We start from the raw sequence: 258,808 nt of genomic DNA, 5'->3' as shown, positions 1-258,808 counted from the left end.
GCCAAGATGAGCAGTGACATCTCCCTCTCCCCTTTCATAAATATTGCATCTTCCCAATGCAATTACAGGAGACGGAGCGGCATGAGCGCTTACTAAATAAGATTATGGGGCAATGCTAATGCAGTTTATGTCTGTGTTCTGACACCAGATAAACTCCCTATTAATAACCTCTCAATGAGGTGGGAGGCTCCGAAGGCAGAGCCTGGGGCTGCCCAGGGCCGAGCACTAGGTAAGAATGGTCACAGAACGGCCAATCTGTGCTGGGTGTGGGGGAGGGGCTCCCACGGCTTCCACCCTCCTCTTTGGGACTCTTGGCTGGGACTTCTCTCCACACTCCTTAGGAGGAAACCTGGGCCTCCACCCTCAATTCCAGAGTCCCACTGACACCCTACTTCCTCCACCTCACATCTGTTTCTCAAGTTTGATTTGGGCTGGTGCCCCTCCCCTCTCTTTGGAATTCCCACGGCTGGAGGGGCCCAGTTCTCCCCTCTAAAGGATACAAGGCACATTCTTCTCTGGCTTAGGAACCACTCACCATTGCCTATAGGAAAATCCAAGCCCTTTATCCCACCATTCAAGGCTTTCAATTTACTGTTTCACTGGTAGTCCCCTCCCCCAGTCCCTGGCCACCATGGGCCATTTTGTATCAACTGAGACAAATACTCTCACACCTTTCCCCTCACACCCAATTTCTCAGTGCAATGCAATGACAACACCCACTTCTCCCCTACCCCAACCACACACACACACACACACACACACACACACACACATCCTATTCCTCCTACTTAAAAAGCTAGGTCAAATTTCTGCCTCTCCTGACATTCTCCAGGCATATTTCATGAGTCCAACTGGCCAAGAGCACACAAGTCTTTAAAAAAGTCTTAGTTGTTGTTGTAGATTTGGAGTTAGGCACACATGGTTTAGAGTCCCAGCCATGCTGCTTTATAAATCCGTATCAGAACAGATCAATTAACTTTTCTAGCCCTTACTATGTTTGTTTTGGTTTATGAAATAGGGACAACGGACTCTGCCTCTGCTCCGATTTCAGCATTGTCGGACTCTTCGGAGTTCATTGGGTGTATCTCTCCTTTACCATCTTCCTTATTGTATTCAAATTTGTGTAAAATGTTCGTCATCCCTACTTGTCTGAGAGTCATTGAAACTCAATGTTGTTAGTCCTGCTTAGTTTCCCAGAACAGTCGATGAGCTTCTAAGACTTGTAGAACTCTTCTTCTTGCCTCCCTAATTTCCCTCCTCTTGAGGCCTCTTTAAGGTCTCATTGAGAGGCTAGGGCTGAGGCAGTAGAGACAAGTTCTGGAAAAATAGAACAGAACATCAGTGCAGCAGAAAAGTATAGGCAGGATTTCAAGGTCAAGAGAGCCAGTCCCCTGCTTCAGGCCCTGGTGCAGGCTGGTCATTAATGCAGCCCTGGGTTCTTCTTGGCCTTCAAATAAAAAGACATTTCATGTCCAAGGACCTCAGTAATGAGGAACCAGGGAGGGGCTGGGTAGCCTGCAGGCTCAGCAAAACCTTCCCCACCTCAGAGGCCTTCCCTCCTACCTCCCTCCTCCTCCGTCTCTCTAAAGTCAGCGAAACCTTTCAGCAGCTTCTGGAAGAAGGTTCCTTTGCCTTTGGAGCAGGGAGAGGGATGAAAGGCTCTGGCAAGGCCTCTTTAGAAGCCTCCTGGAGGGACGCCTGGGTGGCTCAGTTGGTTAAGTGGCTGCCTTCGACTCAGGTCATGATCCTGGCGTCCTGGGATCGAGTCCCACATCAGGCTCCTTGCTCGGCAGGGAGCCTGCTTCTCCCTCTGACTCTGCCCGCCACTCTGTATGCCTGTTCTCTCTCTCTCTCTCTCTGACAAATAAATAAATAAAATCTTTAAAAAAAAAAAAAGAAGCCTCCTGGAACCTCGCTCCTCTGCCCCCATCTCTCTACTAAGGACAAACCATCTTTACCTCAGAGAAGCCGATCTGTCTGTGGAGAAAGGCTGAGGCCCAAGGCCTGGAGGATGGGGACGGTGCTTTACCATCTTCTCCAGTCGCTCATGCCTTAGGACCAGGGTGGCACCTGATCAGGCTGGTACATACTTATCACTAATTCTAACCCACTGTTCATGCCCTGGGCTACAGATGACTTGGCTGAATGCTGCAAACCTGTCTGAGTCTGTCTGGGCCATTTGGACTTACCACAGCATCCCTTCGCTTATTGCGAAACCTTAGACTTGACTCTTTTTTCTATTTTCCCTTTCTCTCTGCCTTACCTGTCCTGTCCAGTCTCCCTGCTGAGTCTTTTCTTTTTTTTTTTTTTTTTTTTTTTTTTTTTTTTTTTTTTAAAGATTTTATTTATTTGTCAGAGAGAGAGAGAGGAGAGCGAGCGAGCACAGGCAGACAGAATGGCAGGCAGAGGCAGAGGAAGAAGCAGGCTCCCCGCCAAGCAAGGAGCCCGATGCGGGACTCGATCCCAGGACGCCGGGATCACGACCCGAGCCGAAGGCAGCTGCTTAACCAACTGAGCCACCCAGGCGTCCCTGCTGAGTCTTTTCTTAATGCTGCTGGACTGAGAAACTTCCTAACCAGCCCTTTTACCCAACTTGTACATTGCGTGCACACAAACACACATGCAAACTCAGAGGTACATGCCTACCCTTACTCTCAAAAATACTTGAACAAACTCCTGCGCATGACCCATGGACCCATCATGAAGTCCTGGAGCCCCCTGCGCAGACACGCATCCGTGCTGTCTCCCCCCGAAAAGCACGCATGCAGAGAAGAATACGACCACATAGGTTAGCACGTTCGCACAAACACACAACCAATCAACGTGCCAAGCACAGTTTCTGAAGTTGGTACTACCGTCGAATATTCCAGAGTTTTCCAGGGACCAGGGAAGTGCCTTCTTTTATCTTTGGGGGCAACTCAGTAAGCATAGGGTAAAGTATGCTCAGGGGTATTTGGCACTTATAGGATTGTATGACGGGGTGGGGGAAAACCACTCCCCACAACAAACCGAGCTCAGAGTCATTCCAGAGGAGTAGGAGGAGCACACATCCGAGCAGAGGGATGTGGTCTTGTCATTGGAATCAGAACCTGCCTTTCGTCTTACTCTGTAAATCAGGTGAGGATGCTAAGGCAGGAAGTAAGGACTTAGAGGGTGGGCTTCAAAGGGGCGTGGACTTTGAAAGAGGAAAGGGGGACGCCTGGATGGCTTAGTCGGTAAAGCATCTGCCTTCAGTTCAGGTCACAATCCCGGAGTCCTGGGATGGGCTCTGTGTTCGGCGGGGAGTCTGCTTCTCCCTCTGCCCCTCACCCCACTCATGCTCTCTCTCTCTCTCTCTCTTTCACTTTCTCTCAAATAAATAAATCAAATCTTAAAAAAGAAGAAGAAGGAGGAGGAGGAGGAGGGGAAGAAGAACAACAACAACAAGAAGAAGTTCAGGGAAGTGGAGGGGGTGGATCAAATAGGTGATGGGGATTAAGAAGTGCACTTGTGATGAGCGCTGGGAATGGATGGAATTGCTGAGTCACTGTATTGTGCACAGGAAACTAATATAATGCTACATGTTAACTATACCAGAAATCAATCAATATTTTTTTAAAGCCCAATCATAAAAAAGAAAAAAAGAAAAGCAAGTTTGACCAGATGTTAAAACATTTTATTATAGGGCAACAGAATGAAAACTGTGGATGTGAGCACCAAAACAGTCATTTAAATCAATGGGACAGAACAGAGCCTAGAAAGAGACCCAGCTACCCCTGGATTTAACATAGGTGTTAGAAAACAAGAAAGGGGGCGCCTGGGTGACTCAGTGGTTAAAGCCTCTGCCTTCGGCTCAGGTCATGATCCCAGGGTCCTGGGATCGAGTCCAGCATTCAGGCTCTCTGCTCAGCAGGGAGCCTGCCTCCTCCTCCTCCTCTCTCTCTCTGCCTGCCTCTCTGTCTACTTGTGATCTGTCTGTCAAATAAATTAAAAAAAAAATCTTTAAAAAAAAAAAAAGAAAGAAAACAAGAAAGAAGGGAGCCTAACTCAATAAATGGTTTGGGAAAAGCTTTGCCACTTTGAAGAGAAGTTATTTTATTTTATTATTATTATTATTATTATTTTTAATTTCAAGTAGGTGCCATACCCAACATGGGGCTCGAACTCATGACCCTGAAATCAAGAGTGGCATGCTCTACTGACTGAGCTAGCCTGGTTCCCTGGAAAGAAGTTATATTTTTGTAAGATTTTATTTATTTATTTGAGAGAGAGAGGGAGCAAGCACAAGCAGGTAGAAGGGTAGAAGGAAAGGGAGAAGCAGGCTCCCTGTTGAGCAGGGAGCCCGATGTGGGGCTCAATCCCAGGACTCCAGGATCATAACCTGAGCTACCTGAAGGCAGATGCTTAACCGACTGAACCACCCAGATGCCTCAGGAAATAAGTTATTTTATATCACATAAAATTAAGTATGATAAGATTAAATAACTAGGATGATGAGTAAGAGATGTAGATGCAGAGAAATATGGGTACAATGCAATTTTACATTTTGAAGATTCAAAGACTGTGTGTTCTTACTGAATACAACTGGGGAAAAGTACAGGTCTTAACTGAAAAGGATCAAGAGATGAAACACGACTGATATAAGTCATCGGTGTTTCCAACTGATGGAGCTTGTTGAGAATGTAGGAGTTCATAAAGTGGGGAAAGGAAAGGGATGTGAGTGCTCCCATCTTGTCCTTGCACATGGACGAGAAGGTGGTGCTGCTCTGGAAGGGCTGGGACTACAGGTGCTCCAGGTTGAATGGAGGGATGGACCCTGGCAGTAGGGATCCAGGACAGCTAGCTATGAATACTTGCTATCTTCTGATCTGTCTCCTAAACCTGGCCCTGAACCTGAGCTTCCCTGCCTCCAGACCAGACTCAGACACCCTAGAGACCACACTGCCTGGGTTCCAATTAAAGTTCTCCACTTAAAAAAACTAGGTGACCTTGGACCAGTAACTTAACCTCACTGGGTAGCAGTTTTCTTTTCTTTTCTTTTCTTTTTTAAGATTTTATTTATTTGTTTGACAGACAGAGATCACAAGTAGGTGGAGAGACAGACAGAGAAAGAGGAAGGGAAGCAGGCTCCCTCCTGAGCAGAGAGCCAGATGCGGGGCTCGATTCCAGGACCCTGGGATCATGACCTGAGCCGAAGGCAGAGGCTTTAACCCACTGAGCCACCCAGGTGCCCCCTGGGTAACAGTTTTCTTATCTGTAAAGCTGGATAATAACAGTAATTACACAGAGAATAATGCGATGATTTCATCAGCCAACTCCTGGAAACCTACAGAACAGTGTCTGGCCTAGAGTAACTTCTCAGTAAAACTTAGTTACACTTCTGGTTGGGTTTGAGGGGACTCTAAGGGAGGAGGCAGAAAACAGCATTTAATTTCTCTGATGCTTACGTCTTCTGGGTCTCTGGTTGGCTTTAAAGTCTAGCACACCTGGCTTTCTCCCTTATCTCAGCTGATGAGGCAAGAGAGACTTGGCCAAGAGGGGGCCGTTGGTATAGACCAAGAATCCAGTGCTGACACACAGGGCTCAGCTGCCTCATCTTCCTCCTGCCTACATGCCCTACCCACTCTGGCCGGAGCTGGCATGAATGGGTTAGCCTTCCCCTGCCCCCAGGAGCCAAGACCAAACCAAATCTCCATCTGGGATTTAGGGGAAAATGGGCTTTGTGCTTGGGGGATAAAGAAGTGGCAGGTTTTGAACACTTGGGTGCAGGCTCTGTCCCACTAAGCAGAGGTAACTCCCCAGCCGAGGACCAGCTGAAGACAGGAGCTCCCACCAGAAGTTTCCAGGCATACAGCAAAGTGCGGATGCTTTTCTTGAACTGTGAGTCCTCTGGCTAAGTCAGGCACAGATGGGGTGACAAGGTATAGTGGGTCAGTTTCCTGTCATCCTTCCTTTTATGTCCCTTGCATAAACCTGGGAGTGTCCTTTTCTTTGGGTGAAAATTTTGTTTATTGCCATATTGTATTGTTATTATCACTGTTATTATAATTAACCAAGGTGGGACTTCCCGGGATGGACTTAGTGGCCACTTAATGGCCCCCTGGAGGAGCAAAAGGGAGTGACTTCTGGATAGAGAGACATGAGGGCAGGGATCTTTGAGAGCCAGATTGAAAAGCACTTTCTTCTTCTGGGGACTAGACCAGGTGAACCTCTAATAGCCAAGGAGGGCTATGGAATGAAGTGAGTGTCAGGCCTGGGAGAGGGCACCCAGAGGGTCCACTGCAAAGAGAAGACAAGGGGGAGGCCTGGAAAGGACTGAGGGTCCTTCCTGACTCCCCATTGGGGCCAACCCCATATATGTGCTTGGAGAGTTTTGAATCCAGAGTCAGGGAGGCTGATTACCAAGAAACCTTTCCATTCATCTACCCATTCATTTATTCACTTACCTGTCCATGTAGGCTCCTCCTTTGCTGAGCTTTGCTCCAAGCCAGGGACTGTGCCTGCCCTGTGTGAGCTAGGCTGGCGCCCTGAGAAAGGGGTTCAGGGGGAACCCCTGGGGGGGCAGGCCCAGCAGTACCTTCCCGGCCATCAAAGTAAGAACCAACCACTTCTCAACCTTTCTGGGGCTCTAGTGACTTTGTAGTTTGCCTGTGTTTGTTTGTTTTTGCTAACCCCTATTTGTCTGTAGTTCCTGGTGGTTAGAAAAACCAGCAAGGCAAGGCTTAAACAGGAGAAAGGGCGAGAAAGGGAATGTGTGCTGGTCTCAGAGCCCAGGAGCAGAAGTGTCCTGGAGAGGCACCAGGAGAGAGGAGTCTGGGGAAGGAAGAGCCCAAAGTCAGCCCTCTTCCCTGTCCCCCTTTTCCCTCATTGCCTTCACCCTCTCCCCAGTGTCCCCCACCCAACCTTCTATATGCCTTACTCCTTCCTCTCCACCCCTCCCTTTAAATGTCACCTACCACTCCCCCTTGGGAGTCTGGCCTTGAGCCTTGGGTGCTGGAGCTTGGGCTGGGCCTGAGCAGACCCCTCCCTAATGAGCTTTTGTCTTGGGATGAGCCCTGGCCTCCAGGGGTCAAAGGTGGCAGCTTTATTTACTCCCAGTCCTGCTCGCACTGCTCTGGTGCTTTCATCATTTTGTTATAATGGAAACAGCCTATGGCCACAGGCAGCGCCCTGGGAAAGACCGCCGGCTACCTTCCCTCTCCCGCCGGCCTCCAGACACACAGACAACTTGTAGCCCTCCAAGAAGGGCTCGGATTTCTCAACCAAGTAGATCTTTGCTCTCACGACAGTTTTCAGCTGTTGATTTGATCACATTCCTCTGTCTGTCTAGAGCCTGTGCTGGAGAGGGTGGGGGTTGGCAGGCGTGTGAGAGTGGGCACGGGTGTGAGGAATAGGTACGGTGTGCAAGTCTGTGAGTGCGTGGCATGTGTGTTTGTGTGTGTGAGAACGTGTGCAACTGTGTGTAAGCATGCATTTCTGGGTGGATGTTTAGACACACGTATGTGTGTATTGATAGTCACATGTGTGAGTGTAATGAGAACGGGCATATGTGCACGAGAACCTGGGTGTGTTTGTACCTGTGTGTGTGCATGTTTGTATCAGAACCTTATAAAGGAATCTGCCTGTGTGCAAGCCCTTATAAGTGTGTGTGCATCTCTATGTACAAATATCATTTAAGAATGTGTCTGCACAACATGGGTAGATCTGAGAACTCTAATGCTGGGCAACAGAAGGCAGACAAAGAAGTTAACAGACTCTGTCAACATTTGTATAAAGTATAAAAACAGAAAAAGTAATCTATGGTGTAAAAAGTCAGAAGAGAATATTGTGCTTGGAGAGGGGGCCAGAAGGGGCTCCTAGGCACTAATAAAATTCTACTTTTTGACTGGAATGCTGTTTACATGTATGTGTCTGTTTGGGGTGATTCACTGGCCTGTATACTCCTATATAATGAGAAACCATGAGGCATATATAATTTTACTGTCTGGATATATAATTCAATAAAACATTGGTCCAAAAAAATCGAATCTGAAGACTGTCCTCACATGCCTGTGTCACTCACCTTCTCCAACCTGCCCCTTTGCCTCCTTTTCCTCCTCACAACCCTTGACGGTGCTGGTGTCTATGCTCAGGAAAGGCCAGTGTCTCCTGATGGCCAAGACACCTGCCCAAATCCAGCTCCCCTCCAAGCTTCTCCCTCTAGCCTTCCTCCTCACCTCTGTCTCACCTTTCTTGGTTCCCCCTGGGAACTCAGTGACACCCCCCCACCAAGGCAAGGGTCCTGAGGGCAGAAGTCAGATGGGGGAAGATTTGGCCCCGTCCTCCCCGAGCGCTGCCCTTCCCCTCCCCCGCTGCTGGTGTTCTAGAGGGGGTAAGACCTGGGGCTGGGGTAGGAGGTACTGGAAGGCCAGCCACGCTGCTGAAGATCACACTGGGAGGGAGGGAGCGGCTGCAGGGCATTAGTTAAGTATGGCTTTTAATGAAAGAGAAACCTTGAGGATCTCCCTTTGAAAACCCCCAAAAGTGAGCCTTGGCTGCACTATTTGAACTCTCAGGATCTGGTTTCTTAATCTGTTAAGTACCAGAAAGCTCTCTGGTTTCCTGCACTACCCCTGTGATTGTCTGTGCCTGGGTGTCTCTTTGCATACAAGACGGTGCGCATGTGCCTGCAGGTGATGTGCGTGAGTGTAGGTACGCTGGTGCCTGTGTGAGTGGATGAGGTCCTGTCTGATACTCAGATAGTGTGCTCGTGCTCCATGCAGGAAGCAGGGTAAGTATATCCCATTCCAAATTACTTTGCTCTGTGATTCCCACAAACACTTGCTGAGCTGTCCCACTTTGGGATTCAGAACCTGTGATTTCTGCATGTTTCCGGGACATAGGGTCTATACCGGGAAGGGGGCTGTGGCTCCAAGGAGGCGGTCAGCCAGCTCAATTCTTTCATCTTCCTCCTGGTTGGGTTTATTCCTTCCCCTCAAAGGCTGGCACCTGGCATGACACCCTGAGGAACCTGGCTCTGTCACCTCTGTGCCTGGCCCAGATCCCTCCCCCAAGCAGGGCTCCTCCGGCCCTTTCCCAAACCTGCTCAACCCGCCAGGCAGCCCAGCATCTCCCAGAAGTGCCTCTGGTGCCCCTCTTCCGGGGAACACCCATCCCACTGGTATCAGGAGAGGCAGCAAGAATGGGATGGGGTTGGGGGAAGGGCAGGCTCATCCCTGCGGAAGGGATCGGGGGAAATTAGACTTGCTGCTGCAGGGAAACTGCCTTGAGGCTTTAGTAGCTTGCCGATCCCCACCCCCCATTGTCCCTGGTTCCACTTTGCTGCCAGCCTGAACTCTCCTCCTCACCTCCAGCCTTAAAGATTCAGTCCTCCCTCCTGGCTCAGCTGACATTCTATCAGATTGACCCAAGGGGGCAATTGGGGCATTGTCCTGGAATGAATGTCCTGGAATGTCCTAGAAGTATAGAAGAGATGAGAGTTAGATGTGAGTCACCCCTCTCCTCCCCAGGGCTCCCTTTGAGGACAGGCCCCGGCTCTGGATCTCGGTCTCAGCAAGCACAACAGATCGCTGTAGCCCGGTGACCAGACAGACCAGGAGAGCAGACCTACCCCACCATCTCCCCTACCGGACAAGAGACAAGCTGGGACAGTATCCCTTCTTTTAAGAGTATTAGAAACACTCACAGATGCACACACACACAAAATTGTTGAATACTTATGTGCCAGGGACTGTTCAAAGAGTTTTATAGAATTCGGCTCATTTTAATCTTGGTAGCAATCCTATACAGTGGGTACATTCATTATCCCCATTTTAAAGATAGGAAGACTGAGGCACAGAGAGGTCAAGTAACTTGGTCAAGATCATATCTCCAGTAAAGAGTGGATTCAAGATTCCAGCTCAGGCAACAGGACTACTGAGCCTGTGCTGTTAACCACCACCTATAACGTGTGTATAATTACCCTTCAGGATCTATACACCCACTCGTACTTAGAGGAGGCCGACTCACGTGCGTAAAATTACATGTGCATAGAAACATATCATTACCCAGATGCTAATCACACCTAACATTTATACAGCAATTTATTTACAAATCGCTTTTACACCTAGATCCAATGCCCACTAAAGGAGGGATTGTCGCTCTGTTAACAGACAGCAATTAAGGCTGCCACTTACTGACTCGGCTGAGACTCAGTTATTTGGCTGGAAATGGTTTATCTTTTTCCTTCCTTTCTTCCTTCCTCCCTCCCTCCGTTTCTTCTTACCGTCCTCCCCCTTCCTTTCTTCCTCCCTCCTTTCTTCCTCCCTTCTCCCCTCCCTCCCTCCCTTTCTTCCCCTGTTCTTTCAGTTTATTTCTTTGAGGTATAGAGCACAAGCCAGAGCAGCAGAGGGAGAGGAAGAGAGGATCTGAAGCAGACTCCATGCTGAGCAGGGAGCCAGAAGTGGGGCTCGATCTCACAACCCTGAGATCATGATCTGAGTCAAAATGAAGAGTCGGACACTTGGCTGACTGCCACCCAGGTACCCCTTTCTTTCTTTTCTTAAATAAAAGTAAAATAGACTTCGTAGTAAAATTAAAACAGTACAAAGAGAATAAAGTGAAAAGTAAAAGTCCCCCTTTCCCTCCTGTTATCCTCATCTCCAGTGGTAACCACTGTTGACAGTTTCTTTGTATGCCCTTCTGGAAATTGTCAACACATGAGCAGAGAGTGTGAGAGATTATATGTGGCTTTTATTCCTTGCAACTTCACACTGGTGAAGAAGCTCTGGTTCTCCTCATTTTATAGGTGACAAAACTCTTCTAAGTGGGGTGGTTCCCCAAGGTCATTCTAGCTGCCAACCCAAGTTTTCCAGGCCTGGAACCTGTGTCTTTTACTCTCTCTGCCCCAGGGTTCCTTGTCTCCTCCAACCCATGCTGGCACCATAGGCCCAGTCTGGGGAGAGCCCCCATCACCCTCATGGACAGGCCACGACTCTGCTGCTCTGGGCTTTTAGGGCAGGGTGGCCCTCTCTGACCACTCAGTCTAGGGGAGAATTTGCTGATGGGGAGGGCGGGGAGCAGGCCCAGGACCTTGACTGAGATGACTAGAGGGTCCAGCTCAGCTGTGTGGTACATCCCTGGGTGCCCTCTGGGATCCACCCAGAGTTTCACTGAGGCCTTGAGGGTCACAGAGAGCCATAGGCCTCAGTTTCCACGGACGGGGACATAGGATTGGGGAGGAGGGGGTTCTGTAGCTCCCACGGAGTAAAGAGACCTTTAGATGAGAACCACAACCCTCCACTTCCCCCTTTAGGAGGGGGCTGAGCAGGGGCAAGGAAAGTACTCTTACCTCTGATGGGAGGAGAGGCTCTGGAAGTCTCCTGCCCCCTGGGTAAGCTTTCAGAAGGACCCCCAGACCTGTTTTCAATTCCTCTTTCCTACAGAACCTATAGATTGGGACCTTAGGAGACATGATTTGCCAATATCCAGCCATAGCTGCTGAAGCTTTGGAGACTTTCCCAAGGGAGGGGCACGGTGGGCTTTCTGAGCTGTCCCTGCCAAGGCCTGCATGCCTCAGGCCTGTGTCCCATTTCTCACATGCCTAGCCTTATACAGACTGTAGAAAATGGATAAGACCAGGACCAGACTGGGACCTGCCATTTCCCAGTCCTCATGGGATGCTCTTTGGGACAGATTTCTCAGTGAGGTCCCCCTTCCAGGCTGTCCAAGAGGGGGTTTATGTCAGGGATCCCTAAGGTCAGTGCTCAGGGGAGGGAGAAAACCCACAGCAAGGCTTGCAAGCCAGAGGAGGGTATGAAGTTGGACCCATTCTGCAATTTCTGGACCAAGCTGACTCCAAGGACAAGGCAGTCCTCCCTGAGGGCTTACCCTCTCCCTCTGCACATGGCAGAGCCTCCCCAGATCCCTTTACCCCCAGGATCACAACCACACACCTTAACATGGACTTACCACTTTTGACGACCTGTTGAGTACTGGGGGGACATTTGTGGTACACCCCATTTCTATCTGTTGATAGTGATAGTGCTAGGCTGGGAGTCCAAGGACATAGGTCTCTTCCCAGCTTAAAGGTCTTGGACAAGTCACTTCCCCACCCTGAGCCTCAGTTTACCCATCTGGGATATAGGAGAGTGGACTGCATTTGGAATCTGGGAATGAACTGGTGGGAGTGGGGCTGGCAGTGTGAGTTCTGCTTGTTGAACTAAGTAAGATCTCTCTCTAGGGGACTAGGGAACACTGTGAAAGAACTCCTAAAAGGAATTTAGGAGTTTTAGGAACTCCTAAAAGGTTATTCTTGGTCAGGAGGAGAAAATACATATGTGTTTGCTAGGAATGCTTGTATCTGTGTGTGTGATGTGTCTACACGTACACATGGCAAGAGTGTATGTATAGGGGTGTGTGTGTGTGTGTGTACAGCAGCTAATTGATCCCCCTCTCCCAGTTGGGGTGGGGGAAGGGATGGAGAAGGCAGTAGTCACTCATTAGGAGGCAGCTAATGGGCCCAAATGGCCGTGTCAGCAAAGGCTGAGCTCAGATGAGCTGACTCCCCGAGGGGGGCAGGGAAGCCTTGTGAAATAGGAAGAGGGAGAAGAAAGCAAAGGAGAGGAGAAGGAAGGGGAAAGGATGAAGCTTTCCCAGGATGAACTGTAAGATTTACCACTTCCTGACTTTGTCCCCATCAATACATGCTCCCACCTGCGAAGAGAAAAAGTCCCGGGTGCAAAGAAGGGGAGGCGGGCGGTGGAGGAAAGCACCCACGCGTTTGGGAGCCCACAGACTCAAGCACGCCAGCCTTGCATTCACAGACCGCCTGCCGTGCACACCCATGAGGCACGTGGGGGTCACGTGCTCAGCCAGGGACATGTCCCCTGAGCACACACCAAGCACACACAGATGCAGACACACGTGTACACTCTGTGTGACGGGCGGAAGGACAAAAGGGAAAAGGACGGGTCCCGGCCCCGCGGGGGCTGACATTTTAGTGGGGGGTCTCTGCTAAGCAAAGAGGCCGGTCGTGTGACATGACGCACACCTTACACCTGGCGCACACATAGACATGCCTCCCAGGACCCTGGGGGAGCACCCGCCAGCCCTTTGCCTGGAGCCATTTTCGTATTGAGGGGTGGGAAAGCAGGAGCCAAGGGCAAATTCTGTACCTCACTCAGCTGAGCCCACTGAGAGGACCCTTGCCTCCATTTCCCCCCACATCCTTCCTTCACAGTACCAGATCCTGGCCATTGCATGTGAGAACACTAACAGCATGCCTTGATACTAGCGAAGCAGATTTCTGGTCCGGAAACCGGTTGATGCTGGGGGAGTCTCTAAACTTGACTTTGCCAGAGGATTATTTCTCTCGCTCACCCCTTACAAAGTAGATTCCAGAGGAAATGAAGACCTGACTCTAAAAATGTTAGAGGCCGATATATGTTAAAATAAAATAATTTCACATTAGAGCGGGCTGTTTAAAATAAGACACAAACTCTAATGGCCATATAGAAAAACATTGAAAAATATACTATATCTAAATTTAAAACTGCTTTCTGATAAAATGTTGAAAATAACACAGAGAGAAGAGCAACCAAATCATAACAAATAACATCCCAAATAATGAATTCTAATACACCAATAAACATGTTTTTTAAACCTGTTAGAAAAATGGGCAAAGTATATGAACAGGCAATTTATACACATAGAAATACAAAATGTCCAATAAACTTAGGAAAATATGTTCAACATTAAAGAGATGCAATCAGGGGCACCTGGGTGGCTCAGTGGGTGAAGCCTCTGCCTTTGGCTTGGGTCATGATCTCAGGATCCTGGGATCGAGCCCCACCATCGAGCCCCACATCAGGCTCTCTGCTCAGCAGGGAGCCTACTTCCTCCTCTCTCTCTGCCTGCCTCTCTGCCTACTTGTGATCTTTCTGTCAAATAAATAAATAAATAAAAATCTTAAAAAAAAAAAAAAAGAGATGCAATCATAATTGGGAAAATGCAAAGTAGAGCAAAGATAAGATTTATTTTTGCTTGACCCATTAGATTAGCAAAATTCAAAAGATTGCTAGTATCTGATGTTGGAGGGAGTGTATGAAAAGAGGGTTGTCTCATCAGCAACTGAAAGCACCATAAATTGATCCAGTCTCTTTGGAGGGTACTTTGTCAGTTTCTATTAAAATTAACAATGCATGGGGCGCCTGGGTGGCTCAGTGGGTTAAAGCCTCTGCCTTCGGCTCAGGTCATGATCTCAGGGTCCTGGGATCGAGCCCCATGTCGGGTTCTCTGCTCTGCGGGGAGCCTGCTTCCTCCTCTCTCTCTGCCCGCTTTTCTGCCTACTTGTGATCTCTGTCTGTCAAATAAATAAATAAATTATTTTAAAAAATTATAAAAAAATAAAATTAACAATGCCCATCTTTGTCTTAGCAACTCTATTTCTAGATATCCATTATCCTAACAAAATACTCATGTCTCCCCACAGAACCACATACCAGGAAGTTCACTGGGCATTGTTTATACAACAAAAAATTGAAAGCCACCTAACAGTCCGCTGGTAAGGCATGACGAAGTAAAGATGGCACCGCATGCTATGGAACACAGCATATGTTGCAGCTAAAAATAAATGAGGCAGACCTATAGGTATTGATTCAGGAAAATCTCCAAGCTATATTTTTACTTAGAAAATCAAATTGCAGAAAAATAATACTTGTATACAAAGATAAAAACACACTCAAAAACCTGTATATTTCTTTATGTTATATATGTAAATTCATAAGAAGTGATCTGGAAAGGGGCGCCTGGGTGGCTCAGTGGGTTAAGGTTCTGCCTTCACCTTGGGTCATGATTTCAGGGTCCTGGGATTGAGCCCCGCATCAGGCTCTCTGCTTGGCAGGGAGCCTGCTTCCCCACCCCTCAACCCCCAACTTGCCTCTCTGCCTACTTGTGATCTCTGTCTGTCAAATAAATAAATAAAATCTAAAAAAAAAAAAAAAAAGAAGTGATCTGGAAGGATATCCAGTAAAGTGACCACAGCAGTGGCCTCTGGGGAGAATTCTGGAATTAGAAAGAATGCTTCATTTTTCTTTCTTTCTTCTCTCCTTCCTTCCTATCTTCCTTTCTTTTTCTTCTTTCCTTTCTTCCTTCCTCCCTCCCTCCCTTCTTACCTTCCTTCCCTCCTTCTTTCCTCCCTTCCTTTCTCTTAATATTTTATTTATTTATTTGAGAGAGAGAGAGACCAAGCAGCAGGGGGGAGCAGAGGGAGAGGGAGAAAACAGACTACCTGCTGAGCATGGAGCCCAATGCAGGACCCTGGGATCATGACCTAAGCCAAAAGCAGATGCCCAACCAAGTGAGCCACCCAGGCACCCCCCAGTGAGCACTTGTACCAGAGAAAGAAAAGTGTGACAGAGTTTGGGAACTACAGAAGAGCAGCTGGGGCTGGGGGATGCTGAGCCAGCCACCAGCTGCCAACAGGGGGAATAAATCCCCAAACAGGAAAACGGGCGGTGTTTTTGGAGTGGATGGTCTGACAGGCAGTCAGAAGTCATTGTGGAGGGAGGGGGAGGGCTGGGTCAAGGGCAGGACGGGGCCCATGTGCCAAGCAGAGAGGCCAGGAAGATGGCCTGGGACAGGTCTTAGGGGTACTTGGGATCTACAGTGAGAGTCAGCCAGATAACATCCACGAGTTAGGGTGCTTCTTGGACCTGATTTTCCTTCCTCTGGGCTTTTGTGGCTAGAAGGGAGCCAGAAAGGGATAAAGTGGAGGGCCATGATATCCGAAGGTGGAATCCCCAAAGTAGCCTCCGAGTCTTGGCAACTGCTGATAGGGAACGTCCAGAGTCTTTAAAGGTCAAGCAGAGGGGCTCTCTAAGACAGTTCCGTAACATTTTCCAGGCTGCTTCCTGTTGCCTCTCCCCACCCTAGCCCCACAGGAGCCCAAGGCCAAACAGTTACCAGACTGTGGGGGCAGCCAGTGTGGAAGGAAGCTTCCTAACACATAGCCCAGGTACCGAGCACTCTTGTTCGTCAGTTACCAACTCAGCAACCAACCCAGGAGCCGCTCTTCAGCCGCCCTCACCCTCCATCTCACTCCACACCCTCCTGACCATGCAACCCTCCCTAGGATTGCAAACTTCTCCCTCCCTTGCTCTCTGCTTCCTCAGCTCAGGCCACTACCGGCCTGCACTGAGACAATGGCCTCCTGGCTGCTGTCCCCTCCTCCCATCCACCGCACGGGGCCACAAGAATATTTCTAAATATTATCTGAGCAAACTACTCCTCTGATAAAACAAAAAACAAAAACAGAAACAAAACAAAACAAAAAAATCCTCAGTGAAGTGACTCCTCATGGTCCTGGGAACCAAGTTCAAGTTCAAGGTCCTTGTCAGGGTTTGTAAGGTCCCTGCTCTCCTCTCTGGTGTCATCTCTTATCATTGACTTTCTCGTTACTGTGCGCTCTGGCTGGATGGAGCTGCTTAGAGTTCCTCAGGCTCTCATCTCAGGGCCGCTGGGCTGGAATCCACATTTCACCCAGCTCCCTAGGTGATTCTCGGCACAGCAACGTTTGAGAGCGCAGCTCTGCCCTGGTGTCTCTCAAATTCTCTGAGAACTCAAATCACCTGGCATGTTTATTAAAAATGCAAATCCCGGGAGTCTCCCCCTAGGCCAGCCCTAGGTGAAAATCAGAATTTTCAAGGGAGGGGCCTGGCAAGATGTGTGTTTAACAGCATCTCAGGTGACTCTCTTCATCTGGGAAGTTTGGGAACCATCATCAGTGGTTCTCAATCTTGGCTGCCTGTGAGAATCACACGAGGGAGCTTTAAATCCACATTAATGATTGGGGATGGTTGTCTGGGGTGCAGCCTGGCTGGCACCAGGATTTTTCAGATCATCCCCCAGGGGAGTCCTGTATGATGGGCGGCCAGAGTCCAGAGTTACCACACGGAGGATGGTTTCCAAACGCAGCTGCATGGACTAGGGGCACCAGGAACACCTGGGAAGCTCGGTGACGGCTCGGACTGGCAGAGCCATGGCCCTCCAACCCTGGAATCATAGTGGGGAATGGTTTACAGGTCAGAGGGGGAACCTGGACAGAGAGCTTCCTTCCCTGGGACCTTTACCTTCACAGAGGGAGGCGGCCATGGTTCCAGAGCGTGGAGGGCTACAGGGAGGCGGAGCCTCCTGGCTCTGGAGCAGAGAGGCGCAGTGGCGGCCTTGAGCAGAGCACGCCGAGCCTGAGTGGATGGGTGTGGCCACTGCGCCTGCGCCTCCTCCCTACGCCCCGCCCAGCCCTCCTGAACCCAGGACCTCAAGCCTCCCGGTATGCGCTGTGTCTGTGGCGTGCCATCCTGCTCCAGCGTGGAACCTGACTAGGGTGAGGGAGGGAGAGAGGCAGAGGATGGAGAGAGCTAACTGACTTTTCAAGACCCTACACTGGACAGATTACAAAGTGCTCAGCTGCATGGGAGCCTCAGGAGTACCCTTTGAGGGGATTCCCCCCCACCTGCAGGTGCAGAAACAGACTCAGATCCACAGGCAGCAATACCTTCGCTACTCATTCTTTGCTCTAGCACCCAAGCACGCTCATCCTCCACACTGCTCAGTGGCAATCACTCTTTCAAAGACCCACACGTTCACATTCACAGTGACTCCCGCACTCAGCCCCAAGGCCACACACCTATGCAGAGTGACAGACTTGCACACTCTCAGTCCCCAGCAGACACACTCACAGACCCAGGAGCAAAGGCACCCACATCCACTCTCAGAAGCCCCTGGTGGCTCTCCCTCTTTCCCAGAGGACAAGTCTCTCATCCTAACCCTGACTCTATTCAAAGTGTGTGTCGGGGGCTGAGTCTGGGCCTCAGAGTGGCAGGGAGGCAGGTGTCTGGCCCCAGGAGCTTCCCTTCCATCTCTCTACCTGACACTTGTGGCTCCAGCCCCGGGCCAAGAGGCTGTCCGTGTATCCTAGAGGGAAAAACCCTAGAGGGAAAACCCCCCCCAGGGCTGAATGAGCAAGAAAAGCCAGAACAACAGAGATCAGAATAGAAACCCACCATCCTCATCCTCAGGCCATTCTGAGTCTGGAGCAGGACCCCTGCGCTCAGAAGTCAGACCTACTTGGGTCCGAATCCTGTCCTGACACTTCCTAGTGGTGGCTTCAAAGCAACTCAGTTAACATCTCTCCGTTCCAGTCCCCTCTGCGGTGAGCAGGGCTGCCCGCTGGGCCCACCGCGCTGCACTGGTAGGAAGATCGGTCTGCAAAGGCATCTGGCACAACACGTGGAAAGTATTCAACTAATAGGGGCTCTTTTTCGTCATCGTTGCCATTATCATCAATGAATTTTTTTCATTATTATGAAGAATGCTCCCAGGTATGGCCCACTGCAGAGCTCAGCCAATGGGCAGATGGGCCGTGGTGGCCTTTCTAGGACAGAGCGGAAGGGCCAGTGTGGGGGTAAAAGCAGGTCCTGGGGGCGCCTGGGTGGCTCAGTGGGTTAAGCCTCTGCCTTCGGCTCAGGTCATGATCCCAGGGTCCTGGGATCGAGCCCCACATCAGGCTCTCTGCTCAGTGGGCAGCCTGCTTCCCTTCCTCTCTCTCTGCCTGCCTTTCTGCCTACTTGTGATCTCTGTCTGTCAAATAAATAAATAAAAAATCTTAAAAAAAAAAAAAAAAGCAGGTCCTGGGGCAGAAGCTAGAGAGGACAGCAGTGAGCAAGGGGGCTCCTTCCAGCGGGGGGCAGACACAACTGATCAGGGCGCTGAGCCTGTCCTCGGCTGTGTCCCCCAGTTCAGAGGGCAGTTCCTGCCTTATCACGGAGGCAAAAGGAAGCTGGGGGCCCTTCCCTAGTCTTCAATGCCAGGTTCCTATCCCTCGGAAGCTCTAGATGGAAACCAGGGCCCACCCAACAGCAGTGCCCCCATTCTCCTTGTTATCTGTTGCCGGCACCCTGAGTCAGCCCCATATCCTGTTCACCAGGGCTCCCTGAGAAGCCTCACTGCATTCTCTGGGCACCCCAGGGAGGCTTGAAGGGTCAAGACTGTTTTCCTTCCTGAAAAGTCAGACTGGCAAGCATTTCCTGCTAATTGACCTTGAGATGGGAAACTGAGGCTCATGACCCCAATCCAAGTCACAGGGAGAATCCAGCAGAGCTGGGGCTGGAATCCCTGGCTTTTACTTCCACCCCAGATATTGACCATGGGCCTGGTAGGGGATAAAAGGTCTCTCTGGGTTGGCCTGAGTGGAGGGATCAAGATCTACATCTTCAGGAGGTAAGGCCAGATTTAGCCGGGAGCTGGGGACAGGCAAGACCTTTCCAAGGTGCCCCCAGGCCTCTGTTGAATGAGACCGAAGAGAGCTGAGATGGGCTGGGATAGTGCAGAGGCCAAGACTGCCCTCTCTGTGGTCTGGGCCTAGCTGAGGAGGCCAATTACCCAGGAGCCCCTGCTCCCCAGAGCCCCATCACTAGGAGCAGCTCTCATCACCTCCAAGCCCAAGCGGATCCCCCTTTATCAGGCCCCCTGGCACCAGCCTGTCTGAGCCTCCCGCACCTCTGACGCCCAGGACATTTGTTATTGTATCTGTGGTGACTGTGGTCAGAACATAATTGAGTCAAAACACCCACTCGGACCCCCGAAGGATAAACAAGCTAGGCTGGGGCAGCCCTGGAACCTATGTGAAGACAGACATAAAGACAGTGGCCCAAGGAAGCCAGGCAAGCTGGGTGTGGAAGAGCCGGTGGGGAAGGGAGAGGGCCCAGGTGGAAAAACAGGGAGGAGGCCAACCACGGGCCTCTGCTGCAGAGAAGTCAGGGTTCCAATGCCAGCTACAAAAACCTCCCCACCCCAACCAGGCTCTGGTCTGTAGCGGCCCTCAGGAAAGTTCGGGGCTAGCGCAGGCTTTCCCCAGCCTCCCGGGAGGTGTGCTGCGTAGACGGTGGACAGGTAACAGTGCCGATCCCAGAGCCCATCCACACAGGCTGCAGCCCAGGAGACCCACTGGGAAAACCACTGGTCTTCACTGATGGGGACATCCTGGCCTTCCCTTCCAGGAACCTGGGAGCAGGAGATAGGGCCCTGCCTGGCGCTGGGACTTCCCATCAAGACACAAAGGTCCTGGAGCCAGGAGGGGCCCTCCAGGATCCTGGCTAATGCCCTGTGGAGAGCTGGTAGGGAGGAGCTTACAGCAAGGACACCTAGGCACGACCTGCCAAGGAGACAGAGGTGCAGTTGTTTCCCTAGGACTCCAACTGAGGCGGCGGGGCCAAAGGAGCCCTGGCTGGCCTTCAGGGCCTGGTTCTGCCGGCTCCACCCTTGGGGCTCGAGGCATTTAAAGGGCCAGAGCCCTGAGTCTCCAGGAGAAGCGGCTGATTAGCTAGGTGACAACTGTTAAAGCCACAAGTCTCCTGAATCTTAGGACCCATTTGTGTCTCTGGGTGCCTCACCACTAACATGGAGGAGGAAGCAAGGAGTGGGTCCGTGGGGGTACAAGGGTCCTTGAGTGGAAAGGGTCCGCACAGCTCACAAGACTGTGTGTCTGAACGATCAGTCTGCAGGGACAGTGAGCACTCCAGATGCTGAGGGGTGGGCTTTGCTGGACCCACTGACCCTGTTACACCAGTAGCTCCTGTCTTGGTTGCTGTCAAGGGTCTCCCAGCCAAGACGGGAGTGGAAAGTGATGGGCTTGAAGCCTGGGAAGAAGAGCCTTGACAGTGGACTGCATTTCAGGGGGGCTTGACCTGGGTGGTGAAGGTGGAACGGGCTGCATCCTCCCCAACTCGGATCCCATTGCTCACAACCACCTTCCAGGCCCCCAACTCTTCTGTGATGCCCCCATTTGAGGACGGCACCATGTGCGGTTTCATGTGTGATATGGGTACCGTCTTTTGGTCCCACTGAGACAAAGGGCTCTTTCCCTCAGCAGGACTCCCCCATCTCCAGCTCTCCAGCTACTCACCCTCACCCCCAACACACACACACACACACACACACACACACACACACACACACACACACACACACACCCCCACCCCCCTGGAGAGCCCAGCTTTCCAAAGGCACTTCCTGCAGAGCTGCGGTCCTGGGTTTGAGGTCTGCCATCTGGTGGACATTGCCGTAACTGCCATCACCACCTCCCTGGGGCTTTAGCCTTCTGAGAGGTGTGGCGGGAGACCACAGAGAGAGAGACAAGGGCCCCAGAGGGACAGGGCCCTGGGGGAGGTCGGTCTCCCAGCCCAGTGAGCACGCCCACATCCTGCTTCCTGGGACGGGGAACTCCCAAGAGCTGGGCTTGATTGGCAGCAGAGGCGCTCGGGTGTTGTGCCCAAACCTCTAGGTAAAGGCTCCTTCTGCTGCACTTGTGGCTGCCTTAGGAAGCCCAGGGACCACCCACAGCCTCTCCTGCCCTGTTTCTCCCGTCCAGAACCAGAGTGGTTTGTAGCTCTGTTTCCCAGAGCTGAGAAGTTCCCGTGTGTGTTGTCAGGTGGAGCAGAACCTCGCAGATGGGGCCCCGCTCGCCACCATCCCCTCAACCCCTTTGCTGGGGGTTTCTTGCCTGGGCCAGACCAGTGAAAGCCCACAGGCCTGTAGAACTGCCACAATGACCTCGAGGTCTGAAGATCCGCCCCACAGATCCAGGTAGAAGGATGGAAGCCCTCATTACAGGATTCCTCCACGAACCCCAGCAATGGTGAATAATTTATGTACAAGGCAGAGGAGACAATAAATCAGCAGCAATGATTAACATGAGCTATTTTACGTGTGAGAAAGATCTATGGCAGGAGGCTGCCAGGTTGCTGGTGATTAATGCTGCTGTTTGCACTGGCTTCTGGGCCTTTATATTCAATTATGGACCTAGAGTATGTGGGGGGTCCTGGGGATGGCATAGGAGAGACAAGGAAACCAGGGGCAGAGAAGTTGATGCCTGGGGCCAAGGCTGAGGTGACAACAGGTGGCAGCCCAGCCCTGTGGACACCTTTACTGATGAAAAGGTTACATTAGTGGGACAGAGAGATGCCTCTTTCTGTAACAGCAGTCACTTTGTCCCTGGGATCACCTCTAATTCCCAGGGGGTGCCCTGGGAAGGGCGCACAGATGGAAGGAAGCATCCTTGGGGAAATCTGACCCTTCCAGAGTCAAGAGTTAGGTTTCTGGGTCCCCCTTCTTCCTCCACAGCCCCAGGAGTGAACTAACAGAAGCCAGCCAGTGGGGGTTACTGCTAGAAAAAGTTCCGTGTCAGCAACAGGCCAGAGAACCAGGGCCTGTCCTCATGTCCCAGGCAGGAATGGTGGCAGGGGGGACAGCCGGGGAAGAAGTTTCTGGGTGCCCTCCTCCCAGCTGACCCAGGAAGCCCTGGGAGGCCCCCTCCCTGCATTCCCACACTTAGGCCTCTCATCCCTGGCCAGCTCCAGCTGGCCCCTGTCAGTGCCGGGGCGGGTGGTGGTGGGGCGTGTCCAAAGACCAGTGGCGGCTTCGGGGTTAAATGATTTCCCCCTGCCCAAACCCTCCCTGCCCTGGCTCCTATCAGCTCCTTCCTCCTCCTCCTCCTTGTCCTCCTCCTCCTCCTCTCCAGTGACCTCTGTGCACTGTGGCCCTACATCCCCTCAGAACCCGAGGCTTGTCATGAGGCACAGGGTGGGTGTGGGGGGGTCTGCTGGGGGCTGAGCTGACAGCTGGGCTCTGGGGACCCCCTGGAGGACCAGGGATGTGGAGGAAGAACTCCCTCCCCCGGGGACTGGCTGGGAGCCTACTGTAAGTCTCCCCCAGGCTAGCACGGTGGCACTCCAGGCCTGGGGTGGGAGGAGGTGTGTGAGAAAAGGAGGGAACACCGTCACCCTCCTGGGGGGTGGGACGGGGCACCAGAGGAGGCTGGTGTTGGCAGGGCAGACGTCCTGGGCTCAGAGAGCATTTCTGGCTCACCGCCCCCCCTCCTTGCATTTCCTGCAGCTTCCTGGGAAGTGGTTCCAAGTCATAACACTGTGTGTCTCTGTGTTGGACGTGTGAGTACGACATTCTGTATGTCTGCCTTTCCAGGTCTCTGACAAGCGTCTGGGCCCGTGGCTGCGTGCACCTGCGTGTCTGCGCACCTGTTGTGTCCACGTGAGCGCCTGGATGCTGAGCACATGAACACACAGCCTTGAAGCTGACCCCTGGCTTGGGCTTCTCTCACAAACCCTCTGACCCGCCATTCCCGGACAACTGTCTTCCTCAGCCCTTAATCCCCTGTTTGCCTGGCTCATTCCCCCGACTCCCTAGGACTCCATTAATGCGCCCTGGCCGCCCCAGGACAAGCCCCAAATTAACCCCCCTGCTGACCCCGACACTGACGCCTGTAATTAGGCCAGGAGTGGCCGAGGCAGAGAAGGCCCCGGGGCTCTGAGGGGTAAGGGCAAGGCTGGGCCGGGCAGGGAGCCTTAATGCCCAGGAATGCTCTAAAAGCCGTGCCTGGCTCCAGGGCCAGCCGGCTGGCTCATCTCTAATACCTCACAAAGCCTCCCAGACGGGGCTCCAGAGGGATTACCACCCCCCCACCCAGAGGCCCTGGAGGCGGGCAGGGCTGCTCAGTGGGCCCACCCTGCTGGCTCCGGGCTGGGGAGGCTTTATAGAAGGGGCCAGCTGCCCCCAGGGCCTCAGAGCCCGGTGGCTAGCTACAGGTTAGCAGCCTGGAGCCCGCGCTCCTGATAGCAGCTGCCCAGGGAACAGCCAAGTCCAGGCGAGCTGGTGCACCCCCCTCCTCCCAGGGCCAGCCCCTCCCACCCCCAACTTGTTTTGTTTGCTCTGTGTAGCGTGTCCGGTAGCTCCATCTGCATTAACCCCTGACCCCGGCTGTAAGTCTTCCTCCCCTCTGACAACTGCTGTGTTTACCCAGTTCTCTTTCCCGCCTTTCCCCACCCTGCCCAGCCTCTCCCTGGAAAAGCTGCACTCTCTTTGGGACTCCTCGATCCCCAGGAGCTGCCTGAAGAACCCTTGCCCATGAGTGTGCCCAAGTGCTCAGGGGCACAAGTGATGTGGCTGCGGCGGAGGGCTTGGCAGGCAGCACGCGCACGGGTGTGGGAGCGGGAGTAGGTTGGTTTTTGCTATCTGAATACCTGTCAGACATTTTCTGTGAACAGGTCATTTGACCCCACAATTCCACATCTAGGAATTTGTCTATGTATGTCCCGCACTTGTGCTCAGACAGATGTATATCATGAGTATTTATGGTCACGTTGTAAGAGTTAAAGACTGCAAACATGCTAGGTGTCTACCTAGAGGACTAGCTAAATAATGAAACCACAGCCATACAGTGGAATACTATGCAGCCATTCAAAAGAGTATCTACATGTTCCCATCATTAATGATCTTCACCTATGAGGGTAGCAATGTGCAGATAAAAAGGAAGGTGCAGAACAGAGTCTAGAATGCGCCACCATTTGGGGAGGGTGTGGAAGAGGGGGAAATAGGCAAATGAGCATTCACCAATTTTTGAAAATGTGTATTTTTAAATCTTTAAGAAGGAACAGTGGGGGTGCTGAGGGCAAGAGTGACAATCCTTTGTACTTTATGATTTTTTTGACCTTTGTACATATTTGACCTTTCAAAAACAAACAAGTTTATGATACCACAAATTTAAATAAAATATATCCTGGGGCCCAACTATTCCATTTCCAGAAATCCAGTCTACAGAAATAAGCAAGTACACAAAGATGATCCAAGGATGGTCCGTTGTTTAAATGTCATACAGTGGAAACAACTTACACGCTCACCGATAGGTTCAGCATTGAAATAAGTGATGGTTTATCCAAACTGCGGAATAGCGAGCGGCCATCCGAAAATGAACCTGATCTGCTTGTACTGACAGGCAAACCCTACAAAGACAAATGTAAGAGGAAAAAGCAAATTGCAAACCAGTACAAAAATATCATTCCATTTAAGGAAAAAGAAAAGGAGCAGGATGGAGAAGGAAGGAAGAGAGGAAGGAAGGGAGGAAGGGGGGAACGGAGGGAAGAAAAGGAAGGGAGGAAAAAAAGAAAACTATATGTTTCTTTATGTACATAGATATCATATAAGTGTATCCCCCAAACTCTAGAAAGATAAACATCAAAGTGATGGCAGAGGAAAAATGGGAAGAGGACGTCCACTCTATGCTTCTGCATCAACAGTAAGACTTTAAGTCCTTCTGGGCGCCTGGGTGGCTCAGTGGGTTAAGCCGCTGCCTTCGGCTCGGGTCATGATCTCGGGGTCCTGGGATCGAGTCCCACATCGGGCTCTCTGCTCAGCAGGGAGCCTGCTTCCCTTCCTCTCTCTCTGCCTGCCTCTCTGCCTACTTGTGCTCTCTGTCAAATAAATAATTAAAAAAAAAAAGACTTTAAGTCCTTCTTGCATAATTACCCAAGCGAATAAATAAAAGCTTGATAAAGAACAAAAACTCCACAGTCATTCATCTGGTTTCCTCCCTCCACACCAGCTTCGGCAACTGGCATGAGCAACACAATTATTATCCTCCTGTTGGGAAACGGAGGCTGAGAGAGGTTATACAATCTCCCCAAGGTCCACAGCACACCCAAGCGAGAGTCAGGCCCCAAGCTCCAGCTGGTCCATACTGTCTCTCCTTGGAGGTGCCATTTCTCCCGTGTTCTGAGCCTCCTCAAGGGCGTGGACATCTGGGTTGGGGTTAAGAATTTCCCTCCTGCTCTTATGCACAGCACATGACAGACCCCTTCCCTTCCTGTCCACCTCGCCCCCTCCAGCTCTCCAAGGACCCGCTGGTGAGCCCAGCCATGGGTGTAGCTCCCAGCCTTGGCATAGCTGCCAACTTCCCTGTCACCTGCTCCTGTTCTGGCTCCTTCTACCAGTGAGAGCTGAATACCCATTCCCCGCCAATATTCCCCATCCTGCCACAGAGCACCCCCTTAATTACAGTTAATGGCAAAGACCATAAGAGCTTTATTAACTTTATTATGGACCCAATTAGCAGCTAATGCCCCATGACTACTGTCCCCCCCCAATAATCCCATTAAACATAATGAAGCAGCCTTCTCCCTCCCCTGCTGGGTGGGGCTGAGGGGACGGGGAAATCCATCTTCCTGGGCCTGATTCTGACCCCTCAGGTCCACTGGACACCAGTTCAGGCCTGGAGCTTCTGGACCAGGGCTGGGTGCGAGAAGACAGAGATTAATCAGCAAGAATTCTGAGGCCAGCCGTTGAGCCTACACATACATGTGTGCACACGCACACACATGCACACACACACATACACACCACCTGGTTAATGTCCAAACAATTCCTTTCTTGAAACAGGGATGTGGAATCACACACAGTCTTCCAGCACAACCCTGTCCAGCACACAGATGCTCTCCCTGTCTTGTCCAGGAGTTCTTCAGAGTGGGACGTCCAAGTCCAGGGCCTCTCTGCCTGGGCTTGTCACCTAGGGAGGGATCAGGAGCTGGGAGACAAGGGAGGCTGAGGGTGAGGAAGAGTCATTCTCCCCTAAAGCCCACACCTTCACCACGCCCCTGGCTCTCCCCTGCTTGGGCTGATGCTTTTGATAATTATTCAAAATCTACAAGGTGCCAGACACCGTGCGAGACCCGCTCTCACATCTCACTCGAGCATCACCACAAGCCAAGGAAGTACACACTATTCTTCCCATTTCACAGATGAAGAAACTGAGACTCACAGAGACAGCCAGAATTTGAAACAGGCATTCTACTTGATTTGTCTTAAATGATCTCTCCTCTCCCTTCCCCAGCAACCCACCTTTCCCCTCTGAAGGAGGCAGAGGTCATGGGGGCTGTTCCCTACATAGGGAACTACAGCACAGAGGAGATCCAAGGGACCGTGAGGGGAATTACAAGACAGCCCTAGACAGTCTCATCCCATGCCCACCTTGATGGGGTGAGAGCGCTGGAAGCCAGAGAACACCCCCAAACACTACTGCCACAAGAGTTCCCACACGGGCTAGAGACCACGCCCGGACCCAGGATCTGGCCTAAACCAGGAGGGAAAACTGAGGCTGTGGAAGGAAATCAGAGCGGACTAAATCCTCTGTTACCCCCATGATCCAAACCTGAAGACTCGGGGATTCTGCTCCCGGAGGGTCTACGCGAGGGGTCTTCATCCTCCCCAACCCCAAGGACAAGAACAGCCTCAGGATGGGGTGGGGGTGGCATGCTGTCCTGAGCCATGGCCACAGCCCCGGATGGAGCTGAAGGAGTGGACGCCCGAGACTGACAGGGCGGAATCAATGGCTGCCCCGAGCAAGGGGGCAGGGGCTCAGGAAGGGAGACCCTTGAACCTCTGCTTGGAAACAAGCTCCCTGTTCCCGCTCCCCCTCCCTCGGCAGGCCCAGCCTGGAAGCAGCCACTTGAAATGGGTCCCAGGGAGCCTGGGAGAGAGGGGCTGGCCTGGCTGCCGCCCAGTCAGACCCACTCCCCCACCCCGCCTTGGGCCCAGCCCCAGCTGGGGTCGGGGGCTAGAGAAGGAGAGCTTTCCAGACCCATCCCAGTCGGGGTCCCTCCCTGCCACACACACCCAGCGAGGCACCTCTCCAATTGTTCCAGCCCTGGAGAGGTGTAGGGAGGAGGAGAATGTGGGCAAGTCAGCACCCTCTCCTTTCCCAAAAGGCCATGGGGCCTGGGGAGGGGGCAATCCTCCTCCCTGGGGTTACTCCAGGGCAGGGCACTGGGGAGCCTCCCCGGGTGGGGCCCCTATTCTTCTCTTTGCCTTGGATGAGTGTTCTCTGACACCAAGCACCCCCCCTCCCCTGAACAAACAGCGCCACCCTCCCCACCTGCCTCACACCCAGAGGGATCTGGTGCCCTGGTAAGCTCAGCCGGAGATATCCAGGATCAGCCCACAGGGAATGCTGAGAAGGGGTCCGGGGGGTACACTGGGGGGGCCTTGGGTAAAGTTAGCCTGTACTGAGGTGCTGGGTAGTGGCAAGTATGGGCTTTACCATTTCCTGATTATGCCAGCTTAAGCACACCCCCAAACCTCTCTGAACCTCAATTTTTCATCTGTAAATTGGGGCTGTAAATAGAACCTACTTCATAGAGTTTTTTGTGAACATTAAAGTTGTGACATATGTAAAACACTTAGCTTGTATCTGGAGATACTTAGAACATAATAAATGACCGTTGTATTGTTGTCTGCTGGGTGAGATGGTCCCTAGATTGTCAATAAGAATAACAATAATAACAGATAACATTGTTAGACCAAGTTAGGGACCAAGGCCTCCTCCGCTAACCCAGTGGTTCTCACTAAGAAATGAGGAGAGGACTCTGTCTCCTCACCTCGACCCTCCAAGGCCTCCACTACCTGTAGCCTATCCTGGCCTGAGGATTTCAGAGGGGCAGACTCAGTCCTGGCTCACTCCCGATAAGCCCTAAAGGTGACCCCATCACGTCTTTATCCGTGCCCCCCCCACGCACGCACGAGCACACACATGGTGTTCCTCCTTCCCCTTCCTTTCCCTGTAGCAAGGAAGAAAGAGATATCAGAGTTTGAAGGATGTGAAAATTAGCTGGAGCTGAGAGGTATCAATTTCAAGGAAGCACCTCCCTGCAACACCCCATCTCTGCCCAAGGGATGGTGTCTCCACAAGTCTCTGCACGGAGCCCCCCAGCCTGCCCAGGTGTGGACTGACACTGTCAAGCTGGGAGAGTGAGCAGGAAAGGTGGTTTGCCAGCCAGAACAGCTGCCCCAGCCCCCGGGGCCTGGGCCTGGGCTGGGGCCGCCAACCCACCGGCCCAGCACTCAGAGTCATGGCCAGGGTGGGAAGAGGTCTGTGTTGGGGTCAGTTGGACCTTCCGGATCCCAGCTTCCTTAGCCAGAGCTGAAAGCACCGAGGGTTTGTACCAGCTGGTTGGGGGACAACTCTTTCCCTGAGAGGCAAAAGGGATATAGGACACTGCCCTTGTCTCCAAGTGCCTTCCCAACCTCACCTCAGGCCTGCCTAAAGGTCCTGTTGGAGTCCCGGCCTCGATTTCCCCACCTCTCAAAGAGGGCCACCAGCTGTTACTTGTTCAGCCTTCTGGTCAGACTGAGCAGCGGGTGAGAGCTGTGGGAGGGAAGGCTGGGGCAGAGGGGCGGCCCCTCATCCTATCTCTGTCATCGTTAACAGCCACAATTATTATTATTTGGAGAGACGGGCCAGAGGTGGTCAGGGACGCGGTTGGGGTGAATGAAATGAAGAGGTCCTCGGTATGTGCCGTCTCGCCAGGTTAATACTCCTGCCTGTCGGCCTGACAGCTGCAAGATTGATTACCCGGGCCTTCCGCTCTTTATAACTCGATCAGTCGAATTAATCTCTGGCTGTCGGCCCATCTGATGCCTGAATCACAAATTTAATTTGGAGGTGCACGGCTCCTCCCCCATCCCCGTCTCCTCCTCTCCTGCCAGCCCCCTTCCTCCTCCATCCCTGCCTCCTCCTCCTTCCCTTTCCTCCCCTGGCCTCAGCTTCTCCCCACTTCTTCCTGTTCCTCCTGCTCCCACTTCCCTTCGCCTCTAGGGCCCCTCGGGGGCAGTGGGCAGAGGGCGAGGGAGAGAGGGGTGGGTGGGCCTGAGTCAGCAGCCCCTCTGCCCGGGCCGGGGGAGGGGTCATGTTCACCCAGCCACCGGGCAAGGCGCCCACCCCACCATGCTCCACCCCAAATGGAAAAAGAGGCTTGGCTGACACTAAGTAAGACATATTAATGTACTAAAGACTTAATGAAGTTGGGGGGGGGGGTGTGGGGTGGAAAGTGCTTGCTTTATTAGTTTATGGCCGATTAATGGGGACGCCATTACTGTGATGGAGATGGATTGCTGCTGTCAGCAGCAGAGGCTAAGGGCCGGCCGGTGCTCTTCCACGGGTGGTGGGTGCTCTGAACAGAGTCAGGGAGAACTTCATTAGAAGGGCCTATAGGATCCCACCTGGGGAGGCCCAGAGGCCAAACTGGAGGGGTGGGGGCAGGGCTCAGCTCTAGGCCTTGCGAGGGGAGTTCCAAGGGGTCAAGGGCTGGGAGCAATTATCAGTTGGGAATTTACCCAAAGGCATCGGGGCAGGGAGGTGGCTCCGGACCTGCATACAGCAGGGCCCACCAATGTCACCTGGAGGAAAGAGAGGGAGGAACCTGAAAGGACAGAATGACCAGTGCCCACTTGATCCACCTGAGACTCTTCTCAGGAAAGAGAATGAAGACGAAGGGAAGGGAGCCCTATTGCTTCCATCCTTCCTCAGAGGGGGATGGTGCACATAGACCCCGGGCCACTACCCAGAAGGACTGGGCCACTCACCACCAGGCGGCAGTCTGCCCTACCCAGCACCAGGGCCCGAATCCCCAGCACCAGCACCAGACACGTCACTCCACACTCTACAAATGGCTAGAGAGAACGCCTCATTGCCTCAACTACCTGCCAGCTCCCGACTGCACAGGCAGCCACAGTGGAGGTGGAGGTGGAGAACAGGGTGGCAGGACTTAGGGGAGAGCAATGGGGGGATGGGAGGGCAGACGCTACCAGCTTCCAGGATTTCTCAGGCCTCCCAGTCACTGGGCAAGCTGTACCACACCCCCTCTCGGTGGCATCCTTCTTCCCCCAGGCCCTCACCTCCGTGACCCTAGCTCCACCTTGCTTACTAAGACGGGGAGAAGGGCTGGATCTAACAGCTCTGCTCGCAGGGGTCATTCTCTATTTGGAAGAACCCAGAGGCCGCCATCTCTCAGGAGTATACCACATTTGGCCATTTTGATGCAGGAACATTAAACTTCCTGACTTTTTTTTTTTTCTTTACCAAGTGATGTTCAAAACAGGCACTCTTCAACTCCTCCTAAAGCCCCACTCTGCTGGGTCCTAAGCCCTGCCCAACCCCCACTCAGCGTGAGAGGCATCAGGGATGAAAAGAGAACTCAGGACGGACTCAGAATCAATCTGTTGACCCCAGTACGCGGTACTCAAAGTACATTTTTACATTTTGACACACGTTAGACCAAGCAGCTATGGCAAAACGACTGAGCCTAAGTGTCCCGTTCGGTCTCCTTGCTCTTCTTGCTCCTTGCGCATGCGCCCGGCTCCCCTGGCGCCCCACAGCCAAGGGCCCGCCCCGGGCTCTGAGCTCCCTGCGCTCCCCAGGGCCTGGGCTTGCTGGTCTGCAGCTCAGGTGGACACACCCTCCTGGGGCGCTGCCTTTGCCACTATGCCAGCTGGGCTGAGGGCCAATCACGGGCTCAGGGGTCACCACCCAGGCTCCCTCCCCAAGGTAGGACTACCTGCTCAGCCTAACTGGGAAATAAATACCCTGTTTCTGAGAGTAATTTAATTATTGGCTCCTGCGGACTAGTGGGTAATTAAATTCCGTAGCTCCCAAAGTAATTAATTGCTATGCAAATAGTAATGCCCTCTGCTTTGGAGAGAAGAATCTCGGCCTGGGTTTGCCCTGCAATTAGAAGCTAATAATTACCCTGTCAGTTCCCAGCCTCTGCCCGGTAATTACGTGCTGCTGCCCCACTGGTCACTGAGGACCATTACTGTCACCGGCTGCAGTGGCCCCAACAGCTAGGGCAGGGCAACTCGGGGGCCCTGGTCCATCTTGAGGTCTTCCCCAGGCTGCACTGTATAAGAGAAGTGGAGCCTCAGCCCCTCAGTGTGTAAATTCCTGCTAGGTCCACATGGGGAGACTCCTAGCCGCTGGGAACTTCCCCAAAGAGTACCTAACAGATAATCTTCATAAAAATAATTTTTGCCATATGCTTTTCTTAGATGAGCCCACCAGGCTAGGCCCAGCCTCAAGAATGGGAGAGAGGGCAGCCACCACTCTGTAGCAAACACACACCTGCTCCTGGTATTCAAGAAACACTTATCTAGGGCCTGCTGCAAAGGGATTTGGAAGACCTCATTAAATTCCCTAATTAGTTGACCTTAAGCTAGGGAGAGCATCCCCCGTGAGCCTGACCCGAGCAGGAATGCTTGAGAGGGACACGCTCTTCCTAATGCAGGACACTGCAAACAGGGGCAGGGTCTCCCATTGCTCTCCCCTTGCCAGACTCCCCTTGGCAGTGCCCCACGGCCAGTTTGTTCCTGAGCTTTTCTCTTTCCCACCTGACTGCCGGAGCTACAGATTTTGTCCTTGTCTAGCCGACCTCCAGAGCCGCATAAGCCAACTCCTTGAAATAAGTCTCCTGCAAACAATATATGTGTATTCGAATGCATCCACACTCTCCTCTCTCCAGCCCACCTCCTTAGAAGGAGTCAGAGCATCGAGAACCCGGGCTGCCAGCCCCCACAGTCACATGAGTAATAAATCTCTGTCCTGGGTTCTTAAACTGACTGACTTTATAGAGACAAAGAGAGTGGAGTCAGAGACACAACAGGGGTTGACATAAGATGCCGTCGCTAGGATGTGTGGAAACAAAGTGTGAAGCCAGGTGCCAGACTGTGTGACCCCTTCCTGTTCAGCAGCAGGGTGTGGCTCCGGGTCTCAAGTCCAGAGTGGGGACGCCTGTGCCCAAAGGTGAAGGTATCTGTGGGTCCCCATATCCCATAACTCTCAGTGTCCCTGTAGTTCGGCTGCTTGTACATCTCTCATCTGGATCTCATCCCCTCTGTCAGCTCCCAGCCTCTGATGCCCAGGTCTCTGATGCCCTCCTGTGACCGTGGGCCCCACCGTGGGCAGCACCATGTGCCTTCTCAGCACCGTTTAAGGAATACCTAGATCCCATCTCCTCTAGATCCTTCCCCTCTGGGTCTGAAGTCTTTCAGCTGAATCCCCAGGGGGAAAGTGTCTGGGTGAAATCTCAGAGCTGGGAAGACTCTGGGGAAACTGGACGCTGGGCAGGGTGTGGCTGGTGGAGGAGGACTTGCGGAGAACTCACGGAAGGGCATTAGGCCAAGAAGCTGTCCCAGAAGTCTGGGAGAAAAGTGGTGTAAGGAGCAGAAGGGGCCATGAGGCTGACAGTCCCCATCCTGCCCCACACTTGGGCATGTCCCCCTCACCATCCAGTGCTCTGCTTCAGTGCACTTCCTCCGGGAAGCTCTCCCTCACCCCTAAAGGAGGGTGGGCCACAGGTGCCATTCTCCCTCCCCTCCTTCTGCTTCTTCCATCCTGGGCCAAATGAGCAGAAGAGCAGAGGACACAGGTGACGCGGGTGACTCGTTCTCCTCAGCCCACAGGACCATGTCTAGGACTATAGGTGACAGGAAGCATGGCAGGCTTTGAGGCCAAAGTCTAACCCTTGAATGCCTTGCCCTTGGGTCAGACTCAACCTGGGGTGAATTTGTAACACTTAAGGCAAGACAATAGCCAACACTATTGGCTGGGATGACACAGAAATGACAGATAGACAGTGGGCACCAGGAAAGCCAGTGGTGATGAACAAACAGGTTTCCCAAACTTCACATGAAGACATGGGCAGGAAATCCAGGGAAATAGTCAAGACTCTCGATGCCAGAAGGGGAAAGTCACTTGACACCAGTGAGGGTCTCATCTGTTTGGGAGAAGGCAACCTAGGAGATGTCCCTTACCTGTCTCCCTGGCTTCCCTTGGCCCAGTTCCCCTCCATGGTAGAAGGAAAGTAATGGCATCCCCTGGCCTGGGGTCTATAGCTTGCCTTCTATGCCCAACTTCTGTTTCTGATTTGCTGCAGGAAGTGGGAGGAGTTGTGCTGCTCCCAGTGCCTTCATGAGGAGGCAGTTTCTTGCCTCTTCCTAGAGATTTTAGGACAAAGATGTCTGTTACTTCTAAGTTAGTACTCTTTGGAGAGCCGTCTAGAAGGTGGGGGCCATTTCTCCCCCATTCAACTGGGAGTTCCCTCCAAGCAGGGGACCACATATCTCCCCTCTTAAGAGGGATTCCCAAAGGCAGTTGATAGTTCCCTTCTATCTTCCCCCTCAGTGCCTGGCACCAAGGCCTATAAACAGTGATTCTCAAAAACAAAAATTATAAAGTAGCCTCATAGGACCAGGGGTCTCAGAGCATGGCCAGGGCCTGCCAGGCACCCTCTGCACAGTCTGGCCTCCTGTCTTGGCTGGTGCAGTTACTGCCCCACTGACAGCTTTTTAGAATCCACTCAGAGTTTTGGCCCTGCTGTAATCTCTGGGTGATGAATATTTCCCCTAATGAACTATGGGGAATTGGATTAGGCTGGAATGCCCGTGTGCTTAGACTCTCGCTGATTAAACCCCCATCTGTGCAGGTATTGCCTCTGAATAGCTCGTTACATATAATTTTTTGAAGGAGGAAAAAATTGGTGTTGGTATTTGGGTTTTGCAAAGGAGCAGAGGGAAAGTAGAAGCAAAATGTCTATCCAGAATTTGGCAGGGTCTAGTTGCTTTAAAGGTGACCAGGCCGGCACTTCACTTTCCCACACTCAGGCCAAGGGTTGCAGAGTTCAGATGTCTGCACTTTTACACAGGAGCCCTGCCCAGGGTTCTCTGGGCTCACACCTACCTGTGTGAGCAGGAGCACTGCAAGGAGCACTGACCAGGAGTTGCTTTGAAAAAGCCAGGGGAGGAAGATGGGGGTAATAGTGGGAGAAGTCAGACCTGAGCGTTTAGTTCTCACCAGATGAGGTTACAGATCTTTGTTTCTACTCCAAAATCATCCAGTCTCCTTCAAAGAAAATTGTAGGGAGTTTGGAGACCCATTCGGGTCAGGGGCTCTGGGCTATTTCTGAGCTGATTGTCAGTCAGGACCAAGGATAGCACCTGCGCCAAGAATCTCCAAACTTCCCAGCTCCTCCACCCATCATCCCTCTTTCCTCCCTGCTGAACATGTTTGTCCATTCTTTAACAATCCTTCCTCTTCCTCCTCCTCCCCTTCCTCTATCCCTCCCTCTCTCTCCTCTTCCTCTACTCATTCCTTCTCCTTCTTAATCTCAGGGACGGAGCCTGGCTCTGGTTCTTCACCACCAAGTACTTCATCCCAGGAATCTCTCAAGAAGTTATTTAAAAAAAAAAAAAAGTTATTTAAGTACCCCAGGAAGCCTAGCCTATATAGCCTCTGTTAAAAGCCTTGTTCCCAGGATTGATACTCACCCACACCATACAAGAACACACACACATGGGGTGCCTGGGTGGCTCAGTAGGTTAAAGCCTCTGCCTTCGGCTCAGGTCATGATCCCAGGGTCCTGGGATTGAGCCCTGCATCAGGCTCTCGGCTCAGCGGGGAGCCTGCTTCCCCCTCTCTCTCTGCCTGCCTCTCTGCCTACTTGTGATCTCTTGTATCTGATAAATAAATAAAATCTTTAAAAAAAAAAAAAAAAAGAACACACACACATCCTGAAACATGGTGTCTAGCAGGAAGGAAAGTCAGAGTGATTGTGTTTCAAAGACTGGCTGGCCAACTCTCCCCATCTCCAGTGGGGTCAGGGATTGGCCCACCTGACTTAAGTCTTCCCAGCATAACTCCAACTCCAACTCCACAGCCCTCCCTCTCTCTTCTCTCCTCCCACCCTTTCCCTCCCCCTCCCTTCCCCTTTGCTCCTCTACTCTGTGTCTCTATGACAAGTGGCAGCAGCTGCTGGAGAAGGCATACCCTTCAATGAACAGCAGCGTTTGTGGTGACTGAGTGTCCCAGCCTTCTTTCCTGGTTAATCTAACTTGGGAAGAGTTGAGGTGTGCTCTGGCTCTGCTGCCCATGAAAGGCAGAGAATAAATAACAAGCCAGAGGCATAAACAGATGTGCAGATAAACGCAGCTGGCGCTTTCCTGCCAAATTACCATGGACGGAACACTGGCAGGGGGCCAGGATGCCTCCCCCTTTTTTTGGAATTTGGCCACCAGGACCCATCCAAGCTCACCATCCATTTGGCAACATCTGAGTGAGGGGAGGGAATGCCAGGGAAGGGAGTGGAAAGGCTGCAGGTGCCCTTAGGTTTGGTGAAGAGCTCTGGAGCCTTAACATGAAGACTCAGGCGGGTGGGGGTTAGTGGAGTCGGGGAGGAATGGGGAGTTCTGACCAATCCCACGTGCAGTTGCCTTAGAATAGCATCCCCCAGGATGTGGCTTGAAGTGGCCTGAAGGTCGACTCTAACAATGCCATATATACACGTAATGGGCCCTATGTTGCCATCCTCCCTCTCACCTAAGGACTAGGTGTTCCTGTGATCTTTGATCACGTACAGTACCACTTAGTGTTGGCATTGCATGCGGCGTGGGCAGCAGCTGGATGAGAGCCAACCAGAAACTGCCCCGAGTGAGAGGCTCTCCCTGAAGACTCCAGGCCTGGAACAAGGAATGGGGGAGAACTGGTTGGAAATTTTGTGGAACAAGGGGAAAATGCAGGTGAGCGGGGGTGGGGGGGAAGCATGAGCGGGGTGGAGGGGGGAGTGTTGCCAAGGAGATCTCCCTCTCTGTGGACACCCCCAGATCTGAATTCAGAGACACACCAAGCCACTTGCCGGGATTCATTCAGATCACACAGAATCTTTTCTCTTCATCAGTTATTAATTTGTCTTCCTCTTGCCAGTTCAGCTCACGCAGATTCGGGGGGGCATGGAAGACTGTTTCCAGGGCCCAATGACTAGCATCCATGGGCCCTTGCTTGGAAATATGGGTTTCAAGCTTGAAAGAAAAGTCCAAGTAGATATACTGGTCTTTGGACCCAGCAATGTCATTTTTAGAAATGTGAACCTCAGAAATACTCATTCTTATGCAAAATGACATATATTTAAAGAGGCTTGCTGTGGCATTGTTTGTAAGAGACAAACTTGGGAACAACCTAAAGGCCCACTAATAAGGAATTGGTTAACTCTGTTATGGAGCGCCCTGTAAGGTGTGTCTATATGCATTCAGGTATGTCCTTATATGCTGGCCTGGAAAATATCTCTGATATTTAAGTGAAAGGAATAACTAATAAAGTATAGTACCGCATGAAAAGTCTATGTAATAATTGTTTTTAAGCCTAATTTGGGTGCGTGTCTGTCTGACTGAATGTATGTGGTGAATGTAGAAAAGACCTAGAAGAAGACACACCAAATGGTTAAGAGCAGTAACTTCTAGAGAAGAGGGTAGGATCAGAGGGAAAGAAGGAAGAGGGGCTTGTCCTTCTTACTCTGCCCATTTCTGGATTGTTTGAAATCTCATAATCCTATATTCATGTACTACATTTAAAAAATAAAAACAAGGGGTGCCTGGGTGGCTCAGTGGGTTAAAGCCTCTGCCTTCGGCTCAGGTCATGATCCCAGGGTCCTGGGATCGAGCCCCACATTGGGCTCTCTGCTCAGCAGGGAGCCTGCTTCCCCCACTCCCATCCACCCCCCCCCCCGCCTGCCTCTCTGCCTACTTGTGATCTCTGTCAAATAAATAAATAAAATATTTAAAAAAATAAAAACAACAAAAAGGATTCTTACAGACAGATAAGGAGCTACCTTATGAAGGTGATGGGGGAAGCTCTGGGGGTGAGAGCTGGGCTTGGAGCTGGAAGATGAGAGCTGTACCCACAGAAGGAGAGCTAGGAGAAAGGAGGCAAGGCCGGAACGTGCCTGAGGAGAGTGGAACTCATTTCTGGCTTCCAAGGGTGAGACAGACTCTGCCCTCCACATGTGAGGCTGTCCGAACCATCCCTCCAAACTCCAAGCCTCCCCCTCAGCAGGACTGAATTGAAACAAGAGCCCAGCTTTCTTCCAGGGCCCCTCATGTATCTGTTCCAGGCCCCATGCTCTTAGAGAAAAACCCACTTCTTTCTTCAGTGCCACACTTGCCTAGAAGACCATCTCAACAATCAGGGGCACCACACTGTGCTGGGTGACCCGGCGCCCCCCATCCACAGGTGTCCCCAGCCCAGGCAGCCTTGATTCCTTCCTGCTTCTCTCCTCTCCCCTCATGCTGCCAAAATGCCCAGAACTTCCCCAGGTGAAGAAAATAATAGCCAGAAATGAACTCCCTTCTGGAGGAGAGCTGTGTGTTTGGGGGGTGGGGACTGAAATCCAAGGGACAGGCAGCGGTGACTCACAGGGGCTCCTCCCCTGGGGAGATGGAACTGACAGACCAGGGTGTGGGGCCCTGGGAGGTGATTTCCTGACAAGGCTGTCAGCGCATTTCACTCTTCACTCTCCACATGAGTCCCCTGCAGGGAGCTGAGCCTTCTTTCTCTCTCTTCACCTCTCCTGGCTCTCTTCCGTTTTCAATGCTCCCTCTCCCCATTTGGCAAATCCTTTCCAATGCTAACTTTCTGCCTTGGTGCTCTGCTCTCCAGTTCTGCTAGGCTTTCTCCTTTTTCTTTTAACAGAAGCATATAGAGTCAGCTTTTCTGTTGGGGTGCCCTAGCCCCTGGCTCCTTCCCAACCACAGCAAAATTTCAGATGATTGGGAGTCCAGGGATGCACAGTGTGGGGAGGGGCAAGGAGGGTTGGGGGGCGGAGAGGCAGGGAGAGCAGCAGGCGAGCTAGTGAGCACCTTTGGGGCTCCTTATATACTGCTCAGGGGCCGGAGGGTTCTGAGCATGCGTAAGGGGAGGTGCAAGCACATTTGAGCCTGTTAATGTTCCTCAGGTCTTAGAAGATCATGGGACATCAGGATGGGCAATATCTACAGTGTGTCTCATAAGTCCACCCCGCCACCCCCCCTTTATAAATGAGCAGCCTGAGGTCCAGAGAGGTTAAATGCTTTATCTTCCACCATGCAACTAGCTAAAACTGGTTCTGTTGGCAGAACCAGGATGAGAACCAGGAATCCTGCCTCGCAGACAATGCCATGCCCACAGTTCTAGCAGAGACTTTAGAGAAAAGGTCCTATTTCTCAGACACTGTAGATGACAGATTTGACTAACAACTTCTCAAAGAGATGGAAAAAGCTAGAATCCCCTGGCCCTCAGGCTGCCCGGGGGTGGGGGGGGGTGGGGCTGGGGGGTGGGGACTGGCAGGGTCCTGTCTCTCTATGTCCCCAGGAGGCCCAGCAGTGACAGCAACAAGCAACACCTCTCCTTCCCGTCTTCGCTGTTGGCTGTTTCCCAGCTCCTCCCCGGGGTCACCTCGGACACACAGCAGTCTGTCTGGGAATAGTTCACATCCAAATTCATCTCCTTGGCTGCAGACAACTCTTGCCTGACCTAGAGTCCCACCTGCTTCATTGGAGGACCTAGCCCAAAACAACTTTGTCTTCTGTTTTTCTAAGCTCTGATTCCAGCCACCCCGCCCTAAGGCTTTTGTTTTTACTTTTTAGAAGTGTCATCTGTCTCCCACCCCAGATCTGGAGAGCTTTTAATCCAGGGTCCCTTGGCATTGGAGCCACTTGCCTCTCCTGGAATAACACAAGACCCCCTCCCCTTTCACTGCTTGGAACAAAAATTAATCCTTAACATAAGCTCTAGTCATTTGCCATAAATGTGAAATATTGGCATGGCCATCCCCAGGGCCACGTGGAGCAAAGCGGGCTCATCCTCAGGTCTCCTCTTGGCACTAAACTAGCAGACAGAGGAATCTCCATCCCCACACCACTGTACCCCAGCTCCCCCCCAGGGCTACTGGAGGCGCCTGAACTTGCCCATGTGAGGGGGAGCGGTGAGTTGGCGAGCACACTAGGCTCTCTCCAATTCTTCTAATTGTTCCTCCCAACCACCCGCCATTCCCCATGAAGAGAGAGTGGAAAGAAGGGTGTGGAAAAGAGGTTGGCAGGGCAATAAAAATGTCAGGGCCTTTCCTCTCGGTGGCTCCCTTCCTTCTCAATCCTCTCCCGCTTTCCTCTCCATCTCCTCCCTTCCCTCCCGTTTTTCCCTCCCGCAGACCCTGCTGCAGCGAGGCCGAGGCGAGAAGGCAGCATTTGGGGTATGAGGCAGGAGAGGTTAATTATTGCTCCCCCGCCCCCACGCCCCCCCCACAAGATGTATCTGACTGTCAGAAGGGGTGACAGATGAAGACAAAGTACAGGTAGGCTCTGCAAACCCGGCCCTCCAAGTACCAGCCAGGGGTGGGAGTGGAGGGGGGCGCACTACCGAAGTTTTAACCCCTCTGACGCCGATCTGCACAGCTGGGCCAAGCGGTGGGAGCAGGGGAAGCCAGGATTAGAACCTGGGTTCCCGCCCCTGCACGGGCTGCGCGCCCCCAGACTTGTTGGGTTTCTCTGGCCCTGCAACCGGGATCTGGGGGAGGCGGGATGGGGGTGGTAGAGAGGCGGAAGGGAGGCAGGGAGTAGCTCTCTCCCAGAGGCTGCAGACTCAAGGTCACCAGCAGTCAACCCAAGATTGAACAGGTGCAGAAAAAGGGACTCTTGGAGTGGCCTAGGGGACAGGTAGATTTGGGGACCCAGGAGCTCCAATGAGAGAGAGAGTACCAGGACTCCTCCACCTTCTCCATGACAATGCCCCCCCCCCCCCACCAGAGTCTGCTCCTCTGTGTCCTGGTCAGTGTGTGCTTGGTGTCTGAGAATGAGAGTTGTGTGTTTGAACCTGTGTGTACTTGTGATGACAACATAACTCAAGAGGCTGGGAAGGACTTGAATCTGGTGTGTGTGTGTGTGTGTGTGTGTATGTGTGTGTACTTGCACATACAGCGCTTAAGGGGCATGTGCAAGTATCTGCAAGAGTGCCTGTACCATGAGCACAGTGTGTTCTGAGTGTTTGTGTCTGGATAGAGAGCTTTGCCCTACAGGCACAGCTTCGGGGAAGGAGTGTCTTCAGGACAGTGTAGACCCGCGCTTGCGAGGGCTGAAGCATCTATACTGGGGAGGGTATGGACAAGGCTTGTCTTTCTCTGGGTACACAACATGTGCCTGTGTGAGGGGATACATGTAGATGCTGCTGTGTAGCACGACTGTGTATCTGTGTGTGCATGCACACGCGTGTGTGCGCACACGGGCTGGCCCGAAGCTGTCAGCCTCTTCCTCTCACTGGCATCCCTCCCTTTCCTGACTCTCTCCTCTCCATAAGCAAATGAGGTGAAATAATTACTTTTCCATTTAAATGCCCCATGTTCAAGCCAGAATGAAAACAAAGTGATTTAATAAAATTGTCTTTAAAGGGGAAAAGAGGAAAATAAACGTCTGCTCTGCTCCTCTCCCTGGTATTCAGGGAGGCCCCAAGCCCTTCAAAGTTAATTAAAACAGGAACTAAAATCACAGAATAGCTTAGCAACCCTTTTCCCATCTCTGCCTTAAAAGCAAGGCAGCCCCCAGAAGCCCTGCCTTTGGCCCAGAACTTGAGGCCCACCCTGTTCTCAGGCTCAGCCTCACCCTGAGACTAGTCTTCACCCCTAGCAGGCACCCCCGCCTTCCTGCAGCCATACCTAGGGGAGGAAGCTCTGCTCCTTTCCTCCTCCCAAAGAGTCCTGAAAGTCCTTGTCTGAACATTTTAAATCTCGGATGGACACTGGTCCCCATCAGAAACTTCCGGCCCTTGCCTCCTCCCAGGGCACAGCCTTTCTGAAGCCCCTCCTGCTCCTCCGCCCCACGGGTCCCTTGAGTCCCCAGCTGCTCTGAGTTTTATCTGTCTTCACTGACCCCCTGGCCCGGTCCTCAGCTCCAGCTCGGTACAGTTCCGGCTGCTTCCGCCTGGTCTGTATCTGTTCCCCATCAGAGGCCCCATTGGAGTTCCAGCCCTTCAGCAGCCCAGATAAAAGAGATGGATGGAGGTGAATTTGGGGGGTGCCCCTCCCTGCAAGTGCAGAGCTAGAGCCCTGGGCTGTGACAGGGGCTCCCTGGGGAGCGCTGAGAGTGAGGGTGAAGACTGCCAAGTTCTCTGGAAGCCCGGTTCCTACCCATCCCCACCCTGCCTTAGCCTTTTCCCTCCTCCAAAAGCCCAATTCCTAAAGCCTCCTCCAGGCAGGCACCAAGACTGCGATCACCCCATCCTCAAGCGCACACTTCAGCAGGAAGCTCTGTACTCGGCGCCCCCAGCTCCATGCAGCTCGCCTGCCGCGAAAGAGCAGTAGTAAAATGATCATTTGCTGAACACTTTTTGTGTTCCAGACACATTACTTAGAAGATCTCTATTGCCATCACAACCCCTACAGAGCAAGTTTTATATTATTTTTCAGAGGAGGACACAGAAGAAGGGAAGCCAAGAAAATCACCCAGGGTATGCACTTAGATGTTCAAACCTGTATTGCAAAACCTCGTGTGCCCTTGTCAGGCTGTCCTTGACCTCCAAGCCCTGGTTCTGCCCCCAAAGACCCATCACTGCCCTTGAGAGAACACTACCCCTGAGACACCCCCCACTACCCACAGAACTGAAACCTTTCTGACACCAGTTCACACTGTCGGGGAGGGGCAGGGGGAGCTGGAGAGCCAGAGTTAGAATCTGGGTCCCTCCAGGACCAGCTGAGTCCAGGAGGCCAAGAGGGCCTTCTTCAGCTTCAGTGATCTGGGATGGGAGTGGGGGTGGGAGGTAGGAAATACTGTCCCTAGGTCCTCAACCTAGGAGACATCCTGGAAGACCATGTCACTTCTCACAAAGACTCTGTCTTTTCTCCCAGGGACCTCCAGACCTGCTTCCCACCCTCAAGTCCGTGCTGCCTCCCAAGGTGCTACCCACCAAGGGGACCAGGTGAGAGTTGATTGTGGGGCAGCATTTGTCATCCAAAGTGGCTTTCCTGACTGTTCATCTCGTCCAGAGAGCCTTCAGTCACTCCCATGGCAGAGAAAACATAAAAGAGAAGAAAAGAAAAGAGAAGGGAAGGAAAGGAAAGGAAAGGAAAGGAAAGGAAAGGAAAGGAAAGGAAAGGAAAGGAAAGGAAAGGAAAGGAAAGGAAAGGAAATCCAGGTCAGGAGCCAGACCATGTCTTCCGCCCCTCCTCCACTCCTCTGACCAGTGGGGACACAGCACAGGGATCTAAGCCCTCAACCCTGGGAAGGAAAGAGAGACTGAAGGAAGGGAAAAGAGGCAATGAAGGGACAGAAACCTTGGTTTTAGAGTGAAGTAGTCAGGCAAAGGTGTGGCCACAGACCAGGGCTGAGGATGGTACCTGAAGACTTCTGGCCTTGACCGTGTCTGGAAAACATCTAGCAAAGGAGGGAAGGAAGGAAGAAATCATTCAGAAGCACCTTTCCTCATTCAGCCCCAGGAATGTGTGGGTGTATATGCGGAGGGGGAGTCTGTGACCTTTTCCAGGTCCAGGCCTCACCCTTGTTTGAACCCCTGCGCTGAACCCAAACTGAAAGCTGGTAATGGCAGCAGGGCGGGCAGTGGCCCAGGTGGCTGGGATGAGGCTTTATGGTACAGTGGCGTCGGGAGCCCGGCCGGCCCCACCTCGCCTACTGGTGAGTCACCTAAGCCAGGACAAGCCCTGGAGCCTATACTCTTCTCCTCTGCCACCAGCACATCTGGGATCCAGCTTAGGCAGAGAGAGGATGAAAGAAAAGAGGGGCCCCAGCATGGAGAAGGGAGGGTGGGGAGAAAGGCAGGGATGATTCCATCTGAGCTGGCCTCCAGATTCCATCCCGAAACTGCTGCTGTGCCTCCGTCTCTGTACCCCCTCAACTCCATCCCTGATGCTGACCTCATTTTTGACCCCTGGGCCCCATCTCTCTCTATCTACCAGCCCATCCCTCCCAGAGTCCTCAAACCATTTCCATTACCCACAACGGACTCCTAGAGTCATTCTAGACCAGATCCCTCCTAGACTCTACATGCCCCCACCACTGCCCTCAGAGAACTCATCCCTACCCCCAGCTTCCCAGACCCCATTCCCACCCATCCCAACCATCATCCTTCCCACCCAAGATGCTTCGCTTTGAGATGTGAGAGTAACATCATTAACATCTCATCACCCTGTGGATTTCCATGGCCGTTCACCACTTAGAAAGAATCTAGGCATTTAGAGGGCTGCAGAAGTGACCAAAGTACATCCCAGAAGGTAATCAGCCTATGTTTCCAGTCTCTTTCTCTCTGCCTCAAGATGCCTGCACACTTAGAATAGAGTCCTAAGTGATGGCCCCTGAACTTTTGAGCACAAAAGAGCTCAAGGAATCTCCAAGTCCATCAGAGGAGTGTTTAAGCCTGTCTGCCCCTCATGTGTGTAGACAGAGCGACACATACATGTGCACACAATCCCATGCACATACGCATATATAATTACTCTAAGTGTACGTACATTCACATGCACATATTACAATAGAATGTAAGCTCTGCAAGGTTAGGGGTGATGTGGATGATGTATCTCCAGTTCCTACAACAACATTGGCCCATGACAAATATTTGTTGAAAGAAGGGCACATAATGGAACTCATACTTGCAAGTAAATGTATACATAGAGCTATACACATGTAACAATACATCCCTCTGTACAATGCTTATGCACACACATATGTATCTACATGGTTATCCACATACACACATATGCTTTTAGATAATCCACGTGTGTAACATATATTATGGTATATGTACATACATGTATATATACACTTCATATACAATGCATATAAGCACACGCAAAACTACTATGAATATATTATTGATATTAAATATACGTCACACACAGATACCACATATATATACTAAACACATATGTGCATGTTCACAAAAGTAAGTGAATACAAATGGAAGCATCCTTTTACTCAAATTTTTCGAATTTAACTGTCTCAAGGCCCCCTGACCCAGACCTGGCTGCCACAACCAGAAATGTCCACCAGATGGCACTCTTCTGCCACTTCACGTGCTCCCAAGCGTGGCCAGGGGTGTCGCCAGAGCTGTCGCCCCTTCTGGCCCACGCACAAAACTTGCGAAGCCGATGTACCCCCAAGAGCTTCCCTCTCATTCCGCCACCCAGCAGGGCGGTGGGCGAATTCTTGGTCCCCAAAGTCTGCAGTCTCGGCCATCTCCAAAATCGGGCTGTCCTATCAGGCGTCCAGGATTCTGTTGGACGGGCAGACTCGCCCTCGGGGGCCCCAGTTCTGCTCAGCGCTCAAATCCACCCTGGTTCACCAGTGAGCCAAAAGTTGGGCTTCACCCATCAGAACCACGCGGCTGAAGGACCTTTACTAGGAGGCTTCTTAGTAATAAGCAGGCCGATGCCCCAGGACGGCAGAAGAGGGAGTCAGGGTCATTCTCGGCTCCTACGCACAGGTACACACCGCTCTCTAACCCCGGCGTACTCCCGACCTCCTGCCCTGGACGGCTAGCCGGGGTCAGCCGAAAGCAGAGAGAATGGCCGGACCCTAGGCCCTAGTACCCTTGGCTGGGGAGGGTCTGGTCCCGGGTAACCCCTCCCACACCAGTACAGTGTAGACTACCGATCTCTGGCTCGGAGTCGGAAGGAAGTGCATTCGCTCATCTTAAGCAAAGCACTTAGAATCCCGGAGTTGGGGGAAGTTGGGTGGAACAGAGGTCCTCCCGCCTCCCTGCCTAGGCCACTCCGAGTCAGCTCTCCTGGAGCCTCACATTTCTGGTGTGAGCAACCTCGAACGAAAAACGCTGGGAAGGCTTGAAAACCCGTGGGGAGGCGAGGCCGGGAGTTCTGGCAGCGGCTTGGCTTCCCCCTCCTCTTCCCCTCTCTTCCCCAGGGAGCAGCGGGAAATTATTTATTAAAACGCAGCCCGCGCTCTCATTTATTTGCGGTGAATAATCTCGGCATCGCAGCGCGTTTATTAAACCTTTCCCGTCCCCGCATTACTTTAATAATAAATCGCGTGTCACTTTCCAGAGACGTTATTAAAGCCCGTCTGCGGAGCAGAGGCGGGGCGGGGAGGGGGCGGATGTGTGGAGCAGCAGGGATTCCTTCTATTCCAGGCTATGGGGTCTGAACCAGCAGAGCTGGGAGGGGGAAACTGAGGCCGTAAGAAGCCTGCACTCGAATACTCTATGAGGTCTGCAAAAGCGATCAAGGAGTACAGACTGCCGGGGTGCCTGTGACCCCCTTGGGTCTGGTGGAGCCTCCGCTCTGCAGGTAGGTACGGTAGTAGCAATAGACCCGCCAGGGGGCGCCTTCGAGCACAGCTGGGCTGGAGACCCGCCAAGAACTAGACTGGGTCGGACCACCCACACCACGTCCCCCCTTTCAGTGCTGAGTAGAACGCCTTCTGGTCCGGACGCCAAGCACATGACCCCCTCTCCCCGGCACACCGCTCACATCCCCACTCCTGCTTCCGCGGTCGTCCTGGAATTCACCCCAAGTCTCAAACCCGCTCGAGCTGTGGAGTGCAGTTCCTGGGGCCGCCAGGCTCTAAACAGACTAGTCACCGCCAGCTGCCACCTTGCTTAGCCTGCGGAGGAGCCCTGCGGTCCCGCGGGAGGGACGGCCAAGCTCTCGGGTGGGGATTCCGGGCCACGCCCTTGCCAAGAGCCCGCGCTGCCTGCTTTGGGCCCCAGAGGACAAGTTCAGACACTGAGCCAACTGGGATCTCTCCGGTGGTGGCGCCAGACTCCGGGCGGGGCCCGCACGCGTAGGAGACTGTCGCCATCCACACACAGGGTCTTGGCCTCCCGAACTCAAGTTTTCATTTTCTGCTTCACTCAGCCAATAAACACTGGGCCTCCTCACCTAGGCCAGGTACAGCGAGTGTGGAGGGAGATGTGGGGAGTGACCCCCAATCAGATAGGACAGGTCACAGTTGGCAGATAAGGAAACTGGCTTACCGGTTTGTCTGGTTTCAGCAAAAAAATGGGTGGATTCCTAGGGGAAACCTAGGGTGCAGCCCATGCTGCTCGCCAAGGTGCTCCCCTCCATCCAGTTTGTGCTTTTACCCTGGGGCCCTACCCACATGGACATGGTTCCCCACCTGCAGGGGCAGGCCAGCCCCAGTGGAGCTCAGATGGGGAGAACACCCTCCCTCCAAGCAAGTGTCTTCAGACTTGCTCCCTAGAGGGCAGGGGAGCACCCCCCTCTACCTGCTGCCCCAAGCTCCCTCTCTACATCCCGCAGGCACATGCCTAGGGAGCAGCTTCTAGAAGCCAGTGTCCTACTACCATGGGAAGCCTCCCAGGGAAATGTGGTCTTCATGTGCACACCTGCACGAAACACCTGTGCATCTATGTCTCAGTTTGTTCATAAATCTTTATTGCATGCCTACTGTGCCTAGTCCTGTGCTAGGCAGTGTCCAATACAGAGTGGTATAAGATATGGTCCTGGCCTCGAATTTTCCAGAAGGACAGAAGTTAGACATGACCAAATGCCCATCTTAATGCACTGGCCTAAACCGTGCTCCATTATGCTTTTCCAGACCACAGATGGCCAACAGCAAAGAGGACTGCTGTTAGTAAGTGCAATTAGAACTTAGGTGAGGGGAGAAATTTCTAGAAGGTGAGTTTTGAGGAAGGGAAAACTGAGGCTAGGCCAAGGTTAGGGACTAGAAAAATAACAGTAGGAGCTGTGGCAAAGGGTAGTTCAGAAGACTGGCTGAAGAGGGCTGGAGGGAAGGTTGTCAGGAAGAAGTGGAGGATCCCAGCTGCCTCTTTGTGTTTCCTCTGCAACCCCCTTCCCTGATACTCCCTCCCAGCCTAGCGACCAGGAGGCAGCTGCTGTCTTCTGCCTGGTTGGTCTATGCTGGAGGCTGTCCTGGCCAGGGCACCTCCTCCATAGGCCTCTTTGCTTCCCACTTCCCCTAGCGTCTGCCTCTCTCCCTGCCCTCTGCCAACTTTTGTCTCCCTACTTAACCACCACCGTGTTCCCCCTATTAAGGGCACCAAAGCAATGAAAGGGCCCTGCTCCCCCTTCCAGGTCTTTTCAAGAGCAGGGATGAATACTCTCCCCACTCACGCACCCCCACAGGCCAGGGCTGCAGCCCTAGTAGTAATCCTCGCCCTCTTCACTCGCAGCCTCCTCCCCAGGAATCAGAGGCACGGATGGAACATGGGGGATGCCTGTGGAGTTCAGCTGGTCTGCAAACACATGTGGGCAAAGGAGAGAGAAGAGGAAAGAGGGGCTGTCAGTGAAGCCATACTTGCCTCTGAACCCACATGCGCATAGGCACACAGACACACATTCAAGGGCCTCAATCCACCACCAGCACCAACCCCCCACCCCCCAGTCCCCAGATCCCAGGGCTCGCCCTTACCTGGCGTGAGCACTGTCAGGCTAGCTGGAGCCTCGACCTGGCCCAGGGGGTTGCGGGCCAGGCAGCGGTAGACACCTCCGTCGCTGGGACGCACAGCCTGGATCTGCAGCCAGCCTGTGACCTCAAACCTCTGGGGTCCACCCCTGAACTGGTGCCAGAGGCAGGGGTCAGCAGGATCCTTCTAGGAGGACCCTGGGCTGCCCAGAGGAGGCCTCGACTCCCTCTCCTACCTGCACTGAGATGTGGGGGTCATCCCCGGGTAGCTGAACGTCCAAGCCGTCCTTCCTCCACTCGATGGATGCCATGGGGTAGGCAAACACCTCGCAGCCAAAGATCACATCCTGCCCCGTCACGTTCCAAACGTCATATGGGTGCAACACAATCTGGGGCTCTGGGGATGGAGATGGGAGGCCTGAGAATGGGCACATCTGACCCCAGAAGCAGGCCGTGTATGAACCATCATGGATGTGTTTGTGGGGGAAGACAGTCAACGCAGAGGTAAATACACACCCATACACGTGACTTGATCAGTACACACGGATACATGTAAATGTAGGTACAGGTACACGCAAGGTATAAACTCCAAAATGGTGAGGTACGAGCAGACAGGATGCCGCAGCTCAGCAGCCACACTCCATTCCTGATCTCTCCCCTGTCCTCATTCCACCCTAGAGGCCCCTATCCTGCCCTACTTGTAACCAACACCTCCCTCTGCCCCCCCCTTCCTAATCAGATCCAGTTGCCAAAGACCCCAGGAACAGCCCTTCCCGCCCCCCACACACACCCTGGGACCAGGGAAGGAGGTGGTGGGGGGGACTCCCACGTGGGAAAGGCAGAGAACCTGAAACCAGATCTGGGCAGCGGGCAGAAAGCCTGCAGTTATGGGGTAAAGTCTTGGGACCCTGCCGGTGTTTGTTTTCCTGGCAGTCCCAGCCAGGCCAGAGCCCTCAAAGGGGCTCAGGAAGTGAAAGTGACTACCGCTGCCAAAGGAAACCTGAGGCCTGAATGGCCCTCAGCCCCTGAGGGTAGGAGGGAGGAGCTAGAAGAGCCCCCTCCTTCACGAATCCTAAGGCACAGAAGAAACCGAAGGGAGGTGGGGAGACTGGGCGAACAGCTTGCTCTACGAAATCGGAATCCGCCCAAAAGAAACCCGATTGCATCTCTCTGGAACCCAAGTCTCGCTGCCTGGGCCCCAGCAGTCTGGATAGACTGGGAGTCTTTGCTCTCTCGGTTTTGAGACCAGTCATCGGCTCTGTGCCTGCTCCCTCTGAGGGTGGGTCCCTGCCAGCCGGGTCTGGGGCTTCCACGCGCCTCAGAGGGGCACACAGCGTGCGGACAGAGCTCGGCCCCTGAAGGTGCTGGTCTCTGCGGACCAGCGGCAAGAGCGGGCTTACACTGGATTCGAGGACTCCCCGGCCTCAACTTTTTCTCTCCGCTGGCCAGAGACCAATTCAGTAGCAGGTCGGGGAGCAATGCCTCGAGTGCCTGGAGTGCCCCAAGTGCCGGGGGTAGGGCCCGCCGGCCGTGCGTACCGGATTCGCAGGGCCCCGGGTGCGCCAGCGTGAGGTTGGCGTCAGGCCGAGCGCGGGCCGCCTCCTGCAGGCGGCAGATCTGCGCGTAGGTGCGGCCGTCCGACCCGCAGAGCGGGCGCTGAGAGCGGCAGGCACATAGAGGCTCCGGCACCTCTCCGCGGCTCAGGTCGCCGCCCGCGTCCAACTGGCACTCAAGCTGCTCGCCGCAGCGCCCGTAGAAGTGGGCGCTGGGGTCCAGGTCGCAGAGCTGGCCCTCGAGGTTGGCGCATTCCCAGCAGCAGCCGCACACGTCGCGCACCCGGCCGGCCAGGCAACCCCGAGGCTCCGCGCACTCTTCTGGCCGACAGGGAGCGCAGCCCTCGCCCTCAGCCAGCAGCCGCAGCCAGCCGCGCCGCAGGTAATCGGGGCCTGGGGACGGCCGTGCGCCTGTCGGGGGCGGCGTCCGCAGCAGCAGCAGCAGCAGCAGGAGCAGCGAGGGCGGCGCCGTGGCAGCTGCGGGCTGCTGCGGCATGGTTAGCTGGAAGCCCTGCGAGCACTCCGGGCATCAGCGCGTTCGTGGCACCCTGCCAGGGAGGGAAGCCAGGTCAGGAGGTCAGAAGCGACCTCACTGTTCATTGTACCAAAGTTTGACCCAAGCACACTGCCCCCCTCCCCTGCTGCCTTGGCGTCCAGCAGACCCTCCACACAGATGCCTGGTGACTCTCTAGGAGCCATCCAGTGATTGACTGGACTGTGTTTCTGGGGTTGGGGAGAGGTCAGAAGAACGGGTAATAAAGCTCAACCACCAGCGCGCGCGCACACACAGACACACACACCCCAGCGGCAGCACCACAGACCATCCAGCTCTGAAGCTTCCTGCCCTAGAGGAGGATGAAAATTGATGGCCCCAGAACTAAAGAGTTGTTAATAAGGGTGGGAATGGGGAAGAAGTAATGCCCCCGGGCCCAGAGCGCTCACCTAGTGTCCAGGACTAAGCCCTTCAGAACAGCCCTGTCTCCGGTGGGAAAAAGCAGGCGGTGGAAAGAAAGCAGAGGCCAACAATCCGCTGGGCCTGCCAGCCACCTCTGCTCCGGCTTGAGGATCTCTGAGAGAGCCCACGGACTTGGACTCAGAGAGCACCTCCTCCGCCCCTCTCCCCGCCTCTCGACGTCGCACTCAACCCCCTCCCTCCAGTTCTGAAGCTGCCAATTTCATGCAGCCGCAAGGGACCCTCCTGGGCCACTTCCCCTAGCTGGGCCAAAGTCACAGTGAGAATTGAGGAGCCGGTAACCGGACACCGAAGCTGGAAGAAGACAAGGGGCAGGGTGGGGTGGGGGTTGGGAGTAGGGGATATGGGGGTGGCTGGGAAGCTGGAAGGGTTGAGTGAAGGTCGAGGGCTTGTCCCATCGGACTTTACAGTCCCTGGGGTCTGCCAGAGCAGCTGCATAATAGGGAGGCAGTAGGAGCTCTGATGCCAAGTCGCGCGCTCCTGGAGGGCAGGGCCAACCAACGTAGTCGCCCCGCAGCCCAGGGCTGGCTTCCCAGGGGCTATTGCAGGCTTGCCCATCCAGCTTCCCTACCAAGGCGCAGACCAGAGACTTGGCGCTTCCATCCGCCACCCCACAACTGGTCTCCTCCTCCCTTCCCACATCCGGCAGGTGCTTCAGCGCAACTGATTATAGAGGTCCCAGCTGACCCGCAGCTGCAGGGAGAGGTGGGCGGGACGCCTCCAGCGCGGACCTCGCTCCGGGTCGGGATTACAGGTTACATTTGCAAGGCCGCTAAGGCTGGAGGCGTTCGGTCTCACGGCCGCCACCAGTGCCACCGTGGCACTCTGGGCTGGGGGTGGGGAGGAAAGCGTTCCTGGAGGCCCGCCCGCCTTAGCCGGGGTCTGCCAGGCCCCGCCCCAGCCTGCCCCAAGCGGCTTACAGAAGCCGCGCTGCAGTCCAGTTTGCAGGGAGCTGAAACTGAGCTTTGCAGTCGGGGAGGTGACGGTATTTAGACGGTATTCACTCGTCCCAGAAGAACCTGGCCCCCGGCCTAGCGGCCTGGACCTGGGTCTCCTGACCAGCCCCGAAGTTCAAGGCGGGCGACGGCCTCCTCACCACCCAGGGGGATCGGCTCCGCATGCGTATTGGAGGCCTGGAGGGTCCAAACTCCCGGATTCAGCCCAGGACTCTCCCTCCGGACCTGAACTCGGCCAAACCCTTTCACTTAGGGGTTCCCTAGCCGAATGCACGTCACTGCTGGCCGGGGTGGGGGTGGGGCTCTGACGAGGTGGGCAAAAGCAGAAAAACAGTACCCCCATCTCCAAAACTCCAGCAGGACAGGGAGCACACTTCACGCGATGCCTCAAACTCTCGCGAGAATCAGAACAGGAAGTCTAGGAATTCAAAGCAGGAAAGGCCCGCGGATTTCAAACCGGAAAAAAGAGTGGGCGGAGCCAGCGGTTGGGGATCATTGTGGGTAATTCCTTGTCTTAGGCCCTGGGTCCAACTGGAACTGTTGACCTAGAGCAGAAGTGGACTGTAAGAGAACTGCAGGAAGCCCCGCAAAATAAAACGAGGGAGGGGGTAGGAAGGGACATGAAATTGCGGAGCTGACTAATGGAGCCACTCAAGCTGGTCTGTGGCTCTGAATTACAAAATGCCTTGAGGATGGAGATCACTCCCAGTGTACCCAGCGGAAGCCGTTGGGGATCTCAAAATGAATTGTTACCGGCTTCTAAGACTTGGAGCCAGTATTTAAACAACAAACTCAGGGGCGCCTGGGTGGCTCAGTCCTTAAGCGTCAGCCTTCGGGTCAGGTCACCATCCAGGGGGATCGAGACCCATTGTTGGGCTCCCTGCTCGCTGGGGAACCTGCTTCTCCCTCTTCCACTCCCCCTGCTTGTGTTCCCTCTCTAGGTGTCTCTCTCTGTCAAATAAGTAAATAAAATCTTAAAAGACAAATAAACAACTCCCCAGACCTAGAAACTCTTCACTTACCCTCCTTAATTGTACCCGGCTGTTTACTTTGGAGTCTTCGCTGCTTTCTAAGTGTTTGGCATTAGGAATCGTGCCTAATTCTTCACTGTATCCTGTGCACATAGCCCTGCACCTGGCAGCACAGTAAATTCTCGGTAAATATTTGTGTGGATTAAATATGAAAGACTTCCTGTGTGTTAAAGTCAAGTTTAATTTGGATTTTCTGAGTCTCTGATTGAAGGCTAGATAGACGGGGAACGAGCGCCCTCTGGTGGGCTTGATGTTGATGACAATAACAGGACCGTGCACACAGTAGGCACCGAAGATGTGGACTTACACAGATCTGCTTTTATTTTTTATTTTATTTTTAATTTTTTTAAGTTTTTATTTATTTATTCGACACAGAGAGAGAGATCATAAGTGGGCAGAGAGGCAAGCGGGGGGGGGGGGAGCAGGCCCCCTGCTGAGCAGAGAGCCCGATGTGGGGCTTGATCCCAGGACCCTGAGATCATGACCTGGGCCAAAGACAGAGGCTTAACCCACTGAGCCACCCAGGTGCCCCCAGTCTGCTTTTATTAAGTAAAGATTTATTGCACATATTGTAAAAACATTTTTTAAATATGTCAAAACACCACATACTGTAAGAATATTTTTAGAAGGGATTTTTTTACAGAAGATAATTTGAAAGTCTAGATATGTTCCCAGATCCCCATTATCTGACACTACCCATTCAGACTGTTGCAAAAACACATTCAGTACATCTATTCCCATACAATTACAGCATATCCATACTTTGAAAATGTTGGCTCAGTTTGGGTCATGCAAAACTGTTGGGCCACAAGAAAAGGATTCTCTAGTTTAGATAATGTGAGTACTACAAGGAGAGGAGCCAGGTGGCCCCAACTTCGCATCTAGATGAGAGAGACTAGATTCAGATGAGGAGAGTGAAGTTAAAATTTCTCCAAGAACAGACAGTCCTGCCTCTTTCTCCTCCCCACCCTTGACTGTAGATGCCTGGACTGGAGAGACATCTAGAGAGAATGATACATCTAGAGAGAATGACATCTAGAATGTAGTTTGCTTTCCACTGTGAATCATAGCCTATACTTCACAGGCTATCATATCTTCATTTTCTTTCAGCCACTGACCCATGAAATAATTGTTAAGTATAATGACAGAATGAAATGGGTCTTACACAGATGAACAGCATAAATGAAACAAGGTGTAAAGGATCAGAGTGTATCTTGTAAGAAATTACTTGGGAAGGGGGCCCCTGGGTGGATCAGGCCCAGGTCATGATCCCAGGGTCCTAGGATCGAGCCCTGCATCGGGTTCCCTGCAGAGCAGGGAGCCTGCTTCTCCCTCCCACTCTGCCTGCTGCTCCCCCTGCGTGTGCACACACACACACTCTCTCTCTCTCTGTCAAATAAATAAATAAATAAAATCTTTTAAGAAATTACTTGGGAGAACCCCACATTCTAACCTGTTTCTTCATGAACACTGTTTTTTAAATTTTTTTTTAAAGATTTTATTTATTTATTTGACAGGGGGAAATCACAAGTAGGCAGAGAGGCAGGCAGAGAGAGAGGAGGAAACAGGATCCCTGCTGAGCAGAAAGCCCAACACGGGGCTCGAACCCAGGACCTGGGATCATTACCTGAGCCGAAGGCAGCGGCCCAACCCACTGAGCCACCCAGGCGCCCCATGAACACTGTTTTGACACAGCTGGTGAAAATAGTGGGGTTGCAATTTTGATGAAGAAGCAGAAATGAAACAAATGATCCAAACTGACCCATTAGAGATGGATACAGAGGTATTGTGCTTCCTGTGAACATTAGAATCACAAGTCAAAAAAGGCTCAACATAGATAATTAAGATGGAATAGCTTGTTGATACCTACTATAGGTGAACTTTGTCAAAGTGAAAAATATGTATAGGAAGATAAGGTTAAGTGAAAAGGAGAAGTATATGGATACTGTTTATCATATATATCATCAATAAACACCTGAATACAGGTGTTTGAAGGCTCAGTTAAGAGTCTGACTTTGGCTCAGGTCATAATCTCAGAGCCCTGTGATCTAGCCGGCTTGACAGGGAGTCTACTTGCCCCTCTCCCTTCCCCTCTGCCCCTACTTGCCACCCCGCCCTCCTGGCTCATGTTCACTCTCAAAAAAAAAAAAATAATAAAGTAAATAGGGGCACCTGGGTGGCTCAGCCGTTGGGCGTCTGCCTTCCGCTCAGTCCTGATCCTGGGACCCTGGGATGGAGTCCTGCATGGGGCTGTCTGCTCGGTGGGAGGCCTGCTTCTCCCTCTCCCACTCCCCCTGCTTGTGTTCCCTCTCTCGCTGTGTCTCTGTCAAATAAATAAATAAAATCTTTTAAAAAAATAATAAATATATAGAATCTTTTTTTAAAAAGCCACCCAAAGACAACTTGAAATGAGGCAAATGGTTGTGTATAATGCTCACTATTCCTTTGTTTTGTAAAATTATTTTCCATAATAAAAAAGTAGAGGCTATTTTTATTGGTAAATTAGGATGCTGAGATAAATTTAGAAACATGCGACAGCCAGGTGGAAAGAGAAACATAATTCAGCTACACATAATGTTACCAAAGAAAGCTGGAATACCCAGGAGACTAGCTGTCTGGAATAGCTAGAGGCATTAAGTCAGATTAAATGAGCTTTAAGACATGCAGAGAAAGATCAGGTGAAAATTTCTTTAATTTACTTTTCCTATATCCAAAGAGGCAACTCTCCCCACCCAAACCCCCAGTGTCCCACCCACCCTTGAAATGGAGAATGTATCTCCATCTGACCTGATGACTTGGCCATCTTATGTATTAATAAACTTAGGAAGTTTAAATCATTTAGACTCTTTCTACACTTCTTGTTCTCTTTTTAACTCCCCCCGCCATTTTGAAGTATAACAGAAAAGTGCATGAAATAGAGATATAGTTTAATTAATTATTACAAAATAAATACTCATGTGATCACCATCCGGATCAAGAAATAGAACATTGTTAACTTCTAGAAACCCCCATCATGTCCCATCACAACCACTAATCCCTCTTTTCCCTGCTAGACAATGATTTCTAACGCCACATTTTAATTTTACCTGATTTTGACGCCTATGTAAATTGCAATACATCTAGGAATGGAATTGCTGCATCCTGTGATATACATACGTTCAACATTAGTAGTTATTACCAAACCATTTTTCCAAAGTGACTCTATCAAGTCCCACAGTCCCCAGCAATTAATGAGAGCTCCCACTGTGCCACATCCTTGTCAACACTTGGTATTGTCAGTCTTTTAAATTTTAGCCATTAAGTAAATATTTTAGAGCTTAAGATTCTAAGATGGCCAGTCCACAAGGATTTTTTCCTGGATTTTTTTTTTTACTTTATTTTGAAATAATTTAACATTTGCCTAGAAATTCCAAAAATAGCACAGAAAATTCCCATGTACCCTTTACCCATCGTACCCCAGTAATAACATTTTATGTAACCATAGTATGATTATCAGAACTGAGACATGGACATTGCTATGATACTATTTTTTTAAACAGATTATTTATTTTGGGGGTGGGTGGGTGGGTGGGACAAAGAGGCAGAAGGAGAGGGAGAGAGAGAATCTCAAGCAGACTTACGGCTGAGCCCAGTATGGGGCTCGATCTCACCACCCTGAGGTCATGACCTGAGCCAAAATCACCAGTTGAATGCTTAACTAACTGAACCACCCAGGTGCCAATAAGTTGCTTTTTAAATTACTATCAAAAGTCATTAAAGGGAGGGGCGCCTGGTTGGCTCAGTCAGTGGAGTGTGCAGCTCTCAGGGTTGTTTGAACCCCACATTGGACGTAGAGATTACTTAAAAAATAAAATCTTTTTTTTTTAAAGATTTTATTTATTTATTTGACAGACAGAGATCACAAGTAGGCAGAGAGGCAGGCAGAGAGAGAGGTGGAGGCAGGCTTCCTGCAGAGCAGAGAGCCCGATGTGGGGCTCGATCCCAGGACTCTGGGATCATGACCTGAGTCGAAGGCAGAGGCTTAACCCACTGAGCCACCCAGGCACCCCTAAAAAATAAAATCTTTAAGGAAAATGTCATTGAAGGGAAAGGAGGTTAGCTGTCAGGAAAGCTAAATACATATTTTCATGGTCTACATCTACCTGTTGGGGCAGCTGTGGGCAAGGCTCGAGCTCCAGGGTCACTGGTTGAGGTCCACTGTTCATTATGGCACACTCAGAAGGAATGATCTGGTGTTGACAAGTGATGTTCTCCGAAGTGGCAGGCTCTTCAGTCTCGCCTTACTTTTTACTTGAAGACAATTTTCTGTAAGCGAGGCCAATGAGATAGCTTTCTGTTGACATCTCTACAGTGATTCCTCCTTCCTTCTACCATGATTGTTTATGTCCAGATGATTCCCAGATTTCCATCTCTGCCCTAGACTTCTCTCCTGAAAGTCACACCAGTATGTTCAAACTGATGAATCCACTTCTAATATTTTCTTCCAAGCTGCCAGGGAAGAAGGCCATAAACAGCTTCTGCCTGCATATACTTATGGCTTCCAGAAAAAAAAAATCAATATATCAAATCACAGGGTAACATTTTATTGACTCTGCTTGAGTGATATGCTCGAAAAGAATTAATGTCATGGCCAAGGCCTGGCCATCCTGGAGCATGAGTCTCCCCCTGTAGCAGACGCAGTCAATGCTCCAGCCATTTACCCTTGGCCACAGCAAAGCTTACCTGCAGACGGTTCCTGTACAAGCTCATGGGTCCCTCTGCCTGAGGGAGGCCTCCGGCCCCTAGAGTGAGCTTGGGTAGCAGGGCACGCTAAAAATGCCCGAGTTTACTCAAAAGCAAGCCACGTCCGATGAGGGCCAGGAGTTGAAGGATAAATACCTCTGCTTCCTTTCCTTCCAGTGGCATAATTCTGAGGTGTGTTCTATCCGGTCTTCAAGGTGGCTCAGTGGGATTGAGCCCAGGTTACCCTCAGTGGTAACTTGCTCCTTGATGCACTCTTTGCTTTTCCTCCTTTCCCTCCCTTCTGTCTCCCTCGTTCTCCCTCATTTTTCTGGGAGGGTTCCCAAATAAACATCTTTTTTTTTTTTTTTAAAGATTTATTTATTTATTTATTTGACAGACAGAGATCACAAGTAGGCAGAGAGGCAGGCAGAGAGAGAGGAAGGGAAACAGGCTCCCCGCTGAGCAGAGAGCCCAACGAGGGGCTCGATCCCAGGACTCTGAGAACAGGACCCGAGCCCAAGGCAGAGGTTTTAACCCACTGAGCCACTCAGGTGCCCCCCAGATAAACATCTTATACTCAATCCTTGTCTCAGAATGTGCTTTCTGAGGAACCAAAACTAAGACAGCTCCTGGAAAGGCCATCTGTCTGGGAGACCCATCACGACCCTATGACCAGGAAAAGGTCTCGGATTCCAAACTACATGTGTTTGTGACAGTATCCTTGCTCACATCCCACTCTCAACCTTTGCTTTTAGGGTACAACAGTTCAGTAATGGCTTCTGTGAGGAGTTCGCAAGAGGTTAATATCCAAGATCCCTCTGAACTGGCTATTTCCCTGAAACCAAGGAAGAATCTGGAAAACGTATGCTTAGAACTCCAAGGAAGAAATGGTGGCATGTTTTCTCAAGGGTTGAGGTAAGACAAAGAGCACTATTAGGCAGGAGCTACTCAGCTTTTTTTTTTTTTTTTTAAGATTTTATTTATTTATTTGACAGAGATCACAAGTAGGCAGAGAGGCAGGCAGAGAGAGGAGGAAGCAGGCTCCCCGCTGAGCAGAGAGCCCGATGCGGGGCTCGATCCCAGGACCCTGAGATCATGACCTGAGCCGAAGGCAGCGGCTTAATCCACTGAGCCACCCAGGCACCAGGAACTACTCAGCTTTTAAAGAACCACACCACATAGAGAAACTTGGGCCCTAGGCAAGCATCAAAATATGGTGAGGATAATCCTGACCAGAGAACAGCTGTCCTCTCTGGTCAGTGTGGGCAACTCAGCACTAACTGAACAAACATGTTAGAATAGGCGGGGGCGCCTGGTGGCTCAGCCAGTTGTGTGTTTGCCTTCAGCTCAGGTCAGGATCCCAGGATCCAGGCCTGGGATTGAGCCCCGTGGGCCCCCTGCTAGGCGGGGAGTCTGCTTCTCCCTCTGCCTCTGCCCCTCCCCCACCTGGCTCATGTTCTCCCATGTGTGGGCTCTCTCTCAAATAAATAAAATTTTTAAGCAAAAGAGGGAAGAAAAGGCTATAAAGAACAAACATGAGGGGCACCTGGGTGGCTCAGTGGGTTAAAGCCTCTGCCTTCGGCTCAGGTCATGATCCCAGGGTCCTGGGTTCGAGTCACGTCAGTCTCCTTGCTGGGTGGGGAAACGGCCTATCCCTCTGCCTGTTGCTCCCCCAGCTTGTGCTTTCTCTCTGACAAACAAATAAATAAAATCTTAAAAACAACAAAAAAAAAAGCCCTTAAGCCTCACATGTCAAAATGCTCAGGCATATGAACCCCCAGATGCCTTTGTGCATTTTCTACCCTTTTCCCCAACAGTAAGGTACAAGAAGACAGGTACCAAGAGGTAACAATCCGGAGAACTGTGCCTAGCAAGTCTCCTGCTGGCTCTGTCCCCATTGAGGGAGACTAAAGTGGGGAAATTTTTTTTTTTTAATTTGACAGAGAGAGAGATCACAAGTAGGCAGAGAGGCAGGCAGAGAGGGAGAAGCAGGCTCTCCGCCAAGCAGAGAGCCCAACATGGGGCTCGATCCCAGGACCCTGGGATCATGACCTAAGCTGAAGGCAGAAGCTTTAACCCACTGAGCCACCCAGGTGCCCCAAAGTGGGTAATTTTTTAAGTAGAATCACACTGAAGTTGGGCTCAAGAAATGTGTAGAAAATAGCTCTTTAAGCAAAGTTGGTATCTCCAGGGTCCCAAGACTTGACTTAATGTCACACTGCCCTCTACAACATTTTTTAAAGAATTCGGGTTTCTCACTCGAGCGAAGACTGCTAGGACCCAGGTCCTGTGCCTCAGGAGCTGCCCGGGGCTAACCCTGGCCGCCTCTGCAGTGGGTGCAGCTGAAAAGGCCCCACAGGATAGGAAGAGCCTCACGGAAGTTCTTACTTTGACTTCGAATCCAGACTTCCAGTCAGCTTTGCCAGCAGCTGCGACCCATCTGAACCTCAGTTTCTTCTGAGAAACGAGGGTGAATTCAGCCTTCAGACATGTTGTATTTGGCACAGTGTTTTGGAGTTTTTATCTAATTGCCAATATTTCTGTAGTGAGGGTTTTATATAGAAATCCAGAATTTGGAGGTCAGAGTCATCAGGCCAGGATGTTCAGAGAAGCAAGGGGGTAAGGGGAGAACTCCCAGCTGCTCTTAAAATGAGCCTGGAGTAAGAAAAGTCAGAGCTAATATCAAGCTGTTGGTGCTGCCAAAAAAGAAAGAAAGAAAGAAAGGAAGGAAGAAAGAAAGAAAGAAAGAAAAAAGAAAAGTTGGGGAATTTGTTCCATCCAGCAACCATTGAAGATAAGCACTGGCTGCTGTTTTCCCTGCGGCTGGCCTCTCCCGTTCCCCACATTCCTGATGACAGGACCAACTTCCCTCCTTTAAGACTCCTGCCTGCCCCAGGGGCTTTGCAGTTCTGATCCTTGAACCAGATGGTTCTTTGGTTCTCGTTCACAACAAAACAGCAATAGGGACCACTTAGCCAAAGGTTCCCATGTGCCAGGCGCTGTATACACACAGGAGCTTGTTTCAGACCTACAAAGCCTTGCAATGTAGGATTATTAACTTTAGTGTTTAATTAAGAACATCAAGGTTCAGACCTGTCAGTAAGTTTGCCCACTGTCACACTGACCAGAAAGCAACAGAGTCAAGACTTGAACCTGGGGCTGCCTAGGTCCCAGGCATGATTCTAGCCATCACGCTATCCCGACGCTATCACCGTTCTCTTTGTCATCCTAACTTCAGGACACCTGGAGCCGGAACTGCAGCGGGCGGTTTATGACTGTAAATGCCCCGTATGCCGAGCCAGGCCCTAGAGATGCAGGTGAGCGTGTGCCCAGTGAGCCGAAATCCCGGAGGTGGGAGGTGATGCTGCATACCCTGGGTTATAGCATCTGGGCCCCTGAGGTCAAAGGGATTCACGGTGAGTATCAAGAGAAGACAGGAGAGATGAGCTGGGGTTGGGCGGGGGAGGCACGTCAGTCTCCCGGGAGGACAGGACCCTTGAGAGGCCTTGGGGACACCTTCCAGAAGCTCCAGCGCTGAGACAGGCAGGTGGAGGGTGAGAGAGCTTATGGCTCACACCGCAGCCGCTGCTGTTGGCAGAAGCTCTCCCGGCTGTGGGTGCTTGGGGTGAGGGGTTGTGAGGGTGTCTAAGCTGGGGCGGGGGTGGCGATGTGAGCCTCGGAGCTATGGGGCTGAGGGGTCCCACCCGTGCTGTCCTTCTTCCTGCCTCTCTCCCCTCCTAGTTTGAGTGATCTGTGGTAACCAAGCAGGTTCCTTCGCAGGAGGCAGCCCAGCTACCTCACAGGGGGAAATAGGATTGAAGCCTTTCTTAGGTGCAGCAATTTACCTAAAGCCTCTGGGCCACCAGCCTCCTGCAGTGCAGGGTCGTGAGAAGGACCGGGAGGAAAGGACTAGCTCCGAAGCCCTTCACCTCGGCGCGTGGGCTGAGCCGCGACTTACCTGGCGGGATAGGTAGCAGGGGGGAGGGACCAGGCGCCGTCAGCGGGCGAGGGCACCGCGCGGTTCCGTGGCTCAGTCAGGTGAACCGCGCGAACTCAGAACCCCGCGCGCTGCGGGCGATTCCGCAGCCAAGGCCTGGAGCGCCCCCTGCGGGGGGCCGAGAGCACCGCAGGCAGGTGGTGGCGCGGGGGGAGGAGGCCCGTGGAGGGAGCGCCAGCCCCGCCTGAGCGCGGGGCGCCCCCAGCCCACCTGCGCTAGGGCACCCCGCCCGGGGGAGGAGGGGCGGGAGTCCGAGGCGGGTCGGATTCCCAGCCAGCTCTCTCCTCACAGGAGGCGGCCCATTATCCGGCGTCGTTAAAGAGCAATTAGATGGAAATTAAGCCGAGAACAAGTATTGATTATCTCATTAAGGCCGGGGGAGCCCGCTCTGTCGGTGAGAGTTTACCGCCGCTCACCCCATTATCTGCAAGGTGAAAGCCTGCGGTCATCAAAACCCACTGAAGTATCGATCTTACCCCTATCCCCAAACCCAGTCTGGGGCCCTCCCACTAGGTCCCACCTTTAGAGAAGTGACGGGGGGGGGGGGGGGGGGGGGGTTATGACAGGTGAAGGAGGATCTCAGGTCCCCACTGTCTGGGTCTTAGCACTTCCTCTGAGGTTCCTTTCATTTTCTTCTTCTAAAGCATTATTTTACCCTGATGCTACGGTGGGTGAGGGGGCGAGAGACCAAAGATAGTTCACATCTCTCTAGGGTGGTAGAGGGGAGTCCCCTAGTTTCTACATCCATGGAAGATGAAATAAAGTTGAAACTTAACAGCAAGTATTTGCCTTTGTGGGCACAGTGTTTAGGGTATCCCTGGGCCCCAAACTCCTTACCCTGCAGGGAGGGAGGGGGGACCTAGCTCTGGATCACCACCATCTCCAAAGGAGGAGATACCTTGGACAGCCCTGAAGGCCCGCAAGTCCTAGAAACCTCGAGTTCAGAAGGGGCTTCCCCAGGGTCCCAGATGATGTGACCTTTGGAGAAAAATCACAGCGTTTTAGAAAAGTTGTTTTCATCCTAGTTTTGCTTCTAGCTAGCTAGAGGCAAGTCACTTGCCTGTTTAGGCCACAGAATTCCTTACAAGAATAGGGTTGGAAGAGCTCTAAAGCTTCTGTGCCCTCAGACACAACAATCTGTCAAAGTGCGGAGCTTAGGCTGGCAGGCCCCAGGGGTGCAGCCAGCCCAGTGCCCAGCCCTTGCCTGCCCCCAGGAGCTTATGCCCTCAAGGGGAAGAAGACATTGAACAGATAATCATGGAAATAATTAATAAGTTACCATTGCGATATAAGTGGGAAGGAAGAGTGCAGGTGCTATGAGGCTGTTTAAGAAGGGAGCAAAGGGAGCTTGCACAGGAACCAGATGTTTCAATAAAAACACGGGGATCGCCTGTTGCCCACTAACTCATTCAACAGACAATAACTAAACTTGCTCCAGTGCCCATGGTGAGCAAAACGATGGTCCCTTCTCTCTGGAGCCCACAGCCAAGTGAGGGTGACAGATATCCATGATATAACCACAAATAAAGGCAGGAACACACATACAGTACGTATTCTGAAAAATATGACGGAGCAATGAGCGAGAATGAGAAGGAATCGACTCGGGGAAGAGAGGGTCAAGGAAGCCTCTCTGAGAAAGCAATAATCCGTCCATCATTTAAGATCCAAAGTCCTGGATCGAGTCTTTGGGAAAGCTGGGAGAGTCTCCTGGAGAGGGCGCACCTTCCTCCCCAACTCGCCTTGCCTTGGAGCGCGCCCAGAGCAGAGACCACGCAGAGCACAGGGTTCGGGTCTCTGACACTCCCGACCCTATTGTGGGGCTCACCTGAGAGAGTTCCAGGGGAGCCCAGGGGAAGAGGGAAAGAAGGCGGAGAGGGGGGCGCGGAGCGGGGGGGGGGGGGCGGAGGGGGGAATGGCGGCGGCAGGTGGTACGCCGGGCGCTCACCAAGTTGGCCCGAGCTGAGCGTGCGGCGCTGCTGCCGTATCTGGGCTCCTCTCCCTGCCCCGGAGCCGGGCAACTATTAATCTTGGTTGACGGTTTCTAGTGTCCTAATTGGGAAGTGGGGAGAGCGGCCCAGTCCGCCCTAAAGGTAGAAGCGGCTAATGGGCCTCTTCATCACCGCCAGGAGCGGGTCCCTGGCGGAGCGCGAGGGGCGCTGCAGCAGGTGAGACGCGGAGCTGGCGGAGGCCCTTAATGAAGCCGCGGGGCCCGGGCGGCCGGAGCTCCCGGGAGGAAGGCGGTTCCGGGGGCGAGAGGGCGGTGAGCTCAGCCGCGCGCTGGGGCTCACCTGGGCGCCCTCCACCTGAGGAGGCCTCCTGGGGGCGCGTGCGGGGATGGGGTGGGGGTGCAGGGTTAGACCTGAGTAGCTACGGATCTTATCAGAGGTGACAGGAGCAGGACGGGATGGGGGCGGGGGGATCGCCCTGCAATAAGCGAGGCCCGGGCGCAAAGTGGGCGCTCCGCAATGTTGCGGGTCCACGAGGCGTGGGCCCGACGCGTGCCGGGCGGAGATCTTAGAAGCAAGTGTGCCTTCGCAGGCTTCCTGGACCCTAATGCCTCCAGAGCGCCCTGTCTTTTCGTAGCCACGCCCCTGCCCCTTTGAGACTCAGTTTGCCTTCTGGAGCGGGTTTGTGATCTCCCAAGCCCTCCGCCTCTCATGTCGGTCCCCCCTACCCGCCCCTTCCAGGATATCTTAGCGGGACCTGCACCCAAGCTAGTCCCACCAATCCAGTTCCCCTCATCCACCCCCGTGTGGCCCAAACCTTCGGGGGAAGGGTTGGGGGGGGGGCTCTTGGGCCCACCCAGCCAGGTTGGCGCCGCTCTTCCCCTCCCCTGGGAACCTCTGCGTCCCGGAGCCGCGGCTTCTCTGCGGGTTTCGCTGTCTCTCGCTCTCTGTCAGCCTCTCTCTCTCCCACCGCCTTCTCCCTCCAGCCGCCTCAGAAATATATTGTATTCTCACCTAATCCTGTTCAATTACAGCATAATAAAACACATAATAAAAACCTAATTCATTTTTCTCCCTCACCTACCCGCCCCCCCATCTCCCGGCATCTTCTTGCTCGGGATTAAAAATTTGTCTTCATGCTTGTGGCACTGCAGTCCCGGCGCGTCCGCATCTTTAATGTATGAGCCCGAGAGCTAGGGACCCGCCAGTTCCGCCGTCTTCGCTCAAGGAAGGCGTCCGCTAGTCGCCTGAGGATGCGGGTGGGGAAGGAGGGGAGAAGCGCAGACCTGAGTGGGACCCCATTTGCAGCCCCCCCTCCCTTCCACCGGATGGCTTGGGGCTCAAAGCCCCCCAGATTTCCAGTGGCGAGGCGATAGCCTGTCGGTCCGAGCCAAAGGACCCAGTGTGGCCTCCAGGGGGCGCAGCGTGGGGCAGGTCTCGGGGTGGAGTTTACTGAGGCGACTTGGCGACTCCATGCCGCCCCGTCCCGTGATGCAAGGCAGAGCCAGGCGGGAAGGAACCCCAGTGTCCTTAGCCTCCATTCTTTCCTTTGCTTCTGATCTCAGCGGGCCCGGCCAACGTGCCTCTGGCTTCTAAATTCCCACCACCATCCCCAGTCCCTAGGGACGCTCTACCACCCTCTGATCACATTGTGAACAACCTGGATCCCTGAAACAAGGTTAGAACTTCCCACAAAGAATTATTATGAATTCAATAAGAGAAAATTTCCTACAAAGCCACAGTGCCTGGAGTTTACAGAGGGCAGCTCTGAGACCCAATACACCCCAGTGATATTCCCTCATGCCTTCATTTCTTCCCTCATGCATTTAGGGCAAGGGGTCCCAACTTTCTAGAATTATGAACCCTTAGTTTTCTAGTAATTTAAAAAAAATTTTAAGATTTTTATTATTTATTTATTTGAAAAAGAGAGAGAGAGATCACAAGTAGGCAGAGAAGCAGGCAGAGAGAGGGGGCGAGGAAGCAGGCTCCCTGCTGAGCAGAGAGCTGGATGCTGGGCTGGATCCCGTGACCCTGAGACCATGACCTGAGCTGAAGGTGGAGGCTTACCCCACTGAGCCATCCAGACACCCCTAGTAATTTTTTCACAGTACCCTAGGCCAAAAGAAGTATCTAGTAGTTCCCTGTAGGTACTTAGGTCCAAGCAATTTTGAACACATTTATGGCCTAACTCCTTTGTACTCTTTTGAAAAATGAATACTCATAGGTTGGGGGGAATAAAGAATATATTTTTTAAAGATTTTATTTATTTATTTGAGAGAGAGAGTGAGTGGGAGGGAGAGGAAGAGAGAATCTGAAGCAGACTCTTGTGCTGAGCGCAGAGCCCAATGTGGGGCTCGATCCCACAAGAGCATGACCTGAGCTTGAACCAAGAGTCAAACACTTAACTGACTGCGCCACCCACGTGCCCCAGGTATTTTTTTATGTAATTCTCTTTATTATTATTATCATTATCATTATTACTTTCTTTTTTTTAAGATTTTATTTATTTATTTGATGGACAGAGATCACAAGTAGGCAGAGAGGCAGGCAGAGAGAGAGGAGGAAGCAGGCTCCCTGCTGAGCAGAGAGCCCAATGTGGGCTCGATCCCAGGACCCTGAGATCATGACCTGAGCTGAAGGCATAGGCTTTAACCCACTGAGCCACCCAAGCGCCCCTATCCGGGCAGGAAGTCAAGGGGCGGGCGCCGAGGTGCTCTTGGGCTTCGAAACTGGAAAGGAGGGAGGCGATTTGGCGGATTTAAGGGTCCGGGACCGAGGTCACCCGGAAAGCGGATCTGAGCTCCTCGCTCAGACCGGGAAGATGAATCGCATTTCGGGCCAGCGATGATTAAAGCCGTTGCCTGGGAAACGGAAAGGAGGTGGAGCCGAGCCTGACTTTGACAGGGGCCAGAGCAGGGGCGGGACTCTGCGCCAGACTGGCTTTGCCCCCCCCCGGGGGGGCGTGGCCTACCTATGACTGACAGGCACCCACCCACCCCCAGGGCGGGGCTGGCTTGGGACCGACAGCAGGACTGAAACGGGGCTTTGGCTGCGATTCGTCTGGCACCGCGAGGGGACAGGGGACTAGCCTAGTCTGGCTGGCATGCGCCCATAGCGCCGGAGCTGAAACTGGCCCTCACCACTGCCCCTAAGATGCCGGCCTCAGTGACCCTGGAAAAGAGTAGGGGACCCCAGAACAGAGCAGGATATACTGCCTTGGCCCCCTCCCTTTGGCCAGGCTAAGCCAGAGGGGAGCCCTTTTCTTCCTTAGAGGATGGGCTGGGAGAGAGGGAGGGTTGTGGTCTTCATAATGGGCAAGGTGGGGGCTCTGGAGCAGATGAGGCCAGGCCAGGGGAAGAAGGCTGGGAGAAAGACCAAGGACGCAGATGTAGGCTCCCAAAAAAGGGTCCCAGAGTCTGAGAAGGAGGAGGAGAAAGGGAGGCCCAAGAATGGGGGAGATCGCTTTCCAGTGAGAAAAGGGCTGCCTCTGCCCAAATGCTGACTTCTGAGGAAAAAGTCCAAGAGTATGGAAGCAGTTTGGAAAAGGTACCTGGCTAGGCTTTGCCCCTAGAGAGCCAGCCGGTGAAGTGAGCTGAAAGCAAACTTTTGCTCTGAGAAGCAGGTGTGGAACTAGGAAGGAAAGATGGCAAGAAAGCCTTCCTTCCTAACTGTTCCCCCCAGTGCCTTGGCTGGTCATCTCTCTGATATGGCTTGGTGTTATCTGCAGAGCGTAAATAAGTACATTATAAAATGTTCTTAGTGATTTTAACAGAGATTCCTGCACCTCACTCCCCAAGTAGGTTTATTTTACATGGATTTCCCAATAAAAGTTTAAGGCCCCTTTTCAAGGGGGTTACCAAAGGCCAAAGCTGTACCTTCAGACAGAGGCTTGAAGAGTTGACCCAGGGCCCCGTGGGCTTGGTGGGAGGCAGCACTGAAGACAGGCAGAACAGGATGGAATTGAAATGTGTTTTCTAAATGTCACCCCATATTTAAAAAAAATTTTTTTGAAGTAAGCTCTGGGTCCAAGGTGGGGCTTGAATTCATGACCCCCAGACCAGGAGTCGCATGCTGGACTGACTGAGCCAGCTAGGGGCCCCCTCCAAATGTTGCCGCAAATTCAATCAAGAAAAAGATGGGTCAGGGCGCCTGGGTGGCTCAGTGGGTTAAAGCCTCTCTGCCTTTGGCTCAGGTCATGATCCCAGGGTCTTGGAATTGAGCCCCGCATCGGGCTCTCTGCTTGGCGGGAGCCTGCTTCCCTCTCTCCCTCTCTGCCTACTTGTGATCTCTGTCTGTCAAATAAATAAATAAAATCTTTAAAAAAAAAAAAAAAGAATAAGATGGGTCACCCAGTGGGGCTCAGTTGGTTAAGCAGACTCTGCCTTCTGCTCAGGTCATGATCTTCGGGTCCTGGGATCCAGCCCTGCTTGGGGCTTCCTGCTCAGTGGGGAGTGTACTTCTCCCTCTCCCTCCTCCCTGTTTGTGCTCTCTTTTATTGTCTCAAATAAATAAATTAAATATTAAAGAACAGGAATCTTTGCTCAAGCTCCTTCAGCTATAAAACCCTCAACTCTTCTGTGGCTTTAGTAAAAGGTCTGAGTATACTGTGGGCCTCAGTTTTGCTGGACTGTAACCAAACTGGGCCCAGGGAGGAGACGCCCTGAAATGTCAAAGGGACCAGGAGAACTATTTCAAGTCTGGCTGGGGACTGGCAGGTCAGGAAGAAGCTTAGCGTTGCGGCTTCAGAGTCACACGGCTCGGCTTGAATCCTGGTTCCACCACTCCCTAGTTGTGTAGCTGCCGGCAACTTTTTACATGACTTTAAACCTGTGTTTTTGCTAAGAGAGGATATAACATGTCTGGCCCCACAGTGGGTTGTGAAGATCATAAGAGATAATGGGCTTAAAGCACTGGGCTTTATTAAGCCTGGCACCACACATAGAGCTCAATGAGCAGTGGCTGCTGTCACCTCCACTGCCCATACGAGTGAATTTCTACGGCCCAAGACGCATAAGCGAGCCCAGGCCTAGGTACCAGGTTCACTTCTGGCTGCTGTGGGAACATGTGGCCCTAAAGATTTTTCCCTAATCACCTACTGTGAGAGGTTTGAGCTTACAAAGGGAAATAAGGGCTACGCCCTGCTTGGAGTAGACTATGGATTTTACTGTGGATTCATTCATGTTTATTCTTTTGCATCTTCCAAAGCCAAGACTTACGGTACGAGATGCAGCTATAAACTGTTTAATAATAGCTCTCATCATCTGTTCATAGATGTGAAATTTTGGTCTCAGTTTTCCCAGGAAAAAAAAAGGTGGGGGGTTGCATAAGGAGGGATGGAGGGCCCTGGGATGGGGGTAGGGGGTATTAACCAGCAAATGGTCTGTGCCAGGCTTATTCCTGTGTTGTACTGATGGGGTGTGGAGGGGTATGGAGGGTGTGCTCGTGCCCTAACTTCTCTCTGATGGAGCTGGACAGTCCTTAGCTGTCTAGCCTTCCTCTCTCCAGAGGTTGCCCCAGGAACCAGAAGCTACCAACTCATGCCAAATGCCTGAAGGGAACCAAGAAGCCCAGAGCCTGAGTTGAGTTGGCCTGTAGGTATGTGATCAGCTTTCTTAGCAAAGAAGGAAATGGAAGGCATCTACATCCCTTCTAGGGTAGTTAGTACTCAGGGTGAGAATGGAGGACTGATTTTCTAATCTCACTGCGCCCTCTGCTGGGAGCTGAAGTTCCTTACAGAAGGGGAAGGAAGAGACTAAGACCTTCATTTTGTGGGGAGGGAAGGCAAGGCCACAGGCAGGAAGTTGGCTCTCCCTGGACCCACAGGACATGGAATCAAGTGAAGATCAAGAAGTAGACAGGGTTTCACTTTATTGAGTAACAATGGCATCATAGTTTTAGTTGCTGGTGGCAGATAGCTGGGAGAGAAGGAAAGTGCTCTTAGAGGACGTCGGCCAGAAGGCCCAGCTCACTATACTCACTGTACCACCCACTGCTTCGGCCACAGCTCATGGGAGTTGGAGTCAAGGTCCAGCCCTGTACCCGATGAATGTATCACCATATATTCCATTCCCAAGCCTACCTCTCCTTTGGACCCCCTGTGGATGCCCCGGCCCTTCTACCTCTTGGGAGATGAGGGCAGGAGTAGGCGTAGGAGCAGGACTAAGCCTCAAAAAAGAGGAGCTAAGGTCGGACTTCTGCTGAATGTCTAACAAGAGCCAACAGAACACAAAATGTCCTGTCTTGAGATTGTACACTCAGGGCCTAGTTGCCCTTGGGGGTGTCCTTATCACATCCATCCACTCAGATACGTGAGCAGGGTAAGCACCATTCTCACAGCTTTGTCCCTCTATAAGAGGGGGCAGTGGGAGCTCTTAAAGGGGAATGTCTGCTCTGCCTTCATGGCTTTTTGGTGTGAGGAAGGAGTTGGGACCGTAGCATAGAGTCTATGATGTCAGAGCAGACCAAGAACTCTGAAGGTTGTCCCTAAGGACGCCCACACTGTGGTGTGGGAGAGATGGGAAGATGGCAGGGTGCTACAGGATACTGACACTCCTTTGTCCTCAGAGAGGAGAGAGGATGAAGGTAATCTATTTCAGGATGTGGGGGATGCCTAAACTGCCTATCTCCCTTATCCTGTCATGTCTTTCTCTACCAGCCCAGTTCCCAGGTCAACTTTGGGAGCTGGAACCAGAATTCTGAAGAAGTCGGCCCAGTTAGGCTGGCTAGTGTCCCTCAGTCTCTGCGCTGAGATCTCGCGGCTCCTCCTGCATCTAGAAGGGGCGAGGTGCTGCTAGAAATGACTTGGCCCGTGGAACTGTTGAGGCAGGAAAGTCGTGTAGCCTGGCTGGCTGACAGGTGGCGAGATGCCAAGAGAAGCCAGATAGCAGGATACCCTAGGACAGCATATCTGTTCCTAGTTTCCAGAACAGCACGTACACACACACACTCTTACGCACATGTATCGTGTACGTACACACATAGACAGAGAAGCCCAGCAGAAAGGGATTGTGTGGCCCTGCTCTTTGAAACCAGAAAGGAGAGAAAAAGGCTGAATGGAGGCACCTCTCTCAGCCTAATGGACTGCTGGTCTCCCCGGCGGCTCCCCCACCCAGACCCCACCTAGTACCAGGCAGATGGGCAAGGGAAGGGGAGGGAGAGTGAGGCTCCAGGAAAGCAGCAGCCCGAGGAGGTGAGGGAAGGGGCCAGGGACTGACCCTCCCTCAAAGCCCCTTGTTGTAGTAAACCACTTCGATGTCAGGGTTTTGCTCACGGATCCGAGCTCTCAGCTCTGGCTCCAGCCTGCTCACAGGTAAGGAGCTGCAACAGAACAGCAGAGGTGGGCTGAGTATCCCCGGAACCCAGCCTGCATCAGGCCAAGCGATCACCGCCCTTCCTCCTCCCGGACTGAGGAATCTCCTTCGGCGGCCAGAAGGCCCAGCTCACTATCATTTCCCGGCCCCAGAATAAGATTAGTGCCAGGCAAGCCAGCCCTCCTCCTGGAACACACTGAAGGCCTCTAAGGGCAGCTGCTTCCACAGATATGGAGACCCACCCAGAGCCTGCAGTCCAGCCAGGGGGCAGCACTTACCTTCTCTGGGGGAATAGGGCACAGCACAAGGGGGTGGCAAATACCAGGCTGGGGAGAAAAGTGTTGGAAAGGTTTGTGAAGTTTTGACCTAAGGCTGTTCCCTCCCTGCACCCCATGCCTTCTCTGGAGACAGCCTCTAGGGGTGGAGACTGATTAAAGCCAATGGTGACATTAGGTTCTGGCTGAGGGACGAGCCTCAGGGCAGCGACAGTGAGGGCCAGAACCAGCAGTTAAATGTGCATGAAACTCCTGGATGGTACCAAAAGGTATATTTCCCTGCTTTCCTCTCACAAACGAAGACTAGAAATATCTCTTTGAGGGGCACCTGGGTGGCTTAGTGGGTTAAGCCTCTGCCTTCAACTCAGGTCATGATCTCAGGGTCCTGGGATCGAGCCCCGCATTGTGCTCGTTCTCTGCTCAGAGGAGAGCCTGCTTCCCCCTCTCTCTCTCTCTGCCTGCCTCTCTGCCTACTTGTGATTTCTGTCTGTCAAATAAATGAATAAAATCTTTAAAAAAAAGAGAGAAGTATCTCTTTGACTAGACTCTTGGCCTTCAAGGATGGAGATCACCCACTGCACGCCCTACAAATGTCCCAAGACCCCCTACAAGCCAGATGTATGAATGAATGAAGTACATGAACATCTTAAAGTCAATAAATATCCACCACACCCACCATGGGAAGGACACTCTCACACACCCTAGCTGAGTCTCCGCACACTTACCAGAAGCCCACCAGTCCCACCTGCAGGGGCGCCCCCAGCCAGGGGCGACGCTGTGGGGAGACAGAGACAGTGGAAAGGTTTGCATCCCCTCCTCCCCTCCCCTCCGCCAGGCCTGCTTGCTGACACCCTCCTTAGCGTCCCATCACCCATTCTCCCCTCTCCGAATGGTTTCCACACTTCCTTGAATCCTCCACTCACTTCCTCCGGGCCTAGTGGCCTCCATGAACCTGTCTCTTCTCCATTCACTCCAGCCACAGGGACCACCATTCTGTTCCCCCCAACGGACCCAGTTGGTGCTCAATACTTGTGAATAAAAGATTCAGTGAATGAGCTTATATTCCTGTGTCCTGCTTCTCTGTTCTGTTTGTGCATGTGTGAGCCTGTGTGTCTTACTGTTGTCAATAAGTGACAGCATGAATATGCTATCAGGTGTGATTGTGGTAATCCATCCCCGAGTCAGAGGCCTCGGGAGTGACCCTGATTCTCTTCAGGACAGAAACCATTTCCTTCCTTCCCTTATCTTCTCCTCCTGTCCCCTCAGGGTTCCTTCACCCCAGCCCAATCCCCTCTTGCTGAAGGAATGAAGGGGGAGGAGGCAGCACAGGGGTGGGGCAAACAGGCAACATGTCTTGGACTCAGGCCAAGCTGGAAACAGGCTCGGGGGCAGAGCACTTCTGCTTCCAGCCACCACCACTTCCAGGATGGGAAAGGTGAGAGTGACCTACCTTTAGGAAGTCTTTCTTCTCCAGAGTGTCCATGATCACAGGGGGAATGGCTGCAGAGAGAGGAGGGCGGCAAAGGAGGGAGTTAGTGACGTGAACGTCGGGATGCCCGGGAGAGAAAGATCACCCTTCACAGCTCCTCCCACTCTCCCCAGCGTCACAGCCCCCAGAGTGCTCAAAGCCCCTGGAGAAGCCCCCACGCCCCACCCAGGCACCTGTGCCTCACCCATGGCAGGAATGGCCATGCAGATTCTGGATATCACCACCTGGAAGATTCCTTGCTTGGCCGCAGCCACTGAGTGGCCAAGTCTCTGATTTTCCTCATTGGTCACTGGGATGCCCACTTGCAGTTCCCTGAAAAAGAAAGGGGGTGGAGGGGGGGTCACACCACAGGCCCTAAATCTTATCAGCAATGCCCTCTTGGGCAGCTGTTCCCTGGGGTCCCCTCAGGTGTCAGAGAGTCAAAGGCTATTGTTCCCAGCCCAGGATCCCAGAGTCAGACTGAGACTGTGCCCAGAACTTCTGTTTGGGGAGGGAGAGGGCTGGGCTCACCTGTGTGGCGGAACGGTGTGCCCACACGCATGGTGGGCGCGCGTGCCCAGAGCGGGAGCCACTCACCTCTGCCTCATCAGGGGGATGTTGATGCAGTTGGCAGCCGCCACTGCTGCGAAGGGCACAAATCTGCCAACCAAGGGGGGCAGGTGCTGGGGGAGGGAAGATATCACTTAGTGGCCCTAAGGGCCATGGGGTAGGAGGAACTCTGGGGAGAGATGTGGGGAGCCTGTGGATTGGTGTGGACGAGGGATGAGGAAAAGGGAGATGAATAAAGGGCACGTGGAGGGCATTTACCTTGGTGAGGGATTTGAGCCCCAGGGCTGTGGCCACGGCGCCCGTGGTGGCACTCACGTAAGCCGTCCCCAGCTGCCTGTGTTGACAAGAGTCAGGACACAACGTGGGAGGTGAGCAGTCTGGCCTGCAGTTCTTCCTCTCAGGGAAAGGCCAAATCCTCCATACGTGAGGCATGGAAGGCAGAGAAATTCCTCCCCTGCCACAGTGTAGGCTTGTCTGGAAGCTCCGCTCCCTCCCTTTCAAGAGGAGAGGGGGCCCCCACAGCACACACAAGGGGATGCCATGCCCTCAGGCCAGAAAAGTGGGGCGAGGCGCAGGCCTCGAGGAGGGCTTTGAGGCATCAGCTGAACAAGCACAAGCACTGGGGGAACAGTAGCAAACAAGAGGGAACAACAGGAGGCCGGGGCGGAGTCGCTGGGTACCAGCTCTCACCTCACAGTGATGGGAGCATCGCCACTGCGGTTGGAGTAGTTAACAACAGCATTGAAGGACTGATTCACCCACTGCCAGAACACCACTGTCGGGGTCTTCCTGAGGGAAAAAAGACGCTTACTTCTGCCCCCTCCACGGTGTCCCTCATCCTCAAATTCCTGATAATGCAACCCCAGAGGTTATTCCCAAACCAGCAGGAGGGGCCCAGCTGAGGACCCTAGGACTTGCTCTGGTGACCCCCGCACAACCCTCCCCACCTGCCCCACTTACACAACCACAAACCCTGTCTCTGGGGTGGGGAGTGGGTGCCTGGGGCTGAGTTCTACACGGTGTCTGGGATTCTAACACGAGTTCTCACCCACTCACTATTTTCGGCCCACCCGGCCTCACCTCGTCATCAAGCTACACTCTGGCGTGCCTAAAGTCCTCAGGGAGGGGACCCATGGGACAGGACCTGCCTGTAGAAGGTGAGCATGCAGCCAGTGATGGTCATGTTCATGGGCACCTGCGCCGACATACGGCCAATTAGGACCACCTTCTCCCCGGTGTCCGGATGGAAGGCCGAGTCATACACATACTTGGCCCTCCACAGCTGGTCCTCGGTGAGCCCAGGTGTCACCACACCAGCCCTGCAGAGAATGGCAGGGAGGAGACAGGTAACTGTAGGTGGCAGATCTGTCCCTGTAAGGCCTGACCACTCAGCTCAGGGGACGTCTGGGCAGAGGACCAGGAACTTTGACCCCTGATCTCAGAATAAAGGAGCTCCTTGTCTCAGTGCGAGAACCACATCTTCCCAGAAGAGTAGGCAGGTTCCTATTTCTGTTTTCCTTGTAGCCACACAGAGAGGGGTCCCCTTCTCTTTCTGCCTCAGTGCTTGGTCGTGGGTGATTGTGGTTCCCAGTGGAGTGAAATGGCTAGGGGCATCACAGGGGCTTTTTCTCCTGGAAACAAGGGGGATGCTCTCTTTCTCCCTGGGCTCCACTTTGAGACCCTCTGTTCTTGTAGAGGGTGGCCTAGCAGTGGGACACGCCCCTTTAGAGGGTTTATGAAATAGACAGCAGTCCCCTGCCCACCAATATCCATGCCACCTCTTCAACCCAAACACCCTCAGACTCTCTGGATTAAAGCTCTGTGCCATAACTGTGAGTCCAACACATAAGGCCAGGGAAGAAGAGGGTTGAGGAGTGGGGCAGGGTCACTCTCAAGCTTGGGGAGATAGATGCAAAAGGTACTGTAGTCATGGCAGGGAATGAGGGTCTGGGCTACAGGGTCAGACGGGGTAGTGGTCTACCTATAGTTCTGCACGATGTTCCGGGAAGCTTCCAGCTGTGCTCCAGACAGCAGCAGATTTCGGGGGTCAGTGACAGTGAAGAAGTGCCGGGCTCTGCCCAGGAAAGTGCTTTGGTCCCAGCGAGGTTCCTGGATATTGATATCCAAGGGCAACTCACCCATTTTCTGCAGGGCAAACACCAGTGTTGGGAGGACTCCAAGGAGGGAGTCCAAGAGCTCTGCCTGTGGGTACCTCTGGTGGGCCCTGCCCTAGTCCCTGGGCCGCTCACCAATCCTTTCCAGAGCTCAAGGTGACTCCAGATAGGTTAGCAGGGTTGGGGGGAGGAGCTGTTTTCCAGGCAATGTTGTGCCTCCGAGACTTGCAGCCACAGGAGGAGGGGGCAGGGGAAAACAGAACCAGAAAAACAGATCTTCTTTGCACTCTGGCCTGGTGCAGATTTTCACCAAAGAGGGCTGACACGTGTATGGTTGACGCAAGAGCAGCAGCTAATCCTGTGTAGTTACTCTCGTGCTCTCTACGCACGAAAATACATATATATCCATGTTCATGTCAGCTTTAGGGCCCAGCTGTCTGGAGACCTAGATGCAAACTTCCAAGGCTCTTGGGGAAGATGGCATAAGCCATCCAAAACCCCAGCCCCTGATTGGAGGAGAGCAAGGGCTCAATGGCCACCCCAGGGGCTTATCTATTCCAGATCTCAAGTCAGGGAAGCTGATGCCGGTCACGCATGCGTGCTAGTGGGCACGCCCCAGTCTCCTCTCCAGGGGCATCTTCCTCAACCCACACTGAATGGCCCCAGGCCCTCCTTGTTCCCCAGCTGGGCGGGGCTGGCCCAGACACCCATCCACCTCTCCCCAACACACCTACGGCCCAAAAGGATTCAGTAAGTGCCCTCTCCACCCAGGAAAACCTGAAGCAGCATCTGGCCGTGTTAGGCAAAATCCTACAATATGACTAATCCTCTCCAACCACACTTCCTCCCTCCCTGGAAGACACACCCTCCCCTCTCCCGCGCACTCACACGAACATACCCACACACATACATACATGCCCTACACAGACACACGGAGGACACGCCCTGCATACTCTAGCCCACAAAGACCGTTACCCGCACGCTCACACATGCACGCACAACCCATGGCCATCAGCGTCAGACCCCTGAATGTACAGCCCCATGAGGCCCCACCCTGACATTCCTCCCCGCAAGCAGCCTCCCCTCGCGCCCCAAGGACTCCTAGAGCCAAAGATACTGAGTCCGGAGAGAACAGGGAGCACACTTCAAGGCAGGCTTCCGTCCCTCTTAGCCCCCCATCTCCTACTCCCCTGACCGCCGAACCCCGCCCGGGACAGCAGACACTCACGCTTTCTTGAGCTCCGGGGTTTCTGGCCTCTGCAGCTCGAAGACCCGCCTTCCTCTAGGCGCCGCGCCCCTGCTCCTGCCCTCCCACCCATCACGCGTAACGTCACGCGTGACGCTAACCGGCAGGAGGGGCAGGGGCTCCCCGCCTCCGCGCGTTCGCCGAACGTGCCCAGGGATTGGCAGAGCCTGGGGGCGGTGGGTGCCATTTGGGGAGACGCCCCCAGCCCGAGCTCCCGGGACCTGGCCCAGCGCCGCCTCCCAGAGCCAATCAGGGCTCGGGAATCAGTTCTGGCCAGTCCCCAGCCAGAGAGAGGTGGGGAGGGACTGCGGGAGCGCTGCCCCTTTGCTTGCAGTCCCCTAGCTGGCCTCTGGGGGGACCCGGCCTCGGCCCCAAAGTGTCTAGGTTCCCCCGGCGAAGGCTCGCAGCGCCTTCCGCGGCGCGGAGGGGCCATCCTCTGATGGTGCGCTCCGAGGGTCTCGGATTACCAACCGGCTTGTTGCCAGATGGCTGCCTGGGCAGCGGCCTCTGCCTCCTTGGCCCCCAGGGCTCCCACCTACCCCAGTCCCCACAAGCTCTTGTCGCAGCACTCCGGCATTCGCAGCCCTTCACAGTCTCCCTCCTGCCTGTGTCCTTTCTATGTCCCCACCCTTTTCCTCCTCCAGCCCCCTCCTTATCCGCCTCTTGTAACCCTTAGCTCCACTGGGTCCTCAGTTTCCTTCTGCCCCCAATTCCTACGCCTGCACCACAGACCTTAGCCCTAGTCCCTGCCCTGGGATGTGTAGGGGCAGAAGGCTCAAGGTACCTCTGTCTGCGTCAAGCAAGTGGATCAGAACGATTCTTCCTCCCCCTAGTGTCGTGGAACCAGCGGCTCCACCCTGTGCCCTTTCCAGAACTGAGAGGCCGGAGAGACACTTAGCGACACAGAAGGAAGATGCATGTGAAAGAAGGCAGTACACACACACACACACACACACACACACACACACTTCACAACTCACCCAGTCACCTCAGAGAGCACGCCTGCCCCGTACCCAGGCGCCAGCCCACGCTCCTGCCCACCGAATGCTTACACCCCTTCTGCCCAGGTGTCATTCCCTCACTGATGCCTTGGGGTTGACGCGGAGGAGTGGCAATTCCAAGAGCACTAGTGTCTGGGTTGGCCTGGAGAAGAAGAGGTTCTGGGCTCCCCTGCACTGAACCCGTAGCCGGAGGGGACGAGGCGTGACCCAAACCCTAAGTTCGTGGGGCGGGGGAAGGCATCAGAACTCGAACTGCAGCGGGCAGAACCCAGCGGCCTCAACTCAGGTGACAAACTGCAGTCCTGCGCGCCCAAGGGAGGGGACGGAGGCAGTGACTTGCGGCTGTCGCAGCCAATGGGAGCCCGCACCTACGCAGGCCGGCCTTATTCCGGTAGCCTGGGCGGAGCGCCAGCGAGGTTTCCCCAGGTTGCTGCGCACGCGGGCGCCCACGGGCGGGGGAGGCCGCCGGCGGCCGCACCAGCGAGCAGGTGAGGGGAGCCAAGCTGGAGAGGTGGGGGCCGAGAAGACCGACCCGAGGGTGGGATGCTGCGTTCTGAGTCCCAGAGCTGCTCTGGGGGACTTGGCTACGGGTTTTGTGCGCGTTGTTGTGGGGCTCTAGCCTGCAGGTCCTCCGCCAAAGCCTGGGAGAGTTTCAGGCCACCTCTTTAGAGGAGAGAGGAGGGGGACGGAGGAGACAGCAGCATGGGACCAAGGAAGCTATGGTGGTCGGGGAATCTCTGGGACCCTTGGCTGCAGCTGTCCCAGGTCCTGAAGCCCTGCCCTAGAGACCCGAGCCCCCACCCACAAACACAAGGAGAGGTGTGGAGGGAATTGTCCTGGCCCCAATTTCCTTCACACCATCTGAAGCCCTAGGGCCCTCAAGAATCCATCTCCACTCTACCCAGGACTGGGCACTGGGGTAGATGACTCAGCTGAGAGCCAGAATGAAGAGTGAATGAGAGGCTCCCACTGGCCTTGTAGAAATGGCTCCGAAAGTCTGCGATGGTGCCTGGACTGGGCCAGGGGCGGGAGAGGAGAGGGACCTAAGGCATGGGACGACAGGATGCTCAAATCAGGGCCAGGGTGGAAGTTCTGGGGGCAGCGAGGGCAGCGATTACACCATTGTCCCCATTCCTGCTCTCCATCAGCAGGCCTGGAGCGCACACTCCCGAGAAGCAGCCGAGGTGGGGCGCTCCCAGTACTGAGACCCCTGCCCCGCACAGAAGGCTCATGGAGCCGGGGGGCATGCAGGGCCCTTCTCACAAGGGCTAGCAGGTTCCTTCTGGACTTGTAGGGCGCCGCCCCAGGCTAGCCACAATGGCGCAGGGTTTTGCAGTGGGCTTTGACCCACTGGGCCTCAGAGACCTCAGCTCGGGCTCCCTGAGCTCCCTCTCCTCCCGCGGCCACCTGGGCAGCGACTCGGGCTCCGCAACGCGATACCTGCTGAAGAGGCAGCAGCGGCTGCTGAACGGGCCCCCCCGCGGAATCCGAGCCTCATCGCCCATGGGCCGCGTCATCCTCATCAACTCCCCCATCGAAGGTGCGAGCAGGGCCCACCTGGCGCTGAGGGTGGGGGTAAGGGCCCCGCTGGGAGGAGGAGCTGGAGAGATGGGAGTCTTAGAGCAGTGGGGCGGGGAGAGCCCCTGTTTAGCCACACACTCCTCCTCATCAGCCCTTTCCTCAGGTTCAGGCCAACACTATAGGGTTGCAGGATGGTAGAGAGGTGGGAGGGGGGAGATAGGAGTGTGGAGGCAGGGACAGCTGTGTGTGATGTGCTAGCTCCCCAGCCAGCAAGGCAGGCTATGGAATGGGCAGCTCCATCCTAAGGACTCCGCCTTTCTCCTGTCCCTTGGTGTTCACCCCATGGGCTTGGGGGAGCAGGATGGAGAAACCTCTATCCATCAATCAACCAGTGTGTGACCAGCTCCATGCTGGGCTGTGAGGACTCAGTGACCACTGGGGAGACAGAATTAAAGATTTCAGGTGCAGGGGCACCTGGGTGGCTCAGTGGGTTAAGCCTCTGCCTTCAGCTCAGGTCATGATCTCAGGGTCCTGGGATCGAGCCCCGAATCGGGCTCTCTGCTCAGCAGGGAGCCTGCTTCCCCCTCTCTCTCTGCCTGCCTCTCTGCCTACTTGTGATTTCTCTCTCTCTGTCAAATAAATAAGATCTTTAAAAAAAAAAAGATTTCAGGTGCAGGGGTGCCTGGCTGGCTCAGTCCAAAGAGCTCATGACTCTGGATCTCAGGACATGAGTTCAAGCCCCAACTGGGTGTAGAGATTATGTAAAATAAGTAAATAATTTAAAAAAAAAGATTTCAGATGCAGAAGAAAAGAAAGAGGTAGGGTAGTAAATGTTCCAAAGAGAGGGGAGAGGAGGAGGGTTGAGGGTCCACAAGGGAGCCCTAGGCCTGGGCCCCTAACCAGGGGGTTACCTGATCTGACACGGTTGCTTCACGCTGTTACATTGCACACCCGCTCTACACCAGGTCCTGCGGGGGGCCTGGAGAAAAATGAGGGTCAATCTTCACCTTCCAGAAATGTACAGTGTAGTGGGGCTTAGAGACAGAGCAATGAGAGCAGCTGGTGCTGGGATGGAGATTTCCCAGACAGGGCTGGAAGTGGAAACCGAGAGCACAGGGCCGAGGCCCCGATTGGGGCGGCGGGGGGGGGGGCAATTAGGAGACAGCCTGGCTGCAGTGACAGATGTGAGGCGACAAAGAGACAGTGAACAAGGCAGGACCTTGAGTGGCAGCAGGGGTGGGGAGCAGAATGGGCACCCCCTGGGGCTGGGCTTTCTGTGGGACAGATGTCATAAATATCTCCAGCTTCCTTTCTGTTTCCCAGCCTGCAGAACTCCCCTGGCTGGATCCCAGAGTGGACTTTCCAGACCCATCTCCTCCCCTCTGACCCAGCTGGTATCCCTGTCCCCTTACCCCGGCTGCTGGGGTGCTCAGGGTGCAGGCTTTCCTGCACCAATGGCCCACGCCTGCTTACTCCCATCATCTACCGTGCTGGGTCTCCCCCACCCCAATGAGCACCAAGGCACTACTCAGAGTTACCACTGTCACTCGGGTCACGGAGCAAAAGTCCGCAGAGGAGCTAAGGAACGTGGTAGGGGACAGGGAAGGGATTGGGACATGACCTTTTTAGGTCCCATTATATTAAAAGAACATATACATCCCCCTCACACAGCCCCCCAGACAATGCCCCAACTATGGTGTGACAGCTCTGTACGCTCTCCCCCTAAAGATGCTCTTGCAGAAGTTCCAGGATGGCTCCATCCAACTGCCTCGCCCTCGAGCCCTGCTCCTGCAGCTAAGGGGAGGGCCAGACAGACTTCCACCAGCCGGCCCCTACCCTATCTGGGCTGCGAGCCCCTGAGCTCAGAATTTTCCCTTCCGCCTGAGCACAAACATCTCCCCAGTCACTGCATCCCAGAACCTTTCCTCCTTGTTACTATTTAGACCATTCCAGAGGCCTAAAGTAACTGATAAGGAGACACAGTGGGAAGGGAGAAACCATGACCCACCTCATCCCCATGACTTCCCACCAGCTCCTCAAACTCAGCTGGTCCCAGAGAAAATTCATTCTCTGATCCAAACCAGCCCTTCCTCCTCTCTCTCCTTCATCCATTTATTCTTCTACTTACTCAAAAAATCCTTGGCAGATACCAAGTGCTGTGCAACATACTGGAGATACATTGGCAGAAAAGGATTACAAAGTCCCTACCATGAGTGAACTTATAATCTAGTGAAAGGTGACAGACAATAAATAATATGTGAGCAAGCCAGTCATGAGAAAGGATGGTAAGACCCTTGGAGGCACTAATTTGCATGGTAGGATAGAGTAGTGGCTCCCAAACTTGGGAAGACATCAGAATTGCCTGGGGGGCTTGTGAAAAGATAAGCTGCTGGGGTCCCACACCCAGAGCCTCTGATTCAGGGCACCTGCAGCGAAGCCCAAGAATATACATTTTTTTAAAATATACTTTTCTTTTAAAGATTTTATTTTTGAGGGGCGCCTGGGTGGCTCAGTGGGTTGGGCCGCTGCCTTCGGCTCGGGTCATGATCCCAGGTCCTGGGTTCGAGCCCCGCGTTGGGCTTTCTGCTCAGCGGGGAGCCTGCTTCCTCCTCTCTCTCTGCCTGCCTCTCTGCCTACTTGTGATTTCTCTCTGTCAAATAAATAAATAAAATCTTTTTTTTTTAAAAGATTTTATTTATTTATTTGACAGAGAGAGATCACAAGCAGGCAGAGAAAGAGAGAGAGGGAGGCAGGCTCCCTGCTGAGCAGAGAGCCCGATGCGGGCCTTGATCCCAGGACCCTGAGATCATGACCTGAGCCGAAGGCAGCGGCTCAACCCACTGAGCCACCCAGGCGCCCTAAATAAATAAAATCTTTAAAAAAAAAAAGATTTTATTTTTGAGTAATCTCTACCCCAATGTGGGGCTCAAACTCAACCCTGAAATCAAGAATCCCATGCTCTACTGACTGAGCCAGCCAGATGCCCCAAGGATACACTTTAAAAAAATGTATTGGGGGGGTGCCAGGGTGGCTCAGTGGGTTAAAGCCTCTGCCTTCGGCTCAGGTCCTGATCCCAGGGTCCTGGGATTGAGTTCCGCATCAGACTCTCTGCTCAGCAGGGAGCCTGCTTCCCTCTCTCTCTCTGCCTGCCTCTCTGCCTACTTGCGATTTCTGTCTGTCAAATAAATAAATTTTTAAAAAAAAATCTTAAGAAAAATGTATTGGGGCACCTGGGTGGCTCAGTGGGTTAAAGCCTCTGCCTTTGGCTTGGGTCATGGTCACAGGGTCCTGGGATCAAGCCCCACATCGGGCTCTCTGCTCAGCGGAGAGCCTGCTTCCCCCCGCTTCTCTGCCTGCCTCTCTTCCTACTTAATCTCTGTCTGTCAAATAAATAAACAAAAAAAATTTTTAAATGTATTTATTTGAGAGAGAGCAGGGGGAGGAGCAGAGGAAGAGGGAAAAGCAGACTCCACACTGAGCTCAGAGCCTGTTGCAGGGCTCGATCCCACAACCCTGAGATCATGACCTGAGCTGAAATCAAGAGTCAGTTGATCAACCAACTGAGCCACCCAGGTACCCCAAGAATACACATTTTTATTAAGTTCCTAAGTACTGCTGATGGCCTGGGGGGCACGGTTTGAGAATCACTCTAATAGAGGTCACCTGGGGGGAAGGGAAGGGACTCCAGGGAGGGTAGACCAGGAAAGCTTCTCAGAGAAAGTGCTGTGTGGGCCAGGAGGGGCTGCAGATTGGGAGCTGGCTTTATGAAGGTCTGGGCAAGAGTTTCATAGATTGAGGGAACACTGAAATGATTAGCCTATGAGAGGAATAGGAGAGAGGTCAGTGTAGCCAAAGCTCAATGAGGTTGGGATGGTGGCCAGAGGTGAAGGGAGAGAGGTGGGCTGAGGATAGCCCACGGAGGGCCTTACTGGGCCTAGGAGACTGTGGAGTTCCTTCTAGAAGCAGGAGCAGGCACTGAAGTTTTTAATAAGCAGGCATGATCTGTAAAAGCTGACTGTGGCCATTGTGTAGAGAATGGCCTAAAGGGGGCAAGACTGGGAGTGAAGACAGTGAGGAGGCTGTGAGCTCCCGGAGGGGGAGGTCAGTGGGCAGGGGTAGGCCAGTGGAGGTAGAGAAGTTTCTATCCTCAATGGCCCCAAGCTCCTATGTTTAACACTAGAGATTGGCAGCCCACTGGCCCAGAGCCCTAGGAAGGGCCCAGGGAGGAACTGAGAAGAAAGAGGGTTGAGGGACAGGAGAGCCACAGACTCCTGTGCTGGGTTGAGATGTGTGCAGACAGACAGAATCAGGCAGGAAGCCTCAGGATGCCACACATATCTGTTTTGCACCATCCCCTACCCACAGGCTGCCCTTGGAGATTTCTTCCTGAGCTGCTCTGGTCATGTATTGTAACCTGATTTCTCATACATCAAGCAGAAGTGTGTGTGTGTGTGTGTGTGTGTGTGTGTGTGTGTGTGTGTGTGACAGAGACAGAGGGAGTTCTCCCTCTCAAATACCTCTAGAGTAAGCCTTGCCCAAGAAGAAATCTCACCTTCTCACCTGGGACCCAGCTTCCCTCTCCAGTCTTCTTTTCTAACCAAAGACCTTCTCAAGGACCCACCTCAAAGCCTTTGCTCACTCCATCCCCTCCCTCTCAGCGCCCTCCCTTTCTGCTCCACTCATTGAAATCCCACCTATCTTGTCTTCCCAAACACCTTCCCTGGCAACTGCAGCTCCTGGGAAGCCTGCTTTTCGGACGTTCCCCAGTGCTGATGGAGAGGACCACTCTGGGGGCTCTGGGCATATACTGCAGCAGAGTGGTATTTTGGGTTTCCCTCCTCATCTGGTCAAGTAGCTCCTTGAGCTCTTACCTCCAGAATCACAGAGTCTAAGAGATAGAAGGGGCCTCAGAGATCCTTCTACAACACCCCAGACAGGGATTTATCAAGTGCCAACTTGTATGCCTCCAAAGATGGGGAATTCACTAACTCTCTTGGAAAACTCATTACATTGTCTGATGGCTGAAGGTTTTAGAAAGTTTTTTCCTACTAAATTGGCCTCCATCGAAGTCCACTATTGAGCTTGGTTCCACCATCTGGGTTACACAGACAAAAACATCCAATGCCTTTCACAGAATAGCTCTTCAACTATTTGAAGACAGAGCTTGAATACTCCTTTCTGCTCAAGATGAAGAGCTCAAACTTGGCTCGACTTTGCCCTATAGAATGGAATCTTGAATTTCTTTTCTATCCATCTGACCCTCAGAGTGGCAGGGGTTTTAGGAATTTGTTCTATCCCAGGCCTGTGGGAGTGAGAAGCTTAGTAAGCACCAGAAACACACACCCCCCTATATAATCAGGGAAGGAGAAGAGCATCTTCTAATATGGAGCCCTGTCCTGCTTGTTCCCATACTCTCTCCCTGATCCATACTCTCAAAGTCACCAATAGGGAACTCAGATATTGGCTGCCCTTAGGCCTTAGGGCCTTAGGTATCTGTGCCTAACAACCCAGCCCAAACTGGGAAACCCAGGGGCCCTCTGTGCCCAGACTGGACATGGGAGTCATGCCCGTGTCCCTCCCTGCTCCCGCCACCACACAGCCAACAGTAATGAGAGCGATATCATCCGCGCTGTCCGGGTGGAGAAGAGTCCAGCGGGGAGACTGGGTTTCAGTGTGCGGGGCGGCTCTGAGCACGGCCTGGGCATCTTCGTCAGCAAGGTGGAGGAGGGGAGCAGTGCAGGTGAGCAGGGCCCCCTGAAGGGAGGTGCTGGCTGAGGGTATGAGCCCCCACCTCACTGGGGTTCTGGAGTCCTATTTTCAGGGATGACAGGAAAGGGTCCTCAGCTTTGGAGGGACTGATCCAATGGGGAAATGGGGCCATCTCCCCGGATGGAGTGGGCTAATGGACAAGTCCCTAGTCTAATGAGGAATACCCAGACCTCATCTGGGGACCCCAAATCTCATGGAAGGAAGCCTGGTTGGGGGTGGTGGTGGAAGGCTTAGCTTCGCCCTGGGGGAATTGTCCCAAGAGGCCCATGCCAGCTGCCTCCCTCCCCTGGTGCAGAGCGGGCTGGCCTGTGCGTGGGGGACAAGATCACGGAAGTGAATGGGCTGAGCCTGGAAAGCACCACCATGGGCAGCGCCGTGAAAGTGCTCATGGGCAGCAGCCGTCTGCACCTGACGGTGAGACGCATGGGCCGAGTGCCGGGCATCAGGTTCTCCAAGGAGAAGACCACATGGTGAGAAGGCCTGGTCCCGGCCCTGACCTTGCCCCACCCTGTCCAGCCCACCCAGCCCATGGCAGGAGAGGCAGGAGACAAAGGGCTCTGCGTGGGACTTGGCTATCCCTGGCTCCCGCTCTTTCTGTCCCCCTGGTGCTGGAAACACAGCGATCCCAAGGCCTGACACTGCAATGAGACAAGGCTGTGTCTGTCCCCCAGCTCTCCTCCCAGCTCTGTCCCAGATGCCAGCGGTCCTGCCCCCAATGCTGTCATCGCTCCCGGGAGCCTGGGCATAGTAACAGCTCCTCACCCTCAGGGCTCTTGTGGGGATGTGAGAGGGGCCCTGGCACAATGGGCTGCTCCACAGAGAGAGGAAATTGGGGCGGTTTCCCCACCTGATGAAGGGGACTTCCCACTGAAGGGCTCAGGACTGGGGAGTCCCCCAAGGCAACCTCCCCTTACCTGTGCAGTCCTCGGGGATGCTGGGAAGAGAGGGGGTGCCTGGTGGTGGCCTGGGGGAGCCCAGACTGATGGCTGCTTGCTGCTGTCCCAGGGTGGACGTGGTGAATCGGCGGCTGGTGGTGGAGAAGTGCAGCTCGACGCCGTCAGACAGCGGCTCAGAGGATGGCGTGCGCCGCATTGTCCACCTGTACACCACGTCGGACGACTTCTGTCTGGGCTTCAACATCCGTGGGGGCAAGGAGTTTGGCCTGGGCATCTATGTGTCCAAGTGAGGGCTCGGGCAGGGTGTGCAGTGGGGACAGGTTGGCAGAGGAGGCTCAGCCAACCGCATGATCCAAGGAGGGCCTAGGTCAGGGGTGGGGCCTGTGTAGGGCTGGGGGGCTCCAGGAGGAGGGTCAAGGATTTTGGCTGGGGCGTTCCTGTATCTAAGTGAGAGAGGGCAGGCCAGGTGGCCTCTCAGACTGCTTCCTGTCTGACCCCAGAGTGGATCATGGTGGGCTGGCCGAGGAAAATGGCATCAAGGTGGGGGACCAGGTCCTGGCAGCCAATGGCGTCAGGTTCGACGACATCAGCCACAGCCAGGCCGTGGAGGTGCTGAAGGGCCAGACACACATCATGCTGACCATCAAGGTGGGCAGGACTGTGGGTGTCAGGGAGAGGCCAGACTGTAGGAAGGACTTCCCAGACCTCTCTAGTACTTAATACCTGTTGCCCTACAACTTAGGACTTTTCCATAGCCATTTGAGAGGGCCAGACACTGTGCTCATCCCTACTGCACAGAAGAAGAAACCGAGGCTCAGAGAGGCAGAGTCATTCAGGAATCACAGTCACTTCCTCAGCTGGCCAGCAGCAGGACCTGCTTGCAGTCCTGCTCCCCAGACATGGAGGGCAGTGCCCTTTCCGATGAATGGTGGAGGTGCAGGTGTGGAAGGAGAAAGCATCCTGCCCAGAGGGTGGGCACTAGCTGTGGCTTTGGGAGGGGCCTGGGCACAGGGCAAGGAGGCTGGGCTGGGCCCAGAGATTGGATTTCAGGGGAGGCACCTGCATTCATGATTCATGTGGGTCTCACACTTGCCTGAGGATCATGTCATTCTCACTCTGGCTGCAGGGGCAGGGACGGCTCGCTCTCCACTGGAACCCACTCCGGCCCCACTCCGGCCCCGCTCTGCTCTCCTCCCTTCACTAGCTTTCACTCATCTCGCTCTTCAGGGCCTCCTCTGCCATTCCTCCACCTTCTGCCACTTGATTTCCTATCCCGCAACACCCACCCCCCATCCCGTTTCTCCCTTTCCTTCCTCTCACATGATCCCAAACACTCCTCCTCTCTACTACTCTGCTCCTCGTTCATTCATTCAACATTTTTGGGTATGTACCACATGACAGCCTCTCTACCAGGTGCTGGGGCTACAACAGTAAGCAAGACAGAAGAAGGCTCTGCTACGAGGAGTGGGGGGTACTGGGGTGGGGGGAGCCAGGCAAACAGGATGCATGCTGACTGACAAATGCTGTAAGGAAATTAATAGAGAAATGGGAGGGGTCATTGAGGAAGGTGCTTTTAGCCTGGGGGTTCAGGGCAGGTCTCTCTAGGGGGCTGACACCTGAAGAGGGAGAAGGAGCTATCCAGAAGATGAGTGGAAGGAGGAAGGAAGAGAATCCAGACCAAAGGGGCAGCAAATACAACGCCCTGAGTTACAGAGGAATTTGGCATGTTCAGACATAAAGTGGCCCATTTGTCTTGAGCATGATAAACTTGGAGGAGAGAGATGGAGTTGGAAAGTTTACTCCTGTCCCATCACCCCCCCCCCTTCTCACCCACCCCCTTCTCACCTACTCCCCCATGCCCTCCTATGCCCATCACGATCTTCCCAGGAGACTGGCCGGTACCCTGCCTACAAAGAGATGGTTTCTGAGTACTGCTGGCTGGACCGATGTAAGTGGCTCAGGCCCTGGGTTGGAGGGAAAGGGCTGAGGCCTGACAGTGGGTCAGAGTCTCTGAGGACTAATTGGGCAGGAGGAGCTGCGTGGGACTTCCTCACTGCCCGGAGCTATTTCTGGGCTCCTCTCTGGAAGTTGCAGGTTCAGTTCCCAGCTCCCCTGGCTCTGGAGTCCCAGGTGGGGTGGGGGTGGGGGGTTGCCGTGAATGGAGGAGAAGGGACTTGCCTAAGGTCTCTCAACAAGTCAGGGGCAGACTGCTGAGCCGCCGGTTCCCCAGAGCCCGTGCTTCCAGCCTCCGCGGCTACCCAACACTCACCCACTCCCATACCCAAGGTGGTCTGCAACCCTGGCAGGGCCCTGAAGCCGCCCGGCCTTCCCCCTGAGATGCCCCTGCCTTCTCCACTGCCTGCAGTGAGCAACGGGGTGCTGCAGCAGCTGTCCCCCGCCTCTGAGAGCAGCTCCAGCGTCTCCTCCTATGCCTCCAGTGCCCCCTACAGCTCCGCTGAGGGCTCGGGCTCCCTGCCCTCCGACCACATGGATGTCTGCCTGGGGCCTGACGAGCCAGGGAGCTGGGGCCCAGGCTGGGGGCGGGCAGACACAGCCATGCAGACAGAGCCTGATGTGGGGGGCCACGTGGAGACCTGGTGCAGCGTGAGGCCCACCGTCATCCTCAGGGACACTGCCATCCGCTCCGACGGACCCTGGCCTGCCCGCCGCCTGGATTCTGCACTCTCCGAGTCCCCGAAGACTGCTCTGCTGCTGGCCCTGAGCCGGCCGCGGCCCCCCATCACGAGGTCCCAGAGCCACCTGACCTTGTGGGGTATGTAGGGAAGGGGCGGCTGATGCTCTCTCCAGAGCTCCCAGTAAAACGCTTGCCACACATCCAGCCCTGGGCCCTCCCTTGGCTCTAGGCCTTGACTCGGCTTCATTTCCAGCCCCAGAATGCACTCAGATGCCACTCCGGGCCCCATTTTCAACTGGTCCTGGGCCCCAAACCCACCCTCAGATCCAGTCCCGGCTCCTGTCAGCTTTGGGCCCCAAACCAGCCCTAATCCATCCCTGCCACCCTACACACACACAGGCACACACACACACACACACACCCTGGCCTTCTCGGAGAGTCCTCACAGAGCTGGAACCGTGGGTGGGGGAGAGGTGGAATGTGAAGAAGGAAGCCCACCTATGTCCATCCCCACCTCCCCATAAGGCTGGGGGTCCTGTCTGCCCCTCCTGTCCCTCCTCTCTGCCCCTCTTCACACCCCTGCCCCTCGGCCTTCCCTTCTGCCCACCACCCCAGCTCCCTGGGTGCTCCCTCATGTCCGCAGAGGAGAAGAAGCAGCGGAAGAAGAAATTGGGGTCCTCTGGGGAAAAGGGGGCCCTGCAGCGCTCCAAGACACTGATGAACCTCTTCTTCAAGGGAGGGCGGCAGGGGCGGCTGGCAGGTGATGGGCACAGAGAGGCCTGGACGCTGGATGGAGGGAGCCCAGCCAAGCCCCACCCTCGCCTAGACCTGGAAAAAGGTAAGCAAGCAGGATGAGAGAAGGCGGTACAGCCCGCTTTGGCATCCAGCAGCTCTGGGCTGAGCTCTTGCATTGCCTTTTACCAGCTGGGAGTCGCTACCTGCCCCCATAAGCCTGTTTGCTCATGAGTAGTGTGAGAGTAATGATTACCTATTTCTTCAGGAATGGTGAGGAATAAGTGGATGGTTGTATGTAAATCACTTAAGGACATTGTCTGGCATACAGAAGGTCCTCAGAAAACGCAGTGGTCGCTGTTAAAACTGTCTCATCTCCCCACTTTACAGAAAGGAAAACTGATAGGGCCACAGCCTAGCCAGGAAGTTGAAGGACTTGGGTCAGGTCTCTGAGCTTTGGGTGCTGAGGTGGGTAGGGCACGCCTCTCCTGGAATATTTGTCTTCACCTCCCCTGGCCAGAGCTCCACAGACCCTACCTACCCAGTTCTAGAATTATCCCTGGGCAAGTCTGTTTCTAGATCAGGGCCCAAGTGCAAGGGCCTGGGCAGGCTTCACTTAAGACAGGGGCTTCCAATGGACCCTCAGAGAGGCCTCTTGTCTCTCAGGTGAGGCTCCAAGACTGGACCACAAGTGGATGAGTAAGGCTCTCGGGGTTGTATGGGACAGAAACCCAACTCAAATTAGGTTTAAAAGCACTTCTCAGCTCAGCTACTGATGTAAGGAGGTCTAAAGGTTTAAACAGTCTCATCAGACATCTGTCTCCTTCATCTTTGGTTCCCCTTTCCCCTGGGTTGGCTTCATTATTCTGCAGGTTTTGCCCACTCAGAAGGAAGATGGCACTGCCGCTTAGCAACCCAGGGATAGAGGAGAGCTTCTTAAAGAGGTCCCGCTGAAGTTCCAGGCTCTCATTGGCCCTGCTGGGCCACATGCCCAATGGGGCAGGCCCATGGTGCTTTCATGGGCCTTCCTCGGTCACAGACCCACTCTGGAGCCCATGGACTGAGAATGGAGGTCCCCAGATGATTGTGGAGGGAGAGTGGAGGTTGGGTAGGCAAAAACAATGATGGAATGAGGATCTGGACCCAGCCCCTACTGGGAGGCTAAGGTGAGAGTCCCACAGAAGAGACAAGCTCTTCAGATCTGGCCAGGCCAGCCCCACTTCCTCAACCCACCTCTTTTTCCACAGCCTCCCGGGCCCTGCTCTCACCTGATGCTTCTCCTATCCCTCTGCATACCCCTCTCTCTCCTCCAAAGGCTCCTCTTTTTTTCTCTGTCCCCTGAAGGTAGGTGCTCCCTCAAACTTTGTTCTTGGGGTTCTTCCCTCCATGTATTTGCTTCTAAATGAATTTCCACAAGCAGAACCCAGACTGAACCCTCTCTTGATCTCAAACTTTCACTGATTCCCCACGGCCTATGAATGAAGTCCCTAGGGGACCGTGGTCCCTGAAGACCTCCGTGGCCTGGCCTCTTGCCTCCCCATTCTACCTCCTTCCGGCCTGAGTTCTTCATTCCAGCCGGTGATCCAGCCACCCCTGAGCCCCCCAAGCCCTGTGTTCAGATTGGGAGCCAGGGCCCGCCACTGAGCCTTTCTTCTCCATAGCAGGGGCAGTGGGGCCCGTGCAGAAGTTTGTCACCTGGAGACTGAGACGCGGTAATTCATGCATCTCTTTTCCGAGGCCTGGTTGACATCAGAGCCGCAAATGGGGTGCATGTTGGGGGCAATTAACGGGCTTTGGGCTGAACTCAGTTGGGGTCATGCATGGGGGATTGAGTGCATACTGGAGGCAACTAAAGAATTGGGCTAAGCTTACCAGGAGAGACAGGGCTGCAGAGAGATATTGGGGTGCATTTTTGAGAACTGGGTACTCGGAGGGACTCCTAAAGACAGGTTTTGGGGAATGAGGGAGCCTGGGCCAGAACTCCATTGAGTACTATGACAGTGACTGTTCATAGGACACCAGCAAGGGACAGACTAGTTTAGGGGTCTGTGTTGGGGGCCAAAGGGTCTGGATTGGAGCTCCCTTGCTGGGCAGATCATTATGGGAGACCACGGTGGGGAGATCTGGGGCTAGGCTGGGATTCTGTCAGCAGTACCTAGGCCTCTCAGCTGACCTGTTCTGGAGTCTGACCCCTCTGAGAGAAGCCCCTGTCTCCTCCCCTGAGGGTTCCTGGCTCCGTCATCATATGCCTTTGCTCCTTCCCTGCAGAGCGGGAGAGGGGCCGGGCCCTACTCTCTGCCAGGTCAGGTAGCCCCTCCAGCCAGCTGCCCAGCATGGATGAGCAGGTGCAAGCCTGGGAGAGCCGACGGCCTCTTATTCAGGACCTGGCCCGAAGGCTGCTGACTGACGATGAAGTGCTGGCCATCACCCGCCACTGCTCCCGGGTGAGTTTCCCGCCTGCCCCCAGCTCCAGCCCGTGGTCACCCAGCCACCCAGTCCCTCATTCATTCAGGCCACAGTCTCTGGTCAGTATCTGGGCTTGATGCCGTGAGGCCAGTGGTCGGTAAAAGCAGAAGTCACTCCTGTTGTGCACGTGCACACGCGTACGCGCACGCGCGCGCGCGCGCGCGCACACACACACACACACACACACACACTGAGCTCACAGACAGGAAGGGGAGATACAATAATTAGAACCTAAATACCCACAGTGACAAATCACGTCAAGTGCTAGGAAAGGAAAGAACAGGAGAAAATAACCCAAGAGGTACAAATTAGGTAGTGTGGTCTAGGAGGACTTCCTTGAGCAGGTGATGTTTTAGCTAAGGAGAGAAAGAGCTGGACAGGTGATGAGTCGGAGGACACGAGTCTCTGTGGTCACTGCCTTCGAGCTCTTCAAAAGCCCAGCCTTCTTCCCGGAACCCCTGCCTCCCTCTACACCTGGGTCAGCCCACAGACCCGACCTGATGCCACGCCCCCTCCCTTGTTATCCAAGTAAGTAATCCTTTGTCACTCCCCCACACACACCTCAAGCCTCCCCCAGCATCTGCACTGTTGTTCTGTTTCCTCCTACTTCAAACAGAAAGTGGGGCTCCAGGGTGGAGTGCAAGTTAGATGTGAGGGAGTCCTTGTGGCCTGGATGTTGGGGAGGCTGTGGGAGGCACAGCCTCCCCCTCCAGGGGGATCAGAAGGCCCTCTGCGCTTGTCCTGTCTCAGAGTCCCTGGGTTTCCTGTCCTGGTGTCCCCGTGAGGTGCCAGCATCAGCGCACATTAAGCCCGCACGCAAGAACAAGCTCCAGGGGATCCAGGAAGTCGCTTGTGATTCCCCCCACGCCCTCAGCCTGGTCGGAGTGGGGGTGTGTTGTTTGTCTGTGTGATGTGTACAATTGTGTGTCTGTGGGGTACCTAGGTTTGCGTGCAACTGTGTGTGTGTCTAGCTAAGGCAGGTGCATATCAACTGGAGACTGAGACGCGGTAATTCATGTATCCCTTTCCCGAGGCCTGGTTGACAGCAGAGCCATAGATGGGGTACATGTTGGGGGGCACCTAGGTCCTTTGGGCTAAACTCTTGTCACCACCCTCAATTCAGTGCTGAGTGGGAACCCAAGCACCAACCTCCGTGAGCTTGCACCTCTGCGCTCTGGCCATTAGGTGGCGCGCTGTGTCCATTTCTTGGCTCAGCTCCTTTTCCATCAGCCCTCGGTTCCTCCCACCCTCTCCAAGCCAGGACCACCTCTCACTGCACCCCCGCAGCACCTGCATACCCGCCAAACCTGACCCATGCCTCACCAAAGCAATCAGACCCTCGGGGGTGGAGCTCTGGTTGGAATGATTAGTAAATCTCCCCTAAAGACTCGAAAGTGTGGCCTCAAACCCTAGGCCTCCCTTCTCTCTCCTCCTCTGTGCCAGCTCTCCACGGCCACCAGGCCAGACTTTAGAAACCCCATCTTGGATCACTTGACACTCCCCAAGTCCCCTTGCAATCTCTTACCTTTGGTGGAACAGAGAACGTTTCTCAGGCTCACACTCAAGGCCTTCCCTGCTTTGACTCCCCAGCCACGAACCTCAGCCTTCCCGTGGTCACCACCTCACCACCTCGTCATCTTCTGTTGGCCACTGCCTAGGGTTACACATGTGATGAACCGCACAACTCTGGGCCACCACTCATCCCGCAGTCCCAACCTATGCAGCCTACATGGAGGCCCTTCTTGTATCCCCCGCAGTCAAGCTAAACTTCCTTCTATCCATTATTCCACCCCACCCTTAGGGCACTTTCCTCTGAGTATTCATGCTGTTCCCTGCATGTATCCTTAAGAGTAAATGTAAATGAAACAAACCCACCAAGAGGGGTCAGGGTAAAAGTCGCTGCCTCCAGGAAGCCAATCCTGGACTTCGCACGCTCCTCTGAGATTCCCTCTGCCCCACTGCCAGTGTTGTGTCGTCCACTGGAGCACTTGGCTCCTTCTGCCCCACGTTTCCCGCTAGACTGACTTCTGAAGGATTTGGAACAGGGTCTTCATCATTGTGCCCCCACTGCCAGCACAGGGTGTGGCACTTAGTAGGAGCTGAATGCAGATTTGTGGCCTTGAAGTGTGTACCTATGTGACATATTCTGTGCAATCATAGATCTCTCTCTCCAGACATAAGGAGGTGTATTTTGGACACGTGTATGTGTGAGTCCCTGTAACTTTCTGTGTGTTTAGGACCACATAGTTTATATTTTATTTCCTGAAATTTATAATGTCTCACTCTGACCACCAGGGCTTGCTGTCTGTGTTTGTTCCTTTCCAGGATGAAGAGAGAGTGTGTGTGTGTCCTGAATCAGTACTTGTCTCCATTCCACCACTAGGGGGCAGTGTGTTGTCCAAAAAGGGAGGCTCCCAGTGTTCCATTTGCCAGTTTGTCTGCGTTGGTGGGGTGTGGCTGGTGGCATCGGGCAGTGCCAGGCAGAAGGGCTTTCACCCCCCGCCCCCGCGGGGGACTGACTGGAGAGGCTTTCTGTCGAGCCACCCCTTCCCCAAGGTTCCTATTCCAGCGCTGAACAAAGCCTAATTGGTAGGTCACTGTGCAGACACAGGCTGAGCCCGGCGGGCCCAGAGTCTAGCGTTTGGCCCCGGTTCCTTCCCTCTGCCTGGAAGGTGGGGGCGGGGAGGAGAGTCCACTGCCCGCACATCCTTTTCCGGCACCAAAGCAGGCGGGAGCCTGACTTCTCAGGTTCCGATCGCTTTTCACACTTCCTTATCTGTATGGCCTTGGGCAAAGTCATTCTCTTTGAGCCTCAGTTTCCTCAGTCTGTAGAATGAGAATAATTCATGTTATCTCTCAGCGTCACTAAATGAGAGACCAGATGGAAAAGGGCCCGTCCCAAAGCCGTTGCTCCCCCCCCACCCAGCTATTATAAGTCTGTTAGCTCACTTGCAGTCTTCCCCCTAGGCACCAACACTGCCCTGTCCCGGGGACAGCCTGGGGATGGGGAGCAGCTTTCCTAAACATGGGGAACCCCCAGGCCCATGCAGCCCCTCCCCCCAGCTCTGGATGTGCCGGCCGCTGGGTGACCTGTGGCACCTCTCTCTGCAGTATGTGCATGAGGGCGGCGTGGAGGACCTCGTGAGGCCCCTGCTGGCCATTCTGGACAGACCTGCGAAGCTGCTGCTACTGAGGGATATCAGGTGGGGTGGAGGCTGTGGGGAGGGCTTGGGGGCAGAAAGGAGACCCCGGAGAACTCCCCCTACTGTACCCCACCAGAACTGTGCCCCTGCCCACCCCTCGTCTCTCGCCCTCCCCCAGGAGCGTGGTGGCCCCCACCGACCTCGGCCGCTTCGACAGCATGGTGATGCCTGTAGAGCTGGAGGCTTTTGAAGCCCTTAAGAGCCGGGCAGGTCAGCAGCTGGGGGTAGGACACGCAGATTCTGAGCCCCAGCTGGGGATGGCAAGAGGGCCTCCCAGGGGAGAGGAGGCAGAGATGACCTTCAGCTGTGTCCATCATGGAGCCTGGCAGGCGCCCAGGTCTCTGAGGGGATCTCCTTTCCCAGCAGTGTGGCCTCCTGCCTTGAGACCAGCCCGGCAGGACACACCGCCCAAGCGTCACCTCATCACACCTGTGCCTGGTCAGTCGGAGTCCCAGCGCTGGGGGAGGGGGCACACCCCTGGGGTACCGGGGAAGGGAGAACAGGCCTTCCATCCCTGCCCCCACATAGGGTGTCATGGCTTCAGAACGCCGTCTGGTCCCCTGAAGGAAATCCCTTGTCCCCCAGAGTCACATTTATCACTGCCACTCACTACCTGTACTATTATTTACTTAATAATTGGTTTTAAACCCACTCACTTTTCAAATCTAGTCTCCTTCTACGTAATAATCTCTGAGAAATGACCAGTTTGGTGTGCGAGTCATGTTTTTTCTAAGACACAGACTGTGATAGAAAGCTTTAAAGTACTGTGTTAGCCGGGAACCTAGGCAGAGTCCCTCCCTGTGGGAACACCACCGGAGGGCCTGAGCCAACCAAGCCAGGGTCTCACGCGCCCTCCACCAGCAAAGGCAAGGACTGGAGGCTGGCAGGGTGGCCTGGGCTGGTGAGGAGGGGCAGCCTGACCTTGGCCCTCCTCCCCAGACAGTCGTGGAGGTTTCTACCTGCTGCCTGTGAAGGGCTTCTCAGAGGAGGATGACAATGGGGAACTGAGGGAGCAGCTGGGGGGCCTCCAGCTCTCCCTGCGGGCCTCTGCTCCCCACCATCCTCATAAAGGGATCCCCCCTCTCCAAGATGTGCCAGTAGATGCTTTCGCCCCACACCGAAGCACCAGCACCCCCCCTCCCCAGCCACCTCCTGTCGCTCCCCGGCCCCCAAGGCCTAACTGGCTGCTGACGGAACCCCTGACCCCAGAGGACCCACGGCAGAGCCAGAGCCAGAGCCTGGCTCAGAGCCACAGCCGCAGTCGCAGCCGCAGCCAGTGCCGAGGCAAGTCCCCAGGACGCAGGCGCTCCCCATCCCCAGCACCTATCCCCACCCCGAGTGCCGCTGACGGGCGCTACCACAAGCCTCGCAAGGCCAGGCCTCCTCTTCCACGACCTGTGGATGAGCAAGCGGCCAAGGCAGGGAGCCGTCAAGGCCACTCTGAGAATGGAACTGGCAGGACAGCCATGGAGGCCGCCGAGAAGGCCCCTGGCGGGGAGCTGAGGACAGTCACACTGTCCAAGATGAAGCAGTCCTTGGGTGAGTCCACATGGGACTGGGCCTGGCAGACGGGGCTCTTGGGTTTGGATGAGGTTCCTGGCCTTGGTTTTGGGGTACAACTCGGGGTTCTGGTATTAAGATTTGGATATGGGGGTCTGTTGGGGAGGTTTGAGATTGGAGGGGGTGGGAACTGGAGGATTTTTGGAGTCAAAGACTATGTGGGAACTGAATCTGGGGATTTGGGAGAAGTTGGGGTTAAGACTTGGTGCTGGGGTGCTGGGTTTCTTCTGGGAGCTCTGGGGTGAGGGGAGTGGCCACACACTCACCCAGTGCTTCTCTCTCACTAGGCATCAGCATTTCTGGGGGCATTGAGTCCAAGGTGCAGCCCATGGTGAAGATAGAGAAGATCTTCCCTGGGGGGGCTGCCTTCCTCAGTGGGGCCCTGCAGGTGGGTGAAGAGTACCCAAGCCCACTCCCAAGGTCCAGAGCTGAATTGGGGAGTGGGGGGGCGGAACCTGCTCATCTTCCAGCCAGGCAGGTTTAAACCAGGTCACGGGAGGAGGCTCAGGTCTGGCGGGGAGTGGGCCCAGTGTCAGGCCGGCAAGATGAACAAGCCCAGGGAGAAATCTGTCCCCTCATACCAGCCTGGGCCTGAGGGTGGCCCATCCTGTTCCACCCCTATCCCCAAGGGACAAAGGGCCATTGTCTGTGCCTCACCCTGCCCCCCACGGCCCCAGGCACAAAAGTCCCATTGTCCATCCTCTCCACCCAGATGGGGAGGAGTGTCCTAGTTGCTGGAGGTGAGAGGTTGGATGGTGGGATGACCTGAGAAGGAAGGGCTGTGATTTCCCCACCCCCATCCCAGGCTGGCTTCGAGCTCGTGGCAGTGGATGGAGAGAGCCTGGAGCAGGTGACCCACCAGCGAGCAGTAGATACCATCCGCCGGGCTTATCGAAACAAGGCTCAGGAGCCCATGGAGCTTGTGGTCAGGGTCCCTAGGACCAGCCCAATACCCTTACCCCCCTGACTTGTCAGCCCTCACTCATCAGCGCCCTCCTGTTGACCATTCCCTTGTCCACTGACCCCTTGATGGTACTCCTTCCCTCCCACTGCCTCCTAGAACCTCCCATTAATGGTCTGCTCACCAGAATCCAGATTCCTCCCACCAATGCCAGGCTCCTCCTTCAGAGGGCCAGCCCAGTCCCTTCTCTAGCCCTCCAGAGACTCCTGATGCTAATCCCAGACTCCCCCCCACCTATGCCATGACTCTTCCCACTGACTTCAGATCCTCCCACTGACTCCCAGGACCCTTCTGCTATCTCCCAGACCCCACCTACTAACCTCCTTGGGACTCAGGAACCTCCCACTCTTGCTTGACTTGGCTCCTCCCAAAGCTCCCCCCACCTTCTTCCCTCTCCAGCTATCACTAAGGCTCTGCCCTTTCCAGATAACATGGTGTCAAGGACAAGGTGCTCCTGGGTAGCCTGTGTCACTCGCTCACTGCCCACAAACTCCCAGGATGGGAAGAGATTGGGAGAAAGCCAAGGTCTGGAGCTTGGGATTCATGGGCACTTTCTCTTGATGTTCCTTTTAATGCCCCCAAGCACTGAGGAACATGGGCTCTCAGATAGGGCTTTGAAGGGTCATAGCATCCATCCCCCAGCTCCAAGTAGTGTTCTGTGCAAGGGACAGGACGGAAGGCTTTTCTAGTTTCTCAAACCCTGAGAGACCATTTCATGTCGTAGTCCACTAGGACCCCACACTTTCTACTGGATTTGTCCTCCCCGTATCACCCTTTCTCTCCCCAAGACCTCTATGAGGAGTAGGGGAATAGCCAGCAAATTGGAGGGGAAGCTGGGAGTAGGGGTCAAAGAAGTTCCCATCTCTACCTAGCACACTCGTCTTTTTTAAAAACAAAAAAATTTTTAATTTTTTTCTTTGGGTTTGTACAAGAAATTTACAGTGTGGAAAAATATACAAGTGAAAACGAGGCCATAAACCTGGGTGTGGGGAGGGGCTCCTTGGTGACAAACACAAATAAACAAGACAATTCTGAGTTCTTCCTTTGGTCTGACTACAGCCCCCTCGCCCCAGGAGAGAGGCTGCAGGGCTGGAGCATGGGGGTCAGACCCCAGTCCCAGCCCTGGACCCCCACCCCCAACATAGGCAGAGAGGGGGCAGGCACATCTGGAGCAGCTGGTGCTGTCTGGCTCTCCCTGGCTTTGGGGTAGGGGAGAGTGTGGAAAAGAGGGACCCCCCTCCTCCTCCCAGCCCCTCCACCCCCTCGTCAGGGACAAATGCGGTTGGCAGAGTGGCAATGGCAGCAGAAAGAGGGGTGAGATGGGTCAAGTGAGTAGGAGCCTCTATGAGACAGTGAAACGGGGACCTTCAAGGGGGCTGATCTTGCTCAACCTAGTCAGAGCGCTGCCCCCAGGATCCTGGCAGAGGCCCAGAGGCCTGGATCTCGGGGCACAAGCAGCTCTGGGGCCCTCAGACCTGGGGGACCTCCGTGGCCCCAAGGTTCCCGCCCCACTGCAGTCAAGCTCCCTGTTGCTCCGGGATGCCAAGGGCCCTAGATCTCGGTGGCAGTGATCTCCTCCAGGCAGATGCAGGGGGCCGGCTCGGCCAGGCCCAGGTCAGCGAGCTCCCGGGCCTCCAGCTCCAGGCTGAGCTGCTGCAGCTCCTGCTCCAGCTGCCGGTTACGCCGGTACATCTGGACGTAGTTGTGCTGCAGCTGCTTCTGGTAGCGGATCACCTGCTCCTTCTCCGCCTGCCAGGCCAGCCGCTCCCCCTCGAAGCTGTCCCGCTGCTCCTCCCCCCGCCGCCGCTCCCGCTGCAGTTCGGCCCGCAGCCGTTCCACCTGGGCCCGCAGGCTGCCCCCAACGCCGGCGGCCGCCCGCTGTGCCTTGGCCTCATCACTCTCTGCCAGGAGGAAAGGGTCCGTGGCGGCAGGTGGCCCGGGGGGTTCCCGGAGTCCGGCTGCCTCGGTGTCCAATTGGCCAGCTTTCTCTCGGAGTCGCTCGGCCTCCTGGCGGTGCCGCTGCAGCTCCTGGGAACAGGCCTCCAACTCCAGCTCCCGGGCCCGGGCCGCCTCCTGCAGGCCCCGAGCGCGGCCCTCGCTGACCCGGAGTGCAGCTCGGGCCTCTCGCAGCGCCACCCGCAGGGCCACCAGCTCACTGCCCTTCTGCACCAGCTCTGCCTGGGACTCCTTCAGCTGCTGCTTCAGCAGGGAGATCTCACCTGACTTCTGGCACACCTAGGGGTGGGAGGGGATCGCGAAGCCTGGTGAGAAGTTTTCTCCCACAGGCTCGGGCCCCGAGATCACGCGGGCTCTCCGGGGACAGTTTGATCCTGACACCCACTACATGGACGGAGACACTGAGGCGAGCCTAGTGACATGTCCAAGGTCATATGGCTAGTAAGTGGCAGAAGTAAAACGCAGACCCAGATCTTTTTCCTTCAAAGCAGGTGACTTCCAACCATCATGACACACTGCAGAGCCCCAGGGACTGGCTGGTGGCAGGTTGTGCAGGCGTGGGAGCCACCAAGAGGCACCCCAGCATTTTGGGAAAACGTGCAGACGCTGGAGCCACAAGGCCTGGGTTTCGATCTCAGCTCTGCCACTGACTAGCAACCATTCCGGGTTCCAGGCCTTCTCAGTTCAGAAATGGAGATGAACAACAGCCACCTCACAGGGCTGCTCTGAGGATCGCAAGATCCACTCTAAGTAACAGCTAGAAAGTTCTGGGCGCAGAGCAGGCTACATTCCTTTTCTTATTGGCTGGGAGGCAGTGGACGGGAATGCCACTGGCTATGTGAGCACTCGACCTGACCCGAGGACACCTACAATGGTGGCACGAGGAGACCCTCCCCCTACCCAGAAAGGGAAGCTTGAGGGGGATCTTCATCTCTCGGAGGTGAGGACGGGGAGGATCTCTGGGAGTAGCAGGCTGGAGGGGGAGTGGTATGGCTGGACCCTTTGAGCCCCGCTCCCCGCCCCTCCTGGCCTGGCCCACCTCCCACTTGGTCTCCTCGAGCCGCGGCCCAAGCTCCCGCTGTTCCCGCTCAAAGGTGGCACAGCGCCGCTCCAGCTGCTCCCGCTCCTGCAACAGCTGCGCGAAGTCGTCCTGCAGCTGCCGCTTCTCCTGCTGCAGCTGGAATACCTGCAGCTGGAGCAGCTGCTGGGCCCGCTGCGCCCGCTGGGCCTGGGTGGCACTGTCGTCCCGCAGTGTCTCTCGTTCCCGTGGCCAGTGCCGCTGCCGCTCCTCGTAGGCCTGGGGACAGAAGGCAGACCTGGGTCCCAGCGGCTCCCCTCCACATCCAGCACCCCCCGCCATGGCCCTCCACCACTCCCAGGTCACCGACTGCTCTGGCAGCCTATGGCTGGGCTCAGGGACAAGAGACTCCACTCAGCCATGAGAAAAAGTAGGGTAACTCTAGTCACGACCACTTCTAGGATTCTATAAACGTCAGAATAGCAAACGCTTCTGCAGGAATTCCTAGGTGCCAGGCGTCATTCTAAGCACTCCACAGCCTTTGCCTGACTTAATCCTCATAATAACCCTAGGAGGCCAGAAATCTCCCCATCTATAGCTGAGGAAAACGAGGCTCAGCACCGTGAAGTGTCTCGCTCAAGTCTGAAAGACAATAAATGGCGGTGCTGGCTGGGCATCCTCACCCGCCCCGCAGGTGAAGCCGAGACAGCTGGGCGGAGGACTCCCCGACGCCTCACCGGCGCCCCCCCACCCCCCACCGTGTCCCCCCAGCACACATGGAAATGCTCCTGGGACTCCCAGCTCCTGTGGATGTCCTGCCACACCACCCCCGTTATTGCTGCTGGCCACACCTGGCACATGGTCACCTCACTCTCGTCCAGACTGTCCCGCAGCTGCTGCAGCTCTGCCTCACGGTCGTGGAGCTTTCCTTCCAGGACACAATGCAGCAGGGCCTCATCCGAAGGGGGTGGTGGGGGTGGGGGTGGGGAACGCTCCCCACAGGAGCTGCTGTCAGGGGAGGCCCGGGTGCCGCTGCCCAAGAGCCCCCCAGCCACACGGCCTCCCAGGGAGCCTGTGCTCTTGCTGGAGGAAGATCGACCACTGTCCGAGTGGGAGGGCCCAGTCGGGGCCCCTCGGGCTGGTCCGGGCAGCGCCCCCCGCCCCGGGCCGTGGGAGGGCAGGTGCCCACCAGGGGAGTGGCTGGCTGGCTCGGCACCCCCGGTGCTGTAGGTGGGCAGGCTGGACAGTGAGTTTCGGCCCGAGTCAGACAGTGTCCCCGATGGGCAGCCGCTGGCCCAGCCACTCAGTGCCAAGGGTTTGTCAGCAGCCGAGGAGGAGGAGGAAGAGGAGGACGAGGCAGGGCCCCCAAACAGCTGTGTTAGGCTGCCCTGGCTCCCAGACAGTCCGGCGGCCCGAGGACCCAGGAAGCTAGGTAGGGATGGTGCCCCTCGAGGTTTGGGTAGCACTGGCTTGAAGGCTGTTGGGCGGATCAGGATTTTCTCCATGTTCTGAAATGAGGTGCCACGTGACACTGGGGATGAGCTGCCCGATCTTTCAAAGCCCTTGTCATACTCCCTGCCCTCCCATCTGGGGTCCCCGATCCCCACACATTAATACTAACTGCTACCACCAGCTGAGGGCCTCCTGACATCCCTTATATCAAGCCATTTAAAAGGCTCGTCTCCGATCATCCCAACAGCCATATGAGTAAAATATGATCACTACGCCCATATTACAGATGGGCAAGTGGAGGCTCGGCAAAGTTAAAGGCCTTATTCATAGTCAGATTCATAGCTGTTGCATTCGCAGGAGTCGGAGCAGCTCGCCTCTGAGCACACATCGTGTGACAGGCACCAGGCTCAACACCGACATATGTCATGTGATGGAATGCTCTCGACCATCACTGGAGAGCTGACATGGTGCGTCCACATTACAAATATAGAACCTCGGGCTCAGAAAGGTCAAGTGACTTCTCTGAGGTCATGCAGCCAGAATGAGGCCGAGCTGGGATTGGAACCCAGGTCTGACTCTGCAGCCCACGTCTCTCCTCTAAATCGGCCCCCAAATTCCAGCTTCTTCAGGGGGCTCCTGATTCCACCCTGGCCCCAAAGAAAAGGCTGGTCCTCACCTTCTCCAGCCTTCCAGAGACAGGGATGAGCTTGGGTGGGGGGCCGCGGAGATGGGCACTGCGTGCCCGCTGTTCTCGGGCATCCTCAATGTCACTGCTTGGGCTGGGGGGTGACTCTGCCCGGAAGTCCTCGTTGATGTAGGTGAAGCTGGTGGCAGGGACGGCCTTCCTAGGGGGCACTGCTGGGCACAGTGGCTCCTGTGCCTCATAGCCACCCCGTAGCAGGCCATCCTGCTGGCGGAAGAAGGTAGGCCCAGGGGGGCCGTGGTGGCGGGGAGGTGCTGGCCCCCCGGGGCAGGGCCGGCCTGAGATGAGGCTGCTCACGCTGCCCATGGCTGGAGCTTGTGGGGCAGTGGTGGCCTCAGGAGCGGGCTCCAGTGGCACTGGCAGAGTCTGTACAATGGCCATGGCGACAGAGGCTCAGGCCTGGCCAAGGGCCTCCAGGGGAACCTGTGAGCAGGGCAGTGGTGTCAGAGTCCTTTCACCTTGAGCCCCTCCCTATACAAGTCCCTCAGTCCCTCTCCTGACCCCTTGTCCTACATCAGACAGCTTCCTGACATCAGTCCATGATGCCCTGATCCCCCAGGGCTCCTTCTCCAAGCACTGGCAGGAAACTCAGATCTTCCTGGGATCCAGATCACCGCCCAGCTCCGGTCTGAACAGGGCTAAGGGCTGACCCTACCAAGCAAAGACGATGAGGGGAAGGGAGGACTGGTGGTTATGCAGGGCCCCAGCCCAAACCTGCATCCCTCCCAGAGGCTAGGACGCCAAGTTTAGGAGGGAGTTCTCTACCAACGCCCAGCACAGGTTCCCAGTCCCCTGGGACAGGTGGCCTCATTAGAGGGTACTTGGGGCAGAGGCAACCTCAGGGACACAGCGACTCAGATGGTAATTAGCGAATAAAGAGCCAAGGCCAGGCAGTGCCCAGCCTCCCCCGAGCTGGGCTTCAGTTTCTCCCAGACAGAGAGGCGGCAAGGGAGGAGCTGGCCAAACGAGTAACCCAGAGCTTTTAGGGAGCCCACAGGTGCCCTCTGGGGTCTCCTGCCTTCTAGAGGTGGATGCAGGCTCATGCTTGCTTCCATGCCAACTCCTAGCCTCACCACACCCAATGAGTCTGGCCTACAGGAGCCCACACAGGCTTGCCGCCAACCTCTGGTTCTGTGAAACCATCCGGCTTTAGACATTCTCCGAGAAGTCCCAAGGGGATGAGGATGGAAGCCCCACCATCACCCACCATCACAGCAGCTGTTCGCAGATCTCCCTTCCCTGGAACCCAGGGAAGATGGTTCCACCTCCCCAGGCTCTGCTCCTTCCCGGAAGGGGACAGCAAGCCTCCACCCGGAACTCCCTCCCCAGTCCGGAGGCCGAAAACCAGGACTCCGGCATCTGCTGAAGTCATCATGTAGAGCGGGGGCCAAGAAGTGGACAGAGAATTGCGCAGGAACAGGAGTTTGTGTTTGTACTTATCTGTGCGTGTGAGACCGTGCATGAGTCCTTAACAATGTGTGGATGTGAAAATGTGTGAAAACGTCAGGAATTATTGTGTGTATGTGCCTGTTTGAGCAGCCGTATCAATACATTCCTATTATTCATATGTGCAGATTAACGTGTCATATGAGAGTACGAGTGTGCATCGGGATCCCTCAGGAAATACGTAAAAGTAGTAACTGTGTATATGATAACGTGAATTTGTGGTGTATGAGCTCAATTATATTGAGTGTCTTTGGATGGATGTCCCTTCAGGTACACATGAGTTTATACGTAAAACTCCCCGTATCTTACATGAGCACACGAAGAGGAAAGTGAGGGTGCATAAGTACGCAGAGGAGTGTGTGTGTGTCTGTGTGTACAGAGCATGTGTGAGAGTGGGTAGGAGCCTGGGTGAAAGCAGGGCCAACTGCGTAACAGAAGCCTGGGTCTTGTCACTCACTGGAGTGTGGGGAAAGGAGACACACATTATCTGACTCAGGCCTCCTTCTTTCTGGCTGGTATTCCCTTAGGCCTACCCTCCACCTCCCTACCAAGTCAAAGGACCCTGAGAACCAGGAAGGTATCCAGACTGAAGGTGGAGAAACTAGGGGTTGGGACCTGGGGAAGAGTAGAGCCTACTACCAAGGGCCAGACCTGGGCTAAGCAGATGGCACATGCCATCTCCTGCCCTCTCCCACACCACTCCAGGGCACAGAGAAAGCTGTGGGGAAGGGGATTCTTAGGGGGCAATGGAGGCCGGCACCTCTGTCCGCATTTGCCCACTTCAGTGAGCCCTGAGAAAGTGAGAAATAAGGGCAAGAGAGAGACAGACTCAGAGAAAGACAGACCCCAAAGACAAGAGACAAAGACTCAGAGAGGCCCCAGGGTCAGGCAGACAAGGAGACAAGCTGACCCAGTGAGCCTGGGTCCCTGAATCCCATCCCACAAAGCCAGGGGCCCCTAACCCAGAAGAGATATAAAAACTGGGCCCTAAGAGGCAGACACCCAGGGAGCCAGGGCCAGGCCTCTGGAAAGCCAGGCCCAGCCAGCCCGGCACCAAGAGCGGGAGCCCGAGAGAGAAGGAGGGGCAAGTGGAGGCTCCATTTTGAGAAATGCGTTGCGGCTGTGGGAGAGGGAACCCCTGGCTCCCCCCAGCACTCCCTGAGTAATCACTCTGGCCCAGCACACTCACACACACACCCTTGGGCTGGGGGCACCAAGCGCTGGGTTCAGCCAGTGCCCGAGGCAGGTCTGGCTAAGCTGAACTCCCACAAACCTGTTTTGGGGGCTGAAGAGTTGGGGAAAGTCTCCCCCCACCAAACTCCAAAGACCGGTCAAGCGGGATCAAGTCTGAGATCACGAGTTCCCATTCCGCGACAGGAAGCCAGAGCCCCCAACCCACCCTCTAAAGCCTCCCCCGCTTCCCCCGCTTCATTAAGTGGGGGCGGCTGGGGGCTGCCGCCTCTCCACCGGCCCTCCGCCGCGCAGAAGTTGGGGGCGCCCCCAGGTCGCCTCCCAGCCCCGGCCCCCCCTCACCTCCGCCGCGCCGCTCCATGCTCAGTCCCGGGCCGCCCCCAGCGCTCCACAGGCGCGCCGCCCGGCTCCAGCCCTTGCGCGGCCACTCGGAGCCGCCCGGCCCGGCCCGGCCCCGCCTCCGCGGCGCCCCCCGGCCCGACCGGCCCCCGTCCGGCCCGAGTGGGCGGCGCAGCGCGGGGGAGGGGTCCGAGGGGCGTCCCCGCCCCGGGCGCGGACACGCGCAGGCACCCCGCGTCACGCGAGGCTGGCGGGACGCACGCGGGGGCCGCGCCGCGGGACTCAGGATCACCGCCCCCCCGCCAACCTCTGAAGCCCGGTCGGCTCAGGACTCGGTAGCGGCGGCTGGTCACCCTCTACCCCTACCCGGGCCCCGGGGCCAGCGGCAGCTGGTCATTGTTCGAGCACAAAGGACCAGGCGCCACGGCGGCCGCCCTTCCCCCTCCGCTCCTCCGGTCGAAGCCTGCCCCACAAGACACACTCTGCGGCTTCGGAGTCCAGAGCGGGGCGCCGAGGGTCAGCTGCCCCCCCGCCTCGGCTGCTGGTACCCTGCTCCCCAGGACTGGTCGGGGACCCAGGCTCGGGCCCTGCCTGCCCCACCCCCAGCGGTTGATGGAGGCATATTCGGACTTGCGGAGGTGGCGCCACCTGGGGACATATTTGGAGAATACACCGTCAACCCCCCCAGCCTTGGGGGCCCCTACCTGGCTCCCCAGCACTGTACCCTCTCGACCCCGCGAGCCCAGGACTGCCCCGGGCGCGGCTGTCTGCTCCCAAGCCTTCCTTCAGAACCATTTGTTAAGAGAGAGGTCACTGCTGGGAGAGAGAGGCAGCCCCTGCCCGCTCCCCCCATGACTGGGGTGAGGCGGTCCAAACCTACAGTCCAAACCTACACCAGCCTCACAGCTGACAACACTCCTCTGTCTTCTCGGGTCACAGATATTCTCACCCTCTTGCAAACAACACAGTCTTCATAACACCCACACGACCTTTCCCACATTCAGTCCCACGCAGCCACAACCACAATCTCATCCATCACGTGGTTCCATGTTCCTTCTTTCCATAATCTTTCAGTCTAACTCACACACAGACATACCTGGGTGTCACACACCTTGCTGTGCACAGTCTTTCACATCGACTCAAAGCCCTTCCTACACAGACACAATTTTAAATGGGCTTCCTCTCCTAAGCCTCTTCCACATGCTGGTGGCCTCCATCAGTCAGACAACTTACACACACACACACACACACACACACACACACACACGTGGTGTTTCACAAACATTTTACCACACAGACCTTCCTCCAGGGGTCTCGGTGCCCCAGTCAGGTCAGCTGACACCCACACCCCTGGGCAAGGAGCTCCTCCCACCCCCTACTTGCATCCCCACCCCCAAGGCCAAGGCCTGCCAGAGCTCCTCTGCCCCAGGAAGGAGCATCCCCCCCTTCCAGGCCACAGCCCTGGCCGGCTCTCAGCTCTATTTTTAGCTCCATGGAAAGGGTTGTTTTTCTTTCTTTTTCCCTGGAAAGGGAGACATAGCCCAACCACCCTCAGGCTCACCCCAGACCCTGATCCTCACAAGAACAGACTGAGCCCCTCTCCCCAGTAAAGATCCCCTCCTCTGGCCTTGCCCTGATCCTAGCCTCTTGGGGGACCAGGAGCCTCCTCCCCTTTCTGGCAGCCAGCCCAGAAGCTCAGGCAGCAGCTGGGCTCAGCATGTGTGGAGGGGTGGAGGGTGGGGCAGAGAAGGAGGCACAGGGCCGCTGCCCACTCCCTCATTCCCTGGGGGAGGGGGCTCATCCTCCCTTCTAGGCGAGGGACATAGGCCCACTCCCGTATTTAGGGGACATTTACCCTCATGCATTCTCCGGGAATGGAGGGCTTCCACTCTTGCACGAGTGGGCTTTCTGTTCCTACAGTGAGAGGAGGAGCTCTCCGTTCTGCAAGTTGGGGTGGTGGTAGGAAGGGGACCCACCGGCGCTCAGGCAGCTGTTCCCCAGACTGGAGGTATGATGCGGGGGCTGCTGTACATTGCCGTCCAGCGATACCTTCAGGGATGAGGGCACCATGAACATGTTGGGGTGAAGGAAAGAGAGGAGCCCAGGTAACCCCACCGAGCCCAACAGTATTTAGTCCTGTGCTACCCGGACTCCAGGGGGCGTTGTGCTCCCATTTCTGGGGGAAGGCTTAACGTTTCTCGAGGCGGAGAATGGAATACAGCCCGGCAGGAGATCTCTCAGACTTGCCCAGGGCTGGGGAGGCCGGTCCTCGCCCAGCTGCGGGGGTGGGGGAGCACAGCCCACATGTCTGCGAAGCGATCACGTGCTCAGCGCCTGTTTACGTCTTAGTCTTCACCTGTGGGCGGCCAGGAAGCAGGAACCTCCGGAGTTGTCCCACCCGGCCCGCCCCCGTCGGCGGTCGCCGGGCAGCCCTTTTCTCCCACCCCCGTCAAGTACGCGACAGCAGAGCACCCTGTCCGCTGGGGGTCCCTGTGGGCCCGTGGCGCTGCTCCAGGGACTGCAAGGGTAACCCAGGGCGCGTCCTTTCCGGAGTGCACGTGTGTTCGTGTGTCCCAAGTGCGTGGGTCTGTGTGCGCGCGTGTATGGACCCGTCGGCGAGTTTCCGTGTCGATTCCCTGTTCAGGCTCCTCGCCTGCACCCCCCACCCCCAGCCCAGAGTGGGTCCCCCTCCTCACTCCCACCCCTGGCTTCCCTAGACCGGGAAAGTTCGTTCCGGAGCCGGGATGTGCGGGAGGCTGGAGTTCCGACACCTCCACCGCCCCACCACTCACCCCGCGCCACCTGCGCCACTGCTCCACCTCCTGCCCAGCTCCTGCTCCAGCACGGGCACTTCCTCGCCGCAGATCCGCCGGCTCGCAGCCAGCTCCGGGCTCCGGACTCCGGGCGCCCGCCTGGCCCGGCCTGGTAGAGCGGGGCGGGGCGGGGCGGCTGAGGCCGCGCCCCCGACCCAGGGAGGGGAGTGGTCTGCCCCGCACACCCCCTACCCCCCAACAGCCGACCTGGTACCCAGCCCCGCGGGAGCTCGGCGGTGGTGAGGCTGCCCCTCTGGCCTCTGACTTCACAGCTTTCTGGATTTGGTTTTCGACGTGGGGGAAGGGACGACCAGCACGTGACCGAGAACTACTCTACCTGGCCGCCCTAACCGGGTCCGCGATAGGGCTTTACTGCCACCTGCCTTGCCGGGTAGGGAATCAGGCCGGACCCACTCCGCGCATTCCCCAGGAGCAAGGAAAACCCCTAGGAAGCAGACAAAGACCGCTCCGGTTTCACCAAAACAGACCCCGCCCCGCCCTCGGGTCGGTCGGAACTGCCCTAGCAGAACCAGCACCTCCCCTCCCCCTGAGCAGGAGTCCGCCCAGGTGAGCCTGTTTGCCAGTCCTGGCCCCCCACAGAGCAAGGCCAGGCTTCCCTTCTACCCCCGAAGTTCCACCCACAGGCACAAACAGGAAGTTGCACCGTACTGCGGGGTGGCACCTAGGGCTCCCTCCGTGGCACCCAAGGCAGCCTGTGGCAGGGTACCTACAGCTCTTTGGACCGTACTTGCAGCCTGAGTACTTGGGCAGCCAGAGTCCAGTGAATTTAGTCTCTTCTCAAACCCACCTGTAGTAAAGAAACTGGAGGACCCAAGATGCCCCCTCACAAATATGATGCTAAATCTGAGGACAGGGCTGTAGATCCAGCTGGCCCCGTTGTGGCCAGGCCCTTCCTGATCTCTCAGGGAGATTATTAGTATCCAATCGGATATAGGCAGAGCCCAAGTAATTTGCCTAGATCCACTCTGGTTGGGCACAGGGACAGTGGCTCCCAGGGACCTTAGACAGGACCCAGGGATCCCCCACTGCTTTCTAGGCTCCAGGGACTCCTGAACACACTTTGAGCTAACCTTGACGTGAGGAGTTTAGGACAGGTGTGCGGTGGAATGTGTTTTCGTATGGTCTGGGGGGTCTGGGGGATCATTAACTTCCCCTCCCTCCCATCATTCTGGTTTGTGCTGTGTGGGGGGAGTCTGCTAGGAGGGCTGGGCAAGACGAACAGGCAAGTTGTATCTACTCTTCTATCCCAAATTCACAGAGACCTCAAAAAGGTCCCCTAATGGAAATCCCTAAAGGATTTCCTGAGAGAGAACACACCAGGCTTTTCCAGTAAACCAGAGTCCTCAGAGGTAGGAATGACCTGGTGGTGTACATCTGGAACACATGGCTGATGTTCAATGTTACAGACCCTGGGTGAGGCAGAAACCAGCCAGCGGCTGGGAATGATTACTGCGGGATTAGGAGGACTGGCTCCAGCCAGTCTGGGAGAGACCCCCAAGAAGGGAGGCCCTGGAGGAGCTACCCCCTCCCCGCCACCGCAGGTTCTTCCCCAGAGAGCAGCTTTGTTCCAGGGTCTGTTTCGGGAGACAGTTGTAGCCACAGTTCTCACACACAACAGACCAGACACCCCAGAGCCTTCCACAGGGCCCCAGAAGCAGCCCCCTTAGGTGGACTGGGAGGACTTGATAAGGCAGCCCTGTTCAAGGGAGCAGGAAACCTCTGCCCACCCTTACAAAAGTCTTCTCCCAAGTCCCCTCAGAACATCTTGCATTCTGACCATCCCTGCATGCAAATCTAAAGGGAAAAATGGGACTTTAGGATATCAGAGGAAGTGAGATGGGAAAGTGCCCTCATTTAAACTATTTCTGACAAGGTCTCTAACTTTACAATCTCCTTCAGTACTTGTTAAGAAAGAGGAATCCTGCACCTTTCCTCAGACCTCCAAAATTAGAAACGTCTGTGCATGCTTACTGGAGAGTAGGCCCTAGGTTCTGCATTTTTAAAGAGCCCCAGGAGTTCTGACACATATGAACATAAGAGAAACATTTGAGCGTACAAGGTCGAGGAAAATGGTCGGAGAGCCAGATAAGAAAACACGGAGTATGAATCCACATTGAGAGGTCATTGAGTGGCTCATATCACCTAGGGACAGCTGGTCAGGCAGGGCCCAGGCATGTGCCCCAGTGACCCACACCTCTGCCACAGATCACATGGATATCCTCAGGGGAGATAGGGATAAAGAGGCACCATCCTGTCATCCCTAAGCCAACAAGAGGCATAAAGGGATGTGTGGGTCAAGGTCCTTTAATGCCTCTGCTTCCTTGGGGGTGCACAGCTCAAAGATTCCCAATTCAAATCAAGAGGAAAATCCAGTTATAGGCTGGGGAGACCCCTGGTGGACAAACAAGAAAAAACACAGAAACAAAGGCAATGGCAAAAAGTTTTTTTTAGTATAAGTAGAAAAGGCTTTACAAAAAGTTATGACTGTGTCCACTCCAGTGGTCTGAGGCAGCATAACATGAAATCAGTGTCCAGGTGGCAGGCACTCTGGGCTCACAGCTTTCTTCTCTGGCCAGCTTCCACCTCTGGGGCCCTGATATTACAGGGCCAAGCACCTAGGATCTGATGGTAGCAAATGCCACCTCCTGGCAGGGTCCAGAGTGGGCCGCAGAGGACTCTGATGCCCACCATGTCATCCTGTAGCTCCGAACCTAGGCTGGAGGTTTGGCAAGAAGTCCTCTATTCCCTTCCAGGTTCAGAGGGCCTGAACCCAGTGCTTTGAACTCAACTTGCTCATTCCCACCTCAGGGCCTGTGTCTAATTTTCCCTCTGCTTGGATCCCTCTTTCTCTAGATGTTCACATGGCTCAATCCTAGTTCTTTAGGCCCCATCTTCAATGTCCTCTGCTTAGAGATATCTGTTCAGACCTTAAACTAGCCTATAAGCATTACTGCATTACTGTTTTTTTCTTCATAGCCTATCTCGCTGTCTGAAACTATGTTTTGTTCATTTTTTTTCTTGTCTCCCTTACCAGACTGCAGGTTCTAGAGAAGCAGAGACTTCATCTGTCTTGTCAGTATTGTACTCCCAGGACCTAGAACAAACCTTGGCACACAAGAGGTTCTCAAATATTTGCTAAACTGAATTCTCCCGGTATGGAATTCTGCCCTAGGTAGGCCCCTCTGACTGAGGGGGGTCCCTAGCTTGAGACCACAGGACAGAGGTAGCCTAAGCAGAGGACTAAGAAAGTCTATGTCTCAGCCTGTGTCTTGTCAGGTTCATTTCAGAGTCCAGCTCTCCAGTGCCTTCACCTTGAGGGCTTAGAGGGGTTTGGCTGGTAGGAGTGGTGGGCCTGGCCCAAGCAAGTCTCAGAGTTCTGGGGCACAGCCCCCTTTCTGCCAGAAGAGGGCTTTTTGGTCACTAGCCCATTGTCATCCTTGACCTTCTTGAGCCGAGCCTTGCTCTTTGGTGGTATGGAAAAGGTAAGAGAGCTCTTGTTGAATTCCAGTGGGAAGACACCTACGTCTCCATCAAAGCGGTTCTTGGACACCTGCAGATACCGTTTCCCTGGACCAGTGACCAGCTTCCTGTCCTGTAGAATCAGAACATTGTCTGCCTCCTGGCTTGCCTGGGGGATTGGGGCAGGAGGAGGAAGAAGCAGTGAGAAGACATGAGAAGAAGAAAGGAAGGCTGAACCTCCAGGGAAGAATGGCAAAGCTCCCTGAACTACTGACCAAGATGAGGGGGCCACTTGAGTCTTTCAGTTGCTCGACTACCTCACTGCCCCGGATTCTGTAAACGCTGTTCCTTCTGCTTGTGACACTTCTCCTCCATAGCTCACCACCCCACTCTACCCCATCTTCTTGTCATTCAGGTCTCAGTCTAAATGTCACACTTCATCAGAGACCATTCCTGACCCCCATAAAGAAAGAACCACCATCTTTGCACATCTGTGTCACTCTCTTCCCTAGCTCCATGTTTGTTCCGTTGTGGCATAGTTTGTGCTCCTCACCCTGGACTCCCTGTGCCCAGCCCAGGCCTAGCATGTAACAGGCACTCAGCATATCCCTGGAAGCTCCAGGATCAGGCTGGTCCTGCTGCCCACAACGCCCTCCCATTATTCGATTATTTAACACTTACTGTCTGCCAGAACTCAACCCAACCTCTGTTGACACCTCCTTTTCCCAAATGGGCAAGAAGTCTCCCCAGATGTCCCAGGCCGATTCAGATGTCTCATTGTTCCCCAAATACCTGGGTTGCCTATTGTAGCTCTTATCATACTGAGTTATAATCACTGTCTTACTATTTTCCCCACTGGACGATGTGAGCTCTTAGAGGGCAAAGAGGGCAAAGGACCAACTATTATCAGCCTTTGTATTCCTAACACACGTGTTCCTCATGTCATGGCCCCAGAGGCGGCTATCTCCTGCCTCTTCCAGGTGGACAGTCAAGATTATTTAAGGCTGAATGAAGGCCATCCCTGGTCACACCTGTCTCCTCTACTATCCAAAGTTTAGGCTCCTCTAAAGGCCACTTACTTTGGCTGAACCAAAAATGGATGCTGTCTGCAGTTCCTTATCATCATCCTCCTTCCGGGGATGAATGACCAGTGTCACATGGCAGCTATTGTCTGTTGCAAACTTTCGAAAGGCCCCAACGATATAGTCTTGAGCTGCAATCCTGCCCCAACCCCAACAAAGTAAAGGCATATTCAGACAGAAGGATGAGAACATATCCATACTCTTGATTCATTTACAGCTCCCTGCAAACCGCCCACCCCACTCTACCCAAGGACTCACACTTAGGTCCCTATCCATCCTTTCCCACTTCCACAACTCACACCTCTATGAAGACAGAAATACACATGGGGTGGTGTGTGCAAACACACATTTCAGGTAACAAAAGAGTACAGTGTGCTTGCCTAAGGGCCAACTGCCTGAGAAGACATGCATGTTTGAGTGGGTTTTCCAGTGAGACGAGAGGACGTCACCTGTCTGTGGACAGCTGCTCATGCCCCATCATGAACTGCAGATTGTCGATGACCACGTGACAAATGTCATAGACATATACTGCATGTTGCATTGTGTCTATGACAGTCCTGGGGAGAGGAAGAGGCAAAGAATTCAAGAGTCAATTACAAGCAGTCTCTCTGAACCAGCCCAGCAGAAAAGTCAGCATTCCTGAAAATTCTGTTGGGGATCTGTTCTCCTGTCCTCCCATTCTTTGAAAACCCTAGGCCTCAGAATCTTACCTGATGCTCTGCTGCCCATGGAAAGTCATGAAATAGAGAGGCAGGTCTTCAAAGCGGTCAGCCCACTCGTCGTATCTGTCCAATTGTTCTTCTAGCCGCCCCACAGCAAACTGTGTCAGCATGACCCGGGCTAGTCTCACGTTGCTGATCTCAAAGCTACCCCAGAGTGTGTTTACCCCCTGGGTACACAAGTCTAGGGCATACTCACTGATGAATGTCGTCTTTCCACTGCCTGTTGGCCCTGCAGAGGGGTTGAACACAGACCTGGGTGAGGGAGGAAAGTTCTACCCTTAAAACCAAGACCTGGAGCAAAAGGGCTTCAAAGTTGGGAGAACCTCCTCTTTAACATTTGTCATGTCCCAAACCCACGTGCTTTTGTCACCTGATCCTTTGCCTCTTACCCCAAGGGCTCACCTGTGAAGACTGTCAGCTCACCCTTCCGATGACCCTTCAAGAGACGATTGAGGTCCGGGAAGCGGTTCCAGCGGATGCCAGCTGCCTGCTCCACATTTGACAGTTCTCCTAGCACCTCTTCCCGAAGCTGCCGGAAAGACACGATCGACTTGTGCCAGGCAGGAAGGGCAGTACGCAGAATACGAGAATGATTTAAGCCTCGGTTCAGGGCCTCAAGGGGACGGGGCTGCTGGTCCCCAGGCCGCACCAAGGAGCATCGCTTGGGATTCAATTTTCGGGCAAACAACTTGGCAGCTTCCCAAGACCGAAGGTCATCTCCCAGCCAGAGCACAATACGTCGAAACTGTTCGAGGTAAGGGAGTAAGGCAGGGGGTAAGCAGGCCGTTCCTCGGGGTAGGGCAAGGGAGGGCAGTCCTGTGGATTGGTTCAAGGCCAGGCTGTCCAGCTCACGACTTGTCAGTACCACCTCAACATCTCGCCGACTGATCAGTGGTAATCCAAACAGATTGCAGTAGACACCAGGCCGGGGAATGGTGGTTTCCTTATAATGTACTTCATTTCCCTGGCCTTCAGCACTTAGTAGCTTCAAGCCTCGTAATCCCATACCTCCAGGGGAGAACCAAGGGAAGACAAGGCTGCGAGCAGGCCGCAAATACCGTACACTGTAACGCCTGAGTGTGTCATCTGTCACTTTGGTAAGGCCAAACATCACACGAGCCAGCTGGGCCTCCTCTGGTTCAGGCAGCTCCCAAAGAGGTATGGCTCGGTCCCAGATCCTCCGGATCTCCTCACTGTCCTCAGCTTCTGGGGCCTCACCAAGCAGGACCCCCTCTCTGGCCCCATCCCCTTGCCCCTCCACGCTGGCCTGGAAGTCTTCCCAGCTCCCCTCTGCTAGGCTGCTCATGCAGAGAAAGCGGCCTGTGGTCTTGTCAATGAAAAGGCTGAAGGAAGCAGTAGCACCAGTCTGGTCCTTGAGCTGCAAGGCCTTCACAAAGGGGCTTGGTGCCCGCAGGCAGCTGTGGCCATCCTGAAAGGGGATCCCATGTGCTCGCAAATACTGACGGATTTCAGTTGCAGTTACAGGCAACACTGGTACCTCCAAGGCTGGGAGAGCCTCCTTCCTGTACCTTCTGCGAGGAGGGCCTGGGACCAAACTTCTGGGCAGGCCTCTCCGACCCATCCACTCCCCACGCAGGGGCAGCAGGATGCGGAGGGGGTACCCACCTCGAAGAAGTACCCACATTCTTAGTCAAATCGAATAAGTTACTAATTGAAATGCTTTCCTCCCTGGTTTGGGTGCCTTCACTAGGTCAGGACCTAGGGATCCTCTGCACAGCACTCTACAGAGCCCACTCGAGGTGGTTTCTTTCTCTCAACTTGTCCCTCATAATCATCTCTCTGAATCCTCTTCACCCCTCTGCATTGCTACTTCACATCTGTGCCCATCTTTCACGGCCGTGTGCCTCTCTCTGGCTCTCTACCTCTATGGCCCCGTACACCCACTTCCTCACCTCTACCACCCTCCACGCTGCCCCTCACCGCTGTGCTTTCTCTAGATCATCTCTTTACCACTCCCGCCCGGCCAGGGGATCTCCTCGTCGTCTCCATCTCTACCGCCACCCGCGTCGCTCCGGACTCCAAAGCGCTAGCCCCCAAGTGGAGGCCCTCCTCGCCGCTTCTTCCCTCAAAGGGGACTCGCCACGACTACAGCGCCACCGGGCGGCTCCCGCCAGTCCCCGCGCTCACCTCGACCCCGCGCCCATGTCCTCCCTCGGCTCTACTGACAAAAGCTGTGCTGTTCGCGACCCTGACCGCGCGTCACTACCATCCTCTCGCCCATCTAGCCCGCAACGTGGGTCACTAGCGCGCCTCGCACCATGACCGCGGAAGCAAAACTCCGGCGCGCGAGTGTTCCCGGAACCGGAAGCTTCCGCGTTCGTCCCGCCCCCCACCCCTCTCCTGCCCTCCAGGCTGGTCTGTGTTACCTGGGCGCTGCGGACATGACGGCGCGCGGGACCCCGAGCCGCTTCCTGGCCAGTGTCCTCCACAACGGGCTGGGGCGCTACGTGCAGCAGCTGCAGCGTCTCAGCTTTAGCCTCAGCCGCGATGCGGCGTCGTCTCGCGGCGCCAGGTGAGTCGGGCGAAGGGCGCGGGGTGCTCTCCGGGCTGAGGTCGCCCCGGGTCAGCGGTCGCTGTGCTTACTCTTCTCGGCTTCCTCAGGGAGTTCGTGGAACAGGAGGTGGCTGACTTCGCCCGACGGAACCCGGGGGTCGTAATATACGTGAACTCGCGGCCGTGCTGTGTTCCCAGAGTAGTGGCCGAATACCGTGAGTGGGGCCGGAAGAGGGCTGGAGGGCAACGTGGCGGGGGGGTGGAGGCTGGACCGGCTCGCCTTTCGCCGGTCTGACCCCTGATCCATCCGCTTCCTCTCCTCCCACCCCCTCCCGTCGGCCAGTTAACGGGGCAGTGCGCGAAGAGAGCATCCACTGCAAGTCAGTCGAGGAAATTGCGACCCTCGTGCAGAAGCTGGCGGACCAGTCGGGCTTGGATGTGATCCGTATCCGCAAGCCCTTCCACACGGACAGCCCTAGCATCCAGGGTCAGTGGCACCCCTTCACCAACAAACCGACAACGCTAGGCGGGCTGCGCCCGCGAGAGGTTCAAGACGCTGCCATAGCCCAGGTGCAAGTGCCATGAAGAGTTGCTCCACCAACTCTAGTCCCAGGCTTTGGACTCTCACCCCAGTGGGGGTGGTTCTTCCTCTTTTTCCAAGCCCACACAGGCAGATAGAGCCCTTCAAAAGGGAAATTGATGCCAGAGCTTTTGCTTGGGAGAAAGAGCTGTTTTCTCGTTGCTCAGGAGGCAGGGCAGTGACTTTGTCTCCTAATTCTTCCTTAGTTGACATCCCTGAGACCTGACTTCAAGGATATTACAGGATCTGTTCTGAAGTCCAGTCTGAGGATAGTGATCTCAAATCCCAGCGTGAGGTTTCAAGATTGGCATCTGAAGAATCCCCAGTGTCCTATATCTGCAACCTTTGAGCTAGAGGAGAAGCATCTTACACTCTGCTGTGAACATGGCATTAGGATAACCACTTTATACCCGTGTGAATGTTTAGAATAGAAAAGTGAGGTTAGGGCGCCTGGGTGGCTCAGTGGGTTGGGCCTCTGCCTTCAGCTCAGATCATGGTCTCAGAGTCCTGGAATCAAGGCCCCCATCAGGCTCTCTGCTCAGCTGGGAGTCTGCTTCTCCCCCCAACCCCCGTCAAATAAGTACAATCTTTAAATTAAAAAAAAAAAAACCTGAGGTTAATAAACATACTCACGTTTACACTTGAGGTCTTCAAAATATGTGTAGATTTAACAAATAACCTCACTTTTCATTATTCTAAAGCCAGAAGCAGAACATATAACCCTTCAGGATGGCTAGTATCAGAGGCCATGTGGTTAATCTAGTCTGGACCCTTGGAGAGTCAGATCCCTGGTAGCAAGCTTGCCGGGGTCCTAACTATTTCCCAAGACAGGCCCCTCTGCAGAAAAGAATTCATGTTGTCCCTTGTTGGGGGAGGGGAGGTACTGAAAAGCTTCCTGTGAATGAGCGAGAGAACTGATAAACAGGGAGCATCTTCTAGGCTTAGCTAAAGCAAGGGGGAGGAATGGTGAGGAAAAGAGCCAGGAGGTAAAAACCTACAGTCCTTTGTATGAATTCTTGAACAGTTGTAATTTTGTCTGTCAGGCCCTTATCACCATGATCAGTGAGTAGTAAGAGCCCTATAAAGGCCTGTGTACCTGCCCAGGGCAGCCAGATGGAGGCTGAGGATCCCAGTTTTCTCTGCAAATGGTTTTATGGGGAGCAGAGCAAACCTTGCAGCAGTGTATCCATAGGCTCAGAAGCGTGCCCCCTCGCGATCAGGGAAAGCCAGCCTAGACCAAGTGGAACACACAGAACTGTGGGGAGAGAGGGCATTTATTGACCAACAAGAGGGGGAGGAGCTGAACCCAGGCTCCCCACTCTGTCACATGCCTGTTCTGCCCACCTGGGTGGTGAGTGGGGGCATTCCTAAAGAAGTATAGCCATTCTTACAATAAATACATTCATTGTGGGGTGGAGGGGGAAGAGGTTGGGTGAAGGGCAGTAAAAATCCGTGGGGATTCCACGTTCTCAGCTACAAAAATAACAGTCATCCTCACCCAAGGGGAATGGGGGAGCTCAGTCAGGATTTGATTGTCCCATATGGGCCTGGAGACTTCAGAGGCCCCTGGACCCTGAAAGTGCCCCGGTGAGGTAGGACAGGGGTGGGAGCCAAGCATTCAAACTCCCAGCCTCTGCCCTTTGCATAGTTCCAAGAACGGGCTTCATGTGCCAGGTGAGACAGCAGATCTCCTCCCCCTGCTCTGGTCTAGGGGTAGCAAATGCTTGGTCCCCCAAAGGGAGGCTGGCTCATTGCAGTGTTGGTCACCCATCCTAGGGAAATGTCTGAGAGGACAGCTGAAAGGGAGACGGCTATCCCTCTGAAATGTCCACGGACCAAACCCAACAGACAGGTCCGAGGCAGCAAAGGGAGGCTCAGAAATGTATGTGGAAATGTAAGCACATGTGTGTGAAGGGACATGCCTGGGGCTCTGTCTGTCACTCCTGAGAGTGACCAAGGGGATGGGGGTGCTGGCTCACAAGGGCTACGCATTAAGGATGAAGAGGGGAATGACACAGTCTTACCTCCCCAGGCTGGCCTGTTCCCAAGCTCTTGCCAAAGAGGTCACTACATGGGTCTGGAACTAGGGGAGAGGACTAGATAGTATGGGATGTGGCAATTGGAAGGGTACCCAAAGTCCAGGAGAGGTGAAATACAAGAATGCACCAGGAGGTGGGGGCGGGAGCCCTGCAGCCCAGCTGATGGACATTCATCCATGTGCACATGTGAATGTACGCAGGGCTCAGGTGGCTCTGGCGGCTGGCAGAGGTCTTGTCTGGTTTCGGGACCATCCAGCACATAGAGCCATGCAGAGGGTGGTGACATTGAGGTCATCTGGACCTGCAGAGCCCTGCCTGGGAGAAAGAGGAAGGGTTTGAGCAGACAAATGGGGCAACCCAAGTGCTTGGGTTATGGGAATAGGAACCGGGACCGGGTCTACAGAATACCACGTCCTGAGGGAGTACCCACCTCTGAGGAGCACCGGTTGGCCTGGGCTGCTCACAGATGGGTCTGTGGAGACTGAGGAGGGGGCTTTGGCTGGGCCTGACTCTGCTAGCCCTACAGGGACATCAAAAAGTTGGGAGAAGGGCCTGGAGTTGGGGGGGGTGACGACAGAGTGGCTGTGTGGGGGAAACAGCAGCCCGGCCTGGGGCAGACAGGCTGGCTTGGAAGAGCATTTGTCCTAAGAGGCCGGGCTCAGACAGAGCTCTCGTCCAGGTGCTCCACGAGCTGCGTGTGCTTCCTCTTCTCCAGGATGCGGCTGAGCTCCTCCGCGAATGAGCAGGGCCCGGCTGGCACTCCGTTGTTGCTCTGCCTCAGGAGCACGTAGCTGTTGCCGTTCATCCTGCGCAGCCGGCTGGGCAGAGCCACCAGCCCGTTGGTCAGCTCGGCTGGCGGGGGTGGGGGCGGTGGGGGTGGTGGGGCTGGGGCTCCCTCCCCAGGGATGATCTGGAGGCAGCCACCTTCCAGTCCCCCAGGCCCCTCCCCGTCGTCGCCCTCCTCTTCCTCTCCAGGACACTGGCCTGAAACGGTCTGCAGCTGCACGGCCGAGCCCCCTGCCCGGCCTGCCCGACCTAGAGAGTATTTCCTTCGCCGCCCTCGTCTGCCTCCCTGAAGACAGGCCACGTACAGGAGGGAGGAAGCTAGAAGGAGGCAGAGGCCGCCAAGTGCAGCGATGGCCAGCACGTAGAGCAGCCTCACGTCAGGCGCCAGCTGCGCCCCGGGTATGGCAGGGGCTTGCGGAGCTGGGGCAGGCGTGGCTGGACGGACGGTGAGGCTGTAGGAGGCCAGCAGGGTGCGGAGGCCGTTCTCCTCGGCATAGCAGCCATAGTTGCCACTGTGCTCAGGCTGTATGTCTGTCACCAGCAGCCCATCCACACCCACACGGTAGCCATGCTGCCCGTCACTCAGGCCCGTGCTCCCATTAAGCAGCCACAAAGCCCGGGCCAGGTTGGATGGCTGGTCACAGGGCAGGAGGACATCATCCCCTCGGAGTACAGAGCGAGTTTTCAGGGGTGGTGGTGGCCCTGGAGGGGGGTGAGAGACAGGAGTGGTCAATGTCTATCTCAGGGAGGGCAATGGAGATGGCAGGCCAGATGGTTCACTGTTAGCGTCCCCAGCAGCAAGCACAGGATCTGGAACCACAGTGACAACTGACAATGGTCTCCTGCACTCATGCTGTCATGTAAGGTTCCCAAGGTTTGCACTGGCTCTTCCCGGTGGTTTCAATTCCTGCTATCCGCCAGCGATTCGTAATCTCAACCTCCAGCGGATTTCTCTCCTGACTGTCAGACTTGGACATCTTCCGCCTGCAGGGCATCTCGGTGTGAGGCCTCTGGGGCATGGCACATGAACTAAGGCCAAAGCCTCCCTCGAAGACTATACCAGGTCTTTTCCTCGAATTGTCATTGCAGTGAATGGTGCCACTAGCTACTCAGCTGCTTAAGTCAGAAAGAAACCTGGGAGTCTCCTTTGCTTCTCTCTCCCCTTCGCTTTTGTATCTAACTCTCACCAAGACTCTGCTTCCAGAATCCATCTCAGACCTGTTCACTTCTCTTCTTCCCCAACCGGGGAAGCTGGTCCCCTCTGGCCGCCATCTAATCCATTCTCCATGCAGCAGTGGGGTGACCATGTAAAAACACCATACCAATTATGCCACCCCCCTGCCTCGCCGTGGTCCCTGCCCACTTCTCCAGCCCCTTCTCAAACACACCAAGCCCATCTGCCTGCTGTTCCTTCTGCTGGGGTGTCACCCCCTCTCCTTGCCCTCCACTGGTTCTCTTGCAGGAAAGAGGACAGCAGTGATGAAAAGCACAAACCAGTCGGGCTGCTTGGGGTCAGGTTTGAATTCTGACCCTGTTACTTCCTAGCTTATTAATTCTGGGTGGTTTACTTACTCTCCCTCTACCTCAGAGAGATTGCCTCTCACAGGGATGGGGATCATGGCACCTGTCCCCTGACTGCTGTGAGAGAAAGTGACATGGTGTGTGTGTGTGTATTCAGTCAGCGCCTGTCACCAGGAGGTACTCAGTACATGTTAGCTGTGCCTATTAACTTTTGCTCTTCAGGGAGCAGCCCAGTCATCTGATTTTCCTCAGGGAAGTACCCATTATCCTTCAAACCCTTGTCATAGTTGTAAATATTCCTTTTGTAACAAAAACCAATGAAAACAATTATTTGTGTGGCCATTTAATTGCCTGCCCCCCGCCCCCACGTGCCTGTAAGTTCCAGAAGTGACAAAAACTTTCCATCTTGAGCCTGTCTCCTCATTTATGATTCCTTTGGGCAACAACTGTCTGTGAAGCACTTACTCTGTGCCAGACTCTGCTAGGACATCCTTGCCGAAAGCCCACAGACACGGCCGTCCGGAAATACACATGCACAGGTAAATGACAGTCTGTGCAGCCAGGCCTACTCACATCCATGAAGGTCACTTACCTGAGTCCCCGTGGCCTTCGCAGCCTCGGTTGCCTCTCTCCATGTCCTGTATCAGTGCTGTCCTGGAGGCAGAACCGGGGGAAGTGAGCTTAGTTTTCCCCAGTGGCAGGGTCCCTAAGGCTGTCACCAACTGCCCCCATGTCCTCTACAGCCAGCAGGCCTTCCTCCTCCCCTGGGATCCTGACTGCCCCCTGCCACCACTCACCTGCTACCCTGGGACCTGCTGAATTCAATGCAGGCACGGGTGCTGGGGTCCCAGCCACAGTAGGGGTCCCGGGCCAGGATGCAGTCGTAGCAGGAGCGGTAGCGGGAACAGCTAGACAGTGGTAGCTGGATGACTCCACTAGGGGCCCCCACGTAGAGGCTATGCTGGGAGCCAGAGAGGAAAGCTGGTTGGCAACACCCCCGGCTCCCACCTACAGATACACACGGCCACTGGCCAGCCACCCACTCCCTCCCCCTACTCTGGCAAGGCCACATTGAGGATCATGAATCAGAGTCTACCTGCACTGGAGAGATGACCAGATTTTCCACGGACTGGGGCTCCTTGAACACTTGCGTCTCTTCGATAATGTGCATCCCAGAGCCCAGCACCACGGCCTTGTGGATCCAGCCATCAGCTGGTATGGAGAGGACAGAGAGTCAGAACCCAACGACAGAATCTGGTTCCAGTCCCCTGCAATAGCCTGATGGGAGCGGCTCCAGAGTCATGAGATCAGGGACAAGTATTCAGCCAGAAGTTCCTCAGGACACTGGGAATTCTGGGCTAGTCATGGCAGAAATTACTGGGTTCACAAGCATTAGTGATCAGGGTCCAATATCATGGTGTTTGGTGACAGGAGTCAGAAGTCACCCAGAGCCAGTGGTCACCAGGGGCCAGCAGTGAGTGTTCACTGAAGAATCAATATCAATGGTCACCAGGGACTTGTGATCAAAAGTCATCCAGGGGATTAGCAGTCAACGAGGGTCAAGGACTCGGTTACCTAAGGGCTCAGAGCAGGGCTCAGAAGTACCTGTGCCCAGAAAGAGCAGGTCGTAGGTGGGCCCAGCGGGTGTGGAGACAGGAGTCCCTGTGAGGTGCGTGTAGCGCACGTTTCGCTTGAGCAGCAGGGGCCTTCCACGTGTGGGCACCACGGGCCGGGCCATCAGCGGGTGCAACTTCACAAAGTCCAGGACCAGGGACGGCAAATCCTGGGATGAGTTGTAGCCACGCGTGCGCAGTGAATCTGTGATGCACTGGGGCAGGGGACAGAGGTGGCGAGCTCAGGAATCTATTGCCTGACCATCCCTCACCAGCCCCAAGGCTAGATCCTTCTGCCCCTCCCAGGGGTTCTGTCTACCCAGGGCAGACCCCAGACTTGGGCACTCACTGAGCCAGGCCGAGGCTCTGGCACCCCACCCTCATAGCGGCCCCAGCGCCGGGCACCATCCTGGTACTCCATGTAGGGACCTGCGAAGACAGCCTGCACCTCGGCCAGGTCGTAGCGGCAGATGGCTGAGGCCTCTAGAGTCTTCCTAGGAAGGGACACAGGGGAGGGGGTTGAGCCACATGGAGTGGAGCCTGTCCCCTGCCCCCTGCCCTTCCTGGAGCCTACTGTTACCCTGGCTGACCCCAGCTCTAGGCCTCAGGGCCTCCCCTAAGGGTGAGGAGGCCACTGTGGCCTCTGGCCCCAGGCTACCTGGGTGCACCTGAAATCCTCTCTCTGCAGCCAGCCTCCCACAAGGGATCCTAGTGTACCCTCACTGACCTCTGCCCCAGCCCCCACACTGTCCCCAGTTCCTCCTCTCCCCACTGTCCCTGCACTGACCACTGGGTGGTCAGCGTGAAGGCCGCGTAGAAGTGTGTGCGGGCTGAGGTGTCGGCATCTAGGCTGCAGACAGCACGGAGCAGCTCATACTGTGGAATGTGGCAGACAAGACGCGCCTTAAGGAAGGAGGTCCACTTCTTCTGCAAGATCTTCTTTCCTCCCAGGTCTCCCTGAGGAGGTAGGGGCACAGGGTCAGGGTCAGAGGTTCAGCTTCTACACTCTTGCCCTGAACCTGGTCCTACTCACCTTGCACACACGGGCCACGCGGGCCACACGGTGGCTGTTGCGGCTCTGAGCAAAGCTGCTGGGGCCCTCGTCAGTGGCACGCTCCGTGAAGAAGTAGTAAACCTTGTCATCGTCCCCCACGGCGCTGGCCTTGCTCTCCCGCACCAGGACAGAGAACACAAACTCAGCATCTGTGGGTCAGGCAGTTCAAATGGCCTCTGAGACAGGCTGGGGATCCCCTCCACTACGGCCCTCACTCAGCACCGCACAGGAATAGACAGGTGCAGCCAGGAATTTTGGGAGGGGATGGCCCAGTGCCGCAGCGAGTGAAGATGAAGAAACAGTTCCCTGCCCCCCATCACTCTGCGCCTCATCCCCCTGACCATTGAGCCACTGCATGGGTGCCTCCTCCGTCCTCAGGGCGTGCGGGTGACGGCTCCGGCGGATGTCAGGGATGCTCCGGAATTCATACCGCGTGGCTGTGTAGAGGCCTCCATCTGGAGCAGAGACGGGCCGAGCATGACACACGCCACATACCACAAGGCACATAACCCACATGGGCGGTGAGTCCTCGCAAGGAGATCCATGTCCCACAAACCGCATGCTGGTGGGACAGGGGGTGGGGGGAGTGCACGCTCACCAATGACGAGGCCTGTGAAGCCACGGGCTGGGTCATAAGGACACTTCTCCTTCCCCTCTTCGAAGCTTGCTGGCAAGGTGAAGGCTTCAGCATCCTGCGGGAAGATGGGGCCAGAAGTCAGTGGTCTCGAGGACAGGCAGAGGCTGTGGCCCAAGGTCAGACCAGTCTGGGGCCACGGACCAGAGCCCGGGGGCCTGGGACCCGCAGTCAGGGCGGGGGCAGCCATACTCACAATGGCCGCGCAGAGGGGCTGGAAGGCATGAGTCCCGCACGCGTAGAAGTGGGTGGCGTTGAGCCGCTGAAGGAATCGCACGTGGTTGAAGCACTCCGTCTGTGGGGTGGGTGGGGGAGGGCTGTGAGCCCCCAGCCTGCTTAGAGGCCTTTCCCATGAATCAATCCAGCTTTGTCATCCAGCTCTTGCCCCCGCCCACGGGACATGGCTCTTTCTGAGATCCCAGTGGGCCTGCTCACTGCCCCGGACACAGAACTTTCCTTGGAACTCACTGTCTTTTGGCTTCCCAGTGGCATGACCTCTCTTCTCGGCTTCTGTCTCACTGTTAGGATTATCTGAAACACTCTTCGAGCTTCGCTTGCATTGCCTGAAGTCCCCTGCACGCCCAGCTCTGGGGCCCCCAGGGCTCCTGCCACCCTGAGATGTTTCTCTCACATCTCCTTCTCAGCAGTGTCCCTCTGTCCTGGAGCCCCCCTGCCCCCCGACACTCTTTAGGGTGATACTACAAAAATCTGTCTGCAGGCTCTGGCCCTCTCTCCACCTGATAGACCACAGACACACCAAACTCACCAGGTCACAAACCAAGCTCATTCCCTCCTCCCTAATCCGCATCTTCCCTCCTAAACCTGTTCATCCAGTCTTTCCCACCTCACTTCATCCATCCAACCTATTTCTCAGTCCAGACACCAAGAGTCAGCCTTGCTGCCTCCCACTCCTTCACCCCCATGTTCAGTTCTTCTCCAGGATTCTCTGTCATGTCTCCTGACGTGGTCCCCTTCCCCTCCACCTCCACCACCCCAGTCCATGTCACCGCTGCCTCTTCCCTGGACAAAGGTAGAGACTGCCTGACTGTTCTCCCAAGCTTCTGCCGCTCTGTGAAAGCTACTTATTTATTCAGTGAATGAGGAATACATGCATGCAGTGTAAAATTCAAAAGGTACAAAGGGTTATGTTGTAAACAGAGCATCTCCTTTTATCCCTGTTGCCTTCAAAGGGGACTGCTGTTACCACTGTCTGCAGTCTCCTTCCAGAGATAGTCTACCTGTCAGCACCCTCCGGCAACCCACTTTCCAAGGCATATTTTAAAAAATGTAAACCAAATCATGTCACTGCTGTATTTAAAAAAACTGGTGGCTCAGCAGAGTCCTGAACCAAGGGTCCCACCACTTCTGCCCCTTCCTCACTCCCTCCAGGCACACTGCTCTTCTTTGCCCATTAAACGCCTTAAGCTGAGGACCTCTTGACTTCTTTGCCTTGTTAATGATCCCTCCTCCTGCCGGTACCCAGGGTTTGAATCCATGCAGGCCTCTTTGTCTCATCCCAGTCCCTCGGTGTTTCTCTCCCTCCTCTCCACTAGCCTGCTCAGCCTCCTTCCTCTGACCCCCAGGATACCCCCAACCCCCATTGCCTTTCCTGCCTCCAGATTCACTCTAGTTTAATTCATCTAGGGCTTGGGGCTGGATTAATATTTTTCTAGGAGTGCTTCCCCAAGATGTTTACATAACAAAGGGGTGGGGGTGAGGGAGGAATTCTGTGGTCAAATAAGTTGGAAACCATGGCGAAAACATATCAGGGGATTTTTCAGAGCCTTAAGAATATTGCTGTGCATTGTGGGATTGAGCATACAGCCCTTCCCAAACTCATGTGACCATTAAACCCTTCTTTTAAAAATTAATGTTCCTTAGGGGCGCCGGGGCGGCTCAGTCATTAAGCGTCTGCCTTCGGCTCAGGTCATAATCCCAGGGTCCTGGAATCAGGCCCGCATCACATCGCATCGCATTGGGCTCCCTGCTCAACAGGAAGCCTGCTTCTCCCTCTCCCACTTCCCCTGCTTGTGTTCCCTCTCTCGCTGTGTCTCTATCTGTCAAACAAATAAATAAAATCTTAAAAAAAAAAAAAAAGTAGTGTTCCTCAGAACATGCCTTGGGAAATGTTCTCCTAAAGCCTTGCTACCTGAAGTGGGGCTTGGGGACCAGCAGCGTCTGTTTCCTCTGGAAGCTTGTTAAAATTGCTGAATCTTGGGCCCTTCCCCAGGCTTACTGAGCTAGCATCTGCATTTATAACATACCCAGGGGCTTCATGCGCACACTAAAGTTTAAGAGTCTGTCAACGGCCAAATGGTGAGGGTGTCCATTGTCACAGAATAAAACCCATCCCCCAGCTGGGCACTTACAGTGCTCCATGACCCGGGCTCCTCCTGCCTCACCAGCCCCACTTTCTACCCACAATGCATGCTGGACCAGCAGGCATCTTTGATGGAGTCTCTTAGAGGTGCCTCTTTAAAGATTTATTTTATTTTAGAGAGAGAGCACGAGTGGGTGGATGGGCAGAGCAGGTAGAGGGGCAGAGGGAGAGGGAGAGGGGAAGCAGACTCCCCACTGAGCGCCAGCCCCAGGAACCAGAGGGGCCGGAGGTGAGCAGGGAGCTAGATGCGGGGCTTCGTCTCAAGACCCTGAGATCATGACCTGAGCTGAAACCAAGAGTCAGACCTCAAAGGACTTAGCCACCCGGGGGCCCCTAGAGGTGCCTCTTTAAACACAGCTAATCCCAACACCACCCTAGACCTACTGAATTAAAAATCCTTGGGCCGGGGAATGTGTTTATTCTTTTCTTTTCTTAAGTAATCTCAATGTCCAACATGGTGCTTGAACTCATGACCCCAAGATCAAGAGTCAGCCAGGGCCCCTGGGAATGTGTATTCTTAAAAAGCTCTCCAGATGCATCTGTTCCACAGGCCTACATGGTGCCCCTGCAGACACCCTGTTCTTTAGCCGGAAAGCTCTGGCAATTCACTGCCCCCCTCCACGGAATCCTGGGTACTTGACCAATTCCCTCACCAAACCTTGTTTTTTACATCTGGAAAATGGAGGATAAAACGATTTCATAGGGTTATTTTGGAATTAGGAGATCCAACAGCTAAGTCAGCATTTATTAGAGATTACTATTGCTCTCCTGATTATTATTCAGGAGCCCAGGAGAGAGTAAGATGCCACTATAGGCCAAGCCAGTAGGTCACCAGATGTTTGGACTGTAAGTGCTGCACCTAGGGCCTGCTGCTCCGGCTACACTCACATGCTTGTTGTGGTTGTTGAGACTGCCTGGCTGATCTGTACCTCTCCATTTGCATCCCCACCAACCCTGACCAGATGAAGAGAAGGAAGGAAGGAACTGGGGACAGGACAGACCACATACCTGGTTGTTTTTCCCTTTCTGATGGCATTTGCTTTGCATCTCTGGGGAGGCCTCCCAGCGGATCTGGAGACAGGAAAAGGAATGGGCTGATGTGCTGACCCCAGTACCCTTGTCTTTCACCATCATTTGTGGGACCAGGTGACAGGACTCTAGGGAACAGGGGAAACTGGGGTACAGGTAAGTTTCAGGAGTGACCCTGGATGGTAAAGGAGACCTGGCTTGGGAAAGGCAGTGCTATCTGACCAGAGGGCTATGGAAGGCTGGCAGGGCTTCCAGGAAATTGAGGTCCCAGGGAGCTGGATAAAGTTGGAGACCTTCTGGGTGCTCCAGGTTCTAGGGGCTAACCTCTTTGTGCGCCCCATCTCCTATGTCACGGGCATTGAGAGAGAACAGGGCACCTCGGGCTCCAACCAGCAGTCTTGCGGAGGACTCCTCCAGCAGCAGTGTTGAGTAGTTCTGGGCTTGACCCTTGAAGTGCCGGGTCCTAGAGAGCTCTGGGGAGAGTGGGAGCAGTGAGCCCAGCTCTGGAGCTGCCTCTCTACTCCCAGACGTGGCTCCAGCTGCCTTTCAAAGTTGCAGCGGGTTGCGGGGTGGGTGTCTAACCTTCATAGGGGATGGTCATCCGCGGGGTGGCATCTAGTTCTCTGGATGGTCTCCGCAATGAGGGTCCAGGGACAGCTGTTGCTGTGAGGAAGCTCAGGAAGAGGGGCCAGAGCCTCCCCCACATTTTCCTGGGGAGGCCCACACTGGTAAGAACCCCAAGGCGAGCCAGGGTCAGAGCCACAGGGGTCAGTCACAGGGGTCAAGGTCCAGAGAGGTCACTTGGAAGGTCAGGGGTCATGGGGCCAGGGAGGGTCCTGGAATCGAGGGGACATGGAATCACAGGGTTGTGTGGCCATGGAATCCCAGGTTAGAGGTCAGAGGGAGGGATGGATCACACACTGCCTTTCTGTATCAAATACAAACTCCATGGTGGGAGGGAGTTGTTGTAGGGTCATAGAGAGGTTGTAGGTCACTGATGGGATCACTCTGCCCCGACAGAAGGACTAGTCCTGGTTCTCTGAGGTCCGTTTTCTAAAGAAAAAACAGGAAAAAAAGCTCTTTGATCTGTATGTGGTAGAAGGTAGATGGCATCATCCCCAGACTTCAGGGGCACCTGTGGGCGAAGGCCCCCAGAATCCCATGTCAGGATCACCTCACTGTCACTCTGTCTACCTCTCTGCTCTGATGCAAAGTTGGGTGGAACTTGCCCTCTTTACAAGACCCTAGATTCCTCCCAGCCCAAACCCAAAGTAATGGTCCTCCTCTGATCAAGTCAGAAGCTAAGCTAGGCCTCCATCTCGACTGGAGCTCCGTTTTCAGGGAGAACGCCTTCTCTTAGCAACAATGAGTCCAAACTTGGGGCAGCAGCTGCCCTGGCTGCCTGCGGGGGTGCCTTACGCCAGAAGGCTTGGGCAGAGACATTTAATGGGCCTTTGTTTATTTTGTCCCGTTTTCCCTTTGTTTTTTCTTTTCCCTGGCCTGAGCGCTCCCTCTGGAATTTCTCTTTAATTAGACGCTTCTCCTCCTCAGCATTCCTCTCCGAGAGGGTGCACATCTCTACTCTGCCCATGCGAGTCCATACTGCACCCGCTGGCCAGGCATCCACACGTGCCCCTGCCTGCAAACAGGCACTCATAGACATGGCGGCGGGTTGGGGGGGGGTGTTGGTCTCTGGGCCCTGGGGGCCGCACAGGTGTAAAGTCTGTGCCAGAGGCTCTAGTGTGCAAGACCATTTGAGACATAAGCAACATGGAAAAGGTGAATGATAAGATCCGTGAGTTCTTGGCCACCTCTCCTGGCACAGCTTGGAGACTATTCCCACACCTGGACCCTCAAGCCAACCAGCTGGGGATGGGGTAGAAGTAGGTGGCAGGCCTTCTGCGACCCCTGTAATAGGCCTGACCTCCGAGCTGGCTCTTGAAAGCTTCCTTGACAAGGCCAGGTGTAAAGCAAGCCTGACCCACCCAGTCTCATCAGACACCCACAGACAGGGCCACAGGGGCCAGTGGCCTCTCCCCTCCTTTCCAGGTCAAATATTAACTATGTGGCCTTGAAGAGAGGGGAAGGACCAGGAACTGGCCAGAAGGAGAACAGAAATTTGGAGCATTTATTTAAGAGGTAAAGGTCAGCATTATAGAGGTCAGAGCCCAGGGGGTAGAATGTAGTATAAGTGGAGAGAAGAGGGTCCTTGGACCACAGAAAGGGCATCAGCTCCTCGTTTGGGGGCTGGGCAACAGGAAGTCACAGGCAATCTGCCCATGCCCCACCTCTCACTGTGGAGGCACACCTGTTTATCTTTGGGGCCTCCTATTTGCTTAGTGCGGAAGCAGGGGGTGGAGGTGGGGGGGGCAGCGGAGAGCCCTATGGCTACGAGGTATCAGCCCTAGGATTGGGCAGGAGGAACACACCCCAGGTCAGAGGAACCACTCTGATTGTGGCTCATGGCAAAAGTCACACATAATCCAGAGAGGTGTGACACGCACGTAATAGGTGCACATACACACATGTTCACAGGGCTGTGAACACGTGTACTCACAGGAGAGTCATGCAAACGTACATTCACAGGGAGGTTTGTCCATGCATATGTTCATGTAAAAGCCTGCCCGATGTGTTCACACACAAATTGACAAGTAAGGTTGTATTCACATCCACTCATTCAGCAGGTCACACAGCCTCAGAGATTGACAGGGAAGGTTATAAAGCCATACACGTGCATCTGAAGGATTGTACACCTATTCACAGAAAGATACAGCGCATACACACATTTGTGTAGGGACATGCACATAAACCCACCAATACAGTGGATCAGGCATGTTCATGTTCACAGAAGGGTCGAGTAAGTGTGTGTTCACACAGTACTTAAACACACAATTACATGTATGCAGAGACAAGCATATGTACAAACAGGGGTCCAGTTCTCACTGCAGGCTTGGAGGCTATTGGTGCCTACTGAGGTGCAGAGCTTCCCTCCCTTCCCGAAAGTCCCAATTTTAAGGCCAGATTCCAAGTGTGTGTGTAGTGATGTGGGGAGGCATCTGACCTCCGATGCTCAGATGGGATGGGCCTCTCTGCAAAGGAGGGGAGGGGTACCTAACCCAGGTGGAAGGAGGCCCCTAGCTTTAGCAAAGGAAAGATGGAGTGGATGGTGTAACTTAGCGCTGCTCTACTCCGATGTATAGACCGCTGTTCGAAATGTGGGAGCTGGGCAGGGGCTCCCAGCCCCCATTTATTTAACCTGTTGGGAGGGTGGGCGGGGCTAAATGAGGGGGCGGAGCTGCTGCCCTCCCTCCCCCAGTGGCCACAAGGCTTCAAGGTCTCCAGTCCACACCCCACACTCCACCCCCAGTACCACAGTTTGGGTTCCTCCCCAGGGCCAGTCCCCTGAACTCTGGCCACCTTCCGAATATTAGATCCTAGGGCTGAAGAAATTGAAGAGGGGAGAAGCCCCTCCCCACAAAACAGGATCGATGTGGGATCAGCAGGCTCTCGACCTTCATCCCAGATATCCACTTGCTTAGTGTAGGCGGCATCCCCCTCTGCCCAGTAGGATGGCCGTCTCTTCTGGCCTGAGAGCCCCTCCTCCGCTACGCTCTCCTTCCACCACCCTGCACAGTCCGCGGGTCTTCCCTCTCCTCAGATCTGATCTCAGTCTCTACTGCTGCAGCTCGAGGACAAGCTCTCCTTCGATCCTGCTGGATGCCAGGAGACGTGACCCAGATCCCAGGGAACACTGTTCGCCACGCGGGTCCCCGCCCCGCGCCGGTCCCCGACTCCGCGGTGGCGGGTCTGCTTCCAGCACGGCCCGAGGCCTGGCCCGCGCCCCTCCAGAGCCTTTATGCGGGACCGGGAGACTTGCCGGCGAGAAAGGCCTGGCCCAGCCTGGAGGGTGGAATGGACATGGGGAAGGCCTGGCCTGCCCTCCGCGCCCCCCGCCCCAGGCCCCGCCACTGCCGCCCGCACTCCCTGCCTCTCACCTTTGCGCTCGGATCCCGGGCCATAGAGACTGCGATGCGCTGCTCCGCGGCCCCACAGCACCAGCTGCGGGAGGAAGGGGCCGCGGCCGGAGGCGGGGCGGGGGGGTGGTGGAGGCGGAGCCGGGGGTGGGGCGGGGGCTAGAAGGCGGGGTCAGGGAGGCGGGGCCGACTGGGTGGGGTGCAGGGAAGGGCGCCGCTCTCTTCTTTAGCGCCCCCCACCTTACACAATAGAGAAGGTTTGAGGCCGAGACTCCCACGGCCTCCGGGCATCTGGCGTCCTCCGCCCCCTAGGGCCGTGGCCCCCGTATTGCCCCCTAGTGGTGGCTTTATCATCCCATGCGCTCTCGATGGGCTTAAAGCCCACCTTCCCTCTCCTCTCTCCCTAGGACCCCTCTGACATACCTAGTGCTGGGGACTTACAAACCTCTCCTCTGGGGGCTTAACTTTCCGAAGGCCCTCTGACCTGTCCTCTAATCTGGACCTCACTTCTTGCGCTCCTGCCACCCTCTTCTGCTCTCTGCCTAGGGTGCAGTGGGCCACAGTACGTGCGGCCAAGCATTGGGGCAACTCTGAACACAGAACGGGGTCTGGATTCCCAGCTCAAGAGCCTCCAGCTGCTTGGTCCTTCAGCTTTAAGTCTGAGTAAGTCGGGCTTGGAGGGATGAAGTAACAGCCTGGCCAGAAGTTCACAGAGACAATGCTGTTTTTCCCGATAAGTAAGCCACAGTGGTTTGCGCTTGTCCACTCAACCAAACCTTACAATAACTGGGGTTTACCTCCTCAGGGACTGGGTCACTCAGATAACCGCCTTTCCTTCCAGCTCATGTTCAACATCATTCTTACTCCAGGTCTTCCAGTGAACTCTCCTCATAGGCAATCAGATATCCTGTCCCTCTGTGGCTCAATCACCTCACCTATAAGAAAACTAGGAAGCCCCCCTCAGAATCTACTCCCCAACCAGGGGAGATCCGGGCTGGTCCTCCCATGCAAACTTTGTGCTGCAGGTTCCCAGCAACTCAGACTATACCTTTGCCTCATGGGCTGTCAAACCCTCTAGGGTTTGAATCAAACCAGGGCTGTAGCCATGACCTGGCCTGATCCTCCCCCTTCCCTCATCCGTGCCAGTATTGTAATAGGCCCAAGACCAGGACTAAAATGAGGAAGGCGACAGGGACACAGATAACTGACTCTTGCATGTGCCTGGGAGTCAGAGCTCTGGCGAGGCAGGGCTTAGGAGAACAGGCAGATACACACTGGCCTGAAGGAGGGTGAACAAGATTCAAATGGCTCTGTCATTATTGAACTAAAAGGACTCTGGGAAAGGACTCTGGGAAAGACATGCCATCGCTCTTTCCTGAATTCCCCACAGCTCAGTTTGGCACTTCATCATACAGTCTCGTAGTTTGGGCTGCCGTGTGTGACTGCAGATCGCTAGACAGCAGGGCCCACGCTACACTTCCGCCTCCCCCAGCACTCTGTAAATAGGATGTGTGTATGTGAAGGGGGAGGTAGCTGGGAGAAATGCTTATGTTAAAGTGTACACACACTCTTAGACTAGCCAGCTTCATTTTAAAAACTGTACCCCCTTTCTATCCTGAGGGATTCATAGCTCCATTTTATAGATGAGAAAACAGGCTCTAAGAGGTTAAGTGGCTGGCCTTGAAATTCTTTCTTGTTTACACAGAGGATAATCAGTTCTGGAAAAGCCTGAGAAGAGGGAAATGGGGTACACCTGAAGGGGAATTATCAAAGGCATAAGTGTGCAAGTTTGTGCACAGATGTGTACTGGAGGAGAAGGCAGAAAGGAAGGGGTATGAAAGAGAAAAGGGAATTTAATGTGATGGGATGGGAAGGTTGCTAGTGGGAAACAGAAGGGAAAAGTCAGCAAATAGTTTGGGAGAGACCACAGAAGAAAATCCTAATAGAGAAAGGAAGTCCAAGCTGGGAAGTCCAGGAAAGACATGGCTAAGAAAAATAAGTCTGCAGTCCTGTGGGAAAGTGGGTTGGGGGCGGGAGTGGGAGACAGCGGAGGGAGGGCCGGAAGATGGCTAGCCCTGCAGTACCAGGCAGGAGATTGGACCACAGGGGCCCAGTGGGCTACACGACAGAGCTCCTCCTGTTCTCATAGAACTCCTGGTGCCCACTTCAGGTCCTCGTACAGCTGCAGTGATCAGGTGGCGGGTTTAGCATCCCACTCGCGCCTACACCCTGTGAGGCAAGCCTTTCTCCTCAAAGGTGCCCAGAAGGCAGACTCAGAACCTCACACGTTTCAAATGAACAAAATGTGTAAGTGACAATGTGGAATCCCAACAGGGCGCTTGCAGAGCTGTAGCGGAGCAGTTACGGAAGGATCCTGATAATAGAGATTTACATCACAATCCATTTCTCTCTGCCGTTCTCCATTTGAGGCTCTGAACCTAATGATCGGATGGGATGGCAATTAAACGAACTTTCTGTAGAAAGCCTGACTGACAATGCTCTTCTCTGCAAATCAAGCTGATAAAATATGAATGAGGGGAATACTGACAGTGGGAGAGACTCAAAATCAAAGGAAGAAATGAATCCTAACCTAGCCACTGACTTTGTGTCCTGGGACACAGGCAGGGCATTCTGTGAGCAGGTTTTTCCTCAGCCTTCAAGTCACTACCCTGGCTGCTTCCCAGGGCGGCTAGGAGAGGATCCCATCTGAAAAGCTTCTGGTGTATGACTTCACAAGCACAGATCGTACAATGTGGTTTTGTTTTTGCTAGGCTATTCTCCCCGACTCCGCTTTAAGAAAATGCCTGTTGTTCTCTGCCACCTACACACCAGCGTTTGGCTCCAGGCTTTGCACAGAGCAGCTACTCACTGTATAGCAGGGATCCTAGGTGAAGGGGGTCGGTATGAACTCCTGAAACTTGAGCAGAGGTTCCCTGAGGAACTCTGGCCTAGTCAGGTTGTCCTGCTTCCTGTCCACTGTGGTTGCATTTCGGTTCCTCCTTTGCCATCTCCACCTCTGGTCTGCCCAGCACTCTCCCTTTAGGTGGCGTGATCTTTATTTGGGCCAAATACACAGCTGAGGTCCTTCTTCAGTAGGGACTGTCACCAGGGCACCAATGCTGTAGTCTCACTGTCCCACTGTGCCTCAGAAGCCTGTTTTGCCTGTTAAGTTTTCCTCCCAGCCAGTCGTCTTGGAGTCAGACCCAAAGCTGGGCCTTCTGGTTTGCCCTCTCTTGACTCCAGCCTGGGGAATGGTTAGCAAGGAAAAGGGAGTGTCAGGATATGGCGACAACTGATGGAAAATCACCACCTATCACCCCTTCTCAGATTTGGCATGCTGAGTCCTAAAAAAAGCCATAAATTTATATATACATGTGTATATATATACACATATATATACATTTTTAAAAATAAATTTATTTATTTATTTATTTATTTATACCAGTAGAACAGAGCTGGACAGAGAAGGCTCTGGAGCTGTCAGAAGGAAGAGCACATACCCACACTACAATTTTAAGGTATGGTTTGCTTAGATGTCAATGAACCAAGTGCCTTCATTCAACTTATTTTTTTAAGTAATCTCTACATCCAACATGGGGCTCAAACTCACAACTCGAGTAGCATGTTCTGCTGACCAAGCCAGCTAGGTGACCCTCCTTAAGTTCAATTTTAACTGTCATCTGAGAAGAGCTTCAAATTAGAGCTAAATAATACCTAGCATATATGCCAGGCCCCTTGCTACGCACTTTTCATGCATTATTCCCTTAATCCTTATGAGCTCTGAGATAGATACATTATTCCTTTCAATAGATGAAGAAACTAAGGTTCAGACAGGTTAAGTAACTTGCCAAAGATCAAACGGTTGGTCAATCTGGGATGTGAGGTCAGGACTAAGGTCAAAGTCAAAGCCCTGAACTTGCACAAGGCTACACTGCCAGCATCCCAGTACTTAAGGCAGTATTTTTGCTTTTGTCTGTTACTCCCCACCCCTCTACCCCAGTCAGAAAAATGCTCACAAGTGGTCTTCTCCAAAGCAGTCTGTCAGAAGGGAGAAATACTGGCATGTTCTGGAACCTGAAGCCTCGGGCAACCATGCCTAGCCCTTCTATGAGCTCATAATAGTTGCTCCTGTGAGTTGTCAACTTGTGTCTCCCCTTAGCTGGCATACGCACAGCTTTATCTGCCTGGCGGGTGAGAGGTGGTGCTGAGCCCTGCTTCTGTATCATATGGCTTCCCCTTTCCTTGACCTAGGCTCTAGAACAAGGGAGCCAGGCCAAAGGGATTTCTTTCTAGTCCTCTTTGGCCAATAACAGTATTTGCACCCGGATGACAGAAGGTACGATTCATGAGAGATCTGTTTGTGTTGTTCATCACTGAATCCAATCCTCAAGAGTGCCTAGCATGCAGCAGGTACGCAATAGTTGTTGAATCATCCAAGTGAATGAGATAATGTAAGAATGAGATTACTGAACTGCTGGCCACAAATTATGCAGCACATTATTAAGTAGTTTATGTAAAAGTGAACTGTGTACAACTATAGCTTTATGTATTCCAGAAACAAGTGACATCAAACCAAAAAAACAGACTGAAGAATCCAAAGCAAAAAGAAAAAAGAATCAGTTTAAAAACTAGGGGGCAGGGCAGGGAAGAAACAGGACATTCCAGATATTTAACTGTCCCCACTCCCAAACAAATATTACCGAACACATGGTCAAACTGAGAAAAAGCATTTTTAATAACACACACATACATTCATGGGACTTTAAACAAGATGCAGTAAAAAATCTTAAAAAAAAAAAAAAAAAAGAGAAAAGAAATCTGCATTTACTTGTAAACTGCCTAAGAGCTGGTGGAGTAACTGGCTGACACGACTGCCCAGGGAAAGCAGATGCACAGATGACCAGGTGCCCCAGCACTGTAAATGAGCAAGAAATAACCATCGCAGAGCACGCTCCACATGCCCAGCCACCAGTACCCTAATCTTGCCTCCTTAGAGACAAACCAGGACAGTCTCTTCCCTAATTTTCTAACTCAGTTACTTGTTATTGGGTCACCTCTTAAATTTTTTATTTTTAAATTTAAAAATTACCCTTGGTTTAAAGACTCCACGCATTATTACTGGCCAGTCCCCACCAACTATACTTGCTTGGACAGAAATAAAAATGCAAATGCTCCTGACTGAGCCTGGATGACAACACGCCTTTTTTCTCTCTCTTACATCTGGGGAGATTTCTGTGAAGTCAAAAGCAAGCTATTATTTGTACTTCAAAACAAAACCAAAATGCCAACCTTCCAAAAGGTGACAAAGGCACCGCTGCCGTCAGAAGATAGACAGGAAATGTACAAATGCTGTTACTTTACTGCTACATCGATGCATTTTGTGCATGGAGAGCCTCTTCATTTAACATGATATAACTAAGGGAATTGTATTTTCCGATAACAAGAAAAGCAGTTCAGAAAAGGCAAACAGTTACACACAAAAGCATAAACACTTACAAGTACCTTAATTTTCAGCTTGCAATAAGGGTAATAAGTTTGACATACATATCCAGAAAATTAGACAAGGTTATTTTTGGCACAGTAATATTGCCAAACACACTACCACTCAGTGCAAGCTTTGTTTGCCAAGTCCCAAAAGTGGCCTGACATTTTCTGTGCAATGAACATTTTCTACCCCCCACTACCATCCCATTCACTGGGCAACAATAGCAGGAGGGAGACAGAACATGGGGACTCAAGAGGGAGAAGGATAATACTTGATTTGGGAGAAAAGTCATGGGCTACTTGTGCTAAAAGAGAATCATCCAGGATTTGTATGAGAACCCAATGCAAATACTGATTGGAGTTATGACCTGGAGATGGAGACATCTACCAGAGTCATAAATACAAGGGCTCAAACTGATGTCTGGCCATTTTTAAAGGTCAGGTGAAGTATTTTTCTCTAATGAAGAAATACAATTAAAAATAGAGACTTTTCTTACTGGAACTGCTAAATAAAAATGTATCAAAGTGGTTTTAAATTTGATGAGCAGTTATCTCTTGAAACTGCAATACAAAAGGGTCACTTAAAAAAAAAACCTGAATAACCCACTTGTCCCCCCGTCAATGTACACGATTAGAAAATATTTACACACTGTAATTACAAGCAATATAAGCAGTATTTTATACTTTGAGATTTTGTACACTTTACACAATGCAAAAATGAGAAAAATATGAACACTTATAAAATTACACACAAATAATGTATCTACAAAGTATTAAATTACAAAGAGTGAAAGCCCCCATTGTTGGGCAGATAGATGCCAGAGTTTCAAGCTTCTGTCAAATAGAACTCTTTGTATCTATCTCATTAACCATAAGTGGCATTTTCTAATAATACCCTTGAGAGGTAGTATCAAGATAATAATATTCTTACCAGTAAACTCAACACAGAATAAAACTTTTGTTGGTCTGACTCCTGGAGCCTCATTCAGTCGGGGTTCTCGGGAGTTGATTTACGTCTTCCCTATAAAATCTCTAACTGCTCAATGCTTGACATGGGCTCAAAAGTTACTTATACTATTGTAAATGATAAATTTAAGATAAAATGCTTTTTACTCCTAAGCCTCAATTAAGAGGTAGAAAGCTATTTTTAAAAAAATTATTTTCTCTCTTCTCAAACCATAAACCTCAAGTCCAATTCCCTTCCTCTCCATCATCTCTTCCCCCACAACTGGAGACCTCAGAATGCTCAGGAAAGCAGTGTCATGCAAGTCAATATTGAAGGAAAAAAGTTGTTGATATTCTCATTCAAGAAACAAACCCCCACCCCAAAAGGGACACTCAGTCAACAAAAGAATTTTTCAGTTAGCTAGTAAGAGTCTATTACTACCAAAGGCTTCAGAGGGCCCTTGGGCTAAGACCAGCATCTGCACTTCTACCAACCCTTCACCATTTAAACCCAAGGATGGCTTTCCAGTGTTTAAGAATATTTAGAGCAGCTGTGGTTTTCAAGTGCAACAAATTTAAAATACAAGCACACACACGTGCGTGCACACACACATACACACACACACGCGTGTGCAATGTCCCAAAGAATAAACATCATCCAGGTCTCTGCCAAGCTTATATACTCATGAAAGTAAGGGTTTTGGAAACTTGTCCAGATCTTTAAGCTTCTATACTATATCTGTAATATGGCTAACCAAGGGCCAGGATTCTAAGATTTAGCCAAGATTCTAAGATTTAACCAGTATTTAAAAAATTATATATACATTTAAAAGGAATCCAAAACAAACTGCGTACAAATGTTTTGGCATGAAAACAGAGACACTATTTTATAGCTTAACTTCTTCCCCTTAAGGGGGATCTGGCAATTTACCAATTTTCTGATTCTTAACTGTTTAAATGTATTTTAAAAACCTTACAGATTTATAATCTTGAATAGTGAAGGAAAATGTATGTATTGAAACCTCCCTGTGGTTTATAGCAATTACAGAAGAGATTTATTCTTTTTGTTATTAATCTCAGTTCTAAGTTTTCTTTTTGAGTCTTAAAATAACCAAGGGCAAAATGAAACCCAACTGGAACTTGGTCTTGATTTCCATGTCCAACTACTCAAGTTGGTCCAAACCCTTTCCTACATACTTCCTGTGATTATCCAAGTGCCATAAATACAACCAAAAAAAAAAAAAAAAAAGGTAACTGGCTTACAATTTAGCAAAAGAAGTTAACAGGGGTAGGTTAGACATGCAACTATTAGTTGCTTTTACCACTCCCCTCTTGTTATAGGATGCTGCTCTTTTTAAAATGTCAGTTGCTTTAAAATTAAGCAGATCATGTTTCATATCTGCTTCAGAAATGGCAATTTCTTCATTACCAGCTTCATACTAGATATTCAAGTGGCACATTTGCAGCACATTTTCTTAGCATTCCACTGGAGTTTGTAGCATTCTTTCTACTCCTCTAGGAAAAGATCTTATTGAGTTTCTCTTGGTTCATATTTTGCTGCTTCAACTCCTGTTAAGAATCTGGTACCCAGAAGTCATGAAGCTGCCCCTAGAAAAGGGAAGGGGGAAAAAAACAGGATAAAGGAAATCAGATTATGCATTAATCCTTATAAAACTACTAATCATCAAACAGGATTTTACTAAAAGAAGTAATAAAATCTTTATATTATATATTTCTCTGAACATTTATGGTAATTGGAATCAGCTTTCACATTTTGTGGTCCAACAATTAACAATTAATTAAAAAAAAGTACAGAATAAGTGCAAGATGTTTTCCTCACCAACACACACATGTGGAGGATCATATTTAAGAGGATTAAATAAAATGTTAAGGTGACTAACAGAAAAGTTTTGGTATTAAATTCATTTATTTTATTTTTTTTTTTTTTTAGATTTTATTTATTTATCTGACAGACAGAGATCACAGGTAGGCAGAGAGGCAAGCAGAGAGAGAGGAGGAAGCAGGCTCCCCGCTGAGCAGATAGCCCGATGCGGGGCTCAATCCCAGGACCCTGGGACCATGACCCGAGCCGAAGGCAGAGGCTTTAACCCACTGAGCCACCCAGGCGCCCTAAATTCATTTATTTTAATACCACATCTGCAAAAGATGGCCAGGCTAAAACAAGATCTTTTGGGATCAGAGACTGAAGTTTAGAACAAAATATTAGTTTAAGACTTCTCAAAGACTGTTTTCAAAGAGCAGGCATATCTTATTAAGGCCAGTAACACCAAGAGATTCAAAATACAGAAGAGTTGAGATTACTTTTTCTAATTAATCTTCAGTGCTCCTGTTGCTTTGACATAAACTATAAGCAACTTCTAGGTCCTGTCTACTAAAATTATGGTTCTTGGACCAGCAACAGTGCCATAAATCTGAGAACCTGTTAGAAATGCAGCATCTCTCAGGTCCTACTCCAGACCCAACGAATCAAAATTGGCATTTCAACAAATTGATGCCTATACTCACATTAAAATTTGAGAAGCATAATTTTAGACAATAACATATCCGTTAGTTTGTAAAAGGCAAATTTATAGTATATAGCAAATGTAATACCAGTTGCTTACACAATGCCCCTCTTAAGCAAAGTCCCCTTAGATAGGATACCAAAAGCCTAACAAAAGGAAAAATAATAAATAAAACTGGACTTCATCACAGTTAAAAACTTTTGTTCTACAAACGATACTATCAAGGCAATGAAAAGACAATACACAGAATTAGAGACTATATTAGCAAATTATATACTTAACAAGGGACTTGTATTTGGAACAAATGGAAATTTTCTATAATTCAATAATAAAAAGAAAAAAAGCCCAACTAAAAAATGAGCAAAGGATTTCAACCGACATTTCTCCAAAGAAGCTACATGAACAGACAACAGGCATATGAAAAGATGCTCAACATCATTCATCACTGGGAAATATGAATTAAAACCACAATGAGGTTCTACTACCAACCCCCTACTATAGCTATAATCAAAACCACAGATAATAACAAGTGTTAGCAAGAATGTGGAGAATTTAGAAACCTTATATATTCTGGTGGGAATGTAAAACAGTGCAGCCACTTTGGAAAACAGTTTGGCAATTCCTCAAAACATTTAACATAGAATTACCACACAACCCAGCAATTCCACCCCCAGGTATACACCCAAAATATTTTCATTTGAAAACATGTTCACACTAAAACCCATGTAGTATTGTTCATGGAAGCATTATTTAGAACAGCCAGGAAGTGGAAGCATACTCAAATGTCCATCTAATAAGTGGATAATTCATATAATGGAATATTACTTGACAACAGAAATGACATACATGCTACAACGTGGATTCACCTAACATTATGTGAAAGAAGCCAGTTATAAAAGACCAAATAGTATATTGTTTCACTTAGAGGAAGTGTGAATAGGACAATCTATATAGACAGAAAGAACAGCGGTCACCTGAAGGCTTGGGGGGAGCTGGGGATAGAAATACAGGTGGTTGGGAAATAGACAATAGCTGCTAATGGCTTCTGGGATTTTTTTCTGGAGTGACAAAAATGTTTTAAAGTATGTTAAAACATTTGGTGGTGATGGTCACACAGCTCTGAACATATACTAAAAAACACGTTAAATGAGTGAAATATGATACATGAATTTTATCTCAATAAAGCTATTAAGAAAAATGCTCCCCATGAAGTAATGTGACATCTGAGGCAATGTGACATTTTAAAATGGGCTCAACCATCTTTGGAAATAAGTTAAAAAACAGAAAAGCAAATAAAAACTAAAAAACATACACACATTATTATACTGGAGTTTTCTGTTTATCTTAAGATACCTAGAAGAAAGTGCTGTGTAATATTTTTTTTCAAACAACATAAAAAGTTACCATTTAGCAAAACTACTAAGAATAAATAAAAAACTTTAATAAAATGACACCTGAGTAGGCCGACAATTCTGGATTATTTCCTGCCATTTTCCATGTATCCTGGCAACCAGGTCTTTTACCTTAAAAACATCAAAAAGGGAGAAAGTAATCAGATTAAAACATCCTTAACTAAAATCCACTTAATGCTTGATAAAAGATCTGATAGTTGTGACAGGCCCACACCCAATAATTCAATTTAATTTCTGTCAAGAAAGAAAAAAAAACTGCTCTTTTTCTGGAGCGGCTTTCAAATCACAGAGATTCATATAAGACTCCTCAATCACCATAACCTAAATTACTGAATGCTTAGGACTCTCTTTTCCCATTAGTTACTAAAGATCATCCAGAAAAAATGTGCTCCTTTCCTGCCTGCAAGACACTTGTATTTTCAACTTGCTGGCTTTTGAACACCCACATAGATAAGCTCAGGTGTGGGTTTGTTATAGGGCCCAAGGCTTTGGCTCTCCTTATCTTTCCAACTTCTATTTGAAAGACTCAAGGCCACAAAAATGGCTGTCATTTGTTCCTTTCCACATTATCAGAAGATCCAAGATTCACTGTTCTGCCTCTCCACAGTTTCTGCAAAGTACTACAAAACCCCTTCAAATACAAGGTATATTCCTATGTTTGAAGGTTTAGTGAGTCTCTGCATGAAACTTAAAGTTTCCTACCACTCTAGAGATTCTCAATTAGCTCTTAAACATAACTGCTTAAGAAAAATGTTCTAAACAAGTCAGGAACTTTATAGCTGCTTTAAGTTTATAAAGTAAATTAAAAGGTCTACTTTCTTCTCCATTTAGAGTTCAGCAGATTCAGTTTCTCCAAAATAATCACCTTTTCTATTACAGGTTGTGAAGAGGCAACTCCTCAGCAGACCATCCCCCAATGCAATTTCCATAGACCTCTTGTGTCTCTCTCCACTCTAAGTAAGAGAAGCCCTGGCACCAATCTATGCAGGCCCTTGGCTTTAAGAAACAAAGACCTTGGGTGGTCCCTTTTTAGCACATCTGTCAGCAGTAGCTACTACCACCAAGTTCTACGGGCCAGTAACTCTAGTCAATGTTCAAAAGAATGTGCTTTGAAACTATGGTTTCCCCTCTTAAGTCAAAGAGCTATCCCCTACATATTTCTGAAAATCTGCAATCTGATACAACTTCATTAGTTGCTCATCTCTGTATTTAACTGAAATCTACTAAAATAAATACACATACTGAATCCAAATGGGCATTGCTGAAATGACTAACCTTTATAGCTAATTAATTTAAGATATAAAGTTACAAAGCTGAAACTTCATATTTACTGACTTATCCAAACACAATGGCAAAAAAGAATCAGCTTTACATTACAAATGCTAAAAGATGATTTGGAATAAAAAATCCTTAAAAGTTTTTTTTAAAAAGTGTTCAGTGTCTTAGGTAAGACTGTTAAAATCACTGTTTTAATACTCAAGTTGCTTTCCTAACTCTATACTCATAGTCAGCTTTTCTACTATCTTTGTACTAAACGTTTAAGAAAAAAGCTTATTAGCAAGCTTACTGCTGAATCATTTCCATCTTAGAGCTCAGACTGGGTAAGTAGGACTTAGAAACCTGAAGAATCCTTCTTTAACACATTCTCTAATGGGACGTTCAAAGAACAACAGCTAACCTACTTCTTCTCCATGAACAAAACAAGTTTTCAATTGTCACAAAATTGTTTTTAATCCCTGAAACTAGTTTTGGCATAAAAGTCTTAATTTGTATAATGACAAAAGAAACTTACTAGTTTTTTTTTTTTTTGGAAGATCTTATTTATTTGTCAGAGAGCGAGCGAGTGAGCACGCACAAGCAGGGGGAGCAGCAGGCAGAGGGAAAAGCAGACTCCCTGCTGAGCAATGAGCCTGATGTAGGACTTGATCCCAGGACCCTGGGATCATGACCTGAACTGAAGGCAGAAGCTTAACTGACTGAACCATGCAGGCATCTCAATAAGCTTCATCTCAGTAAGTTTCATCTCCATTGGAGATGGAGACATCTCCAATAAGTACTGGAAGAACTTTCTCTTCAGGTGTCAGGAGTTTTAGAATAGACTATAGTAAAATGAAAAATACATTTGTCTTGAGATTTTTTTTCCCCTTCACTTTTTTAAAAAAAGTTATTTCTTCACCCAATGTAGGGCTCCAACTCACAACCCCAAGACGTAGAGTTACATGCTCTACTGACGGAACCAGCCAGGCACCTTTCCTTTCACTTTTAATTTAGCTAGAAGTATTTAGTAGAAACTAACATCTGTTATTAATAGAGAAAATCATATTTATCATCTTATATGCTCTTTTTAAAAAAGGTTTTATTTATTTGAGAAAGCAAGAGCCAGAGAGCATGAGAGGGGTGAGAGAGCATGAGCAGGGTGAAGGGCAGAGGGAGAAGCAAATTCCCTGCTGGGGGCAGGGAGGGGGGGCGCCCCCAATGTGGGGCTTAATCCTGGGACTCCAGGATCATGACCTGAGCCAAAGGCAGATATTTAACTGACTGAGCTACTCAACCCCCACCCCTTTTTAAAAGGGGTGCTTCTCCTCTTCAAATATTAATGTAATCAAAGCTAGACAACAACGACAACAAAACCCCCTAACATTTCTTATGAAAAACACACACTTACTTTAGTTCTGTAAAACAGTCTTGCATCTTCTCTAATATCACACTTAACATGCTTTTCCAAAGCTCCACAGAGGTGCACGAAGTGTTTCTGTGCAAAACAAACATGAGGGATGAAAACAACTCTGAAGCATTGCAAATTAACAAAGAGATGGTGCCGTTAGAACTAACAATCATTTAAAATACTAACAGCTGGTTTGGTGACCTTTGGTATCTTATTAATGTATTACACTGTTGTCAAGTTATGATGATTAAGTTACACTCCAATAAACACAACTAACATGTGCAAATAATTCTTGCCAGTGATATGTTGCAAAGTTTCTATTTTACTTCCCTCTTTCCAGTGTACACTGGGATTTCTATAGCAAACCCAAAGTTAACTTTTACAAAGTTTTCTTCTATATAAAGATATTCATTCATTCCATCAATAGTGACATTTAATTAGAAACAAAGAACACTAAAAACTACCTACCCGTTGTCCAGAAGAAAAAGAATGAGAACAACTAACTTCACCAACTAAATGAAGAAGAACGTAGGTCAGGTAATACGCCTGTTAGAGAAATAAGTGAAGCAAACACCCGTGAATGAGCTAGCATAGATATCATCCCAGTTTACACATTAGGAGAGTTGCCCAGGAAGGATTAAAGAATTTGCTAAGTTAACCGAGCCTGGTAGATAGGGAAAAGCCAACCTGACTTCTATCTCAAGTGCATTTCTTTCACTATCTCACAACTGCCCTAGCAAAGGAGTACCAAAAACACTCCCAGTATTCAATTACCAACAACCATCCTTTTACCTCAGTTCTCAACTCTCAAGGTTACTTATGAATTTCATAACAGCAGTAAGTAAAAATTATCATTCACTTTATAATTTTGTTTGCTAGAATGTATCTAAGTCTCTAAATCCAGGAATGCCTAGGCTACCAGCCTGTTGTTTGGTAACTGGCCTCAGTTATACTCAAATGTCCTCTTTTGAGATATCTAGCCCTGGATACCTGCTTTTCGAGCTCCAGATGAAGACTATCATCAATAGTGCCATTTGGCTGTTCAGCCCTTTTCTTCAAGACCATTTTCTTCAACAAATCAGAAGGTTTCATTTGCACAAGATAGCGATGTAGGACTGATATCTATCAACAGACAGAGAAGAAACTCAACAATATTAAGCAATACAGTTAGTTGCTCACTCTTAGTCTATTTTTTTTTAACAGTCCTCTGTTCATTTTGCCTTCTCTAATTTTGTCCCTTTAGCTTTCTTTATAGTCCAGTGATACCCAATTCTCCTTTACTAAAAGTCCTCATTTGCTTAAAAGGGATTTTAAATTAAAAGGTTCAATACTTGTAATTAAGGATAAAAGCTCGAGGAAGAGACCGAATGGCATTACAATACAGGCCACACAGAATGCTTTCTCTGTGGAATTATTTGAAAGTCAGCAAAGCTGAATCTCTCTATGAGTAGAAGTCACTGAATTCTAAAAAGAATTATTTTGATGAAAGTAAGTATCACTGAAAGGACTGATAGTCCCCATATATCTGAAATCAAGTCTACCTGAGCTCTACTAACGAAACCAGTTGTGCCTTCCAATTTCTTTGTCCCACAGCGCCCTGCGCATACCTCTATCGTTGTTCTTACTACACTATACTGCAGTGGTTTATTTTGTTTCAACCTAGATGATGTTTCCAAGAGCAGAGTCTCTAATTTCATTTTTTTATTCCTCGGATCTAGTAGAGAACAGAGCATCTTGTACTGAATTGCAGTTCACAGAAGAACACATCTAGACTGGTTAGATGTTGAGTTTTAAAATTCCAATTATGTGTAGCCCCTATAGCTCCCTTAGTGTTATTAAAGTTTGTAAAAAGCTTTCAGGACCTTTCAGTGAAGCTTCTGTTGGACACATTTAAACCCACTCATTGGGCGCCTGGGTGGCTCAGTGGGTTGAGCCGCTGCCTTCGGCTCAGGTCATGATCTCAGGGTCCTGGGATCAAGTCCCGCATCAGGCTCTCTGCTCGGCGGGGAGCCTGCTTCCCTCTCTCTCTCTCTGCCTCTCTCTCTGCCTGCCTCTCTGTCTACTTGTGATCTCTCTCTGTCAAATAAATAAATAAAATCTTTAAAAATAAATAAATAAATAAACCCACTCATCTATACGTGATGTATTTACTACTGAACAATTACTAGAGAACAACCATGTTTAAGCTCTATAGTTTAAGGAATATTTAATATTAAAACAGGTAAAAGATTCAATTAATGTACAATAGTTCTGCAAGTTCTAATCTTGTGATAAAACTAACCTTGATAATTATATAAATAGTCCTACTTATAGAACACGTTTTGATTTTCCCAGTATTTATACCTTAGTTCATCTAATTGTCCACTACCAACCTATGTTACTGAGTATTGATATCATGTCCATGTAATGGACCTTATTAGTTAAGTACCATTCCAAAGATTATATGAATAATATCATGCTTGAGAACTGAGATCTAACCCCAGAACTTGACTTAAGAACCATCGATTTTCCTTACACCTCACTACCTTTTCCATTTATGAAAAGAAAACAAAAATACTATTTATACCTGCAGATTACTGGCATTAGGGATATCTTGTTTCTCATCCAAAAGCTTTGAAATAATCACTAGGCTGAGGCACTGTCTTAGTTGCCTGGAATTAGAATTTAAAAGTATTTAGAATGCATTTTAATCAATACTGTTTGAGAAACAAATGAATGAGCCCAAAGTTCTTCTAACTGGAAACACAGCTAGTGTTTCAAGAGAAGACAATATAACAACATATAAACTTTAACAAAATAGTAAAAATTTCATGTAAAATATTTGTACATAAAGTCAGAATTGCCTGCAACTCAGGCAAATCATTAAGAGTCTTTATCTTTGGCCCTGCTGATTTACTGAAGGAAAATTTTATTGCTCACATTTATGTTTACTAAAGGAAAAAAAAAAGGAAAGAAAAAAGCCAATTCATTCATTTTCATGATATGTGCCACCTGTATTGTTATAAGATAAGCTAAAATTAAAAATCAAGAATATCACAAAATGATCTATGTTAAGGATTAGAACCAGGCTGTCAATGCCTTTTCCCACACCTGACTAAGAAATAAAAGACTGATCTAACAATCAAGGAATGATGAAACGAAATAAAGGACCCAAAAGTATTTCAATAATGTAAATATAAAATTTTTCTTAATGTTTAATTCTCAATTTTCAATACCTTCCACGTGATGTCCAGTTAGGGACGAGCTGTACCAACCACAGAAGATTGTGCGGATGATTAGACAGCTCATTTATGGCCAGACAGAGTTCAGGCACCTGAAAAAGAATGAGCAAGATTTTCAAACAGGTAAGTGGAACCAAGTCATTCACATCCCTTCTTGTCCTATGGGAGCATTATGACAAAAAGAACACTTATTTTTAGAAACCGCATGAAGTCTAGAACCTGCTAAAACATACATGGTACACAGATTCAGTTTTATCTTCAACTTCGGAACACACTGAACAGATATATTTATCAGAATTTCACCTGCCTTTCATGTTTTGTTCTACGTCATACCTATGCCTATATCTAAACAGTCCTCCCCAGAAGAAAACAAATCTAAATCTAAACAGATCTAATTTAAGATTTATTTATTTGTGAGAGAGAGACAGTGCGTGCTAGTGGAGGGAGAGGCAGATGCAGAGAGAAGTCTCAAGCAGACTCCCCGCTGAGTGTGGAGCCCAAATGCAGGCTCCATCCTAGGACTCTCAGACCATGAACTGAGCTGAAATCAAAAGTCAGATGCTTAACTGACTGAGCCATGCAGGTGCCCCTAAATAGAGCAAAATACAAATACCAGTTTCTAAAGGTGTATAATGAGAGCTGCAGAAGATCATACATGCTCCTGACCGGGATTTCTTGCATTTTAGGGATCCTCAACTATTTCAGTATTTAAAGTCTAACAAAATTGCTTCAAAATAATCTCTGAGTAAGGGAAGAAAGTATGGGATGAGGGTAACCGATGAGACAAAGTTGATTATGTCTTGCTAATTGCTAAACCTGAGCGGTAAGTACTTATGGGTTCATCATACTTGTCTAATTTTGCACATTTAAAATTTTCCATCAAAATGGTTAAAAAATATAATTCTTAAAAATCTAACAATTATACATTTACCCTTAATATCACTACAGGGGTTCAACTCAAATTTTTGTTGTGTGTGTGACTTTGCTTCATCATTTCATGTAGGTCTCTCCTCAAAGGTAACTTAAGAAGGGCATTCCATGGCTGCCTTATCTGAAACAGCAGATTACTTACTACCTTGCTATTCTCTATACCCAGGTCCCACTTTATTTTAATTTGTAGCACTTTTTACAACTTGGCATGGTATTATAATATACATTTACCTTATTATTTAATTATCTAACCACATAAAACTGCCATAAAGGCAATGTATTTATCTTTTTCCAGAGCTGTATCTCTAGCACTTACATTAATGCTTGGTCCCCAGTAAATCCCCAATAAACACATTTCTTTTTTCAGTTTTAGAGAAGATTCAGTTATCATAAATTTAATACAGTTCCAACAAAGGTAAGTCCCTTCTCAGTTTATTTTTCATCTGCCAGAGATCCTTTTTTAAAATTAAAAAAAAAAAAAAATTTTTAAGATTCCATTTATAATTTTTTTTTTAAGATTTTATTTATTTATTTGTTAGAGAGAGAGAGAGGGAGAGAATGAGCACAGGCAGACAGAGTGGTAGGCAGAGGCAGAGGGAGAAGCAGGCTCCCCGCCGAGCAAGGAGCCTGATGTGGGACTCTATCCCAGGATGCTGGGATCATGACCTGAGCCGAAGGCAGCCGCTTAACCAACTGAGCCACCCAGGCGTCCCAAGATTCCATCCATTTATTTGCGAGAGAGAGAGAGACAGACAGACAGACAGACGTTAAGAGGGGAGGAGGTCAGAGGGAGATATAGACTCCCTATGGAGCCGAGAGCCCGACTCGGGACTCAATCCTGGGACTCCAGGATCATGACCTGAGCCAAGGCAAATCACTCAACCAACTGAGCGACCCAGGTGCCCTCTGCCAGAGATCTTAACTGACCTTAGAAACTATTACTTCCATATGCACTATGAAAGTCAAATTGTGACGGTATACAAAAAACCAACACTAACAACAATATAAAAGCTTTAAGTATGGTTACCTTTGTGTTCCAATCTCTAATGTTTTTCATCAGATTTATCAGGAGGCTTTGAAAGTCCACTAGAGGAATCTGTTTCAGCTGTTTCTCCAAACTCATTTTAAATAACATTAAAATCAGCAACATTATTTCACGATCCTGGTAACCTTCTGGATGTATAGATGTACACAAGCCTAGAAACTGTGACAGAAGTACAGAGACAAAACAACTTAAGGAGATAGATTTTATTTGGAGAGTTTAAATTATAAAAACTTTCTGATAAAGAATATAAAAGAGAACTTATAGAAAACAAAACATCAGATGTTTAGAAAAAAGAAGGCAAGAAATACTTGTGTTAATAGTTAAATCAGGTGACACGATAAGTATTTTCTTTTGAGATTTTTTTTTTAATGGTTCAGTATCACTGACTTGATTCAGCCACTAAAAAGTTTTAACACTGTTACTAATTCTTAATCACGAAGTTATAAGTAATAACTTTTTTCTCTTCATACATTCGAATTCTAAAAAAAATTACTGGTTCTAAAAAATAATTGGTTTCTAAAATCTTCTTGGGAAAGGTATCCTAGAACTGTATTAACCTATAAAGTTCCCTTTCACACCTAATATTAAAACAAAAAATAAAAACAGCAAAAACAACATTTAATACAAATAATACTGCTAACAAATTTCAAAGATTAGAAATCACCTGGTAAAACACTAGTGATTTTGTTTTAAAACCACTAACCACAAAACTAAATGGTTTCAGTTCTGTGATAAAGACATAAAGAAGAGTTTTTCCCTACCTTAACCACATTTAAAATGTTGGTTTCAGGAAGAGTTGAAAAAATTGGCTTACAAGATGAATCTTCACTTCCTTCCCCACCCAATGTCACCTGTGTTTCAGAACTATTGAAAAGTGAATAAAGCAATGTGAAGTTAGGCACAAAATTATTTTAAGAAACACTGAACAACAAAAAAATCTTGTTGAGGCATAATTTACATATAATAAAAGGAATATACCCATTTTAAGTTTTGATAAACATATATGTAGTAGTGTAACTGCCAACAGAATAAAGAAGTAGCAGAACGTTTTCAGCACCTACAGAAGTCCCTTCATGCTAGATCGAAGTCACTTTGCTATCTCCCATCCAGGTAAACACTAATCTGAATTTCTATCTCTATGCATTAGTTTTCCCTTGAACAGCTACTTTTTATAAGGCACTATCCTCATTATTCTTGGTGTCAGAGAACCATGTAGAAGGTGGCTCTGGCTATAAAAGAACTCAAAATAAAGGTCTCATGAATAGACAGGAATACGAAACAATTCTTTTTAAAAATTTTAAATTAACATATAATGTATTATTAGCCCCAGGGGTACAGGTCTTTGAATCGCTAGGTTTACACTTCACAGTACTCACCATAGCCCATACCTTCCCCAATGTCCATAACCCAACCACTCTCTCCCTACCCACCCTGCCCCCGCAACCCTCAGTTTGTTTTGTGAGATTAAGAGTCTCTTATGGTTTGTCTCCCTCCCAATCCCATCTTGTTTCATTTATTCCTTTCCTACCCCCCCAAACCCCCCATGTTGCCTCTTAACTTCCTCCTATTAGGGAGATCATATCATAATTGTCTTTCTCTGATTGACTTATTTCACTAAGCATAGTACCCTCTAGTTCCATCCACGGCAGTCATCACAAATGGCAAGATTTCATTTCTTTTGATGGCTACAGGGTATTCCATTGTATATATATACACCACATCTTCTTTATCCATTCATCTGTTGATGGACATCTAGGTTCTTTCCATAGTTTGGCTATTGTGGACATTGCTGCTATAAACATTCAGGTGCACCTGCCCCTTCAGATCACTACATTTGTATCTTTAGGGTAAATACCCAGTAGTGCGACTGCTGGGTCGTAGGGTAGCTCTATTCAAAGAAACAATTCTAAGCACCACAGTTCTGGTTGTGGCAATCAGTGAAGGTTCACCAAGGAGGAGACACATGAATTTGGCCTTCAAGAGATATTTTCTTGGTTAATTTTTTGAATTAATACCTTCATATCGTTAAAGAACTAAAAAACTTCAAAAGGTATCAAGGCACAGTATACTGTGAAGAACTGTCCTCCGTCTAGGCCTTTTGTCACCCATTTTCCCTCCCCATAATCACTACTAGTTTTAGTCCTTCCTTCCACAGGCATTTTATGTATATATAAATAATTATGTATTTATTTGCCCCCCCCTTTAATTTAAATGGCAGCACACTATATACTGTTGTGTACCTCTTTTTATTTCACTTAATATGTCTTATATTTCCCTAAGTACGTATGAAAAGCTTTCTTAGTTTTTAAAGTCTCTGCTTGGGGGCGCCTGGGCAGCTCAGGTCATGATCTTGGGGTCCTGGGATCGAGTCCCGCATCGGGCTCTCTGCTTGGCAGGGAGCCTGCTTCCCTTCCTCTCTCTCTCTGCCTGCCTCTCTGCCTACTTGTGATCTCTCTCTGTCAAAAAAAAAAAAAAAAAAAAATCTTTAAAGTCTCTGCTTGGTAGTCCTGTGTGTCTTCTTAGCTGTAAACCTCAGGCAAACTACTTAATCTTTCTGTGCCTGACTCGCCTGTAAAACGGGACTGAGAATACTATCTAATAGTCATAGTGACCATTAAATGCAGTGCTATATGTTAAGCACTTAGAACTGTGCCTGGCACATAGCAAGCAATACGTAACCATTAGTAATTGTGATGATGATGATCATCGTACCATGATTTATTAATCTGTTCCATACAGATAAGACTATCTTGCTCTTTTTAAAAAAGATTTATTTGAGAGAGAGCAAGAGTGACCACAAGTGGGGGTGGGGTTGTGGTAGCAGAGAGAGAAGCAGGCTTCCCGCTGAGCAGGGAGCCCATGCATGACTTGATCCCAGACCACAGGATTATGAGCTGAAGGCAGATGCTTAACTGACTGAGCCCCCCAGGCTCCCTGACTGTTTTGCTCTTAGAAACAGAGCTTCAGTGAGAGAGAGAGGTAACATTCTGGTGAGCAGACACTGAGGGTGGAGGTGAGGGATGAGTACGAGGAAGAGCCAATGCAATGATGACTCATACGGAGGAACCGTAAGCTGATCAATTTGGTTAAAACAAAAGGGACAGCAAAATAGAAAATTGGTCAAATTGTAAAGTCTTAAATACAAGGTGTAAAAGGCCTGAGAACATAGGAGAAAGAAGTTCAAGGCTATGTTTCATAAAAGGAATCCTACAACAGTGAAAAGAATCAATATCTTGGAGGTAGAAAGCCCCTGGAGAAATGGAGATCTTTTTGCCAGGGTCGGCATGTAAAGAGGATCTGAATTAGAGTAACACAGGTAATAAAAAAGGAAAAATAGCTGTGACATAAGCAGAGGAAGTAGAACACAGGGATGTGAGAACTGATGGAATGCAGGAGAGAAAGAGGTTAGCTGTGACTCAGATTTTAAGTCTGTACATCTCACAGAGAAACGGTCAAGAAAAGAACTGTTCTACTGTCCTTCAGCATCTTACTCTCCCTACCTGAATATTTAAGAGCTTTCAAACATTTCACACACCCCAACAAAAATGGTTAAGTTGCACGTGAGTCTTAGTGAAGAGTTGTGGTCACATCTCAGCAAGATTCAGTCTTGTACTCATGTTCCTTCAACAAACATTTCATCATGGTTCGCTCATCCCTTAACCAGCTCCTCCTTGCTTTCCTGTGCTCATCAGTGCTTACCACTATGCAGCAACGGTGGCCACAGCCACCACCCCACTGTAGTCAACAAACCTAACTGAGGCCAACTCTTCAACTGGTAAGTAACCAATAAAAAAATCTATTTTGCTAAATATCATTTGCATGTATTATGTCTTAATGCATTCATTATAATCTTTATTTCACTATGTCCACTGCAGTACTTGCTTGCAACACTGAAGAAAGATTCAAATCTGTTGCATACAACATACATTACCACATGTTACTGATTACATTAAAGCTAAATAATAAAATAATTGATATTTTAACTTTTTAAATATAGATGGCTTGAATATTTTAGTAATGTTTGGGGGAAATGGTTGGGTTTTTTGGATGGGCTGAGAAAGCATTATTTTCCCTAGTGATAGAACATAGTCTTTATCTGAAAATTAGCTAGTCAACATATTTTTAGATACAGATTACATCTGAGCAAGAAGGGATCCTGTATGGATGGAAAGAGAACTAGAGAGGTGAGTTTGGCAATAACAAGAATTTACCTTTTTCTCAGAAGTGAAGATGAGTATATTTTCATATTTAAGAACCATTTTTATTTCTGTGATCAGTTTATTCCTTTGTCCATTTTTCTAATAGGTTATTGATCTTTTTATTAATTTGAAACTAAACTTTTATCTGTAACCAGAATTGTTCCATTCATACATATATGCATGAATATGAAAAATTCATATAAATATAGATCTCCCTCCCACTCCCTTTTGAGGTTTTTGACTGTGTATAGTGATTACTTTCATGGCAAATTATTTTGGTCAAATAAATTAATTTTCCTCTTACGGGTTTTGAGTGTTAGGCTCATACACAAAATCATTTTCCCCTTTTCTAGGATTATAAAAACCTGCTGGTTTCTTCTATTATTTTTACGGTTTCATTGTATACATTTAAATCTTTGCTCTATCAGTTTGAGGTATGGATGCAAAATTTGTTTTCAGATGGCTACCCAGTTTTCCAGATAACAGATAATATGAGATACTTAATAGCCTACTCTTTCATTTATGGAAATAGAATCTTTAACATTCATGAAGTATTTATATGTATTTGGTTCTATTTTGGACTTATTTTTTTCTACTGACAGAGCCTTGTCTTATACTATTTGCATTTGTCTTATACTATTATCTGCTAAGGCCAGTCCTACCTCCTAACTCTTCTTTCTCAAAGCTTTTCTGGATATTATTTTTTTCCATATGACTTTAGAATCACTTATATAGTATCAACTCTCCCCTTTCCTACAAAATATCCCACTGGCATTTCTTATTCAAATATCATTAAGTTTATGGTTTAACGTCAGAAGCTCTAATCTATTTATATTATAATGTTGAATTTTCCTGAGAGCATGGTATGCTCTTTCATTTATTTAGGTCTTCTATTTTGTCTCTTAGTAATGTTTATACACACACACACACTCTGTCTCTTCTATGTAAGTTTATTCCTAGGTATTTCACATATTTTTCTTGCTGTTGTAAATGAAGTCTTTTCTTCCAGTTTATCTTTTTTTTAAAGATTTTATTTTTTTAATTTTTAAATGTAATCTCTATCCATAAGGTGGGGCTCAAACTCATGACCCTGAGATCAAGAATAACATGCTCTAGGGGTGCTTGGGTGGCTCAGTGGGTTAAGTGTCTGCCTTCGGCTCAGGTCATGATCTCAGGGTCCTGGGATCGAGTCCCGCATCGGGTTCTCTGCTGGGCAGGGAGCCTGCTTCCTCCTCCCTCTCTTTCTCTCTCTCTGCCTGCCTCTCTGCCTACTTGTGATCTCTGTCAAATAAATAAAAAAACTTAAAAAAAAAAAAAGAATAACATGCTCTACCAACAGAGCCAGCCAGGCACCCCTCAATTTATCTTTCAGACTAGCTATAGTTCATATATCTGAAGGTTATTAATTTCTCTTTTTAAACTTTGTAACCCAGCATCCATACCAACTTCTCTATTTTTCTTTTTAAAGATTCATTTACTTATTTATCTATTTGACAGACAGAGATCACAAGTAGGCAGAGGCAGGCAGAGAAGGGGGAGGAAGCAGACTCCTTGCTGAGCAGAGAGCTTGATGCGGTGCTTGATCCCAGGACCCTGAGATCATGACCTGAGCCGACAGCAGAGGCTTTAACCCACTGAGCCACCCAGGTACCCTGCTCTCTGTTTTTTAAAGATTTATTTATTTTACAGCAAGAGAGCAAGAGAAAGAGAGCGAGCAAGGGAGCAGGTGAGTGGGAGGATGGGCAGTGGGAGGAGGAGGAGGAGAGAGAGACTCTTAAGCAGCCTCCTCACTGAGTGCAGAGCCTGATATGGAGCTTGATCCCAGAACCCTGAGATCACGGCCTGAGCCAAAACCAAAAGCTGGTGACCCAACTGACTGAGCCACCCAGGCGCCCCCCACCCCCTTTTAAAACAGGCTCCATGTCTAATGTGAGGCTTGAATTTACAACCCTGACATCAAGAGTCACATGCTCTACTGACTGAGACAGCTAGGTGCCCTATACCAATTTCTCTTGTTTCTTTTATTTGTTACAGCATTTCAGCTGACTCTTAGGCTTCTTTGCATACATTAACATACTTCTGCAAATAATGAAACTTTCACCAACTCATATCCAGTTTTTATATCTATTTTTTTCTCTTATCTAATTGCTCTGGCCAGCATTGCCAACAGAATAATGCCAAATAATCCCAACAAATAATGTCAAATAAGCAGATAATGTCAGATAATGACAAATAATAACCGAATAATGTCAAATAATGTTTTATTTTAAAAAAATTAAAAATTTTAAATGTCCCTATTTCCTCCCTGTTAAACTTGATGATGACTTTCAGATTAAGACAGATGTTAGGAATGTATCTAATTCAAGATCCATTTCAACTCTGAGAGATTTTAAAAACCAAGAGTGGGTACTGAAATTATCAAATGAATATTACTGTTATCATATTACAAATTATTTAAAATAATGTTTTGGGGAGTTAATTATGAAAATAAAACTTACACTAGATTGTCTTCATTAAAGTCTGGCTGAAGATTCTCCAGAGGAAACAAAGATCTGAAATCAATTCCCATATTGAAAAACACAGCTGCTATATCAGATAACGATGGGATCCAGGGCCAAACTGGTGAATCGCTGAAGGTATCTAGTTAACAGAAGAAATGATTTTATCCCAAATCCCAGGTTCACAAACACACAATTGCAAGGTGACAGTCTGCATGTGAAACATGGATTATTACAATGATTTTTACAGAAATGACATCTGGTAATAATATGTTGACAATATAGTTATTTAGAATGATCATATAGGAATTAGAGATTTTCAAGTAAATATGAAGGAAACGACACCTATGAAAGTATCTGAGAGTGATGATGAATAAAAGTGTGTAACTCAAGAAGTAACACACTTTGAAAAGACTGAAAATAACAATGGTAAAATACCAACTACTCCTAACACAGGAAGATTTTACCATCTTCAGTGCCCATACAGTCCCAATCCTCAAAACAAGTGAAAGATGAAAATCACAATGCTCCTTTCATTTTAAGGGATCTCAAAGGTAATAAAACAATTGTTGCATTTTTGTAATAGATATTTTCAATCTCCTCAGTGCACAATCAGTACAATACTTGCACATCAATAAGCCAGTTAAAGTTAATTGGCTAAATAAATAACAAACTTGTAACTATTTCCATTTACCCAGGACAGTAACCCATGAGTTGGTAAATATCAGGTTAGGGCTGTCACTTGCAAGATCTTATACCCTTTTTCTCAATGCGACTAGAAAACTGGAGATACTTATTTTTGAATGGAGTTTCTTATCATTATTAAAGATTTTAGATCACAAAAAAATAACTTTTTGTTCTGTATTTCTGAATATCGTAAATGTTTAGCAATATGAAAGAGACTGTACATAGCAACTTGTAATTCACACTGCTAATCAGAGTAAATTTATATACTCACCATTTCTAATTGTTATTTCCATCAATGTACTTAAAATCTGCACCGACACAATACAGTCTGTATGAACCGACATCATCTGCCAGAGTAGATAAGAATATTAAAAAAGAAGAAAAAAAAAAGAAGAAAGAAAATGAGTATTTACTACTTGCCAGGCATAAATAAAGGTGTTTTATGGATTTTCTTTAATATGTCTTTTATATGCATTCCATTTTAATACTTACAATAACCTTATGAAGTGGCCATACACTACACGTTAGCAGATAGGCTCAGAGAGATTAAGATATCCAACATAATACATGAGGAGTTGGAACTTAAAATTCAGGTCTGACTAGAATCAGGGCCCTTTCCATTCTAACATGCTGACTGTTTTTACAACTTTCGTTTATATTAGACAAATATAACAACTGAAAACTATAAAAAAATACCTTTCTAGTTCATTTGTGCAATGAAATCCAAAAACCATAAAGAAAAAGGCTGCTAACTGATCACAGGCAAAAATTAAACCACACGCTAATAAAAATATGCAAAATGTATCAATAAACCATTTATTTATGATTAATAAATTAACCATGATTTATTTATTTATGATTTATTTATTTGTGATTTTATTTGTCAGGGAGAGAGAGAGCAAGCACAAGCAGGGGGAGCAGCTGGCAGAGAGAGAAGCAGGCTCTGAGCTGAGCAGGGAGCTGGATGTGGAACTCAATCCCGGGACCCTAGGATCATGACCTGAGCTGAAGGCAGACGCCCAATCCACTGAGCCATCCAGGCGTCCCTATCAATATACTTTTAAAAAATATGTTCAACATCACTAGTAATCAAAGAAATGCAAAGAGAAGTGACAAGCCGTCATTAGCTTGTTAAGAAAAGCTTGACTTTTGGCGCCTAGGTGGCTCAGTCTTAAAATCTTAAAAAAAAAAAAAAAAAAAAAAAAAAAGAGAGAGAGAGAGAAGCTTGAATTTAAGATTGTTAATGATCAAGAACACTAATAACAACCAGTGGTCGTAAGAGTACTAAGAAAGAGGTAGCATGTCCAGTATAATTTGGTAAAATTTAAAAAGTAATTTGGTAGTATTTATGCAAAGTTATTGTCCTTATATTTTGATCTAGTTAGTCTTTTTACATACAGAAATTTGTATGCAGAGGCATATAATTAATATAACTGTATAAAACGAATTTTGGGGGAACAATCTCAAGTTTAAAAAATATTTTAAAAAATAAAAAATAGGGGTGCTTGGATGGTTCAGTTCATTAAGCATCTGTCTTTGGCTCTGGTCGTGGTCTCGGGGTCCTGGAATCAAGCCCATCAGGCTCCCTGCTCAGTGGGGAGTCTGCTTCTCCCTCTCCCTCTGCAGCTCTCCCTGCTTGTGCTTGCTCATATACTCACTCTCAAATAAATAAAATCTTAAAAAATATATATAAATAAAAAATAAAAAAACATTTTAAAGAATCATATGATGGGCACCTGGGCGGCAGCTCATATGACTCTTGATTTTGGCTCAGGTCACGATCTCAGGGGTGTGAGATCAAGCCCTGTGTCAGGCTCCCCGCTCAGCACGAGTTTGCTGGAGATTCTCCCTCTCCCTCTGCTTGCACTTGCAAGCACGCTCTCTCTCTCTCTAATAAATAAATCTTTAAAAAAAAGAGAATAATATGACAGGCTGAAGGTAATTTTAAAGTGGTTTTGCAGGGGAAAACATTTGTTTCCCTTTTGCTTTGGAGCTGTAGATTATGATTATAGTAAATTTAAATCTAAAGTGTAAGGGAGAATAATACAAACTCTGGTTTCAGTCAGGCATATTTGTATCATTGTATGTTTGTACTCACATCATTTGTATGTTTGTGCCATTTTAAAAATCAGCCTGTGTCAAAAACTCAGGTCTAACGTTTGTGTTATGTTTTGCCACTAGGGGGCAGCACCATTCAAGGACATGTTGGAAACAGGACAAATTTTGGTAACAATCATTTTTAGGCAGTAATGAATTCTAAGGTGGGCAACCCAGTACTTGGAGATAATTAAATAAATGTGTAAAGAGGTGTATACAACAATCTCATGTCTATCAATTGAGACTGGGTTAAATAAAACAGTATAACACAGCAACAGAATACTATAAAACCATTAAAAAAGATGACAACATATTTATACTGACACGAAAATAAATAATTTGTTTTTATCTGAAATAAGTCACAAAACCCATATTCTATTTATATTGTCATACAGTAATCTATGTACATCCAGAGAACAATCTCAACACTAAAATTTAATAACCCCTGGAAACTGGGATGGCATTAAGCCATTTTACTTTTAAGTTTTCACAATCAAACATGAATTGCTTTTGAAAAAGTTTTTAAAAAGTAGTAAAGTGTGCTTCTAGTTTTACACTCACAAACTCAGGAAAATGCAAATATTTTAATTACATTTTAACAATTAAATTAACAAAAATGTAAGGACCATAGATTTCATTCCTTTTTTTATGGTTGAATAATATTCCTTTGTACGTGTGCACATGTGTGCATGTACATCTCTTTTATCCACTCATCTATGGATGAACACCTGAGCTGCTGCCACAATTTGGTTACTGTAAATAATGCTGCAATATACATTGGGATGTACATATCCTTCTGAATTAGTGTTTTGTATTCTCTGGGTAAGAAGGGTTTAAAAAAAACAACATTAGAACCTCAGCATTAAAATAAATTCTGACATACTCTCTAAAAAAGAAAAATAGTTACAAGTTGGTATATCTATTATGAAAAATGGACTTGGAATTGAAAAGGAAAGATGAGACAAAGTGTTTTACACATAAAAAGTGACTAATGTATGATTATTAAGTTTTTCAAATAATAAATACATAAAGTATTAAAAACCACTTAAACAAAAGTATGCTTATAGGTTATAATCAGGGTTTTAAAGGCTATAATGAGGACCCACATCAACAAGATAAAAATTAATACAGATAGATGCAAAGTCTTACTTAAAAGTTTAAGAAAAGAGATATTGCAGAGTTAGAGAATAACAAAGCTCTGGGATGATAGCAGATGAAGTTTGGAATTGCAGTTAACAGAAATATGTCAGTGGGAAGAACGGAAAGAGTCTCACTGGAAACTGCTGTTTGAAAGACCTTATCTCAAGCTTATGTCCATTCTGGGGGAAACGCTTTAGGAGCTACAGGTTATTCAGAAAGATGATCAGTAAAGGGACTAGATATTTAGTGACTGGAGAAAGCTTAGTATTGGGGGGGGGGGGGAGATGAGGGTCATGAAGCTGTTTTAAAATAAATGAAGGACTGTTAGATGCAGCATATTCTGGGAAGCTCTAGAAAAGATAATTAGTACTACTATATAAAAACCACAGGGTGGTGAGTTTTGATTTAATTAGGATTGTTTAAAAAAAAAATTTACTGGGGTCAAAGTAGTGAGCTCCTAACCACTGGAAATAAACACTCCTGCCCCCTTGTCTGCACCGCCTGCTATTTTCTCTGCCCAGAGTGCTCTTTTACCACACAGCGGCAAGGCTAACTCCATTACTTTCTTCTCAGATCTTTACTCAGACCTCACCTGACCAGTAAGGCCCTCATCATTAATTATAATTAATTATAATTATCATATATATATATATATATAAAATCAAAAAGCAAGCTTTTTTGATACTTCTCTGTGCCGACCCTAGCCTAATATTTCTTCCTAGCACTCACCATCTGACATACTATATCTCTAAACATGCATTCACACATATACCCACTTACTCTCTCCTCTATAGTAATGGAACGTGGCTTTAATGAGATCAGAAATGTGGATTTTTTTCATTGCTGTTCTCTCCAGTACCTGGCAGAGCTGGCACTCAAAAAATGCCAGCAATATGAAAAAAATGAATAAAAGGCTGTACTGGAATATCTAGTTCTTACCAAATATGAGATTGTTTGAAATGCTATCTTAAGGCCCAGAACAGAAAGTTCTTATGTTTTTTCCCACTTTTCACTTCATACAATATCCATATTTTTTTTTTTTAAAGATTTTATTTATTCATTTGACAGAGATCACAAGTAGAGAGGCAGGCAGAGAGAGAGGAAGAAGCAGGCTCCCCACTGAGCAGAGAGCCCGATGCGGGGCTCGATCCCAGGAACCTGAGATCATGACCCGAGCCGAAGGCAGCGGCTCAACCCGCTGAGCCACCCAGGCGCCCCACAATATCCATATTTTTAATAGTCATATTTTTTGTTACCACTGACACTTATAAAGTTACCATGCAGATAATATAAAAATTTAGATAATTAAGTGGTTTTAAAAATTAAACATCATTGGGGAAAAGAAGTATTGGGTTGCAGATACACACACATACACACATACACAAATGGGAAAATATTAGTATACAAGTCAAATCCTAAAAATAAATATGCAAGAGTCTCCATAAAATTGGGAGAAAAAATTTTTAAAAAACCCCACAAAGCCTCCTTTCCCTCCTCTTCCCCTTTCAAAAAAAGAGGTAATATAAGAATGAGAAGAACTCTTCTAAAACTAACCATGATAGTGATTTACCAGTGGGTGAAATATCTTAGGCACAATTAACATTACTACCCTGTACACGATCTGCATTAGCATTCCCTTTATAATCTCTTCACGGGGACTCTTTTTGCCTCATTTTAACCCACTGAAATCATGGGTTTGATGTACTGTTTTTTTTCTTTAGTAATGTGCAAATATGGTATTTTAAGTTTGTCTTTGACTAGGAAATGCAGTAGGAGACAACTATACTCCCCAAACATTTCTCTTACCCGAAATAGCCACTTTAACACAGGTACAGGACACTGGACGTAGTGATAAGCAGAGGTAAGAAAGCCTTGTGTTGTCAAAAAAATCTGATCTGTTTTTCCTGATCTGAAAAAATAAAGTGAAATCAATGACTGTACTTACAGGGTAAGAAATGTCTACCACCACATCTGACATAATCAGGGAAATGAGCACACACACCATCCTCAGACCCTGCAGGCAGACTCTACTCCAATATGGATGGGTTACTCAAAAAGGAAATTCAAGTGATGGCCTAAAGCTGATCCACTCTGTTGGCCTGTCTCCAGATTTATCTGGTGGATAAATTTACATTAGCTGGCAGTGTTGAGAAGGCGCCTATTAAGTCTCAGGGCACTGTCTGCTTTTGCCAACTTGGGTTTGTAATTCTATAAAACTGAGCACCAGCATTAATGTGATCTCTCTGGATCTGAGATATCATGCACTGAGAGAAATTAGACCAACTTGGGCACTGTGGTACAGTCTGCTAGTTGCCCATCCCAAGATCTATTCTTAGCTTTCCTGTTGGAAACCGAGTGGCTGACTTTTAGCTCTGCCTGAAATAAAAACCATTTCCCAGCCTTCCTTTAACAGGTGTGGTCATGTTGACTAAGTTCTACCCAACTAACCATAAGAAGAAATATGTGGGATTTCTAGGAATTTGAATGTAAAGGGCTGGATGGTGGAGAAGAAAGATTATATGGTGAAACACCAGCCCTGGACTTCCTACCTCCAAACTTCTTTCACATAAGAAAGAAATATACGTCTTGTTTTTTTTTTTTAAGATTTTATTTATTTATCTGACAGATAGAGATCACAAGTAGGCAGAGAGGCAGGAATAAAGAGGGAGAGGAGGAAGCAGGCTCCCTGCTGAGCAGAGAGCCCAATGCGGGGCTCGATCCCAGGACCCTGAGATCATGACCTGAGCTGAAGGCAGAGGCTTTAACCCACTGAGCCACCCAGGCGCCCCTATACTTCTTGTTTTAAGCCCCTATTATTTTGACAGTTGCTGTTACTATATGCTGATCTTAATCCTAACTAATAAAAGCATATATACCAAGCAACTATCTTACCCTGCTGCCTCTAATTAAATAATAAACACAAAAAGCAATAGTAATAAGAAGGATTTGAAAACTGGATAGGTCATAACAGAAGTTAACCTTTTAGAAGAGTATGGCAGTTAGAAACTTTTAGGATAATATTTATATAGGAAAAAGTAAAATGTTTTTCTGTTTTTCTACTTACTTAAGAATAAGCTTTTCTACAGCGCTCTGTCCTATAAAACCAGAGTCTCTCAAATCCAAGGTATATTGATTGAAAATTTTTCCGGAATTGAGGAAATTAAATATTTCTTCACCTGGGTGATGATCAGGAATAGCATCAATTGTAACCGAAAATTTCTTTAGAAATTCCCTGGAATAAAAAAAGTTATTGAATACCAAATAGTTACATTGCATGTGGTTCTGTGTGCAAAGAAAACTTTTCTTAGGACCAATGTTAACCTCAGATAAGAAGACTAGCATGACTGGCGAGGATGCGGAGAAAGGGGAACCCTCCTACACTGTTGGTGGGAATGCAAGCTGGTGCAACCACTCTGGAAAACAGCATGGAGGTTCCTCAAAATGTTGAAAATAGAACTACCCTATGACCCAGCAATTGCACTGCTGGGTATTTACCCTAAAGATACAAACATAGTGATCCGAAGGGGCACGTGCACCCGAATGTTTATAGCAGCAATGTCTACAATAGCCAAACTATGGAAAGAACCTAGATGTCCATCAACGGACGAATGGATAAAGAAGATGTGGTGTATATACACAATGGAATACTATGCAGCCATCAAAAGAAATGAAATCTTGCCATTTGCGACGACGTGGATGGAACTAGAGGGTATCATGCTTAGCGAAATAAGTCAATCGGAGAAAGACAACTATCATATGATCTCCCTGATATGAGGGAGAGGAAACGCAACATGGGGGGTTAAGGGGGTAGGAGAGGAGTAAATGAAACAAGATGGGATTGGGAGGGAGACAAACCATAAGTGACTCTTAATCTCACAAAACAGACTAAGGGTTGATGGGGGGAGGGGGGTGGGGTTATGGACACTGGGGACATATGTGCTATGGTGAGTGCTGTGAAGTGTGTAAACCTGGCGATTCACAGACCTGTACCCCTGGGGATAAAAATATATGTTTATAAAAAATAAAATTAAAAAAAAAAAAAAAAAAAAGAAGACTAGCATGAGAACATGTGTTTTGTTCCTCCCACTGTTTGCTAGTAGTTAATCCAAAGCCGCTAAATGGGTCTATGTGAAAAGAAATAATAACCAGGAGAAAAAAGATGTATCTTGGTCTTAACATTTGTCCTTGAAATCCATCATAGATGGATTAGAAAACGATCTTGGATTACTCATTAAGTACATAACCATCAGTGGTTCATTTATTTCACAAGAACAAAATTAAGATATATAAACTTAATAGGATATACATTATGAAAAATGCTGTACCTGTGTTCTTCTAAGAGGCCATCCTCATCATCTGTACTGTCTTGATCTCCAATTCTGATGGGGGATTTAATACCTCGGCCCTGCCTTATGTCTTCCTGTAGTTGCTTCTGCAGTTCATCTAGCCTGAGAATTGAAAGAATATTGCAAAAAATGGTTTACTCTAAAAACAATCTTTAGTTTGTCTAAAAGCAGCACCAAAAAAACCAAAACAACCCCCCCGAACCCAACCTCTTATTATTAATAAGTACCTTGTTATATGACAAACTTTGTTGCACTAAAGGTCAAATTATATCTTTCCAAACACCATGATGTGTAACAGGTTTTCTACCCAGCTACTGGTATGGTATTAGAATAGTGTTCTTTCACACAGAAGACTTGAATATTTCTTTATAGCTAGGACTTCAAAAATGAAATCCAAATCATTTAGAGAAAGGGGAAGGAAAAATGGCAAATAATTTGATTATCCCCTTGAATCTTTAATGCTCATTTGACTTCAAGTAGACCAACAATCTGATAATGTTAATTAGGCTTTCTAGCAGCAGCATTCATCATCATTGTCATCATCATTATTATCACAGTACCTAACACTGAGCCCTTACTAAGGGACAGGAACTATACTGAGAACTTTATGCATTACATCTTTCAACCCTCACGAGAACCCCACGTGGTAGTTTATTATTACCCATTTTACACATGAGGAAACAGACATTAGGAATGCTAACTTGCTCAAGCTCCCAATGCAAGGAGCTGGGATTCAAAGCTAGAGAATCTAGCTCCGGAGTCCTTGCTTACACTGCTTGCCAAGATTAAGTTATTCTAACCAAGGTCCTTATTTCTAGCTCCAGCCCCACAGTAGATGAGTATAATACAACAGTAAGTGACAAGTAAATGTACTGCTCTACCAATACAGAAAAGAGTCAATAATCAGATCAAACTAGCATCTCTGCCTCTGGTCTGTGCAATGTTCTTTTCAAATAACTTCAGATCTGACATTACAAATCACATAAATTCATGAAATTTTTTTTTTTTTAAGATTTTATTTATTTATCTGACAGAGAGAAATCACAAGTAGGCAGAGAGGCAGGCAGAGAGAGAGGAGGAAGCAGGCTCCCTGCTGAGCAGAGAGCCCGACGCGGGGCTCGATCCCAGGACCCTGAGATCATGACCCGAGCCGAAGGCAGCAGCTTAACCCACTGAGCCACCCAGGCGCCCCAAATTCATGAAATGTTTAAAGAATTTTACAATAGAGACAATTTCTCTAACTTTAGAAAAGTGAACACTTCTGACTAATTGTATTTCCTATGGTTAGCTAACTCATCTATCAAGTTTGAGACACATATATACCAACTTCAAGTCAGTTGAGGTTTTTTTTTTTTAAGATTTTATTTATTTATTTGACAGACAGAAATCACAAGTAGGCAGAGAGGCAGGCAGAGAAAGAGAGAGGAGGAAGCAGGCCCCCCACTGAGCTGAGAGCCCAATGTGGAGCTTGATCCCAGGACCCTGGGATCATGACCTAAGCCGAACAAAGGCAGAGGCTTTAACCGACTGAGCCACCCAGGTGCCCCCCCCCTTTTAAAGATTTTATTACTTATTTGAGGGGGAGAGAGCACAAGCAGGGGGACTGGCATAGGGAAAGGGACCAGGAGACTCCCTGTGCAGAGGAGCCCAACGTGGGGGCCAATCCAATTCCAGGACCCTGAGATCACGACCTAAACCAAAGCCAGATACTTAGCCAACTGAGCCACCCCGGAGCCCCAAGTCAGTTGAGCTTTAAGTGAAGTTCTGTGGGCTAGTTTTGAGGATATTCCTTAAATAAGGAAGATACTTTCCCCCTCATTAGCAAAAGCAGTTTACAACGAATGACACAAATTTTATGAGGTCCATTATGATCCTCAAACTTTTTGATTTCTGTGTGTATGTGTGTGTGTGTGTGTTTGTGTGTGTGTGTGTGAGAGAGAGAGACAGAGAGAGCCAGAGACTGAAAGAGAAACATAATTCTAAACTTCTTCCTTAAGAGTAACTTGATATAGGGGTCCCTGGGGTGGTCTCTGCCTTCGGCTCAGGTCATGGTCTCAAGGTTCTGGGATTGAGCCCCACGAAGGCCCTCTGCTCAGCAGGGAGCCTGCTGCCCCCCCCCCCCCCGCCTGCCTCTCTGCCTACTTGTGATCTCTTTCTCTGTCAAATAAATAAATAAAATATTAAAAAAAAAAAAAAAGAGTAACTTGATATAGAAAAAATCATGTGTTGGAATACATGAACATAAGAATGTTTAAAAAAAATTCTATGCAAACAAAAAACCCCCAAACAACTCAATTAAAAAATGGGCAAGGGGCACCTGTATGGCTTAGTTGATTATGTCTGTCTTTGGCTCAGGGTCATGATCCTGGGGTCCTGGGATTGAGCCCCACATCAGGCTCCCTGCTCAGCAGGGAGTCTGCTTCTCCTCCTTCTGTGCCCCCTCCCTCTCTCGTGCGCTCTCTCTCTCTCAAATAAAGCAATAAAATCTTTAAAAAAATGGGCAAAGGAGCTGAACAGACATTTCTCCAAAGAAGCTACAAAAATGGCCAATAAGGACATGAAAAGATGCTCAACATCATTAGTTATTAGGAAAGTGAAAATGAAAACCACAATGAGGTACCACTTCATACTCGTTAGGATGGCTATCATCAAAAAACCAGAAAATATCAAGTGTTGGTGAGGATGTGGAGAAACAAATCCTTGAGCACTGCTCGTGGGAATGTAAAATGGTGCAGCCACTATGGAAAACAGTACAGCAGTTCCTCAAAATTATGTACAGAATCACTGTATGATCCAGCAATTCCACTTCTGGGTATATACCCAACCCCTAAGAACTGAGTGGGGACTTAAAGAGATATTTGTACACCCATGTTCACAGCAGCAATACTTCCAACAGCCAAAAAACAGAAGCAACCCAAGTGTCCATCAAAGGATAAATGGTTAAATAAAATGTGGTATATACATACACTAGAGTATTATTCAGCCTCAAGAAGGAAGGAAATTCTTGGGGCACCTGGGTGGCTCAGTGGGTTAAAGCTTCTGCCTTCAGCTCAGGTCATGATCTCAGGGTCCTGGGATCGAGCCCTGCATGGGGCTCTCTGCACAGTGGGGAGCCTGCTTCCTCCTCTCTCTCTGCCTGGCTCTCTCTGCCTACTTGTGATCTCTATCTGTCAAATAAACAAACAAAATCTTAAAAAAAAAAAAAAAAAGTAGGAAATTCTGACACATGCTACGAAATGGACAAACCTTGAAGACACTATGCTAAGTGAAATAAGCCAATATAAATGAATGAATACTGTATGATTTCATTTATATGAGGTACCCAGAACAGTTAATTTCATAGAGACAGAAAGTAGAAGGGTGGCTGCCAAGGGCTAGGGGAAGAGGAGGACGGGCAGTTATTAATGAATGAGTACGGAATTTCAGTGAGGGAAGCTGAATAAAGTTCTGAAGATGGATGGTGGTGACAGTTGTATAACGTGAATAGATGTAATTCCAGTGAATTGCACAGTTAAGAAGGATTAGAATGGTAATTTAAATTCTGTATATTTTATCACAATAAAAAAATACACACAAAAAATTCTGCCCATACTTTTGATCAAGAATTTCAGCTACCAGTTAGATTCTGATTGTGGTAAGCAGAAAGGAATCTGTATTATTACAGCAATACAGTAAACCATAAAAACCTGATCTTCTGACCCGGCCTGTGAACAAGAGTGCTTTATTTCTAACAAAGTTGATAGTAAAACTGTTATAGTAGTATTGGCATAAAATGCACGCTAATTTCTCATAATCCTTAAAGGAAAATTAAAAACCCAACCAACCACACAAACAAGCAGTATGTTTAATTTAGCAAGGTAGACATGATGCTGACCTTTGAGTGTCTTCCATCTCCTTCACAAGACGTTCTAAAGTATTTGTATATGTACCACTATGAACATGTTCCTAAAACAAGAAGAAAATTTAGGGATACTTTATAACATATCTTAGTATAAGAATTGGGATGTTTTAAGTTATTCAGAGTACTAAAGAATATTTTCTATTTCAAAAACCTAGGCCAGGAGGATACCTTTCTTAGAGAATTTTCACCATCATGCTTTAAATCTAGTATTTTGTACTGCAGGCAATTTGACTTTACCATTTATTAGGAAAGGCACTAATTATAAAACCCTGCCAGCCTTTGGAACTGACTGTAAACACCCAAGGGCTCCATGGCTACCACGTCTTTATTTTTAAATTCTATTTTAATGTAATCAAACTAATTTTTAGGTGTTACCATGGAACATTAACACCTTCCCCACCAAATTTTACAGACATATTAGAATTTAATCCAGCTTATTCCCAAGATAGAATGAAGCACTTTATAAATAAAACTGCACACCACAATTAACAACATTTCTACACTCTACCTTCATTTACAGCAGTGGTCTCCAAAGCAGGGGGTGTGCAAGGTGATCCATTGGGGTGCAGGAAGAAAATAATAGAACTTCTATTTATATGGAACTTCTATAGAAACTCCAGTAGAACTTAGTCTATAGTAACTTCTATATAACTTCTATAGGAAAATACTTTTTTCTTCTTCCTTTTAAATTCTGTTTTTGCATATGCTTTAGAAAGTACACAGTAGTATAGTGGTACATGTATATAATCTATAAGTATACATATATATTGGAGTACATGCTTAAAATTTTTTTACTAATAGAAGTGTTTGTGATCAAGAAAGTTTGGAGACCACTGATTTACAGTAATAAAACTAAAGATATGGGAAACCCATTAACCAAACAAGAACTATACCAGTTTCAGTCCAATTACGAATCATAACAGATACTAAGTTTTTAAACAGTTCTAGCAATTTATCCCTCTTTCACTCATCAATCCAATTTTCCCTCTTCAGGTAAAGATAAATGTCACAGAACTACTTACTGTATAGTCTGATGACTGAGATCTAAGCCCCTTGGAAAGAGCAGGAGGCTTTCCTGTAGTTGCAGGAGTCTGATTGAAGTTCAAAGCCATTATTTCTTCCAGTGATTTTAATGTTTCCTCTTCCTCATCACTGTCTAGGTTGTAACCTAAACTTTCTTCATCACTATCAAAATCACCCCTTAGTTTTCTTTTCAGTGCATTGCTACCTGCATTGGAATTTCCTGAACTCTCTTTATCTGAAGGGGCTTTATCTGAAGGTGCTGTAGGGCTTGGGGTACATGGCACTGGCACAACTTCCAAAGCAGGAGGGGGAGACTTTGTAGGAGTGCCATATTCTGAACGCAAAGATCCCCCAGAAATTTTCCCTGAAGATACATTAGAATCAGCTTTATCAGTCTTTGCTTTGTGTTCCTTGTGTCTGGAGGACTCTGCAGAATGCCCAGAACATTCTTTAGATGAAGAACGCTCTTTTTCTTTTTTAGGAACTGGAAGAGTGCAATTTTTAGCATTTAATGGTACCCGGGAGGAACCAGCACTTGGAACATGGGAAAGTAAAGGTAGAAGTTTTGTCTCCTTTGATGCCACAGAGCTAGCAGTTTTATTTTTCTGAAGGTTGCTAGCTTTTTTAACTGCAGACTTTTCCTGAGGTAAAGATATATGGGGTTTCTGCATCTTAGTCTCTTTGGTACTTGCCACACGGATTTGGTCACTATTCCTGGAAGAATGGTGGCCGGAATTTGAAGGTGCCAAGCCTCCAGAGGAGCGATCAATTTCTTCACTGGGTTCCTTGGATATATCTTCCAAGCGCAATACATCCCCAGGTGTCTTCAGTGCAATATGTTTTATAAACTTCTCTCTCTGATGTGGTCCGTCAGGACGCTTCTCAAGGAAGGACTCCTTTACTTTTGGCATTATAGATTCTCTTGTGCTTTTCAGATCTGAGTCCACAGAGTTCCTTTTTCTTTTGTCAGAGAACTTATTCTGCTTAGACCCTGCTAAAATTTAATTTTTGCCAGATTAGTGAATAGTAAATTTTCCTATCATATTAAGTTTAGTGAGTGTCTAGAATACTCTGACAAAATGCTTAAATTGTAAAAGTTTAGGCTGAGATCATTCAATATATGTGGCATAAGGAAAAAGAGTTGGTACTATTATTTATTTATTAACTAATAAAATACTGGTGTCCAAATTTAAAGCTAATGACAATGCCCATTTTCATTCTAAAGCTATTAAAAGTTTACTACCCAAACAAAATTCAAGGTATTCCTCCCCGAAACACAAAAGCTGCATATCTATTATCATGGAAGGCAATTCCCTCAAAGTTCATATATTCTTTCTTAGATCAAGGACTATCTGATTCCAGAAATGTAATACTTCTACATCTAAATTTATAGCATCTTAAAATATATACACGATAACTAGCTGAAGGCAGACATATTTTCTCAATTAAAATAAAAATCTACCCAAGTCTTTCTCCCCAGTGTTTAATTGTTTATTCCTTCCTGTTTATCCTTCTAGTCATTAGCTGTGTTATGAGTTGTGGTGGAATTGTGGCTCCCAAGATGATTTATTGAGGGGCGCCTGGGTGGCTCAGTTGTTAAGCATCTGCCTTCAGCTCAGGTCATGATCCCAGGGTCCTAGGATCAAGTCCCACATCAGGCTTCCTACTCGGCGGGAAGCCTGCTTCTCCCTCTCCCACTCCCCCTGCTTGTGTTCCCTCTCTCACTGTGTCTGTCAAATAAATAAAATCTAAATAAAATCTAAATAAACAAATAAATAAATAAATAAATAGGTGATATGTTGAAGTCCTAACTCCCAGGATCTCAGAATGTGACTTTAATAAGAAATAGGTTCTTTACAGGGGTAGTTAAGTTAAAATAAAAGTCATTAAGGTGGGTCTGGGTCCTAATCCAGTTATGACTGGTGTCCTTAGAAGAAGGGGAAATTTGCAGTCTTGAGGTCTTTTATCTTTTCCACACTATCATGTCATGAATTCACAGGGAATGTACTACAGCAACCCAGGCTCCTTTCCATTGGTTCTCACAAAACATACTTCTCTGAGTGCAGCAAACTGGCATTTTAGTTGAACTTAAGTACCTTCTCTTTGGCTTCGTTCAAAAGGGTAAATTTGGACATGGAGACAGAACTGAAGAGGGAAGATGAAGTGGAAACACAGGGAAGGGGTGCCTGAGTGGCTTAGCTGGTTAAACGTCTGCCTTCAGCCCAGGTTATGATCTCAGGGTCCTGGAATCGAGCCCCAAGTTGGGGTCCCTGCTCAGTGGGAAATCTGCTTCTCTCTCTCCATCTGCCCCCCACCCGCTTATATGTTCTCTCTCAAATATAAATAAATAAAATCTAAAAAAAAAAACAAAAACAAAGAAAACCCCAACCACACATGCAGGGAAAAGATACCATGTAACATGTGACAGGAGTGATATATCTAAAAGTCAAAGAATGTCAAGAATTGTAGGCAAACACCAAAAGCTAGAAGAGGCAAGGAAGGATTCTCTCCTTGAATTGTTCTGCTGATAACCTTAATTTTGGATTTCTAGCTTCTAGAACCATGAGAAAATATATTTACACTGTTTTAAGCCACCTAGGTTTAGGGGGTCCATCCAAGAGAACTTTAATAAACCACGTGTATTTGAGTTAACCAGGTTTAAAACGTTTCTTAATGTGTTTAAAAATGTGATGTATCATTAATTAAAACCCATTAGTCATTGAAGATTACTATTTATATAATCAGTATTCCCCAAATTAAGTTTCTCTCTGCATAAGGGCATATGTCCTCAAATCCTCAACAATTTGATTAAGACAACGACAAAATTTGATTAAGACAACGACAAAATAACTCAAGAGGTAAGAAACTTTTTATAGCCTGATCAGTATATAATCTGAAAAATTCCATTTATAAACATGAAAAAAATCAATTAACAAATGTCTCTATCTCAATTTTTCTTTTTTTTTATTTTATTTTTTTAAAGATTTTATTTATTTATTTGACAGAGATCACAAGTAGGCAGAGAAGCAGGCAGAGAAGCAGGCAGAGAGAGATAGGAGGAAGCAGGCTCTCTGCTGAGCAGAGAGCCCGATGCGGGGCTCGATCCCAGGACCCTGGGATCATGACCTGAGCCGAAGGCAGAGGCTTTAACCCACTGAGCCACCCAGGAGCCCCTCTTTTTTTTTTTAAAGATTTTATTTATTTATTTGACAGAGAGAGATCACAAGTAGACGGAGAGGGAGGCAGAGAGAGAGAGAGAGAGGGAAGCAGGCTCCCCCGCTGAGCAGAGAGCCCGATGCGGGACTCGATCCCAGGACCCTGAGATCATGACCTGAGCCGAAGGCAGCGGCTTAACCCACTGAGCCACCCAGGCGCCCCTCTTTTTTTCTTTTTAAAGATTTTATTTACTTACTTGACAGAAAGAGAGAGAGAGATCACAAATAGGCAGAGAGACAGGCAGAGAGAGTGGGGAAGCAGGCTCATTGCTGAGCAGAGAGCCTGATGCAGGACTCAATCCCAGAACCCTAAGATCATGACCTGAGCCAAAGGCAGAGGCTTAACCCACTGAGCCACCCAGGCGCCCGATCTCCATTTTTCTACAGGTAGCTCCTTTTACCTGAAGAAATCATTCTATATCCACTCACTTTGCTGGGGTTAAATGTCTTGTAAAAAAAGGACAGGGGTCCTTTATGGTGTAAGATGAGAAATCAACTAAGAAAAAGACTTGGGGTGGATTTACACTGATTATTTTAAGTTTGGGATTTCAAAAAAGATAGCTACAGAGCTGCCAGCTTGAATTCTGTTCCATTTCCTAGAGAAGTTAATTTATATATAGCTAGAAATGAGAAATTTCTGATTTGTTTAGGAATTTCTGATTTGTTCAGGTCTTCAATTCTGGAACAGAAGGAGAGAAAACCTGTTTATGAGCAAAGTTTAGGAAAAATCACCTTACTAAAATCTTTTGACATCTGGAATTAGAGGAGGTTGAACTGGTACTGTAAGTAAGTTCCCCTTTTGCAAGCTCTCTAAAGCAGTGGGTTTACTGCATGATTCTTTTTGTACTACTTGTACAAACTGCAGACTGTTTAAGAACATTTCAAATATCTGTTAATATGCAAAACAAATAAGGGTGCCTGGGTGGCTCAGTGGGTTGAGCCTCTGCCTTCGGCTCAGGTCATGATCTCAGGGTCCTGGGATCGAGCCCCACATCGGGCTCTCTGCTCAGCAGGGAGCCTGCTTCCCCCCTTCTCTCTGCCTGCCTCTCTGCCTACTTGTGATCTCTATGAAATAAATAAATAAAATCTTAAGAAAAAAAATAAAACAGACAAGACAGGTTGAATTTGTAAATATAAAAAAAGTGAAAATCCAACTGTTCATGAATAGGGGATTGGTTATTAATAAATTATGGAATAAACAAGGGATGGATTAATTTAGACCTCAGAATGCAGCCCAAGGACAGGATTCTGGAAGACTAAAGAGCTAAATGATTTTATCAACATTCCTAAAATCTTCTGACTTGTGTGTTATTATGTACATCACAACTGAGAAGTATAATAGCAGAAATATGAGCAAGACAGTATATTTGGATTATTAAGATCTATTCGCTATCAGATAAAGATAAGCATTCTTCAGGTTATCTAGTGAAAAAGTCCCTTATGTCCTTTATATTCTGTTGACAGTGAAATGCATGTGTATAAATAAATGTGTATTTATTAAAAAGTATAATACCATAACTTAAAATGATTATGAAACATGCAAAATACTAGAAATAAGAACATAAATGAAGGTTATAAATAAAATATAAATAAGAGGTTTCTTAAATCTACTTATGAAAACATGCAGAAAGGATCTTTTTTTTTTTTTTTTAAAGATTTTATTTATTTGAGAGAGAGAAAGCACGAGGGAGGAGAGGGTTGGGGGAGAAGCTGACTCCCCACTAAGCACGGAGCCCGATGCGGACTTGATCCTGGGACTCCAGGATCATGACTTGAGCCGAAGGCAGATGCTTAACAGACTGAGCCATCCAGGTGCCCAGAAAGCATCTTTTCCAAGTACTGTTCAAAAACTGCAGTATATGGAACTGTATAAATGAAACTACATTACAGTCACCACTGACGAAATCTGCAAATCTATGAACTGAATAGAATTTTTATCTTAGTCATTACTAGAAAAAGAAAAAGCGAGCTGAAGAGCTTGGTGGCAACACCACCACTAGTAGCTCTTTATACTGGGAAGAGCAAAATATTTTATACTAAAAATATTTTGTTCTTCCATTCACCTCTCTGCAAATTGATCACTTTTTACTATAAATGTGTAATACAGTGAGTACAGAACAATCTCATGGCTGAGAAATTATTGTTCTTATACTTCATGTCAAAATTCAATGAAAATTTAATCACTAAAATCAACACTGTAAAAATTAAATAAAAAATTTAAAAACCATATAAACTTCAAATTCATTCCTGTATCTAGAAGCTCTCTTTACGATGGTAAACTATGGTTTCTGCCCTGGCTAAAAATTGATATTAACACTTGAGATCACCTGGTAAAAATGCAATGCACCTCTAAAATATATAAAAAATAGAGTTTTACATGAAACCTGAAGAACAAGGAGTCACATCTGTCTCTCTCTGTACCTCTATTTTTTCTTCTTTAAAAGTAATGATTTTATGAGGATGTGAAGATCAAATGAATTAAAAGCACATAGAACAGGGCATGGCACACAGTAACTGTTCAGTAAATGTTAGCTATTATTGTTATGTTCACTGTTATCTTACTCAGCATGGGAATTTGTAAGATCCATTTTTCAAAGTCTCCAATCATGGCAGAAAAAAATCTATTACACCAGACTATTAACAGTTGTTATTTCCGGAAGCCTTTCATTTTCTGTATTACAAATTTCTGCAATGTTTGACTTTTACACTGTTCTATTTTCTAGTTAAGCAAAGATAAAGACACTTTAAGAATTACTGAATTAACAGTAGCTATTTATTACTACGTATTTCCTCAACTAATAGATGTAAAAGTACAAATTAATATATGTAGGTGTCCTTGAAATTTGATATTAAAAAGTTTATCTTTGTACTTGAAATATTAGAAATATTTGATGTTGTTGTGAATGATGATAATAGTTTCAACCTTATACAAGGCATCTATAATACCAAGATCTCAGTCCACAGTTCCAATAATATAAGATTATGCTTCTTACTGTAGCCAAGATTCAGAAGCAGAACACGGAATACCAAAATGAGAAACATGTTGCTAGGAACTCTTGAAAGAGGCAAAAAGGTCAAGAAAAACCACAGGTTATGCATACTAATTCTGGGACTAGTCTTTTTAAATATAATTTAACCAAACTCTTAACTAATCTCAGACATTCACAATTTCCCTCTAGGAAGGAAATTGTGTATTTAAACAAATCTGCTTTATAAAAATGCCACTGAGATACAGTTTTATATAAAAATTAATAAATTAATTTTGATTCTACCTGAAGCAGGTTCCCATGAATCAGAAGAGGATCTTTTCCTTGAGAAATGTCCATTTTCCTATTAGCAAAATGAGAAAAAATTAATTAGGAATTGGGACCAGTAACGGATGTGAACTTTTCTTTATAACATTTTAAAAAAATTTTTATTTATTTATTTGACAGATAGAAATCACAAGTAGGCAGAGAGGCAGGCAGAGAGAGAGGGGGAAGCAGACTCCCCGCGGAGCAGAGAGCCCGATGCGGGGCTCAATCCCAGGACCCTGAGATCATGACCTGAGCCGAAGGCAGAGGCTTTAACCTGCTGAGCCACCCAGGCGCCCCCTTTATAACATTTAAACACAGATTTCTAGACCAAAATAAATAAATCAAGTACTTTTATTTGGAGGTAAATTCAAACTTCTATAGTAAGACATTTTAGGGGTGCCTGGGTGGCTCAGTTGGTTAAGCAGCTGCCTTCAGCTCAGGTGGTGATTCCAGGGTCCTGGGATCGAGCCCCACATGGGGCTCCCTGCTCAGTCGGGAGTCTGCTTCTCCTTCTTCCTCTGCCCCTCTCTCTGTGCTCTCTAATAAGTAAAATATTTTTAAAAAGACACTTTAAACTCTTAAGTTTTTTAAAAAAATGAAGGGCATATGTATGATAAAAATGTAAAAATGTCATAAAAATAAAAGCCAGTTTTCATAATGCAAATTTAAAGCTTTATATTAGCTCAGGATTAGTATTAAAACACTGTTATCATTCTGATAAAGAAATAGTAAGCCTTGGGCGCCTGGGAGTCTCAGTGGGTTAAGCTGCTGCCTTCGGCTCAGGTCATGATCTCAGGGTCCTGGGATCGAGTCCCGCATCGGGCTCTCTGCTCAGCAAGGAGCCTGCTTCCCTCTCTCTCTCTCTCTCTCTCTGCCTGCCTCTCTGTCTACTTGTGGTCTCTTTCTGTCAAATAAATAAATAAAATCTTAAAAAAAAAAAAAGAAATAGTAAGCCTAATACTTGCCAATTAAGGGAAATAACTCAGGGGCGTCTTGGTGGCTGAGTTAGTTAAGCCTCTGACTTCGGCTCAGATCAAGATCTCAAGGTCCTGGGATGGAGCCCTGCATCAGGCTCCCCGCTGAGAGGGGAGTTTGCCTAGCCCCCTCACCCTGCTTGTATTCTCTCTCAAATAAATAAAATCTCTAAAAATAATGGACATAATGGACTCTTCAATACTTTAGTTCAAATACTGATGTACAACCAAACACTGCAATCTTCTAAGAATGGACCAAATGTGGGGTGCCTGGGTGGCTCAATGGGTTAAAGCCTTTGCCTTCAGCTCAGGTCATGATCCCAGCATTCTGGGATGGGGCCCCACATCAGGCTCTCTGCTCAGCAGGGAGCCTGCTTCCCCCCACCCCCGCCCCCGCCTGCCTCTCTGCCTACTTGTGATCTCTGTCAAATAAATAAAATCTTAAAAAAAAAAAAAAAGAAATGGACCAAATGTTAATAATGATTATTAGCAAATCTCATTGGTAAAGACACCAAACTCCTTGCAAATCAACCACAGAGTTTACAAATACATTTTCTAGCAATATACACGGCAACACTCTCCATTCCCTCCTAAAATGTCACGGTTTGGTTTACTGTTTTGGTCTATCTGGTTTTAAAATCTTATAGCACCGTATCAACACAGTCCTTTCTTGATACCTGAACTTCCTTTATTGGCTCTGTATGTAGAGAAGTTCTCTGAAACAGAGTACTTATCTTTCTAGGGGAGAGGATCAGCTTTTGTTTATCTAGGTTTGGTCTATTCTCAAGGGAGAATATGATGAAGTTAGTATGTATTCGAATAGCTAAGTATTATCACCTAAGTTGTCTAAGACCCATTCTCAAAATTATTTAGGACTTACATATAATCTAAACCAGTGATTCTCAAAACTTTAAAGTACATCAGAATCATCTGGAAGCTTTATTAATTGCAGATTGCTGGTCTTACCTTACCTCCAATTTCTGGTTCAGTTAGTCTGGTGTGGGGCCCGAGATTTTGCATTTCTAAGTTCCCAAGTGATGCTGATGTGGTTAGTCTAGGACCACATTTTGAGAACCGTTGTTCTAAAAGATTTCCTCCTGTTTTAGATTTTCCATTCCTTAAGTATCTCCCTTCAGCACAGCCTAATTTAAAAATGATGGTACTTGCCTAAAAAAAGAATGCTTACTTTCTTAAGAAAGGTCTTTGTTCATGGTCTGGAAAAATTAAGGGTAAGAAACACTATTAAGTTCTATGGACAGTTGGAGGAAACATAATGAAATTGGGTTTTAAACAAACTGTGTATCAGTATTTCCTTAACAAAAGATACCAATATGATGTTAACAGTTATTAAATATTTTTAGATTTAGCATGCTAAATTAAAGTAGTAGCCAAGCTGATTCAGTAATTATTACACATACCAGGTTTGAAAGATTACTCTTTCCAGGGGTGACGTCATTCTGTTTACTTTGTTCCTGCCTTGATTTACATTTTCTTTCTATACTAGAAGATTTTAAGGAAAGGTTGCTTGCTTCTGAGAAAGAATTTTCTGAGTTGATTCTCTGCTCCATTTGCTCCCTTCTCAACTTCTTTAGTTCTCTTTCTCTGCAATAAGAAGCTAGTGACAACTGGAATTTAGCCCCCAGTGGACTTTCTCCTGGGTGGTGCCTGGATAGACTGCTCCTGCTGCTAAGACTTCTAGAGCTGTTCTTGAAGATGTCAGTTTCTGTCACTGTGGCCTGCTTTTTGGAATCTGTATTGGTCTTGTCTCGATCTCTATCATTCTTCTCCCTGCTATTTCCGTGAATGAACAGTGACTTTCTCCTCTCTGGAGATCGATGTTTTTTCTTCAGTGCCTTCATCTCCTTTGACAAGCAGTATGGAGGAACGTAGACTTTTGTAACTGCCTTTGGATATTTGGTGGCTATTGACACACAGGGCCGACGTGACTCATGCATACCACGATCTTTATGGCGCTCTTTAACACCTTTCATGAAAGCCTCTAAAATAGTGCTCTTTTCTGATGGTATCCTTTTGGGTTTAGATTTTTTTGGTGAAGACAGTTTCCTTTCAAACTGCTCTGTCCCAGTGATGGACAATCCACTTCCTCCATATTTGATGTCTGATTTTTGTGGAGAATCCAACATATGTCTGTCTAAATAGTCAATTAAAACACAAATTGCATGTTATTAAAAATAACACAACTATTACATTTTGTACAATTATATAAATTAATAAAAATACTAAGTCATCACAAAAATTTTCAAATCAGTGTTTAGATGATGACACACATTTTATGGGGGGGATTAAGACATGGTTTATTTAATAACCTTACTTTCATAATGCTCCCTTTTGCTAAATCTTATAAACTCATATGGCTCTATTTATAAAATTTTACCGTATTAGAAAGTTAAAATAGTACACAATATGAACATTATTGACTGGAATATTTTAAATGTAAGAAAGAATAACAGCAAAAAGTTTCTTCATGATGTTTAGAACTTATGTTTGTTAAAAACACTGCATCTTCATTTTTTTTTTCAATTTGACCATTCTGCTTAATCAAGAGCTTAGAGAAATTTAAAAATTGAATCCATCTCTCTCTTCAAAAGATCCTGTAAAAAAAAAATGCATCAATAGTATACATACCTTGTTTTGAAGCTGGTTTGAAGAAATCTATAATTGACCGCTTCCTGAAAATAAAAGCATAACTAATATAGTATCACATAAGCAAACATTAAAACCTCAATAATTCAGATTAAGGGGAGAATACTAGATTTATAGAATATAGATTGGATCTCATTACCTGGTTTAATCGAGTTCTGACAATAGCAATAATGCTTTGCTAAGCTGATTATAAAAAACTTCCATTTTCAATATAATTTACCATTTCCTTTAGGAGCAACCTTATAAATGCACAACTGAGGTGTATATAATCTATAGTACTAAAATGTAAGATTATTGGGAGTATGGATCCAGGGAATTGACAGTGTGCTTCCTAAGAAAAGTTTACTGCTTCATGAGGGGATCTGATCCTATTGCTTGGTATCTCCAGTGACTGGTACAAAATAATGCTCAACAGATGTTTGCTGAATGAATAATGGAAATTATAAAAACTGAGTAAAACCTGAAAAGACTCATAACAACAGTAGATGGTAGCATGGCAGTATCAGTTATTGGGCCCAGATGGGGAGGGAGCTGAGTTGAAGGGCATGCTGGCCAAAAGGCAGAAAGAATCAAGTGCCAAGCTGATACTACCTTCTTTATATACTACCTTATACTACCTTATTTATATACTAAAATGTAAGACGTTAATCTACGTAACAGCAGAAATTAGAATGAGTCATCACAACTAATGTTCCAAAATCTTGTCTTTTACCTAAAAATTCTTAGGATATTAACAAAATAACAAAAATAACACATTGAGGAAAACACAAGAGAAAAGGAAGAATGTGAACAATTACCAAAACCAAATTGTTTTAATTTTTAAGGATTTCTGCACCTTTCTGCACAGTAACACAAAGTGAAACATTATTACCAGAATTTGTATTTGGATTGATGTATTTAGTTATTTGTCAGCTGCATAAAGAGGAATGTCATCATATATAGAGCAAAAAATTAACTTCCTGGCAAAATTCGGCTAAAATGTATTCATTTTACTGAAAGAGAAGCAATACACTACCAGTTTCCCTAAACATTTATTCACCATGAGGTTGGAATGCTCAGAGAAAACTTGAACAATCCATGTCCCTTGTACGCTTCACAGGTCACGTTAGAAGACCAACAACCTTCTTTAATGGTTTGCTGAAAGTCCACAACGTTTGTGAAATGTTGGTGAAAAGCTAACTGGTTATGAAATGAATATGAGTGACAGACTAAGGAAGAATTTATGCATTTGCTTTCATAAAACATAAAAAATTCCACAGGAGAATAAATGAAGAAATGCCAGAGGTTCTGCAAATCGGGAAAGGATGATGCCCTCCGTTACTGATCGAGGAAAGAGATGAGAAAGGATTAAGCAGCAGCTAATTTGAAACAATACTATATATGCCTTTACATTAATTACTAAGTTAGGATTACATCTTTCCTAAAATATTAGATCCCAGGCTCCTTTTCGAGTAATACACCAGAAGGAAAAATGGTTTTGGGTAAAACATACAAGGAATCTGTAAAATAACCGTGAATGTAACTTTCAAGTAGGAACCGTTCTCTAATTTCATATGCACAGAAATGGGCATTAGTTACTTATAACTACCTTTTAAAAAATTTTAACAGCTCACAAGCCCTTATCTGAAACTTTTGGGGTCAAATGTGTTTTTGAAATTTGAAGTTACTGGATTTTAGAAAGGGGGTAACTTGGATGTATTACATAAAGCCCCCCAGTGGGGTCCGACACTGCACCCCAGAAGCAAACACACCAGTATTTCTCCAGCATCGCTTACAAATACTCCCAGTTAATGCGATAAAGCCCATATACAGCCTTCCATTAGTTCTAGTCAGGTTTGGCTGCCAAGTCAGAGGTGGTGCCAAACTTACTGAAAACTTTTGATTTGCATAGCATTTTGGATTTCACAATTGAGATAAGGGATTGTGGACTTGTACCACAACATGAGAAGATAAACTTACTGTTAAACTTAAGTTACAAGCTTTTTAAAACTTAAAATAAAAAAGACAGTACCAAGTGCGTAGAGAATTTAAACATGTTTTATTGTCAGAGGATGTCAAAACTCCCCATCTTATTACATAGCTCCCACAAAATCTTCACAAAAAACCTAGCCTCTTAGAGAGGCGGAAAGTTACCGAAGGAAAAAAAAAACATCACATTCCAAATCTGCATTTTATAAGTATCAATTATCGTGCACACTGGACTATAAAGTAATTCGTGGAAGGGTTTCCCTCGTCACATCGTACATAATTTCACCCACAACTTAGAAAAGATTTATACTGTTAAGCTACTACGATCAGTAGAACTGCAACGTACAAAAAAAACACCTAAATATGCACTAAGCAGGTAGGGTCCCGGGTCCAGCTATCGTGAAGGACGAAAATCACGGTCTACCTAAGGCGGGTTCTCCGTAGCCACCCAGGCTGTGGTCACTAGACGGAGAACTGCGTCCCAACTACAGAAAAGGAAACTCGAAGTCCCAGAAGCCCCCGCGCGGAGGCGGGGCAGGGGTTTGCCAGGCCCCGGAACGCCGAGGCCTGAGCTCGCGGAGGATGGCGGGAACTGAAAGAGCGGGCGTCCGCAGTCCTCCCTCATACCCTTGCCCCCGCGACCCGGCCCCTTCTCCAGCCCTCTGCACGGTACCTGTCCCCAGGACTCTTTGTTCTCTTTCCCGCTGCAGCAGGGGCGGTACTACCGGGTCTCAGATGGCAGCGCGGGGGCGACGACCCCGGGGCTGGGGATGAGGGGAAACCTGGCCTAGCGGGCATGCAGCGCCTTGTCATGTCGGCGCCGCTGGCGACGGCGGCATGAGCTGTGGCTGGAGAAGTTGGGTGCGTGGTTGCCGTCTTGCTGCTGGGACTCGGGGAGGCTGTCGGAGCAGAGTTGGGCGGCACCCCCTTCTCTCTTCATGGCGGTTCTCTCTCTTCGGAAGTGACTCCTGTGTGAGCGGGAAGGAACCTGAGGACCAACTGGGGGCGGGCCTTACTTGAAAGGTCGCACTCTGACTGGCTGACACGGCAGTCATTTCAGTAGTGGAGCAATAGAAAGCCGCAGCCTCTTAGGAGAAGGCGGGGATTCGAGAAGGGGGAGGGGGATACGAAAACTGCCCCCCCCGTCACGTGCGCAGTTGGGGTGGGGGGAGCGCACAGTTGCATCCGGGCCGCGTCGGCCTTAGCAGGCACGCGGGGGCGGACAGGCGCGGGCCGCTGCGCGTTCTGCGGCAGCTGGCGACAGCCGCCTGTCGAGGGCGAGGGACGAGATTTGCAGAAGCAAACCCGAGCCCAGCAGCTGCCCTCAGTGAGGGTGGCCAGCGGTTGGGCTTCCTGTGTCATACAGTTGTGCCTCAGAAATACCCAGCTGTTCATTACATCGTCTTTTTAACATCTTAGGCCAAAGTGCCCTAATGCTGTCACCATTTCCTTGGTAATGGTGCACAGTCCAATCTGAAGACTTGTCCGTTCTGTGAGAGTTCTTAAGTATTGTGGATGTTTTTTCTCTTTTTTTTAGGAAAGGAACCCCCCCCCCATCAAAATAAAGGCTGTTTTTATTTCACAGAAGCATTTTGTTTCTCAGCTGTTGAAATGAGTTATCCATGGAGCCTCTGCAGTCAGATTCCTTGGAGATTTTTGAAAGGAACAAAGGGTCAGCTTTCAATTACCCATGTTAAGTGCGGACAGCATAGATTACTAAAAGCTGCCAGCACTCTCCAGTCCTTCTTTGTAGGGGGTTTGTGTGTTGGAGGTTGTCAGCCAGGGTTTTCCTTACAAACTGAGACTGGTCACAATATCTCTGAGTCTCAGTTTCCACATCTGTAAAACGCCATTCTATCTTTCTGGGAAATTGTAAACTATAAAAAAGATAAGCAGTGTAAACTTAACAGTTTGGAGTCTCTTGCGTGATAAGTACTGAACAAATTAGTGTTCCCTTTCTTTTGCTCTTTAGACATATTCTTAGACTTAAATCTTACAGAGATACATCAGATACTGTCTGATATAAAATACAAGCAGACATAATATATTGTATGTAATATATTGATAGTTATTTATACATCACATATACGTATACCGCATATATGGAATAACTTAACCAAAATATCAATCTCAAGTATGTCCAAGCTTTTTCGGTCCTGTTCAATCACTTGGGTGGAACAAAATCTTAAATGACACAAAAGAATTTAGACACATCTCTAAAGTGCATTGTACTGAGGGGTGCATGGGTAGCTCAGTTGTTAGGCGACTGCTTTTGGCTCAGGTCATGATCCCAGGATCCTAGAATCAAACCCCACATGGGGGGGGGGGGTCCTTGCTCAGCGGGGAACCTGCTTCTCTCTCTCCCTCTGCCTGCTGCTCCCCCTACTTGTGTTTTCTCTCTGTCAAATAAATAAATGAAATCTTTAAAAAAAAATAAAGTTTATTGTATTGAGATTTGACTGCCTCTGTAGCTAAGCAAGGCTAACTGACCTGAAGTTCACCTCTTTTCCTTCCTAGTCAGCCCTTAGGAGGAAGAATTAATGAAGAATAAAAGCAGCCCACAAGGTTGCAAAGTCTAGGGTAAAAGATAAACAGTGAGGGGCATCTGGGCAGCTCAGTCGTTAAGCGTCTGCCTTCCACACCGGGCTCCCTGCTTGCTGGGAAGCCTGCTTCTCCCTCTCCCACTCCCCCTGCTTGTATTCCCTCTCTCGCTGTCTCTCTCTCTGTCAAATAAATAAAATCTTAAAAGAAAAAAAATAAACAGTGAATGTACAGATCTCTCATACATCCAAAAAAAGCATATATACACAGCTATATACTAGATAGTGGTAATACAAGAAAGGAAATACTAAAATAAGGGGCATTTTTCTGCTAATAAGTGAGAAGTTGTTGTACCTAGCATCATTCTTTACCTAACAAAGAATATAGTAGATGCTTGAAATGTGTTGAATGAATATTGATTTACACATTTGTTTATTTGGGGCTTTTTACATGTATTACTTTCTGTCTTGTATTAGTGCTTTCTGTTGGGTGTTTCAACACTAGTAAATTCTTGCTTCTGTAATGGCACATCTACAAAACATTTAATCTGATTCTTTTCACTGCATGCTCGGTCCATAAGGAAGGGCGATGCATAAAAAACAACATTCTACATGATCAATCAGTTGCTTTTCTTGGGTTATAGTATTTGAATCATCTTGCCTCCAAGGTATCCCTTTAAAGTCTGTACTCATGCTACCAAACAATAGTTTTCACATTTTCTTAATCTGAGCAACAGATTATAGAGTTAAGTGAGGCAAGAAATCCCTTGATCAATAAATGGAGATGGAGTCATAATGAAAACACAATTTTAAAAATCTCTTCTTAACAGGGAAGTAGTTCTCTAAATCCTCAATAAGCATCAACACTCTTCTTTGTTTAAGCTGTGTTTGAAAATGATACAGATTTGGTCTCAGGGTGAAATATGTTGAACATATTAACTAGAACTGCTGGGAGCATCTCGGGCTCTTTCCCCCCACAAATAGCATTGGGTGGTCTATTTTGTGTTTATACGCCTTCTCCCCACATTGAATGTGTACCTAGGCCACAGATGCACACATGATTCATGTAAGGTTCATGTCGTGGGCCAGAAATAGACAGTCAGGAGCTGTCCACCTGGTGAGAGATGGTAAAGAGCTCAGGTGTTTGCATGTGAGAAGACAAGAGGAGAATAGAACTGGGGTGGGGCTGGGGGAGAGGATGATGAATAAAGTAGACAAGACTGAATTAGAGACTTAAGACAAAACTTCAGCCAGGATTGGGTGATGAGTTTGGAGAAATTAAGACCAGATGACCATAAAAGTCAAGCTTGAGAAGATTTCAGGGAATGCAGGTGGGGATGAGGAAGCAAAGACCATAAGAGTGAAGTGGCTTCAAAGCATGAAGCTTCGTATGGATGCAGCTCAGCTCCATCAGGGACCCTGAACTGTTAAAGACCGTTAGGAGGAGGGCAGATTCTGGCCTTGATGGGAAGGGATGGGGCAGCTGCAGAAACAGTGTTACACGAGCAACAGATCAAGTTTGCTAGGAGTGTAAGCCCAACATGGGAATCCTGAGAGGAGTGACAGTGTAACTGATGCCAGAGATTCCAGGCGGGCACAAAGAAAACAGCAGTGGGCAGACTGGCTCACACAGTACCTTAGCAGGCAGGGACTAAAAGAATAAAAGGTCAGCAAGTTACCGAGAACGATACTAAAAAGAAGAGAACTAAAGTAAAAGTAACTTTTGGTTCTACAGTAATGACATACTTTTGCTCTGAGATTGCTACCCTCTGGTAAATTCCAAGGCTCTTGTTAGAGGGTTTTCTAGGGCAAGTGGAGAGACAAAAATGGGTTTACGGCAGGGCTGCCCGCTGGTGGCTGAGCCTGTAGTTGTGGAGGGGAAGGTAGAGGGACCTGGGAAGGGAATTAGGAACAGACCCAGAGAAACAGGAAATAATTAACTTGAATGCCTGACAGAGAAAGAAAGACCACGTGATGCTCTGAAGAAGGAAAGTGAGCTCCTGCTTCTCAAGAGCCACATGAGTCACTTTGCAAATGGATGCAGAACTCAAAACTGCCCAAAACGCATTTGGAAAAAGCACTGGCTTGGTTTTAAGGGGCCGCTAGGGAAGTGCCAAATGTAATATAATGTAATGTCATATCATCTAAATTCCCTGGGAATAACTAGTAACACTCTGAAAAAGCAGATCTGATGTTAGGGAAAGTATGTTTCGTGTTATTTCATTATGGAATGTAAGATAATATTTCCTACCCTTTAGAACACAAGGAACATATTTGTGATTTTTGACATACCTGAATATTTCCTGTACTATTATTGACTCAATATTTTCACTTATATCAATTTATTTTGGAAGAAAACTGAAAATATTTCCGTAAGTTAAAAATCAGTATCCCTTGAAAAGTGATAACTTTCCAAATGGAAGCAGACTGTAAAAACTAATAAAGAACTAGATGAGAACTAGAAAAACTATCTCCCCACATTTCTCCTATGGTCATCATGTATACTAGTGGTGGTAGGCAGAGATATTATATGTGTGAAATACAAGAGAGTCTTTGGGAAATACCAGTTTTATGGACTCCGGCTTATGATCAGGTGTTTTTCACACTTGGTTAGCAAACCATTAGAGGGTTTTGAAATTGATGTAAGGGGTCACAGACCGTAATTGAAAAAAAATGGTGAGAGAGTGGAATAGAGAATATCCGTGTATGGCACATAGTCTGTAGTTATGTGTTATTTTGCAAAACTTCACTTGTCTGTATTTCCTTTTACAAGCAGTGATGTAAAAGGTAGTTCCGTGCTCCTACTGTGCGCAGTGGTGGAAACATTTGAAAGTCATTGCGGTAATCTGTATTCATACTTTTCACCCTTCTGTGTATTGGTGGCAATGATAGCAGACGCCACTTGGAGGAGAAAAGGTGGGCTTCCTTTGTTCACTCCTGCTGGTGAGGAGGGTGGGGAGACACAACTCAGGCTCCCCTTATGTCCTCGTAAGGCCGTTCCCTCCAGGAGTGGGGAGCCTTGTAGAGGGAGGCTGGTGCCTCTCCAGAGGAGTTTGCCTTTCCCCGCCCTGTGCTGTAAGAGCTTCAAGATGGGGAGGATCGGCGAGGTGGCCCCCTTAGGTCCAGCCTTGTCCTCAGTAATCTAGGGACTGTGGGTGAGAAATGGAAGAAGGGAGAATGTTTCAAACGAGGGAGAGGTCCCCTGTCCAACCTGCCCCTTATGTAAAACCCTGCCACCTGGAACTGGAGAGGGTCTGAGAGGGAGAATGCATTTGACCTCACATCTTTGCAGTGCTCTTCCCAGAATTCCTCACAGCATGACCCTTACTTCATCAGGCTCTGACTCGCCTCTTCAGTCATTCCCTACCAACATTATCCTGAAGCTGGAAACTTCCACAACACCAAAATACGGAACTCTCTGTGCTGGCCTTCCTGAAAACATGCTTCCCTGAGCTCCCAAAAAGTTTGTTAAAGACGTAGGACGACACTTAAGAATCAAGAGATTTCACACAAAACTCTAGATTTCTGGCTCTGACAGGTACAAAGAGGGGTCTCACACGTATGCCCACAGTGACTGGGTAAATATATATGTGAACCAGACTTCATTTTCCTGACTTTTATAGAGAGTGGGGGATCAGAGAAATATTTTGCAGGTGACACGATGATGGTGGTGAGCTCCTGCGGGGCCTCACTACGGGTCAGACACTGTCGTAAGCACTTTATGACTGCTGACCCCTTTAATCTTTGCCACGTTCCTGCAAGTTAGGAAATGGTGGCATTGGCCCAGTGTTTGCACAAGCATGGTGACAAATGGCACGTGGAACTCAGTGAGTAGAGAGACGAGGCTCTGGGGGAACCAGGGGGGTGGGGGGGCACATTCTCTGCTGAATTGAGACAACCTCTCTAGGCCACAGTTTCCATATGGGATCGTAAGCCTAGTGTTTCCTTACCTTCTCTCAGCATCAACAAGAGAAGCATCTGGCAGTGGGGAGGTGAGGCAGGGCAGTGCACAGCAACTCCTCTTTGAGCTGTCCTAGGTGTTTTAATTTATGTCCTAATATTTGTTTCCAAAGTTCTAGGAGAGAATGCTGTCTTAAAGCAAATGTCTCTGGAAACCAACAGAGGAGGAAATTGTGCTTTCGGTGACGAGAGGAGTGTCACAGGGAGTTAACAGGGCTCTCCGTCAGGGATTCTTACTTAAAGAAATTGCCACAATTTACCTGTAATCAATACCTGGGGGCATTTCAAAGAACCGATGGCCAATATCTATCAAAGATGTAAAATGCACATATCTTTTGATTCAGCAATTCCCCTTCTACTGTCTCTTAGAACTATACCTCTCCATTCACAAGGATGGGTCTAGAAAGTTGTTTGTTGTAGCATTAGCCGTAGTGTAAGGCTGAAAAGGAACTAACCAGCCCGGTAGTAGGGGACACAACAAATCATGGCACAGCCATTCAGTAGAATGCTGTGCCGCCGTTAGGAAGTCACTTGGAAAGCGCAGGATCCTTCCAGAGAGTCCTGGCATATCCATGCGAATCACCCCTGTTATTTACACAAGCAATAACACAGTCTATGGACACAGGGTGACATACACTGTTCCGCAACTTAATTTTTTCACTTAATGTATCTTCAAAGCTATTTCATACCAGTTTATATTGTTCACAAATGTAGAGGTTTCTGTGAAACTACTCTGTAATATTGCCACCTCAGCAGCTACTTTGTAAGGCCAAGCAGCCTGGAGGGGCCTTGAACTGACACCTGCCCTCCCACGCGCAGGCCGGGATAACAGCCTGCGGTGTAACAAATAAATGTACGTTCCTGATATGGCCCCCCAACAGTCCCTGCGATCAACAGTCTCCCCTGCCTCCCAAGGGCCTTCCTTTCATGTGCCCCTTAATAAGACCCCTGTGAAGCTTACCAAAATCCAGCTCTTTTCAATTTGAATTGACCAATTGGGCCTCAGCCTGGGAACCCCAAAGGATTCTATCATGAACCCTAAGAAAAGCATGTGCTGGGGTGCCTGGGTAACTCAGGCAGATAAATGTCTGCTTTCAACTCAGGTCATGATCTCAGGGTCCTGGGACTGAGTTCTGCACCAGTCTCCTTTCTCAGCTGGGAGCCTGCTTCTCCCTTGCCTGCTCTGCCTGCTGCACCCCTGTCTGTTCTCTCTCACTCTCTCTCTCTCTCTGACAAATAAATAAAATCTTAAAAAAAAAAAAAAGGTATGCACTCCAGGTCCTCTTGCTCTCTCTGCCTGAAGCCTCCCTTGACCTCCCCATGTGGGAGGCCACTGGGCCTTTAAGTGGCCGCCTTGATCATAGGTAAAGAAGCTCTTAACAGTGGTTGCCTCTAGAGAGAGTTTTTCCCCTACCTGTGAAATTTGTATTATACCAGTTACATATATTACGTTTCCAAAGAAACTCCAAAACTCCAAGAGAGATCCAAAGATCTCTCTCTCACCTTCACATAATAAAATAAAAGGACCAGGTGCCTTGGTGGCTCAGTGGGTTAAAGCCTCTGTGTCGCTTGGGTTGTGAACCCCGGGGTTCTGGGATCGGGCCCCGCATCTGGCTCTCTGCTCGGCAGGGAGCCTGCCTCCCTCCCTCTCTCTCTCTCTGCCTGCCTCTGCCTGCTTGTGATCTCTGTCTGTCAAATAAATAAATAAAATCTTTTTTTTTAAGATTTTATTTATTTGACAGACAGAGATCACAAGCAGGCGGAGAGGCAGGCAGAGAGAGAGAGAGAGAGGAGGAAGCAGGCTCCCCGCTGAGCGGAGAGCCCGATGCCAGGCTTGATCCCAGGACCCTGAGATCACGACCTGAGCCGAAGGCAGAGGCCTTAACCCACTGAGCCACCCAGGCGCCCCTAAATAAATAAAATCTTTAAAAAAATAAATAAAAGGACCAATAGTTTCAGATTAAAAGTTATGCTGTTACATTAACTGTTTTCAGGGAAGACTTGCCAGATACCCGCCACTGTTTCTGTTAGCCTCTGCCCATTTCTCCTTCATCTTCTTTCCCTAGAACCTTGACACTGATATCCCTGCTCTTATCTGCTTGTTGTGGGCAACATGGAAGCCGTTTAGTTATGTTGCCTGAGGAGGGATTCAATAGTACAAACATTTGATGCTGACTTCTCAAACTCTGCGTGTCTTAAACGTAACTCACTATCTCTCCTCCCGAACCTCCTGATGTAATGTTCTCTCCTCCTGTATTTCTTATCTTGGAGAACGGTGGCATCATCTCCCCTCCCCTGTCATCCAAGTCAGAAGCCTGGGAATCCTCCTAACCCCTCCTCTCTATTACTACCCTCAGCCCCCACCTGTCATCGGTCATCAAGTCTTAGTGATTTTGCACCCTCAATATCACTTGTATCCTTTTTTTCCTCCTAAAAATACATGCATGTGCTCACACAAATATATATTTGGTTCTTTTTTTTTTTTTAAAGATTTTTTTATTTATTTATTTGACAGAGAGAAATCACAAGTAGACAGAGAGGCAGGCAGAGAGAGAGGAGGAAGCAGGCTCCCTGCTGAGCAGAAAGCCCGATGTGGGGCTTGAACCCAGGACCTGGGATCATGACTTGAGCCGAAGGCAGCGGCTTAACCCACTGAGCCACCCAGGCGCCCCTATATTTGGTTCTTTTGGGGAATGTGAAAGATACAGACAAACCCAAGGAAGAATATTACAAATGCATATTCTCCACTCCAGACTCACAAACTGTTAACGTTTTGCCCAGCTTTACTCTCCTGTCCTCTTTTCTGGTCTTTTTCCTTTTTTTTTAAAGATTTCCTTTGTTTATTTGAGAGAGAGAACAGAGAGCATGCGTAGGAGGAGGGACAGAGAAAGGGGGAGAGGGACAAGCAGACTCCCCGCTGAGCAGGGATCCTTATGGGAGGGGTTTTGTGGGGCTCAATCTTAGGACCCTGAGATCATGACTTGGGGTGAAGCCAGAGGCTTAAGTTTAACTGACTGAGCCACCCCGGAGGCCCTCTGGTCTTTCCATTTTTTTTTTTTTTAAGATTTTATTTATTTATTTGACAGAGAGATCACAAGCAGGCAGAGAGACAGGCAGAGAGAGAGAGGAGGAAGCAGGCTCCCCGCCGAGCAGAGAGCCCGATGCGGGGCTCGATCCCAGGACTCCGAGATCATGACCTGAGCCGAAGGCAGCGGCTTAACCCACTGAGCCACCCAGGCGCCCCTTTCCATTTTTTTTTTAACAAAATATCACAGAAATAGCTGAGTCCTTTTTAACCGATACCCCAATATAATTCTCCTCCCCCCACTATTGTGGTTTTCAAGTACACAAGTTCTCTGCACCTCAGATTCCTTATTTTTTACATATACTTGTATTCAATCATAAGGAATATACAGGATTATTTTGTATATGGCTTTTAAAAGATTTGCATGCTCTTAATTTTGTATGTAGTTCCTATGCCACATTTTATCCATTACAAACAATGCTGTCATGAACATTTCTGTACATGCTTCTTTGTGCCCATGTGCAAGAATATCTTTGGGTTATAAAATCAGAAGGGAAATCATTGGGTCATAGGGTATTTGCATTATCAAGTTTATTGTATGCTGCCAAATTGCTTTCCATAAATGGCCAAATTAATTTATGGCCGACTAGCAACATATAAGAGTTCGGTTTGCTTCATGTCTGCTCTAATCTTTGATACCACACTCCTTTTTTATTTTTGCATATCTGGAGGGTGAAAGTGGCTTCTCATGTTTTCTTTTGCATTCCCTCACTTATGAGGTTGACTAGGTCCTCAGACATTTTTGGGGGTCTATTTGGATTTTTTTTTTTGTCCATTGTCCATTTCCATATTTCACTAATTCCTAAGCTGTCTGTGTTTTTCTTATTGGTTTGTAGAACTTAAAACTACATATTCTGTACTCTAAAGTCCTTTCTATCCCTCCTGCTGCACCCCAGTACAGATCCTAATTATCCCCTGCGAAGTCTTTTGCAACAGCTTCCAAGCTGGTCCCTTTGTCCTTCCTCAATCCATCTCCCCACTCCAGCCTGAGCTATCTTTCTAACAACCAAATCTGAGTATGCCACTCCCAAAGTCATTATTGACAGGGAAGCAAAACCAAAACACAATCACCATCATCATCAACAAGCAAATCCCCGGCAAACAAATTTTAAGGCACTGAATCTACAACTCAATTCTTTCGCAGTCCCTATGAGGAACTCCATGATTTGATCCCCTTCTACCTCTGTGAGGCCAGCATACTGCTCTCCCCATGCATCTTACTTTCTGCCTGTCGGAACAGTGGTTTTGGCCATTCTTTGAACACATAGGCCTCACTCATGCTTCTGGACTTCTGTGTACCTCACTTCTACTGCTAGCTTGTCCTCCTAGTAAAATTTTACCTGACATCCCTAAAGAGACCTGGTTGCTCCTTTTTCAACCCACATACACTATGACCCCACTAAAACATTTATGACCTTGCATTGGAATGATTTATTGTATATATGTCTTCTCTGTGGGTTGAAACCTTCATTTGGCCAGGGTTCTGTCTGTTTGACGCAAGAGGCAGTTTAGTAGAGTGGTTAGGAGTAGAAGCTCTGAAGCCACAGATAGCCTGGGCTTGAATCTCAGCTCTGTTACTATTTGAGAAGTTGCTTAACTCCTCTGTGACTCAGATTCCTCATTGGTAAAGCAGGGATAATAATAGTACCTATCTCATTGGCTTGTATTGAATCAGTTGATACACATGAAGTACTTACAATAGTATACAGCATACGATAGGTGCCCGATAAAGGTTAATTCTGATGATCTGTGTTTGTTAACCTATTATTAATAACTATTACTTATTCATGGTAGGCATTTGGTATATTTGCATGAATACCTTGTCCACCTGCACTGTATGTCTTAATGCCTTTTACAGAGTTAGTACTGAGACCGTTGAAACATGTGTCCACTGTCTTTGGGGGTATTACATCCTCCATGGGGGCTAGCTCTTATATTATAGTTGGGTCAGTTCCCCAGTTTGTCTCCTGCCCAGTCCCGGCTTCCTCTGATTTCTGGACATAGGCCCATTTCTCAAAAAGCGATGCTTAAGGCAAAAAGAGATGCTTAGTGTAGGAGCAGTGCCAGCCTAGGTGACACACAGACATCCCCAACTAAAATTTCAGGCGTAATCCCCACTATTCACTTAGTCCTGGCTTGGTCAGTGGGACTTGTTCAATGGTGCCCGTTCTTCCTCCTTTCTTTCCCCAGCTCCTCCATCCCAGGCACTTAGCCACCATACCAGAAATAACTGCAAGCATTAGAAAAATGCATTACATCAAATGAATCTGGGAACATTCTTTGCATTTTAAAAACCTTGGCTAGCCCCTCTCCCCTACCAGTCCTTTCCAAGCCACTCACCAAATCTGCCTTTTCCCTCTTCTCTTCACCCTTGAAGCAGGCTTCAGTCTGAGGTCTCCACGTGTGATAAGCCCAAACCATCCGTTCCAAGATTCTCGCAGAATCCACAGTTTCCCATGGTAGGGACTCAGATGGTCTTTACCGGAACGTTCTCTTTCTGAACTCTCTCAAGCACAAAATTCTCACTTTGTGTTCTTAGGACGAGAGCAGACACAAACCTTTCCCGGGTAGCTGGGAGCAGGAAAATTATGCTTTGTTTTTGTTTTGTAGAGCATAGCTTAGAAATGCCATGCCTGATTTTCTAGACACCCTTAGAGTGCTGCTGACTTCGATCACAAATGAAAAAATTCAGATGTGGACAGGTGTAAAAGTCAAGGGATCAGCCTGGGGGATTCTGGGTGTCTACAGCTCAGTAGAACGAATGGCAAAACAACAGGTGTCCACAGATGTACCGACCCGTGAGGCACTCATAGCCAAAGCTCACTTCGGGATTGAATTCTCTCATGAAATCTACCCTTTCTCTGTGCAGCCCCCTTCACCCAATCTCTGCAGGGCTTGGGAAATGAGGCATTCTGCTGGCCTTATGTTACAGGTACTAGGAGGTTATGTGTGACTCACTGAGAATTAGCTGGCTTTAGGACGCAACGTTCTGACATTTTCAGGCTGTTTATTAGTCATAGAATGTTGCAGCCTACCTAGAGATGTTGTATAATAATGAAAAATTATGGTTGAAGCAAATGCTCAGGAGTGGTCACAGTGACAGAGCAGAGCGACCTGTTGATTTGGGAACCCAGTGTGGGGTCCTCAGAGCCACAAATTGCTCTCTTGAAACAAGAAGACGGTTTCCGGGACGGAGGAAGGACCTCTGTGGAAAAAAGCATCAATAGGACTTTCTCTAATTTGAGGATCAGAAATGGAGTTGTCGAATTTTGGAAATTAGGCACTTCTCGGACAGAAACCAGAGCCAGGGACTGCTAACTAAAACACTTTGTAAGCTTTGTACCACCCCACATTTGTTCTTATTGTGATTCTCGGTTTGCTTCTCAGAGCTGTGAAAGAAAACACTTAAAATCCAAACAGCCCTGCGTGCAGGTCATCAGGAGTTCTAGCCAAACAGGAAGCATAGGGAACTGGATGTGGCTCCTTAGCCCGCGGGGGTGATCGTGTGGCAGCCTCCAAAGGAGCAGGAGGCAGACGGAATACTTGGGTCTGCAGCAAAGGACTACGGGAGAGTTTGGGTGAGGCACACGGCAGGAGGGGGCAGTTGGTCCTGAGAAAGGACAGAGCCAAGCAGTAGCAATTTCATGTGTGAACTTGACTGCTCACAGCAGCACGGGCTGTAACAGAACATTGGTAACAATGCATGTGGCCATCAGTAGAGGATGGCTCAATAAATCATTGCCCAGCTTTACCAGAGCATACCATGCAGCTTTTAAAGAGAATGGAGAGACAGGGTACCTGGGTGCCTAGTCATTAAACGTCTGCCTTCTGCTCAGGTCATGATCCCAGGGTCCTGGGATCGAGCCAAGCATTGGGCTCCTTGTTCGGCCCGAAGCATGCTTCTCCCCTTCCCACTTTCCCTGCTTGTATTCCCTCTCTCACTGTCTCTCTCTCTGTCAAATAAATAAATAAAATCTTTTAAAAATATATTAAAAAAAAAAGAAAAGAGAGGATATAAGCTTGGTGATAAAATGAGATACTTGACGTACACTAAATGAAAAACAGATCGTGGAACAGTGCGTGAGTAGTAAAATCGCACTTTTCCAGGACATTTCCCTTTCCCAGTGTGAAGTGGACGGATGCAATGTATTTACAATATTCTTGTGCCTACAAAGACCGTGTCTGGGGGAAGTTCTCTGAAATTGTTCACAGTGCCTCACATCCACCTTCTGGGATTCCACATAGGGTGGATATCCGGGAATTATTACTTTTAACTTTATGATCTTTATCCTGTTTGGAAGTTATAAAGGCCATTTATAATTTTTTAAAAAGACTTTATGTATTTGTTTGTCAGAGAGAGCAAGCACAAGCAGGGGGAGTGGCAGGCAGAGGGAGAAGCAGGTTCCCCTCTGAGCAAGGAGCCCCATACAGGACTTAATCCCAGGACCTCGGGATCATGACCTGAGCTGAAGGCAGCCGCTTAACCAACGAAGCCACCCAGGCATCCCAAGGCCATTTATAATTTTTAAGAAGTATTTTTTGGTAGAGCTTTTGAGGGTTTTAGCTGGGCAAATTTCAGAATTTATAGTATTTGGAAGCCTGTCCCTGAACACTAATTTCAAATAGGAATAAGGACTTTAGTTTTCTTATTTATACCTTCACCTGGGATGGTGGACAAAATTGCAGTATTCCAGGCACTTTACAATGACCATGTGCTAAGCCACAGCAGGATGCCAGAAGATACCAAAAACTGGTAGCATATAAACATTCTCTATCCACACGTAATAAAATTAGAAATCAGTAACAAAAGTACTACATTTAAGTAACAGTTAAATACCAGTTGAAGACATAGTCTGATTCTAAATGCTCTAACAGTGATAACATAAAGGAAGCCCTGTCTTAAGGAGCTTTCTCTGGTTCTACTTTTCCCCTTAATTATGATGAGGCTGTTTGCTGTTCCTAAGTTGAACTAGCTGTGAAGAAGTGAACAAGTCAATTTATTTATTTATATCTCATCTCTTTCTGTTCAGGTTTGAAGACCATTCGGTTGCTTGTGAACTCAGGCTAAACACGGAGGAAACTTCCTTGTCACTGGTTGTCACACTAATGTATGAAAGCCACGAAATTCCTCCAAGATCCTAACCCTTGGCCACAGGCACCAGCATTTGAAGGATCCTGTTTTGCTTTGGAAAGGAGCCTGCACCTGCCAGTCACAACGTTGTTTAGATATTGACATGGACAGATGCCCAAGATACAGCTCATATGAAAAACAAAATAGGTTGCTGGACAGTGTGTACTGTACGTAGTGTTAGACGACCTAATTGCAAACCGGGCATATACTTAGGGTGACAAGAAAGAAAAAAAAAAAAGTTTTGAAAGAGTACACGTAGTTTTTAGAGTACTGAAATTATAATGGAAGGAAAAAACCAAAACTTTGACTTCCATGTGCTTGTTTTACTGTTCAGTATTTTTCTTTTCGAATGAAGCACAAGTGGGATGGGGACACAGTAACCATTTCCAAGCTCAGGGCTGCTGAAGTTCTAAGTCTGGCTGTGATGTTATGATACTAATTTTGTGAAAATATGCATATATGTACACCTACATTAGATGTTCATATATGCAGAGAAAGCAATCTGGATAAATACATCTCAACTTATAAGTGTTTATCTCTAAAGGATAGAGGTCTAATTTCTACGTTATGTATTTCTGTAAATTTTAACATTTTTACAAGGAGTATAAGTTACTTTTGTAATTAGGAAAATAAATGAAAAACAAAATAAAACACATTTGTTTTAGGCAGTGTGCAGTTGGGCCTGGCCTGGGAATATCACTCACCGATGGTGAGGGTCTGTGATTTTACCGCCTATTTGCAGCTACTGAGATTCCACTGCCGAACTCCGGGACAAAATCTCTCCCACAAGCCTAGCCTGAAGGCTCACCCTGATTCACTGCTGCCACCTCTGACCTTTGACCATAGTCTACCTGTCCCCTTGTCCAGATGGTCTCGGTTGACTTTCATCTGACTATTAAGATTCCCAACTGTTTTTCTCTTTTTCAGCTTGGATGGACCCCTTTGATATGACCTCAGACCTTCTAATTAAATCCTACCCCTTTTTCTTATATAAATAGGCCTTCTGGCCATTTTCTTGCATGATTCAAAACCTTGTGGAAGTGCTCTGGCAAGCTGGATGAGTGTAAAATGTGGGTGCAATCAAAGATCCTGAACACAGAAAGTTTGTAAAGCTGTGTTTGAATGAGAGAACAGGAGACAAAGCCAGCCTCTCCCAGGTGGAGGTTGCTCACGGGTTCCTGCCATCCCGGGATGAAGGCTAAACCACTGGAACAGAGGAACACAGGATGAAAGGTGGCCCGCTGGCAGTGGGAGGTGGGGCTATCAAGTGGTGATGGGGATTTTGGCTGGCTGGGTGGAGAATTCATCAGAGTCTGGAGCTTCCTGAAGACAAAGACTGTTGGGACCAATGGGGATTTACTGCGCTGTCGCCAGTTCTTGGCTCTGAGACTTGCAGATGACCTGTCTGGCTATTTGTTTATATGTTATACAGAGACCAAACCCAGTCGAAGGGAGGCCTGGGAGAACAGAACTCTCCGAGTTAGAAGGACCCTTCCCCAAGGTAAAGCTGATGGCAACCCAAAGTAGCTCTTGCTTGATGAATGGTTGGCCACCCCAGGAGAGAGAGAGTGGGAGCATGAAAGGGGAGTGTGGCTGCCCAGGGAGCACTTCTGTTACCAGATTAGAAGGGAGTCAAGAGCCAGGCCTGGAAAACCAAACCTCCTGACACCTGTATGATTCTTTATGTGTGTGGCTTCCCCAGTTTACATTTTTCCAGGTCTGTTTCCATGGTGATTAGCAGCAATCAGTAGCGGTAAAGCAGCCAAAGCTTTTAAATAAAATGTGTTTGTCTTTGGGGGCAGCAGGGAAGGGGGCCGTGGGGGTCTGGCAAAGGCACCCACTGAGGGAGACTAAAAAGGAGGCTGGCCTGGGACCCACTGTGAAACGGGACAAGAGACCCGGACCCAACAGCAGGTCTGGGCCCAGGAGACCCTGGAGGGCTTAGTCAAAAACAAAACAACAAAAAACACAGAACATCAACAACAACAAGAAATAAAAAGCCCTCCCCTGTTGGATTTCTCACCCCTACCCTCATTTTACTTATCTCTCTATATGGTACTTATTTCATACCTAATAGGAGTTAATAAATTACCCTGTAATGATTTGCTTTTATATTTCCATCTAGATATTGGAATGAAACCATGTCTCACATGTTCCTTCTCACACGTTCCCAAGAGCCTGCTGCAGAACTGGGCATGTAGCGGAGGCTCTTTATATTTTTTAAATTAAATTTTACTTTTATACACAAGCATCTAATGTATAAATGTACCCTTATTATTTTTTTCCTTGGCTCTCTCCTTCTCATATTTATGTAATCATGTGCAAGCAGAATGTACACGCACATGCACATGCTTGCACACATACACTTTTTTTTGGTCAAAGTATGTTTTACAAAAATATAATGATGTCATCTTACACACTTTTTTGCCTTTTGCTTTTCTTCTGCAACAACTGCTCTTGGAAATCTACCAAATAAACTTCTATAGGATCATCTTCTCTTTAACGTCTGCATAATAGTCCAAGGTATGGCTGTGCTGAAGCCCCCAGCTGACCTTACATCTCTTCCCAGCCTGGCGTTCAAGGGCACCAGGCTGGTAGCTCCAAGTTAGGCATGGTGAGACTGGTTACATATTAGGAATCTGCAAAAGCTACAGAACAGGGCTTTTTCCTATTTTAACTAGCCCATCACGAAGCCTTTTTAATGGGTTTTAGTTTGTATCTAGCTTTTTTTCTGGGGGAGGAGTTTGGGAGGGAGAATATCCAGTACAAATAAACAATGCTAACACACACACACACACACACACACACACACACACACACACATCTCCTTCTGTGCTGGTGTTTTCATTTCTATTGATGGGTCAAAGTGAATACATATTTTCAATTTCAAGAGATGTTGCCAGCTTATAAAGGGTTGTAGAAATTTATAATTCTACCAGCAATGTAAGAACTGTTTCCCAGGAATCCCTGCCAGCAATGGAAATTACCCTTATTTTAATTTTTGCTTTTGAAAGGTATGAAACAATATCTCATTGTACTTTAATTTGCATCTCTTTGAATACTAATAATTTTGAGCTTCTTTTCCTACCATGTTGGCCCTTTACAAATGCTTTTTTGTGAGGTGCCTTCCAACCGCTTTTGCCTATTTTCCTGTTATGTGTCTCTGGTCCATTTATGAAGACTTTTTGTTTATTTTTGTTCTTAATTATCTGTCTATCCTGGACATTATGAATATTTCCCTCCAAATCTATTTTGTCTATTGACTTTGTTTATCTATTGCCATACAGGTTTTTTATTTTATTTATTTATTCATTTTTATTGTTACCAGGTAAAGTGTCTCTGATTCTCTTGTATAGATTCTGGACTCCAGTTTTGATTTGCAAAGCCCCTCTCCCCTGACTCCTATATTGAACATGTGAACTCCTAAATTTCCAAGATTGGTATTGTCTCATTTTTTTTACATTTGTCTTTAATCTACATAGAGTTTAAATTTGTATGTGGTATAAACTAGGAGTCCAGTTTCATTTTCTTCCAGATGGAAGTTGCCTTGGCACCATTTATTAAATAATCCGTCCTTTATCACAGAATTAAAATACCAACTATGTCATACAGTAAATTCTCATATATACACTTGGTCTATTTCTGGCTTCTCTATTTTATTTCAATGATACATTTATCTATTCCTATGCCAATACCAAATTGATTTAATTGCAGTGGCTCTATAGTACATTCTGATATCTGATAAGGCAAGTCTCACCCTTTATTTTTCTTTTTTACATTTTATTTGCCATTGCAAAGAATTTATTCTTCTATATAATTTAAATTTTTTTTTACTCAATCCACCCCATCAAAATTTTCTTGTTATCTAATTAGAATTGCATCAAATGTGTACATTAATTTTGGAAAAATCGACCTTGTTATCAATATTTTTTCCAAAGATATTTACTGAGCATGTACTTTGTGACACGGTCTGGGGATAGAACAATGAAGAAGACAGACATGATCTCTGCCCTCTTTGAGTCCAGATTATTGTTTTGTTTTAGGATTTTATTTTTAAGTAATCTTTACACCCATTGTAGGGTGCCAAGTTATAACCCTGAGATCAAGGGTCACATGCTCTAATGACTGAACCAACCACACACCTCCAGATTATTGTTTTTAATAAGTAAATGGCCCAGCAATTGCACTCTTGTGTATATACCCAACAGAACTGAATGCACATCTACCCAAAGACACATACAAAAATATTCACCATAAAACCTGGAAGCAACACAACTGTCCCTACAGAAGAATGGAAAATAGATTGTGGCATATTTATCCAATGAAATTACCACACAACAATGAAAAAGAATGGAGTATCAATAGTCACAATATTGTAGATGAATCTCACAGATATCAACAACAAAAAATACATACTTTATGATCCCATTTACGTGAAATTTGAAAATTGACCAAACTTATCTAGACATAGGGTAGAATGGTGGTCACTTTTGGGGGGGGTGGATGCATAGTGACCATGAGGGGAAACACGGGGAAGTCCCAGGGTGGTGGTACTGCTCCACATTTGATCTGACTAGTGATTACGTGAGTACACACCCAGCAAGCCACACATTTCTGAATCATCCACTTTACTGTTTGTAAGTTACATTTCAATTAAAACAAAAAAGGATAAAAAGGATAAAAGGGAATTTGTCCTCACAGAATGGCCCTTCTCCCCTTCTGGGTACCTAGGTTGGGCGGCCATCTGCCCACCCCTGTCTTCTGCCTTCTACATCTCTGAAAAACTGAGCTTTCCAGCACTTTCTAGGCTGGGCTATTGCCATCTTGATGGGCCTGCAGCTGCTGTTCCAATCACAATTTTCTGGCTCCCTCCCCTCTTTAAAAAACATATATATATTGTTTTATTAAATATATATATATATAAAATAATAATAATATATAATATTATATTATATTATATTATATATTATATAATATAATATTATATATAATTATATATATTATATTATATGTTATATATATTATATTATATATAATATAATAATAAAATATAAAATTAAATATATATATATATATATATATATATATATTTAAAAAACAAACTCTTGATGGAATACAGTACAGTCTTGTGGAAAAGCAGCAGACTTGGACCAGCCGGCTCAAACTCCCTCTCCCCCACTGGTCAATAAGAAACCCTGGGTTTTTGTGCCTTACCCCCAAAAGAGTTATAAAGTTCAGTAAGTGCCTGGAAAGCAAGCAAGACTCCGCGATGCAATCTGGATCACCCATTACCAATTTGCTTTGCTCACCCACCGTAGTGGCTGGGCCTTATGCTTCCTAGGGGAAAATGAGCAGTTTGAATGCCTGCCCCCTCCTTCTCCCTTCTCCCATCTCCCCCACTCTCTTCCCTTTGTTCTCTGTAAATGGCTCCTAATGTGGGGGTGCCTGTATTTGTGGCTCTGTGGGGAGAAAACTTTGAGCCCAAGTTGGGGTTTCACACGGGACCCCAACACTGCCAGCCCCGGATGCAGCCCGCAGCAGTTACAAAAGGCAGATTACCATGCAGTGCTGCAGAGTTGCCGTCATTTTATGCCATTTTGTATTTCTACCCTCTAGGGTAGTGACTCACTGCTTTCCAGTTCAATGTGAGGACATGTCCCACGGTGTTGACTGCCTGATGCTCCTGGAGGACATTCCTAACCCACCACTCACCAAGTTATTAGAAATCTAACTCCGAAATCACTAATCCCCAAATAGCCTCTGTTCTCTCAACTGCTGGCTTCCTTGCTTTGATTTTATGCACAGTAGTTCTAAACTCAAGGCCAAAAATTCTACCCCATGCCGAGCCACTTTCAAAGGAGAACCAATATGTTAAGACTAGAGGGGGATTTGAATAGCGGCTAATTGTCAGTTTGTCTAGTGAAAAAAGCTTCCTCTCTCCCCTGAGCAGGCTGGTTATTTGTTAAAGTTTGCTGGAGTTTTGGAGCACCTCGCTGTTAGGGGCAGCTCAGACTCAGCAGTTTTAATTATTAATCAGGTCAAAGGCTGATGACAATTTTTCTTCTCTTCAGGGGAGGGTCTTGAAAGTTCACAGGAGGGGCTGTCCAAGCCGTTGTCCTGTGATGGGTAGAAGGGAGGGAAGGAGGGAAGAGATTCAAGCCAGGTCAGTCCTGAGTTCTTAATGGTTCCTTGCCCTAGACAGACAGACTGGGTTGGAAAGTTGCTAAATCTTCCTCTGGATTGTTTTTAAGTGAATATAGGTCTTTATCCTTCCCAGGCCGGTTGGGTGGGTGGGTGGGCAGTGGGGGGTTGTGGCTTTCTGAGTTGAGCAAATTCCAGACTTGACAACATACGTGAAATCGTATCCTGTTGTACCCTTGCAAACTGGAGTGCAGAAAAGGTGGTACACTCTTTAGATCTGTCCACTTCCGGGCAACCCCACCTTGGGGTGGGGTTGGGGAGGGCTCGTGGCTTCCGCACATTTTGGGAAAGGCAGGAGGCTTTTTCCAGTTTAGGTTTGTAACATTTCCAAATACGCCGACTCTGTTCCTGCCCTGCCTCCCACGCTTCTCTCCTGATCTCTGTGGGTCTGCTTTCTCTCTTTTTGGCCTGAGACCCCAGCTTGACAAAATCCAGAAAGGTCTCCTTCCCATCAGCCATTCCCCACCGCTCCAGCAAGCCCCGCCTCCCTCCCCTGTTGCTAGGCAGATTCCCCTGTTGCTAGGCCACCACGGCTTCTTCCTGCCTCCAAAAGAGGCACAGATTCACCGTGACCCGCTCAACAGTCCACCCACCTACACACTGACAAAACAAGTGGATCCTAAATACCTACCATATGTGAACCCCTGTGCCCAGCGGGGAACGATTCCGAAGGGGGGAGAAGAGGCAGCAGAGCCAGAGGTGTCAGATAGGAGGGTGACCAGTTGTTCCGGGGATGGTGAGCAGGTTGTCTCTTGAGAGGTTTCTCGGGGGATAGCCATTAACTTGGAGACTTTTCTCGGGTCCAAGATCTGACCCCCAGCCTACAGCGCTCAGAAAAAAACGAGATAAATCTCATTTTATCTGCAACCAGAAGCAGATCCTTGTCTAGTAGCAAGAGCATATTAATCAGGCTTGAAAGACTGATGCCTAATACCAGAATGTGAATTTATTAATTTATAACGAGCAGTCTGTCACAGGGATCCAGGAGACTCCTGCAGGCATCACCATCTCTCTGAGGAGGCAGAATTTTCTGGAAAAGATGGCATCACTGAAGGATATTAAAGGGTTGATGTGGGGCACCAATTTGCACATGAAAGGGAGCATAGCTATATACCTTTTTCTACGCTTAGATCTATTTTAACATTCTTCGCATTCGTCAGGCAAAATGCTAGATGTTCTACGGCCGTAATTTTATCAATTCCTCACATCAGCCATGAGAGGGCGCTACAAACGCTCATCTTTCTTTCGCAGAAAGGAAGCAGTTCAGGTTAAATGACTTAACTGAGGTCATCTGGCTAAAAGGTGACAGAACCAGGGTTGGAACGTGAAGCCCATGGTGGGACTAATAGATCCCAGTTACCTGGCAGTGGTGGGATAACAAATTCGGTTGAGGTTGAATTGGATAATGGATACTGAGGTACTGATGAATCAGCTAGATGGAAATATCCTCTAAGCGGGGAGCCTGGGTGGCTCAGTCATTAAGCCTCTGTCTTCTGCTCAGGTCGTGATCCCAGGGTCCTGGGATCAAGCCCCACATGGGGCTCCCTGCTCACTGGGAATCCTGCTTCTCCCTCTCCCACTCCCATGCTTGTGTTCTCTCTCTCTCTCTCTGTGTCTGTCTCTGTCAAATAAATAAATAAAGTCTTTAAAAAAAGAAAAGAAAAGAAATATCCTCTAAGCGATGGGACATGGGCATGTGGAAGTGGAACTCTGCTGAGCCAAGATGTAGAGACAGAAATTAGAGGCATCATCTGGCATATGCCTTACCTCTTCTGGAGGTTCTCTGAGAGAAGAGCTTTGACATTCTTCTTGACGGTGGGTAAAAATCTGTGTTTTTGTACTACTCCACTGTAGTACTAGAAAGTCCTAGAATCCAGGGAGGTCCTTTGGGCTGGGTTGGCATCTGAGAGAGGTAGGACAGGGTACCTGAGAGAATTGCCAGGGTTAGGTGCTCAGAGGAGAAAGGCAACTGGTGTGGTGACTCCAGTGCCATCTTGCCAGTCAGCTAACAACCCAAGAGGCCCCTGTACTTAACCAGACCCAGAGACCAAGATCTTAACTTTAAGGAGAGATAGAAGCTCACTGAGCTCTCTATAAGGGACAGCCTGGAGCCTGTGTAAGAAGAAGGCAACAGAGGAGTGCTTTCCTTGTCTGGGGGGCCTGGTGAGGAGCCCCCACCAAAGGGCAATGCAAGCGGGCGGCATAGCCCCATCAGTGGGCTGGATCAAGCCAGGGGTCTGGATGGCAGAGTGTCAAACGACTTCGAGCTCTGTCAAGCATGGTGATGGCGTTAACCTCTATCTCTGGCTAGAGAGTGAGCATCTTTGTTTTGTATCCAAGCCTTAGAGAATTGAGGAGGAGTGAGGAGCAAGGCGGAGAGGGTGCCAGCAAGCTGGAGCTTTCCTTCCTTCCCTTCCTCCCTCCCTAAACACTTAGACTTGCAACAGACTTTCCTGGGACTAGACTTGAGTCACTCTGGGAGAAAGAATCTGCACTCTGGATGCTGTCAGTTTCTCTGCTTTTGTAATTTACTTTTTTTGCTCCCCCCCCCCCCCCAACTAGTTTCCTAGTGGAGTGGTTTTTGAACAATCTCAGCCTTGTCTGGACGCCTGAGATCTGCCCACAGTTGGGCCAAGAGAGTCAAGGGGTTCCAGGGCCCCTGGAAATTTCACATGGTGGGCCAGCAGCTGTCTCAGCGGGATTTGCAGGAAACAGCTGGTGGAGGCAGGGCAGGGAGAGGTGAAGCCCCAAGAGAGGAAGGGATTGCAAAAGGGAGAGCCAGCCGTGGGAGCAGCTGCCATTGCTAAGCTCTTCCCGCCCCTGACTCCTTGATCATGGGGTTGGGGGAGGGGGCTTCCAGCTCCAGCGCTCCCCACCCTGGCTTTTCTCAAAAAGAAACAAGCAAGAGTGAGGCCCAGAGGACTAGAACCAGTGGACACGGACAGGCAATCAGGCCCAGGGCTCTTACCCTAGAGCCCAGGTTGTATTCACCTACAAAGTTTAACAGCACCGTGGGTGGGATTCAGCCAAGGGGGCGTGGATTAGGTTCCCAGACACTAGACCATGACTGTTTGGGCCTGAGAGCCAATCAGAAGACTTGGCATTCAATGGAAATAGCTGAGACCTGGAGGAATTGGGGCCTCTTCTGCTAGTTTAGTAAACTGAGAGTCTCTCAGACGTTTGTGCATGGCTCTAGCCTGCGTCTGATTGGAGGCCCTCCCCACCCCCCTCTCCCTGACTTGAGTGGGCAATGACTTTTTCCTTAGAGACTCGGAGTTGTGTAATAACCAAAGACAATGATTTCCTTTACTTACTGCTGGCTGGCCCTTTGGAAGGAAGGGCTGGAGTTGGGAAGATGTCAGAGCCACTCAGAAAGTTTTTTGTTGTGTGAGGGCGTGCTTCTCTGAACCCACCATTTCGCAGACTCAGGATGGGATCCTGGGCAGTGGTGCTTAAATTGAAATCTTGATTCTCTTGGTAACTTGATGGCTTCGTTTGGGCCTCAGGTTGCTGTTCCATGAACTGCCTTGAAATTTAATCACCCAAATTTATTTCCTAGAGTGTTTTTCACCGTCTCCTCCTCTAGGCCCATTAGTCACCATCCTGTGACCTGACAGAGTGATTATTAAAGACCCTGTGGTTCCCTTTCAATAGATTTAGGGGTATTGGTAACTCTGGAGGCAAGTTCTAACTTGAGTCACAGTTGGGTGGATTTTCCTTCAGTCGGTTGTGAATCTTCCCTGGGGCCAGCCTCTCCAGGCCTGAGAGAGTAACACTGGGGACCTTCTGTTCTTTCTTCAAAACCAGAGAGATGGTTACCGGGTTCTTCTAGGGCTGGTGTTCTTTGGTGGAGGGTTATATTACCCTTTGCCCTGAGGCACATCACTGACCCTCTCCCAGCTTCAGTTTCCCTGTTAGTGAAATAGGGATGATGGCCAGAAAGCTTGAAGGGCTGAGCCTGGGATGGAAGGTATGTGGCACGTGTTAGCTCCCTTCCCATCCAGCGGGGACAAAGACCCAGGCCTTCCCTCAGGGAATCTTGGAAGAGAAATTTTATCAGTCTGATTTGGAAACGTTCTTATACAATTTTATCTCAAGAGTAGTTCTATAAATGAAATGTTTAGCTGTCCCCCCTTCCAACCTAGTCCTCTAAGGTAGGAGTTGCAAATTTACACGATCGCAGTTATCAGGCGGGTAAAGTAAATACAAGTGAGCCAGCTGAGCAGCTGGGTGGGGGGACAGGAGGCCACGAGCCTGTGCAGAGAAGACAGCATCTAATGCGCCCAGGTGAGAATGAGGTCCGGTATGATCTTCCCATGTTTAAAGAGAAGCCAAGTATCGGGATATTTTGGCGAAAAGTCTCAAATTTAAATGGTTTCAACCAATTTAAACATTTTAAATGTGGGGTAAGTGAAATAGACTACAGTTGCCTGCTGGTTAGAGTCCTAACCTCCTCTCTTTGCCGGTTCTAGAAGGAGAGCTGTCCCCTCCCCACAGAACGGGGCATGCTTACCTCTGCCTGGTTGACCTCTGGAGTGATCTCTGCAGGCCTGCTGCTGTCCTGTAGACATGCTGGACCAGTTAAAGGTTATTCTGTAGAAACCTCAACCAACAAGTCAAAAGATGAGTTTCCTGCTCTTAATAGATAATTTTTATTGGTTTTGCAATAAACGTATGAAATAGAAACAATAGCAATAAACTAGCTCAACAAGAAATCGAAAGGCTCAGGCCCCCAAAGCCCTTCCCGCCTCTCCTTAATGAGTCTCTAATTTATAGACCGACTAGCAGGCCCACTTTTCTTTTTCCAAGCTTTGCAAACTTTTCCATCCTGGAGGCTCGAGGACTCTGGGGGCCGTGCGCTCGCTTACTTCCACATCCTCGCTGAATGGGAGCCAGGACAGAACTGTGCCTGACAAAAGGGCAAGTCCAAGTCTGGCCCCAGCCCTGTTTTCTCTGACTTTGAGGGTCTGTCTCCTTTTAATTTCATATTTATCAGTGAAGGGCAGAAAGGGAGAGTGCCCAGAAGGAAAACTCATGCAGAGATGGCCACAGGCCTCCCTGTAATGTAGGGAGAGCAAAGTAACCCAGCAGGGGGTGGGGGGAGGGAGGAGGGCTGGGGAGGCAGGCGGTAGGCACGAGAAAAGCATCCAGAGGCTGGGGGAAGGGGTTTTTCACTTTTTAAAACCTCTGCCCTTTATCTTGAGGAATGTGCAGAATATTTTTAGCTCAGGTGCCAGGCCTTTCCCGAGGCCCTCCATCAGTGCACCCCCCTCTGCTAAGCAACACCCAGTGAGGGTGGGGATGTTGGGGGGGGTGATCTGTGTGTATTTGTGACACTGGTGAGACCTCCTTGCTGTTGTTCTCAGGGGCAACTCAAGCGAGCCGGAGGCCCTGGGTCCCTGCCAGTGGGTATTTACTCGTGGTTACTGGTGGTGTCAGATGAGTGATAGCTGAGTCTAAAGACCTTGGAGCGCCATCCGCCAGCCATCCACACATTTCCCTGGAGGCCTGCAGCCCAGGTTATCTGTGTTCCTGATCAAGCCTCAGAGAAAGCCCGGGCCTCCTCAGGGCTCACACCTCAAGAGCCAGAGTGCAAACATAGGATCAAATGGGTTTTCCAGACCTGCCCCTTCAGCGATGGCATGACCCTGGGGGGTACAAAGACCCCTGCAGCAGCCCCAGCAGTCTGTGATCTGGTCCCCAGGGCCAGGGGGCACCTCAACACTGCCCCCCTGCCCTCTTCCTGCCATGCCCCACATAGGGAAGGAGCTGCTGGGGAGTCTGCCCAGCGAAAGGAAGGGCTGCACATTTCTCTGGAGGCTCAGCTCTCTGTCCCTATCCTCTTGCTCACCCCCACTCCCCCCTCCTCAGTGGGCTTGGGGGAAAAGACCGCTGACTTTGCAACCCACAGCCCCTGAAAGTCCCCAGCTCTGGCGTGCTGTTATGCTTCGAGGACACAGGACTGTGAACTCGAAATTGTCTCGCCTTTGTCACCTCCTGGCAGGTCTTTAGAGCTCGGGGAAACAGCCGAGCGGTACAAATCGCAGCGGCGTGGTGGAGCCCCCCTTACTCCTGATGGCTTGCCTGACTCATATCCGTTTCCCTGGCAAAAAATAAGTTTTTGTTATTGCTGGCTTGGCAGAAGCACGGAAGAGTGCGCGAGGATCTACTGCCCCATGCATCACTGGCCAAATTGCCTGAGAAATCCCAGCTCTAGAACTTTTCATCGTTGGCTGTGATGTACGGAGCAGAACGGCAGCTCCATTTCCCCCGCGCGGGGCTCAGCGACTCTGGCACTCAGCAGACCTGCTCTGGTTGCAACTCCCAGCAAACGTGGCTCTCCTCTCCCTTCCCCTCCTCTTGGCCCCTTATCCCCCCACCCCTGCACAGCCTTGATCTACCCCCCATCTGCTCATCAACCCCCTCCCTGCCTCTCCCCAGCAGGGCCTTAGCTGGAGAACCAGGAGGAGGCCCACCATGTCACATCCCCATCACTCTGCAGACGACTCCACACTAATGTTCTTTCACTGCTGTGAGGCCTGCAGTATTTAATAAGCATCCTGCACGGAGGCCTGGCCTCCCTTCCCTTCTCCTCCTCCTCTTTCCCGGCCCCTCCCCTCCAAACCTCAGGAAGGCCTCCCAACATCCTGGCATCTGGCAGCAGAGAAAGGATTTTGCTCCTCTACCTGGGCTGCCTGATATTTCTATGAGAGATAACTGTATACGAACCAATAATCTAGCCTGACAATCCAATTTACTGACCAATAGCGCACAATCCACCATGTCATCGGCTGTGGGGAGGCCCATAAATTAGTTCCTAGTAATTTATTCTGATCAATAGAATGGGCAAAGTCACTTGTCTCTTTAATCAAAGGCCCTCTCAGAGATGTCAGTACAGGCAGCTGTGTGGGAGGGAGCAAGGCTCCGTGAGCAACTGGGCGGTGGGTACTTGGCACCACACCCAGAGCCCTGGCTTCCAGATTCCAGCAGAAGGCACCCCCCACTTACCCCCAGGACGGGGCTAGTGTGGGAGGGACGGGGGCTCTCAGCTGCCTATACTTCCTTTGGCCACCCCAACCATAAAACATTGACCTTCAAACAAGCTAATGGAAGAGGCAGCTGGGATGGTAGGTAGCAAGATATAGACGTGAAGAGATAAGGCCCTGCAGGGACATCTTGTTCCTTCTGAACGTTCAGAGTCTTCCTCCTCAGATCACCAGGGCCCCACCTGTCCTTGGGCTGGGGCTTCTGTAAAGAGGAGGTACATAGTGCTGGATAAGAGCCAGATCGTTTGGCTTTGAATGGTGATGTCATGACGGAGTAGGTGTGAGGGTTTGAGCAAGCTGCTTGCCTCTCTGTGACTTAGTTTCCTCTTCTGTAAAGTAGGGCTAAGAATAATACCCACCTCATAAGGTTATTAAGAGTATTCAATAAATTAACACATGATGTATATTAAATTAATAAATTAATATTTAAAGCGCTTAGAACGGCACCTGACATACAGTAACTGCTATATTGAGTACTAAAATAAACAAACACAGAGAGATCAAGGAAGAATGTTGATGTGCCTCTCTCTGAAGGTGTGCCAAGTCCTTAAGAAACTCCGCTTCCTGAAAACTTTTGCTCTTTCCTACCTGCCTTCTTGTCTTGTTCCCCCAACCAAAGTCAACAGAGGAAGGAAGAGTCCATTGATGTTATCTCTTTGAAATGACAGAGAAACTCTAAAGGCCTCTGTGCAAGGTGCTTGGCCTCCTTTGGGCCCTCAGGCAGAGCCAGGGCATTGAGGAAAGACAGTGACTTTGCTTTAGAGAGAACCTGCCTGTTATTAGAGAGTGGGGGTAGGGGTGGGGAAGGTGGCCTCTTACTAGCGTTGGACTGACACATGGGAGGGGCAGAGCTCCTTGACATGAGCCAGATAAACAAAGAAAGATACAAGACAATGGTGCCAGAGTCTCACTTTGAGTTCCAGTCCCAGCTCTGTCACTCCCTGGCTGTGGGGCTTTGGCCAAGTCACTTCACGTCTCTGACCATGATTCTGTATCCCAGACTGGAAGGAGTTGGACAGAACGATCTCAGGAGTCCTTCCTGGCTCTGACACTTGAATTCTATATGGTCAGTAAGGAGTCTGTTGGCTTCTGACTCCCCTCAACCCTGCGCTCCCCACATTGATCATCTGAAAGTCTCAGAGACCAAGTGCCATAAGGAAATCCATGATGTGTCAAACATCGTAGTTGCTAAATGAAACTGATGTCACTGATGGAACAGGGATGGGCGTGAGAGCCAGCTCCCTGAGAAGAGGGGTTCCTAGGGCCCTGAACCCAAAGTGACAGAGTCCTGGATGTGCACGAGGCCCTAGAACTCTGTTCTATCATCAAGGTCAAGGGCAAGACTTCTGATTCTAGGCAACCTTTGGGGCCTCCTCGGCTCCATTCACTGGCCCTCAGGGCTACCTCAGGGTAGAGAACTGCATGCTAAGCGTGCAGCCTCACTGAGGCACAGAGGGGAAAGTGAGCCAAAAATCCCACCTGAAATTCCAGGCTCCAGTGACTGTCCCTGGATCCCCATCCTGGCCTCTCATTCCCTCATCACTGAGCCCCAACATGTGCCCAGCTCAGACCTGGGGAGCTGGAGGGCTGGGGTAGAGCAGTCATTGAGGTGATGGGGCCAGGTTGGAGGCCTGAGGCCGGCCTAGGGCGGCTGCATGGCAGGTGGACTCGGTTTCTGGTGAGCAAGAATCTGGCACCCTCTGCTGACCCCGAGGCAGGAGACAGCTGGTCAACCAGGCTGAGGCTGCAGCCACCAGGAGGGGGAGGGGTGGGGCCCAGGACCAAGCGGCCGCTTACTAGTCAAAAGAGCGGCTCCCCTTTCTGAATAGATCATTTTTATTGGTTTTGCAATAAGCTTATGAGACAGGAACAATCGCAATAAACAAACTGAACAAGAAATCGAAAAGATGGGCCCCGAAAGCTGTTACTGAGCCCTTCTCAACCTTCTCTTAATGAGTCTCTAATTTATAACAAAGTCATCAGCCTAGCCCCTCCAGGGTTCCCTGGCTCCGGGCTGAGAACCCAGGGCTTTTGCCTTGCCTATGTGTGACCTCCCGTCTCTAGGGGCCTGGAGCCTGTCTCCAGAAGTGACAGGAGACACTAGAGGACCTGATCCAGAGAAGTCTTGGGACAGGCTTGGGACTTCAGTCACAGCTACTTCTGAGAGGATCTGGGAGATGTGGTTCTCCCCCATCCTTCACCAGGCCTCTTCAGAATGGATGGGGCCGGCTCTGGAGCCAGAATACCCCCTACTTCCTCCTTAGCCCTCTTCCAAGCCACAGACTGCTGATGCAGATGCAGAAATCATGTTCCTTTCAGACTTCCAGACATGGGAGCCTGGGACAGCTGGGGCCTTCAGAACCCCACATTACGTGCTCAGATAGGATTGGTATCTCTGATGACACTGGGGTTTCCCCCCTCCTTGAGATTAGAGGCTCCTTTAGGGCAGTCATGTCTCACCCCTCAAAGACTTAGTCTTCCTGTGAGGGGAGCCAGGCGCTCCCCATCAGACTGCTTGCACGAGTCCTGGACTGATTGTCTTCCTTCAGGTGGGGGATCCCGGGGGAAATGTTGCATCTCTTCCCTTGGACTGCAGCCCCTGGGTCAGGGTCATGGATCCCTGCCTCAGACTGGGGCTGCAGGATGACAGGTCTATGTCACTTCCACAGACTGGAGCTCCCTTGAGCGTTCATTTTCCTCCAGTCCCTTTTAAAAGTCATCATGTGACCCTTGAAGCCTTTTCCCAAAGCAGCCTGTTCTTACACCTGCCCCCGCTCCAGGCACATGTCAGTCTCCTGTGCCTTTCCTGGTTGCTGAGCTCAGGGCAGGGCACCCAGGGACCAGATCCATTGTCCCACCAAGTACTGGTTCAGTGATGGGTAGAGCTCTTTTCTCCGCAGGGAGCCCAGTGCCCCCTTGCAATACTTGCAATCCTAGATATGGCCACAAGATGTCAGTGTGAGGCCATGGAAATGGCTCCTGCACTAGGGCTGAGCTCAAAGGGGTAGGCGGGTGGGGGGAGCAGTCTTGGCAGCCAGCACCATGCTTTTCTCTCTATCCGTTCTGCAGGTTCCAACCCTTGCCCTCCCACACCTCCGCCCTTAAACTCACAGCAGTGCTCCATCTTCCTGCTCTGTCTTTGCTCCCAGAAAAGTGGGTTCTGAAGCTTGCTGACACCCAGCTTTGGGAAAGATGAGCAGCCGCTGTCCCTGCTGCAGGCACCCTTGTTGGGGAGAGCAGTGCCCACAGGTGTGATCCTGTGTGTCATCATGGGTGTGGCTTCAGGCCACCAGGTGCTCAAAAGCTGGGGTGCATGCACTTGCTTGTGTGTGTGTGTGTGTGTGTGTGTGTGCGCGGATTTGTATTTGTCACACACAGAGTCATTCACGCCTGGAAGCAGACCTTAGAAATCTCCTGGTCCAACCTCTTGTTTTATAGATAAGGAAATAGAGGCCCAGTAAGAACCAGGGGCTTCCTCAAGGACATGTAAGCGAGTCTGTGGTGGAGCTGTCCCTGGGTCCCAGGTCTCCTACCTTCCAGCCAGTTTGCAAATGGATTCCCATCTGGGCGTCTCCAGGTCTGTGTGTCTGGTATATTTCTGTCTTAGTGATTTACTTCCACGGGTCCTGGGAAGCTTCCCGACTGATCACCAGCCAGCAAGGTTCTGAACAGAATCAGAAGACAATAGGGAGAAAGGATGAGATGGAAAGGAAGAAAGAAAAGGCAGGGACGTAAATATGGGTGTGGGGAGCATAGATCTTTATGCTTCACCAAAACAGCGCCTAGGAGCCACTGAGTGGGTGTGTTTGCCTCTCAGTGTGTCAAGTGAGCATCTGTGTCAGAGACGTTGATTCCAGTGTGCAGGTTTGATTTTGTGTGCATGTTTGTGTCTGTGTGTGCCTACCCATCCTAGGACCTGCGTGAATGACCACTTGGAGTCCAGGCCTCTCAGGAGGTGTTGGTGCTACGGACTGAAGACTGTGAGTGATTGTGTGTGCCTGCTGTTGGCACGCACGTCAGTTACTCGGGAGTGTGCATCAGTCAGAAGCTACGTGAGTGACTGTGGGTGTCAGTGAGGACATGAGTGTGTGTGTGCATGTGTGTGTGCACCAGAGGCTGCTCCCTCTTTTCCCACCTCCTTGCCCCCCACCACACTGTCTCCCGTGGCCCTTAGGGTTTCTGTGTCCCCGCCCCAGCAGCAGTGAAATCCTTTATTGGTTGAGGCACCAGCCCCCGTGTAGGGATTTCAAGGTTCCTGTCGGTTCCATCCATCTTCCGGGGCCTCCTGGTATTAGCATTGATCTACAGGGGAAATGGAGAGCGCGGCTGGGTTATTACGCACCCGCCCGCCTTCCCCGGGCCGTGATTGAGTGCACACAGAGAATTTTTGAAACATGGCCGCCCTAACTTATTCTGTCTTCCTGCCAATAGCGTGGCGTGGGTCCAAATTACGGGTCGATACCAGCTGATCTTTTTATGTTAAACTGTGATGAAGTCACTTCTGTGTGGAGATGGGATTAAGCCCTGAGCCCTCTTTTAGGGGAGAACTCTTGGGGTGGAAAAGGGGGAATCAAGGAGCGGACAAGGGGAACGGTCCTTAGGCATGATGGTGGTGGGGACCAGGGGGCAGGCAAGCCTGAGCAAGGCAAGTGTGCAGCGCAGTCAGAGCTGGCGACACTGGCCCCTGGCCTCTCTGTTGATGGCTGCTTTCTCCCCTTGTGACCTATACCCACACTGGGGACCCCTGGTGGGCCCCCTATCAGACTGTCTGTGGTCAGCTAGTCTGGCCCTGGTGAGGCCCCTCCCTGCTCCCCTCCAAGGATAGAATTCCATTTCCCTCCAGCGACCCCTCCACCCCTCTCCCCCTCACCCCCCTCCACACACCTGCACCATCAAACGGGTTTGTCTTTAACCTCCAAACAGGGAACTTTAATTAAAGAGACAGTGACCCCTTTTATGAGTTTGGTCGAGTTGGGTTTCAGGGCCCTTGTCACTAGCGGCTCACATAACGCTAACAAAAGCTTGCAGGCCCCAAGAGGAGCCGGTCTCCTTCGTAGACATTGCGGCAGGGGCACAAGGTGGAGGTGAGGGGGGGCACTGGGCAGGGGGAGGCATCTTGGGGCCAGGAACCCAGTGACAGTCTCAGGAAGGTGGTCACTGGGTTGGAGGTTGGGGTAGGGGGCAGGCCTGGGCCTGGGGTGGGGGGCACTGACTATAGGACCTTTGCAGCACCACATCCCCCTGCCTTCCCAGCCATCTGGGTCCAGCAGTGGCATGGTGGCTGTTTCCTGCATGGAACAGCTAGGCTTCCAACACACACCCATACAAACATCCAGCCCCTTTGCCTGTTGGCACATATTCTAAAACTAGAAGTAATTTCTAAGACGAATAGATTGGCTAGAACTTACTCTAAGAACAGCTGATATTTTTTTACTCACATATTTAAAGGAAAAGTGATTTTATGATAAAACATAATTGCTAATAACTATAATAACACCACTCAGCATATGGCACGAAACACAAATTCTGTCCTGAATCGGGAGGTGCAGACACTGCACAACACAGGGCCCTAGTCGCAAGGGAGCCATCCCTCCATGGGCAAGAGCTGTGTCCAGGCCTCTGTGGGCCTTCCCTCTCCCTCCCCCACTTGCATCTCCCTTCAGGACCCCCAAGGTGGACCACTCTTGGGTTAGTGTTAGGAGTCTGAAGTGCCTTTATCTGATGCCTAATGACCTCTTAACTGTTGAATTTTAACTAAGGGCTTCTTTAGGTCCTGTAGGAGATGTTTGCTTGCCCTTTGATCTAGTTCTTTGATATCCTTTGTGAATTCTTGAGGCTGAAGAGGGCTGCCCAATCTGTCACACTTATTCATTCAACAAACATCAGGGGCTATTAAAAGGAACCAGTGTGTAATTGATTCCTTCTGAAAGGGTGGGTTTTCCCTACATTGGGGTACACTCCCAGTTGACCAGAGGCTAAGTTGTCAATGATCTGCTCCACAGAAGTAGCCACGTAAATGGTAATCTAGGGTTGCCTCCAACTGCAAACTTGGGGTGAGCCTGAACTAGCAGATTTGGGGAGGTGCTCCTCAAGGCCCCAACTGAATGAAAACGATCCACAGTAACACCCTCTGCTCCTGCTGCCATCGTAGGCCCCTGACTCCTCTTGGTGGCACAGGTGCTTGTCATGTGGGGGCCCTTAGATGGGACGTGGGGAATACCTGAGGAGAGTCATCTGTGACAGGGGACAACTGGGAGAGGTCAAATGAGCCCCACACAAGGGAAAGGGAGCACAGACCAACATGTGACCCATCATCCTATCTGGGCCTACCCACTCCCACGCACGGGCCTTCCCCTGTGCACACGCCTATCCATATCCACGTGAGCGGTCTGCGTGCCCGCCTGGAGTGCAGGCACCCACAGAGAGAGGTCACAGCCCCTTCCCTCCTCCCTGGGGGAGGGATCCGGAGGCCAGAGGGGTTGGGGAGTAATTGGTTTTGGCGTTTCCTACCTCTCCTGCCCGGGAAGCTTTCTCTGTTTCATCTTCAGCCTGATCAATCCCCAGTCATGTGCCTTTCCACATGGGCGCCCCCGACCCCCCAACTCCCCACGCTCTTGGAAACTTCGTTAGTACCATTAATCTGCTGACCCAGGCAAATCACCAACTCTTCCTGCAACTCAGCCTCTCAGCTCATCCCCCCAAGACCACCCCCAGGATCTGCTAATTACCCCCACTGCCCCTGCTGCCCAGGCTGGGCTGCTCTCTCCTTCCTCCGCCCTTTCCTGCTTACGTCTTCTGTTTGCTGGCCTCCCCCAACCCCATCACCCCCAATCTGGGACCCTTCTTCCTCTTCATTTCTGTCCGCATACTCACTGACTTCCAGGTGTTTCCCCACATGTGAGCACCAGCACTCTGCAAGGCAGTGGACCCATGTCTGGCCCCAGCAAGCACTGGCCAAGGGAAAGGGTCAACTGAGCCTGCGGCCTGGTGATGGGGGGTTTGAGGTCAGGCTCTGGCCGTGGGAACCGTATAAGGCCCCGTGCCGAGGGCTTCCTCTTTGCCAGGCACTGTGCTAGACATTTTGAGCCAGTTGCAGAATCTAAGCCTCACCACCCAAGGGACAGGCACTGTTTCCCCCATTTTAAAGATGAGAGGAATTGAGGCTCAAGAGACAAATTACTTAACGAGTTGCAGAGCCAGGATTGGGATGGACTCAGATCTGCCTGATTCTAAAACCATGTTTTTTCAGCTATATAGAGGGAGGGGGAAGCCCATCCATGAGCTAGCTTCTAGGTGTCTCCCCTAGAACCCTCCTGTGTCAAAGAGTCCCTGACACGAGGTTTGTCTCAACTTTTGCCTCTGCTAGAGCTAGGTCTCGAGGTTGGGTGAGTGTGTGTGTGAGTCCCCTTTTCTTCTTAGCCCAGAAAGGCCCCTGAGCCAGGGTACACCCCTCTCTGCTGGCTCCAGGCTTACAGAAGAAGGCCCTGCTTCTCCCGTGGCCTCCGTGGCTGATGTGCTGGGCCCATTGTCCAGGCGGGAACAAAGACTGCGGATTTAAGCTGAGTGACCAGCCCGCTCTGCCAAGCAGAAAAGACCGCCCCCCTCGAAGCTGGGCCCAGCCGGGGGCAGGAGGGGGACCCGAGAGAAAGAGGACAGGGAACCTTTGAAAGTAACTAATTAAAGGGCCTTTGCCTGCCCCCTCCTCCTGGGCGCCTAATCTCTCTGGGGCAGCAGCCAGACAATGTGCCCCTCCACCCTGCCCCCCTCACCCGAGTTTTAAAACAAGAGACAACTTGAAGTTAATGAGCGCCACCTGACGGGGGTCCCCTAATGAGATGGGGCTGCTGGGCGGCTCACACATTCTCTGGATCCATGAATAGTTGCCCCCCACCCCCTGAGTTTTATTCATCTCGGGCCAGGGCAGGGGGCAGAAAGGAAAGGGGGGCCCTGCTCAGCTTGGAGCACGTGGACTGACATGCAGCATGGGGGCGGGGGGACCCCACAGGGCCCTCCCCCATGACTGTGCCCAGGTCTGTGGCTGAACCCCACCAGGCTGCAGCCCAAGACCTGGGAGACCCAAGGTCTGGCTGGGTGACTCAGGCCAGCCTGCTCTGTAGGCCCTTGGTCCCCAGTGTTGGCTGTTGGCGTTTCTCAGTGTGGCACCGAGGCAGAGGGAGGCTGTTTTGGGGTTGCTTACTTGGTGGTGGGGGCCAGGGCCAGGAGTCATTTGGGTGTGGGACTGAGGGTTCTTTGGCATATTCAGGCAATTTCCACCATCCCGCCACCTCTTCATTCCCCCTCCCAGGTCCTGGTCTGATCTCTGATTCCTGTCTGGCTCCCCTCTCTGAAGCTCAGCTCTGAGGCTCCCATCCCTCACTTCTCCAGATTTGACCCCCATCCCTCCCCACTGTCCCTGTTACCAGCAGTGGTTCTTCCCTCAGACTCAGCGTCTTCTGTTATCAGAGCGGGTGGGCATCTTGTCAGCCCAAGCCCCTCAAGTTTGCATGTAGGTCTTGCCTTTATGAGTGTGTAACAGCAAACAGGTGTGTAATAGCCTGGGGAGTAGGCAAGTGTGGAAACACTTTGGGTGATTGGGGGAGATGGTGAATGACGCCAGTTCTTTGCCTCATACCATCATCCTGCCGCAAATAACTCTCCCACAGCTTATGGCCCACCCTGAAGGCCTACCCCAGCGTGCACTGGAGCCCCCCGTGGGGCCCTGATGGCAGACGAGGAGTCTGGGAAACAGAGCCCCAAGGCAGCCTGGTCTCTGCTTTCAGAGACAGAGATGACCAGCAAGGGCTCCTCAAAGCAACGCCATTCAGTTCCCCCACTATCCCCCAAAAGGTGGGAGCTGAGGGGGTAGCATTTGAAGGGCCCAGGACAGTCTGACGTGGAGGGGAGGGAGGGACCTGACAGAATGGGGGTCTCCAGCCAGCAGAGAGCCACGGACAGAGGTGACTAATTTCCCAACTACTCATGGTGAAAATATCACATTTCATGCTTTGTTGCCGATTCATAGAAAAATCCTATTAAAACCGGGTGGATTATTTATACAGTTTAAACAAATGATGATCAAAGATTTTACACGTTTTGAAGAAAACCCAGAGTTATGTAGCTTGGCTGAGGGCTTATCCAGAGTGTGGCCGACAAGTGTGAGTGGGGATGACTCGGTAGGAGGCAGGAGCGGGGTGGGGTGCGGGTAAGTGAGGGGCAGGTTTAGATGGCCAGGCTTGGTAGACGGGGTTGTTAGAGCCGTTCTGTCCAGTAGGGGGCGCCCTCCCCACGGTGTTGATACCGCCCCTCCCTCCGCCCACTCAAAGCCCCACAGATAGGCAATGATTTCATGTCCCTTTTTGTCTCTTCACCGACCTGTCTGAAATGCCCCTGAAAGCGTAGTTGGAGGCATTTCCGCTTGTGTGATTGTGTGGTAAGGCGCTTTGCCCATGGATGTGTGCCACACAAGCACTGGGTGTGACTGCGTGCCCGTCCAGTGCCTGCGCCTGCCGCAGAGTGGACCCGCGTGGACGCGCCGGAGTACGTGGCGTTTCCCTGTTTGTCTCCTCTATGATTCACCTTCCTCTCCGTGTCCTGCGGAAGGTCTCCCCTCCCAGAAGCCTATTCCTCTCGCACACGCAGCGGCATGTGCACACACAAACAGGTCACACTTGTACAGAGGGCTGCCCTTTGAGAGGCCGCTCTGGAAGTCTCGGCTTCAAGCTGGTGGGAAGTGGTAGGTGGCTGGAAGAGGTCCAGGTGTCCCTCCTGGCCGACTAGGGGGGGACCCGAGCCTGGAAGGCATCTCTTCAAGCCTGGGCTTCCCCCACCCGGACTCTAAAGACACGCGGGAACTCCCGGAATCTGCCTAATCCCAGCTCCTCTGGGGATGTAGCCCCCTACCCTGTCCCCCCACCCTGAGGGTGTGCTCAGTGCCTAGCTCCCTGATGGGAGGCGCACTGAGATCTCCTCCGTGAGAACCTGGAGCCCAGCTCAGCCCCAGGAGTTGGCGGAGGGGGTTGGAGGAAGAGGTGGACAGTGCCCGCGGCAGGGACAGAGCGGCCCTGCATCCCGTGCCTTTGCCACCTGTCCCTGCCCACCAGGCCGTCCTGCCTCAGCAGTTTCATTACCCAGGGGGGGTGGGGATAACGCCCTGGGGGGAGGCAGACTGTTCTGAAGGGGAATGTACTCCCCTCCACCCATCCCAGCCTCAGGGGCCAGGCCAGGGCCTCCTTGAATTTCTGGTCTGATAGACTCCAAGGAGCTAAACGAGGCTTCTCCCGGAGAAGGACCTGGTGGTCCTCATAGGAAGGGGTGCAAGCAAAGTGAGAGAGGGAGAAGAGGCAAGGTCAGGGGGAAAGGGGGGCTTCCCTTGGTGGGAGGAAGGAGGAAAGTTTCGGTAGGGTGGGTTTAGAAACAGCCGGAGATGGGGGTTTCTGCCTCCCTGGAGTTCTCCCAGCTGGTAGGGGGAGCGGGAGTCACTGAGGGCGCCCAGCCTGAAGGGTTATTGCGATGGGTCAGTGCTGCCAATGGGTCTCAGGGACGTGAAGTGTCTTCGCCACTTGGTTTGCCTATATATTTATTTCTTCTTCCTTGCAGCTGGTTCCAGCAGTGACGTGCATGCCCCAGGCCTGGGCAGCTAGCTGAGGAGCGAGACCTGGCCTAGGGAAATTTCCTCATCTCATCGCAGAGACCCTAGCTTACTATTTATTGTCCTCCTGGACTCCCTTCTCCCTCCTTTTCCTCCTTTTCTCCTTCCTACCCTCCCTCCCTTTTCCCTTTCTTTTTTCCCAGGAGAGACGACAGACCACCCCAGACCACACAAGAGCAGCAAGAACAATCCCGTGTGCCTGGAGTGTCCATCACGACTGGGTCCCCCGGCAGCCCGGCCCCCCGGAGCCGCCACCATCGCCACTGCCTTCAATATGGCCGGCACTTTATTAGAATTTATACATTGCCCTGATTGAGGGGGGAAAATAATTAACACCCCTACAAATATATCGTAAACAAAATATTTATTAGAAATAAATAACTCATTTATTTTACATATTTCATTTCAACAATAACATTACCCAATTTATCATTTAACATTTTTGCAAGACAACTTAACGACTCCTTATTAGCATTTCCATTTTTCACCCGCGCACCATAAAGCACGGGCGCTCCCCAAATGGCCTGGCACAGGCCGAGCCAGGAGCTCAGAAGACCCTGGGGAGGGCTGTGGACCCCCTGGATCTCCCTGTCTCTTTGGCACGTGACCGATATGCAGGACAAGCATCCCATAACCAGTATATGTGGTCACCTTCAAACACAGAGCCTTTCTTCTCATGTAAATCCACTCAGCTGCCTCCCCCCAGAGCAGACACCCCCAGAAAAGAAACATGCAGGCGCACAGATGGATATCCTTCCCGACTCCAAATATCCACGCTGGTGTGGCCCCCAACATCCAGGCGCACGCGTGTCCACACAGACTCCCCGTGGCCCACGCCCAAGTGCACACAGACACGGTCAATGGCCCCTGCACTCAGGCCCGCTGGGATCTCACCTTTGTACATGAGGGAGAAGAGTCACCACTTTTTCCCTCTCCCTCCACAAGGGCTGGAGTGGGGCCTGGCCTAGAAGTTCTGGGTGGGCTCTGAGCCCCTTGAGCTGCTATGTGCAGCTCTCTGGCCTTCTCCCATGCCTCTTTTCTATTGCCCCCGCTCAGCAAGCCTTTCTTGGGATAAGTATTCACTTTTATTCCAAACTTTTGTCTGGAAAGGGTATTCACCCTGCAGAGCCCAGCCTGGGTCTCTTCGTACCCCAACCCCAATATGTTCTTTGGGAAGGAAGTGTGTTCTCCCTGGCCTCAGCTCCGTGGGCTGTGGGCTGTGAGTTCAGGGCTGGGTTCTGGGTGATATAGGAAGAGTCTGGAGCTGGTGAAGCGAGGCTGAACTCCGTGCATTTGGTAATCAGTGCATTTGAGCCCCTTCCCCACCCAGGGTCACAGCCCAACCTCCTTCCCTCTGTCCCCTTTCTTTCCCTGGCAGACACTCTCTCCTGCCCACTGGATAAATGAAGCGGGGGGGAGCCAATACCCCGGGTGACAGCTTAAGCTAGGAGATACTTCCCCATCCTCCCAGCCCCTAGCAGTGACCAGGTATCTGGTGGTGGCAGAGGGTATCCCTGTTTATGAAATCAAACGGTAGTCCCCCACTCAATCTCTAAATGCTACCCATTCCTGGAGTATCTGCAAGCCTGTGTGCAGAGATGAGCTGGGAGAACAGATGGGTGCACACCCCTCAAGGACACACATGGATGCACTTAGATGTGCACACGTGTGTGTCACTCTGTGTGAATTCCGCCCAGGCTGACTCATGGCCCCACCCCTTGGCACCAGGCACAACATCTGGAGGATTAGGGTCTGTTTGGGTGCCGAGGGCCAAGGCCGAGACATTCCTCTTTCAGCCCATAGCCCCTCTGCCCTCTCGCTGGGAGGTGGAGGTGGGAGGCTGGTAGCTGGGGGGCCTGGGGCTCCGGGGGATGGGGCAAGGGGGCTCTTTGGAGTCAGCCTAGCCAGCGGCTGGGGGCAGGGCCCTGGGGGAGCACACACAATGGCTGGAGGTGGAGGGTCTGAAATTGGAGACTTTAATAAAAGCCACTGACAGCAAATAAAGCTGCCAGGGGAGTCCCATTACCCACAACAAGGACCCTTTGTGAGCTCCACAGGGCTGAGCTAACCCTTCTCCACGGGCCTGGCCCCATACCACCCGCCCTGGGCCCCATCGCACTGCCCCCAGGCTCCCTAGCCCCCCTCCCCAGCCCAGCCCGATCCGGCTCAGGGTGCCTCTGATGAGGGAGCCCTGCCTGATGTTCCCACGGACTCCAAGTTCTCCTCCATGCCTATCCCTAATTTCTCTCGTCTCTGATGCCCCTGGCCTTTGGTTGCTTTGTCCTCTTAACAAGCATTCAGTCACTCCACGGCAGGAGCACCTCCTGTTCAATGAGTGGGGAAATTGACCATGGTGTGGGCTCCACCCACCCCGGTCCGGGTTGAGGCAGGGATTGGAAATCCGGGGCTGTGCAGACCCTGAAACAGACCCTTGGTGTGGTTCTTAACCCGAGACTGCCCCATACCTCTCTGGAGTCCCGTACTGACCCTGGCACTGACAGATCAGAAAGACTGCTCCATGGCGGTCGGTCGAGGGGACCTGGCTTGAGTCCCGGAGCTGACACTGTGCACTTGTTTGACCCATTTCTCCTCTCTGAGCCTCAGTTTCCTTATCTTAAAGTGAGGCTGATTTAAAAGGGCTCCTACGAGGATTTGTGACCTAATAGGTGTAACACTTATAAACTTTAAATCACCCCATAAATGAGGGTCATTATAACTACTTACCTCAGCCTCAGTTTGAAACCAGATTGTGCCTTGAACATCAGTCTTCGCACAGATCCTCAGTCCTGCTCTGATTCCTGGGCTGGTGATGATATTACTAAGGGTATAGGAAGCTGGATGAATAGCAGCCTTTCGCTGGGAAACTGAAGAAAAGGGTGGCACGTGCTCTTATCCTCGACCTCAGCTAAGAAACCAACTGATTGGTAGAGGGTTTGGGGGGGCCATGTGGGAAATAGAGAAGTTGGGGTCAGAGCACTGGCTTGGAGTTTGGGGACACTTTGGGAAAATGGGGGGAAAGGGGGTTCAAGGCAGTTGGGGGGCTCTGAAGCAGAGTTGGGGTGCACAGAGAGAAAGTTCTGAGATTGGAAAAGGTACAACCCAGGGGATTTGGAGTTGCTACTTTAAGGTTGAGGTGGGGCCTGAATGGGGGTTGGAAGATGGGGGTCCGGCAGGAGGGGATTCTGGTGCAGGGCGGGGAGGGAGATTAAGAGGCGCTCTCAATTGCCTTAATGGGCTCTAAGAGGCGGGATCCTATTACAGTTCGGGGTGCCCCGGGGTGCCTTGCTGGGAAGACAAGCTAATCTGCCATGCAAATTAAATCCTGCCTCAAGACGCAAGGCCTGCTTAATGTGATCCATTACACAGTTTACTTGTTTATATCTAATATTGGAACAGGCAGCCCGGGCGGGCGGCAGCGGCAGGCGGAGCGGCCCAAAAGCAGGAGAGTAAATTACCAGCAAAATGAGCTTTTCCATCCTCAGCGCCGCCACCACCGCCACCACCGACGCGCCTCCCCGGCCCTCCACGGCCTGGGCGCCCCCTCCCGCCCGCCCGCCCGCAGCGTCCCCTCACTCTGCCGCTGTCCCGCTCTCTCCCTGTTGGTCAAGTCTCCCGCTTCTCTTTGTCTTTGTCTCTCTCTTTCTGTCCTCTGCCTGGTGTCTCTGACTCTCTCTGTTTCTTCATCTCCTTCTCCCCGTCTTCTTCTCTGCCTCAGTTTCCCCTGAGTCTTTCTGGGTGTTTCTCCCCCTCTTGGGCTTCTCACTTGTCTCCTTCCGCCGGAGGGACAGAGACCTGGAGCCATGCCGGCTGGATGCGAGATGCTGCGTGGGGCAGTGGAGTGTGAAGCCGGGCTTGGGGTGCCCCCTTGTGCACGCCTACCTGGGGGAGCCCCCAAAGAGGCTGGGCCTTGGAATGTCTGGCCTGGGGCTCCTGGAGCCGTGGAGCTACTGGTTTGCTAGCAACCCTGTCCCTGAGTGCCAGGGTGTTTGCGTGAGTGACCTTGAGGTGTTTGTTTATACGGGGAGTGTCACCATGCCCCGTTTGTGTGTGGGTCTGCACACGCACTTGTGGGTTTAGGGTAGTGTCTTAACAAGCCCTGGGAGAGGTCCCTAGCCCTCTGCCCAGTGCACCTTAGGGCTAGCCTTCCTCCTCCTGCCCCTCAGGGTTAGCTTCCTAGGTGGCAGGAGCCTTCCCTCACTTTCCTGGGCGGGCTTCTTGACCCCGGGGGGCCAACCTCCTTTCAGCTCACAAACAGCCCTGAGGCTTTCACTGACCCAGGATTGCCTCACTGTCCACTGTGGAGTCTGCGGGGTCTGGTGTTTGGCCCTGCTGTGTCCAGACCCCCACCCTGACTCTGGCCTGCACCCCTCTGGGGCCCCCTCCTGCACCTACAGGAGAGTCAGAGGCCCACGGAGCCAGAGGCAGGTGGAAAAAAGACCCGGATAGGAGCGAGGAAAACCAGCTCAGAGAGAGAGAGACACTCCCAGAGACATCACGGCAGAGGGGAGATGCAGGCAGAGGTGGTGGACAAGGAGGCAGGCCAAGAGACCCACTGACCTTGCCTCAGGTCAGGGGCCAGGCAGTCCGGGCTCGTGGGGGTAGGATGGGTGAGTGTCTGTGATTGGGCCTCATACTTAGGCTCACAGACGCCACAGGCCTAGTGTTGAGGGGCCATTCCAGATGCTGAACCTGTTTGAGGAGTTCTGAGGGGCTGTGAGAAGGGGGGCTCCCTATCCCCTGGGCTTGATGGGTCACTGACCAGCTCCAACCTAAGCCTCTGGACCCTTGGTCTGTGCCGGTGGTCCCGAGGGGAGCCAGCCCACTCCTCGAGGCTTTGAGAGCTCAGGCCCCAGAACAGACATGGGGCAGAGGGTGAGAAGGCTCCCATAGCCAGGACTGCACAGCTGCTGCTCTCGTGCCTGCCCCTATGCGCGCACACACACACACACACACACACACACTCACGTGTGCCACGGGCCTGGCTGGAGGCTTGCCCATGAGTCTCCCCTGGCTTCGGTCCATGTTCCTGTACCAGGGGCCCAGGCCGCATGCTTTATACCCAGCACTCCTGACTCCCTAATCTCCGGCTGCCTAAGGGCCTGGTCCCCTCCCAGGACAGCGAGTGCGCCTGATCCCTACTCTCCCGTCCCTCAGTCCCCTTGGGACCCTGGCATCATGATTCCTTCTGATTCCCAAGAACCCTGGAGGCCCCAGCTCTCCAACTTCCAGGCTCATGTCTTCCTGACCCTGACCCTTGGCTCTGGTTGGGGGGGGGATCCTGCCAGGTGGGGGGAGGTGGGTGGGAGGGAAGGTGTGAGTCTGTATGTCTGTGTGGAATGGGGGCTGTTTAGATAAACAGATGGCAACAAATGGCATAAAATTATATACCCATAATGTCAGTTCATAACATTTTGTTCGACATACTTGATTTAATCGCTTAGCTGACGATTTGGCTTTTGGGCCCATATGGTGGGGAATGAGGCTGCGTGGCGCCCGCTCCAATCTGGCTCTTTTATCACCGAGGCTGGGGGGGCGGCGATGGGGGGGCGGAGAGGGGGAGGAGAAGGGATGCAGATGGAAAGAGAATGAGCTGACAGGAGGGGAGCCAGGGACGGGGGGACTGTAGGGACGGAAGGGGACCGGACCCTGGCAGGGTGCGGGAGGAGGTCTGGAGACAGTGTGAACGATGCCCAAGTCAACTGGGACAGACCACACTGTCCCCGCGAGACCTGGACCCTGTGGCAGCCCTGAGGCGGGCCTCACTGGTCTCTAGCCTGGTGGCCAGAGACTTGTCTCCCAGCAGCCAGAGATCATCTCTTTCTCTCTTCACCAAGACCCAGACACCCAGCTCTTAATCTCCAGGGGCACCCCGAACGCTTTTGCCAAACTGAGTGACTTGAGCGCGTGTGCACGTACGCCTGCCTGCTTACGCCGGAGGTGAAGGAGCAACCATGAGGTCCCTCGTGGGATGGCTTGTGTCTGTGAGGATTGCCTGACTGGCACTCCGAGCCACCGGAAGCAGGGTGAATGAGCGTTGGTGGCCCTTTGACAGAGCGAGTCTCACAGAGTGGAGTGTCTGGGTGGGCCTTGTGACTTGTGGGAGTGTGAGTGACTGAGCATGAGTTGTGTGACGACAGGGTGGTGTGGGTGTGATGAGGCATGACCCGGGGGAGAGGATGGTGCAGGTGGGATTGATTTCTGGGGAGTGGTGTGGGGCTGGTTGAGTGTGGGAGTGGTTCAGACGGGCTGTACTACGCAGTAGGTGCTTAAGCAGTGCTGCTGAGTATGTCCATCAAGTCACCTCACGGGGGTGTGTTTCGGGTGGGAATGCTGGGCTGTGGAACGGTGCGTGTGCACGCTGCCCTCCCCCCACACCAGGGCAGTGTGTGCATGCAACCCCTGGGCAGTTCCAGGGGGCTCCCCACACCCCTGCCTGCTCGCCTGTGACCACCCCTTCAGTACTCCCATCCTGCACTCTGCAAACTGAAGTCGGGCTCCGTGAGGGGAGCCCCTCTCAGGTTCCCTGGCTGCTGCCCTGAGTCCTCGGTCTCCAGAACTGCACTGGGTGCTCAACGAAGAGAGCCAGGTGCTCCTCCAGAGAGAGATCCCCTTCTGATCGCCGGTCCGGCCCCCAAATGCCCAGTCCACCCCTCCTCCTGGTCTCGGAGCTGTGCCAGCCCCCCAAGCACAGCGAATCTGGGCCCAAATCAGCGCCCATCACTCACGTTGCAGCCTCATTTCCCCCCTGCTGGGTGCTGCCCGCCAGCTCTGGAATCGGGTGGCAAGACAGCCTGGGAGCACCTGCAGGAGACTGGGAACCAGCTCTCTGCTCCTGCCTCCCTGGGACTAAGCTCCAACCCCAGAGCCAGCTTTGTGTGCTACGAGGTTCCTGGGTTGTGTCTGGGGTCTTGCTGCCCATTGGCCCTTCCTGTGTCTCTGCTGATGTCTCCGCCCCTTGTCTTCATGAGTGCCACGTTCCCTCGTTCCCTCGTCTACTCTCCCAGTCTCTGCCTTTCTTCCACATTCCTGCTCCTCTCTGCCATTTTTCTCAACTTGTGCCTCTGGCCACTCCCCTGAGGGTCTGTGAAGGTGGGGATCGGGGCTGGGCTGAGGCTGGAGCCTAAGTGCCTAGCGTGGTCTTCTCCATTTAGGAAGCTCTGTTACTACCCTTCTCCTTCATGGCAAGGAGATAGGAGTCCTGGATGGTGGCAATGGTCCCTACTGCTTGGGACTGTGACAGGGCCCTAAGTCAGCGGTTGTTTTCCACATCTCCCAGATCAACTGTCCCCAGCACCCTAACTCTCCATGGAATGCTATGGTTGGATCAAACCCTGAGCTCCTTCTCAGGTCATTTGGTCATCATTCATTCATTCATTCGTTAGTTCAGTAATCATGTCGCCCCTTTGATCTGCCAAGCACTGTACTGACCAATATGAGCGAGAACCTGCCCTCAAGGGCCTCCCTCCCTTGAGGAAGACAGGTGTGCAAACAGATAAGGATGCTGCTGTTTCAGGGGGTGGAAGAAAGGGCCCAGTGACACCCAAAGGAGGTTGAATTCTATGGGTTGGGCTGTGGAAGGCTGGATAGAAACTTTAAGACAGGAGGTTTCTCAGCTGCAGTAAAAACCTTTCCCCTTTCTGTTTACAAAAATCATACTTGCTCAGTCTGGAAAGCCAAAAAGGCACAGAAAAACTAAAAGGAAAACAGAAACAAAATAGTCTCTAAAGAAAATTGCGGGGAGTCTCGGGAGATGAGTGGAGTTTTACCAAGTGAATGGTGTGGTGATGAGGCCGCTGTGAGAAAAGGTGCTGGAGAAGGGGTTCCTAGCAAGGGTGGGGGCAGGTGTCAAGGCCCCCTGATGGGAATCGGGGCTGTTGGACAGCTGTGGCTGATGCCTCGGGGGTTCCAGAGGCTGGCTGAGGGTTTTCGCCCTTGCTCTTTGGGCAGTGAGGAGCCACTCTGGGGCGTAATGAGCAGGTGAATGGTGCGATCCTATTTCCCATTTTAGAGCAGTTATTCTGGAGGATGGATTGGAAGTAGCCGAGACCGGGAGCAGGGAGACCAGTTGGGATATCGGTGCAGTAGTATGAGAGAGGCAACACGAGGTGATGACTAGAGTGTTACGGCGGGAGAAGGGAGAGGGGAACCATTGGGAAGGCAGAAAGACTGTGACTGGGGGCCGGTTTGATGTGGCAGTAAAGCTGGGAGAGATGGAGGAGCCAAAATTGAAGCCCAGGCCTTTGGCTTGGTCACAGGTGTGGCTGGTGGGGTCATTCACTGAGATGGGGAACTCAGAAGAGGAGCAGGAGTGAGGTGGGGGTAGCAGAAGGGCTGAGTTTGGGTTTGGACATAGTGTGAGATGGAATAATCCAAATGGAAATGTTGACAGTGGGATACTCGGGTCTAGAGCTTGGGGTCACAAATTTGGAAGTCATTGTTCATTTCTATGTATCAGTCAACCAATACTTACCGAGCATCTGTGGTAGATTGGCCTGGGGGTGTAATGGTAAATGAGAGAGGCTATGCCCTTCCCTTGTGGGGCTCACAGCCTCAATGGTGAGAGGGTATCCAAAGCCATGAGAGTGGATGACCTTCCCAGGGAGTAAAAAGAGTGTGGAAGGCATTAGAGTGACAGCATCGCAAGACTGGAAGAGGGGCGGCTGCAGAACTAGGTAGGGCCCCTTGCCTCTCTCAAATCCTGGAAGGCAATCCTTACACTGGTCCATTAGCTTCTTAGATAAGTTTAGACCAGATGTCTCCTGGGGTCCCCATTCTCCAGGCCTACTTCTTGCCAGGGTGCCCAAGGACACTGTATGCGAGGCAGACAGGCTTCTTGCGTCTGCCCTGCTTCCACCTGTGGGGAGGAAAAGATAAGTCCAACAGACTCTGGCTCGGTCTGTTGTGTAGCCCTTCAGCTCCTGACATTGCTTTAAAGAATCAAGGCTGCTTGCTCTGGTCTTCAAAACCCTTCATGCGCTTGTCCCTGTCCAGTTATTCAACCTCACCTCTGCCAAGCTATCTTTCCAATCCCAGTCCCTGGTCAGCCCTGGCTCTCCCCCACCTCCAGACCTTGCACATGCCCTTTCTCTTGATACCCTCTTCCTCTCCCATCCAGCCAGCCCAGCTAACTCTTAATGACCTAGCTTAAGTGTCTCCCATCTGGGAGCCTTCTCTGTCTGCCAGAGCCCCTTAGGGGCCCCTGGCATAGACTTCTTTTTAGGAAGGTCTTGTAGCTCTTATGGTGATTGTCTTTTTGCCTGTCTGTCTCTATTTCTAGATCAGAAGATATTTTAGAATAGGGCTTGCCTTTTGTTTTTTATTTTTTTGTCCATCTCTATAGCCCCTGTGCCTGGTATAGTTCTGGACACATATAGGAGCTCAAAATTATAGGTTGTGCATTGGAGGTGGGCTGGTGTTGACATAGGCCTGGAGTTGGAGGTGGGGCTGGGTGTTGGGTAGGCTGATATTAGAGACAGGCTGCTCTTAGAGAGTAGGGAGGGCTGATGTAAAGGTGAGGCTAGGTGTCGAGGTAGGGTTGGGTGTTGGGGTAGGGCTAGTGAAGAGGTAAGGTTGGCTGTAGGGACAGAGCTGGTTTTGGGGTAGGGTGGAGTACTGGAAGTGGGGGGGTGTGTTAGGGTACGGCTGGTATTAAAGACTGGTTGGAGGTGGGCTGATGTGGTTGGGGAGGGCTGATGTGCAGGTAAGGCTAGGTATGGAGGTAGGACTGGGTGTTAGAGGTGGAATGGGTGGGTGCTTGAGGTGGGGTGGTTGTCGAGGTAGGGATGGGTGTTGGGGTAGTGCTGGTGTTGGAGATGGGCATGATGTTGGCTTCGTACTGTTCGCAGTAGGTGTGTGTTAGAAATGTAATGTTGAGAGTAAGCAGGCAACTGGGTGTAGGAGAAAGGAGGCTGGGTGTTTAGGGTGGGCACGGGAGTAGGGAAGGGATGGAAAAGGGTGCTGGATTTGAGAGCACGGTGGAGAGCCCCCAAGACCTCTCCAGGGTTATGACCCTTAATGCTGCTGATCCCGCTTTTCCTCTGTAAGCAGCTTCTCCCCAGAAGGAGAGAAGAAGAGGAGAGGAGACCCGGGGAGAAGAGCCTAAAAGGGTGAAGAAGGATTTTCATTATGAAGTTAATTAGCTTCAGAGCCGCTGCACCTTTCAGGACGAGGAATTAGAGGGATTTAATTGCTTTATCAGCCTTCCCTTTGATTTTTAGCAATCAGGCCGATTCCATTTAATTTAACTGCCACAGACGAGCAGAAAATTGATGCGCTCACCTGCCTCCGAGCAGAGAGAGAGAGAGTGGCGAAGAGGGAGAGGGAGAGCCAGAGAGACTGGCAAACACAGAGTCTGCAGATTAATGAAAACCAACAGCATTTGCTCACAATTGGAGATGAAGTGTGCCCTCGAGGTGTTTGGAGCTATGTGTGTGGCTCTGTGTGAATTCGTGTGTACAGTCGTGTAGAGCGTTGGTGACAAGGCACGTTTGCGTGGGTGTGACTCTCAGAGACGCGGGGGACGTGGGGGTGGGTGTGTGGGTGAATGCTGGTGTTTGGCTCTAGGTGAGTGACGGTGGAGGGGTGTGATTGACTGGTGAAGATTCCTTGTACGTGGGAACATCAGCGTGAATGAGCGTGGCGGTGTCTGCCTCGGTGACTGTGAATTCGGTGACTCTGTGTGTGTTGCTATGTAGATGAGAATTTCGCTGCGCTATTAGTTCATTCGTTGAGCAAGCACTGAATGAATTCCTGCGAAGAGCCAGACACAGTGCTGAGGGGCAAAGTTAACTAAGAGAGGGTCCCTGCCCTCAAGGAGTCAAAGTCTAACAAAGGAGAAAGACTGGCAAATAAAAGGGACAGGACTATGCCGTGGGGCTCACTCCAGGAGCACAGCTCTGAAAGGCCTCTTAGAAGAGGTGGTTTAAAAGATAAGCAAGTTTCCAAGCTGAGAAGTAGTTGACGGGGTTGTGATGGAGGAAGGACATGACAACCGGAGGGAACAGTGTGTGGAGCATAATGGGAAGCTGGGATTGCTCAGGAGGGCGGTCCCCAGCAGGAAGGATTTTGGTCGCTAAGAAATGTGGACCTTTCCTGTAGGGTGTCATTGTGTGAATGAGAAGTAACCCAGCCAGATTTGTGTTGGAAAGGCCTCTCGGTCGTGTGGATGACGAAATGAAGAAGGCAAGACCAAAGGCAAGGAAATGAGTCACAACCATTGTAAAGACCAGGGAAGAGAGTGTGAGGGTCTGAGGGAAGAGAGTGTGAGGGTCTGAGAGAAGAGAGAACAAATGCAGTAAAACAGGCAGAGTTTGAGGGAGGTGCATAGAACAGAAAGTATTGAGGGTTTATGAATGTCTAGGTAATAGGTGGTTCTATAAAAAGAGATATTGGAGAGAAAGCAAGTTGGAGGGGAGGGTCTTGGACATGTAGAGTTGAAGTTGTGAGAGTGGGCAGCTAGGCCCGAGTCCGGAGCTCAGCAGAGAGGCCCAGCCTGGTGACAGAAAGAAGAATCATCAGGATGCGTAGGTCATAAATAACGCCGTGGGGATGGGTGAGACGACCCAGGGAAAGCACTGAGATCGAGAAAAGAAGAGGGTCAAGAGCAAAGAGCCTGGAGATCACCCATGTATGTGAGACCAGAGGAAGAACAGAAATCAGGGAAAGAGGGCAAAGAAACAAAACAAAGGAAAACCGAGAGGAAGTTCGGAAAGAGAGGAGTGCATTGATGAGAAGTTGAGTTCGGTTCTGGACATGTTGAGTTTGAGGTTTGCTAGGGGATGCTCATGTGGGGATACCCGGGGGCAAGAGCTGGAACTCTGGGCTCTCAGCACAAGTGAGGGCTTGGAGATGTGGGAGGGTGTGCTGGAATCCGGAGTGGCTGGCATGCAAAAGGATGGAGAAGACAAATGAAATTGGAGAAGTGAGTTGGGAATATACAGGGTTTTGAATACCAACCTGCAAGCTGGTACTTGAATCTGAGGGCAGGAGTTTTTGACTGTCTTTTTTTTTTTTTTTTTTTAAGATTTTAAGTAATCTCTATACCCAATGTGGGGCTCGAACTCACAACCCTGAGACTGAGAGTCACATGTTCTACTGACTGAGCCAGTCAGGCGCCCTGCTGACTGTCTCTTAATAAGGAGGATGACTTGATCTGATATTTGTTTTAGAGACATCACTCTGTGTCTTAGTTTGATTTCCCCCCAAATCAGAGCTTGAGACAAAGATGTGGGAGTTTATTTGGGAGGTGATCCCAGGGAGCAGTAGAGAGGGAGTGGGGAAAGGGAAATCAAGAAGAAAGTTGGTTTGTCCTTGTGGGCAAATGGTGATCAATCTTTGGGGACCATGTCAAGAATCATTTAGACTATACCTCAGAATTGTCCCTGTAAATGATAGGAAGCCAGGCACTATGGGCCGACTGTGGTCTCCCATTGGTTGACAGCTGCCCCCTGGCCTACTCATGCCCTTTCTCAGGCTGGCTGCACCGCTATCAGAAGGAGATGAGGGGAAGACATGCTGCAGATCATAAAAGCATCCGGTATGTTCTGGGAGTCACTTGGGAGGTGGATTAGGAAGGGCGAGGTGAGAGGTAGAGATACCAGCTAGCAGTGATTGCCATGTCCAGACAAACCAAGATGAGGAAGGTAGGAACAGATTGAAGGATCATCTGGGAGGCATAGAATTAATAGAACTTGAAGACCAACAGGGCGTTTGGGTTTGTGGTGGACAGAATAATGGCCCTTCCATGTCCACACCCTACTCCCGAGGACCTACACATATGTATGCTACATAGCAAGGAGAGGGGAATTAAGGTTGCAGATGGAATTAAGGTTGGAATTAAGGTTGCAGGTGCTAATCATGTCCAGGAGATGATCCCGGATTATCTGGGTGGCTCAGTCACAAGGGCGGTTGTAAGCAAAAGGGGAGGCGAGATGGTCAGAGTCAAAGGAAGATTTGAAGATGCTACTTGCTCTTGGTGTTGAAAATGGAGAAAGGGGCCACGAGCCAAGGAATGCGGGCAACCTCCAGAGGCTGAAAAAGGCAAGGAAACAGATTCTCTCTTAGAGCCTGTGTAGCCCTGCCGACACCTTGACTGGAACTCAGTGAGACCCATTTTGAGACTTCTGACCTCCATAACTGAAGGATAATAAATCTGTGTTGTCTTAAGCCACTAAGTATATGGTAATTTGTTACAGCAATAATAGAAAACTAACAAGGAGTCCAAGAAAGGGGTTCTCAAGTGACTTCCAAGATTTCTAGCTTGGGCCAGATAGAGAGGGATTTACTGAGAAAAGGAAGAGAAGTAAATTGGAAAGAGAGGCTTCTGAGCTACTTGCAGCATGTTCTTTATATGGCTGGAGGGACTTCCATGTGCAGGTACCATATGGAATATAGCCGGGGTGGGAAAGAGTTTTGAGAAGAGGTTCTTCATCAGTGTGGTGGTATTTGAAGCTGTGAAAACAAATGAGCTTACCTGGCAGAGGAGGAGGACAGAACCTTGAGGATATGCCAGTTCTGGGGCTAATGGAGTTGTTGGCAGTGGAGGTCTGTTGATCTGTTTCCTCTTCACGAGCTCTTTGAGTTCCAGCATTGACTCCGTGGCCTCTACTCTACCTCCTCCACTGTCCCCCTTCTTCCCTAGGCCTTCGTTTCTCAGGAGGTGGGTTGCCGGGTTGCTCTGGACTGTTGCATAGGTTGTACATTGTACGACCCTAAGGACATGATTCATGTAGAGTACAAAATGAATATGGTGCTCTCCAAGAGTTGTCAGTGTATGATCTTGCCAACAATCCATGATGGCGTGGTTGGCCTGTTTAGAGAGACAAGGAAAGAGACTCCCTCTTGCCTCTAATGTCATATCTAGAGTCTTGGCCCTAGCTTGAATCCAGGATGCAAGAGAGGTCTCAGGAGCAAGGCCCAGATACAGCAAAAGCAGCCCCTAGAAGGGATGGGGTCCCAGAGGCCAGGCTGTCAGGTGTCCAGGCCTTGGAAGGACAGCTCTTCCCACTTTCCCTGGCCCCCCACCCCTGTTGACTGCCTTTTGATTAGAATGTGGACTCTAACTTGGAATTAACCTGATTAATGTAATGAAGGCAGGGCCGGCTCAGCACCGCCCGGTGATGAGGGGAGATGGATTGGGAGCGAAGGCGCTCGGATGGAGGCGCGGCTGTAATTGCCGCGTTTACTGCTACCTGCCTCGCTGACCCTGCTGTTTAGCCCATTAATGATGATGCACAAGCCTCACTTTCCAGAGATAATGACAGAGACTCTTGGGGGAGGGTATGGGAGGAGGGAAAGGGAACTGGGGGTCTGGGGTCTGAGGGAGACCTGGGTTTGCTAATGGGGCCAGGTTGAGGGCCCAGAGGCACAGAAGCATATGGGGAGACAGGGGGTGCAGGAGTACAAGACAGGGGCTTTCTCTAGGTTCCTGGCCCTCTAGGCTAGTTTAGGATAACTGCCTTGAGGAGGGCCTGCTGCAGGGGGCAGGGCTCTCTGGCTGGGAGGCCAGCACCATGGCCTCCCTAATTCAGGAGGGCTTCCTGGAGGAGGGGCCTTGGAAAGAGGAAAGAAAACCCAGGGAGGTGGACCAGGGCTGAGCAGCAGCTTCCTCATTGTCTACAGCACTGGTTGGGGGGCAGGTTGGGCAGGGAGGGAAGCCTGTGGGTGTCACAGCAGATCCTTGGCGGCTTGGGGTGGGTACACACTGTATGCTCAGCACAAACAATCTGTGCGTTAATCAGCAGGAAGCCATCGCCTTGATTCCTCTTTGATGCCTCAAAGATAAAATGAATGTTCCTAATCTCATCTACTGCCCCTCTATGTCTTTTATCCTCATCCCCGTCCTTCCCTTCCCTTCCCCTTCTCCTTCCTTCCTTCCTTCAAAATAGTCAAGAGTTGTCCCAGTTTTGCTGCAAACTCGCTGACCCCACTGGGCAGACCCCTACCTATGCCGAGCCTCAGTGGGCTTCTCTGTAAATGAGGGGATGGAACAGGTAGTCAGCCCTGATCTGTGGTCCTGCAGGGAGGCTGCTGTCTTTGACTTTCATAGTCTGCCCCGAAGGCAGGGTGGGGGGCCCTCTCAGAGCAGCCCAGAGGACAGTGGGAGTGTCTGTCTTTCCCTCCTCTGCCCGGCGTCTTAGCTTTCCAGTAATAGGCTGGCTTTGTGGACCCACGTTAAGCTCACAGGCAAAAAAGTTCCCTGATTTTTCTCACTGGAGCCGCTGACTAGCCCCGGAGGTCTTAGAGTGCACAGGAGTGGTTGATCCGTTAACACAAACCCCGAACTTCACATTTATCCCTTCAATTACATTATGTTAATTTTGACCCATTATTCTAAGCTGTCTGTGGGGCACTAATTTTGTCCTTTATCATTGGAGTTTGATATCTTCTGATAATCTGATGAGCCTGGAGGTCATTAACTAAAACGGGGACTAGGAAGGGCCAAGAATGGAGTCAGGACCCAGTTCTAGAAACTCCCTTTCAAGTTTCCCCCCCACCCACTTTTCCCTTCCTTTTTCCATTTGACTGTGGGTTCTTGGTGAAGCCGCACTGGTCATTACTCTGCATGAATGTTCCCTAGTGTGTCCCCACGCTGCTAGTAAGGAACTTTCCAGCCAGAAGATAAACTCCATGAGGGCAAGAGCCCCTTTTGTCCTGTTTATCACTGAATCTCCTGGGCCTGTCATTTTGTCTGAGACACAGGAAATGCTGAGTGTAGAGTCAATGAGAGAATAAATGACTTCTCTGACAGAAATGAAGATGGTAGTTGTGTTAGGGTAGGGCTATTACGGTGCTATTGCAAAAATGTTAGGGACATCAGAGTGTGTTATTGTCCCCCAGGCACCAACCTTCCGGGCCCTGCCGGAAGTAAAGGGGTGGAGAGGAGAGGGAGATTTTGTGGAAAATTTTAAGCAAGAACTCTGGGGTATTTCTAGGGAGAGAGAGAGAGAGAGAGTGTGTGTGTGTGTGTGCGTGTGTGTGTGTGTGTGTGCGAGAGAGAGAGAGAGAGAGAGAGAGAGCAAGCAAGCGAGCACTTTGGGGTCAGGCAGACTTGGCTTTGAATTTTGCTTGAGTTATTTATAGGTGCAAGACTGGAGGGCAATTGCTTATCATTTCAGAATCTCAGTTTTTTCATCTGTAGAATGGGCCTAATAATATCCACTCCTTTCAGCTGTTGTGAGGATTTATGCAGCGATAGAGACAACCGCCCCCAAAACCCCACCAAGATTTGGGGCTGTGCCTAGAAATAGTGGCCCTGCCTCCTTTGTTCTCTCCCCTCCCTTTTCCTTAGAGTAGAGACTGAACTTAGGGAGAAAGAAGAATGTGAGGAATGCTGTTTGCATCTCTGTTCATTGATCAGAGTCTGGGAAGTCAACCTTGACATTTTTATAAAAAAGCTGTTTTTCCTCATTATATGGGTTATGACTGTCAATTGAGGAAGAATGGGAAAATTCAGATACGTGAAATAAAACATCATACATAATCCCATCACCCATAAAGACGTGTGTGTGCCCATGTGCATACGCTATGGGAGACATGTTGCACTCTTTAGTCTTAAATACATTGAACTGGGGTTTTCAGAGGAACTTCCAGTTGGGTGCCCCTGTTAGGCAGAAGGGAGCATGAGCCTCAAGTGTGAGAGAGTTATCTGAGTTGAAGACAAGAGGTTAGGAGCTGTCAATGCATCTCTGTGGCACTGCTGCTCTAGGAAGGATTAGGGTGCCTGAAGGAGGGGGTCAGGGCCGAGGGCTAAGGGTGGAACCCTGGAAAACACCAGCACTTGAGGGTCAAGGGGATTTAGAGAGCCAGTGATTAAGGCTGAGAGTCACCATCAGAATGGCTGGAAGAAAATCAGGGGAGACGGTCATATGGAAGCCAAGGGAGGAAAGAGCTCCAAGAAGGTGGGGGGAGGCAGCAGGGCAGCAGGCATAGGAGGAGGCTTAGAGAGAGTCATGGAATTTGCAATGAAAGGACACAAAAATCTTGACGGGAACAATTTCCCTGGGGTAGTGGGGACAGAAGCCAGGTGACAGTAGGAATACGGCCGAAGATGGGGGTGAAAAGAACAGTGCAGATGCTCTTCCAGAAAGTGTGGTGAGGACAGGAAAGGAGACTATGGGCTCCCGGCCTGAGGGGAGGCAGGGCCAAGGGAAGGAAAGTGTGTAGGCTTGGAGGGGTGGGCTGGGGGGAGACAGTGGAGAGAAAGCAGAATCCTGGGTGCAGAGTCATTATAACTTATGGTTATATTTATATACTTTATAAATATATATACAAAGTTGTATTTATACACTTTATCACTTACAGTATTGCTTGTGGTTTATAAAACATCTTGGGTATCTCTTACAAAGTCTGTCGAGGACACTGTCTGTTCCGTAGTTCCGTGTCCCTCCACAAGGAACGCTGTGAGAGGCTGTATGCCACAAGGTTAGGAACACAAGCTCTGGAGTTTCCAGCCAAGGCTTGGCAACTTACTGGTCATGCTCGCTTGGGCAACCTCTCTGATCCTTGGTTTCCTCTCATGCAAATTGGGAAAACAATATCTAATTCACATGATTGCTATGTAAATTAGATGAAGCAATGGATGTTCAGTCTTTCGCATACCATCAGGCCCACTGGAATAAGAAGGGGGAGTTGTTATTATTATTATTTATGTGTCATGAAGAGTTCAGTTGCAGGAAACAGACCTCCCCTCCCATTAAGCAGAAAGGGATTTAATACTGGGAAGACAGGGACCTTTAGGCTGCTTCTCAGGAATGCCCCCCACAGCCCTGAGGCAGATGTGGCCACCGGACAGGGAAGTGGGAGGGACAAGAGCTTATGTTTACCTGAATGAGCTGTCATGCAGCTCTGGATGCTGGAAATGCAAACTGGTGTCTCCATCAGAGAAGGTAAAAGGGTTAAAGGGCCATCTGGCTGCCCTTCATCTTCCTAGGACAAGGAAGGAAAGAAAAATCTGGCAATGAGAAGATGCCGAAACAAAGGTAGGGAGGCAAAGCCAGGGTGAGACGGCCACAGAAGGAGCTAGCCCGCATGGCCTAAGGGAAGCTCAGGAAGCAAGGGCGAAGGATCTTGGAAACGTCCCTGATGTAGGTAGTGAGGGACATCCTGAAAGGTGCCCGATAGGGATCCCAGAGGACCTTCTGTGGTTCACAACTGAGGTCTGGCAGAACCCTGCCCAGAACTGTTGGAACTCCCAGATGCCATCAGCAAAACCTCGCAACCACAAGGAGAGACACCGAAGAAATCTGGGTCCACTAGGGGGTGTGGGGAATGACTTCATTTCTTCCGGCATTTGGAATTCATGATTCTGCAGGGAAGGAATGAAGAAGAGAGATGTGAGGGACGCCTGGGTGGCTCAGTTGGTTAAGCAGCTGCCTTCGGCTCAGGTCATGATCCCAGCGTCCTGGGATCGAGTCCCACATCGGGCTCCTTGCTTGGCGGGGAGCCTGCTTCTCCCTCTGCCTCTGCCTGCCATTCTGTCTGCCTGTGCTCGCTCGCTCTCCTCTCTCTCTGACAAATAAATAAAATCTTAAAAAAAAAAAAGAAGAGAGATGTGAAAGTGAGCTTACAAATGGTGCTGAAGATTAAAGGCTAGGATTTGCTTTGGGGAATTGGGGGGGGGGGGCATCAGGGAAGTTTCCGGAAGAGACCTACTGCTCTGAAAGAGCTGCAAACTGTAAGTTGATGACTGGGTGTCAGGAAAAACAAAGCCCAGATAAATCTGTAGAAGCGGGTGCTATAGGGATCCATGAAAGGAGGAAGGCTTTGGGCTCAAGAAGACCTGGTTTTGAATTTGGCTTTAGTTATTTATTTGCTACATGGTTGAAAGTGGTTATTTATCATTTCAGTTTTCTCATCTGTAAAACAAGGCCCAATAATATCCACCCCTTCTCAGTTGTTGTGTGGATTAAATGCAAGGATGGAGATAGAGCCACTGGCCAAAGCTGGGCACCGTGCCTACAGATGGTGGCCGACCTCCTGCCCCCCCACCCCACCACCCCCGCCTTAGAGTGGAGACCACAACTCCTCTGGAGAGATAGAAGAGTGTAAGAAATGTCATTTGTGGGGGCGCCTGGGTGGTGCAGTCGGTGAAGCTCTGTCTCTTGGTTTTGTCTCAGGTTGTGATCTCAGGATCCTGAGATCGAGCATTAGGTCTCTTCTGGAAACTTCTCTTACTAACCCCACACAGCACGGAGCCTGCTCAAGATTCTCTCCTTCCGGGGCGCCTGGGTGGCTCAGTGGGTTAAGCCGCTGCCTTTGGCTCAGGTCATGATCTCAGGGTCCTGGGATCGAGTCCCACATCGGGCTCTCTGAGAGCTCAGCGGGGAGCCTGCTTCCCTTCCTCTCTCTCTGCCTGCCTCTCTGCCTACTTGTGATCTCTGTCTGTCAAATAAATCAATAAAATCTTTAAAAAAAAAAAAAAGATTCTCTCCTTCCCCCTATGCCCCTCCAGCGCATGCTCTCTCTAATAAATAAATAAATAAATACTTAAAAAAAGAAGTTATTTGTACTCTAAAATAGCTTCAAACAATTACCGAAGTCAGGGACATCAAAAAAATTTCTTTGCCCACATTATATGAGTTATGAATGTTAATTGAATAAAAACTGGACAATTCAGGTGTGCAAAATAAAACGTCACTTGCCTGTGATATGGTGAGTGCTGTGTAGTGTGTAAACCTGGCGATTCACAGACCTGTACCCTTGGGGCTAATAATACATTATATGTTTATTTAAAAAAAAAAAATCACTTGCCATCCCATCAGCCAGAATGCCAGTCCACATTTTGGTGTATAGCCTTCCAGACTTTATTTTTAGGGACATAATCAATTTTTTTAAATAAAAATGGTATTATGTAATACATATTATTATTTTTTAAAGATTTTATTTATTTGAGAGAGAGAGCACAAGCAGCAGGAGGAGCAGAAGGACAGGGAAAGGCAGACTCCCATGCTGGTAGGAAACCCAATGTGGAGCTCCATCCCAGGAGCCCAGGACCACAACCTGAGCCGAAGGCAGATGCTTAAAGGACTGAGCCGCCCAAGTGCCCCAAAACATACTGCTTTTTAAAAAAATTTTTAACTTAGCAACTGTGGGCAATTTTTAAAAAGATTTCATTTATTTATTTGTCAGAGAGAGAGCACAGGCAGGCAGAGTGGCAGCAGAGGCAGAGGGAGAAGCAGGCTCCCTGCCGAGCAAGGAGCCTGATGTGGGACTCGATCCCAGGATGCTGGGATCATGACCTGAGACGAAGGTAGCCACTTAAGTAACTGAGCCACCCGGGCATCCCTTGTGGGCAATTTTTTATGTCAATAATTATAGTTCTATAATCTATACCAACTTCGTTAATGCTTGCGTAGGAATAAGGATAATGCCACTGAGTAACCTCTTATTGATGGACAATGGATGCTTTCTACTTTGGAAACAATGATGCAAGGAACATCTCTGAACATGTACCTCTAAACCCAGGATAGGCATGGGAACATACCCTCATGATTGCCTGGGAAGGTCTCTCATGAGGCCAGACTGACCCCGGGCTTGCACAGACCATGCGAGGAAGGAAGAGGGACCGGAAGAGGGACACTGTCAACACACAGTGAGAAGCACCTGGAAGGTTAGAGCCCCCCAACAGGAGAGGCTGCTAAACACTGCCCAGCACTGTAATGGGCAGATAAACCCCATACACATGAATCCTACACAGGACTCTGCAAAAATCCAAGGACTGGCATGGGGGCTTTCCAATCATTCTGTTGAATGATGATAAGCAAGTTACATAACAAGACGTTTGTCATCTTACTTTGTTTTCAAGAAAAATAGTTTAATAAGATGAAAACAAGATTCTCCTTGAAATTCTCCATATGTATGTTAATCTTCGTAGGACTCAATGTAGGTAAGAATATCAATGCTAAAAAGAGGAGTTTTTAAAAAAGATTTTATTTATTTATTTTAGAGAGAGAGAGGGAAGAGGAGGGACAGAGGGAGAGAAAAGCTTCAAGCAGACCCCTGCTGAGCACAGAGCTGCATGCGGGGCCCAATCCCACGACCCTAAGCCGAAACCAAGAGTCAGACACTTGACCGACTAAGCCGCCACCCAGGTGCCCCAAGTGTTGTGTGTGTGTATGTGTGTGTGTGTTTAAAATACATAGTACCTTTCCTTTTTTATTGTGGTAAAATAATGTAAAATCCATCATTTTAACCATTCTGAAGTCTACAGTTCAGTGGCGTTAGCCACATTCATGGCTGTACAACCGTCACCACTATTTCCCAGATTTTCTCATCATCCCCAACAGAAATTCTGTACCCATTAAGCCATTACCCCCTATTGCACATTAGCTCTTGGGAACCTCTAATCTACTTTCTGTCTTTCCAAATTTGCTTATAAGATATTTCCTATAAATGAAATCATTGTAATATTTGTCTTTTCATGTCTGGCTTCTTTCACGGAGCATGATGCTTTCCAGATTCATCCACACTATAGCAGGTGTCAGAACTTTATTCCTCTTTATGACTGAATGGTATTTCATTGTATGTACATACCACATTTGGTTCATCTCCACCTCTGTCAATGGACAGGCACTTTCTCTCTTACTGTCAGAAATCCATCCCTTCAGATCAAGCATTTTTTTTTCTTTAAACTCGAAGTGGGAGCCTGTTTTCCATTATTTCAAATGGGAAAATGATAACGGGACTCAAATCCCTCAACTGATTTCCTAAAATATAACCAAATCCTGGTAAAATGCCTCTACGTAGATAACAAATTATTTATTATGTTAGGATGGAAAATGCTCAAAACATTGCTTCCTGGTTATATGACAAATGTCTGTTTTTGTTAGCCATAATAAGGCCCCTCAGCGTCAGCCATGCTCCAGACTCGCATCCCCTTTGTTGACACTTTTCAAAACGTCTACACATGATTTTGACATTCGACCAATTCTATTTGAAATGGAACTCAAGATTTTCCCTGTACATCATTATGTTTAGAATGCCAAATTGAGGGGCACCTGGGTGGCTCAGTGGGTTAAAGACTCTACCTTTGGCTCAGGTCCTGATCTCAGGGTCCTGGGATCAAGACCCGCATTGGGCTCTCTGCTCAGCAGGGAGCCTGCTTCCCCTGTCTCTCTGCCTGACTCTCTGCCTACTTGTGATCTCTGTCTGTCAAATAAATAAATAAAATCTTTTAAAAAAAGAATAAAGTTTATTAAAAAAAGAATGCCATATTGAGTTTTGACAATGCAATATATGTATGTTGTATATATAGACAATACTATATGTATGTTTCCCATATAAACAACTGAAACACATTATTGGGGAATACATGTGTTCTATGAAGTCTGGGTGCAGAAAAATCTAGAAATGTTCTGTGAGGAAAATGTTAATGGGGGAATATGTTCTACAGGATACACATAGTTAAGCAAAAGCCCAAGGCCCATGTTTTTTATGTACATAAATGATGTGTAAATGCATAGGAGAGTATACACCAAGTGGGTAACAATAAAGAATGGACTACAGGGGTGCCTGGGTGGCTCAGTCAGTTAAGCTACCAACTCTTGATTTCAACTCAAGTCATGATCTCAGGGTTGTGAGATCTAGCCCCACATTGTGCTCCACACTGGCCTTGGAGCCTGCTTAAATTTCTCTCTCTCTCCCTCTCTTTCTATTCCTCCCCCTCCCTCCCTTTCTAAACAAAACAAAACAAAACAGAATGGACTAGAATTAGGAGGACTGGTCAATGACAGCTCTAGATTTACCTATAATATTTGCATTTTAATGTGTATGTATCACTTGTGTGATTAAACATAAATGAGTGAACAGTTGGATTTTGCTTATTAAGTAAACAAATGAATAAAATGTGTTTAATACCCACAACAACTTTGGGGTAGACGGTCTTGGTATGGTGTTGACCAAAGACAGAGAAGAGCTGCTACTTTGTCCTACTCCCTTCTTTCCAGGGGGTCAAGGAGAATGATTTCAAATCAGAAATTGTAGGGAAAAAATCATGGTGAAAGGGTCCAGGTCCAGACAGGTGTCAAGATCATATGTGATCAGGAATCTGTACTCAGTGACCTTTGGGGAATCCTGGAGATGGGAGGGGAGCCATGGGATGGAAATGAACAAGTATTGCCATTATACTCATTGTAGACAATGGGTTTGGAAATTAAAGACTGTCAAGACTGATGTTGATTCCCAGCAAAATTCTTGAAATGATTATTATATATAGGATACGGCACTGCTCAGCAAGGAAACTGTCTGCTTTTAGGCAGAAGCCAGCATGAGCTCTCTAAGAACACATATCAAGGGGCAGAATATAATACTTCTTTTGTTGGTGAGGACATTGAATGAGAAGGTTAGGGGAATGCTGAAGTTTTTTGCTTTTAACAAGGTATGAAGTAGTTTTTCATACGATCTTTGTGGATACAATGAAGAAATATGGGCTGCATGATGGCCCTGCTTGGAGGATTTATAACTGGTGACTCACTATACACAAAGAAGTGCAATGATGATAAGGATGATATCTTGCTAGTGGGTGGTCTTGCCAGTGGCCATGCAACGTTTCTATCAGTGGCTCAGATGAAGATGTAGGTGTCCCATTCATCACACTTGCAACTGTCACAAAGAGGAACAAGATCACTAATGGGCTGGATGACAGAATTGAGATTCAAAATGATCTTGACAGGCTGGAATGACAATCCTACACGAACAAGTTGGAGAAGGAGGATGGATATAGAATCCTGCAGGTGGGTTGAAAAGATCAAAGGTACAAATACAGGATTGGGAGACCTCTTAAGAATGAGTCACTCAGGAGCATCTGGTTGGCTCAGTCAAAGAGCATGTGACTCTTGATCTTGTGGTTGGGAGTTTTCAAGCCCCATTTTGGGTGTAGAGATTCTTTTAAAATATTTAAAAATAAAATCTTAAAAAAAGAATAAGACACTCAAAAAAGACAGTTTATCTGACAGTTAATTCATTGTGAATGAATTGTGTGGCCCTGCCAGGAATATGGTGACTCCCAGGCTTCCAAGCTGTCATAGTAGATGCAGAAAGCTTGAAATGAGAAAGGCCAGTGGTCCTACTAGTTTCCATATTTTGCTAGGTTGAGGGCTGAGGACCCTTCTAAAGAGTGAGGACCAGGGAAAGGCAACCCCCATGGTAGAGGTCTAAATACCAAGTAGTATGACCATGAAATTTTTTTTCTCGTATCTTTTTTAAAAATTTTATTTTATAAATTTCTTTTCAGTGTTCCAGAATTCATTGTTTATGTACCACACCCAGCGTTCCATGCAATACGTGCCCTCCATAATACCCACCACCAGGCTCACCCAACCTCCCACCCCCCACCCCTCCAAAACCATCAGATTGTTTTTCAGAGTTCAAGGTCTCTCATGGTTCATCTCTCCCTCCAATTTCCCCCAACTCCCTTCTCTTCATCTCCCCATGTCCTCTGTGTTATTTCTTGTGCTCCACAAATAAGCGAAACCATATGATAATTGACTCTCTCTGTTTGACTTATTTCACTCAGCATAATCTCTTCCAGTCCTGTCCATGTTGATACAAAAGTTGGGTATTCATCCTTTCTGATGGGAGGTATAATACTCCATAGTATATATGGACCACATCTTCCTTATCCATTCGTCTGTTGAAGGGCTTCTTGGTTCTTTCCACAGTTTGGTGACTGTGGCCATTGCTGCTATGAATATTGGGGTATGGATGGCTCTTCTTTTCACTACATCTGTATCTTTGGGGTAAATACCCAGTAGTGCAATTGTAGGGTCATAAGGAAGCTCTATTTTTAATTTCTTAAGGAATCTCCACACTGTTTTCCAAAGTGGCTGTACCAACTTGCATTCCCACCAACAGTGTAAGAGGATTCCCCTTTCTCCACATCCTCTCCAACACATGTTGTTTACTGTCTTGTTAATTTTGGCCATTCTAACTGGTGTAAGGTGGTATCTCAATGTGGTTTTGATTTGAATCTCCCTGATGGCTAGTGATGATTACCATAAAATTTATTACCTAACCTAGGACACATTTGAGAGTAAAAGAAAGTGTTACTTGGGGCACCTGGTGGTGGCTCAGTCAGTTAAGAAAGTGTTACTAATAACTGCAATACATAATAATTCTACCTTTGAGACATCATTGGAAGAACTAGAGCTTTTTATACCAAGGAAGAAAAGAATTCAAATAACCAAATGGTTGTCATATGAGAAGGAGAATAGATTTCTTTGACTCATTATTTTTTAAGAATTATTACTTAAAAAGGAATACCTGCTCATTGAAAAGACTTCAAATGAAAGCCAACTCTCTTCTATCAAATGAAGATGATCCACCTTGAATTGTTATGAGGATTAAATGAGTTAAAGTGTTTAGAATAATGCATGGCATAAGAATCTATAAGATAAAAAAAGAAGAAGAAAAAGGTAAAATGAAAAAAAAGTTCTCCCTTTTCCCTCTAACTCCCATTCCTGACATATCAGTCATTTGTCTCAGAGGGAGCCACATTATTTATTTGTTGTGTTTTCCCTGGAGTTAGAAACTGCTTTAGTTTGTTGTTTGCCAAGTTTTCTAGTTACTGGTTATTAATTCATATCAAATTCCTGACAGAGATATGAAACTTTTTTTTTAAATTTTGTCAAGCATTTTTGCAATCTATTGTTACCATGTTTTTATTGGTGGCATCCTTTTTGGACCCGCAATTTTTCCAGGCAAGGCCATCACTAACACAAATGGCCCTTTTGAGTCAATTTCCTTAAAAAGGTATCCCTTCTGGACAGATGGATTGTACAAAGGACCTTCGTGGGATGACAAGTTATAGAATACTGCTCTCTTTGGGAAGACCAGTTAGTAAGGGTATCTTCTTCCTCTAGGTTTGATGCAGTCAAACATTCCTTCATCAGGAATGTGGCACGGCAAGATGAGTGCAAGATACATTTTAGCTCATACTTATGGCCACCAAGCTAGACATCTTTAGTCAGGAGCAACCTATAAAACTGTGTGGTGTACCCGTTCCTGTTCCTGTGTGTACTGATTATTCCATGGATATATTCCACATTTGTCATAAAATTTTCCTTTTCCATCATTTTAGGAATTCCCTTCACTTCTTTCCAGTGTTAGCTCTTTTGCTTACTGGGACCCAAATATTCCGCTTTCTTAATTCATTTTTGATGGAGGACATCCTCCAGTAATTTGTTAAGAAAGCATGCAAAGAATGTGGGGGGACTTTGGAACTGTGAGAAAGACCTTATTTTGGTCTCATACTACACTGATATTTATCCTGGGAATTCTAGCTTCAAAAGCATTTTTCCTAAGTTTGACACTGTTGTTCCATCATCTAATAGTTTCCATTGTTGCTGTTGAGAAATTTGCTGACATTCTTATTTCCTAACTGTTGTAGTAAACCCTTTCCCCGCCTTTATTTCTCTCACTCTGGAAACATCTCTTTATCTCTTGGTGTTTTAAAATTTTATGACTATGAGCTTTGGTGTGGGAATTTGTAAATCCTTTGTTCTGGGTATTTGGGAAATCCTTTCAATCTAGAGATTTATGTTCTTTATTTTTGGAATATTTATGGAATTACTTTAAAATAATTTTCTCACCTCCATTTTCCTTGTCTTATTTTTCTCACTCCTATTACCCAGATGTTTATTCTTTCTATATCTATCCCCTGGTTTTCTTACTTTTTTCCCCTAGTTTCATCTCTGTGGCTATTCATTCTATGTTCTGGATATTTTCTTAACTTTACCTTGAAAACCGTCTATTAAATATTTTTTTAAAGATTTTATTTATTTATTTGACACAGAGAGATCACAAGTAGGCAGAGAGCAGGCAGAGAGAGAGAGAGAGAGAGGAGGAAGCAGGCTCCCTGCTGAGCAGAGAGCCCGATGCAGGACTCGATCCCAGGACCCTGAGATCATGACCTGAGCCTAAGGCAGAGGCTTAACCCACTGAGCCACCCAGGTGCCCTATTAAATATTTTTAATTCTGGTACTATATTTATGCATATGTAATATACATATATGCAGCACATATACATATATATTTATTTCCAGGGGGGGATAAAAATTATTTTATTCTCCAAATGTACCTTAAAAATATACCCTATTTTTGCCTCATGGATGTGAGGTTTTTTTTTTTTTTTTTTTTTTTTTTTTTACCTCTGTGAGGCTATTTAATTATAGATGGATTTTTGTTCCTTTGGTTTGTTTTAAGTTTTCTTCTTTTCCCTGAATTGTCTTCGATTCTTCCAAGTTCTTTTCTTTGTGGCAGTCAATTCTGGTCTTCATCTCTTATGTTAGAAGCTCATTTAAAACTATTAGTACACTTTCCTGTCTATCAACACACAAAAGTAAGGCAATAAAAGACTGCTTGGAAACTCTGTATGCATGTTAGAGATGTTGATTAGTAGATGTCATCTAAAAGTAGTAAGGTGGGGGAAACAATTGTTTTGTGGGGGACCCCCAATAGCCAGAATCTAGAAGCATTTTCTTTTGGACTAGTCGGTTTTTTTCAGAATCACCAGCTTGGACAGCTAAGCAACTGAAGACAAATGCCAGCTTTCTGAAAATCAAGGTACAGGAAATGGCTAGCTCCAATTTAACCAGTTTGTTTTTACTATAACAGTGCTTAAAAATTTTTTATCACCGAAAAATTCAAAGATATATAGAGAGGATAGTGTAACAAACCCAGCTCCAACAATGATCAGTTTATATCTGTCTTATTCTATATAGTCCCCAACAATTCCACCTCCCAAATTATTTTATAGCAAATCTCACATATTAAATCATTTAATCTGTAAATATTTCAGTTTATATTTCTAAAATAAAAGGACTTCTACAATGACCATAATATCATTAGCACATCTAAAAACTTCATAATGTTCTCACCAAGATACTGGCAAGTCAAATCCAACAGTACATTAAAAAATTATTCACCACAATCAAGTAGGATTTATTCCTGGGCTGCAAAGGTGGTTCAATATTCACAAATCAAGTAATGTGATACATCATACTAATAAAAGAAAGGAGAAGAACCATATGATCCTCTCAATAGATGCAGAAAAAGCATTTGACAAAGTACAGCATCCATTCTTGACAAAAATCCTCAACAAAGTAGGGATAGAGGGAACATACCTGAACATCATAAAGGCCATATATGAAATGCCCACAGCTAATATAATCCTCAGTGGATAACACTGAGAGCTTTTCCTCTATAGTCGGGAATAAGACAGGGATGTCCACTGTCACCATTGTTATTTCACATAGTACTGGAAGTCCTAGCCTCAGCAATCAAGCAACAAAAAGATATAGAAATTATCCAAATCAGCAAGAAGTCACACTTGCACTGTTCACAAATGACATGATACTCTGCAGAGAAAACCCAAAAGACTCCACCAAAAAATTGCTAGAACTGATACATGAATTCAGGAAAGTCACAAGATAAAAATTCAATGTAGAGAAATCTGTTGCATTTCTATACACCAATAATGAAACAGCAGAAAGAGAAATCAAGGAATTGATCCCACTTACAACTGTACCAAAAACACATAAGATACCTAGGAATCAGCCTAACCAAAGAAGTAAAAGATTTCTACTCTGAAAACTATTTAAAAATGATGAAAGAAATCAAAGATGACACAAAGAAATGAAAAAAATATTCCCATGCTCATGGATTGGAAGAACTGATATTGTTAAAATGTCTATATTACCCAAAGTGATCTACATATTTAGTGCAATCCCTATCAAAATACCACCAGCATTTTTCACAGAGCCAGGAAAAACAATCCTAAAATTTGTATGGGACCAGAAGAAAATGAACAGCCAAAGCAATCTTTAAAAAAGCAAGGCAAAGCGGGGGAGCATCACAATGCCTGACTTCAAGCTATATCACAGGGCTGTAGTCATCAAGATAGTATGGTAGTGGCACAAAAACAGACATATAGGTCAATGGAACAGAATAGAAAGCCCAGAAATAGACCTATAACTCTATGGTCAACTAATCTTCAACAAAGCAGGAAAGAATGTCCAATGGAAAATAGTCTCCTCAACAAATAGTTTTGGGAAAACTGGGTAACAACATGCAGAAGAATGAAACTGGACCACTTTCTAATACCACACACAAAAATAAATTCAAAATGGATGAAAGGCCTAAATGTGAGACAGGAAACCATCAAAATCTTAGAGGAAAACAAAGGCAACAACTTCTCTGACCTTGGCCGTAGCAACTTCTTTCTAGACACACTTCCTGAGGCAAGGGAAACAAACAAACAAATGAAATACTGGGACTTCATCAAGCTAAAAACCTTCTGCACAGTGAAGGAAACAGTCAACAAAGCTAAAAGGCAGTCTATGGAATGGGAGAGGATATTTGCAAATGACATATCTGATGGAGGGGTAGTATCCAAACTTCATAAAGAACTTATCAAACTCAACACCCAAAAAACAAATAATCCAGTTAAGAAATGGGCAGAAGACATGAACAGACATTTTCCCAAGGAAGACCTAGAGATGGCCAACAGACACATGAAAAGACGCTCAATATCACTCATCCTCAGGGAAATGCAAATCAAAACTACAGTGAGATGCCACCTCACACCTGTCAAAATGGCTAAAATTAAGGGAAACAACAGATGTTGGTGAGGATGCAGAGAAAGGGGAACCGTCTTCCACTATTTGTGGAAGTGAAAACTGGTGCAGCCATCCTGGAAAACAATATGGAGCTTCCTCAAAAAGCTAAAAATAGAATTACCCTCCAATACAGCAAAGGTACTATTAGGCATTTACCCAACAGATAACAAAAATACTGATTCAAAGGGACACATGCATCCCTATGTTTATAGCAGCATTATCAGCAATAACCGAATTATGGAAAGAGCCCAGATGTCCATAGACTGATGAATGGATGAAGTAATACACACACACACACACACACACACACACACACACACACACGTGTATATATATACACACACACACTATATATATATATAATGTATATATACTGATATATATATATATATATATATATATATATATATATATATATATTATTAGTGCAATGTTTACATCTCCCTGATTACCTCATAGCTTCTCCTCTTCCTGCTCCTCTTCTTTTTAACTACTTGCAAGATTCAAATATATTGCAATTAGTTAATATGTCTCTTAAGTCTCTTTTAGTCTATATTCTGCCACCCCCCCCACCCTTACAATTTCCTTACTGAAGAAGCCAGATTATTTGCACTAAAGTTTCTCACAGTCAGGGGAAATTATATAGGCAAGCCCCTAAATCAGATTGCATCCCTGTGGTTCCTCTGCTCATAATATTTTCTGTAAAATGATAGTTACATCTTGTGGCTTGATCAGATTCAGGTATGATTTTTTTGGAAATACTACTTAATAGGTTTTTTTTTTTTTTGTATTTTCATCAAGAGGCACATAATGTTCTGTTGCTTCTTTTTTGTGAAATTAACGGCCATCATTGAGCGTTGTCTAGATCTATTATTCCATTAGGGGTTACAAAATGATGATATTCTAATTCTATCCATTCCTTCTTCATTTATTTGCTAGAGGACTTCTATAAAAAGAAATTTCCCCTCACCCACTATTTCATTTTCCTGAGGTACATTTCATGTAAGAAAAAGTGTAGAACTACTTGATTTTTTTCTTCTTTATCAGTTTCCCAAATAATTAGTTGAGCACCCTCCAAAGAAGATCAATAAGGCTTTTCTTTTAGGTATAATTATGGACTCATGAATTTAAGTGTGTTTGATGAGTTCGAGTTAATTGCAGTTATTATTCTCATTGATATTCATTTATCTAGTCACTGGCCAATGGGAGGCTCTCATGGACAACTAAGTCCTTTTAACACGACCCTAGTAGTCTTTAATAGCTTTTCTGTTTTCTGAGATAACAAGAGTTCCAGAATCATTTTTTATATATCTTATTTCAGACTTGGAATCTTCAATTTCCCCCAAGAGCCCTGGCTCCTTTTAGTGCAAAGTGGTATTTAAAGACCACAATCTGGGGACTAGAGGTGCTTATTGGTATGGAGTTGGTCATTTTCTTGTCCTTTTTCCATGGACAGATCCAGGAAAAATTTTTTAAAAAGGTAAAATGCATCAAGAGTTATTAGTAGGGGCACCTGGGTGGCTCAGTGGGTTAAAGCCTCTGCCTTCAGCTAGGGTCATGATCCCAGGGTCCTGGGATCGAGCCCCACTTTGGGCTCTCTACTCAGCAGGGAGCCTGCTTCCTCCTCTCTCTGTGCCTGCCTCTCTGCCTACTTGTGATCTCTGTCTGTCAAATAAATAAATGAAATCTTAAAAAAAAAAAAAGAGTTATTAGTAGTATGGCCAATTAAATCCAGGGCTATGGGATTTTACCTGTCTTCATTGATCTTCCATCTGGTTTTGTTTGTTCCTCTCACACTGAAAACCTCCATGAATACTGATATCACTATTTATTTGTTTTATTATATTAGTACATGTCCCGCTAGGGAATGTATGTACAGTTAATTACTAGGTTTTAAAATACTTGAAATAGTTTCTATGTGGTTATGATACCAACTCCATGGATAGTTAGATTCATTTGTTTCATTTTGCTTTTGTTTTTTTGGGGGGGGATTACTTATTTACCTAATTTTGTTGTATTATTATGTAAAATACTTACATGGTTCTAAAGTCAAATCTACAAGATAAGCTATAATCAGTTATGTCTTTCTTCTATCCTGTTCCTGTCCTTTTATTTCCTCCGTTCTTCAATGGATGAACGTTTTAAAAAGTCTTTTGGGGGACGCCTGGGTGGCTCAGGTGGTTAAGCAGCTGCCTTCGGCTCAGGTCATGATCCTAGCGTCCTGGGATCGAGTCCCACATCGGGCTCCTTGTTCTGTGGGGAGCCTGCTTCTCCCTCTGCCTCTGCCTGCCACTCTGTCTGCCTGTGCTCACTCTCTCTCTCTCTCTCTCTGACAAATAAATAAATAAAATCTTTAAAAAATAAAAAAATAAAAATTAAAAAAAATAAGTCTTTTGGTTTATCTTTCTATTTTGTAAAATATAAGTAAAAAAGCATTTGTATTCATATTCCTCCTTTCTTTATTAAATGGTTGCTTATTACACATAACTTTATGCAGCTTAACATTGGTCTTTTCATAAAATTAGTGTCTGGGAATATGTTACATGTTTTTGTTGTAGCTCAACTTGCTCCCTGGTTTGCTTCTTACTTAGGGACACACACTTATTAAAGCAGATACCCAATGGCAAGGACATGGTGTGGCTAAAGGGAAATGGGCCTGAGTCTGAGTTCCAGTTCTACCCCTTACCTCCCATGTGATTTGGGTCAAATATGTTAACCAGCCTCATCATCCTTCTCTATAAAGTAGAGACAATAAAACCTTCTTAATGGAGTTATTGTGGATAATGCAGGGAAAGGACTGAGCACAGTGCCTGGCCCTTGCTAAAGACTGGATGAATGTGAATTGTTTTCAATTGTGTTATTATTAGCTCTGGATTTTCTTTTCTATTTTTTGCCAATTTGATGATTCCAAGAATCTTGCAAGCATTGGATGTGATTTACCGTCCTCTTTAGCTCCTGAGGGAACAGACACCTCTTGGGCCAAATGAGCACTCAGAGCACTGAATGCTCTTGGGAGATGTTCAGATACTACTCTGCAACCTGGGGCTGCCTCTTTCTGACCCCAGCCCAGGCCCCTCCATCCTGGCCAGCTCCATAGAGCCTTGACCTGCCCTGCAAAGCCATCAGCATTTCTTTCTCTTTTATGCCTTGCCAACTTTCCTTCTTGGCTCAGCTCTTTCCTGTCCCAGGTTGTATCATCCCTCCCAAGGCTGCTTCTAGACCTCTGCTGCATCCTGAGCCAGCTTCTATTCAAACTCAGAGCTCTCTCTATTCTCAGGGCCCCAGGGCTCAGATTAAGGGTCTTATCCTCTTTCTTTCCATTGTCCTTGAGTCTTTATTATTGCGTGACATCATCACTACTCTGACGTGAAGTCATGGCATCTTTGCATCAGTACCTCATTGCCAAGTTAACGTGATTACACTGTCAGGTTGTCATTTTATTGCTGGGTTGTGTGGCTTGTTACAGTCTTTCAGCACTTACAGTATCGCTGATTATAGGGTTACCTCATTACCACAGTAGAGCCCATACTGTTAGCCAATATATGGACCCATCATTTCCTGGTTGATATTAGTAAATTGGCATATAGTTATTTTATTTCTAGATTACATTATTACAGCCTTACGCGATCACTTGTACCTGGACACATCTTTACTGCATTATATATTCTTGTAGGATCACTTTGAGAATTATACTGCTACTTTGTCACAAAATTACACTGTCTTATCCAAACTGAAATGCAAATTTGGAAGATAGGAGAACAAAAGTGGCAAGGTATATCTTCCAATTCTATATCCCAAGGCCAATTCATACCCTTGAGCTACTGCTCTTTCATTCTATCTGTTGGACATCATGCTCAGGGCTGCCAAACTCAGGCATGTATACAAAGTCAAGCTCATTGTTTCTAGTACCACATCAGCCTCTCTTCCTACCACCACTGATGGCCTCATCAGTCATCCAGGCTCTTGGCACACAAACTTTGGAGACGGTGATCTTTGCACGCACGCGCTCTCTCTCTCTCAGCTTCAGATCCAATTGGCAACCAAGTCCAGGTATGCCATCTAACTGAGGCTGTCACCAGACCTTCTTGGACTTCTCAGAGATGAAGATCACTCATCTCATCTCATCCTCCTCTGACTGTCATGGGAGACTTTTCCACCATAAAACTTCTTTCCACAGGTCAACTTTTCTCTCTCTTTCTCTCCTAACAGCACTGTCCTCCCAGCCTCAACTTTTTCCTTTAACCACCCTGTATGGCAGCCTGAGTTAACTTGGCAAATAAAACTTTGCATTTGGCCATCTTTAGAAGCAGCCAATGACTGCCCCAACACTTTGCCACCAACAAGGGCAGGAGAAAGGCCAAACTCAGCCTGGCATTCATTGCCCTTCACAAACTGGTCTCCCAGCCCTCATCCCTTTTATCCAATCAGTATCTAAGTTCTGTCAGTTCAACCTTCGGTAAATAAATCAAAATCATATTTGGAAAGTTCTCTTTCCAACTTTTATACCCCCTCCTTCTCTGATCAGCCCCATGCTTCAGCCAACCCATGTCTCTGCACAGAGCATGCTTCTTTCAGACCCTGGGCCTTGCTCTTCTAGGAAGTCCTTCCAGCCCTTCTCTTGACTATTCTAACCTCTATCTCTCAGCCACCTCTTTTGAGCCCAACTAACATAGTTGGTTTGGGTCAGTCTGATGGGCTCACAAGTTTCCCGAGTGTTCCCTGAGGGTTTCTCATCTCCCCAGCCACCTCAGGAGGTATTGGGCTTCCAGGAAAGATCTGACTCTGGGGAGCCTTCTGACTCTGGGGAGCCTGGCCCCAGAGTTGGGCCAGGGATAGAGCCAAGACAAATTTAGGCCTTTATTCATTAATTTATTTATTCAACAAATATTTTCTGGTATCCATTAAGTGCCAGGATAGAAGGATAAAGACATGGACTCTGGTCTCTTGAAATTAATATTTTTGTGGAAAGACAGATAATGCACGAGTAAAGTGACATGTTGATGAATGAGGAAGTCTTGGAGCTGTAAAAGCACATCAAGGGGTAAGGGAAGGCTTCCTGGAGGGAGTGACATTGAATCTGTGATCTCAAAGATGAATAGGAGTTAGTAAAGTTAATTGTGGGGGAGGCATTTGCAGACTGGGAGAAAAACAGAGTTTACAAATCTGGAAAGCAAAGTCAGTGGCTCTGGAGCAGAGAAAGAAGGGGATGCAGGCTGGAGATAAGGCTGGGGCTTTGCGCCTTGTGAGTCAAGTTAAGAGTTTGAACTTGATACCCTATAGGTCCATGGTCATCCACCAAAGAGTATTAAATTGGAAGATAATGTGTGTGTGTGTGTGTGTGTGTGTGTGTGTGTGTGTGTGTGTGTATGGGTATGAGTGCACACGTGGAGGGGCACAAGAGGATATTACTTGTATTTTTAAAGATGATGTTAGCTACTAGCAATAGCCTTAAATCAGGAGAACAGGTGAAGCTGCTGATAGCTCAGCCTTGGGTGGTAGGAGCTAGAAACAGCTGGCTCAGATTTCATACATGTATAGATGGCTGCACAGAGATTGGGATTGGGATTCCCCAAAATTGGATGATTGAGATGGATTGGATGAGAGGGATGAGGGAGAGGAAGGGGTCAAGGATGACTAGTACGATTCTGGTTGGAGAAGGTATGTGGACAATAGTGTCATTCCGTCCCACTAGGATCCACGGGTGGGACAATCATATCCTGACCTAGACAGAAAGAGTCACCCAAGATGGTTGAGGGTAATGATGGGGGAGGACAGGGAGTTATGGGGCCTAACCCTGTCAAGGGGTCAAAGAAGCCCTCCTGGTTGGGCTAGGCGATGGCAAGGCCTGACTAAATGCAATGGAGGGTCTAAGATATGAGGCTGGTCCTAGGACTGGAATCTGGGAGGATGTGTAAGCTGAGGAAGCAGGAGGCTTGAAGACTTGGAAGTGGACTCCGGGTGGCCCAAGTCCTGGGTGACTCTAGCCTTGGTTGGTGACAGATGGCTGGGCTGGGCTGGGCTGCCCTCTCCTCCTCTGATAATTAATCCCGCACGGGGGCTGCGGGCGATGACAGGGCTGTCTAGCGTGCACTTAAGCATTAAATGACCAATTTCTGTCAGACTAACTTCCCCAGCCTCCCCGTCCCCTCCTCTGCCGCCCACCCCCCGCCTGCACCCCCTCCCTCAGCTCCCTGCACTCTGAGTTTTTCAGCAACTGATGGCTCCTGGTTCATTTCTGTGGAATTAATTGGTCCCTGAATGAATTCTGTTGACAGGGCAATTTATCATGTGTTTGGGCTGACAGTGCGGGTGTCGGGGGGTAAGGGGGTGGGTAGACGAATGGGAGATGTAGGGGAGGAGGGGGTCTGGGTTGGGGTGAATATTGACCATAGCCAGGGGCCTGAGAGGGGCCAGCCCACAGGCTTGGGGTGCCACAGAGCACCCCTACTCATGGCTTCATCCTCTGATACACATTCTTGGCCCTACAAGTTTGAGAGAAAAACCCCAATTGAAAAGGACCCCTCAAACTTTGCCTGGCTTCTCCCAACTCTTCAGTCATCTCCAATTGAGGTGTCCTCATTGGGAGAATTCTGTACTGCCTTAAATTAACCTTCGGAAGGCTGGAATGGGGCCCGGGACTCTGGGAGAGAATCAAGGTGTGTGTGTCTCTCTGTGTGCACACATGCACATACACGCTCATGCACACAGGGAGCAAAGGACTGATTAGTCTAGGAGGTAAGGGGCTGGTCCCCTGGGAGTTGGGCGCTCAGCCGGCCTGGCTAACAGGGGCCTAAGGGACCAGCTAATTAGGGTACTGGGATGCTTTGGGCAGGTGGGGGTGTGGGGGGAGGTAGGGAATGTGGTTGGCCCCAAATGGCTGCCTCCTTTGTCTTCCTCTCTTAGTCCCCTACGTTGCACCCTCAATGGGCCCCACCACTCTCCTGTCTCAGTGCTTACAGCCCCTGTCCCTAGAGACCTCTGGGCAGACACTGGGAAAAGAGAGGGGAAAAGGCAGTACTAACTCCCAGATGGGAGAGATGGCAACATATAAATGAATCCACGCCTCCTCCTAGAGTTTAAAAGAACACCCCCTCTACTTCCACAGAGCTTTCTCAGATTCCGCTGGTCACAGAGATTGCCTGAGCACCTATAGCATACACCTCTAGAAGCCTAGGATGTCCAAGGGGAAGGAATCCCAGAGGCCATCTGGTTTTTACACATGGAGGAACTGAGGCACAGAGAGAGGAAGGGGCCTTGTGGGAGGTCACCCAGCCAACTTTCAGGTCCCTTCTGTTCTTGGCTTAGAGATGCCTCTGTGTACCGTGTTTTGTTGTCCTGCCCCTAGGTTGTATATGGGGGCTGGGAATTCCTTGAGGTGGGGGTTAGGGGGGTGGGGGGAGGGGGCTGGGCAGATGGTTCTTCCACAGGCCTCTCCTACAAGGCGGTTGAGGCTGTGCCTGGGCACTAGCGGAGGGACGGGCACCAAGATCAGACCATGAAAATGGGCCCTAGTTGCTGCTGGGGTTCTGTTAGGTGGGGGCCTGTGGAGGAGGGGGATGGGGATCAGGTCAGCAAGGGAGGAGCAATGTAGTCCTGGGACTCTGGCTGTGTCCTGAGAGCTGGAACCAGCCTGGGCAAGGGGAGCCAGAGATCTACCATCCAAGTGCATTCTCCCTGCTGCTGGCAACACATTCCTGCTCTCAGACTTCCTTCTGAGTCCCCGGGAGATTCTTCCAGAACTCTGCTCTTCTCAAGGCTGGGCCCAGCCCTGCTCCCCACACTCTGTGCATGCAGCAGCTGGGCCTCCTACAATCCCTCTGAGCAACCCCAGCAGCTCCCTTCCCCTATGACCTTCCTTTCCCCATTAGAATTCTCTGGGTCCTCCCTGCCCCTCATCCCTACGCCTTGGCCCCATTCTTTCAGACCTCCTTTCATAAGCCTCTCACATCCACCTCCAAACATCTTCACCGCCTACTCCTGCCTTCCACCATATGCCTTAGCCGGCAGGCTTGTCCACAGCCCCTGGCCTGAAAGAACCTTCCCTTGATCTGCCAGTCGAATCATCTCAAGCCCCTCCCCCTCCAAACCTTTCCAACAAGTTTACCCTCTGCCTCCTGCTTCCTCAGGTCTTAACTACCTCTCCTTGCCACCCCTCAGCCCTCCCTCCCTCTTTAGAAAGCACTAGCCTTCTGGTCACCACGTACCCCTATTCCCCAAATCCAATGGCCTTTTCCTCAGTTGTATAGCAAAAAGCAAAATTTGGTTTATTCACTAAACAATTATGATTATATGTGTCAAGGGCTTGATTGTCTTTTTACATTTTTTAAAAAAGATTTTATTTATTTGTCAGAGAGAGTGAGCACAGGCAGAGGCAAAGGGAGAAGCAGGCTCCCCGCTGAGCAAGGAGCCCGATGTGGGACTTGATCCCAGGACGCTGGGATCACGACCTGAGGCAAAGGCAGCCGCTTAACCAACTGAGCCACCCAGGCGTTCCTCTTTTTACATTTTTTTTAAAAGATTTTATTTATTTATTTGACAGACAGGGATCACAAGTAGGCAGAGAGGCAGGCAGAGAGAGGGCGGGGGCGGGGAGCAGGCTCCCAGCTGAACAGAGAGCCTGATGTGGGGCTCGATCCCAGGACCCTGGGATCATGACCTGAGCTGAAGGCAGAGGCTTTAACCCACTGAGCCACCCAGGTGCCCCAAGTCTTTTTACATTTTTAATTTAAATTTCATTTTTCAATAAAGTTAAAATTACATTCAAAGAGTACATATTCACAGACACCTTACTCTTACTGGGTCTGTATCCACACTGTTCCCCACCCAGAGACAACCATTTTTATAAGATTGCTGTTTACCTTTCCAATGTTTATGTTTATAGATGCAAAATATTTCATTTTTCCTCTTTCTTATACAATCTATTTACTGTTTGGTACTTTTCTTTTTTATTTAAAAATATAACATTATCGTTTCTGTGCCAGTATCCTTCCTGAGTGTATCCTGGGTGTAGACGGACCACCACCATCTCTTGCCTGGGCTACCGAAGTCAGTTCGTACGAGTTTATCTGTACCACTGCCTCTTCTCATATCCCACCCCTCACATTATGGCCAGAGAACCCTTCCAAAAATGCAGGCCTATTAAACCACTCTCTTGCTCAAACACTTTCTGTGGCTCTCATGGCCTACAGAAAAAAACAAAATCCAAAGTACTTCCCAGGGCATTCGTGCACTCCAGAACCACTTAAGTCAGACCCTCTTAGACTACAACTGACAGATATTCAGCACTT

The 258,808-nt window shown here is 49.3% G+C and overlaps 9 protein-coding genes and 1 long non-coding RNA gene across 24 annotated transcripts; 4 read left to right on the top strand and 6 right to left on the bottom strand.

The window, feature by feature from the left end:
- Positions 1 to 45,270: 45,270 nt before the first annotated feature.
- On the bottom strand, positions 45,271 to 61,385 carry KAZALD1 (Kazal type serine peptidase inhibitor domain 1). The gene is made up of 7 exons (XM_047701666.1): positions 61,026 to 61,385; positions 56,488 to 56,882; positions 50,328 to 51,859; positions 49,371 to 49,933; positions 48,069 to 48,229; positions 47,839 to 47,986; positions 45,271 to 47,662 (listed from the first exon to the last, which is right to left on the bottom strand). The coding sequence occupies exons 4-7, from the start codon at positions 49,879 to 49,881 to the stop codon at positions 47,568 to 47,570; spliced, it is 915 nt and encodes a 304-aa protein (XP_047557622.1). The 5' UTR covers positions 49,882 to 49,933; positions 50,328 to 51,859; positions 56,488 to 56,882; positions 61,026 to 61,385; the 3' UTR covers positions 45,271 to 47,567.
- Positions 61,386 to 68,861: 7,476 nt separating this feature from the next.
- Positions 68,862 to 77,112, bottom strand: SFXN3 (sideroflexin 3). 3 transcript variants are annotated; one of them, XM_047701665.1, is made up of 11 exons: positions 76,974 to 77,112; positions 74,615 to 74,778; positions 73,782 to 73,952; positions 73,324 to 73,422; positions 72,892 to 72,967; positions 72,661 to 72,746; positions 72,269 to 72,396; positions 72,046 to 72,095; positions 71,321 to 71,370; positions 70,599 to 70,646; positions 68,862 to 70,327 (listed from the first exon to the last, which is right to left on the bottom strand). In XM_047701665.1, the coding sequence occupies exons 2-11, from the start codon at positions 74,773 to 74,775 to the stop codon at positions 70,231 to 70,233; spliced, it is 966 nt and encodes a 321-aa protein (XP_047557621.1). In that variant the 5' UTR covers positions 74,776 to 74,778; positions 76,974 to 77,112; the 3' UTR covers positions 68,862 to 70,230. The 3 variants fall into 3 exon arrangements, with proteins under 3 accessions (XP_047557621.1, XP_047557619.1, XP_047557620.1); XM_047701663.1 differs by lacking the exon at positions 76,974 to 77,112 and adding an exon at positions 75,976 to 76,128; XM_047701664.1 differs by lacking the exon at positions 76,974 to 77,112 and adding an exon at positions 74,883 to 75,119.
- Positions 77,113 to 77,411: 299 nt separating this feature from the next.
- On the top strand, positions 77,412 to 97,830 carry PDZD7 (PDZ domain containing 7). The gene is given in 19 exon segments (XM_047701652.1): positions 77,412 to 77,482; positions 78,146 to 78,178; positions 78,289 to 78,534; positions 84,115 to 84,255; positions 84,580 to 84,754; positions 85,290 to 85,466; positions 85,681 to 85,828; positions 87,068 to 87,128; positions 87,546 to 87,953; positions 88,459 to 88,653; positions 90,209 to 90,259; positions 90,816 to 90,991; positions 94,125 to 94,216; positions 94,335 to 94,426; positions 94,583 to 94,654; positions 95,156 to 95,755; positions 96,064 to 96,164; positions 96,582 to 96,713; positions 96,715 to 97,830. Coding segments are annotated over 17 exon segments (2,928 nt in total). The 5' UTR covers positions 77,412 to 77,482; positions 78,146 to 78,178; positions 78,289 to 78,311; the 3' UTR covers positions 96,799 to 97,830.
- Positions 97,831 to 97,932: 102 nt separating this feature from the next.
- Positions 97,933 to 107,769, bottom strand: LZTS2 (leucine zipper tumor suppressor 2). Of its 9 annotated transcripts, none has more exons than XM_047701658.1 (6): positions 107,635 to 107,769; positions 106,819 to 106,891; positions 101,840 to 102,289; positions 100,563 to 101,219; positions 99,733 to 99,990; positions 97,933 to 98,972 (listed from the first exon to the last, which is right to left on the bottom strand). In XM_047701658.1, the coding sequence occupies exons 3-6, from the start codon at positions 102,245 to 102,247 to the stop codon at positions 98,289 to 98,291; spliced, it is 2,007 nt and encodes a 668-aa protein (XP_047557614.1). In that variant the 5' UTR covers positions 102,248 to 102,289; positions 106,819 to 106,891; positions 107,635 to 107,769; the 3' UTR covers positions 97,933 to 98,288. The 9 variants fall into 9 exon arrangements, with proteins under 9 accessions (XP_047557614.1, XP_047557611.1, XP_047557610.1 ...); XM_047701655.1 differs by lacking the exon at positions 107,635 to 107,769 and adding an exon at positions 106,988 to 107,002; XM_047701654.1 differs by lacking the exon at positions 106,819 to 106,891 and having other exon boundaries at positions 107,635 to 107,768.
- Positions 104,863 to 108,226, top strand: LOC125084405 (collagen alpha-1(III) chain-like). The gene is made up of 3 exons (XM_047701635.1): positions 104,863 to 105,599; positions 107,192 to 107,368; positions 107,560 to 108,226. Exons 1-3 carry the CDS (start codon positions 104,863 to 104,865, stop codon positions 108,224 to 108,226), a joined length of 1,581 nt encoding a protein of 526 aa, XP_047557591.1.
- A 1,878-nt stretch (positions 108,227 to 110,104) lies between these two features.
- On the bottom strand, positions 110,105 to 115,203 carry TWNK (twinkle mtDNA helicase). Its single transcript, XM_047703573.1, has 5 exons — positions 113,342 to 115,203; positions 112,928 to 113,168; positions 112,667 to 112,774; positions 112,215 to 112,356; positions 110,105 to 111,304 (listed from the first exon to the last, which is right to left on the bottom strand). Exons 1-5 carry the CDS (start codon positions 114,582 to 114,584, stop codon positions 110,984 to 110,986), a joined length of 2,055 nt encoding a protein of 684 aa, XP_047559529.1. The 5' UTR covers positions 114,585 to 115,203; the 3' UTR covers positions 110,105 to 110,983.
- Positions 115,204 to 115,271: 68 nt separating this feature from the next.
- MRPL43 (mitochondrial ribosomal protein L43) lies at positions 115,272 to 116,673 on the top strand. Its single transcript, XM_047703574.1, has 3 exons — positions 115,272 to 115,472; positions 115,562 to 115,668; positions 115,797 to 116,673. Exons 1-3 carry the CDS (start codon positions 115,342 to 115,344, stop codon positions 116,036 to 116,038), a joined length of 480 nt encoding a protein of 159 aa, XP_047559530.1. The 5' UTR covers positions 115,272 to 115,341; the 3' UTR covers positions 116,039 to 116,673.
- A 616-nt stretch (positions 116,674 to 117,289) lies between these two features.
- SEMA4G (semaphorin 4G) lies at positions 117,290 to 135,134 on the bottom strand. 4 transcript variants are annotated; one of them, XM_047703569.1, is made up of 17 exons: positions 135,080 to 135,134; positions 133,933 to 134,307; positions 127,672 to 128,142; positions 127,414 to 127,562; positions 127,069 to 127,131; positions 123,877 to 123,975; positions 123,645 to 123,738; positions 123,388 to 123,501; positions 123,026 to 123,195; positions 122,780 to 122,949; positions 122,342 to 122,486; positions 121,985 to 122,207; positions 121,476 to 121,591; positions 121,177 to 121,340; positions 120,972 to 121,033; positions 118,503 to 119,560; positions 117,290 to 118,387 (listed from the first exon to the last, which is right to left on the bottom strand). In XM_047703569.1, the coding sequence occupies exons 3-16, from the start codon at positions 127,793 to 127,795 to the stop codon at positions 118,731 to 118,733; spliced, it is 2,523 nt and encodes an 840-aa protein (XP_047559525.1). In that variant the 5' UTR covers positions 127,796 to 128,142; positions 133,933 to 134,307; positions 135,080 to 135,134; the 3' UTR covers positions 117,290 to 118,387; positions 118,503 to 118,730. The 4 variants fall into 4 exon arrangements, with proteins under 4 accessions (XP_047559525.1, XP_047559524.1, XP_047559526.1 ...); XM_047703568.1 differs by lacking the exons at positions 133,933 to 134,307; positions 135,080 to 135,134 and adding an exon at positions 131,085 to 133,902; XM_047703570.1 differs by lacking the exons at positions 133,933 to 134,307; positions 135,080 to 135,134 and adding an exon at positions 131,085 to 133,902 and having other exon boundaries at positions 117,290 to 118,383.
- Positions 135,135 to 135,774: 640 nt separating this feature from the next.
- SLF2 (SMC5-SMC6 complex localization factor 2) lies at positions 135,775 to 182,248 on the bottom strand. 2 transcript variants are annotated; one of them, XM_047703566.1, is made up of 20 exons: positions 181,972 to 182,248; positions 179,313 to 179,356; positions 178,085 to 178,818; positions 175,669 to 175,726; positions 169,181 to 170,175; positions 168,132 to 168,202; positions 164,237 to 164,359; positions 162,976 to 163,143; positions 161,718 to 161,820; positions 156,946 to 157,021; positions 155,988 to 156,129; positions 150,052 to 150,154; positions 149,273 to 149,449; positions 147,310 to 147,407; positions 146,661 to 146,745; positions 145,085 to 145,216; positions 144,563 to 144,640; positions 144,095 to 144,181; positions 141,472 to 141,540; positions 135,775 to 139,100 (listed from the first exon to the last, which is right to left on the bottom strand). In XM_047703566.1, exons 1-20 carry the CDS (start codon positions 182,109 to 182,111, stop codon positions 139,065 to 139,067), a joined length of 3,519 nt encoding a protein of 1,172 aa, XP_047559522.1. In that variant the 5' UTR covers positions 182,112 to 182,248; the 3' UTR covers positions 135,775 to 139,064. The 2 variants fall into 2 exon arrangements, with proteins under 2 accessions (XP_047559522.1, XP_047559523.1); XM_047703567.1 differs by having other exon boundaries at positions 169,181 to 170,172.
- LOC125085263 (uncharacterized) lies at positions 167,790 to 176,572 on the top strand. The gene is made up of 3 exons (XR_007122836.1): positions 167,790 to 167,800; positions 171,381 to 171,383; positions 176,426 to 176,572. It is a non-coding gene; the product is annotated as an uncharacterized LOC125085263 (long non-coding RNA).
- Positions 182,249 to 258,808: the final 76,560 nt, after the last annotated feature.

Source organism: Lutra lutra, chromosome 14, assembly GCF_902655055.1.
Source record: "Lutra lutra chromosome 14, mLutLut1.2, whole genome shotgun sequence".
NCBI classification, from domain to species: Eukaryota; Metazoa; Chordata; class Mammalia; order Carnivora; family Mustelidae; genus Lutra; species Lutra lutra.
This window is presented reverse-complemented; position numbering and strand designations above follow the sequence as displayed.

Excerpts from the sequence above, each read along its gene's own strand:
- KAZALD1 (XM_047701666.1), bottom strand. The coding sequence starts at position 49,881 with ATGCCGCAGCAGCCCGCAGCTGCCACGGCGCCGCCCTCGCTGCTCCTG. Across the intron at positions 47,987-48,068 it reads ACCCCCACATCTCAGTGCAG|TTCAGGGGTGGACCCCAGAG; the intron begins GTAGGAGAGGGA and ends CTCTGGCACCAG. Across the intron at positions 47,663-47,838 it reads CCTGACAGTGCTCACGCCAG|ACCAGCTGAACTCCACAGGC; the intron begins GTAAGGGCGAGC and ends ATGTGTTTGCAG.
- SFXN3 (XM_047701665.1), bottom strand. The coding sequence starts at position 74,775 with ATGGGTGAGTTGCCCTTGGATATCAATATCCAGGAACCTCGCTGGGAC. Across the intron at positions 72,096-72,268 it reads CATGGCCATTCCTGCCATGG|CCATTCCCCCTGTGATCATG; the intron begins GTGAGGCACAGG and ends CTCTCTCTGCAG. Across the intron at positions 70,647-71,320 it reads GTGGGACTGGTGGGCTTCTG|CCTGGTATTTGCCACCCCCT; the intron begins GTAAGTGTGCGG and ends TTTTCTCCCCAG.
- LZTS2 (XM_047701658.1), bottom strand. The coding sequence starts at position 102,247 with ATGGCCATTGTACAGACTCTGCCAGTGCCACTGGAGCCCGCTCCTGAG. Across the intron at positions 99,991-100,562 it reads GTGAGGTGACCATGTGCCAG|GCCTACGAGGAGCGGCAGCG; the intron begins GTGTGGCCAGCA and ends TTCTGTCCCCAG. Across the intron at positions 98,973-99,732 it reads TCGAGGAGACCAAGTGGGAG|GTGTGCCAGAAGTCAGGTGA; the intron begins GTGGGCCAGGCC and ends TCCCACCCCTAG.
- LOC125084405 (XM_047701635.1), top strand. The coding sequence starts at position 104,863 with ATGCTCAGTCCCGGGCCGCCCCCAGCGCTCCACAGGCGCGCCGCCCGG. Across the intron at positions 105,600-107,191 it reads CGAGCCCAGGACTGCCCCGG|TCTTCACCTGTGGGCGGCCA; the intron begins GCGCGGCTGTCT and ends TTTACGTCTTAG. Across the intron at positions 107,369-107,559 it reads CTGCTCCAGGGACTGCAAGG|ACCGGGAAAGTTCGTTCCGG; the intron begins GTAACCCAGGGC and ends TGGCTTCCCTAG.
- TWNK (XM_047703573.1), bottom strand. The coding sequence starts at position 114,584 with ATGTGGGTACTTCTTCGAGGTGGGTACCCCCTCCGCATCCTGCTGCCC. Across the intron at positions 113,169-113,341 it reads TGAGCTGACAGTCTTCACAG|GGCCAACAGGCAGTGGAAAG; the intron begins GTGAGCCCTTGG and ends ACCCCTCTGCAG. Across the intron at positions 112,775-112,927 it reads CATGGGCAGCAGAGCATCAG|GACTGTCATAGACACAATGC; the intron begins GTAAGATTCTGA and ends TCCTCTCCCCAG.
- MRPL43 (XM_047703574.1), top strand. The coding sequence starts at position 115,342 with ATGACGGCGCGCGGGACCCCGAGCCGCTTCCTGGCCAGTGTCCTCCAC. Across the intron at positions 115,473-115,561 it reads GCGTCGTCTCGCGGCGCCAG|GGAGTTCGTGGAACAGGAGG; the intron begins GTGAGTCGGGCG and ends CGGCTTCCTCAG. Across the intron at positions 115,669-115,796 it reads CAGAGTAGTGGCCGAATACC|TTAACGGGGCAGTGCGCGAA; the intron begins GTGAGTGGGGCC and ends CCCGTCGGCCAG.
- SEMA4G (XM_047703569.1), bottom strand. The coding sequence starts at position 127,795 with ATGTGGGGGAGGCTCTGGCCCCTCTTCCTGAGCTTCCTCACAGCAACA. Across the intron at positions 127,563-127,671 it reads GATGACCATCCCCTATGAAG|AGCTCTCTAGGACCCGGCAC; the intron begins GTTAGACACCCA and ends CACTCTCCCCAG. Across the intron at positions 119,561-120,971 it reads CGAAGGCCACGGGGACTCAG|GGCCACCACCACCCCTGAAA; the intron begins GTAAGTGACCTT and ends ACCCCCCTCCAG.
- SLF2 (XM_047703566.1), bottom strand. The coding sequence starts at position 182,111 with ATGACAAGGCGCTGCATGCCCGCTAGGCCAGGTTTCCCCTCATCCCCA. Across the intron at positions 178,819-179,312 it reads CAAACCAGCTTCAAAACAAG|ACAGACATATGTTGGATTCT; the intron begins GTATGTATACTA and ends TTGACTATTTAG. Across the intron at positions 170,176-175,668 it reads TTCATGGGAACCTGCTTCAG|CAGGGTCTAAGCAGAATAAG; the intron begins GTAGAATCAAAA and ends ATTAAATTTTAG.